At 46.3% G+C, this 253,493-nt stretch overlaps 1 protein-coding gene and 1 long non-coding RNA gene across 2 annotated transcripts; one reads left to right on the forward strand and one right to left on the reverse strand.

The window, feature by feature from the left end:
* Positions 1–9,858: 9,858 nt before the first annotated feature.
* LOC132496883 (uncharacterized) lies at positions 9,859–158,223 on the reverse strand. The gene is made up of 4 exons (XR_009533543.1): positions 158,109–158,223; positions 141,904–142,051; positions 55,948–56,046; positions 9,859–9,944 (listed from the first exon to the last, which is right to left on the reverse strand). It is a non-coding gene; the product is annotated as an uncharacterized LOC132496883 (long non-coding RNA).
* A 385-nt stretch (positions 158,224–158,608) lies between these two features.
* LMCD1 (LIM and cysteine rich domains 1) lies at positions 158,609–216,460 on the forward strand. Its single transcript, XM_060111258.1, has 6 exons — positions 158,609–158,779; positions 187,022–187,110; positions 193,822–194,077; positions 200,430–200,759; positions 213,813–214,028; positions 215,777–216,460. Exons 1-6 carry the CDS (start codon positions 158,738–158,740, stop codon positions 215,933–215,935), a joined length of 1,092 nt encoding a protein of 363 aa, XP_059967241.1. The 5' UTR covers positions 158,609–158,737; the 3' UTR covers positions 215,936–216,460.
* The last annotated feature ends 37,033 nt before the right edge of the window (positions 216,461–253,493 follow it).

Below are 253,493 nucleotides of genomic sequence, written 5' to 3' on the forward strand. Positions count from 1 at the left end.
TCCAGGGATGCTGGACAAGAGCAGCATCAGAGTTTTCGAAATCTGATCCTAACCCTAAACCCTGGGCTGGGGGGTGGGGAGAAACGAATGCATCTCCAGTTCTCACTTGATCCTCACGCCCCAAACCTTCTCCAAATGAGCCTCCTCCCTCCACTTCATCCTTCCTTCCTTTTGCCGAGGTCAATGCCTTCATCCGAGCATTGGAGTAGAATAGTAAAATGCATCTTTGGATGTGGAAAGTTACCTCCTCGTTTTCTTAAAATGTACAGAACCCTAAACTAACATTTGCATTTGCCCATCTCCAGAGTCCCACAGACCTTGATGAGCCACGAGGCAGTTAACACAAGCATCGCTGGATAAACACAGCTTTCTATTGGCAAATGCATCATTTTATATTAAGGTAAAACAATAATAATCATTTTAAACAATCATGTGGAGTGTGACTACAAAACAGCTCATTTAGAAAGAACATTATCAGCTTATGAGATCCCGGGAGATTCTAAGACGGAAGGTGCTACGGATAAAACCAACTGTTTTGGGGCTTTGTTATTCCCACAGCACATGGAGGAAACATTTACACTTTAATACCATAATGGAAAAAGCAATGCAAATTCTGATTAAGTAAAAAGGGAGAGCACTTGTTACAGCCAAACCCCATGTCTCTCACATCCTTGCTAGCACTGAGGAGGAACTGCGGGAGAGGTTTCTAGACTTCTGGGGCTCCCCACGTACCACTCAGCTCTGTGCACTCACATTCTGAGCACGCTCCCTTTATCAGCTGGGTAATAGCAAGGGTGTGCTAGCAAATGCAAACAATTACCTTTTGCAGTTACTCCACTTACTTGCTATTTACTCAAGGTTTCTGGAAAGCAGAATTCCATCTGGTCCAGTCGAAGTCATGCTGAGCTTGATTCAATGGTGAGTTTTCCAGAACAGTATAACCTCCCTGACTTGGGCTGATTGGTAAAATGTCAAGCCTGAATTACTTAACTGTCAGAGAGGTCAGATGCATTGAGTATTGTTGCCAAGGTACCACTGTGTTTTTTCTGAGCACAGAATAACTCCTAGAATCAGAGAGAAACACCTAGCATCCATTCACTCACCAAACAGTAGCTGAACCCCTTCCTTGCACCAGATGCTGTTCTGAGTGATAAAGACACAATTATGAGAGAATAGGCAGGATTCTGCCTGTATGGAACTTCGTATCCAACAGAAATGGGAAAGACAGGTCATCATCAAATCAATGGTTGTATGAAAAGATGTACACAAACCATTTCCTTCCAAATATGGCAACCATCCCCATTAATCTTATTTATACAAAGACAAATATTATTATAACAAAATTATAGGTAATTGTGAGCAAAGCCACTATCCAAATCATGAGTTCTTGGCATTTGAACCAATGCAACTTAACCATAAATTACACTGGTAAAGACAATGTCTACTCTTTGGGCTAATCCATCAACATTCTTTCAGCTCATTTAGGTCTTTTCCTACTGCCACACACATCAGGCTTGCCTCTACACAAAACAGAAACTGTGAGTGCTTGGGAGCTATGTTCTTCTTCTCATCAGCTCTCTCCCTCTTTATGTTCTTACCTCTATTCCCTCACTAACCCACTATAATCTGGCTTCCGCCTCTGTCTTGCCAGGTGGCTACTGCCAAGTTTAGGAATGACTTCCCTGTTGCTCAAGCCCACAGACAAGTGTCACTGCTCAGCTTCCTAACTTTCTCAGCTGCATTCAGCAGAGCCGACCCCTCTGTCCTATCCTTATCTTCCATGGCACTGCATTCTTGTGGTTTGCCTCTTACCTTCTTGGCTTCCTTTGCCCACTAATCCTCCTTTAAACTGTGATACTCCCCAAGGATATCTCTACCACCTCTTCCCCGGGCTTCATACTCTGTCTCCTGGCTTCCATATGACCATTATTATGCCAATGACTTGCAAATTTATGTATCCAGCTCGTGCCTCTCCTCTGCGCTGAAGAACAATATGCTCAGGTGTCTACTTGGCAAGTCCCCACATACCGCAAGTACCTCAAAATCAACATGTCTAAAACCAAACTCTTGACCAATTCCTGACTCATTTTTCTCCAAAGTCCTCTGTCTCCGTGAATAGCACCACCAGTTGTTACAAAGCAGAAACTCAAAGGCAATCTTCCTCTTTCCTCAACCACCGCATCCCAATTAATGTCAAGAACCATCGATTCTACTTCCTAAATATCTCTAGGACCCACCCAAAGCTTTCCACATCTACTAAAACCACTGGAGTCCAAGCCAACATTTTCTTTTTCCTGGATCACTGCAAGAGCTCTTTTCCATTTTTACCCCTTTCCAACCCATTCTCCACGTCGCATCCTGAGCAATCGCTTAAAATACAAATTGAATAATGTTTCTCCCCTGCCTGAAACTCTTTAGTTACTCTTGATTGCTCTTAGAATATATCCCAAACCCTTCACCTGATCATGGCTGATCAGGCACCTGCCCACTGTCCGCTGTTCAACAAAACTGACCGTTCACTTCCTCAGAGAAGCCACCCATTGTCCACCTTCAGGGCCTTTGCATATTCTGTCCCCAGTGCCTAGATGTGTCCTCCTGCTCGCTTCAGATTTCAACTTAAACATCATTTTATTCTCAGAGACACCTTCACTGGTCCCCAGACTCCATCAAGTACCCATTCTTTCCAAGCATAGAACTCACTGTGATTTCCCCCTTCTAACACTTACAACAACTGTAATCAAATAATCAATGTATTTCTTCCCTGCAGGACTATCAGCTCTATGAAGGCACATAATAGCTTCACAAGCACATCTGAAAGAATGAATGAGTTAGTAAGTGAATTACTAAAACAGTTTCAAGAATGTCCTATACATGGAGTGGGCCAACCCAGGACTTACAGCCCAAGTACCACCCGCCTAGTGATTTAGCGAAATCCCTCATGCACTGTCTGCCAATTACATGGAAAAAACATTCTGTCATCACAAGCAGATGAGCAACATGAGAAGATACACGTTATTCAGTTCATTCATTCTCACATTAAGTCAATGAAGTGTTTTCTCCCGACCCTCTTTTTCTCTATCTTTGCTCCACGATACAAGCAGTCCAAGAACTCGACAAGAAAACAGTATCCTGTTGTGTCGGGTCTAGTCCTGGTTGGCTCAAAACAATGTCCACCTGTCTCACCTCAGCCCACCTCTATGTATATCTCACCAATCCATGCAAGTATGCACCAAAAAGATTTCAAAAGCCAGCGGAGGGCATTAGGTGGAAGTCCATTCTGTTTCACCTGCTTTGACCTTCTGCTGTATCTTTTCTTGCTTTTTCTGGATCTCCAGCTCCTGATCTGGCCCCCAGGACCTTACCACCCACCTCTAGCTATGCGCTCCTGTAACAGACACACTACTCCAGTGAGTCAGGAAGCTAATGCTGTGTATCAGACTGATACAAATTTGAGTGGCTTAAAACAATGACCACCTATATTCCAAGTATCTGAAGGTTGGCCACAGTGAGATGATGTACACTGAATTTAGCCAGAGGTGGTTATGTTCCGCATGCCCCTCATCCTCATCCTGAGGCCAGCGGGCTCACCGGTGCACGGCATTCTCATGGCAACGGTAAAGATGCAGGAGGTCAAAGTCTCAATGCACAAGTTCCAGTAGAACCTCTGCTTCTGTCATATCTGCTAACACCCCATTGGCTAAAGTCAGTCACATGACCAAGCCCAAAGTCTAGTAGGATTGCCACCACTCCACTGCAAAGCTGTAAGGAAAAGGGCACGGATATAGGGATGGTTAAAAACTGAGGCTAAGGATGCAATGGACTCCCCCAGACGGACCTGATATCCAGCTTGAACACAATCCCAGTATTCCATACACAGCACAGGCTGGAGACAGACACTCTATCATCCCTGTCTCTTTACTCCCTTTGGCCCTTTAAGGAGCTCGGCCTCCTGGCTGGTGTCATCTTCAGGAAGAGCATTAGACAACATGGTTCATGACGACTATTTCATAATGAAGACTTAAAAATTGGTCAGTGTTTTGGTGTTCTACTTTAAACATTTTCTAAGCTGAGGAATTTATTCTAAATGCAAATGAATAATAGGAGGGTTGTGTGCTATGGGGTTGGCCAAAAAGTTAGTTCAGGTTTTCCATAACGTCTTATGGAGAAAAACCCAAATGAACGTTTTGGCCAACCCAATATTTTGGTATCATCTATTCCCTTGTTATGCAAAGGGTGCTCCATGGACGAGAAGCCTGAGCATCACTCATAGGCTTGTTAGAAATTAAGAATCTCAGGCTCCACCCTGGCTCTACTGAATTAGAACCTACCTTTTTAAAAGACCTTCATGTGATTTGTATGCATGTTAAAGTCTGAGAGACAATGAACCATGCCATGACTTCTTCAAATTCAGAGAAAGACCAAGAGGTAACTTTGGTCATGATGATGACCAAAATTGGATACAATCAGTTCCCACTCTTTGTGGGCATAGAAATGGACAGCAAATAGCAAGGCTGCTGTTGCCATTAGATTATTAGACTCAGAGCTTTGGTTTTCCAAATCTCGCATGGGGAAGGGGATGTTGCATTCCTCAAGGAACAGTCTATTTCTTTTGAAATCATGAAACTTCAAACAAATTACAAGAGAGGTCAGGCTGAAAATTAAAGATATAATTGTACGGGGTGACTGCTCTCAGGCACGCAAAGCTGTTTATCTTCACTGCATCACTTTTATTGAATTTCTGGGTCATTTAAAAGGGGAAAGGATAGTTTTGCCCAGAGTGGTTAGGCATATACAGTGTGTTGAGTAAAAGAAAAAGTATAAAAGTTTCTCACTAACTGTGAAGTACCCATTATGACGGATGACAAAAATAACTCCGGAACCATGGAGAAAAGACAAGCATCCAAGCAATTTTCTTATATAGAAATAATGTAGATAGGAAATACAAAAAAGAAGTAACATTTTCAAGTATGTCTTCTTCATCAGGAATGTAGGGGGAAAATGCACTACATGTAATGTGGACAAAAGCAACACTGGAAAGAGTTCCTTGTGTCCTTCTGTAATTCATTCCTTCCTCCATCCCTGTCCCCAGGCAACCACTGATCTGCTTTCCATTTTTATAGATTAGCTTGCATTCTTTAGAATTTTACATAAATGAAATCATACATTATATACTTTTTTTTTGGTCTGGCCTTTCTCACTCAGTGTAATGATTTTGAGGTTCATCCAAGTTGTTGTATCAGTAGCTGACTCCTTTTTATTGCTGCTTCGTTTTCCATTATATGACTAAGCCATTGCCTATTCATGGATACTTGGGTCATTTCTATCTGGGCTACTAGAAATAAAGTTGCCATGGAAATGTGGGTACAAGTCTTTATAAGGACATGTTTTTACTCTTCATGAGTAAGTACTTAAGAGTGGAATGGCTGATCACATGGTAGGTGTATTTTTAACTCTTTAAAAAAGCACCATTAAACATTTGCTAAAGTGTCTGTAGCATTTTATATTCCCTCCAGCAGTGTATGAGAGTTCTGGTTCCACCCATCTTCACCAGCACTTGGTATGGTCAGTCTTTTTCACTTTAGCCACATGGGCCTGGAGCATTATCGCACTGTGGTTTTAATTTGCATTTCTCTAATGAATAATTACCCTGACCATCTTTTCATGTTCTTATTGTCCATTGGTAAACCTTACTTTTGAAGGGTCTATTCAAATATTAGCCCATGTTTACTGGGGTACTTTGCTTCTTATTATAAAGTTGTACAAATTCTTTATATATTCTGGATACAAGTCTTTTGTCTGATATATGAAACTGCCTAGATGTCAGTTTATGGCATAGATATATGGCATAAGAAAAATTATAAGGTCCTTTGTGACTCTCACAATTAAATATTCTGTGGTTTGGATGTATTCCTGAATATTCAGATACTTGTAGTTATGGAATTGAATTGTATAATAACATGTATTTTACTTTTCACTCAATTATTTGTATTTTATGCCAATGTAATCCACTCAGCATAGATAGATACAGTTTAAAGGATTTCGATGCCTTTTGTTTATTTATTCTGTTTTCTAGGACCACAGCGGTTTAAACTGCACAATGTGGCTTTACTTGACTAAGAACTATTTTGTCCACTTTCCAGCAGCTGTGGAAGAAATGGGAACCATTTTGAAAAAAGGAAGAAAGGAAAAAAGGCATAAAAAAAGGAATCTTGTACCTTAAGAGCCCAAACAAGCACATGCCCAGAAAGGCAAAGGAGGCACCTAAACACCCTAATAAGCCTTAGTAAAAGGGGTCATGAGGGGATTTATAAGATCACAGACACGACTCTGGAAGATAAGGCCAGGTCTCACTTGGAGACCAAACGGATAGGTTTGGTTACTGGTCAGTGTGACCAAGGGGCCAAGTAAGTCCATAGAGATCATCAGGCAATGTCAATATCTCTGGGTTCATGCAGCCAAAACTAAGGTCCCTCAGAGCACCAGGGCTCTGATGCCTCCTTCAGTAGTGGAAATGTGTCTAGCACTATTTCTGAGCTTGAGGACAAAGAAGGGGCCAAGGCAGGATTCCTGTCTTCAAGCAGCTTACACTCTAGGGAAGGCAGGTAACTTTAAAAAAAAAAAAAAAAGAAATAGCCTAGGAAGAGAATCCAAGGGCAGCTCAGGTTAGCACAACCTACCATGTAGAACACGAGATATAGGAGACCAGTACAACTAAGCACTGGGGTACAAAGTGTGATTGGTGACACTCACGGTTTTTTTGGACAACCCAGAACAGATGTGCTCCTCAAGCAGAGGACTCAAGGCAGCAGGGCTGGAGCAAGACCCAAGGGCAGCACCAGAAAATGCCACAACTTCAGCGACACTGATGCCACAGAAAGCCTCATACGTCAGAAAATTAACTTAAACCACAAAGGGACATAGCTCCCAAATTGCCTTCCTGTGATCAGCCTGTTTCTAGACAGAGGTGGCCAGCAGCAAATGAAAGCATGCCAACTCAAGGGGAGAGCCTAAGAAATGAAGGACCCCCAAAGAGCCAAGAGTCAGCACGGTGATGAGCCTCTCGCTACCTCCCTCGGCTAAAAGACTTTACCTGTCCCAAGTGAGAAGTCTGTGTTATAACTGTTATAATTAATTAGATACATGTCAAAGTTCATTTCTCAGTAAAACTCTATGGAAGACTGTTTAGATTCTTCCCACACCAATTCCTTTATGCGTTTTCCTATAAAAGAACCATAAAAAAGAAGGAAATCCTGCCATTTGTGACAACATGGGTGCACCTGGAGGACATTATGCAAAGTGAAATAAGCGAGGCACAGAAAAGACAAACACTTTACGATCTCACTTATACACGGAATCTAAAAAAGTCACCCTCATACAACCAGAGAGTAGAACAATTGTCAGAAGCTTAGGAGTGGGGGAGAGGGGAGATGTTGGTCAAAGGGTAAAAATTTTCAATATTAAGATAAGTTCCAGGAATCTAATGTACAGCATGGTGATTATAGTTAATAATGCTGTACTGTATGCTTGAAATTTGTTAAGAGAGAAGATCTTAGGTGTTTGTGCCACAAAAAAAAAAAAAAAAAAAAAATAGGTAACTGTGTTGTGATGGGTGTGTTACTTAACTTGATTGTGGTAATCATTTCACAACGTAGACATATATCAAAACATCACACTGTACACCTTAAAATTAAAATCATGTTATACAATCCAAATGTAAATACATTTTAAAATAAGTTAAAAAAAATTATATTCAAGAGGGCAGCTGAGAGGCTACAGAGCAGGCAGTTAACTCTAAAGCTCATTTCAGAATTGCCCCAGTGAAGGTCCACAGCCTCTGGGACACACACACTGCATCCTGTCCACTGGCTGGACCCTGACCACCAGGAATCCTGCCCTACAACTGTCCCCAAAAGCCAGCTGCCTCCACCACAATACTCCCCAGAAAATGGACTCTGTGTCCAGCTTGCTTCCTCTTGCCATGTCACCTCAAAATCTCTCCTGGGTCTGCATCTTAGTGACTGAGCCAGAGTCACATGACTCTCCACCCAGCAGCAAGAAAGTCTAAGAAAGTTAGTGTTCGACTCCAGCCTTGGATAGGAAGTGTTCATATTGTGAAAATATTCCTAAGACTTGGCAGAAGATTCTCTGTGGCTACAAAACATAACAAATGTCCATGCTATACGTGGGCTCATCTATCCAACCATTCAGTCCACCAGGCCCACAGTTAGCCATGCTAGCGTGGGGATGGGGACGGGGGACAGGAACTACCCAAGACACAGGCGTAGGACAAAGTGTCTGGTTTGACTGAAACTGCACACTCATCCCCATGTGTATTTCCTTTCTTCTCATCTTGTTTCCGAGGTTCCAGTCAAGCTTCAGCCTCAGTTGCTGGCATGTAATGATGGATAAAACTGAGTCTGTGAATTATTATCACTGGAGAACAAACCTACACTCATTTTAAAGAGCTTTAATCTGCTCAGCACACAGTAATGGTTAGCTAATAATTGCTACTGTATTTCGGCAAGTACATTGAAACTTGCCAAAAAAAAAAAAGTCTATACTTCCGTGGGAGCAAAGCCAAATGTCTGAACAATGATAAAAATACTGGAGGCCAAACAAAGTGGAAAAATTCCAAAAAATAACAAAGGCTATTTTTCAGATAATAGCAGGCTGAAAGGAAGGTCAGGTTGTCAAGACAACTCTCTTAAAATAGAGGATCAAACCAACCTACTGAAATGAATCTATACTCTTAGTATCACAGAGATGTCATTCCATTCTCTTGCTTGATTTCATGAAATCAAGATTAAAGATTAGAAACCAGGAGAGAAGGGTCAAATTACCCAGGTAAATAGATATCTGTAATATGAGATAAGTTCTGATATTATAACGAAGTCAGTCCAAAAATGCTCAAGTTGGTATTTATCTTTGCCAAAAATGTAACACATTTTTTAAAGTGTGTACACACACACACACACACACGCATGCAGCAGTGAACTGCTTTGTCTATGGGCAACCACATCAATAAAAACAAGAGGGAATTAACTCTATCAGGCAAACTTAGTTGTAATTTTGCAAATAACTTTTTCGAGGGGAAAAAAAAAAAGCCTCAGAAGTGGTTTTTTTTCCTTAAGATTAACCCATTACTTAAAATGCAGCAATTTTATTTGACTGTCTTAACAGTTCCAAAGATATGAACATAAGCCTTTAATATCCAGACTGACTATGATTCTGAGTAGCTATACTCTGCATAAATACCAAAGCCATACGTAATGTGTATTATGAACTATAATATAATATAGATTCTATTTTAGATGAAACTTTGTTTTAAAACAATGAGTATATTACAGAAACTGGGCACGTGACGCATGAGACAGCAACCAGAAAAGTTATTTCAGAATTAAGGTCTTAAGTGGGTTTAAACACACAAACTCAAACTAGTAATGGATCTCCCTTAAGTGAATTTCACATGTCTAAAAATATTTTGATCGAAATAAGTATCCTAAGTCTGCCAGCTTTAAAAACATGCCTAGACTTAGTTTCAGAATTGTCAAAAGCTTAGAAAATTGAGGCCTTCAGTCCACATAGTTTCTAGAGTCACTTCCTGAAAAGCTACTCACCTTCCAACAACTGGTGGCTGTCAGGCTGGACAAACTCCTAACATCCAGCAGACGCTTGCCTTCCAAATCAGCACTGCCCTGCCTGTAAGCAGCAACAGGACCCCAGATACCATGGCTTCGCAATGGGTCCTCTCGAAAGGAATGGGGCTTCGCACTTGCCAAATCTTAGTATAAGAACTTTTCAAATAAACTTTATATACTGCACTGCAGGAAGTCACACATCCACCTCTTTCCTACCTCTGTTGACCTGGAAGCTCAGCTGGATCCATAGGGTTGCTTTCATTACGCAAGGAATGTTCTCCAACCTCCAGCTGCCATTCTCACCACCTGCAGAGACAGAGATGAATAGGAAAGGTGGATGCACCCCAGGGAGGTGATTTCCCTGATCCAGGTGCTGATCACATTGGTGACATTCATCCTGGACACAGAAGAATGACACTCAGAGCTAGATGGAGAGAGTGCCCTTTATTTGCAAGTTTCTGGGCAGGGAGAGCTGGTCCTGAACAAAACACTGAACTGAGGAAAGTTTACCCCAACTTGGCCCACTCTCTTCCCCACCTCCATGTGCCCCAGGTTCCCACAATGCTTCCTGCAGGGAGAACATCCCGACACATCCTTCAATGGCTCTGAGCCTTGAGTTCTCCATCTGTAAAATGGGGATAACTATTTCAAGTTTGGGGATTGTTAAAGGAGCTTCTATAGGTAGCCAGATCCACGTGTGTGTAAGATATTGTTCTTTTGTATTAGCAAGGTGATATCAATCCTGTACTATTGATCATAACTTCCAGGTGTGGTTTTAAGCAAAATCTAACAACCCTCGCTAACATGAGTTGTACTAAGAGCATCATCTTCTATTCCCACGAGCTCTGGAGCCAGTAGTGAAGGAGTGAGAACAGGGGCTTGATCCATTTGTGTAGGTACGGTCCTTTTAGCTCTTATAACACGATGCACCAAGCACTGTGGTAATGATTTAACACCCAGAAACTCATTTAACCTTTGCAACGATCTGAGGATCAAGGTGCTACCACCCAAGGTCGAGGGAGGAGAGCAGGGAAGGAATAAGAGCTTCCCAGGGCTCCTCAAATACCATGTAGACAGCTACCTACTCCACCTACATGCAGGACTCTCTTGGAAAGCAGACTTTGCCCAAATGGGACCATCACCCCTAGCAAAAAGCACACTGTGCTTTGTGTACACCTCTCCTGAAGACAGGCGTACAGTTCTATTCACATCCTCCCTCCAACCTGGTCTGGCAACCTGAGCAGGTAGTTTTTTCATTTTTCTTAGACTAAGTTTTCTCAACTGGAAAGCAAAGGCTAGATGATGTCTACAGTTCCTGAAATCTCTAACACCGTAGACAATGATACAAATCAGCATCACGCTGTTACAAAGCACAGAGGTCGATTTGAGCCAGCTCATGAGGAAGGAGTTTATCATGGCGTGGTCAAGGCTGGAACTGGGAAGCGGTCCAGCCCCAAAGAAGCCCTGAGGCCAGCCATTCTATCATCGAGTCTCTGCTTTTATCTGGGCCTCACTGTTGTTGTCTTTACTCCATCCACCTGGGCTCCCCATCTCTAATCTCCCTCTCTTTTTCTCTTCATGACCCTGATAGTGTCAGCGTGCACACCGGTTTACACATTTCCCTTCTGAGGGCATCCTATGGCCTTCTGCCTGCCCCCCCATTAGCTGGGGGCGTCTCCACCTCCACACCAGCCAGCCTGGACCAAGCTGACCATTTACCGTCCTTTTCCCCTCTTCTCTCTTCTCTACAAACTGGCAAAGATCCAGTCTGCATCGCTCTACAAGCCCACAGACAGGAACCAATTCCTCCTCTCAAACTTTTCATTTAAACGGAGGTGAAAAGTCATCCTAATGTGTACTTACTATGAAGAGTTACTCCTATAAATGGAGTACTGAATGACAGAGGTAATACAACCTTGAAAAAGAGGCATTTTCTCACCTGAAAACTTAATTGCTACAGCAAATTTAACAAGGAGCTCTTGACATTCGATTTCATAAAAAGTGTTTTATTCTCAAATTGTACCTTTGATTTATAAACCACAGGGTGAGGGCCCATCAGTGGCCGTGGGGAACATTTCTCTTCCTAAATACCGAGGTTTAATTTATGCCCGTCAGGACTAAAACTAATTTATTTGGCTTATAATATAACTCAAAGTGCCTTTAATTTATGTCATTCTAATTTTGAAAATAGATTAAACCGTTGCCCACCTTTACAAATACATATATCCCTTGAGACTCTGTACAGGCCAAGGTTCCAAGTTATCACTATGAACAGCAGCTGGAAAAGACGCCACCTTACCCCCTCTGCCATGGTTTAAACCAAGAATATGAATAATAGAATCCTTGTCTCAATTCCTTATAAATATTTTAGGACTTATTTTTCTTATCAAGGCTAAATGGGGGTTCAAGTTATCCAACTCAAAAGAATTTTACCAAAGGATTTTATATGATAGAATGTGGGGAAAAAAAGGAAAAAATAAATAAAAAATTTAAAAATACACTAGAAAGTATATGTATACCTTGTTTTCAACAAAAAATAATTTTGAAAAAGTTCCAATTTCATTAAAAAAATATTTATTAGGTGTTGATTCTACCCATCAGGTCTCCGCTAGAAATAGATGATGCACTTAAAATAAATACTCCTGGAGGGCTTACTTACAAAGGGGCAGATTACGAAGGTGTGAGCATAGGGTAATGACAAGGGGTGGTGGTGAGCACAGGGCTAGCAGCAGTGAAGCCATGTGGCCCCGAGGCCAGAGGGACCAAGGTAGGGAACAGTTTCCAGACCCTGAAAGAAGAGTCCAATGGGGCTCTACCTTTAGAGGAGCAGTGGCCTGGGGGATGGGGGCAGGGGATAAACACCTGGTCTGAAGGGCACTCACAGGGAAGGGGCCAAGGGAATAAAGACCTGGACCTCGTTTTTCTCTCTTCTTCCATTTCTTGTGGGGGGAGGGGGACCAGAACTGTCCATTAGCCAAATCCAACTGGGAACCAGAGGATGGCAGAAGCCACTGATGGGATGCATAGAGATCGGCCTTCAGGGACAGAGAGCAGAGAAGGATGGGGAGTGGGCGCAGGACCACAGGGAAGATGCCAGCACCCCGACCACCCTGCACCAGGAGGGCACACAGTGGAAGAGCATCCCTGAGGGCCCTCAAGAAGTACGCAGTCTATGGGAGAGAGGACATATGGGTGTAAAACAAACTATAAATAGAGTATTGTGGAATTTTATTTTATTTATTTATTTTTTTTTTGCAGTACGCGGGCCTCTCACTGTTGTGGCCTCTCCCGTTGCAGAGCACAGGCTCCGGACGCGCAGGCTCATCGGCCACGGCTCACGGGCCTAGCCGCTCTGCGGCATGTGGGATCTTCCCGGACCGGGGCACGAACCCATGTCCCCTGCATCGGCAGGCGGACTCTCAACCACTGCACCACCAGGGAAGCCCAAGTATTGTGGAATTTTAGTGAAAGAAAAATTTTAAATCCTCATAACATCTGTCTCCTTTGCTTCTATAGGAGCCCTTCCCCTCTCTCTGGCAGGAGCATCCTTGCTTTCCTTATGGTGGTGGTTCTCAAGCTTCAGCAACATGTGAATCAGTAGGAAGGTTTGACGAAACATAGATGACTGGGCCTGACCCCAGCGTTTTGTTGTTGTTGTTTGTTTTTGTTTTTGTTTTGCCATACCACGCGGCATGCGGGATCTTAGTTCCTGGACCAGGGATCGAACTTGTGCCCCCTGCAGTGGAAGCGTGGAGCCCTAACCACTGGACAGCCAGGGAAGTCCCAGCAGTTTGGATTCAGTAGTTCTGGGGTGAGCCTCGAGAATTTGCATTTCTAACAGTTTCCAGGTGATGCTAAGGCTGCTGGTGTCCAGGGACCAGAGTTTAAGAACCACTTCCTTAAGGAAATTACCTGTCCTCCGAGCTCCAAACCTCAGTCCCTGTGACTCCTGTCGTGCTGTCCACTTCCCACTTATCCACTGCTGGTCCACAACCCAGGCCTGACCAGTCAGCATTGCCCATCACCCTGAACGTCAGCCAGGGGCTGTCTGCAGCAGCGTGAGTCTGGGTGAGGCAGCGTGACCTCAGGCAGCCCCAGCTCCTCTTTTCTCTTCTTCCCTGGAGACAAGCCCAGCTCTCACATGCTCACCACAGTGTTTACTCCGGGAATTTATCTTCAGGAAACAATTCAAAGTCTGTGCCAAGACTTAGCAATAAGGATGTTCATCACAATGTTATCAGCTACCTAAATACCCAGTTGTAGGGACATGGTTACATGAAGTGTGATACATCCACACAATCGGATACCACAAAGCCGTTAACAACGTGAATGCAAAAATATATTCCTCTATAGAGAACGATGTTCACAATACATTAAGCTTAAAAAAGAGCAAGTCACAAAACTATTTTTTGAATAGTACCCCCTTTTAAATATATATAATATATGAAACTTAATACACCACTGTATTAACTGATTGTTTCTAAGTGCATGAAATGATGGGTATATTTAATTTTCTTTTTTGTTTGCCTATCTGTTCTTTTTCAAGTGAGCATGTATTGCTTTTGTAATAAAAACAAACAAAAAAAGAAATTTCATTTTGAAACACACACGCATGCCATTCTCATCCTGATGGTATCTAATTTAAAGGCTCAAAAAGTAAACATGAGAATGGATAAAGAAGATGTGGCACATATATACAGTGGAATATTACTCAGCCACAAAAAGAAACGAAATTGAGTTATGTGTAGTGAGGTGGATGGACCTAGAGTCTGTCATACAGAGTGAAGTAAGTCAGAAAGAGAAAAACAAATACCGTACACTAACACATATATATGGAATCTTAAAAAAAAAAAAAAGGTTCTGATGAACCTAGAGGCAGGACAGGAATAAAGACACAGACATAGACAATGGACTTGAGGACACGGGAAGGTGGAAGGGTAATAGCTAGTGGGAAGCAGTTGCATAGCACAGGGAGATCAGCTCAGTGTTTTGCGACCACCTAGAGGGGTGGGACAGGGAGGGTGGGAGGGATACACAAGAGGGAGGGCATATGGGGATATATGTATACATACAGCTGATTCACTCTGTTATACAGCAGAAACTAACACACCATTGTAAAGCAATTAAACTCCAATAAAGATGTTAAATAAAAAGTAAACATCTATATTAGTTTTATTTTCTCAGAGCTCTGTGGCTCCATAAAATCCAGATGTATTAGTTATAATTAGGTTTTGTGGCATGTGACCTCAAGCCCAGATTAAAAGCTTAGAATCATGAGGGTTTTGTTCTCTCCCATGAAATTTATAAAGATAAGCAGTTCAGGGTCTACATGACAGCTTACAATCCCAAGGGACTCTGTCACCTCCCACACGTCCACTTCATTGTTGCTGGAATGCGGCCTCTTCTATAAGGTCCAAGGTGGCTGCTGGAGTCTTAGTCATCACATCCCTATTCCAGTCAGCAGGTAGAAGAAAGGGCAAAGGGAAGGAAATGCTCTTCCCCTTAAAGACACTTGCTTGAATTGTACATACACCCCTCCTGCTTACATCCCATCCACTGCCTGGATTTTAGCCACATGGCCACACCTAGCTGCAAGGGAGGCTGGCAGATGCCTCTATGGAGGGCAGCCATATCATCAACTAAATTTGGGAGTTCTATTACAGTGGAAGAAGGAGAAATGGATATGGGAAACTGACCAGCAGCCCATGCTATACCATGTCACATAAAAGGTAGGATCTACAAGAAGATGTGGTACATATATACAACGGAATACTACTCAGCCATAAGAAAGAACAAAATAATGCCATTTGCAGCAACATGGACCTAGAGATTATCATACTAAGTGTACAAAGAAAGACAAATATCATATGATATCACTTACATGTGGAATCTAAAGTATGACATAGATGAACTTATCCATGAAAGAGAAACAGACTAACAGACATAGAGAACACACTTGTGGATGCCAAGGGGGAGGGGGGCTAGGGGAGAGATGGATTGGGAGTTTGGGACTAGCAGATGCAAACTATTATATATAGAATGGATAAACAACAAGGTCCTACTGTATAGCAGAGGGAACTATATTCAATATCCTATAATAAAACATAACTTAAAAGAATATGGGGCCTCCCTGGTGGCGCAAGTGGTTGAGGGTCCGCCTGCCGATGCAGGGGATACGGGTTCGTGCCCCGGTCTGGGAGGATCCCATATGCCGCGGAGCGGCTGGGCCCGTGAGCCATGGCCGCTGAGCCTGCGCGTCCGGAGCCTGCGCGTCCGGAGCCTGTGCTCCGCAACGGGGGAGGCCACAACAGTGAGAGGCCCGCATACCGCAAAAAAAAAAAAATAAATAAATAAATAAATAAAATAAAAGAATATGAAAAGAATATATATATAATTACATATTATAATTAACAGAAATTAACGTAACACTGTAAATCAACCATACTTCAATCGTTTTTTTTTTTTTTTAAAAGGTACAATGTAGTTAAACACTACCCAGTAACTCCTCCAGACAAAGCACTCAAAATAGTAAGAGCTCTTCCTGAAATATCTCCTGGTAAACCTGGGCCTCAAGTTTTCCCCTAAGCTTATGCTACGGAACTGCCATTTTTCAGTGGCTTTATTTCAGGGGTAGCTAGGCCAAGAAGAGAGTGTTTAAGGTCGGGAAGGTTTGTAAAACCTCTACTTTTCCTTCATTGTCATGACTGGAGAGTCTTACATCTGAGACGCTGGTCACCAGACAGTGTTGAGGCTCATCACCCAGAGAATGTCCTGAATCCACGCTGTGTGCACCTTATTTTAGACCTAACATCTGATAGAGAGCTGATTTCCACCACAGATAGGGTTTACTGGTCACTCCACTCCAGCTACATTGGCCTCCTTATTGTCCATGGATGTTCTAGGCAGCTCAGTGCCCTTGAACTGACTTGCCCTCTGTTTGGAATGCTCAGATATTTACTTGGCTCACTGACTAACCCCTCGGCCTCCTTCAGCTCTCTGCTTAAAATGTCACCTTATCAGCAGAACCTTCACTCTCCAGTCTATTTAAAATTGCAATTGCCTGCCTCTCCACCCCGCACTCTCCACCTCCTGATTCCTACTTTATTTTGGTCCTTTGATTCATGTGTAATACAATGTATGTTTTGAGTATTTAATGTCTTCCCCACCCCTCTCCCCAACCAGAAGGCAAACTCCATGAGGGCAGGGATCTTTTTCTCTTTTAGACAATGTTTTTGTCCCCTGACCTAGAGCAGAGCCTTGTGTTCAATAAATATTGAATTAATGAATGAATGACCAAACAAATCTTATATCCCAGTATCTCTGGCAAGTAAAATGATCAGATTTGCAATTTGCTGTAACTCTGGCTGCAGTGTGAAGAACAAGCTGTAGGGTGCGCTAGATTGCAAGTGGCGGGGTCAATTGGGAAGCTGCAGCCCCTCCAGAGAGATGATGCCCTTTGAACTCGGGAAAATGAAAATGGCTATGAAGATGGATGCAGGAAACCAGCTGAAACATCCAACCACCACACCCTTGCTTCTCTCCCTAAACCTCACCAAACTTCAGTTTTCTTTTAAGTAAAATGGGGATAGTAAGTCACAGATTCTTTATGAAGATTAAATGATAAAATATATATGAAGCACCCAGCATGGTCTTCTAACACAAAACAGGGACTCAACTAGTAGGAATTCTATCCCTGAGAAGCCTTTTCTTTTTCTCCAGCTCCACCCTCATTCCTTCATCTTGAACAGCTATTGCGTCCACTTTGGCTGATCTACAATGATGACTCGGAAGTAGGGAATATGTCCCTATTTCCTTTCATCTCTAGCAAGATTGGGGTTCACCGTTATGGTGAACTTTAAAATATATTATCAATAGCAATGAAAAACTCATTCATCCACAACGCTGAGCTAATTAAGGAAGCCCAGATACGGTCATGAGAAGAAAATTACTTTTTAAAGAGAATAATTTTCTTCATTCATACCCCACCTTATTCCAAAAAGGACTTAAGATTGATTCTCCAAATGCACATGCCACAGAAAAATAAATTAAATTAAAAGGAAGAAAAACGAGACAAAAGGAAAATAAGGGAAATAAAGTGATTTAGAGCCAGGAGCAAAGCCAGCAAACTCCCTAGGACCCTGCCACTATTTGGATCCAAGTTGTCCAGAAGCCAATACATCAAGGAAGCCCCAGCGGGTTAGGGGACTCACAGTGTCTATGAGGCTAAAGCACACAGTGCTCAAGAAAATCCCTTCACACAGAGGCCAGAGAAAGATGCCTCCCCTGGGCATCCAGAGTGAAGACCCGAATAATGTAACAAACACCATCCTTGGCAGCCCCCAGAAGAGCCCTGAATAATCGCTTCCTATTTGCAATGTTTTGTAAAGCCAGGATTCAAGTTAGCTTCATCTATAACTTAAGTGGTCCTCTTGAGGGCTGGGAAATTTTTATTTATTTATGTATTTATTTATGTATTTATTTATTTATTTATTTTCAGCTGTGTTGGGTCTTCGTTGCTGCGCACGGGCTTTCTCTAGTTGTGGCGAGCGGGGGCTACTCTTCGTTGCAGTGCGTGGGGCTTCTCATTGCAGTGGCTTCTCTTGTTGCGGAGCACAGGCTCTAGGCACGCGGGCTTCAGTAGTTGTCGCTCGCGGGCTCTAGAGCGCAGGCTCAGTAGTTGTTGCGCACGGGCTTAGCTGCTCCGCGGCATGTGGGATCTTCCCAGACCAGGGATCGAACCCGAGTCCCCTGCACTGGCAGGCAGATTCTTAACTACTGGGCCACCAGGGAAGTCCTAGGGCTGGGAAATTGATGCCGCTATTTCACGCTGCTGTACTAGTCACATGCAAGGAGAACACGGAACTGAAAAGCCAGGGGTCTTCCAACCCAGAGGTTCTGAGGCTGTTTCTTGGATTCCTTGGGTTCCACAGAGATGCCTCAGAGGATGTGTGAGGGTCGGAGGAGCACTGAGAGGCCAGCAGGGCAGGACAGGGTCTTGTGGTCCACGTCCCTGGCTTCAACCAGAGCAAAGTTTGGAAACCACAATGGCTCGAGTCAAGTGCAGCAATTCAAGGACTGGACTTAGGAGTTACTTGGAGGTGAGGAGGCCTGGACAGGGATTCAAACTCACTCACTCACTAGCTGTGGGACTTGGGGGAAATTACTTCACCTCTTTGTGCCTCCGTTCCTTCATCTGTCTAATGAGGATATTAACAAGACCGACTGTATGTCATCATTCGGAAGGTTAAACTGCTTGATAAAGACCTGTGACATTGTGATTTGTAATAAACACGTAGTTTGGTCTTCTTCCACAGTTCTCGGCTCACAGCTGCCAAAAGCCTTGGCAAAGAGCAACGGGAGCTTCTGTTCTTTTGATATTTGGTCTCCTGTCCTCCGTCCCTGAAGTGGCTTCAGGGCCATAGAGAGGAAATGGGTGTCTTGTTATTGGTAAGAAGCCCCTTTCCACCGCAACTGGGTTTATGTTAATAAGGTGGCTTTTGGAAAGCACCTAAGGATGGGGGCTGGCTGCCAGGGGAACCAACCAGGAATAGAGGGGTGGAACTTTCAGTCCCACCCTCTGATTTCTGGGGAGGTGGGAGGGGCTGGAGTTTGAATCAATCACTAGCGGCCAATGATGTAGTCAGTCATGCCTACGAAATTAATCCTCCAGAAAAACCCAGAAGGGGGGCGCCTGGAGAGTTTCTAGGTTGGACAAGTGGAACACTTCCTCCAAACTCCATGAGGACGGAGCTCATTTGTTTGTGAACTCATCCTGTATATCTCTTAATCTGGCTGTTGATTCATAGTTTTTAAATAAATTTGTTTGTTTGTTTGCTTATTTACTTATTGCCACGTTGGGTCTTCGTTGCTGCGCGAGGGCTTTCTCCAGCTGCGGTAAGCAGAGGCCGCTCTTTGTTGCGGTGCACGGGCTTCTCTCGTTGCAGAGCGTGGGCTCTAGGCATGCAGGCTTCAGTAGTTGTGGCACGTGGGCTCAGTAGTTGTGGCTCACGGGCTCTAGAGCGCAGGCTCAGTAGTTGTGGCACACAGGCTTAGTTGCTCTGCGGCATGTGGGATCTTCCCAGACAAGGGCTCGAACCCGTGTCTCCTGCATTGGCAGGTGGATCCTTAACCACTGCACCACCAGGAAAGTCCCAATTCATATTCTTTAACATCCTTTGTAATATATTGATGATCAAGTGAGTAAACAGGTTTCCTGAGTTCTGTGTGCATTTTAGCAAATTAATCAAACCCAAGGAGGGGGTTGTTGGGAAACTCTGATTTATAGCCCGTTGGTCAGCTGCACAGGTGATAACATGGACTTTGACTGGCATCTGCAGTGGGGCCATCTTAGGGAACTGAGCCTTTAACTGTGCAATCTGATGCTATCTCCAGGCATATAATGTGTGAATTGAGTTGAACTCTAAGACACTCAGCTGGTATGGGAGAAATGCCTGGTGATGTGGGAAAAACTCCTCACATACAGGTTGGAATTTGGTCCACAGCCTGTAAGTCCTTTAGCAGGACACCTGTTACAGAATAAGTGTTCAATAGTGATTTCACAGCAGAAGTTTGGGTAAGAGAAATATTAACCCCTGAATTAGCCTAGTTCCTACATATGAAGAAACAGCTGCTGTAAAAACATTTTGGCCACATAGGGTTATCCAAACAAAGAGGTCCTGAAGGTGAAGTGATTTGTCCCAAATCACATTTCCAGTAGCAGAACAAGCACTGGAACCAGCACTCCTGACTTCTTGCCCAGTGACCCATTCACTGGGCCAGGAGACTGGTTTCCACTTCTCACAGTTGTGCTCCATTTTACTCTCAGTGCACCTATGTCATGAAATCCAGCATATGAAACAGCCAACAGCTCTCATGTCATGTGTGAGCTCCAATTATCAGTGGCTTCTTTGAGAAAGATGTTAGATCACGCTCACGATGAGCAACATGAAATGTGACAATCAATTAGCAATGTCCACCACTGAAAAGAGCAAGGAGATATTTTCAGATGCCATGGTACATAATAATTTCAAAAGGATGGAAACCACACGTAAGCTCTTTGGACTGTCCAAAGCACAACTCCCTATTCTGAACACACAGTAGGCCATTTGGCAGTGTTTACTGAGTGACTAACTGATTGTTGGTACAAAATATTTAGTGAGCATAAAAGAACAATGGTGATTGATTCCATTGACCTTTTACAGAACGTAAGGTAGGTGAGATTACTTGAGGCTAAGAATTAGGAGCATTCAGTTACAGTATTTACCTTCTCCAGATCCTCCCAACACATAACAATGCCTAACTAGTTTGAGAAGGTCCATTGGCTGAACAATGGGGACGAACATTGCACTGATTTCTATTAGGAAGACGTGCATCTGTGAAAGCCCTTAAATCAATTCAGGACTCTTATACAATAAGCTGTCTTCAATATGGATGGCCTCTGAAACTGAAATTGCTTACTTTGGAGTAATTTTGACACTGCAAATTGTTAATGGGTTCCTCCTTCACCCAGACGCTGCACTGTTAGCTGGAAGCCATAGGAAAATGAATCCACTGCTGGCTTCCAGCAGAGATGTGTATGCCAATTAATCTTAACAAATTTAAGACTGCAGACTGATACTAACATAAGAGCCAGAAAAGTGTTACTAGAACATGAGTCTGGGTCACGAGGTGGTGAGTAGGAAGGTTTCTTGGGGAAGGCTCCTTCGGGGAGGCCATTCCAGGTGGAAAGAAAGGCTTTAGCAAGGGCGTAGAGGGAGGGAGTTACAAAGCATGCCTCAGACAGTCGCTGTGATATACGGAAGTGGTTATAAGACTTTATGTATAGTGGGCAAAGGCACCTGAAGAGGCAAGTGTGATTCTCTGTCTGCCACCCTCCGAAACAGCTAAGTCTCCAAAATTCAAATTATTATATACCTGCTTCAAAACTCATTTTCAAAACAAACTTACGGTTACCAAAGGTGAAAAGTGTGGGGCAGGGATAAATTAGGAGTTTGGGATTAACAGATACACACTACTATAATACAAAATAATCAACAAGGACCTACTGGACAGCACAGGGAGCTCTACTCAATATTCTGTCATAACCTATATGGGAAAAGAATCTGGAAAAGAATAGATATACGTATACATATAAGTGAAGGACTTTGCTGTACACCTGAAACTAACACATTATTAATCAACTACACTCCAATATAAATTTTTAAAAAAACAAGTTTATAAGTACCAAAACTTAAAAAGAAAAAACTCATTTTCAAAAAATGCAAAGTAAAACCAGGTTGAAATAAATCACTTATTTATATTAAAAATATGTTGACTATCTGCTCTGAGCTGAAGAAAACACGGGCCCTGCCCTCCAAAGGCTCCCAGTCTCATGTGGGAAAGGAACACGTGAACTGACCCTTGTGAGACAGTATGGGGTGTGCAAAAAAAGGGCTCTACCCTGAAGAGGCTGGGAACCCAGGGCAAGGGCGTCCAATTGCACCTTGAGGTGAGGGTCAGGGGAGGGAATGAAATGGAGGGAGAACCAGAAAAGGCTTTCTGGAAGAGCCAATACCCAGATTCACACCTAGATGAACTCAGCTAGGTGATTCTGTTCATCTTCTCTTCTCCTCGAAATATTTCCTCTCTGGCTTGACTGGAAACGACACCCTCACCTGCTTTTCCTCCTGCTTCTCTGACTGGGCCTTCTCAGCCTCCTTTTCTGACTCCTTTTCACTTCCCTAAATTGAAAGTGTTGCAGCACCTCAGAGCCCAGTCCTTGAATCTCTTTTCCTCCATATTAACACCCACGCCTAGTGATCTTATGCAGCCCCATGGCTTTAAATACTACCTATAGGCTGATGGCACCCAAACTTCCATCTCCATGCCTGGCTTTGCCTCTGAACTCCACATCTGCATATCTAGCTGCCCACCTGACATCTCCACTTGGATACTGAAAGGATCTCAAATATAAAATGTCTCAAATCTATTTCTGGTACCCCTTCCAAACCACTCCTGTCCAGCCTTCTCATCCCATCCCACTGCAGCTCATGACAGGGCAAGTCCATCCACTCAAGGCTCATCAAAAACATTGCTTCCTCTCCTCGGCTCGTAACTTCTGACCAATCCACCAGGAAATCCTCTCCACTATGCCTTCATTTTACCCAGAATTTAACTCCTTCTCACCACCTCCACTCCTGCACCATCATTTCTCACCTGAAATAGTTCTACCTCCTAATGGATGCCCATGCTTCTACCTTTAGTCACCTGTACCTTTCAAAACAGCAGCCAGAGTGATCCTGTCAAATGTAAATCAGATCATTCAGACTAAGTTCAAACCATCTAACAGCCTCCTATTTCACTTGGAGCACAAGCCCAATTCCTTACAATGACCTGTAAGACCTCACATGATTTGTCCCACCCCCATAAGCTCTCAGACCTTGTCTCCCACTACTTTCCCCTTTGTTCACTGGACTTCAACCGCATTGTCCCCTTGTAGGGCCTCAAACACCCCAGGCACATTCCTGCCTCAGGACCTTTGCACTTGCTGTTCCTCAACCTGAGATGCTCTTTCACCAAATAGCTACATGGTTCACATCCTCGCTTCCTCCAGACCTTCTACCCAAAGGTATGTTCTTCAAGACATTTCTTGGCTACCCTGTCTAAAATTCCAAGCCCTACCCTCAAAACTTCCTATGGTTTTTCCTTGCCTTATTTGTTTTTCTTCTTAGAATTTACTATTAACTTGCATGTTTTACTTAATTAACATGTATTTTTTATCTCCCCCACTTGAATATAAGCTCTGCGAATGTAGGCATTTTTGTCTCTTATTTACTACTGTGTCCCTAGCACCTCAGACACTGGTTAACATGTAGAAGGCACTCGATAAATAGTTGTCAAATGAACAAAGGGAAGCAAATTCCATTCCAGATTGGATAAAAGCTGAGAGAATGACATGATCATAAGATATAGTTCATATTCCTTTAATGAAAATAACTAACATATTTTAAATGTATTATTTAAACTTAGAAGACAAAATCTGGAAGAAAAAAATATTTGGAACAGTAAAGCTATATAATAAACATGTTTTGCTTTTTCTGCAATTTATAATCATGCTTATTTAAAAGTTTTATAAATATTTTTAAAAGCTCAGTGAGTTTTCAAATGCTTCAAAATATTAGGAAGTTATTTTGGAACATTCAAATTGTTAAAATGTAGAACGTAAAATCATTTTCAAAAAAATTCAACTTGTCAGCAACCTTAGAAAATAAACTAGTTTAACATTTAAATGTTTTGAAACTGTGTGTTAAGATGTTTGGATCTAAAATGGGAAAAACAGTTTGGAAACAGTTGTGAAAGCCAACAGTTTTCCAATTGATCATGTTTGAAATTTAAAGTTTTTATCTCGGCGAAGAAGGAGAGAGAATACATCAAACATTTTAAAGTCACTTACAAAGTAACATTTCCAAATTTGGGGGGAAGCAGATTGAAAATTTTCAGGGATACTTTTTGTAGCCCTGTATTTAATAGTAAAAAATGAAAATGTGTCTTCCAATAGGAAAACTAGTAAATAAATAAGGTATTTTAAATGGGATATTAGAAAATAATACCAAACACACTCTGCAAAGGAAGTACATTGTTTATAATTTGTAAATCATAATCCCATTTAGATTTTTTTCTAGGAAGTTGAATGTATGTGTCTGTAAGACATACCATGCACATGCATGTGTAAAGGGTTACTTATCCCAGCTGTTAACAGTGGTTGCCACCAGAGTGACAGGTGGGGAAGGTTAGAGAAACATGGGAAATTTAACCTATCCCCTGTTTTAAGATTCTTTGAAATGTGATGAGTTCTCTATCAGGGTTTTTTCTTTAAAAAATAAAAATAAAAACTATGAAAATGGTTTCAAATGTTTTCAGCATCAGAGGGTCTGAGATACCGAGATGAATTAAATCTGTTCCCAGCTGCTAAAAGACTGAAAATATATTAAAATAACCAGAAATGGTAAGGAATCACTGTTCCACAGTACAATAAACTCTAGAGTAAGAGCACAAAGCTCAGGAGATGTACAGATAAAGGAACATTTCAATTTGTTAGGAAGCCTTCCCCGAAGATAACTGGGCCAGTGCTTGAGGGACAGATAGAGCTGGGTCAAGATATTTCGGGCAGATTAGAGGAGCTACGGCATGCAAAGGGCACACTGTGAGGACAGGTAGCCATTTAGCTTGACTGGCAGATGGGCTGAAGACTCCACACCATGGTTATTGCTCTGAAGGCTGGGCCCAAATTGGGATGAACTTTGGAATAAAACAAGACATAAGCAAGTCAACACTTCAGCCTGCAGAATCCATTGTGGTCCAATTCCAAAACCTGTGGGTTTTCTACTAAATCTCGGGCCTTTTCTCTGATAAAAACGTCCCTGAGTGTGGCATCCTCACACAAAGCCTTCTTTCTAAAGGTGAAAGGTCACTTATACCTAGCTTATCAAATGGAGAGAATCCCAAATAATAAACTTAGGTTCAGCTTTTAAGCTTTTCCTACTAAAGCAACATCCATGATTGTGTTTGACCATCCCAGGAACCTAAAAGAATAGATGATTTGGGGTATTTTTGTCTCCCATTTTATAGTGAAGGTCATGGAGACCCAGAGACACATCCACTCTGAAAACTGGTGGCTTGGCTGGAACTCAAGTTCACATGCCTGGCGCCTCCAGTCCATAGTGCCCCCCATTAGATCACACCATAAAATGATGATAGTCTTTAAAAGCTTAAGTAAGTATCTGATGACACATGCCACCATTCTCTACTCTCACCCCTTACAACTGGCTGTCGGCAGCACGTCAGAGAAAATACTGGAAAGAGATATTCATTTCTCTATGAATGTTCTTTCAGTGATCTTTTCTCCTCACTTTTGAATGAGGTAACACTTAATTTGTTGCTGTTTAATCCCCAAAGAAGTCAAAATCTGTAGAAATCTATCTCAGGTAGAAATCAATGATTCAAAAAGAATAAAGGAAAGAAGCTAGTGCTCTAGAAGGGTAATAAGAAAGATGCAAGTCACCTTGCTTTGATCAGGAGTTAATTTATCTTTGAGAAGAGAGAAGGATATGTGACAGGTCACCAGCAACTGGCCTTGTTGTCTGCCTCTGCTCTGTAAATTCACTTTCATGATTACTTGCAGTCACTCTGAGAAAAAACTCTTAAACTACTTTGGCCTTAATGTCTCTGAACTTCTAAGTCCTTACCTAAAAATGATAACAATCATAATATTGAGTGATAATAATAAAAATGACATGGAAGGCTGACCACAATTCTGCTTCTAGCCAAGCTGGAGAAACAGGGATTAGATTTACCCTCTCACCTGAACAAAAGATGGACAGAAAATCTGAAACAATGGCTTTCAAAACACTGGAAAATAGGCAATGAAGGACACTGATACCTAAAAGATGAAAAACAAACAAGGTGAGTCCTAGAATTCCCCTAGATTACTGACTTGAAGGAGTTTCCTGTCTAAAAAATCTTAAGCACAAGGCACAAAAGGATCAAACTCTTTCTAAGGAATGTAACTGTATAACAGAACACAGTTTTAAAATATTTATAAGAATACAAAAAAAATCCAGCAAAAAAAAGACATAAAATTCATAGTGTCTGGCACACAGTGAAACATTACCATATATTCAAAAAGCATAAAAATATAACCCATAATGAGGAGAAAAACCAATTACTCAAAACCAACCCAGAAGTGACACAGATGTTAGAATTAGCAGATAAGAACATTAAAAGAGTTACTATAAATCTATTCTATATGATCAAAAATTTAAGTAGAAAGTTACTTTTTAAAAGGCCAAAATAGAATATCTGAGGTAAAAACTAAAACATTTAAAATATACTAGTTGGAGTTTGCAAAACAAAATATTAGTGAACTTGAAGACATAGTAATAAATATTTAGGGCTTCCCTGGTGGTGCAGTGGTTAAGAGTCCACCTGCCAATGCAGGGGACACGGGTTCGTGCCCCAGTCCGGGAAGATCCCACATGCCGTGGAGCGGCTAGACCTGTGAGCCATGGCCACTGAGCCTGTGCGTCTGAAGCCTGTTCTCCGCAACGGGAGAGGCCACAACAGTGAGATGCCTGCGTACCGCAAAAATAAATAAATAAATAAATATTTAAATATTTAAAAAATGATGGCCAAAACGTTCCAAATTTGATTAGAACTATAAACATATAGTTCCAAGAATTTAATGACACATAGCACAAACAAGTAAAAAAATAAATAAATTCGAGGCACAGCATAATGAAATTGCTCAAAACCAGTGAAAAGGAGAGAATCTTAAAATCAATCAAAGAAAAAAGGTTTTATCCCATACAGAACAAAGCTAAGAAAAGGATGATAACAGAGTTCCTGTTGGAAACAATGCAAGCAGGAAGACAATGGAACATCGTTAAAGTACAGAAAGAAAAAACGTAAACATAAACCTGTACACAAAGTGAAAATATATTTCAAAAAAGAAAGTGAAATAAATATACGAAGAATGCCAAAAATAGTAACTACATGGGTAACTATGTAAGACTGTCTCTTATTATTTGAATTTCCTCAGAACGTAATTGTTTGAAAAAAGCTGTGTGTGAGATTTTTATAACATATGTAAAAATAAAATATATGACGAAAATAGCATAAAGATGGAAGGGGGAGAAATGGAAATGTAAGGTCTACTACACTTGAGGTGAAATAATAGCACCTGAAGGTAGACAATGATAAGTTAAAGATGTATGCTATAAACTCTAAAACACATAGCAAAATTTTAAAAAGTTATAAATAAAAAGCCAACAAAAGAAATAAAATGGAATAATAAAAAATACTCAATCCACAAGAAGATAGAAAAGTAGAAAAGGGGAACAAAGATAAGATGGGACAAACAGAAAACAAATAGCAAGATGACAGTTTAAACCTTACCATGTCAATTATCACATTAAATGCAGATGGTCCAAATATCCCAATTAAAAGGCAAAGATTGTCAGATTGGACAAAAATGTAAGACACAACCATTTGCTACCTTCAAGAAACACACTTTAAATACAAAGATATACATAGGTTAAAATTAGAAGTATGGAAAAAGATATACCATGCTAATCCTAATCAAAAGAAAGCTAGTGCAGCTATATCAATATCAGAAAAGGTACATTTCAGAGAAAAGAAAATTATCAGAGATAATAAGAGTTATTTTATCATGATAGAGGTATTATTCATCAGAAGGCCATAACACTCTTGAATGTTTATGAATCAAAAACAGAGCTTCAAAATACAAAGAGCAGAAATTGACAGAACTGCACAAAGGAATAGATAAGTTCACAAATACAGTCAGATATTTCAGTATCCCTCTTTCAACAATCAAGAGAACAGAAAATTAGCAACATGATACAGAAGATTTGAACACTATGAATGAATTTGATCTAATTGACATTTATATTTATAAACACTCCACTCAATAACAGATGAGAGGTATTGTAGTAGGTTTGCATTCCCCCCCAAAAAGTGTGTTAATGTCTTAGCCCCCTGTACTTGTGGATGTGACTTTATTTGGGAAAAGGATATTTGCAGATGTAATTAGTTAAGATGAGGTCATCCTGGATTACAGTGGATCCTAAATCCAATGACTGGTGTCCTTATAGGAAGACCATGTGAAACACAGAAAGACACAAAGGGAGAACATCTTGTTATGATGGGGGCAGATTATCCACAAGCCAAGGCACACCAAGGATTACTGGCAACCCCCAGAACTAGAACAGCAGGGAATAGATTCTCCCTCAGAACTTCCAGAAGGAACCAACCATGACATTGATTTTGAACAAAACCTTGATTTAGAATTTCTAGCCCCTGAACTGTGAGAGATTAAATTTCTGTTGTTTTAAGCCACCTAGTTATGGTAATTTGTTACAGGAAATCTAAGAAACTAGCATAGGTATAGATCAAAGTACAGTGTAAGGGGTGTGAATAAGAAAAGTCAGGTAAAAGAGGTATTTAGGAGAGAGTAGAGTGTTGTCTATCTTCTTTTTTATTTTTAAGGTTTCTTTTTTTTTTTGATGTCAACCATTTTTTTAAAGTCTTCATTGAATTTGTTACAATACTGCTTTTGTTTTATGTTTTCGTTTTTGGGCCATGAGGCATGTGGGGTCTTAGCTCCCTGACCAGGGATCGAACCTGCATCGCCTGCATTGGAAGGTAAAGTCTTAACCACTGGACTACCAGGGAAGTCCCATGTTGTCTTTTTTCTCAGCTTCCTGATTTGAAATGAGTTGAAAGTTTTGGAAATGATTTTAAAACAACTTGAGATATTCCAAAATAGCATTAAACAAATTTGGGTTCAAATTTTGATACTTGTTAGCTGTTAGACTTTGGGTATAGCAAAATTTCACTGTACTTCATATCCAGAAAACCCACATCAATAAATAAAATGTCCTGCTCAAATAACCAAGAAGTTGGATAGCTCTGGCTTCACACACAGCTAGATTCAGAATCAGTGTGGTCAGGCCTCATTTTCTTCCTATCTTGGCTCTGCCTTCTGCTGTCCTGGCTTTATGTGTAGCCTTCACATTTTACCCTGGCAATGCCAAGACCACTGCCACCATCTCAGCCTCCCTTCCCTAAGTCCAATGGGAAGATGCTTGTTCAGCTGATTTGAAGAAAGTCCCCTAATTCCTTCTGATTGTACTGCCTTAGATCACATGATCACCCTCATCCAATCTCTGCAGATTAGGAAATGTCACACTCTGATTGGTTTAAAATCTGCATCTCATATTCCATTCATGCAGTTGAGGTGGAATTCCATCCAGAGTGTGTGGGAGGAGTCAATTTCCAATCAAACACTGGGGGCCGTTTCTAGAAGCAAGGGGTTTGGCTTCTGGGGAGGCAAACAACAAATCCCCACTATGAGCATCAAACCCAGTTTCCAGCATGTGATGAGAATTCAGGAAACAGTATCTTCAACTTTAATTCTGGATCAGAAAGTGGCTAGTGATGTTATACCATATAAGTGTGGACATAAAGCCAATAAAGCAGAAAGAGTTTTACTCAAAGTTTTGCCAACTTTTTCCTCAGGAAATTAGGTCAGACAAGAAACACTGTTCAAATAGGATACACCAGGCTATAATCTCTAAAGGTAATGTTAAGGAAAACTAACCTTAAGGATATTACAGTGGCCATCTGCTGTTCTGAGGGATGTCCATAATCTCTTTTCCTGGTCATAGGACCCATCTCTTCATCTCCAGGGATGGAAATAAATTCAGAGTCAATTGAGGGTTCGTGTCCCCTAGCCTACAATGATTGGTCCTAAAAAGATTCATGGCCCAACCTATGCCAATAGGACAAAACCCAGAACTTTTATTCTGTTTACTGAAAATGTGATGTTCTTCCTGATGGGGTTACTAAGCTTGCAGGTTATGACCCTATAGTTGCTAATGATTACCTTTCTCACCATTATGGAAGGCTTGACTGAGAAGACAACACAGAGAACAACAAAGCTCAAAGAGAAAGAGAGAGATTTTCCAATGACCATATTTAAGCCCCTGGATCCAGCCATACCCGAATGCAGTGGTACCCCTAGACTTTCCAGTTACGTGACTCAATAAATTCTTGTTTTGCTTAAGTCAGGTTTTGTTGGCCAGTGGAAATCAAATCTTTCCACTCACAAAATTCCTTAACTCCAACACAGCCAATTCAGTCCAGGACCCTGACAAGGCTTCAAGTCCCAGTGGAAAGTAGACAGCAAATGCACTTTCTGAGGATCAAGCTTCAGATTTCTTGCTCCTTGGTTGTCTACTCCGGGCATGTCTGACTTCAAGCACTTGAATTGTCTTGGCTGTCAGGTTATTTGGACTTTGTCACTGTTCAATTTACAGCTGTGTCAATGTAGAATTTGGAACGACAAAATGTAATAAATGGACCCTATTTGCTGTGATGCTGGAGCTTAGCCAGATCTTATCATCCTGCAGGTGATGCATCCACAGCTGAGGCCAGGATGAAAGGAGCATAGGATGGGCGGGTGTAGGGACAAGAGGTAAGAGTTTAAAAAGGCAAGGACGAGAAAGTAAGGAGAGGCACTGGACGCTGTGGAAAGAGCCCTGGACCGGATGCACCCAGACCAGGGTCTAGGTTATATCCTAACCCTGTTCTACCTAGGGAAGCCTCTTCCCCTCTTGATACCTCAATGTACCACTGTATAAAATGGGTACAGTAATGTCTGCCAGGTCCACTTCCCCAAGGTGATTGGGGAAAAAAAAATCAAATGAAGTAACACATGAGCCAGGGGCCCTCAAAATGGTATGGACATTCTTGTTGTTGCACTGACCACTTCCATGGGGAAGAGCCATGGGGCAAGGCCAGGTGTCCAAGGTATTTTCCTTGTCACACTGGTAAGAAAAATGGGCTCAGGTGAGGAAGTCACTGGCCTATAGTCACACGGCTGAAGAACAGGAAGACAGGCAGGATTTCAATCCTGGTTTGGATGAGCCCAGAGTGCATCTTTGTTTTACTGCTTCTGCTGGGCATAAAAATTCAATTACAAAAATAATATTAAATAATTTGAGGAAGAATAAACATTACTGAGTACCCACTCTGTGCTAAGGACCTCAAAACAGTATCGCATTTAATACTTTTGACATCCTTATGAAACAGATCCTAATTTACAGAAGAGGAAACCCTGAAAGTTGCAGTGACTTGCTCAAGGTCACAGAGCTGGCAAGTGGCCAAGGCAGGACTTGAACCTAGGCAGTGTGGCAGCAGAGCCAGCAACCTGTGAACCACTAAGCAGTAGAGCCTCCTAGGGAACAGAATTGGGGAGAGCAAAGTGAGGTCCCCAGTTCAGACAGAGGTGATCCTGGGCCCTGAGCTTGATGGGGGTGCTGCTCCAAGACCGATCCCAACTGTGAGGTCTGAAGCACTTCCGTAAGCTCTTCTCATTTACTTGAGCATCCCCCTGCTGCATGCTGCATGCTCTGTGGCTCGGCCGGTCCTGGACCAGACGGAGGCGTCCATTCACCCTGAGCTTCTGCGCCAGGTCTATCGGGACTTCTCCCCTCTGCCTCTAGGGTCTTCGATACGCGCTCAAGTCCGTCAGTGCCTGCAGCCGACAGACACTTCAGGGTTCCCAGCTCCTCCATTCCCAAGTTAGCCTGTCAGCCAACTTCTCTGCTCCTGCCTGCCCTCCCTCCCTCCCTCCTTCCTTCCCCTCCGCAAATATTTATTTAACATCAGTGAGTCTGGGGAAGGCAGAACGAAGCCAGGAGGTTCCAGGACCACCCCCCCTCCAGCAATTTCCAGGAGCATTTGTCTGTGACCCCACAGGCCATCTTGGAAGCCACTCTCTGGCCCCCTGGACTTTCAGATGTCCGTCAGGACAGGCTTCTCCTGGGCACTTGGTTCTCAGCCACTTGCCAAGTGCTCAGGTATCTACTGTTGTTCGCTGACGGCTTATGCCTAGTGTTACATATCATCACCCCAACAACCCCCGGAGACAGATATGATTACCTCCCAGATACGCCACTAATGAGAGACCTCACGAGTCCCACGGGGTCTGAAAGTCACACAGCAAATGGTGCAGCCGGGCTCCCCCCTGCTGCACCATCGTGGGCTCCATGTTGGCTCCTTGGCAGGGGCACAGCAGGAAGAAGGGACTTGTCCCTGGAGAGCAGGAGACCCGGGGACCAGCCAGGTCAGCTGCCCTCCCACAGGGAACCTTACCAAGTCCTAACCCTGCTCCCAGCTCTGAGCTGTTCACCATCTGTAAGCAGGGGCTTCAGGCTGGATACTATTAATAACAATACTACTGGTAACCCCCCTTTCCCGAGTCCTTACGCAACACAGGGCACTCTGCTAGGGGGATTGAACTGGCTGCGAACATGGGCTCTGGATTCAAATCCTGGCTCCACTACTTACTCATGAGTGACCCTGGGCAAGTGACTTCAGTTTTCTCAGTTTCCTCATCTGTAAAATGGGGGTAAAAACAATACCTACTTCAGAGTTTCCCTGAGGATTTAGTTAGTATAGATAAAGGTACTCAAGGCTGCATCTGGATTTAGATTTTGTTGTTGCCTTTTTGCAATCTTTGCCTTAATTATCTCATTTAGTACTCTCGGCAACACTTTCAAGTAGAGACTATGCTCTCCATTTTACACACAAGGAAACTCAGGCTCAGCAAGGCTAATTAACTTGTCCAAAGTCACACAGTGAGTTAAGTTTAAGACTGCAATTTGAACCCAGGTTTGCATGTCCATGTTCTCATCCCCTGCTACACATCATTGCACTACATCATGGATTCTCAACTCCAACACTATGACATTTGGAGCCAGGTAATTCCTTATTGCGGGGGCTGTCCTGTGCATTGTAGGATGTTTAGCGACACCCCTGGCCTCTATTCACTACGTGCCAGTAACCAGCCTAGTTATGACAACCAACAACGTCCCCAGATACTGACAAATGTCCCCAGGGGGCAAAACTGCCCCTGGTTGAGATGCAGGATGCTCCCTGAGGTCAATTTCACTTTACCATTCTACATTTCTACTTCTATTAGAACTTCGACCAAATGACAAGAGAGCAGAGAGGGCGGTGATGCTGTTCATGCCAGGAAATAAAGAAAACCTAGTGGAAACCTCCTTCTCGGGACTTGCCTACCTCATCCTCATAGGGCGGCAGCTAGTTCATCTGCCACCTTTGTCCTAATTAAAGAAAGGTGCACCCACTCAACAGATAAATTACTGCATTGCATCTTTTTCACTTTTTATCATCTTTGAAGTTGGCATGTGTCTTATAATCAATGGCCTATCAAGATGTGATTGGCAGCATCTCGTCTTAGTTGTGCACCTTACAAGCAGCAGCATCCTAAACGTGATGATACACAATTTGCAAAGATCCCCCCCACACCATCCCACCCCCTGGAGAACACAAATTAGAAAAAGGCCCCACCTCTGCGCAGAGGTGGCCCAAAGGCCGTGGCTTGGCTAAGTGGACAGTGCATCAGCATGAAGACAAAGATGCTCCTTTGTCCAGGAGGACACAGGGCACAAGGACAAGGCACAGGGCTTGGGGGAGAGAGCACAGGCTTTGTTTCAGCCCCAGGGGCATTGTGCAGCATACAACCTCACCACAAAACATGGTGAGCCTGCCACCCGTCATGAGTCACTGACTAATTCTATCCAACCCCAGGGGCTAAGAATTAACATATCATCAAAGACCACTGGATACTACATGGCTTCTCAGAGCCAGAAATAATTTTGAGTTACAGTTTCTTGAAATGGTTTTCAGTTTTTTTTCAAACCCCAACAAAGCAGATTGTTTTACAGACTGAGAATGGCAACCAATTACCTGTGACTCAAAGGTAAACAAATAAACATCCACAATGTGATATTCTTTTTTACAAAAAGGGAAATGCTCCCTCAACAGGAGACAAATGTAGCAAAGCATCTGTTAAAATGGTTCCCCAAAGAAGAATGAGTTAGTCTAAAACTGACAAGGACAACGGCCATACATCTTTCTCTGCCTTCATAAAACACAGCCTTCTTTGAAATCGATGTGATCACTTGTGAAGCCTAAGTTCCTCTATTTTTTTCTTCTTTGAAGCTGTGTGTGCCTTAATGTGCTTTAAATGTGTAATAAAAATATAATGAACAACATTCCTTTATTCACTGTGGCTGCTACAACATATGCTATAAAGCCCGACTCCTATAAAGTTGAATTTTATGGCATTTCTTACACCTGTTCCTTCACCTTAGAGCTGCCCTACAATACTGGTCAGAATTGAGTGTTTCTCTCTCCAACCTCTATCTCCCAAGAAAATGACTGAGCTTGAACTTGGAGTTCCCATTCCTGCTTCTTTCTTTTCCTCCCATTATCACTCCCACACTGTCCCCTAACTGCTCTCATCTTCCCAGTCTCTCCCACCATATTCCACCATGAAGACATGCATGCTAGGCATGGCTAGTGAGAAAACCCATACCAGATACCCCTAACCAAAACCTCTATCTACCTATCTATCAATCGATGGTCATGCCACCGGCATGGGGGATCTTAGTTCTGACCAGGGATCGAACCTGTGCCTGCTGCACTGGAAGCACAGAGTAGTAACCACTGGACTACCAGAGAAGCCCCCCAAACCACCTTTTATATTAAAATGTTAAGTAGTGGAGTTAGATCCGGGCTCAGCGAACTACAGCCTGTGGGCCAAATCTGGCCCTCCTATATTTTTACAAATCAAGTTTTACTGGAATACAGCCCTGCTCATGTGTTTGGGTAGTATCAAAACCAAAGGCTCTCTAAACCTAGCACACTGTCATGCTACAAAGGCAGAGTGGAGGAGTCAGAACAGAGGTTGTACAGACCACAAAGCCTAACACATTTACTATCTGGCCCTATCTGCACTGCAATTTCCTGTGAGTCACATGGGGATAATAAAAGGAGCCTATACCGTGGGACTGTGAAAATGCACAGCACTTACAACAGTTCCTGGCACGCGCTGTGGCAAGAACTCAAGAGTTGGGCGTTGCTACCATCCCAACCTGCATCCTCTGCTCTCTAGCATTTCCCTGCCTGCATTCCCCAGATGACAGAAACGTCAGTCCACTGCTCGTGTCTTCCCTGCCTGATCCTTCTGTCTCCTAACACCGCTTCATCCCACACCTTCAGCACCCCCGTAAGGCCTCTCAGATGTGCACGCAAAGCCTTCCACATAGCCAAATCCTCCCACTTCTGAAATCCTTATTCCTTTCCACTTTTCAGTGGCTTCTGATACCAGAGACCGCACTCCTCTTGGGGAAGCACTTCCCCCCTGGGAATATCCATCCAAGGGCACGGACTGACTGTCACAGGCGCTCTGGGTTCTCATGCTTTAGAGAAAATTAGTTCTTTTTCCCTGAGCTTAACCCCTCGTGAAGCCACATGAAGGCAGCACGTTCTTACAGAGGCCCAGCCACGCAGAGCAAGCCCTACAGGCCCCAGTCTTCACTCCAACATCTGCCTAATGACATGAGGCTCTATTATCAGCCCCCGCTGAGGACTAAAGAGAAACTTTCCTTCCTTGAAAACAATCATTAAAGTTTGGGTTTCCCAAAAAAAGCAGCCCCCGAGACAAGACTGGAATGCAAGCAGTTTATTTGGGAAGTAATCTCGGGAACGATTGGAGGAGCAGAGGGAAGTAAAGCAGAGAAGGGAACAAAGAAACAAGAGAAGGTGTGGAATCAGGACACTTATAGGGGTGGCAACCCGGGCTTCATTCTGATAGGGATCTCGCCGATATAGCTCAGGACGTGTGTCTCCAAGCGATCCCACGAGGACAAGGAAGTACCCTTTGAGGCTCTACCCACCACTTCTGATCAGTCATTGGTTGAGGGATACTCCCTAGGGTGTTAATTATCCGGCCCTTCCAGCCTGCCAGGCATGAGCAGATGGCACCCGGAAATGAGACCAGAGTGCACTGAAAAGGTGAAGAGGCAAGGGGATGGGGCACCTATATAGCATCAGAAGCAACACTGCATCAAACAAATTGCCCCCCGTGGAAGGAGAGGATGGGTTTGGGGTCAGGGGAGACTGCGATTTTTTTTTAGAAATTGAAATATGCTTGTTAAATAAAGCTGCTATGTGGCTGTGAGAAAACAACTTCCTTAGCCAAAGACAACTAAAAGTGTTAGGATTTGGAACACAGAGTATTTATTCTTCTGAGAGGATTGCTCTGGGGTGTGTGAAATAAGAGCAGCTCTCCACCTTCAAGGTATTATTAATGTTCCTAGGCTGTCAGTCAAGCTCTGTTTTCATTTCATTTGTCCTAGAAGAAAATATTCCCCTTTCTCTGCACTCAGGATGTATCACTTTTCCTCACCAGTACTACAGACCACGACTGTCCTTGCCGTGACATATTGAGTTTTTTTATACTTTTATTTTCCTTTACATAAACACAACTGACACTTTTAAGTTTTCAGGTTGGTCTCTATTTGACAATGCAATAAGTGAGAGACAAAGATATTTTAACATTAAGCAGCTATTTCAAATTCACTCATTTTGTGGCTCTTTCTGTTCAGGCACTCATTCAGTCAACAACTAGTTTTCTGAATAGTTACTGTGTCACTTGTTAAAGGTGGAAGGAAGGTGTTAAAAAATTAATCACCCATAACATCTGCCTTCAGAGAGTTTAAAGTACAATTGTGTTGCAGAGAGCATTTGTTATTTTGGGTCTGCCCAGCATCCTTCCCTCCTTTTGGTGATGGCACCCTGATCTCAGCACACATAGCCCCCCCGCCAATTCCAATCAGGTCATGTGACCCAGGCCAGTCCAACAGCTCGCTGACTACTCTAAGACACAGTGATTGGTGCAGGAGTCACCACATGATCAAGTGTGTCCTACCAGAGTGAACTCCAGGACTTGCGTGGGACCTTTCAGGAAGAGATGCTTCCTCCTTGCCCTGTTGAATCTGAGCCCAAAATGACTTAGGCTGGAGCTCCTGCAGCCATTTTCCTTCCATGAGAGGAGAGGCTATCTAAGAATTCAGCTAAAACAGAGGAGGTGCAGCTGAAGGATGAATGAATGGGAATGGAATCTTGATGACAACCGGACCAAACATTCACCTCTCTCTGGACATTTTGGTGATGGGACCCAATAATGTCCCGTTTATGGCTAGGCCTCTTCACAGTAGATTTTCCAATAAACAGAAGGAGGCTTTACCAACCCAAAATCAAGTAAGATGGCATTTTCTGATGAGCAGTTTCACATGTCCATCAGTTCCACGAGACAACAATGTAACGTGGCCGCTGAGAGATTAAATGTTTCCTTAGGATGTAATGACAGAACCACAGAGGTGTGATTCTTGATCTTGATCTTCACTGGTCAGACCCCACCTAGAATATTCACAAATTCTGGCTACATCACCACATAAAACAAAGATATTCAGAGAAGGAAGAGCAGGACGAGGTAGTTTCTGAAAACCATGTTATAAGAATGATTGAAATACCTAAGATGTCTATCTAGCAGAAGAAAAACAGAAGTTATAATTTTATATTTATTTGCACAATTAACTTGACTTATCTGAATGACTGGGACATCGTAAGGACCACCAAATCAGTAATGCCCTCTTGGTGAAATGTGTTTCAAGCCAGCCTTTGGCTTCTGACTTTCTCTGAGAGGCTGAAAAGCTGACAACATGCTTTGCTGGTCTGTGAAAGTAAGCCTAAAAGCTGAATTCATCAATGTTACTTGAAAGTTAATTCTGTTACAGGCAATACTGGAGTACTGGACGTCGTCCACTCATCCAGCGTTGCCTGGTCTCATTTATCACCAAAGGTAACTGAGCAGAAGCAGTTCGCATGTCGGCAGAGTCAGACACAAACTGAAACTTAAAGGAAAAGACATTATAACATAACACAGGTGCCCTATCAATGCACTCCCTGATTCAATGCCCACATCTCTTCAATCTTATGTAACTAAACAGCATATTTCAGCCTTAGGGGATTTACTTAACAGACATAGTTGGAGCATCTAATGAGAACAGGACATTGTACAGGTAAATTTAATTGATGGGTATGTAATTCAGCAGGATACAACTGATGCCCTTAAAGAACTTATCTATTAGTATAAGAGATGTTGCATACATAAGAGAAGCACAATGGTAGAACAGTGAAGGCAGCTAAAAAATAGTAATGTCCCCAGTGGCATCAACTCCTCTTTTTTTCCCTCTAGACAGACATTGCTAACGATCATGACAGTGTTTCCCACTGAGCCTAGATACAACCTCAGAATCCTTCTTAACACAACTTTACAGAGAGCAATTATTAACCAACCAGATTTCATTTCTGAGGTGAAATCTACTTGTCACACCTGAGTTGGAGTTTGGAGGGAGAACAGATGGATTCCCACTGCAGAGATTTCTGGTACTAAGAGGATAGCGAGAACGTCTCCTCATAGAGATATGAGGAACATTCTCGCCATACAGAAGAAAAAAACATATGAGCCATAACTGAGGTGGGAAAGAAAGAGTAGTGCATTATGACTGAAGTCTCTGAGAGTGGAGATGATGCTAGAAATGGAAGATTGAGGGCTTAGATGCTACACTAGGAACTGGAAGTTACTTGGAGGATAAAAAGAACCATCAAAAAAATTATATAAGAGAAGTGATATTTTTATAAATATCACTGGGTGGACTCTAGGAAGAAAAAGAACAGGAGTTGGGCCTCCCTGGTGGCGCAGTGGTTGAGAGTCCGCCTGCCGATGCAGGGGATACGGGTTCGTGCCCTGGTCTGGGAGGATCCCATATGCCGCGGAGCGGCTGGGCCCGTGAGCCATGGCCGCTGAGCCTGCGCGTCCGGAGCCTTGCTCCGCAACGGGAGAGGCCACAACAGTGAGAGGCCCGCATACCGCAAAAAAAAAAAAAAGAACAGGAGTCAAAAGCAAATTAAAATACAGAGAGATGAGTCAAACAGTCAAAGCATAGAGTATGACATATGACATATGACAGAGTATGAAGGTCTGACAATGAAAGTAAAAAAAAAAAAAAAGACAGAAGAATTCTTCTAGAGAAGAAACAGGAATAATGATGGTGTACTGGTCCCGACAGTGGGAGGATGAGGAGGGGGAAACGCAGATCATGACTCCAGATTCTGAATTTGAGTGAATAAGAGGATATGGCATCATTAGCTAAGATACAGAAGACTGGTCCCCTATGGTGCACGCTGAGCACTGAAGTACAGTAGGACATCCTGTTACGATGTCCAGGTAGAAACTGAGAATACAGGCCTGGAACTTGAGGAGAAATACAGGGTGGAGATATGGAGGAGAGAGCGCCAGTCATGAGAAAGTAGGAGGGTGGGTGGACGAGAGGAAGGATGGCCAAAGGGCTATGGAAAGAAGGCCTATTTTTAGGAAGCAGCCTGAAGGAAGAGCCACATAAAGAAATCAAAATGGAGCACACCATTTTTTAAGATAATAACTCTTAACAAGGGCTATAGATGATTTTGAATCAACTAGTATGTTTATTTTTTCTTTTTAGCAAAGCAAGTCCCTCTACCAGCCTTGCACTGGCTATTGGTGTGGTTATCTAGAGGCCACCGTTGGAACCACTCACTCCCTGGACCTATGGCCCTCAGGATGGACAGAGCTGTGCACAAAGCCATGAAGAGACTGGTTTAGCTACAGACTCAGCTCCAAGGAAACAGGACTCCCAGGGTCGGGTGGAGAGAAGCATCCCCTCGTGCACCCCAAATACATTTACGGCAGCCCCTCAGAGTCAGGCTTTGGCTTGACCCTAGGGATTACAGACGTGAATAAAACTCAGGCCTTTCGAATCCAGCACTTGTTAACACTTGAAAATGTTAACAAAAATATGATGGAGGAAACAGTTTGTCTATCCAAGGTGAAGGGTAATCAGAAAAGGCTAACCAGGTGTGAGAAATTCTCCTCTGACTTTCAAGGGACCTGTACTAGGCCTAGTACCCACTAAATCTGGATAGATGGACGGACAGATGGGTGGATGGGTGGGTGGGTGGGTAGATGGACAGAGGAAGCATATATTTGTTAATGATAGTGATGTGGAATAAGTGTTAGCATACTAGAGTAAGCTATCTTTTTCCTCTCCCTGGTAGCTAAAGAAGAAACTAGTTTAATTGAAGTAAATCTGAAAGAGAAAGACAAACACCATATGATATCACTTATATGCAGAATCTAAAATATGACACTAATGAGCCTACCTATGAAACAGAAACAGACTCACAGACATAAAGAACAGACTTGTGGCTGCCACGGGAGGGGGGAGGGATGGAGTGGGAGTTTATGGCTAGCAGATGCAAACTATTATACAGAGAATGGTTAAACAACAAAGTCCTACTGTATAGCACAGGGAACTATATTCAATATCCTGTGATAAACCATAATGGAAAAGAATATATATGTAATTGAATCACTTGGCTGTACAGCAGAAATTAACACAACATTGTAAATCAACTATATGTCAATTAAAAAAAAAAGATGATACTGGTTTAGTTCTTTCTCTTTCTACACTCTACTTAAACGATACAGCAATTGTCACAGACCTCCTTTTCAATTTTTGGAAAAAGGGACAAAAAAAACCCCACGTACATGCTGATTTCCATGAAAAAAAAAAGATTGAGAGTTAATGATGAACTACACCACTCCTCTCCCCACCCCTGCTCTATGTGGGTGGTATGTGGTGGGAACAGAATATCTAAAATGAGAGTGAGAACTCTTCCTGGGCAGAGGAGTTAGCTGTTCCAAAATATTGCTGGACTCAAGGGCTAGGAAACAACAGGGGACTGGATGCCTACCATGGAGTACACGAGGTCCTGGGTGAGACCAGAATCCCTACTTGGACTGCACTTCCCTGAATGTAATACATGGCAAAAACAACTAGTCCACCAAAATTTCATGGGCTCTCTTGCATTTCCAGACGTCTTGATTTGGACCATATGACTAGCTCTTGTCAATGAACTGTAAATGGAGACAACATATATCCCTTCTGGACTAATGCAGTTAAGAGCTGGTGTGCATTTTCCAACTCTCTCTTCCCTCTCTGGTGATCTATAAATCACACGTTCTAGATATCATAGTTAAGAAGACGGAAGAGGCTGCCAGAGCAAGAGATCCACCTTCGATGAGTTACACCAGTGAGACGCAGGGGTTTATTTGTTATTGCAGCATAGCCTAGCATTGTTCTAGTATCTAACACCGCTCTGACCATGAAGTACATGGGTCCCAAGTTCAATACAGTTATGATAGTGATATTGAATAAATGTTTTTTAAGTCCTCACACTCATTCTCATACTACCTAATTTCCCAATTCATTGCCTATAAAATACACTAACACTCACACACTGTTTTGTTGTCAGATGCACATACCAAAAAGATAAGTAGGTAGGTAGACAGATAGATAGGTAGGTGCTTTCAATACAACTACAAGGCAGAAAAAACAAAGAAAAAAAAATTAGCATCCGTATCTATCCAAATCAACCACTGTTTGTATTTTCTTTTTTTTTTTTTTTTTTTTTTTTTGCGGTATGCGGGCCTCTCACTGTTGTGGCCTCTCCCGTTGCGGAGCACAGGCTCCGGACGCGCAGGCCCAGCGGCCATGGCTCACGGGCCCAGCCGCTCCGCGGCATATGGGATCCTCCCGGACCGGGGCACGAACCCGTATCCCCTGCATCGGCAGGCGGACTCTCAACCACTGCGCCACCAGGGAGGCCCTGTATTTTCTTACTCACATTGCATTAGATGAAAATATGTTTCAAGCATACTTTTCAGAGGAACAAAACACAAAAGTAATAACAGGAGACACCACTGATATTACTTGTATGTATGAATAGCAAACTGGCATAGAAGTTAGTATCCTGTTTTCAAGACAGTCCACATAATTCAAGGAACACTTACAAAGGTGGTTTGGAAGATGAATCATTTTTATTTCAGTAGCTCAGGGGTAAATTTTAACTACCCTCTCATTTTTTCTATTAGAAAAGGATATAGAAAAAAATGACAAACAATTTTTTTTCAACCCTGTAGCATAAGTATTAGGGACAGTCAAAAACACAAAGAAAGAAGAAGGAAGGGGAGAAAACGAAAAAAGCTTTTTGCTATTATATTGTTACAACTTATCAATAGTGTCCCATAAAATTTTTATGTGACATCCTGAGATGTGATAAAACAGTCATAAGTTTAAAATAAAACTGTACCTCTAGTTCCCTTCTCATCAGTCTATTTGTGAAACTGTAGCAAATACTAAACCTAAATTCTGAAAGCAAATAGAAGGTAGGCTCATAGGAAAAAGACAAAAAATAAAGAAAAAAATATTGTTTTTTCCTTTAAGATATTAAGTTTATTTTATATAAATAAAAATAATATTAAATACTGTATTTATTTATTTTATTTCAATTTTTATTTTAAACAATACCATTACTTATTAAACCATTCTCAAGGTGTGCAGAAAGATGGCAAAGTCTCCCTCAGTCTAATTTCAAGTACTGTAGAATTATTTTTCAGTTTTCTTCACTGACCCATCTGTCCATCCTTTCATCCATCCCAGCACCCATCTATTCATCCCCCATCCATCCTTTCATCCATCATAACATCCATCCATTCCTTCCTCCCATCCATCCATTTATTCCCCCATCCATCCTTTTATCCATCCCACCATCCATCCATGCATCCATCAATCCTCCCACCCATCTATTCATCCCCCATCCATCCTCCCATCCATTCATTCATCCATCCACCATCCATCCATTCATCCCCCATCCACCCATCCATCATCATTTATTTGTCCCCCCCATCCCTGCATCCATTCATTTCACTCACCAAATGTTCAATTAGTCTATGAAATGCGAAGTGCTAACCTCAAAGAACTTTGTAAACTATCATATATATAACTTTAGAAGAAAGCTGGTAAAGATATGACATAGGAGAGGTACCAAAAAGTACTGAGTTTGAAGAGAGGAGTAGTCTCACAGTGGAGATGGAAACGTCTTCATGGAAGAGAAAGTTGAGGGTGGAAATAAAGTCAAAGCAGCATCTCGTTCAGGGCCTTACAGATGAGGCTGAATCGGAAAGCAGTACCGTTAACAAACAACTACCCATCTCAAAGCAAGTTTATTAGCTGCCAATGAAACGTTTAACATTCCGCAAACCACTCCTGGAACGTTCTACCATTTACTAAAAAGTAAAAACCTAGAATGCGGATCAAGGTGGCAGTTTTGTTTTTTTCTTAAACTTTGTTAAGCAGAAAGTTTCACAATGCCTTTCCTAGTGGGGCCTACAATCAAAATGTCATCAGATTGCCTCCTCCTGTTTTTCCAATCTCTCAGGGAAATTGCTGTTCAAAAAAACAGCCATAGCAGAACATTTTGACATTATTTCTATGCCGCTGTCCAAAAAGGTGGCATTTCGTTAATGTCGGCATTCAGGTGTCATTCACATCAGAAGCTGTGACTATATTTTTTTCAACCTAGGGTTTTACTTTTCTAATGACAGGTAAGGTTATCCCCACCCCCTCCACCTGCCCCCACAAAAAAGACCCAAAATACCCTTGGTTATATAAAAAGGGAACTGAGCAATATCTCTGGGGCCCTCTCATGGGATTGATGAATTGGAAATACCGAGTTGCTGGTGAAGCAGCCACACTTTGGTCTTCCATTTCCTACTTCTCTTGTCTTAATTCCATGGAGGCTCAGAGCTGGGAATTCTCTTTACATGACTGGCAGCCTCCTCTTCTGTTTTCCCATAAGCTGCACCACTATTTAATCAAGGGAGCTAATCAACTGTGGAGTTCATAATGGTTGTCAGTCACATTTCCTGTGTTATGATTGATGAATCTAACTTTGGACTGAATGCCTTTGTTCAAAATTAGATGACAACAGAATCGAGATTAATACTATTTTTTTTAAAGCTGCATTATGGCAGCTAATAAAAGTAGTTCTCTCACCATTATGGTACCACACTGGTGGCACTGGAGATGATTTTAGACCGTTTTCATCCTAATGCATCCTAATGCATTTTAACATGCATTATGTGAACTTTCTGCTTATGATAACTGATACTGTTTTTTCATAAGGGTTAGTGATCAATTTTTTCCTTTTTGTAAAAATTCAAATAAAAATGAGTCCGTGTATGACTGTGAGTGTGTGTGTGTTGAATAAATAAATCTCAATCCACCTCCTTTTCTGCCAAAAATCAAAACCATTTACTAAGTCACCTTTCTCCTGTCTCTCTTTTTGTACCTCTCGAATCCATTCTCTCCCTTAAAATAAAAGTTAATAAAATTCAGGGACTTCCCTGGTGGCACAGTGGTTAAGAATCCACCTGCCAGTGCAGGGGACACGGGTTTGATAACTGGTCTGGGAAGATCCCACATGCCGTGGAGCAACTAAGTCCGCGCACCACAACTACTGAGCCTGCGCTCTAGAGCCCACGGGCCACAACTACTGAGCCCATGTGCCACAACTACTGAAGCCCGCACGCCTAGAACCCGTGCTCCACAACAAGAGAAGCTACCGCAATGAGAAGCCCGTGCACGGCAACCAAGAGTAGCCCCCGCTTGCCGCAACCAGAGGAAGCCTGCACGCAGCAATGAAAGCCTCCAACGCAGCCAAAAATAACTAATTTTTTTAAAGTTAATAAAATGCAGATTACCCATAGACAATTGCCTGGGGCAATTGTCCCCATGGCCACTTGGGGACACAGTGTGAAAAAAGTGAAGTTTCTCTCCTAGAACTGGTCTAATCTAACTACTGAATCCTGAACCCACGAGGCACTTACTTGCTTCATTTACAGTGTCTTCTATACTCCCTCCTATTTTCCTTCGTTTTTTGATTACTTAACAGTGCTTCTTAGTAATAATCTCAGAAGAATGTCTTGATACACTGAAACCATTAAGGACTTTCTCCACAGAGAAATGTACTTGAAATGTTCATCAGATAGAGGGGATGGTGGGGGGGGGGCTGTGGAGGAGTCCATAGCAGTCATAACAGGAAAAACTAATAAGACTTAAAATGTTTATTTCAACTCAATGGGGAAAGAGGTGTTTTTCTTTCATTATTAAGTTCTTAAGACAACAAAATCACATTATCACACCATAAAATTGAGCAAAATGCAGAACGATCTTCTGCATAATAAGAAGTAACCTTATTATCTTGATTATTTTTAAGCTTCCCTTAGCCCCTAGCCCTTAGTTATCTCCTGAGATTACAGAAATCTCGACAATTATCCTTTTCTGTAAATCCCTTTTCTATTTGCTTTACTTAAATTTCGTAGGCTGCACTGTAACCTATTGAAGAAGGGGGTCTCTATTCTTTGGAGTTTAAATATGAACTCGTTTTATCTTCTCCAAGAATTGCCACCAACTGTCCTCTGTAGAAGTCCCATGGCTGCCCAGGATAGAGTCTCTCTCCTGACATCTCCATCTGACTGTATAACTTGTGGTCACCTTTGGTTATTAAAACAGTTTCAGGTTGGGCCTTTGGGATCCATCATGTTTGTTTCAAAGCATCAATTTCATGGTCATTCCAAAGTAGCCTCTTTCCGTTCCCTCCCCGATACAGGCTACAATGGCAGCTCATGATCCCAGAGAAGAGGGAGGCGGGCAGAGCCTGCAGTTTGCTTGCCAGCCCTGCCTTCCTTGTGAATGGTGGTTAAGGTGAAGAGGAAGAAGGAAACACATCTTTCGTGACTGCCCCAGGGCTGCGCTGAGACTTCTCCTTGACTGGCCATAACCACTGATCTATTTCTTAGTCTATGGATTTCAGGACCATGAGTGGAGGCTCCAAGAACCCTGTTGTTGGGAGTGTCTCTCCACGCCCTGCCTAACAGGCAAAGCCTCAACTCCTCAGCAGAATATTCAAGGTTCTTCACAATCAGATTCAAAACTCTTTTTCCAACGTCATTTCCTGCGACTCACTTTAGAAACCCTATACTTCAGCTCCATGAAACCTCTGTCAGTTTGCCCGCGTCATCCTCTGTCCTGGCTTGTCCACTGCTTCCCCATCCCTCAGGTTAGACTACCCTTCCCCCTCTCCTCAACGCTCTAAATTCTTATTTATCTACCAGTCTTGGGATGCGTCAGGCTTCCAGACAGGTTGGGGGCTGGGGACAGGCCTGGTTCACTGAGTTCTCTGGAATCCTGAAACAGAGGACTCTATAACTACAAGATTTAAAACCAAAAGAAAACGGAAAATATCCAGACTTTCTTTCATAAGTCATCTAGACATACAGCTGGTATTTTCCCTGTGCTTTCAGTTCTTTCTATGATGCTGTTATAATTTTCTATAGCTAAAAGTCAATTTAAAAATAACAATAAACCAGGGACTTCCCTGGTGCTCCAGCGGTGGAGAGGCTGCCTTGCAATGTGGCGAATGCGGGTTCGATCCCTGGTCGGGGAGCTAAGATCCACATGCCACGGGGCAGTTGGGCCCGCGCGCCACAGCTACTGAGCTCGTGCGCCACAACTGGAGGGAAGCCCGTGCGCCGCAATGGAAGATCCCGCATGCCTCCACGAAGATCCCGCGTGCTGCAGCTAAGACCCAACGCAGCCAAAAAGAAATTAAATAAATAATAAATAAATCTTAAAAAAAACCAATAACCATATAAAAAAGCCATCAAGGAAACAGTTAAAATTTCTTTCAAAAGCCCCATCATGACTCCCATGTAAATGATGCTGTTTTCTTAAAACAAATAAATTATAAAAATGACCCAGAGAGGCTTCCCTGGTGGCGCAGTGGTTGAGAGTCCGCCTGCCGATGCAGGGGACGTGGGTTCATGCCCCGGTCCGGGAAGATCCCACATGCCGTGGAGCGGCTGGGCCCATGAGCCATGGCCACTGAGCCTGCGTGTCCGGAGCCTGTGCTCCGCAACGGGAGAGGCCACAGCAGGGAGAGGCCCGCGTACCGCAAAAAAAAAAAAAAAAAAAAAAAAAGACCCAGAAAATTAAAAGCCCTGATTGTTTCACTGAATGTTACTTCCTTGAGAACACAAACTCACACAAACACACACACACACACACACACACACTAGGGAATTTCATTAAGACAGCTTTTTATACATTGTCTCACATATAGTTCTCTAAGAGAATAATACAAAGTGATTCTTCACATCAAAAACAACAAAAGACAAAAATCAGGTAATGTTAAAACACGATATTCTCTGTGCCAAAGAATAAAACAGTAGAAAAGATTTTATCTTTTCATCTATAAATCACTGATACTTTTTTCAGGAGGGAGAAGACTTATAATTGGTTAACTGGAATGGAATTTTCTACTGTGTCATTTATCTCCTTCTCCTCTCTCCAAAATAAACTGTATGTATGGGAATAATCTAAAAGTTTAGGAAGAATATAGGCTTTAAGTGAGTAAAATACTTCTATTTCTTTTCTGAAATGAACTTTGTTTGAGGTTTCGTTATGCTATATTCAGGAGAAGAGATACAAATTGAAAATTAGTTTGGGTTTTTCCTTCCTTGGATGTTTGAACACAATTTCCATAATGGACTCCAGGGGGCAGTCAAGCTGGGTCCCGTGAGAGTCAGTGTATGCGGTGGGTAATGGACTGCCTTTACCCCGTCAGACCTCCACCGACATGGGACTCCAGGTCTGGAGCAAGGCACATCTGAGCTCATAAAACTAGACAATCTCTGCTCTCCAGCACTCAGGCTTTCCTTGCTGGAAACTGAGCAAATGCAGCACAATTTCTTCCGTCAAGGCCAAAACCACCATAGACCTTTTTTTTTTTTTCTTTTCCTATCTGAAACAAAATAGTTTCATGTTTGTTCTTTTTTTTAATTTTTTAATTTAATTTTATTTATTTTTATACAGCAGGTTCTTATTAGTCATCCATTTTATACATACTAGTGTGTATACATCAATCCCAATCTCCCAGTTCATCCCACCCCCCCACCACTTTCCCCCCTTGGTGTCCATATGTTTGTTCTCTACATCTATAGACTTTTAAATTTAATTTAAAATTTAATTTTGGAGTTGAGGCAAACAGAGTCTTAACGGAGACATAATGGCCAGAGGATCTACATGAAGCAGGTGAAAAATGAAAAAGAAACACTGGCTTCCCGAAAGTGACATCACAGACCTTTCCTTACCACCATGTGAGGTGTGGATGTGATCCTCTGGGCCTTCACTCTACACAGTCACAGAGCATGAGTTCAAAATCTGTTGTAAAACACTAGACCTAGTATAACCTCACACCGGTCAGAGTGGCCATCGTCAAAAAGTCTACAAACAACAAATGCTGGAGAGGGTGTGGAGAAAAGGGAATCCCTCTACACTGTTGGTGGGAATGTAAATTGCTAATAGCCACTATGGAGAACAGTATGGAGGTTACTTAAAACTAAAAACAGAGCTACCATATGATCCAGTTATTCCACTCCTGGGCATATATTCAGAAAAGACAAGAACTCTAATTCAAAAAGATACATGCACCCCAGTGTTCACTGCAGCACTATTCACAACAGCCAAACATGGAAGCAACCTGAATGTCCATAGATTGAAGAGTGGATAAAGAAGAGGTAGTACATACATACAATGGAATATTACTCAGCCATAAAAAAGAATGAAATAATGCCATTTGCAGCAATATGGATGGACCTAGAGATTATAATACTAAGTGAAGTAAGTCAGACAGAGAAAGACAAATATCATATAATATCACTCATATGTGGAATCTAATTTTTTTAATGATATAAATGAATTTATTTACAAAACAGACGGATTTCAAAAACAAACTTATAATGACCAAAGGGGAAATGTGGTGGGGAGGGATTCAATTAGAAGCTTGGGATTACCATACACACACTACTATATATAAAATAAATAACCAACAAGGACCTACTGTATAGCACAGGAAACTCTACTCAATAGTCTATAATAATGTATGTGGGAAAAAGAATCTGAAAAATAATGAATATATGTATAACTGAATCACTAGGCTGCACACCTGAAACTAACACAACATTGTAAATCAACTATACTCCAATAAAATTTTTTTTTAATTTTTAAAAATTTAAAAAGTAAGACACTATACCTAGAATTGTTGGAGTCCTCCCTCACTCCAGAGAGATCTTAGATCACCTCTTGAAACTGTGAATTCTGTTCACACATTGCTTATGCTGGTAAGTGGCTGTTATAAAAAATAATAATAATGACAACAGACACAGTCTTTGCTCCGATGGGAATTTGGGGGCATGGCAGCGGCACGGAGTAGTGCGCACGGAGAGACTGGGCCTCACCGCGCAGAGCAGAAGTCCCAGCTCCGACAGTAACTAACCACTTGGTCAGTGGGGGAAATCCCAGCTTCTGTCAGCCTCAATTTTTCAATTGTAAAGTCAAGTCAGATGAGAACTGGGGGGATGTCAAAACTTTGAAAATGACTTAAGAACCCTTTGCTCAAGTGAAATCTTAGGCAAGATTTCATAACATAAATGGATTAAAGGTTACTTTACTCCGGTTGAGGAGAAGAGGTGAGGCAGAAACCCAGCCATCACAAGGAGACCCTGGAGATCTATGCTTTGAAATAGCCTGGGCTTTGGAAGATGACTTCTGAAAAACTCTCCTGCCCCAACACCCAATAACAGGGTTCTGCAAACTACAGCCCCTGGGCTGAATCCAGCCCACTGCCTGCTTTGTTTTAAAAAAATGCTTAATTGGAACACACCAATGCCACTTGTTTAAGTGTTGTCTATGGCTGCCTTTGTGCTATAAGGACAGAGTTGAGTGGTTGTAATAAAATATTTCTTTCTATCCCCCAACAGAATATATGTATAACTGAATCAAATAAGTTTGACAATCACTCCCCTAAATACTTTCAGCTCTGTACCTGGAAGCACACAGCATCCAATCAATGCCAGCATCTTCCCATCACCCCGTTCTATACTTGAAGAAAATGGGGTGCCAACTGACTGGTAGGAACACTTCTCCAATAAGAAGCCAATCTAAAAACATTACATGGACAAAGAGAATGGAACAGGGTAGACTGGGTTTCAAATAATGTGATTCAATCATCCTTCCGACGACGCAATTGAAAAATAAAGCAATGGTGTCACTTCCTTTCTAGTTGGGCACTGTCCCAACACAGAGACCTTCAGAAAAAGTAATAGGAAGCTCAGGCGACTCATTTCCCATACTACCTACTGAATGAGGAAAGGGAGAGACTACAAAGAGAAAAGGAGTTGCAATGAGTCAGTCAATAAAAAGCCAAAAAAAAAAAAATCAATACGATTATTTGAAAGGAAAACAGTGAAGACACTAAGAAAATACAAAACTAGGGCTTCCCTGGTGGCGGGATGATTAAGAATCTGCCTGCCAATGCAGGGGACACGGGTTCGAGCCCTGGTCCAGGAAGATCCCACATGCCGCGGAGCAACTAAGCCCGTGCACCACAACTACCGAGCCTGCGCCCTAGAGCCTGCGAGCCACAACTACTGAGCCCACGTGCCACAACTACTGAGCCCGCCACGCACCTAGAGCCCGTGCTCCGCAACAAGAGAAGCCACCTCAATGAGAAGCCTGTGCACCGCAACAAAGAGTGGGCCCCGCTCCCCACAACTGGAGAGGACCCATGCACAGCAACAGGGACCTAACGCAGACAAAAATTAATTAATTAATTAATTAATTTTAAAAAAGAAAAATAAAGAAAACAAAATACAAAACTAAAGTAAAACATTAATGATTCCAGCAGTACAGGAGATCAGAGCTCTTAATAAAACAAATAGTTTTTACACTTGAACTTGGGCTTCACTACTGCATGTGGGATTTTCTAATCCATCACTCAAACATGTGAAACACTGGCTTTGGCCATTGGTTAATTATCGGATTGTCATAACCCTTTTCATGCTCACCCACCTTTTTTTTTAATAAGCTGATTTTGTTAGTGTTTTTTATTTAGTAATTACTGTCTCCTGACAAGTGCCTCTCCCATACCTGTCATTTTACAATGGAATCTACTGAGAGAAGGAAAAAAATTCCCTGTGTACAGAGACTCCAAATGTCTTACCATCTAGTCTCACATGTAGTTTTAAAACAGTGGAGGAGGGACAATGAACAGCCATTCTGATGCCATATAAGGCTATCAAGAGCCCTAAGGAAATACATAACTTCTTTTTTATATATAACTTCCTTTAAGTGTGTGTGCAGAATTAATAACCCTTTTTAATTCACTGATGCATTTCAATGAACCCTGGGATTAGCTATCTATTCGAGCCAATTAGTAGTTATTTCTGAGCTCCTACAATCATCAGGATGACTAATTTAATGACTGCCATGACCAGTGTTCACAGCCCTCACACAGGGTGTGTGGTGGAGGCTTGCTGAGAACAAGAAGGGGTGATTCCACAGCCTCTTCACAAATAACATGAAAATAGGAATTTTTAAATCACTTCTACCTTGGTCATATTTCGCAAACCAAAAAATGATATTCTTTTTAACTCCTCTGGGTCCACAGAGCCCTTTGGTCACCGAGCCACAGCTGTGAGCACCTACTATGTCACCAAGTATTGGCTGATGATGGTGTCAGCTACTTACCTCTCTGTATGGCCACCCTACTAGACTGCAAACACCCTGGGGGCTGAGAGAAAGTCTTATTTATCTAGGAGTTTCTTATCCCTAATGGAGTACGAGGTACTTTCCAGGTTCTGTTCAGTAAATGTGCATTAACTTAGACGTGGCTTTGCTGGTGTGACAAGGCTCATGCGAGTTAAGGACAATGCCACCAAACTATGAAATCCTATAGGGCACAAACCATATTTCGCCTCCACGTATCACCAATGCCTATCATCTACAAGGCCTCGCACACAGCAGCCACTAAATGAATGCGTGTGGAAAGAAGGAAGACTTTTCACTGGAACGTAAAAAGCCCATTTGGTGCTATGAAAACACAGCAATGTGACCAAGTATACTGTGCATCTAAATCAGGAGTCAACAATTTTCTTCTGCAAGGGCCAGTAGTAAATATTTAAGGCTCACAGGTTTTCCTGTCTCTGTTGCAGCTACTCCATTCTGTTGTAACATGAAAGCAACCACAGACAATATGTAAATGAATGTGTTCCAATACAAGTTTATTAACAAAATCAAATGGTGGGCCAGATTTTCCTGCCAGCCGTAATGGGCTGACTCCTGCTATAAATGAGAAAGGCAAAACAATAAAGCTTTTAGAATAAAGTATCGATATGACTTCAGCATAAGGAGTGTTTAAAATACAAAAAAAAAGCAGTTACCCTTCCAGAAAAATTACAAGTGGACTTATCAGAATTATGAACGATGGGATATGACACGGCCATGAAACAAACAACTTGTAGATAGCAACACAACATGAATAAATCTCACAACACAATGTTGAACAAAAAAGGCAGGACACAAGTGTATACACAAAAGCATCATTTAGAGAGGGAAAAGGTAAACCATAGGGTGGGAAAGAAATTTGCCACTTATATAACTAACAAAGGCCATATACCCATGAAAGAGTTCTGGAACCAATTCCAATGTGCGTGTGTTTTTCTCCCCACACCAACAAGCAGTTCCACAACACCAGTGCGGTGTTCTACAATTTAGCTCAGCTCTGACACTGTCTACCCAGAGATAGCATCAGATTCCACAGGTTAAGGGCTTAGTCCTACAAGACTGTCCCCCCTCCAACTTCAGATGCCAGTCATAAGCCCAGGTTATCACCTGTGCTTCTGGATGACTGGCTATAAATCAGAGGTTCCCATGACCTCCTCAGCGGGTTCAACCAATTTTCTAGAGTGACTCACAAAACTCAGAGAAATATTTCACTTACTAGATCACTCGTTTGTTACAAAAAGATATAGTTCAGGAACAGCCAGATGGAAGAAATGCATAGGGCAAGGTATGGGGGATACAGCAGGGAGCTTCCATGCCCTCTCCAGCACACCACTCTCCCCAGACCTCCACATATTCACCAACCCAGAAGCTCTCCAAACCCAGTCCTTTGGGAGATTAATGGAGGCTCCAAGACATAGCCACGATTGATTAAATCACTGGCCATTGGCAAATGAATCAACCCCCAGCTCCTCTCCCCTCCCCAGAGGTCAGGGGCTGGGACTGAAAGTTCCAACCCTCCCATCACATGGTTGGGTTCCCTGACAGCCAGTCCCTTCCTTAGGTGTGGTCCAAAACTCACCTTATTAGCATTAAAAATGGCATCTTTGTTGTTCTCATCACTTAGGAAATTCTAAGAGTTTTAGGAGCTCTCTGCCAGAAACAGGGACAAAGACCCAATATATAACTCTTATTATCAATCACAATATCACAACCTATAATACATAAAGAACCCCAGATACCAATAAGGGAAAGACAAGTGAAAAAGAAAAATGAAAAAGGACAAGAACAAGCATTTCACCAAAAAAAGTATGCCCAAATGGCCAAGAAACATATGAAAATATGATCAACTTCATTAGGAATCTGACAAATACAAATAAACATCACAGTGATGCACCACTACACGCTCACTAGAATGGCAAAAATTCTAAAGGCTAGAAGTGGTCCAAGACAGTGACGTAAGAGGATCGTGAAGTCACCTCCTCCCACGGACACACCAAACCTGCAGCTAAGGATGGAACAACTTCCTCTGAAAAAGACCTGAAAACCAGTGGAGCACCCCTTCACATCAGGCAAACAAGGGAAGACCCACATCAAGCATGTAGGAAAGGCTGGGACATAATCTCACCCTAACCTCCATCCCAGGCTGGATGACCCAGAGTCAGTGGAGAACTCACAAACCCAGAGCTTCTCCCCAAGGAACAGATGGTCTGTACCCACATCAGGCACCCCAACCCTTAAGATCTGCACCTGAGAGACATCTGGCCAGACATCGCAAAACATCTGGCTTTGAAAAACAACAGGGCTCACATCCAGGAGACCCAAAGGCCTGTCATGAACTGAGAACCGCCTCTAAAGGGCTGGCATAGACTCACCCACCCTGGGGCCCAGCATGGAAACAGCCACTGGAGAAGTGCCCAGACTTCATGTGAAAAAGAATCGTTTCCTCATCTTGAAGCATCAGCCTGAGCGACAGGGGCCTGTTGGGATACTCTCCAGAGACAGAGGAGTTGATGGATGCCTTGTCCTACTTTCCCTCTACCTTGCTAAAGTCACTGGGTACCATTTTTTGTTGTTTTTATTCTAGATTTTTTTCTTCTCTCTCTCGGCCAGCATCATCCTTACCCTCCAACCAACGGGCACCAGCTTCACATTCCCCCTCTGCCAGCTCCACGACACCAGGAGGTCCCAGAGGGGAGCTTTACATGCATCTGCTGCCTGGGTTCTGCAGCTGCTGCCCAGGGGTTGGCCCTTGAACTCCTGGCTCTGGTGGCCATGGGGGCTTGCATTCCTGGGCCCCTCGGAACTGTAACAATCGGAGAGACAGTGCTTGGCTATTCACTACCCCAGGGTTCAGCAGAGACAGCTGACTCAAACATATACTGCATCTTTCTGTGAAAAAAAGCCTTTCTGTTTGTTCTGGAGCCACAGCCTGGGGGGCAGGCTTCAGGTCTGGCACATGTACAGAGGCTACGGACATGCCCCAGGGAATGTAGGCAGGGGGCTGCCATCTCTGCACTGTCCCTCTGCCCCACGACAGCTCACCCAGTATCTCTTAGACACTTAGGGCCTAGACACTTGTCTGGAGCCCTGATTTTTGTGACTGTCATCCAGGGAACACATCCAGATCATCAGATGTGGTGGCTAGTGGGGCTTACTCTTGCAATCCCACAGGACTGTATATATGTGCATACTTTAAAATCTGCTGCCTGGGGATCTGACTTCCAATCAGCCTGAATCTAGGTGCTAAGATCCCTCCCTCTGGGACACGGACAGGTCTTAGCATAGCCTGGATTACTGGGAGCTGATAAAAATAAAAGAGGCTGGGCTTCCCTGGTGGCGCAGTGGTTGACAGTCCGCCTGCTGATGCAGGGGACGCGGGTTCGTGCCCTGGTCCGGGAAGATCCCACATGCCATGGAGCGGCTGGGCCTGTGAGTCACGGCTGCTGAGCCTGCGCGTCCAGAGCCTGTGCTCCACGTGGGAGAGGCCGCACAGTGAGAGGCCCGGGTACCGCAAAAAAAAAAAAAAAAAAAAAAATTAAATAAATAAATAAAAGAGGCCGCTAGGACAGTCACAAAGATGCAAGAGACAACAAAGAGCTACGACACGGCTGAGTGGTAAGTTTTATCTCCTATGTGAGGCGTCTCCTTCAAGACTGCAAGAAGTAGCTGTTTCACCTAATGCATAGACACCAACACAGAGAGTCAAACAAAATAAAAAAACAGAGGACTACGTAACAAAGGAAAGAACAAGATAAAACCTGAGGCAAAAAAAAAAAAAAAACCCGAATGAAAAAGTCTAATAACCTTAATGAAAAAGACTAGTAACACCAAGTGTTGATGAAGATTCGACCAACAGCACTCCCTTGTGTGGCTCCAGGAGCATGAAATGGTACAGTCACTTTAGAAAACAGACTGTCACTGTCCACTCATACCCTCCTAGGTGATACCTTAGAGACATGCATGCCCAGATGCAACGAAATACACATTTAAGACTGTGCATAGCAGCATGCCTTGCTGGAAATGACTGGAAACAATCCATGTGCCCATTAACAGTGGAATGGATAAATGTTCATACAATGGAATATTCTACGCCAATGACATAAGCCACAACTACACACAAAGCATGGACAGAGTTCACAAACCTAATATCGAGAAGAAGAAGACAAAAAAGCCAACCACAAATGAACACATACAATATTAGCTCATTTATATAGAGTTCAAAAACAGGTAAAACATAGCCAGTGACTTACCAGAGAAGGTGGCCTTGCGGACACATTCATGGTGCAGAGAGGAGCTGTCATTGATATGGGCGTCCTGGGGGCTCTGAGTCTGGCTATTGGTTTCTTGACCTGTAATTACACAGGGGTTTGCTTATTAATAATTTATTAAGCTGAATATTAATATGTGTGCACCTTTTGTGCTGGTAATAGTTCACAATTTTTAAAAAACGATTTAAATTATTTGAGGCCTGCCATCTATGAAATGAGATTTTTTTTTAATAAAAAAAGCATCTCTAGCAGGACTTTTTTCTTTTCAATGATACCACTGCATCTTAATGGATATGTCGTCATCATCGTGACAAGAGTGATATTATGTGATTTCACTTTTTATGACTTTCACTAGCTCATAAAAGGTAGTGCAGTTCTGTCTGGTTCCCTTGACATGCTGGTTGTCAGGGTACTTCCTCTGAAAATGCAGTAAGCCACACGGAGATGACATCTGGATGTTCCCTGTCGAGAGCCCCAGCTGACTCCAGGCTGGGAGTTACCCCAGCCAGGCACCACACAGGTGAGTGAGGAAACCTCAGAAGATCCCCACCGCCAGCCAGTGGAGTCTTCCCAGCTGAGACCCAGACATCCTGGCTCAGAGATAAGCCACGTGCCATACTCCATCAAAGTCCCTGACCCCCAGAAACCATGGGCACAATGACACAGCTATTGATTGATGCCACTAAGTTTTCGGTGTCCGCCCAGTCAGAATGGCCATCATTAAAAAGTCTACAAATGACAAATGCTGGAGAAGGTGTGAAGAAAAGGGAACCCTCCTACATGGTTGGTGGGAATGTAAGCTGGTGCAGCCACTGTGAAAAACAGAATGGAGGTTCCTCAGTAAACTAAAAATAGACCTACCATATGATCCAGCAATCCCACTCCTGAGCATACACCCAGACAAAACTAATTCAAAAAGACACATGCACCCCTATGCTCACAGCAGCACTATTCACAATAGCCAAGACATGGAACCAACCTTAATGTCCATCAACAGATGCATGGATAAAGAAGATGTGATACATATATATAACGGAATACTACTCAGCCATAAAAAAGAATGAAATAATGCCATTAGCAGCAACGTGGATGCAACTAGAGATGATCATACTAAGTGAAGTAAGTCAGACAGAGAAAGATAAATACCATACGATATCACTTATATGTGGAATCTAAAATATGACACAAATGAACCTATCTATGAAACAGAAACAGAATCATAGACACACAGAGCAGACTTGTGGTTGCCAAGGGGGAGGGGGTGGGGGAGGGGTGGGGTGGAGGCTGGGGTAAGCGGATGTGAGCTTTTATATATGGAATGGATAAACACAAGGTCCTACTGTATAGCACAGAAAACTATATTCAATATTCTATGATAAACCATAATGGAAAAGAATATTTAAAAAACAATGTATATATATGTATAACTGAGTCACCTTGCTGTACAGAAGAAATTAAAACAACACTGTAAATCTTCAATAAAAGAAAAAAATATTGGTTAGATTCTAGTAGGAGAAAGAAAAAAAAGAAGTTTGAGGTGTCCGTGACACAGCCAGAGCTACTGGGATGACCACCTTACCACCATTATTTCTAATTTTTGTAAGATGAAAAGAGGTAGTTCATCAGCATTTTCCAGGGGGTGTGGGTAAGGCTTGGAGCAATAAGATGAGCCAACCAACCTTATATGGAGGGACCCCAATTGAAACCTGAATCTGTCCCCACAGTCTGGGCACCGTCCATACGCCATGCTGCCTTTCTTTCAGGGAGGGGTCAGTCACCACAACAAAATACCTCAGGAATGTTTGCAACAGAGATAAGAGAGTTTCCTCCGTGTAACCTTTAATGCTGAGCCCAACCAACAGAATTTCCATGAGGAGAGGGAGAGGGGTTAACATCCACCCAATAGCTCCAGAGCACAGGCAATTCACCCAGCCCACAGTTTCTCACCTGTGAACTATCACTCAAGATACTGGGACGTACCATCGGAGAATATCTGCTTGGGGCTACCTTTGGGGTTTTCTTATGAAGGTAAAAATAAGGAAATAACAGAAATGTTAAGAAATAATGATGCCCTTGGACACATTGCTTCTTGGCCAACTGACTCGTCTTAAGAACGTGGAATTCTTACACATATCTGCACAGCACTTAAAGTTTTCAAAGTGTTCCTAAAACATACCTTGGGTGAAAGTCCTTGGTAACTTGTAAGGCATGATGAGGGACAGCACCATTATGACACACAGGGGACAATACAAGTTAAGGAGCATCTATCTGCTGTGGCCATGGAAACAATGAAAGAAAAGAGGAAATGAAAGGAGGATGGGCACATGCCATGGGAATGTGATTTCCCTCTTCTGTATCCTCAGTATCAAGAACAGAGCCAGATACACATATGACGTCCAATTTCCAGGATGGTATCCGGATATTCCCTTCTACGCCAGCCACTGAAAGTTCCGCTGTCTCACAGGACAAACGTTCCTTCCCACTCTGCTCGCTCCACGGAGGAGCTCAGCAAAACTTCATCACAGCGATGAGGAGGAAAAGAGTGAAAGCCTGTCTGCGTATTAATGGTGGCCAAGGTGACTTTCCCCTTTATGAGCTAAAGGACACTAGTGTAAAAGACAGAGGTCTGTAGCTCTGTGAAGAATCCTATTCCCCATAAAAGGGTGTTAGAACTCCATCTGATGGTCTCCATTCAAGGACTTCCTGCTTTTCTAAACTACAAGAGTTTAAAAATGTGCTGGGTGACTCAGTCTGACCCTCTTTTTTATTTCCACTGCAGCGCATATAATGGAACAGAACATGAGGTCAAGGAAGAAGTAGAAGAGAAATTCACTTTCCATGTCAGAGAAGAAACGGAAAGAAGAAAGATCATGCTCCGAAGTGGTTTCCGCTGCTCTCCAAGGAGCAAAATACAATGAAAGATCCAAAAAGGAGGGTGAGAAGCCATTTCTTTGCACAGCTTTTGAACTGATGTATTTTACACTCGGAGGCTTTTGTTGTATCCTGCTCTTCAGGGGTGGAGAAAGTCACTTCAGAACTTGCTCGGCCATCTTCTGCTTTTTATGGAGTTTGTAATGGAGTTGGGGGTTGGTCTACCTTCGAAGGACAAAGGATTCTTTGTTGATTCTAAGTCTTTGTGGAATTCTTCCTATGTGTTCCTACCGTGGCAAGCTCTGGGTCTGACCTTGTGCCCCAAGTACAGTTGGTGATCAAGAGGTGGTTGGTTTGTCATTCAACTATGGACTGCGCTAGGCCCTCAGCTCAAGTTGATGAAAGAGACCATCTCTGCCCTCATGGAGCTCCCAATATAATGAGAGTGGTGGTGGCACTCGGCTACTGAAGGCCACCTTACTAGAGGCAGAAGTGACTAGCTATCTGCCACAAGTTCATGCTCCCCTTCATAAAGGAGTCACTGGGAAGTAGTTGCCCACTGTGTTTCTAGGCCCTTTAGACAGGGTCATACAAGGTCATCATGTGCTAACCAAAGAAAGAAGTGATGTACACTACTTCCAGACTACAAAACCTTACTTCCTGCACAAGCCTCCAGGCTCTGTATCTGCCCCCTTCTACTGGTTGGATGTCAATGCCTGTGGAACATCCAAGGTAGGACAACCTTTGTCAGCCTGGATCCCTGAATGACTCTGTGGAACAGAGATTCTGCCCTCACTCTCTGCACTGCCACCCCACCATCACTTATTGGACTTGACATTAGCAAAAACTCAATTTCTATTGTATTAAGCCACTGCGATTCAAAGTTTATCTATTACTAGTGCTAGTATTCTACTAACTACTCATACAGTACCTTCCAGTTCATTCATTCATTTTTTAATTTATGCAACATATCACTGAGAGCCTACTATTAGCCTGGCATAGATCCAGATAATTGGGGCACCTTGGGTGGGGAGGGTCAGAAAATAAACAAAAAGATAAACACACAAGAGAACTGACCTTGTAATAATGCTATGAAAGTGTCTTAGTCCATTCAAGCTGCTATAACAAACTATCACAGACTGGGTAGCTTACAAACAACAGACATTCATTTTCTCATTTCCGGAGGCTAGACGTCCAAGATCAAGGTGCCAATACGGTCACACTCTGATACAGGCCTTCTTTCTGGTTCACAGCCAGAGTCTTCTCACTGTGTCCTCAAATGGTGGAAGGACAGGAGCTCTGTGGGATCTTTTAATAACGGCACTAATCCCATTGATGAAGGCTCCACCCATACGACCTAATCACCTCCCAAAGGCCCCACTTACTAATACCATCACCTTTGGAGGTTAGGATTTCAACACATGAATTTGGGGGAACACAAACACTCAGACCATAGCAGAAGGAAAAACAAACATTACATGATAGACAATTGAGAAGCATCTCTGAGGAGATGACTATTTGACCTAAGACCTGAGGATATAAAGGAGCCAGCCATGCCCATATATACGAGAAGAACAAATGCAAGCTGAAGGAATAGCATATGCAAGGGCCTCGAGTTAGAATATCACTAGGCTTAGTCCAGGAATCAGAGATGTGTGGGCTATCCCAGCTAAAGCAGGATAGGAAGCATAAACCAAGACAGCTCCTAGTGAACCAGGAGGTAGAGACCACTACTAATGACCTTCTGACCTTTCCAATCACTGTGCCAAGGTCAATCACTACTGCCCTGTGGTCCCAAAGCTTTGCTGCCTTCCCAGTGCTCCATGCTCTGGCCGTGGCTATCACTGGTGAGCACTGCCTGACCCCAAAAGAAAGTTTTTTAGCAGCTGCAGCAGCAAGCATGATTTCAGAACACCACTTGGAGTCATCTCCTTCAATCAATGAAAAAATGTTAATTTCTAAATTTTTTTGTAAACTAGGAAAAGATCTATTGGTTTGAATGTCCCCAAGAATATCGGCCTGAGGGTTTCAAGAAAACAATACCACACAAAATGCTAAGTATTTCTTTATGAGATGAATTGATAAAAGGCAGGGCAATCACAATAACCTCACTATAGAATGTTTTTTTTTTTTTTGTAGTAGGGAAGAGGAAATTATTATAGTTCCAATTCAACACATGGGACCACATTTGATATGAACTCTCCTGCATGAAATACTGAATTAATTTCTGTTATCAATTGGAATATGTTGCTGGCTTATTCACTGTGAATTACCCTGGCTGAAAATATTGGCTATTCTTCCTCCTTCAGATTAACCTGAGGGATAAACTGTCTGATTTAGATACAGAGAAAAATCACTGTTTTTATTTGATGCCTTTTTCTTCCCAAGGGGACAAGAAAAACATTCTTACCACTATCAACTTGTTTCTAAGAAAAGAAGGTGTCATTTCACTAAAAATATATCACACAGTCCAATAATGAGGTTGCTCTGAGCTAGGATGGGGAAGATTCCAGAAGATGATTTAAGTAGAAAGGAACAAATGAGGCTGGGGTGAAAGAGAAATACTGAGTAGTTCCAGATGTGGCCTCAACCCTGGGGGCAAAGGGAAGCAGAACCTCTGACATGCAATTGGCTGTACATGAAAAGAAGAGCTGGGAGAGAGAGAGGTAAATAGAATTAGGAAGCTGGATTCTGGTCCGGACTGTACTGGTCTCTTCCAATCCTAATGGTTCTACGGTTCTTCAACAATGTTCATTGAGCGCTGTAATGGATATTTTTATGTGTCAGCCTGGCGGGGCCATGGTACCCATATATTTGGTCAAACACTATTCTAGATGCTTCTGTGAAGGTATTTTTTGGATGGGGTTAATATTTAAATCAGTGAATTTAAGTTCCACTGCTCTAATGTGGATGGGCCTTATGCAGTCAGTTGAAGGCTTTGAGAAAAAGACTGACCTCCCCCAAGATAGGAAATTCTACCAACAAGTGGTCTTCGAGCTTCAACTGCAACTCTTCCCTGGGTTTCCAGCCTTCTGGTCTATCCCACAGATTTTGGATTTGCCAAGTCTCTCCAATCACATGAGCCAACTGCTTAACCTAAGTATTGGTTTTCCTGCTGGTTCTGTTTCTCTGGACAATCTCACTACAAGCATGTACCATGTACCTGGCATCGTCCTAAACACTTGGGGTTTATAGGGGTGGAAAAGAGGTAAAGTTCAGAGCCTTCTTGGAGCTTATGATCTTGGCCTGTGCAGTAAACTCAGAGAGCATGGGATCCTCAAACCCTGTGCAGTGCAAAGCAAGGACTGGCCCTTGACTGCTCCTGGGAGATAATCTCTAAGTCCTTGGAATATCCTGCCTAATAAGTATGTCTTTGTACCACTGGGGCCTTGGGCCATTCCTGATACTTTATGCTAACAATGAGATCTATGGTGAAGGCCTGCTTTTGCTGACCTGGGACCCTGGGCCACACTGCATCAGTTTGACCTCTAAGGGGTCCTGGAGACTGAGTAGCTAAGGTCAGTCACGTGGGTGATCCATGCCTAGGTGAATGAGCCCTGATAAAAACCCTGGACACCAAAGCTTGGGTGAGCTTCCCTGGTTGGCAATACCTCATACATGTTGTCACATATTGTTGCTAAGAGAATTAAGCATTGTCCCTATGACCCCACTGGGAGAGGAAAGCTGATGCCCACTCTCTCCTGGACTCCACCTTATGTCACTTTTTCCTTTGCTTATTTGTATCCTTTCTCTGCAATAAACCATACCCTTGAGCATAACAACTTTTCTGAGTTCTGTGGCTCCTTCCAGCAAATCAGCAAACCTGAGGGTGGTCTCAGAACCCTTGACACATTCAACAACATACACTGAGCATCTACTGTGTGCCTGCCACAACCCTCAACACTTGAGATTTACAAGGAAGCAAAAAAAAAGGCAACAACGCCTGCCCTCTTGGAGCTCATGACCTTGGCTATGTCTTTGGGGACTCGAAGTGAGGTCATGGCTGTCATGTTCATTTCCTAGTCACAGTCCTCAGGACTCAGCACGGACCAGGGGTAGAGTGAGAATCAAAGATGTGTTGAGGTGGTTAAAAATAAATAACTAAAAGAAAATAAAAGCCTAGCATGATCATGGGCTGCAAGGGAAGGAGATGTCTTATTTCATCCTGTTCCCCTCCTCTTATTTCATACCTGGAATACGCCCAAATGCGATCAGCTCTAAAGACCTTCCCACACCATTAGCAAACCACTGGCAAATGAGAACGAATGGAGGTGAGACCGTCCCCACTGGTAAAAGTGGCCCAAAGCTTCAAAGCCTCTAGAGGGAACAGTGGGAAAATGTGTGGATGTTTAAGTAGTGGTTGTCACCTGGAATGATTTTGCCCATCACAAGACATTTGCCAAGGTCTGGAGACATTTCTGGTGGTCACAACTGGGGGCATGCTACTGGCATGGAGTCCACAGAAGCCAGCCCACCATGCACAGGGTGCCCCCTCCCAATATGGAATGATCCAGACCCAAATGGCAAGAGTGCTGAGGCTGGGAAACCCTGAATCAGAGCCAAAGAAGACAGAGATCTACTTAACGAAATGAATCCTCTTCTTTGAAAACTATGCAAACATGGAAGCTGGCGATCTGTAAGAAATGCAGGACATTTCCAGAGAGAAACTATATAACCAGTCCTTGGGGATATTACAGAGGAGACCCAGATCCTGAACTACATGTGATTCTTGAACATGGACAGGAAGCTATGTGGAGTGGCCCATGAGTCTCCATCCAGTTTAAGCATGAAGAAACATCAGAAGTCAAATGACTTAGATACAGTCTATGGTGCTCTGGGAGCAGAGTTAGAATTAAAACTCTAGCTGTGCAATCTAGCAAGGCAAAGGCCCCAAACCGCTCTCCTTTGGCAGGTACAATAACTTAACTGAATGGGAAATAAAAGTAATGTGATTGCTACCTAGAACGATTGCATCTACATTTTTGAGCACTTCCTACTAACCCCTCTGGATGTCTTATCTCCTTTAATCCTCTCACACAAGAGTGGAAAGCACCAACAAGGATGAAATGACAACCTCTCAGGCAGCTACTATTATTACACCCGTTTCTCATATAAGGCCACTGAGGCTTACCAAGATGAAGTAATTTGCTCAGCGCCATTCAGCCAGGACATGGCAGAGCTGGGATGTAAGCACAGCCTGTCTGACAACCAAGTCTGTGTTGTATCCTGTGTGCGCCAGCTACACAAACAAAAAGAAGCATCTGGAATACCAAGCAAAGCATTAATGATCTTGCTTGAACAGTGGATCACAGTTAAATGCTAGAAATTACCTTTCTTGAAGAATCCCAGGTAATGCAATCTCACCACCTTTCATCCTCTATCAGTGCAACCAGAAGACTCAGTAGAGGTTAGACTCTGGGTCTCCCTGAGCCTAAACTTCCTGGCTTGTAACATGGGATGATGACCTGTCATCATTCACAGTCTGTTGCAATTACTAATCAGATCATTCTTATCAGGCAGGGTCCCAACAGGAAACAGATGCAACACTCAAGAACAATCCAAGGAGGCCTTCTTTACCAAGGAATTCATTCCAAACCTCAAGGGACAGTGCAGGAACCTCCAACAAAGGTGGAGCCATCCAGATCCTAAGGGACCAAGGAACTAAGGGGCCAAGGAGTGAGTGGGTCCCAGAACATGGAAGGAAATGCAATGTAGAACACTCCACCTTGGGCACACAAGAGACTGGATCTGTGTCACAGCTGACCATATAGAGAGGGAGGGAGTCAGGACAACAAACACCCTGACCTTGCTCTCCTCTCCCACCCATCCCGTCTCTTGCTGGGGCTCTGCACTGACCACTGGTCAAACCCAAGAGAAGAGACAGGGAGGGGGGCCCGTTGGTAAACTTTCCACAGGTCACCTCCCAGGGGTAGAGAGAAGAGAGAAGACTGGAGGGTGGACCAGGAGGCACAGAAAGACACAGTCAGGCATGGGACACCACAGAGCCATCGACATGGGAAAACTCTGCAACCACACTGGGATCAGAAGGAAAAATACAATTTTAAGTATTTTTCACATCAAATTTGGAAGAAGTATTTTTAAGGTAATATCAAGTGTAAATGTACATTTGATGGAACAGGCATACTTATTACAGCTGATCTGGGTCAAGATGTTCATTGTATCTGGAAGGCAGTTTGGAATAAGTAGCAAGGAGTGGTGAATATCCTTGCCCTTTGACTCAGTATTGCCACTGATATACCTACAGCTATTCTTCTACTAGAATATTCACTGTGGCATTATTTATTAAAGTGAAAAGTTGGAAAATTGAACGTCTAACAATATGGACTTGGTTGAATAAATTAGAGTATGTAAAACTCTACAACCATGGAAAATCATATTATTGAAGAACATGTATTGATATAATAAAATGTTCATAATATAATATTAATAGAAAAAATCAAGTTATAAAATATATACCATGAAACCCAATTCTGTTAACATATTCTGCCTGAATACACCTGAATTCAATCAGGAAGGAAGGATCTCAAAATACTAGCTCTAACTACTTCTGGATCATGGGATTTGGGGTGATTCTTATCCCTTGTTAGCTGAGGAAACAGGAGAAAGAGAAAGGAAAACAAATGCCAGACATCAGTGTGCCTCCAATCAGCAGGAAAATGAAAGTTTCAAATTTCAGGTGAAATGCTGTGCCATCCCCAAATGCCCTCAAGTGACATCAGAGAACCCCAGACAGAGAGGGGAAAAAGGGGTGCTCCTAGAGTCCTCTTCCCTGGTTGGGAAAGACAAGAGTCTAAAATCAAATAAAAGTTCCAAGTCAAATATTTATTATTTCTTAACGTGGCGATTTAAAGTCAAGCTTTAGTTATTTTAAACAATAAGCCCTAAATTGAATGGTCCTATCAGAATCCACACTTCCCATTCTCATTAAGTGACACCATTTACTGTTTGCTGGTTCCCAAAGCTTCAGCAACTGTTTCTTAGAGACAAGGAAACCCAGTTTACCAAACTCTTTCCCATACATCACTTCCCATATATTATCCCATATTCATTTCCACATTTACATGTTAGGAGCTATGCAAAGGCCCTAGCACAACTGCAGGATGATAGCAGATGACTCCTGAGCTCAAGAACAATGGGGCGGGGGGAGCGATGCCATTGTTCTAACCTTGTACATGAGGAAAGTGAGACTCAGAGCAGTGAAGCTTCTTGCCTAAAGTTACACAGTAGGTGATGACTTGAGGCCAGGAATCCAGAGGCATTTCCCCTCTACCAGCTTCTCTCCAGATGGCTGAGTATTCTTGAGCCAAATGCAAGGCTAAGAAGCCCCCTAGGCATGGAGACCCTGATACACAGCTGCCCATAGGGCACTATGCATAAGACCCTTAAACGGGTTGTTCTCGATTCTGCATTTCATTTCTCAAAATTCACCCCAAAGGAATCCTCAAAGAGGCACATAACTTTTGATGCACAGAGATATTTCTGACTGTTATTTATAAGAGCAAAATGGCAGGAAACAACATAAATGTCCAGCAATAAGGCAATAGTTAACTAAGGAATCTATGTAATGGAATACCACAAAGCCATCTTAAATGCTTCCAAAGAATGTGCCCCAATAATATGAGAAAATGCTCACAATATGACAACCAGAAAAAAGAAAATAATCTGACACAGACAACAAACTGTAATCTAAAAGGAAAAGTATAAAATGATGATTTCAAAGAAAAATGACTGCTTCTCACAGTCTCTAAGTAAATACTTCCTGGGAGAACTTCTTTGTTTTTCAAAACAAAACAGCTTGAACTCATAAAGAATCTTTTCTGCTGACCTCTATCCTCAACGTAGTTCAACAAAACTACATTTCTTAATAGCTTTACTTCTAATCTCAACTCACACACACGAAGCAAAAAACTTGAGAAAACAGAAAAACAAAAAGAAAACAAAAGCACCAATAACTTTCACATTTACCCTACCCAACCTGTGCCCCCAAGATAGCCACCTAACAGTTTTGTCCAAAACTCTCCCATTTTGCTCCCAAGCTATGGTCACTCTTAACGAAGTCTTTAGATTCTGTAATTAATATGTGTACAATTGTGTTAACAAAAAGCAAAATATTCTTTAACTCTACAAGTACACTTTGTGTCTTCTTCTATCTTTTGTTGTTCAAAAATGAACTAAATTAAAAAAAATAAATAAACCCTACCAACTCACCAAAACCAGCCTTCCCTTCCCCAAGCATGGGAGGCAGGGGAATTCTTTACGACTAATGAACGAGTAAATGAATAAATAAATGAAACAAGTCTGAAATAATGAATGCACGCCGAGTCAATGTTTCCCAGCCTGGAAGAGAGCATACAAGACCACCTGCAAAGCTCTTTCCAGCCCACAAACAATTAATGGGACGAAAGGGGGAGGAACTTCCCTGGCGGTCCAGTGGTTAAGACTCCTGAGCTTCCACTGCAGGGGGGTGCAAGCTTGATACCTGTTTGGGAAACTAAGATCCCACATGCCCATCCCTCTTGGCACGGACCAAAAAAAAGGGGGTGGGGGGAATGCCTAGCAGCTCATGACCACCTACTCTGTGCTAGCACCAAGAAGCCCTTCAGGGTAGGCATAATTATCTTCATGTAGCAGAGAAAACAATGGGGCAAAGAGAGAGCAAGAAAGTAACCCAAATACACACAGATAGTTAAAGAAAGACCAGGGATGTGAATCCAGGTCTCCTGGCTCCACAGTGAATTACTTCCTCTAAGTATTATAAATTATGATATTATAACTATATCTTAAATATATTCTTACTCTATGTAATGATAGTATTGTATGAGTATCAGTATTATAAGACATTATATCGCTTATAAAGCCAATAAGCACAGGCATCTAAATGACCAATTGCTACCATTCTATACAATCCCTGACCCTACAGAACAGCTGAACTTGCCCCCAAATCATCACTGATCTGAGAGGGAAAAGGTAGAGGCCAAATGGTACCCAATTCTGCCTTGTGTCCTGAAGAATTCCTAGCAGCTCCGCTCTTGGTGTATTCCCCCCAAAAGAACATTTCATGAAAAGGGCTTCCCCTCCCCGCGCAAGTGATGACTGCTGGCGTGAATCCATGGTGGGTATCAATCCCATTACCAGCCAACTCTGACTTCCTGATGTAACCTGCAATTCCACCCATTGTAATTTGGTGTAAGTGACTGAACTTTCAAGAGTGTCTCCCTCTGCTTTCCCTTGATCAGGAACAAAACAGCAAAGTAAATGCCTGCCACTGAAAGGCATTTGTAGCGTGGTGATGTGAAGGTCAAGAGAAGGTAATTTACTGCCTTCTCCCCTCCTCCCAAGGTTGGCACAGTGAAGATTTCTAACACAAATAAAGTAAAAGGACAAAAGGCAAGACGAATGCTCCCTCTTCTCAAACGCTTCTGGGAAAAACCAAGGTCCTTGATGCGTTATATTATTTCAGGGAGAGAGATTCCTGTGATAACATGAAAGTGCACAACAGGAGAATTCCAGCCCCACCTCGCTAACAAAGAAATCCAGCCAATGCATGCTCTTTTTTTTCCTAGACAGTATTATACCCTCCCCCCTCACGCCACATTCTGCTTTTGCTGTCTTTTGGACAAAACTGCACCTAAAATCGTGAGCAGGCCATGGAGACAGCAGAAGATCTTGTGGCCAACACAAAGTTTCAAAGAGTTTCAAAATCATCCTTAATTATGGGGGAAAAAAAAACAGAACACTTGAGGCAGCTTAAAGTAGAATATACACCAAGAGGACAAATCCAAAAACTCCTTAGAAGAGTGAGCCTTGATGTTAGCGGCTGGATTCAGGAATGGGCCAGTGTGTGAGAGCGAACAAATGTTTGAAGCAATAACATCAAGGGAGTTGTTGACAAGAAAATCCTAAAAAAAGGAAGTGATAGCATCAGGAAGCATAAATCCATTTTCCAGTATTTCAGCCGCGCAGCTGACAGGGTCTTGGTGCTCCGGCCAGGTGTCAGGCCTGAGCCTCTGAGGTGGGAGAGCTGAGTTCAGGACATTGGACCACCAGAGACCTCCCGGCCCCTCGTAATATCAATCAGAGAGAGCAAGTTCTATCAAACAATTAGAGAAGAGGTAACACCTATCCTTCTCAAACTTTTCCAAAATATAGCAGAGGATCACTCCCAAACTCATTCTGTGATGTAACCATCACCCTAATACCAAAACCAGACAAAGATGTCACAAAAAGAGAAAACTACAGGCCGATATCACTGATGAACACACATGCAAGAATCCTCAACAAAATACCAGCAAACAGAATCCAACAGCACATTAAAAGCATCATACACCATGATCAAGTGGGGATTATACCAGGAACACAAGGATTCTTCAATATACGCAAATCTATCAATGTGATACACCATATTAACAAACTGAAGGATAAAAAGCATATGATCCTCTCAATAGATGCAGAAAAAGCTTTCAACAAAATTCAACACCCATTTATGATAAAAAAAAAACCCTCCAGAAAGTAGGCATAGAGGGAACTTAACATAATAAAGGCCATATATGACAAAACCACAGCAAACATCATTCTCAATGGTGAAAAACTGAAACCATTTCCTCTAAGATCAGGAACAAGACAAGGTTGTACACTCTTACCAGTATTATTCAACATAGTTTTGGAAGTTTTAGCCACAGCAGCCAGAAGAAAAAGAAAAAGGAATCCAAATTGGAAAGGAAGATGCAGAGCTGTCACTGTTTGCCAATGACATGATAGTGTACATAGAGAATCCTAAAGATGTTACCAGAAAACTACTAGAGCTAATCAATGAATCTGGTGAAGTAGTGCGATACAAAATTAATGCACAGAAATCTCTTGCATTCCTCTACACTAATGATGAAAAATCTGAAAGAGAAATTAAGGGAACACTCCCATTTACCACTGCAACAAAAAGAATAAAACACCTAGGAATAAACCTACCTAAGGAGACAAAAGACCTGTATGCAGAAAACTATAAGACACTGATGAAAGAAATTAAAGATGATACAAACAGATGGAGATATGCACCATGTTCTTGGATTGGAAGAGTCAACATTGTGAAAATGACTCTACTACCCAAAGCAATCTACAGATTCAATGCAATCCCTATCAAACTACCAATGGCATTTTTCACAGAACTAGAACAAAAAATTTCACAATTTGTATGAGAACACAAAAGACCCTGAATAACCAAAGCAATTTTGAGAAAGAAAAATGGAGCTGGAGGAATCAGTCTCCCTGACGTCAGACTATACTACAAAGCTACAGTAATCAAGACAGTATGGTACTGGCACAAAAACAGAAATGTAGACCAATGGAACAGGATAGAAAGCCCAGAGAGAAACCCACGAACATATGGTCACCTTATGTTTGATAAAGGAGGCAAGAGAATACAATGGAGAAAAGACAGCCTCTTCAATAAGTGGTACTGGGAAAAATGGACAGCCACATGTAAAAGAATGAAAATAGAACCCTTCCTAACACCATACACAAAAATAAACTCCAAATGGATTAAAGACCTAAATGTAAGGCCAGACACACTATAAAACTCTTAGAGGAAAACATAGGCAGAACACTCTATGACATAAATCGCAGCAAGATCCTTTTTGACCCACCTCCAGGAGAAATGGAAATAAAAACAACAATAAACAAATGGGACCTAATGAAACTTAAAAGCTTTCACACAGCAAAGGAAACCATAAAGAAGATGAAAAGACAGCCCTCAGCAGGGGAGAAAATATTTGCAAATGAAGCAACTGACAAAGGATTAATCTCCAAAATATACAAGCAGCTCAATATCAAAAAAACAAACAACCCAATCCAAAAATGGGCAGAAGACCTAAATAGACATTTCTCCAAAGAAGATATACAGATTGCCAACAAACACATGAAAGGATGCTCAACATCACTAATCATTAGAGAAATGAAAATCAAAACTACAATGAGGTATCACCTCACACCAGTCAGAATGGCCATCATCAAAAAATCTACAAACAATGAATGCTGGAGAGGGTGTGGAGAAAGGGTAACCTCCTGCACTGTTGGTGGGAATGTGAATTGGTACAGCCACTATGGAGAACAGTATGGAGGTTCCTCAAAAAACTAAAAATAGAACTAACATACGACCCAGCAATCCCACTACTGGGCATATACCCTGAGAAAACCATAACTCAGAGAGCCATGTACCGGTATTCCCTGGTGGCGCAGTGGATGAGAGTCCCCCTGCCAATGCAGGGGACACGGGTTCGTGCCCTGCAGGGTCTGGGAGGATCCCACATGCCGCGGAGTGGCTGGGCCCGTGGGCCATGGCGCTGAGCCCGCGCGTCCGGAGCCTGTGCTCCACAACGGGAGAGGCCACAACAGTGAGTGGCCCGCGTACCGCCAAAAAAAAAGAGCCATGTACCACAATGTTCACTGCGGCACTATTTACAATAGCCAGGACATGGAAGCAACCTAAGTGTCCACTGACAGATGAATGGATAAAGAAGATGTGGCACATATATACAAGGGAACATTACTCAGCCATAAGAAGAGACAAAATTGAGTTATTTGTAGTGAGGTGGATGGACCTAGAGTCTGTCATACAGAGAAGTAAGTCAGAAAGAGAAAAACAAGTACGTATGTTAACACATATATATGGAATCTTAAAAAAAAAAAAAGTTCTGAAGAACCTAAGGGCAAGACAGGAATAAAGATGCAGACATAGAGAATGGACTGGAGGACACAGGGAGGGGGAAGGGTAAGCTGGGACGAAGTGAGAAAATGGCATGGACATATATACACTACCAAATGTAAAACTGATAGTTACTGGGAAGCAGCCGCAGAGCACAGGGAGAGCAGGTCGGTGCTTTGTGACCACCTAGAGGGGTGGGATAGGGAGGGTTGGAGGGAGACACAAGAGGGAGGGGATATGGGAATATATGTATATGTATAGCTGATTAACTTTGTTATACAGCAGCAACTAACACAAAATTGTAAAGCAATTATACTCCAATAAAGATGTTAAAAAAAATCCTTAAATCCAAATAAAAAGGCAAGAACCAAGAAATAACCATATTCAATTTGCTGAGACTTTCTGAATATATTTTCACAAGTTAGTTGATAATTTCCTAATTTTCCAGAAACAGCAGATTCTTTTGTCCAGATGGGCATTTTTTTCCTGGGCTGAGCAGCTCTTGGAGAAGTATGTGTATTTTATTTAATAAACGTTCTTAAAGGTTATTCACCCAACTTCAATATATTTGCAGAAGAGTCTACTCAGTAGGGTCTATCAGCTTCACAAAATGAACATTCTTGTGTTACCAGCAACCAGATCTAGAACGTAATGAACTGCCCCACCCCCAGTCTCTACCCTCTCCCACCTCTTCCCAAAAGGCAATCAATACCCTAAACTCCTATCACCAGAGGTTAGTTTTCCCTGGGATGTTATATAAATGGGATCACGGTTCTTGCGCTCAACACAATGTTTGTGAGGTTCAGCCATGTGGTTGCACGTAACGGTAGTCTACTTGCATTATTACAGCACACTCCCTTGTATGACCATACAATATGTGCTATACAGTGGGTGCACACTTTGTTCATTCCTGTCCCCAGCTATCATGAATAGTGCTGCTAGGGACACACTTGTACATGTTTTGGAGTACAACTGCACACATATCTGTCGGAACTGAACTGCCAGATCATATGGTCTGTATATAGTCAGCTTCAATAGATATCGTCAGTTTTCCAAAGTGATTGCACTGATTTGCATGCCCAGTGACAGCCTTCCTATTGACCTAAAAAGTTTTTCCAAGGTTTAACTGGTTTTGAATTTTTATCAAGTGATGCACATTCACAGTTTTAAGAAGCAAATAATCCCATAAGGGTTATAATGCAAAAGATCAGTGTCGTGCCCCACCCTGAAGTCCTATTCCCCAGAGCTAAGCATTTTCAATCCCTTTAGTGCCTTTTCCCAGCATTTGTCTTTATTTTCCCACACATTCATATTTTCATTCCTTAATTGATTGTTTTAAGGATTATCTATTGATTTCCTCCTATAGAAAAAAAAGTTTTAGCACTCTTCATCCTATGCCTCCACCATCCCCACACACATTTCACATCTACCTTCCTCATAATACAACTTTATTAAGATGTTCGTTATATCAACAGAACAAGATGTTATTGTTTAAATTATTGCTATCCAACTATTATTCACAAATGAAACCAATATAACTGCACTACCTTTCTTATGCAAAATTTTGTTTTCCCTGAAGTTAGTGATTTCCTTTATTTTTCACCTACTCAATTTTCTAATTATCAGTTTTTCTCAGACTCTTTGGCTGAAATAGAAAATCCCTTTCAAAAGGGTCCCACTCCTTCGGAATCCATCCGTACTGCATTTTCCCTCTGAAGTTTTGTGGGGTTTGGGGGTTGGGGGTTTTTTGGGAAAAGATCTCTGTCTTCCTGCTGAGAGTCCTGGACAGCTGTCATACTAGGAAATTCCTTTATCATTATCCTAAGAATTCCTTTACTGCTTCTGAGATGGATCCCCTGTCTCCGAAATCTTACATTTTCTTTCTTGATATTTTCTCATGCTTACTGGAGCAAATCATCCCGTAGCTCCCTGAATGTACATGTTCTGAGACCTCCCATCCATGTCTGCCTTCTTCCTGCACATTTGATTGACAGTTTGGAGGCATCTGAATGTCTAGGTTAGAAGCCAGTGCTCAGCTTTGAAGACACTGCTCCCTTGACTTGCTTCATGTTTGCCGCCGAGAAGTGGGATCTCATTGCGATTCCTGATCCTCTGATGTGTGACCCATGTGCTCTTCTCTGGAAACTTTTAGCCCCTTGTCTTTTTATCCTGGTGCTCTGAAATCCCATGGTAATGTGCCTTGGTGCAGACGCATGGGCTGACTACAGTGAGTCTTTTCCATGTGGAGATTCAAGTTCTTTGGTTCTCAATACATATAGGATTTTTTAAAAAATTCTTCCCTTTTTGTGTCTCTCTTGGTTGGTTATTGGACCAACTGTATTGATTCTCTGATTTTCTCATAATTATTCTTCTGCTACCCATTCCTTTGTTCTTTTGTATTACTTTCTAGGAGATTCCTTCAACATTAACTTCCAACCTTCTAATGATTTTTTTCATTTCTGCTATAATATTTTTAATTTCTAAGAGCTCTTTTTTCTTCAGTCGTTTTAAAAAAAATAGCATTGTATTTTGTTTCATCAATGAAATATCTTCTCTTTTCTTTGTGAGAATACTAATTAGAGTGTTTTTAATTAAGTTGCCTTCTGGTCCTTTCACTAACACTGTGTTCATCAAGTACATTTTCTCAGAGGATTTGCTTTGGTTTTTCTCATTTGAGAACAGAAGCTTTCCTCAACAGTCTGGGGACTCCTTTCTATATATCCATTGATACTTAAGAAAGAGGCAGTAAAGAGCTGATTGGCAGCTCTCTGTGAGTAGGCAGGGCTTTACTGGAAAGTGAGTGGGTAGAAATTTATCTAATTCATCGGAGATCTTTCTCTTGGAATGGTCAATTGCTACCAAGAAAAGTCCTCCCTTCTCTGCCTGAAGAGTATGTACCAGGCTGCCTATATTCTGGGAATTGAGGACAGGAAAAGGACTGGAATGAAAACTCTCTTCCTTTATTTCATTTTAATGTCTGAAGCCAGACATTGCTCCTGATGTCCTCAAAGTGGGTCCCTTCTGATGGAGTTTCTCGAGAGACAAACTTCCTTTCTCCAGATGCTGTGGGGAAGGAGCCATTATCTGGCTCTTTGGAGTAAGAAGGGGCATCTGGGAATAAAACGATTACATATGCAGTATGAATAGGGCTGGTTTTTGTTTTTTGTTTTTGTTTTTTTTGAATTGCAATCAACAGAAATAGACTCTGGCAATTTAAATGGGAAAGGAGTTTGTTAACTGGTGGGTGGTTCACTCAATTCTTGGGAGGGCTGGAGAACCAGGCTCCAGGCTCATCTTATAGAACTAGGCCCAAAACCACCCCCACAGAACAAGCCTGATGAGGACATCTTCACAGACTCTGCTACCCTACTGAGCACCCAAGTCGATCATCACTGCTCCTATCCCCACTGATGCCAGAGCTATTGAGTTGGCCAAAAAGTTCGTTCCAGTTTTCCACAGCATCTTATGGAAAATATACAAGAAACTTGAACTTACAAGCACTGATAACTGCTTCCACTAAAAGCCTGAGTCTCCTGCTTCAAAAATGAAAATACACAGAGATCCTCTCCCTTCAGTACTCTTCTGGATTAAAATTTTATGTGTATCTGATTGGCACAGTCAGGTCACATGACTATGGACTAGCTGTAGGAGAAGCTGGGATTTAGAGTTCAGATTGAGGAAGCAAGACTCATAACTTTAGATTTCCCTAAATATGAAAAAGTTACTCAAAAGATGATGGACAGCCAAAAATATGAAGGCTATCCTCTACTGAACTGAATCCTTCACATCTGTCTTTACAGGTATCTGTGGGCTCCAATTTTCAAGTCTCTAGGATTCTGTGGGGGAAGTTGGCTTGCTTCTTGTTGGAATTTCACCCTCCAGGCCCTTAGTTCCAGCTTTCTTGCTCTGCTAATCTAGTTGCCATTTGTCCATTTGCCTTCCGTCTTCTCAACACTCACTGAAATCCTTAATTTGCTATTGTTTCTTCTCCTATGCTCTTTGTCATTGTAGGTTTCTAACTTTTTAATTCCTTTTCCGTCATTTTAGTGGGGTTCAGGAGGGAGCAGAAATCAATGTGTGCTATGTTTAATCAGAATTTAAGCTATCTTTTGTGCAGCTATGAAGAAGAATGTATGTCCCAAGGTGACTTATTGATTATTCAATGGACTAGAATAAACTCTTGAAAAATTTAAAATTTCTCCATGGGCTCAGACACATCAAGACTGCCACCCTCACCTGCTGACATTCTTCTACCCAGGCAAGAAGCCAGGCCTGTGTGTATTTGAATAATGAACTTTTCTTGCTGGGAATTTTATGTATTTCAGGAATGAAAAAAAAAATTAGCAAGATGAGTCCCTCTTTGTTTTCACCACATGATGGAGAAAGGCAGCTCCAGTCTCCTAAAACTATGGCATTTCTCTGCCTCTCTCTCTCTCTGTCTCGATTCAATTTGAAAATCTCAGGGAAGGATTCCTATTGGCTGGCTTGGATCATGCACCCACCACAGTGAGGGAGCATGAGCATCTGGGACTGATCCAGCCTGCCTTAGTCTGTGACTGGAGCGTGGGTCTGTCACCACAAGAGGTTAGGGGAGTGATGCAAGACAGTCGTAGGCAAGGGCAACCTAATATGTGTAAATGGCACTGCTGTACAGTGGATCTTCTCAAATATCACGTCACCACTGCAAGATGCAGATGGGGAAAATAAACTTGCAATGAGCTGAATAATGCCCACAAGACAGATCCACACCTGCATCCCTGGAATCTATGAATGTTACCTTATATAGCAAAAAAGGAATGTGCAGATGTGATGAAGGATCCTGAGATGGAAGATTATCCTGGATCATCTGGCTGGGCCATTTAGGCTGGGTGTAGTCCTGCTGACACCTTGATTTAGCACCATTAAAGTTAGTTTGAATTTCTGGCCTCCAGAAAGAATGAACTTTTGTTGCTTTAAGCCACCAGGTTGTATTTTGTTACAGCAGCCATAGAAGACTAATGCAGACTTAATACAGACTCAATAATCTCTGAGAACAGAGCAATCAAGACGAAGGGAGTATACTCAGTAGAATGGGAACTAACCAAGAACTACATGCCCTGGGAATCCTCAAGTCCAAACACTGCCACTGATACTTCTGTCACCATAGACGAGACACAATCTCAGAGCCTCGCCTTCTTTACCGATAATGTGGGGTAATAATACCTGATTCACAGTATTCCACTGAATAATGAAAGAAATAAGAAAATAAAATAGGAAAAAAATAGAACTGACATTGCTTTGTAAATTTAAAAGTGCAATTTAAAGTGTATAATGATTACATTTAATAGACAAATTCATCCAAACCATTCCCGTAAGTTGAAAGAGAAGTACTACAGGGACCTTTAACTTTTAAAATGTAGGACATGGGGGATCTCCCTGGTGGTACAGTGGTTAAGAATCCGCCTGCCAATGCAGGGGACACGGGTTCGAGCCCTGGTCCAGGAAGATCCCACATGCCATGGAGCAACTAAGCCCATGTGCCACAACTACTGAGCCTGCGCTCTAGAGACCACAAACCACAACTACTGAGCCCACGTGCCACAACTACTGAAGCCCGCGCGCCTAGAGCCTGTCCTCCACAACAAAAGAAGCCACCACAATGAGAAGCCCGTGCACTGCAACGAAGAGTAGCCCCTGCTCGCCGCAACTAGAGAAAGCCCGTGCGCAGCAACAAAGACCCAATGCAGCCAAAAATAAATAAATAAACAAATTTAAATTAATTAATTAATTTAATGTAGGACAATGACTTGCACTGGAATTCACTGGATGGAACAGGAAGGCTTGGGAATTTGGCTAACAGAAACCTGAGTTCTCGGGAAAGAATTGATTTACTTTCTTCATCTAAGGTCAGCAATTTCAACCACCCAGGCAAGCTACCCACCCATTCCAAGCTAAATGTGCTTTGCCAGAAAGACTAGACACAATATATCACATCTACCAGGCATGATAAAATGCAACTTTGAAAGAAATTCAGCCCATTCAAATGGCACTGTTGCTGTTCCAAACATCTGCAGAATGACTCTTTGAGAATTTTTCCAAAGTCAATTTTACCAGCGAAACAAGCAAACAAATAAACAATTCACTAATTCAAGCTAAGCCTTTGATTTGACTCCAAAATGGTGCTCCCCAGCATAACTTCCCACCTTATCCACAAGACTTGGCTGTGAAAGTGTTGAAGAAAGTTCCAAAAATGAACGCTATCCTCAAAGGACCAAGATTTGCTAACATCAAAGATGTTCTGAAAAGAAAAAAATTACTCCAGAAGGTCATTCCAAAAAAGGAGATCCAAGATTGTTTCAAACAATGGTAAATCACTCCAGTGAGTTTCTAGTTCCCCTAGAGGGACTAATTGTGAGGCAGATGTGCTCATTTCTCTGTACTGAGACGCAGAAGACTCTGGCAGGAAAAGACTTAGGTATTGGAGACAGACTGATCTGAGTTAGAATCCAGCTCCGTCACCCACCTGCTGGGGGGAGCTCAAGTGAGTCATGTATCTTCTCTGTTTCCTCTTCCATAAAATAAAGATAATATCTTGGGTGACCATTTAATTTATTGTCCATCCAGGGCACTTTGGAAAGTGAAAAAGGGCTCTTTTAATATTTGCATCAGGACAACAGGCAAACCAGGACGCCTAGTCATCCTAATAGCCAACTCCTTTCAGGGTTTTTGTGAGAATGAAGTAATATAAGAGATGCATAGAGTGTGCTTAAGTGAAAGCCCAATAAACGTTATACCGAGTTTAAAAAAAAAATCCATTGACTTGCTGGTGAGGCCTGTTTGCTCCAACAGGTCTTGGTTTCCAATGCCTTGTATTTACAACTCTGTGCAGGTCTGGCCCCTTGCCAGGTCCACTATGATAAATGGCTGTGTGTTTTCCACTGACTGCTTGGCAGGGCTGCCGACATGGCCTTTCTGCCCTCCATCTGTAGGGTATCACCAGCGAGTGGCAGGCTTCCCTGTGAGCCCAACCAGGGAGGGGACAGCACAAGGCCCATTATTCATTGGCTCTGCACGCACAGAGCTGACCAGACAGTGCAGTTTCCAGGCTCGTAACAGGCTCAACGTGGACACGCGCTTGAACGGTTGAGCTTTCTCAAGAAAAGTCAATTAAGTCCAAGTGCATCTGCACATCCAACAGTATACAGTAGGCACTCACACTTTTCCATTTCACCCTGGGATGACAGAAATTTCTTTGGAGAAAAAGGTTGTTAATAATCCAAGTCCTGTATAAGCTGTTATACTCTTTAAGGTTAGTACCTACTTCGGGAACAAATATATCTGATTATCTTAACAGGAAGTCAGGGTTCTCTGAAAAGCTCCAGCCATGTTTAGTCTTCTTTCGGCTCCTTAGACCTCCCTGAACAAACTGCAGTCAATAAAAAAATAATAACACCAATGACAACAGCATCTTGTAAAGATGAGGGGCACAGACTCAGGTCACGGTCTGCCTGGATTTGTACCCTGCCACTTATTAGCTATGTGAGCTTGGGAAGTACCTGAACTTCCTGGTGCCTCAGTTTCCTCATCTGTTAAATGGATATAATATGAGTAGCTAATTTTTGAGCAATGGAGTTAAGTGAGCCACTTATAAGTAGTAAGCCCTACGTAGATTTTGTTAAATTTTGTTTTTATTTTATAATAAAACAGCAACAGCATCACAATAATATAAGCTCCCATCTCCTAGGTCCTTACTAGGAACGAAGTATTTCATAGGCTCCAGCTGCTTCTTCCTGACATCATTCCAACTCTAATTCTCAGACACCAGCTGGGAGTCCTACAATTCAGTTCAACTCCAGCACCAACTAACCAGAGTTAGCACGGACCCCACAGGTTAAGGGCTCAGTCCCACAAGACTGCCCCCCACTTCACACACCAGCCACAAATGGGGCCCCCAGACTACCCTCCCTTCTTCCCAGCTGACTACAACTTCAGGGGTTCCCAGGATCCTCCCTTAGGTTTAGTCATTTGTTAGAATAACTCATAGAACTCAAGAAAGCGCTGTACTTATTGTTACAGTTTATTATAAAGGAAACAAATGACAGTCAGGTGACGAGGCACACAGGGAGCTGTCAGAAAGGGTCCCGAGTGTAGGCGCCTCTGACCCCGCAGAGCTGGGGTGTGCCACCCTCCTGGCACTTGAATGTGTCAACTTGGAAGCTCCCTCAACCCTCATCATTCCACGTGTTTTTATCAAGTTTCATTACGCAAACACAATTCATTAAATCATTGGCCATTAGTAACTGAACTCAGCCTTCAACCCCTCTCCCCTCCCTGGAGGTGGGGGGGTGCTGAAAGTCCCCCCTCTCTAATCATTTGGTTGGTTTTCTGGCAACCAGCTCCCCAGGAAACCTACCATGAGTCATCTCATTAGCATAAAAAGCACACTCCCCTCGCTAAGGAAATTCCAAGGGTTCTAGGAGCTCCGTGCCAGGAACTCGGGTCTTGTACAAGTTCTTTGAGCACGTTATCTCATTATCATTATTCCTTTCTGAGGATGAGAAAACTGAGATTCTGAAAGGTTGAGTTACCTGCCCCAGGTCACACGGCTGGAGGTGACCGAGCTGGGAATGGCCCCGCGTCTGTCCAACCTTAGGCCCTTTTGTTCTTTCCTCCACACCAGACACATGGCCCCAAAGTCCAGCACTCAGAGAAGGAAGTGTCCAAACGAAGCAGGCTGTCTCTCACTCTGATGTCCCGAATTCATCCCTGTGGACTCACAGCTTGTCACCACGGAGGGGGAGAGCTGTCACTAAAAGTAAAAGAGCTAATTCACTCTGGGAACCCTTTGGGGGGACAGCAATAGGGTGGTGGTCACCTGTCAGGTGCTGAGTTTGACGCAAAAAGAGGAAAGCAGCTTTCTCCTCACTTCACAGAAGTACGGCACCCAATTTGGAAAGCAAGCAAGCCCTCAGGCCTGGCTGCAGACAAAGGAAGGGCCAGCACCGCTGGGCCCGGCAACGACCACAAGCCCTCAGGGATGTGCTGAAACCGAGCAGGACCCTGTGGGGCTCCTGGGCATGGAAGCCTTTCAGTGTCCCCCATTTCTGGTTTGGAGGGAATGGACTCCAGCCTCCATGACCTTCCCTGAGTTCCAAAGGGCAGATCCGAACAGGTGCTAATCAGGGAAGGGAGGGGACGCAGAGACAAGAGGGGAGCAGCCAAGAAACAACAGTGCAGCCTTGGGGCAGGGTCCTGGTTCAGCCTCAAGGGATACACATAGTATCTTTGAGCTCTTTTACAGAACGAAAACCCCCAACAAATGGCAGATGTTAGCATTCTTCATTCCAGAGAAGGTCACGGTTTGATAACCTTGAAGAGCTCATCAGGAGACCACCTGAAGGCAGATTGAAGGAGTGCAGCCCCTGCACACACCCTGATCCTTATCAGCAACCCCGCCCCTGAACCACGGCTATAAAACCCCTCACCAAATCCTCCCAGGTTGGGACCCACAGATTTTCAGGGCACGAGCCCACTGTATCCCCCTTTGCCTGGCAAAGCAATAGAGCTATTCTTCTCTATTAATACTTCACCCAAAACTCTGTCTCCGAGATTCAATTCGGTACCAGCACACAACGGCTGGAGTTTTCGGCCTGAGAGTCAGCAACCACAGCAGAAGACGAAAGAAAGAGAAAGTTCCAGAAGTCCCTGACCACACAAGTGACTGAATGGATTTGTTCACGGGTACATGAAAATTCCTGGCCAAGACCCTGCAAGATGCCTGCGGGTTACTCTGAAGGAACAGGCAGTGCGTGTGCAAAAAGAGAGAGCAGCTAGGCCAGTCAGGGCTTCACTCGGTCCCACAGGCACGTAGATGTTGGGCTAAGATAAAATCCAACCTCAGATTCGATTTCAGAAAGGCAACATTTGATGCCTTCTTCTCTTATTTCTGTAAAACTTAAGAGCCAACTGATACGTGATTAATGCAATTTTTTTTGCATTCAAGTTAAGCCCTCCAAAAATGTGTCTTATTAAATGCAGACAACTGGTCTGTACGTAGAGGTAGCATCTGATGGGGGATGTGAACGACCAAGATCTATTTTAATTACAATACGACCGCAAGCGGACTTTCCCAGTTCACCATCACAGCTGCCATGAAAGTCTTCATCCAGGTAAACCTGACCATTTTCACACTGAAACCCATAATAATGATATAAAAATGCCGCTCCAGATGCAACAATAGAACAATGAGAGGTTTATTAGTGCTCCCTCTGACATCCAAACTGGAAAGTCTGCCTATGCTGACAGATCAGTTAGGGACAGAGAAGAGCTGCCCATTTAACAGAATCCGTTTTGGAGTCTCAGCACATCAGAAAGGGGCTAAAAAAAAACAAAAAACAAAAAACAAAAAAACAGTCGAGGGAATATCTGAGGAGTTGTGAATGTAAACAGTGTTGATGGTTTTTTCAGGTTCAACTTTATCTTGACTTCGCAGCCAGCATCTTTAAGCAAACATTTTTAAGTTCAATTGCATCTTGAGTGAAGCCAGCTGCCATCATCAGGCAAACATTAGATTTGGGACATGTGTCCATACAAAAATGATTTGCTCTATTGACTGCGACACCAACAGAACAAACTCTGGACCAGCTGAGTCTATCAGAATCAGCTTCTTTTATCCTCACCTCGCCACCCGCTCCCCTCAAATCCCCTGTCCGTCAGAGAAAATTGTCAGTGCCTGCGGGTCTCTCTCCTTCTCTCCAAGGGCTGTTATGGTCCAGAAATGCAGGACCTCACACCCCTTTGCCTCAGAAGAGGACTCTAACCCCAACTGCCTCAATTATCTTGTTTAAGGGGACAAACCGAATAAATCAAACGCTCTCCTGGCTACTGAACAGTGTAAACTTACAGCTGTTTCATGAACTATTTCAGGGTCAGACACTCCTGGTATCTGAACTGTAATCATGTGTTGCCTCTGCTCCTATTCCTCTAAGATTATCCCAGAACTATTCTGCAAAGGAAAAATCCTACACAGAAGCTGGCACCTTGCTTCGTGTTTTCCATCCCAACCCCCAAAGCCAGAGTTTTACAATCAAGACTTAAAAAATTTCCTAGACACTCAGGTTAGTGCTGATGACGATGCTCATTGTGGGCAACGAGCAGAGTGGATTCTGTTCAGTGAAGACTTTCCTAGTTATGGGTCTGGACCCCAAGGAAAACTCCTCAAAGCTGTTGGCTGATCTTCATGCTACAGAGGGACCAGACCTGTAGTGCTGGCCTGTGGAAGTCTGACCCCCAGACACGTAAAGGGAATTTCTGTTAACTCTGTAAGGATCTGTTTCAACTGAAGGTGGCTACAAATTCTTTGCCACTCCTTCCATCAAGAGGTGGGTCCACTACCTTGAGGGCATCATTCTAAGTGAGATAAATCAGACAGAGAGAGAGAGATACTGTATGACCTCACTTATATATGGAATCTTAAAAAAACAAAATGAACCCAAAAAACCCCCAAAACAAGCAAAAAAGATACATGCACCCCAATGTTCACAGCAGCACTATTTACAATAGCCAAGACATGGAAGCAACCTAAGTGTCCATCAACAAATGAACGGATAAAGAAGATGTGGTACATATGCACAATGGAATATTACTCAGCCATAAAAAAGAATGAAACAATGTCATTTGCAGCAACATGGATGGACCTAGAGATTATCAAACTAAGTAAAGTAAGTCAGGTAGAGAAAGACAAATATCACATGATATCTCTTATATGTGGAATCTAAAGTAAATGATACAAGTGAAATTATTTTCAAAACAGAAACAGACTCACAGACATAGAAAACAAACCTATGGTAACCAAAGTTGGGGGGATAAGGAGGTTGGAATTAACATATACACACTATTATATACAAAATAGATAAACTACAAGGACCTAATGTATAAAACAGGGAACTGTATTCAATATCTTTTAATAACCTACAATGGAAAAGAATCTGAAAAAGAATCTGAATCACTATGCTGTATGCCTGAAACTAACACAACACTGTATATCAACTATACTTCATTTAAAACAAACAGGGCTTCCCTGGTGGCGCAGTGGTTGAGAGTCCGCCTGCCGATGCAGGGGACACGGGTTCGTGCCCTGATCCGGGAAGATCCCACATGCCGTGGAGCGGCTGGGCCCATGAGCCATGGCCACTGAGCCTGTGCGTCTGGAGCCTGTGCTCCCCAACTGGAGAGGCCACAACAGTGAGAGGCCCGCGTACCACAAAAAAAAAATAAATAAATAAAACAAACAAACAAACTCGTAGAAACAGATCAGATTGGTGATTGCCAGAGGCCGGGGGTGGGGGTGGGTGAAATGAATGAAAGGGGTCAAGAGGTACAAACTTCCAGCTACAAAATAAACAAGTCCTAGGGAGGTAATGCATAGCATTACATAGCTGACTACAGTTAATAATACTGGATGGTATATTTGAAAGTTGCCAAGAGAGTAGATCTTAAAAGTTCTCAGCACAAGAAAACACAAATTGTAACTATGTGTGATAACAGATGTTAACTTAACACTGGGGTGAGTGTTTCACAATATATACATGTATCAAATCATTATGCTGTACACCTGAAACTAATAAAATGTTATATGTCACTTACAGCTCAAATAAAAAATAATTAAGAAGTGGGATCCACTTATTCTCCCTGTAAAGAAAAAGGACTGGCCTTGAGAACTGGGCAAAAGTGCTGCCATGCCAGAAGTAACTTCTGGGCCTGGGCTTTAAGAAGACTGGCAGCTTCTACCTTGGTCTGTTGGTAGGCAAGAGCCAAGTAAGAAGCACGAATACTCTGAGTCCATCCTGCTCCATATGGAGGGGCTCTGAGGATGAGACACCACGTAGGGGAGAGAGAGGCCAGGCAGCATCAGGGTGACAAGGTGTGAGTTAGTAAAGAACCATCTTGAAGGCAGGTCCTTCAGCCTCAGCTGCCTTCACGGATGATGCCAGGTGGATCAAAACCAACCTCCCGCTGAGCCTTTCCCAAGTTCCCAATACCCACAAAACTGTCAGCAAAATACACAGGTCACTGAAAACGATTAAGGTTGGGGAGAGTTGGTTATGCGGTAATAGATCATTGCAACAGAATTCATTTACTGAAGATGCTTACATGGCAAGCATTTTCCCACATCAGGGCCTTTACAGTGTTGTTTTTTTTTCCTTCTGCCTGGGATGCTGTTCTTCTAATTGCTTCTGCCTGGGATGTTTGTCTGACCAGGTCCTTCGAAGTGCTCAGGCTGTACGTCAAACGCCTCCAGCTCAGAAAGCCTGCCCTGACCACACTTTCTGAAGTGTGTGCTCCCAACACACACAAACCGAGTCTCCCTTTATCCCAACACCCAGCTGAAATACCTTCCCTGACTCATTTTTTTCCTAGTTAATAATGGGTGTCCCCATTCCTTAAGAATATGGAGCTTTGTCTTCTCTGTTCATGGCCATGATTTCAATCCTCCAGAACAGTGCATGGCACATATTAGGTACTCAAGAAATATCTGCCGACCAAAGTAAACATTCCTTTAAAAAAAATAAATAAAGAATATGTATATCACCAGAATACTTGAGGAAACAAAATGGACCTCCAAGAGGGAAAAGTTGTAAATTGTGATAAAATTACACTGTAATAAAGCAAATAAAAGCTTTTATCCCTCACTTAACCCGGTTCTTGTGGTTCTTGTGTTTCCAAATTAAGAATCTATTGGAATGTTTTAAAATTTTCCTTCCTGATTCTCCAGAGTAAGACGCTGGACATTAAAATATCATTTACAACAGACATTACTCCATTATCGAGCAATGCTTCCCTCTTAAATGCAACCCATTTTTCTCACCTCAAGATTTCAATTTAAAATGTACACGAAGGTGCAATTTTGTTAAGCGAAAACCGTGAATTCAAAGGTATTGCCACAGTGCCACCTGGTGGTGAATGCTGATTCTGCATGTTTTTCTCCTGACTCAGCGTGGGAATAAGGAGGAAAGGGAATCTTGCACCTCAGATTACAAAGTGTGTGACATATGAGATCTTATTCGAGATGCAATGTTTTGACATGGGTAATATTATTCCCATGTCATGGAGGCTGAGAGAAGGGAAAGGACAAACATTTATTGATACCTAATACGGACTATATTAGGTAAGGCCTTTTGAATCATTTTTCTCATTTAATACTTGAAATAATCTCAGGATATTGATACTACCCTCATGTAAATAAGCAGACTTGCGCATGCGCACCGTGATGTTCAGTGTCTTGTCAGACATCTAGGCAATGGAGGTTTGGATCCAGGAATGCTGGCCTCTGAGCCTGTTTCCACTGTATTGTACAGCAGCACTAAACAGTTTCACCAAGTTTGCCAAGCCGGTAAACGTTAGACACAACACCAAAGCCCCAGACTTCTGGCTCCAAAGTTAACTCATTCTATAAACATTTACTGAGTGCCTACTCTATGCCAGAGATTGTGCTGGATGCTGGGACATCCCAGTGACCCATATCTATCACTGTGTTCTTTCTACAGCCCCAGAAAGCCAGTCATTGCCTTTTCCTTCAAAATGTGACCAACACATCAAAATCCAGCAGGCTCTAGTCAACTCTGGATAATACTTTCATCCACTCATTCATTCATCCAACAAATAGTCATCAAACTAAATTTCACTGTGGGCAAAAGCAGAAATAGTCCCTGCCATCATGGAGCTTATAGCCCAGGTGGGGAGACAGATATTAATCAAATAATCACAATAAAATGTAAAATACCCATCGTGGCAGAGTTGTGGGTAGGAGAGATGTGGTACATAAGGGCATAAAATAGGGAGAGTTGACAGTTCAGATCATCAAGAAGTCATGAGGAAGCCAACAGGATAAGTAGGAGTTATGGAGGCAAAGAGGAGAGGAAAGAATTCCAGGCGGAGGAACCTGCATGTGCAAAGGCCCTGAGGTACTTGACAGGTATGTATCATCCTAAATACAAAAATCCTCTCCACCAGGCTTCTGCCTTACATCAGAAAATAGAAGTACATTCTATGGACCTCAGATACACTCAGAAAACCTGAGATAATTGAAACAATCCCAAGATGCCCATTTTGTAACTATCAAGTAATTAGAAGAGCCTCAAATTTGTGTACTACTTTCAATTTCCAAAACACTTTTACACCCAGATTATGTTTACTCTTTCCCAAAGAAAAACGTATGGTTATTCTTTTTTTTTTTTTTTTTTTTTTTTTTTGCGGTACGCGGGCCTCTCACTGCTGTGGCCTCTCCCGTTACGGAGCACAGGCTCCGGACACGCAGGCTCAGAGGCCATGGCCCACAGGCCCAGCCGCTCCGCAGCATGTGGGATCTTCCCGGACCGGGACACGAACCCGTGTCCCCTGCATCAGCAGGCGGACTCTCAACCACTGTGCCACCAGGGAAGCCCCGTATGGTTATTCTTGCACACACAGAGGAGAGGGAGGCCCAGAAAAGCCAAATGAGCTGTACACAGTAGCCGGTAGCCCTCACAAAACTTCACAATCCTAATCCAATTATGTTTTCACCACACTTCCTGGTGTTAAATTACAGTGTAACTGACTCCATGGTCACTGCTAATTTACCACGCTGCAATCTGAGAGTAACCATTTGACAACTAAATCAAAATTAATTCTGATTTTCACATTATTAATGTTCTTAGCTTCCTAGACAACAACTTTGCTACATGTAATTTACTGGTCAGCAGTACTTCAGTTAATATTCTGGTCTAAAAAACAGATACCAGGGCTTCCCTGGTGGCGCAGTGGTTGAGAGTCCACCTGCCGATGCAGGGGACACGGGCTCATGCCCCGGTCCGGAAGGATCCCACATGCCACGGAGCGGCTGGGCCCGTGAGCCATGGCCGCTGAGCCTGCGCATCCGGAAAACAAACAAACAAACAAACAAAAAAAAAACCAGATACCAGTCTCCTGTTTTCTTGGCTATCTGATCAACACTCAACTGGGGAATTTAATCAACTGATCGATTTCAAACTAGTTAATTTTTTCCACTGAATTGCTCAATTCTTTAATGGATTTTTAGCAAATTGATCAGTTACATGAGAGTTGGGAAGATATAACAGGATAAATCAATTAACTTTAAACTTAGTACGAGAGTGGGATAGGAGGGAATAAAAGCTGTCATTTGTATCCCATAGATAAAATTCAAACCCGTGGTAAACCGCATTCACCAAAATGGCTACCAGAAAAAAGCAAACCCTGTCATTCATTTATTCGTGCATGCACACATGCATTTATACCTTCTTTCAGTCATTATCATTAGTTTTGTATCTACTAAGTGCCAGACCTGGGCCAAGTAGGATGGTACAGAAATGATTAAGAGGAGGGTACAATACAAGAGTATGCCAACTACCAATTTATTGCCTTTCAGCTCCAAATCCACCTTTCACTGCCAGCTCGGTGAAAATATCTTCCGAAGATGACAAGATGCTAAATTTTGTCAGTAGAGGGCGCCGGAGAAACACTGCAAGAAGAAGAGGTTTCTCTTTCCACTCCCACGCTTTTCCATTTGCTGCTTCTGGTTCCTACCAAGAGCTGTTGCCAGCAGTGTTTGGGGGGGATGGGCAGGGGAACAGCTGGTGACCGTCATCCCCATCAAGTTTCAGTGACACCTCCAGGATGGATCTCCAGGGAGTCACAGGCACGCAGCAGTCAGCTCCCAGCCTCAGCCCACCTGCACCTGGAAGGGGTTTCTCCTGCTTGCTGGTCTCTGCCTCTCCTCCTGTTGTTTCCTGCTTGCCCTGCAACTGTAGACACCCACCCACACCCACCCCCGCCCAGAGAACATCTCCGCACAGTGGCTTCAGGGCTGAAATTCAACCCAGTCTGAATTCACCCTTAGGAAGGGGGTCCACCTTCTCATTATGTCCCTTCCTTCAGACTCTCCCTTGGCCCTACAGTATTCTTTGGGCTTCTCTTTACTCCTCTCTCGATAATCTCTGATATAGGCAATAATTCTTTTACCAGTGGTGATCAAGCAGGGGTCACTTTCAGACCAAGGGACAGTGGTGATGGTCTAGACATGTTTTCAGTTGTCACAACAGGGGAAGGAGGAAGCAGTGTTCCCGGCAGCCCGTGTGCAGAGGCCAGGGATGCTGCTAAACATCCTCAGGGCAAAAACACTCCCCTGAATTCAGAATGATCCAGCCCCAAATATCAACAGTTGCTGAAGCTGAGCATCCCTGCTTCATGCTCAGCTTTCCTTGTTGAGATGACTGTGTGGGTTTTTTTCTCCTCCTGGACCGTAACTGATGCAGAGGTTGAGAAAGAAATGCAGAGAGATAAATTAAATCAGACCCTGGGAAGTTTCCTCACCAGGCTTTTGTCTTAGCAGCTCTGGCTTGCCTAAAGAACCCTGCTATGTTTTTAATTGTATTGTTTGACCTGTTGTTGCTGATGGAGTGAGAAAAAACACAAGTGCTGGAGGATGAGAAGAGGAATCCTGGGAAATTTTTTTTTTCCTTTAGCTTGGCATGGAATTTTCTTACTGATGAATGGGGAACACATACTCCACACACTCCAACTGCTATTCCCTGCTGAAAACAGATGGTGGGAACAGTGAATAAGGACACCACGAGATGGCAGCTCAAGTGCTCATTAACAAAGAGAATTTAAACATGAAATACTAGAATATAAAATGTAACACAAAATCACCTCCTATTAGAGTGAGAAGGGCACTGAAAGACCACCAGTCCAATGGTACCCAAATCAGGAGGAAAATCAGAGACATCTGGAGATTTTCTGAAGAATACAGCTTCTGGGGCCCCAGCCCATAATGATTAAATCAGAGTCTCTGGGAGGCAAGAGAGTCTAATGCTTTTATTTTAAACAGAGCCACTGCTGGCCTATAGGGCACCTTTATGAAAAATAGAAAAGGCATTGTTCTCTGCACCAGGTACATGACTTGGCAGGTAGAGAATCTGGGTGTTAGTCCCCTCCCATCCTCTCAGGCAAGTTCACTTGTGCAGTGCACAACCTGCACAACTCTACATGGGAGCCCTGATTTGCAAAACGAAGAAACTGAGGCCCACAGAATTCAATTTCATTCTTTTGCTAATTTATTCTCTGGCCCATTCATTCACTCAACCACTGAGCGCTTGATACAGGCCAAACTCTGTGGGAATAAGATGAATAAGACATGGCCTCCACCCTCAGGGAATGTACAGTCCATCTGGAAAACAACTTGAACAAAATGCTTTTGTGTATGTTATTGCATCTGATCATCCAACAACACAGAGAGGTAGGGAGTACTATTATTATCCCTGTTGGACAGGTTGAGAAACAGAGGGTGTGAAACGTGCAAGATCACACACAAAATCCGGTCCTGAGATGGAATCAGAACCCAGACCCTCAAATCTCAGGGGAGTTCTTGTCCCTTGATTCAATGTTGCCTGTTCTAGGAAGCCACAGTGTTGCCCCAGATCCCAGCCTCGCACACAGCCTATCCCCCAAAGGTGGGCTGTCAGGAGTCATTTTCTTCCCTAGTCTCACATCCTTGGGTTTTCTCCCTGACGAGGGAGACCTGTCTGTCAGATAGACATCCATGCACACAGATGCCCTCTCAGTTCCAATGACTGGATCTGAGAATGAATGAGAAATTGCAGGGGAAGGCAGGACCACATGAAGGTAGTAAATGGGTCTCCTGTTCCTGGAAGACGTACCCAGGGTTCATCTCTCCTCTAACAATTAAGTGTTTTCTTCACAGTGCTAATCACTAGATGACACTAATGCTTGACTCTGGATTTGCTTCTGCCATGCACATGTCAGTGCTTGGAGGACTGGGATTTGCCTGACTTGTTCGGTTGCATCTCCCAGAAGGAGGACACTATCTGGCTCATAGAAAACACTGGCTGAAAAAATGCATGAAGGAAGGAACACATTTTATAGAGCTCATGAAGCCGGGCCAACCAAACCTTTATCTGCCTTTAGGAGAAAAGCCAAAAGCAATGTGACTTTGTAATTTCAACAAGAAGCCATAAAACCCTCTATCTTTAATAATGCAGTGTCTTCTTTGTCAGGAAACTTTAGTATTTCCTTTCCAAAGCCGTACGTTTATAGCTAAGACATTTTTTGCTTCACTGTCAGTAAAGGAATTTTCTTCAAGTGGCACTAGCCAGTTTATGTTCTCTTTCTTTTTATGGGAACAGTTAAAAAAAAAATCCATCTCGTCATTTTGTGCCACTCCAACGGGCCAGAATAAACCATCCAAATCAAATGTGGACAGGATGAACACCATGCTAGTGATGCATCACAGAGCCACAAAATACTAGAGGTGGGAGAAGTCTTACAGAGTATGTGTGTCAGTCTCATATTCTTAAGGACGCAAGGAACTGCAGCCCAGACTGGTTAAAGGAATTACTGAAAACCACAGGGCAAGGTGGTATCAGGGCTGGGACCAGATCACAGCTGTCGCTGATGGTTCATTTCTTCTATTAAGGTGATCAGATCAACTACACTTCAATAAAGTTTTTTCAAGATAAAAATAGTTTAAAATAAATAAGTAAAAATTTTAAAAAGATGATTAGACATAGAATCACAGCACCAGGCATCTGTGACACCAACCTGCACGTTCATGGAGCAAAAATGAGAAAAGAAACATGTGGCTCTCATTCAGCTGCCCTATCTTCCATTTCTAGTCTCACTACCCAGTTCCGGGATGAATGGGTGTGACTTGAAGTTGAATGTGTCAGGTAGATTTTGTGACCTACAAACTGCCAACTCAAAGCCTAGTGGCTTAAAGAAGTGACCATATATATAGCACATGGCACTATGGGTTGGCAACCTGGGCTGGGCTCAGCTGGAAGATTCTTCTGGCCTCAGTTCACTCATGAATCAGCCATCAGCGGCTGGTTATAGGAAGCCCCGTTTCTGGGGGCAGCTGGTATATCCGCTGGGGTGATCACAGAGATCAGGTCACGTGTCTGTCATTCCCTGGCAAACTAGCTGCGCTTGTCAACACGGCAGTGGCAGGGTTGTGAGAAAGAGAAAAAGCCTCTGGGGTCTCTTGAGGCCTAGGCTGGAGCTGGCATGCCCTTCCTCCCAGTATTCTACTGGTATGTCAGACCACAGGCAGCCTACCTTCAGGGGCAAGGAAAAGACTCCACCTCTTTATGGGTGGAGCTTAAAGTCACATTGCAAAGGCATGGGAACAAGGCAGGAATGAATTGGGGACCACTTCTGCAATCTCCCATGTCAATCAACAAGGTGAACACACCCCTCCCCCTTTGCCCTAGAGTCTGGCACACCCTGCTTTACAAGAATCTCCCAGCCAATCAGGACGTTCATGCACATCTTTACTGAGTATAAGCTCATATCACTATTAAGAGATAGTAAGAGGACACGATATTTGAAATGGAGAAAGTCACCAACCCCTTCGGGGAAGTTGGGTGCACAAAGCTACCTTAAATAGTTACATCACACACAGGAAGTTTACTTAAACAGTAGTTAAGTGTGTGGGTCCTGGGGACACCAGCCTCGGTTTGAACCTCAGGGTGACCATTTACCAGCTGTGTGACCCCACACGAATTACTGAACCTCTCCAGACATCAGTTTCCCTGTCGGCAAAATGGGATGACCATCACCATATGGTTTCACAAGCCTGGAGTGAAGATTAGGTGGAATAATGCACAGGCCTCACACACAGGAGGCATAACAAACACTGCTGACCACCAGCTTTTCTACGATTATAATAAAAGAAGGCGAGACGAACTTTCTCTCCTGCACCCCTGGCACTTGTCTTCTGGGTCCAGGCAGAATTCGGTGCCTTGTGGCTCTGTCATCCACAAAGGGGAGAGGCCTCGGGAGAGGGCAGTGGCCCAGGCCAGGAGAGCAGTCAGATGTCCCAACACTACAGGATGGAGGGGAAGACAGCACTGGCCTCTCTCCCGTGCTGCATCCTTAGAGGGGGCAGGACCACCCAAAAGGTATAATGGGCAGAGACAGGGTGTCCACCCTAAGCTCTATGGCATTCAGACCTGCAGAAAAGGTCCCAGGAGAAACCAGCCCCCAAGAGGCCTGGGGGGCCACGACAGCCAGGAGCGAGACCAAAGAGGCCTTCACGTGTCCTCTGGGCCACGGGAACCCCATGGGCCCCTCACACAAGCCTGGGGATGGCGGGGGGCTGGTCGAAACATAAACCAGTCTGAAGGTCTTGCCCTTTCTGACAAATGGGGGAAGGGCCAAGGCAGACTGATTTGGTTTAGAAACACAGAGAATGTGGATTGTTTCTGGTGTCTTCTCCCCAGCTCCCCCATCCCCCCCTTTCTTTTTCTTCTTGTGATATTCGCTCATGAGTCCATTTCATCCACCCATAGAGCACAAGCTCAGCTAACAAACAAACGCCCCGGCTGGGGTGCCAGCTAAGGACCACGGTGAGGCTCCCAGGCATCTCTGGGCGTCTTCTACCAGGGCCACGGCCAGGCCACACCCAACACAGCAAGAGAAAGCCAAGGCCACACACCCACTGGTCCCGCTTCAGGGGGCAGCCCCCTCAGGCCACACAGGGACAGAAAGGCCTGGGAGGCAACTGAGAGGTGCCGTGCAAGACCTGTGCTTGGGGGTCAGGGAGTCCAAACCTCAGCTCTGCCCCGTGCCCACATCAGCCTCCACTCTGGGCTCCGTTTCCCCTTCTGTCCAGTGGAGACTGAATCTACCTCAGAGGACCACAGGGAGAACTAAATAAGAGAATTCATGTCAGGAAGTTGGCACATCTGGGCTTGTGATAAATCCCATGGGTCTCTAAGTGGAAGTGAGCCCCGGTGCCGGTGCGAGCAGAGCTCCCTCCTCTGCGTCCCCTTCAGGAAACCAGACTCATCCCCATCACAACCTGCACCCCTTGGCTTGCAGACCCGCCTCCCCAACAAACTGCCCTCACGTCCTGAGGCCTGGATATACTAGGTGCTCAGTAAGTGGTAAAAAAGTCAAGGAACAAATGCTCATCTGTCAGTCCAGAATTTCAAGTTCATCGTCCACAAACAGAAAATGTTTATTTTGGGATCATCCCCTCCAACTTCATAGGGTTGATGTGATGGTCAAAAGAGAGGACGTCCAGAATGGCACTGACCTTGGGGCCCTGGAATTTCCCAAGAAATGGTAGCTATTATTATGAACTATTAATCATTCTTTTTTTTTTTTTTTTTTTTTTTTTTTTTTTTTTTTTGCAGTACGCAGGCCTCTCACCGCTGTGGCCTCTCCCGTTGCGGAGCACAGGCTCCAGACGCGCAGGCTCAGCGGCCATGGCTCACAGGCCCAGCCGCTCCGTGGCATGTGGGATCTTCCCGGACCAGGGCACGAACCCGTGTCCCCTGCATCGGCAGGCGGACTCTCAACCACTGCGCCACCAGGGAAGCCCTAATCATTCATTTTTAATGTCATTTCAATACTGTCATGAATTAACATTGTCATTATTAATACTCGCTGCCCCTCCCTCTCACACCTCAGTCCCACCCCTTCTGTGAACATTATCAACCTCACATCCTGGTGTTCAGGACATAAAGACGCACCTTAGCTACACAGAGGTCAAGTAAAATTGACCCTCAGCTTCTAATACCTCAGTTTTTTTACCTACAAAATAGAGATAATAGGGGCTTCCCTGGTGGCACAGTGGTTGAGAGTCCGCCTGCCGATGCAGGGGACACGGGTTCGTGCCCCGGTCCGGGAAGATCTCACATGCCGCAGAGCGGCTGGGCCCATGAGCCATGGCCGCTGAGCCTGTGCTCCGCAACGGGAGAGGCCACAGCAGTGAGAGGCCTGCATACCGCAAAAAAAATAAATAAATAAAAATAAAATAGAGATAATAAATGGTTGGAAGGCTTAGTCATAAAATATGGGGGTGCTCAGAACAGCACTTCAAACGTGTTCGCTCTCAGCATCCTGACGATCCTTTTTAATCACTGTGACTCATCCACCAGGTACCACTTTCCATGTCCCTATGTTTCACTCACGGGCAAGCCCTCCTCTCTGGGCAGTGGCTCTGTGACTCCCTGTCCCACCTTGTTTTGCTTTTCCATTATTAAAATGAGCTGGGCTTGGTCACCCAGTGGAACCCTAGCGTCCCCCATGATCTCTCGCAAGCCTGGCAGAATCTGGGTCAGCCACGGGCACAAGCAGATCAGGAAGAGGAGTGCCAAGATCGCGGGGTGACGGGGAGGTGGGGATGGCCAGCAGGGACCAGCTCCAGGAGTCCCAGAGCGAGCGGGGCTGGGAGCCACCGGGAAGGGTGTGTAGCCAAAAAAAGGAAAACTGGCGCACTACCTTGCAAATAACCATCCTCTGGAAAAGTCTCAGGCTGATCTGACTCAATTTTGCCAGAAACATCTTTCTGGCCTGGGGGGAGTTTTCAAAGCCCTCGAAGGCATGTCTCAGCTTTCTTTTGCTGACTGGCTCCTAAGAGGACTTCACCCAATCTTCTCAACGTCACCGGTGCAATTTTCCTGGACTCCAGATCTGATTTTTGTTTTTCAGGCCTGAGTAGGAACGAACGCTTCCTCCCAGGCTTGCACCCATCAGCCCCTTGAGCCCCTCCCCGAAGTAGCTGGCTGCCACCCTGAAGGACCCATCGTCATAAATCCATCAAGAGCCTCCTGCCAGCGGGAGCAGCTTTTCACAAGAAGGAAATTAAGGCACTATATTCTGCTTCAAAATGAGAAAATTCTCATTAACAAAAAGCATACCCTATGTTTTAATTTTCATTCGTTCATTTGTTCTTGTTAATTGTTAAATAAAACGAGATGCAAAGGGTCACGGGATGCAGATTCCCCCCACCTTCTTTCACAACACCTAGTTATTCCACTTGGTATTAAAATCATAGCCTCTGCACTCAAGGTTACAAGGCCACAAAAACCCACCAGTCTAAGCTAACATGAGACATCGACATCTCCTAGCTTCAGTTCCTGGAGTTGCAAGTTTATTTATGAGGGATAATTAAATATTTTAACAAACACATCATGCGTTCTATGTGCAAGGCACTGCTCAAAATGCTTACAAGCACTAATTCCTGTAGCCCCTGTAATAACCCTACGAGGTCACTATTATTAGGATTAGTCACCTTTTGCAGATGATGAAAGCAAAGCACAGAGAGGTCGAGTTACTGACCCAAGGTCACACAGCTGGCCAGTAGCAGAACAGGATTAAAACGCAGGCAGCCTGGCTGGCTACATTTGTGCGTGTCGCCACTACACTATGTTGCAGATATTGTAACTAGAACTTTCCACTACACCTGGGAAAATGTGAATGGTCACCAGCTCAAATGGTGAAATCTACCATCTCAAGATACCGAGGTCTGAGCGACCCCTAGCGGCCACTCTGAGGTAGTACAACCTCAAAGTTGGGCTTAGCCTTGAACCTGGGGTTGACCCCTCTTCTTGATCTTGGCTGAGTGACTTCACCCCTCTAAGCCTCAGCTGCTGCTGCTGCTGTGAGGATTAAAAGCATAAAACTTGCACAGCATTTAGAGCAGTGCCTGGTGCAACTGAAGAGTTTAATAAATATTGGCCCCCGTCTTACCATCACCTTGCAGATGAGAACACTGAGACACGCAGAGGACTCTGCCAAAGCAGAGCCACACTCGTGCATCAGGGGTCAGATCAGATCCACGTGTCCAGCAGATTCTCCAAGGGCAGCTGTGGGTTCATTTTACCACACGCCCTTCCTGCCCCACCAGCTGGGATACCCGCTTGTTCTAATGACACATCAGGGCTCTTCCCTGAAGGCACTCCGGAAACCCATCAGAGAGGAAAGGGATTTGGAATTCCAGCCTCGGCCCACAAGCCCTACTCTGGCAGCTCCATATGAAAACAGTCTCCCCGCACACGCCAGCGTGCTGATAGGTGCTGGTTTATTTCAAGGTAGAGCTGCAGCCAGCGCCGTGACGGCTGGAGAAAGCAAATGGGAACCAACAAGGGAGAGATGGCCCCAAGGCAAACAGCCAGCCAGCGATCGACAGAACTCATCTGTCGGCAAGCCGGACACCAAACTCAAGTGGGTCTGCTGCCAGTCTGAAGCACTTATCTTGAAGGCTGAGATGCAGTGGGTGTGCCAGGAGAACAAGTTTGCATTTCAAAGATGTCTCGAGGAGAAGTGGTACCTGGCCTGCCAACAAGGTCTCTGAAGGTTTGTAACCCCTCAGCATCCAGCAAAACAATCACTTTATAAAGGCGGCTTAACTCTGTCAGAGGCTCAGCTGGGTGACGTGGGGCATTTTCTCACGCTTCCCCCCAGAAACCCCACGAGTTTCTCCACCCACGTGTTAGAGGTCAGCGGGTCACCCGAGCAGGAAATCAGATGGTAACCAGAAGCTGCTCAGTCACCCTCCCCTCCCAGGTACATTTCTACAAGGCCAACTTACCCATTAGGCATAAGAGGCAATACTTCTAGGGGACCTTGAACATGTTTTAATTTTTTTTTAAGAAAAAATGAATTTTTAGGGTGAAGAAAATATTTCACTACAGGATGTTAATATGTTTGTCTTTATGCCAACATATTTCTTTTTCCTTAATGGAGGAAGGGACCAGTGACAGTGAAAGTGCCTGGTCCCATGACCTGGGTTAATCCAAAGGCCAAATGGACATAAAAAAATGATGCTTAAAAGGACAAAGCTTTCACTTTGAAATGTTAAAGTGTCCCAGGAAGCAGCAAGCTGATGGAGAAATGGCCCTTGGCTACTCAGGGTCAGGGTCCCTGCTCCCATTTCCTTGGTTTTCTTGAGCTCATCAGCGCCCCCTCACGTGAAGGCTGGCGCCGGCTGGTGCCACGTGGTGCCTGGGACTCAGGCTTCGGGACAGTGGGTGTCCAGCTTCAGTGAGCATCAGAATTACCTGGGCAGCTTGCTTACAAAGCTCCCACCTCCAAGAGACACGACTTAGACTGAACCATAAGTAAGTTCACAAGTGGCCGTTTCACAAGGTTCAATCTAAGAATTTGGCAGATCCGAGGTGAGACCAGGTAAAATGTTTTTCTATAAGTGCCCCAAGTGACCCTGATGCAGGGGATCCCGGAACCTTTCTCTCTGGAGTCCAACAGACACGCCTGAGTCTGGTCTCCACTGTCATCTCTTACCAGCTCTTGCCCGAGTTACCAGGTGCAGCAAAGATTTTAACGGTCAAATGTCCGTGTGTTCCTCTACAAGGTCAGCAGTCTCCCCCACCTGTCTCTCCCTTGGCCTTCACCTTCAGGGCCCCATCTTCCAGATGGCAAGGCCACAAGCTGGGAGAGGACCACCCGACCGACTTCCTATCTTTGCTGTGTTAAGCAATGGGGATTTCCAGGCTTACTTGTGGCTGCTGCCTAGCCTGGCCCTTCTTAACTAACACAATTAGCCTTTTCCCTGCACGCTGGGTGCAGTGTGACTGTATTTGGAGAAAGGGCCAATAAGGAGGTAATTAAGGAGGTAGAGGGCACAGCCCTAATGTGTTAGGATCAATGCCTGTAAGAGACGCCAGGAGGGGGCTTCCCTGATGGCTCAGTGGTTAAGAATCTGCGTGCCAATGCAGGGGACACGGGTTTGATCCCTGGTCCGGGAAGATCCCACATGTCGTGGAGCAACTAAGCCCGTAACCCATGACTACTGAGCCTGCGCTCTGCAACAAGAGAAAGCCAGCACAATGAGAAGCCCCCTCGCCACAACTAGAGAAAGCCCACTCGCAGCAACAAAGATCCCACACAGTCAAAAATAAAATAAATAAATTTATTTTTTAAAAAAAGAGACGCCAGGAGAAAGCTCACATTCTCTCTGTCCCTGCCGCACGAGGACACACAGCAGCCCTCACCAGCACCGAATTCAGCTGATGCCTTGATCCAGATTTCCAGCCTCCAGAACTGTGGGAAATAAATGCCTGCTGTTTCAGTCACCCAGTCCAGGGCATTGTGATATGACAGCCTGAGCAGACCAAGGCTGGGGGACTGTCCTGGTGGGCTCAGTGTAACCACAAGTGAGAGAGGAGGTGGGAGGGTGACAGTCAGAGATGGAAGCAGAGGTCAGAGAGATGTGATTGCTGGCTTTGAAGATGGAAGGAGGCTCGTCAGCCAAAGAATGGGGGCCGCTCCAGAGCTCTAAAAGGCAAGGCTAGGAATTCTCTCCCAGAGCCCCCAGAAAGCATCGCAGCCCAGCCGACAACCTGATTTTAGCCCAGTCAGCCCCATTTTAGACTTCTGACTTCTAGGACTATAAGATAATAAGTTTGGGTTGCTTTAAGCCATAAAGTTTATGGTAATTTGCTATAACAGCCACAGGAAACTAGAGCAGGAACCAACCTGAAAGAGATCCCAGTGGCCAAAACTGGGAGCACTGGGACCAAAAAATATCCATAGCATAATACTGGATTACAACTCAAAGTGTATGATAAATATCTGAGTTAATGCATCCATACTGATATAAACGACTGAATGAATGAATAAATGGGAAGAAGAGATAAATCTCCATTTAGGGAATAATTTCAAATAATAGAAGTAGATATTTCAGATAACTGCATCACTTTGCTGTACACTTTGCTGTACACCTGAAACTAACACAACATTGTCAATCAACAATACTCCAATATAAAATAAACATTTTTTAAAAAGAAGAAGTAGACACTTCACCCTGCAGGCAGAGCTTAACCATCCGCCTCGGGTGAGCACAGACTCCACCTAGTGACTTGCACCCAGACTAGGGGTATGGGAAGGGGTCGGGGGCGGGGGGGCGTGGAACAGAGACCTAGAAAACCTAAAGTCCACATGCTCAAGGGTGACTCAGGAGGGGGGTCACTCTTGGTGCCGCCATGAGACCCCGATCTCATCATGAGAAAGATCAGACCCAAATAGAGGGAAATCCAACAAAAGATCTGACCAGTACTCTTCAAAACTGTCAGTCACGAAAAATAAGGAAAGACAAGAACCACAGCTCAGAAGAGACACACTGCTGGGTGCTGTGTGGGGTCCTAGATGGGATCCTAGAACAGAAGGGGGCACTGGTGTGGAAACTGATGACATGGGAATAAAGTCTGGAGTGTAATGAATAGGGGAGGAGTGGGGAGGGGAGGGAAGAGATGCGGAGGGGAGGGAAAAGATGCAGAGGGGAGGGGAGGGAAAAGATGCAGAGGGGAGGGGAGGGGAGGGAAAAGATGCAGAGGGGAGGGGAGGGGAGGAGAGAGGAGGGGAGGGGAGGGGAGAGATGCAGAGCAGAGGGGAGGGGAGAGTAGGGGAGGGGAGGGGAGAGATGCAGAGGGGAGGGGAGGGGAGAGTAGGGGAGGAAAGGGGAGGGGAGGGGAGAGATGCAGAGGGGAAATGTGATTATTTCTTACCAACCTGAGTTTGTGGTTACAATGCCCCACCAGCCACATAAACAACAAGGATGGGGTGAATATTATCATTTACTTCATAGTGCTAGTTAGAAACACTGACACACAGAGAGTCCCGTAGGCAAAGATATGTAAGCGTACAGTTAGTTACCTTTAGTCTACACCCGAGGGGCAGTTCACTAACATTGGAAATTCCCTAATCAGGAATCCACATCGAAGTGGTGGGGGGTAGTGTCTAGTGGACTCTCATGGGAGGGGGGGGTCCAAACTCCAGAAGCCGCCACCTGAAGCACTTCAAACCTCTCCGTCTAAATCTGCTCTAGAGGGTCATTAATTAGCAGATGAGGCGTTAGAAATCATTTTTCCCTGATTAAATGAGTGAAGTTCAGGGTATGTGTGAGGCTGGAAGTACGATGATACAGACACTCCATGCTGGTCAGCGCAGGACAAGCAGCCGCCAAGCCGCATGGCGCCTCCTGTCTGGAATGCCAGGGGTCCTGTCCCCCCCCCACCTTTGTCCTCTCGCCTGTCGCCTGTCGCCGGTCGGAGTAGAAAGCTTAGCTGTTGTCTCACTAACCCTTTCAGACAAAGGGCTTGTTGAAGCTTCTAAAAGCACCAAGGGTCTGTTTCCGTTTTGTAAACAAGTTCATTTGTATCACCTGTTTAGATTCTACATAGAAGTGATATCATAGGACATGTGTTCTTCTCTGATTTATTTCACTTAGTATGATCATCCCTCGGTCCATCCATGTTGCTGCAGGTGACACTGTTTCATTCCTTTTGATGGCTGAGTAATACATTCCACTGTACATGTGTACCACCTCTTCTGTATCCATTCATCTGTCGATGGACATGTAGGTAGCTTCCATGTCTTGGCTATTGTACACAGTGCTGCAATGAACATTGGGGTGCATGTATCTTTTCGAATTATGGTTTCCTCCAGATATATGCCCAGGAGAGGGATTGCTGGATCATATGGCAGCTCTATGTTCAGTTTTGAGGAATCTCCAAACTACTCTCCATAGTGGCTACACCAATTTATATTCCCACCAACAGTGCAGGAGGGTTCCCTTTTCTCCACACCGCCTCTAACATTTATTGTTCGCAGACTTTCTGATGATGGCAATTCTGACCAGTGTGAGGTGGAACCTCACGGTAGTTTTGATTTGCATTTCTCTAATAATTTTTGATGTTGAACATCTTTTCATGTGCTTTTTGGCCATGAACTTATTTACAAAACAGAAACAGACTCACAGACTTCGAAAACAACTTATGGTTACCAAACGGGAAGGGGGGTGGGTGGTAAATCAGGAGCTTGGGATTAACACATACACACTACTATATATAAAATAGATAATTAACAAGGACCTACTGTATAGCACAGCGAACTCTACTCAATACTCTGTAATGACCTATATGGATAAAGAATCTGACAAAGAATGGATATATGTATATGTATAACTGAACCACTTTGCTATACACCTGAAACTAACACAACATTGTAAATCAACTGTACCCCAATGTAAAATAAAAATTAAATTAAAAAAATACAAAATAAAACAAAAGCACCGCAGGCTGCCAGTTCATGAGCCCACAGGACAGTGTGGGGCTGTTCCCATGGCCACCTGCTCAGTAACAGGTACATGTGTGGCACAGCTCAGCGGGGACAGGATACACCACCCAGAGGCGAGGCGGCGAGGGGACACCTAGAGCCCACACTTGCCTCCAATAAGTGAACGCTTATTGCCAAAAAGAGCTGGCCAAATGAGCACGTGCCCAAGTGGGGATGGGAGGGAGGAAGGGGGAAGAAAAGGGGAGAGAGGCGAGAAAGGGAGTAAAGGTGGAGATGGGGGAAGGAAAGAGGAAGGAGGGGCCGCTGAGCAGGAGCCCGGCTGGCTCGGGATGAAAGGGGACGAGGGACAGGAGCGGGTTAAGAAGGTCGCTGACGCAGCGATGGCTGGCCCAGATGCTCGGCCAGCAAGTGAAAATGCGACCTGCTTGCTGAGCAGTTTTTGCTGCCCCTGTGGTCCCTTCCGCTGCCACGAGCTGTCTGTTTCCCAGACAGAGCTGGCTGCAGGAGGAAACATTCTGGCCTGTGACTAAATAAACACAGGCAGGAGAGCTGAGTGGGACCAGTATGAACCGAGGTCCGGGGCAGAGAGGGAGACGGAGGCTCTGGCAATGGCACAAGGGGGTCCTGAGTTCCAGGGAGCGGAATAAAGTTAAGTGTTAGACCAACCAGGGCCCCTTCCTGCTGCATCCATTGGGCACCAGGGACCCTAACAGCAGAGAGGAGGCCAGCCACGTCCTTCCGGTTTCTCCAGGAAGCAGCAGCTGGAGTCTCTCCTCCTCCAGGAAGCCATCCCTGAATGCCTCGTCCTTAATAATATTTTCCTCCACCATGTGCCTTCTGTGCTGCTTACATATAACACTTTTAGGCACTGAGAAGAGCACAGGGATTTGGAGACGATATGATAGTAAAATACGAATAATAACAGTGATAATTACTGGAGACCCAGCATGTGTGAAGCACTTACTCTGTGCCACGCTCCTCGACATGCCCTGTACACATTGTCTCAGCCAATTTTCACAACACATGACACAGGGACTCTGAAAATCCCCATCTTAGTGGTGCGAAAATAAGGAAACTGAGGCACCAAGGAGCCAGGCATCTTTCCCAAGGTCACAACCAGTGGGTAAGGAAGCCAGGATTCAAACCCTGAATCTGACCCTAGCACTTGACACAGTAAGAAAGAAAGGCAAGGACACAGGCTACGTGTCAGTTAAATACAGGAACACATGTGGGCACAGGTGTACATGATGCCTCATTTAAGCACGGTAAGAATTCTGCCAAGCAGATACTCTTGTCCCAATTTTACAGATAATAAAACTAAAGGACAAAGAACATATTCACTGTTGTGATCATAAGAATCACCATCATTAGTCCAGTGTTTGCCAAATGGCAGGTGTTGTACTAAACGCTCATATATATTAATTCAGTATATTTCACTGATTCTAACATGCCATCACTGATAAGATGAATCATTAATTTAAAAGAAAAAATACTGCCAATTATAATAGTAAGACTTGTTATGGGTGGAATCGTGTGCTCTCCAAACTCCTGTATTGAAATCCTAACCCCCTGGACCTCAGAAGGTGACCTTATTTGGAAACAGGGTCACTGCAGATGGAATCAGTTAACATGGGGTCACAATGAAGTCCGGGGGGTGGCCCCTGATCCAATATGACTGGTGTCCACAGGAAAAGACCACCGTGTAAGGAGACAGACGTGTACACAGGGAGATCACGATGTGAAGACTGGACTTAACGCTGCTACAAGCCAAGGAGCTACCGGGAGCTGGGAGAGCCCCCCAGAACAGATCCGCCCTCCAGCCTCCAGAGGGAGGACGGCCTGCCAACACCTTGATCTAGGACTTTACCCTCCTGAACAGGGAGAGAATACATTTCTGTGGTTTAGGCCACTCCATTGGTTGCGCTTTGTTGCAGCAGCCCTAACACACTAAGACGACACTGTTGCTTGGAAGATGCACTCGAATTATGAGATACTGAAATGTCAGTTGTCCAATCATGAAAGAAGATAGTTCGGTCTTCAAAACAAACCCACAAGTGATCCCCAATTTACGGATGGAGAAATCCAGGTACTAAAGTATCTTACCCAAGATCCGTGTTATGCATTGGTGCAGCCAGGATGGAATTCCCCATAGCTGCACGCGTGCACACACACACACCCCTCTAGATTTATACTTAGGTCCTCAAGTTTTAGACCATTTACAATTACTGACAAAGTTCCATCCCCAAAGAGGGAGGGCCATCTGCCCAAGGGGAGGGTTCACTGACCATTCCTTTTCTGGCCTCTGCGGCCAAAACCAAACCAAAGTTTGCTCAGTGCTCAGGCTGTTGTGTGCCTGCAGCTTGGCCTCTTCATCGAGTCGTGGAGATTCTCCAGCCGTGCCCTGGTACACTTCTAACCATCACGCATCAGATGGGAACGGAGGCCTCTTCGAGGCACCCAGCAGGAATGCTGACCGAGGCCACGGCTCGCCCCCTCTGCACAACGAGTGGGACACCAAGTCCCCAGAAGGTTTCTGAAGTCTCCCAGGTGGCCTGGGGGCATCTGTGTCATGGTCTGGCAACCCTACTAAATTCTGGGCATGCCTTTTAGTCCCTGCATCATGTTCCCTACGTGCTTTTAGTTCTGAAAAGCATCTTGAGAAAAGGGCATTTTTAACACCACTCAGAGATACTCCATTTTGGTGATACTCCATTTAACACCCCTCAGAGATACTCCATTTAAGGACGAATAATTCCAGGGCTTTTGTTAAGAATTCATGATAGGGACTTCCCTGGTGGTCCAGTGGGTAAGAATCCACGCTCCCAATGCAGGGGGCTTGGGTTCGAGCCCTGGTCAGGGAACTAGATCCCACACGCACGCCGCAACTAAGACCTGGTGCAGAATGAATGAATGAATGAATGAATAGATAAATAAATAAATAAATGAGTTCATGATGAAGTGCCAGGGCTCCACACACACAAGGGGGTCAGAAACTGGCATTCACCAGTCTGACCGCAGGAAGGTGGGCTGGCTCTGTTTGTTCCCTGCAGGATCCCTGGTCCCAGCCCAGAGCCTTGCACATAGCAAGCATGCAATAAACCTCACAGAATTAATGAAAGGGGTAAGTCTCTGTCTCAGAGGTTTTCCACAGTCCCCTTGCTGTGTCTAAAATTTTGTCATTATAAATTCATTCCTTTAGACTGAAATAAAAGTCACCTAGTAAAATGCACAATTCCCAGGAAAAGACAAACCTTCAGCACTGAGGAGTTACCCTCTTAGCCAGGATCAAGTCAAACATCCTACAAGAAGACAGAGGGAAGAAAGAAGAATCAAGGGTGCAAGAAAACAGAAGCCTAAACAGAGAAGCAGGAGATGGAAACAGCCTTTATGGGGCGCCTCCTATGTGATAGGGCCTCTCCAGGCAGCCTTCCTACATTTAAGGTGACCAACCATTTCCTGGACTGACTGGGTTTCTAGGATGCAGCACTTTCAGGGCTAAAATCAGGAAAGTCCCAGGCAAACAGGGGCAAGTCTGTCATCCCACTTTCATCATCTCCTTTCATCCTCACAGTGGTCCTAGGAGGTAGACACTAGATGCCCCAATTAACAGATGAAGAAACTGAGGCTCAGAAAGGTAAGTCTAGCCTAAAACCATATAGAAAGTTGGTCCTTTGGGCCCTAATTTACAGAGGAAGAAACTGAGGCTCAGAAAGGTTAAGTCTTGACTAAAATCATACAGAAAGTCAGCTGTCTGGGCAAAATTTAAATCAAGACTCCTCTGGTTTCAGAGACCAAGCTTACCCAGTCAGACCATGCCATGAAATCCAACTGACTTCATACTTTATTCAAATATCTTTTCAGCCTCCAAATACTTCAAGGGCAATGAAGCCCGGCTCGCCAACCTCTGAGAATTCCCTAGACCAGAATGGAGCCAGGTTCTGTGCCGGGCATGGTGCAAGTCTTAGATAAATACCTGTCGCGTGAATGAGGGAAGAAGCAGTTGGGATACCTGGGTCCACCCCATCCCCCCCGACTCCAACCTGAAGAGTAACCTACTCTCCCGGGTCTCCGTTTCCCAGAGGTTTTCTGAGATGGAAGGATCTAGAGCCAGACCTTCCAAGGTGGGTAGATTTTGACTGGGCAGGGAGGAGAGGGGAAGGAGGGTTCGGGAGGGTGGAATAGCATGAACCAGGGCAGGGAGATGGGACGGGGGTGTGAGTCAACCAGATGGAGACTCGAGAAGACAGTCTGCATCAGAGCGAAGGGCCCAGGTGGCAGAAGGCTCTGGACGCCCAGGGGGATGGAGACAGAGGAAAGCAGTAGACGCCGACTTATGTTCACTTTTTCTCATTATTTTTCAATTTCTCTTTCTGTATGCTCTTCAATAAAAATAGCACATTCCTGAAGTAGGGCACATAAATGTCTAAGTACCATCCATGCACTGGGGCTTTTCAGGGTTTTTCACGGCTGGGGCATAGTCAGAACAACCTGGAAATCACTACATTTAGCACAGGGGAGCCTAACTTTTTTTTTTTTTTTTAAGTAGGGAAGTGAAGTGGTCCAAGTACCTCCTATAACCTCCTATTCCCCTGGGCTTTACACTCCCCGAAAATACATTTTCCTTTCCCTCCAATTATCCAGTTACTTACTTTGCTATGTTGTCTTAAGTTGAACAAGCCATAGATTTGTGTCCATTCTGATTACTGGTGAAATACATATCTGAAGGCCAGTTCCAACTGGACGAAAATATTACCCATCTCAGGTGGCAACGGAACTGACATTCTCTGTATTCATGACTCTTGGGTCTAAAACTGAACAAGGGTATTAAAAAATAGATTGTAATCTAGAACGTGCTGTGTGCCCATTGTATGCGGGCGCCTCGAACATAAAAGAGAAAGAAAGAGGGGGGAGGGGCGTCTCGCTGTTTAATGGCAGACACGGGCATGTGAATATGTTTCTACAGTTCCATGTAATGAGGGCCTGGTAGATATTGGATTTTCAGTAAATAGTTTCAACTAAATGAGAAGATGAATGAAGAGCTAAAATAAAGAGAAAGAAGAAATGTCTGGAAACCCCAGAGGAGCAAGTGCCCGGCGTGGCCGGGGCGGAGCAGGGGTGACGCATGCAGCTGGTGGCTGTGAGTGGTGATGTAGGGAGAATGACCTTGCCCGGCAGAGAGGATGATCACAGGGCTCCAGGCAGAGGGGACACTCAGTCTCCCCGCTTCGAAACCTTAGCTCTGGTCCTCCTGGCAGTGCCCTTCTGGAGAAGAGGGGATGGGACGGACCAGTTCGGTTTGACTGCTGAGGAATGTTGCAGGAAAGATGCTGCCTGACTCCACAGAGATGGAGGAACAAAGACAGGAAGGTGGAAGACAAAGGGATGGAGGGGCGGTTGGGGAAAACAGCGGGGAGAGAAGAACAAATCTGAGGGTTCGCACTCAGTTTTGACAACTACCTCATCCAACCACTAGGGGTCACCAAACGCAAAATCTGCTAGAAACAGGTCTAACGAAGCCAGGGAATCTTAATCCTAAAAAAATTCCTGAACTAAGTCCCAGAAAAGTCTTAAAGCTACGGAATGCTATACCCAGATCACTCGAGGTCAAGGAGGACTGATTTTCCTAATGATGCCAAAGGAGATACCACACGTCTAGGGTCCAGCATCTGCATCTCAGATACACAGGGTCTCAGTGAAGCCTCTGAACATCCTGAGGGGCAGGACCACTACTAGCCCACTTTACAGGTGAGAATACTGAGGGCCTGAGAGGCTCTTACCGACTCAAGCTCACACAGCTAGGAAGTGCCTCAACAAGGACTGAATCCAGGTCTGTCCGAGTTTACATCTGGGCTCTTTCACCTGTACGATGACATCCATCCCAGGGACATGACGCATTGTCACCAGCACAGTGAGTCACCAGGCACGAGGCTCAGAAGGCAGACTCAAGCACTTCTTTAATTCACTAACTCCATTTTTCTAATACAATCTCTCTCCTTGATTTTACAACAGCTAAGCGGTATAGCGGGCAGGGGGGAATGGTAGCTTGGATGATCTCAAACAGCAGAACTTTATTTTTTTAACTTTTGACATATGTGTATATGTTGCATATGAAACAAGGGAGCATCTGCGTATGTTTTTTAAATCAACCTATTTGTCTTCCCCATGCTGTTCAGGTGGGATAACATTCATCTGAGTGCTATGTTGCCTGATACAGGACGTAGATGAGAATTCGGATCTAAAGAGAGAAACGGCATGTAAAAGGCCTGGAAAGCTCAGCGAGGTTCACGCTTTGCCACTCACACATCACAAGTCGAGGGACAACAAGAGTTTGGAGGGGAGCGGGATCCTGCATGTACAAGAAGAGGAGCTGCAAAATCTCAACGATGTACTCACTCCCTGTTTTGAACATTTCCTGGGAGCCACACAAGTGGCCAAGGCACGCCTTTGTCCCTTCAGGACTGGTTCCCACGGTGAAGACCTCTAAGTGAGTAATCACAATACAACACACCCAGTGCTACATGTGAGATACACTCAAAGTGAAGGGAAAAAAAGACAACAGAGAGGAGAGAAGAGGCTTGCAGGGGATGACATTAGAAACCATGGGATCTGGGTTTAAAAGATGAATAGAAGTTGAGGTACAGAAGGGGATGCTGATCAAGAGGAAGGGCAGGTGCAAAGGCACAGAAGGTCAAGGGCACAACAAGTTCACAGGATGGCAAAGGTCTGGGGGGGCCTGGGAAATGTGAGGAAATTGGGAAGGTGGACCGCAAGGAGACTGGAGGGGGAGGCAGGGGCACTAGACTTGGTGCCACTAGTTGCTGAGAACCTGAAATGTGACTGGTCCAAATTGAGATGTGCTGTGTGTAAAATCCAGAGCAGATTTTGAAGATTCAGTGGCAACAGAGAAAGCAAAAGACCTCATTAATATTTTTATATTGTTTGCCTGTTGAAGTAATACTATTTGGGATGTACTGAGTTAAATAAATAAAATATATTACGGAAATTAATTTTGCCTGCTTATTTTTACTATTTTAATGTGGCTACTAGAAAATTCGAGATGGCAAACGCAGTTTGCCTTGTAGCTCCCCAGGACAGCGCTGGGCTCATTCGAGCATGAGGGCATCCAATGCCGTAAAGGGGTCGGGGCTCATCTAGTAACAAAAGGGAGTCACCAGAGGTCTGCAGCAGAGGAGCGATTCAATACACTGAGGGTTTAGAAACACCGTGCGCGGGTGTAGACCGGAGGGGGAAAGCTGTGGTCTGGGAGGGCTCTCTGGGGGCCATTACAGTTTCCTAAATCAGGAATGCTTAGATCTGAAGAAAGCAGAGAAGGGAAACTTGGGAGAGCTATTCAGGAGAAGAGAAAATTCCTGGCAGGTGAACTTCAGACGACTGCACTGTGAAAAGACACACGATCCAATTACGGTCCTCCGGAGGGAAATCCTTTCTCATCACCCAATCACACCATCAAACCTCCCTGGCTGATGTAGAACACAAAGCTGAGAAGATAGTTTTCAGGGCACAGGAAAATACAGCCGGATGCTTAAGAACAGGACCTAACCCACTTTCCTTCTTACGGATCCAAGAGAAAACTGCGACCCCATTAGTCCCCAGAGAGCAATGCCTAACAGTGTGCTCTTTTATACCTCTCCTCAAGGCTGCTGAGAGGAAAGGCCGTTACCATGGAAACAGGCCCAGCCAGGAAGCCCAGTGGAGCAAACACAGACAGTCTCACGACCTGCTGTGTCCGCAGAGCCGACTAGTTGGTAAATATTACACCAGGCACATACCAGAGACCCAAAGCAAACAGTAAGTCATCCCAACGCTGTGCTGGAAGAGTTCCAGGAAGAAATGTTGAACTTGGAAGCCGTGTGGCTTGGTTCCCAGGCTACGAAGGACCATCTTCCAATACAACGGGGCTGGCGATGGGGCATCTTGACAATTTACTATAGTTATAGTGAATATCTTGTAGCATGTAGCCATCCCAGACTAGAGGTACTGATGGCAAGAGAGATGCCAAGGTATTCTATACAGAAGGAGATCAGTGGGCAAGTTACTTCCCCTTTCTGGCAGACTCAACTATGCTTACCTGTAAAATGGGTATAATCTACATATCACAGGATCACTGGCAGCATGCGTGGAGACAAAATAGGCTAATAAATGAGAAAAATGTGTAGTTGGCATATAGTAGTTGCTTAATAATAAATGTTAGTGTCACTTCCCACTCCAGTGTATCCATACAATGTGTGGCATCTAGAATTAAAGATAGTCTCTGTATCGTCTGCACACTATATTAAGTATGGGATTATCACTTCCCTCACTTTAGAAACAGTATTTCTCTTAAGGAAGCCTCAAGCTGCCTTAGCTTTCTCAGTACCTACCATTGAATAAAAGCACAAAGTGATTTCTTTCCCTTTTTATTTTTTCTACATCAACTGCAGCTCAGCCACATGCCCTGCATTTTCTACTGATACAACTAAAGATTCGGATTCAAGTCCTGGACTCGTCAACCATCCCAGTAAATCCCATTTATTAGACTGAGGCCAAAGCTCTAGCCCAAGAAGATCATTTAAAAGCTGTCATCTGTTACAGAGAACAAACTGTGGATACTAGTGGAGAGGGGGGAGGGGCAACACAGGGGTGGGAGAGTAGGAGGTACAAACTATTAGGTGTAAGATCTACTCAAGGATGTATTGTAAAACACAAGGAATATGGCCAATATTTTGTACTAAATGTAAAGTAACCTTTAAAAATTGTATAAGAGGGCTTCCCTGGTGGCGCAGTGGTTGAGAGTCCGCCTGCCGATGCAGGGGACACGGGTTCATGCCCCTGTCCGGAAGGATCCCACATGCCGCGGAACGGCTGGGCCCATGAGCCATGGCTGCTGAGCCTGCGCGTCCGGAGCCTGTGCTCCACAACGGGAGAGGCCACAACAGTGAGAGGCCCGCGTATGGCAAAAAAAAAAAAAAAAAAAAAAAAAAATTGTATAACAAATTTAAAAAACCTTTTTTAATAAAAAACATTTTATATATTTTTTAAAAAGCTGTCATCTGTCCTCAAACAGCTGTCCGGAGCAGTGTTTTTCAAAATGTGGTCTCCTGATCCCCTGAACCAGAATTAATGGAGGCGATTGTTTAAAATGCAGGTTCCTAGGCCCCATGCAAAAAACAAAGAACAACCCCTTTTTTGGAGAGGACGAACTTTATCTGAGGCATGGGAGAGACAAATCCTGGAAAAAAATTCCAGATCTATGTCCCCTAGGAAGATGACGTCTCCTGAAGCAATACATTGTTCTGTAGCCAACGCCCAGTGAAGTAAAGAGGCTCTCCTCAAGGGGATTGCTGACTCTTCCAGTTAACGAAACCAAGAAACGCCGGAATGACAGGAAACTGTGAAACAAATCTATGCGAAGGTTGGAAAGAGGGAGGAAGTGGAGGTTTAGAAACAAGGAGAAGTGATCTTGGTCTAGCAGAGTTTTCTACTCCATTCTGAGTCTACGGACACTTTCTATTTCTTGGTTTAGTGTTATCATGTCATAAAATTTAACCGATTAATCACTGCGTCCATTAAGAGTCTTTCATCAGAAGCTACAGAAACTGATTCAGATTAACTTCATCAGAGAAGAAATATATTAAAGCATGTGGGGCGACTCACAGAGTCAGAGAAAAACTGGGAGGAAAGAAAGAGCCCTCAAAAAGCCAGAAACCAGGGCATCTATGAGCATCTAGGTAGCAAGAAAGAAGCCAGGCCCAGTCTCTTCAGGACACGGCATTCTTGATTAATCAACCCCAACCACATATGCTCTTGTTCCATTCAGCAAAACTCCTGGGAGGGAGAGTCTGGGTCCAATGTGCATCCCCCAGCCAGGGGATGGCAGACCATCCTGACCAGTGGATTTTGCACACCCACGCCCCGTCCCCCCCGAGACATCTGACACTGTCTGGAGACATTCCGAGGCATCCATGGGTTGTCACCCTAGGGATCTGCTAAATAACCTACAATGCACAGGAGAGCCCCCTACAGCAAAGAACCCCCCTTCTCAAATACCAGTAGTGTCAAGGTTGAGAAACCCTGATCTTGACTGACTGGTCCAACAGGAATGCAAAAGGGACATTTCCTTAATAGAGAGTTGAGGGTGTAGTGGCCACACCCACCGTCTGCTCCACCCCGATTCCCTGAGTCCCTTCGGCCATTTCTCTTTTCCCCTTGCCCAGCATGGCTGCTTCCACCTCCCACCTGCAACCTTCTTCAAAGGACAGTCCTTGGATTGTTGGAGTCACCTGTAGGCTCAGAAAGCTGAGAGTGCCTGGGCATTTCCGTCTCCCACAATGACCCTCAGCTAGGGTGGGAGGGGCAGGAAAACCCAGCTCTCTTACCTAGAGTCAGGTGCAATTTACACCCCAGAACACCCACAGGATCAGGCTGAGGCTGGGACCTTAATTGCTTGGTACTTTCTACTTCCCCACTTTCTTCCAGGGTCTCCTGGGAACACTTTCTTAACAACTCATTTGTACCCAAATCCCCTCTCAGGGTTTGCTTTCAGGGAACCTGGCCTAAGACAAGATGCGTTACCAAAAGAAAGGGCGGGAAAGACTGCCGGACAGTCAAAAACAACAGCGATCTACTAGGAGACCTCCTGCAGAGGTTTCCGGCTCTCCCCTCACTACGTGACAGGTTACTGGGTGGCCAGGGGTCAAGTGCGTGAGCTTTGCAGTCAAACCTGGGTTCAAACCCTGATTTTCCTACTGTGTGGCTTGAAACAGTCGTTTCCTCAACTGTTCCCTTTTCATCTATAAAATGGGCATAATGTTAATACCTACTCACAGGGTGGTCTTGAGGATTAAAAGGAAGAAGAAGTGTTTATTCTGACATGGAATCCTTTATGAATACTCTTAAAGGCAGCAGCTATGGTTAATAATAATCAGATCAAGAATCTTTAATTTACAGAACAATGAAAGCTATTCCTTTAAATTAGTTACAGTTAAAGAAATTCACCTTTGAATGGGAATCCAGAAAGTGGGGATTTGTAGAAAGGTAAGCGAGACCCTTACAATTTATGAAGTAATTAGTGCCTTTATCTTACTGGTTTTATTTATAAGGTACACAGTAGTCTTTTCACAGTCAGTAATAGTTTAGAGAGAGAGAGAAAGAGAAGCGGGCGGGGGGGAGGGAGGAAAGGAAGGAGGGAAGGAGGAAGGGAAGGAGGGGAGGGAAGGAGGAAAAAAAAGGCCTCAGAATCTAAATTAGCTAAGAAGCATCGCCCAGAAACTGACCCAACCTTGATGGAATTCCAATGGGTGGGTTGCAGGCCATCTGTTACCTAGAATTACATCTTCATCTTCACGAGCAGAACCAGAGACTTAAGGCTCCAAGACACTTTCTAATAATGAATAGCAGGTTGCCACTTTCTGATCATTACTGGTACATACAGCAAAATCACCGCTGCCGCAAGGCACCAGGCATCATCCCTGTGGATGGCTGAAGAGGCAGCCAGCGCGTCCAGGGGGAAAGAGGAGATTATGTAGAGGGAGAATGATGATGCTTAATCCCAGAAATGAGGTGGGGGAAGGCATGGCAGAAACCCAGGTGTGGACCCCAGGGGAGCTGAACTGCTAGCCGCCCGTGTACATCAGGGCACCTGAGGGGTAAGGTCACGATGGATGCCTTATGAATGGAATATAAGAGATCACTAGTCTGCAGGTAAGAAAATTAGATATTTGCAAGCAGCAGAGATGAGCAAAGCAGAGTAAGCAATCTTCATGATGTGCAAACAAAGCCCTTCCAGGGGACTGAAATCAAACAAAGGATATTAAGAGAGATTGAGAAGAGGCGCAGAACGCTGGTCTCAGTGCGGGAAGGGAAGAGAGTTCTCAAAACCCCTGTGTGTCTGCCTTCTTCACAGCCTGTCTGGTAATGACGTGAAGGGCGCTCTCGTGAGATTAACAGGATGCCTTCTGCTAGGGCCACGGGCACTGTCTGACACAGCAGCCACTCGCCACATGTGGCTATGAAATATGTATTCTTTAAAATCAAATTAAGTTTAAAATTCAGGTCTTCAGTTCCACTGGCTTCTAATCCCAGCTCAGGGAACTTGGTTTAGGGAAGTCCCATCCCCCCACCTCAGAGGCCCCATCGGAAAATAAAGGGGAGCCGATGAGAAGGCTGCGGGACCTCTGCCAGCTGCGGTGCTCCCTGCTCTGGGTCTGTCTTGGAAGAACTCAGGAGGCCCCCCATATTAGGTGATCAGTAGATCATGGAAACCTACAAATCCAAGCAGCACGTGGCCCCGCGGATCCAGAGCTGTGCTGCCCAGGTCCACCTCGGGGAGGAATTTGCTTTCTGTGGCTCCTGGGGCTCCGCCTCAGCTGCAGAGCACTGTCCCCCCAAGCTCCGGCCTCCTGGGAGCAGCCCATGACTGAGAGAGGCGGGGTGGAAAGGCCTGGCCCTTTCTCCATCACAGGGGACACCTCCTGAGCCCCCAGAGCGTCGAGGAGGCTTGGAGGGCTCCAGAGTCGTTCAGCTTTCCCTCTGCACATCCCCGCTTCCTGCCCACTCTTTCCCTGGCGTTGGCCCCAAACAAAGGTCACGTGCACTCATAAACATCTCCGAGCCTGCTGCCAGAAAACCCCACCCTGTGGCAAACGGAACAGTGTGCGTGGCGCGGCAAATCAGACAAGTTGAATGAACGGATTCTGTGAGGTTCGGTAAGATAATAATACCAATAAATAACAACTGTCACAGCTAGCGGCTATAGGGCACTAACCAAGCGCCAGGCACCATGCCACGCACTTCACACGTGTTCACACATTTAACGCTCATCACGACCCAGCGGATTAGGTGCCACTGTCACAGATCAGGAAACTGAGGTACAGAGAAAGCCCACAGCCGGGAAGGAAGCCGGCAGGGCCCGAGCCCAGGCAGACGGGCTCCAGAGTGTGCGCCCCTAAGCAGCGGCTTGTCATCATTACTCTTACGACGGGTCTTAAGTCACCGGCCTCCCTGGGCTTCCCTTTCTCGTTTTGTGACGCTTGTTCCGTGATACTTGGCCACAATGAGCTCCTGGTGCGGGTGCCCTTCCCACCGTGTCCATGGTCGCCCGAGGCCAGACGCGGAGTCGGGCCGGCACCCAAAGGCCACTGCTGCCTCCACCCCGACGCTCCTGGCGCCTCTCTGGTCTGCCTGCAGAGCAAGCGAGCCAGAGGAGGACAGGAGAAGGGCTCTGACCCTGCTCCCCGCTCCTTCAGGGCACGAGACGCTGCTCCGGAAACCCCAGCCCGCCCACGTGCCATGTCTCCTCTCCCAGCATCGCAAAGTAGAACAGGTAAACGGGCAGGGAAAGTCTGCTGTGCCAGGGTCTCTCTCTTCCCCTCTCTCTCACACACACGCACGCACGCACGCACACAATGTGAAGCAGGGCTTTCTCCAACTTAGCACCTAAAGTGTGCCAGGCACTATCCTAAGAGCTTTTCATCTGTTCAGGTCTTTAACCCTTCAACAGAGGTGGAAACCGAGGCTCAGAGAGGGGAAGTCACTTTCCCAAGGGCACAAAGCGGGCAAGTGTCAGACGGAGGATTTACACCCAAGCAGCGTCCAGCACCAATGCTTTTGGTCTCTGATGAGGCAGAGGTCTCAGGACCCCCAGTGGTGTTTATTCAAAGGAAAGATGCCATCCCCAAACTGCACCCCAGCCCCAGACACACCCGGACTCCTGCAAAGAAGCAGGAGACTAAGGGGGGGTTGTTAAAGGAGAGAGAGGGGAAAAGGAAGGAGACAGGGAGGGAGAGACAGACAGATGGCTGGACTTCTCAGCCAGCGGGTGCCCACAAGGAAGGAACTACATCAGCTGCTTCTCCACTCTGACACCTGCCCAGGCAATGGCTGAGTTATCCCTTACTTTTGCAGAGAAGGGAGAGAACTGAAGAGAGAGATGGCAGGCAGAGGGCTGGGACTGGAGGACAAGGATACATGAGTTTCCTGATGGTTAGGAGGGCGCTAGGCCCTGGTATATGCACTTCAGACTTATAGTGACTCACTCGACCCCGACAATGGCCCCACGACATAGACGCTTTATAATCCCCATTTCGCAGGTGAGAAAAGTGAGGCATAGAAGGGTTAACTGATTCCCCGACAGTCACAGAGCCAGTAAGTGTTCCCTTGAGTCTCATCTCTAATTAGTTAACTATCTTCAGTTTCCATGACTGTGAATCTCCACGTAGCACGGAGTCCAGCAGTGCTGCCCACGGAGGGATGGAAGGAACACAGCCCTGTGTGTCAGGAGGCCTGGCTTCAGTCCCATTTCTGCCCCTAGCAAATTCGCATCTCGGGCAGGTTCCTTCCTCTCTCTCAGCCTATATGTCCCCATTTATAAAAAGACAGGATTGACTTAAATGATGAGCTATTGTGGTAACAGTAATAGAAGTAGTACAAGTATCACTAGTAGTAATATTAAAAGTACACAGTAGTAACACAACACTGTGAATCAACTAGACATCAATTTTTTAAAGTACATCATAGTAGAACCAGTAGGTGCAGTAACAGAAGAGGGAACAGTAAACAGTAGTACTAGAAGTACTATTGATAGAAGCAGTAGTGTAATTAGTAAAATATGTAGTGGTAACAGAAGTGGTAGTAGAAGTTACGGCAGTAACAGATGAAGGAGGAGGAAGAGAAAAAGATAAATAGTAGTGATAAAGGAAGTAGTACTAATGGAAGAAATCATCACAGTAACAGTAGCAGTCATAGCAACAGAGGTTTAGTAGTAGTGGTGATAGATTAATACTAAAAGGAATAGTGGTAGTAATAGAAGAAGTCATAGTAGTAGTAGTAATGAAAGAAGTAACAGTAGCGACAGAAGTAATAGTAGTAATAAAAGGAGTCACTGAGGAAGAGGAGGAGTAAACCTACCGACACTGACTGGCAACCTCCTCTGCACCAGGCACTGTGTGTCTCGGACACTCACTCCTAACATCTCTCCTTAGGTAGCTACCTATCCTTATGCCCATTTTACAGACGGGAAAACTGAGACTTGGAGATGTCAGCCTGTGCAAGGAGGTGGTAGAGTTTGGACTGTCCAGTCTGATGTGTCTCCCGTCACCCAAGCGCCCCCGCCAGGCCAGGCTCCCTCTCTAAGGCCCCCCACACAGTGCTCCAGAGGGAGTGGCTGGGTCCTTTCAGCTGTTATGATGCTCATTCCAAAAGTTTTGCTCCGTCTCATGATCTGGCCCCCTTGCCCTCTGAATTAGAGGGAAACTCAGAACTAATTTCCCTCAGAGAAGGCCCTTTAGAACTATTTTCCATGGAATGCCCTCTTCGCGTTGTTGGAAGGATCTGCATGAGACTGGTTGTCACCCAACACTCTGTTGACATTTCCTTTTTAAAGAACATAACATACATTCTTGGGCTGGACTCAAACATTCTTACATTCTGGTGTGTTGGGTTTTTTTTTAACTATTTATGGACAGACATAATAGTTGGAAATGCTAGGTGGAAGCCCCGAGTTCTCTCTTCTTCTGTGATGAAGGACAGAGAATGTCAGCCGTCAATAATCCTAGGAGGAACACTCCCTCTCCAGCCCCAGTTTGAAGGAAGGGCACAAAGCTTCATAATAATAACAGAGAATGTAAATTGAGCATTTAGTGTAATTCAGATGCTGTGGAAAACATTTCATATGCTTTTTTAAATTTAATTTTCACCATAACTTATGAGATAGAGTATTGCCATCAGCCCCATTTTACAGATGGTGAAACTAAAGTTCTCAAGCATTAAGAACATCTCCCAAGGTCACAAGTAAGTGACAGAGGAGGGCTCTTAAAACACAGGTCTGTTTGAATCCAAAGCAGGACTCCCAGACTGACTGGGAGTAGCTGAAATTAACCAGCTAAGGGAATTTAAGTAACTACAGAAGGACTAACCCACCAAAAAACAGTCATCAGAGGCCACTGCCAGTACCCACGAAGTAAGACTGGGGATGGGGTTGGCTCTGGGAATATCTTCACAATTATTCACTCATTCACTGTTTGTTCAACAAACATGTACTGATCACCTTTTGCCCAAGCAAAGCCCTAGGAACTAGGAATATAGGGGGAACCAAGTTGAGCAGGAGATACAAATCAATTGCAACTCAATGGCAGAAATGAAACACTTAGGTTAACACAAAGGGACTACAGCAATCTGGGAGGGGACCTGATACAGACTAGGAGGAGGGAGGGTACAGTCAAGGAAGGCTTCCTGGAGGAGGTGACACCAAACTGCTATTTGAAGGACAAACAGAAGGTCACCAGGTGAGAGAGGCTGGCTATGGAAACAGTGTCCTAGGCAGAGAGGATGGCAAGCCTGGAAGAAACAGAGAGGGAGGCAAGAATGGGGAACTGGAGACGGGGTGGATGGATGGTGGCAACAGAGGCCTTGGTCTTGGGGGCTGGGTGATAAGAGCCAGTAAAATCACACAACGGAGAACTAAGTCTCCTAGCTGTGGCTCCAACTCCAAGCTCAGCCAGCTACTCTCTTGTTTTCATTGGCTTCCCATGTAGGTTTGTCTGTAGAGAGAGAATGTCCAAACAGGAGCTACATTTCAAATGCAAATTGATAAACTGACTCTGCAATTCTTACTTATGGGTCTCAAGCAAATCTGATTATCACCAGGAAGTCAGTCCCCCAGGGCCCAGTATCCCGAGTGTCCAAGCTCACATAATGAAAACCCAGATGTACAACATGGTGCCCTCCAGAAGATCAAAATAGACATTTCTCCAAAGAAGACATACAGATGGCCAACAGGCACATGAAAAGATGCTCAACATCACTAATCATTAGGGAAATGCAAATCAAAACTGCAGTGAGATATTACCTCACACTGGTCAGAATGGCCATCATCAAAAAGTCTACAAACAATAAACGCTGGAGAGGGTGTGGACTAAAAGGAACACTCCTACACTGCTGGTGGGAATGTAAATTGATAGAGCCACTATGGAGAGCAGTATGGAGGGTTCTTGGAAAACTAAAAATAGAATTGCCATATGACCCAGCAATCCCACTACTGGGCATATATCTGGAGAAAACTATAATTCAAAAATATACATGCACCCCTATGTTCACAGCAGCACTATTTACAACAGCCAAGACATGGAAGCAACCTAAGCGTCCACTGACAGAGGAATGGATTAAGAAGATGTGGTATATATACATACAATGAAATATTAGCCATAAAAAAGAACAAAATAAGTCCATTTGCAGCAACATGGATGGACCTAGAGATTATCATTCTATGTGAAGTAAGCCAAAGACAAATATTATATGATATCACCTGTATGTGGAATCTAAACAAAAATGATACAAGTGAAATTATTTACAAAACAGAAATAGACTCACAGACATACAAACTTATGGTTACCAAAGGGGAAAGCGGGGGTAGGGATAAACTGCGAGTTTGGGATTAAAATATACACACAACTATATATGGAATAGATAACCAGTAAGGACATACTGTATAGTGCTGGGAACGATACTCAGTCTTGTGATAACCTGTAATAGAAAGGACTTTTAAAAAGGATATATACATATATACACATATAACTGAGTCACTTGGCTAGAGACCTGAAACTAACACAACATTGTAAATCAACTATACTTCAATAAATTTTTTTTTAAAAAAAGAACATGGTGCCCTCACTCTCCATGGGCCCACCTGGTTGGGCATACTGCTGTCAATTCGTGCATCACTGTTTATGGAACATCTGCACCTGTTCGAATCCTTTTTTTTTTAGGGCTTCCCTGGTGGCGCAGTGGTTGAGAGTCCGCCTGCCGATGCAGGGGACACGGGTTCGGGTTCGTGCCCCGGTCTGGGAGGATCCCACATGCCGCGGAGCGGCTGGGCCCGTGAGCCATGGCCACTGCGCCTGCGCGTCCGGAGCCTGTGCTCCGCAACGGGGGAGGCCACAACAGTGAGAGGCCCACGTACCGCAAAAAGAAATTTTTTTTTTTTTTTTGCGGTACGTGGGCCTCTCACTGTTGTGGCCTCCCCCGTTGCGGAGCACAGGCTCCGGACGCGCAGGCTCAACGGCATGGCTCACGGGCCCAGCCGCTCCGCGGCATGTGGGATCCTCCCAGACCGGGGCACGAACCCGTGTCGCCTGCATCGGCAGGCGGACTCTCAACCACTGCGCCACCAGGGAAGCCCCTAGAATCCTTTTGATTGTGAGCAACAGAAAACCCAATCCAACGTCTTCAACAATAAGGCCACTTATTATTTCACCTATCGGGAAGTTCAGAGGACCCAGAGTTAATTCAGTAGCACGGTGATGTCATTCCGTGGCAGATTTTCACCCCCCCCATTTTTGCTCCGCCATTGTCTCACTATAGCTCTTACTATCTGACATGGAAATAATATTCATCAGAAGAAAAGGGACTTTTCCTGCCCTACTGTTACTCCCCAAAGGGCCCCCTCCCCAGATAATTTCCCTTCATATTTCACTGACCAGAAATTGATCATGTGCCCCTTATAATTCGGCAAAAGTTGGTTAAAAAAAAAAATAGAAAGATTTGCTTGGACTCCATCCGTCACAGGGAATGGAGAAAGTGTCGCAATGCCTGGCACGCAGCTCTATGGAGAAGGGTAAGAGTGAATTATCAGGGACTCTACCAGCCAGGAAAGGTGGGGGTGGGTGAGAAATGGATAAGGGTCATAGTCTGCTGCAGTGGCCATGCCCCTGGCATACAGCAGGAGCTCCATAAATGTTTCCTGAATGAGGACAAGGAACAAGCAAATCGACATGGTTACCAGAGGGGGAGCAACAGAGCAGCTGCGGACACATCTTCAACACAACCCTTTGAGTTGAAAGCAACAGGAACGCAATCCAAAAAAGTCTCAGAGAACGTTAATTATATGTATTGGTCCCCATAATTGAGGAGTCTGAGACTGTACTGGCTTCGAAACATCGCTGGCTCCACGTATTCAAATAATATTTTTAGGAATCTGTCTCAACTCATCTCTGGACTCTGCTTTTCACAAGATGCAGCTTCAGGCCCAAGTACCCCCAGTTCAACAACCCCAAGAGAAAGGGGACCGTCTTCCCCAGTCTTCCAGCCCAAGTCCCTGATCTGACACTCAATAGCCTGGCTCAGGCCCTGACCCCAAACCCTGTGGCCAGAGGGGGCTGACTGGTCAGCTCCAGTCACATGTCCATCAGATCTGGGTCACGTGACTGGCTCTCTTTGGCATTTTCCAACGTTCCTCACAGCTTCCACCTAAGTTTTCTCTGGCAGGTAGGAAACAAGTGACCAGTCTGTGCATTTCAATAGCCTCCACTCCAAGCTGAACAACAAAAATTACTTCCAAGAATCATTCCAAACCAAGAGCCGGGTAGGTGGTTGGGAAAAGAAGTTCATGTTTAATTAATGGAAACTGACAGTCTTCAAATGATCTCAGTGGTAAAAACCTCATTTAGCCTAGGTTTAAAAAGGGAACACTTGGGAGATTATTAATGAAGCTTGTTTTTCATGGCTCCAGTGAAAACACAGGGGGAAGTATAATTGATGCCATTTGGTTAAAATGTGGCAATTTAATCACTGGCAGATTTGTTCAGAGGGGTAAGGGTGGGGACAGGGCCAGAGCAGAACCAACCCAGCAGGCACATCTGAACAGTGCACGGCCTAAGGAATAATCCAAGCTGCCTGTCTTTGGAAAAGGAGTTGGACTGAACAGGTTAACATGTCAGTGGGTTTTATGCAACTCAGAACCCACAATCAGTGCACTAATTTCAGGAGAATTTCCAAAATGGGGCCGTCCTGCATGAGCCTGTACAAGGCATCAAGCATCACGGTGATCACGTGACAAACATAAGAACACATGGCCATAGAAGTTTGGTTGGGACATATTCTTTGCCCCAGTTTTCCCACCGAGAGTCCTTTGCCCTTGCTGACCTCCTCCCCAGATGCCCTTCCCCGTGATCTCTGCATGGCTGGCTCATACTCGGTCTTCAGATCTCATCTTAAATGTCACGTCGTCGCGGAGGCCTGACCACAGGACCAATTTCCCGTGGTGCTACGTGAATCCCCAGCATCTCAGCAGCTGATATGTATGTGGTCTCTTGGCATGTTCATAGACTTGTGTATGTCCTGGCTTAAGGATGGTCCCATACGGGCAGAGCCCTGTCCAGTCTTGGTCATCGTTACGTGGCCAGTATCCCAACCGGCGACTGGCACTCAAGATATGTGTTGAAAAGATGAATGAATTCTCTCTGGCCCTGGCCCCCTGACACTCAGCCCAGACGGGGCCATGGCTGACTCGCTGCTCCTCTGTCTCCCCTGCCTTCTCACCCTCACTGACGCTGTTCCCTACGGGGTGGGCACGTCCTGCCCACTCTCATGTCCTTGGACAGCCTCATGGATCTTGGCTCCCATGCTTTGCCAGCTGCGGGTACTCAGGAAAAGGGTTCACTTTTCTGGGTCTCAGTTTCCTCATCTGAACAACGGCGGTCAGAACAGCATCAACTAACAGAATTTCTGGGAGGGCTCAACGGGGTCAAGTGCACAGAAGATGAAAGGTCCAGCCCTGGCACCTCACCCCACTGTTTTGGGATTCCAGCATTAATCACAGCTATCCGTCCGTGTGTGTACCGACAGGCTGTGAAGTCTTCAAGGAGGGAAAGACATGCAGTTTCTCTGTGTATTCTCAAGTCTTGCATTTTGCCTCAAACACAGTAGGTGCTCAATAAACGTTTTTCGAATTAAACTGGGTGCCATTCCAACAAGACCCAGGCATTCTAGTGGCTTCTGTACTCCTTGACCTTCAGCACTCCAGAGAAGGCAAACCCATACAGCTCATGTCTGTAGCAAAACTTTAAGAAGAAAGGCTGCCAGCCATGAGAAAGTAAGCTTGCCCTGCATTCCCCGCGTCAAACAGAATTGTTTTCAGTCAAACGTCTAGTCTGTGCACTCAGCCCTCCAAACCCATGTTTATTAGGGTGATCGCACAGAACAAGTAGGAAATAACATTTGGCTGGTATCTGGGCCTGTCATCTCTCTCTGAAATGGACGCATCTTCACATCCACTTCTCAAGCAGAGGCCTGTTCCCCCCCGCACCAAAACTGCCCAGAAAACACAAGACCTAATGCCCTAGCCTTTTGCTGCCTCAAATGGCAAACGCTTCTCTTCTCCAGCCTCAAGGGTTGTGTCAACTTTAAGATCCTGACTACAGGGCCACAGAGGAGCCAGACATGCTAACAAAATATTATTTGCTTCCCTGGTCTTTGGTGCATTCAACAGGAGCCTTCAATCCCCAAGACTCTGAAAATTCCTGTCCCAGCCCCTAACTTCACTACTCACCTGGGCACTGATCATTTTTTCAGACACCTAAGGTGGCTCCAGCATCTCACTCCAAGTTCTGACTCCACTCTCTTTTTTTCCAACGTTATGAATGTGCTTCTTTTTTAAAACGTATTTTTCTTGGAAAGATCTGTATGTCCTCATTACAGTCTTTCAGATTTCACCGGAGCATAATATGCCCCTGAAAAAGTCAACCACCACTGATTAACATCTGCAATGCGTACACTTAACAGGGAAGCAACAAGATACGCTACATCATCCCAAGATGGTGCTGCTGTTGGGAGGGGAATGTGGTGATGGATGTGAGATCGCCGACGTGCCATCCGGAAGCCATTCTTCATTCAGCAGGTCGTCATTTATTTGGAATATCTGTTCCATGGATTTAAGGCATGTTTTCTCATTCAATAGGAAAATGGAAGAAATAGGTCGAGACCTTTCATTTTTCTCATTCCTGTCGTATAAACATGAAGAAACTGCCCTCTCTAAAAATGCTACTAAGTTAGGGCAGCCCAGGGATATTTCAAGCCTGCATTCTGGCCATTTCTCTGTTTTATGTGGCTTCCTGCTCTCACATCTGATGAAAATAGCTCTTTCCATGGCAACACTGCATAGAGATAGGGTAGGTTTGGGTTTCTGTTAAGCAATACTGTTTATCTTGAAACTGAACTGAATTCTCCCCCTTTTTCTCTCACTCCACAATCACACCAGTCTTGGCAGACTCTTGGGAGCGTGTGAGGACACATCTTTACCGAGGGATTGTAGTTCTTCCTCTAGTCCCCCGTACAACGTTAATCCTGTGTACCTGTAAGGAGGTTTCAATTTTGAGTGCTAGAGTTCAAGATCCTAGCTTGATATTCAAGACCCTTTACAACTGGCCCTGCCTGCTTCTATATTTTCATATCCTAACAGCGCCTACATTTTACAGTACACGCTAACAACGCCAAGCTGCTTATCTGGGACCCAAACGTACCTGGACTTTCACGGCCAGCTCACCACTGCACTACAGTCAAGTTCAACGTATCACCTTCTCCCACACATACACAAGCTTACACACAAATACAGAGACACACAAATCCATGCCCTAGAGCATTCAGACCATGAAGTGTAATTCTACTGACGGTCTGTGGAGACAAGACTGAAGAAGGGGATTAGACTGCGCCTCATTTGGCCAAGGTCCTCTAACAATTCCTTCGAAAATATTTTCTCCAAATCCCTTTCCCTAAGACAACTGTCAACTGTCTCTCTCCCCTCTTGATGCAGAAACTGCTCTCCAATTTAAGTTAACTCTTTCTCCTCATCCCGCCCTCGGCTCAAATATCCATGGAACACAAAGGGGCTGAGAGGTTGAAACCAGATCATTAGGCACACCCTGATGACCCAGCATTCCTGGTGAGTCCCGGGCTGTGGAGAGATGGGTGCTGGTGCTCCATTCACTCACTGTGTGAAGTTTACAAACATACCAGGCCGCTCTGGCTCTGTGAGTGCACAGGCCACTCCCTCTTCCTGGCACGCCCTTCCCACGCTGCCTATCTGATGAACCATTCAAGGCTTCCAGACCCAGGACAAGAATCACCACTTCTGAGACACCTTGGGGATTTCAGACTTGCTTCCTCATCCAAAGGAAAAAATGGAAGTCCAGAGCTGACCGCTCTGACTTAGCACTGTTACACAATCCTTGGGTTCTGCACTCGTTGGCACCCCCTTTTGCCCTATTAGGCCACAAATTCCTTCAAAAAGAAGTCTTCCTACCTGAACGTCGGCTCAGCACAGCGCCTGGTACTTAGTATATGCTCAGTAAACGTGTGTCAGGTGGAATTTTACTTTTACCACATAGCTGGGAGTTAGGTGGAGTGGATGTATATAAAAACAGGAATCCTAGGCAGATTCTTTCTCCTTTCTGAGCCACGGGGTATGCTGAATGCATTCTCTAAGCACTCTCCCTGCATTAATTCATTCAGTCATCACAATAATCCTATGAAGTAAATGTTACCACCATCCACATTTTACAGATGATAAAGATAAAATTTTAAATTTCCCTATTGCAGATTTTTAATAGTGTTCAAAATACCTGTTGCCCACCCCTTATATAATCCTATGTAAGAGGATTATATACTCACGCATGGGTATGTGACCTGCTTTGTCCTATGAAAACTAAGACGTGAGGTGTGTCATCTCCAGAGCTTTACGAACCAGCACATGGTTTCCCCTCTTTTCCCTCGGTCCTGTGAATAGCCTGCATCCTGTCACTCTGGGTCCCAGAGTGAAGAGGATGTGAAACAGAAACGCAGCTGACCACTGTGGCCAAATAGGACAAGCAAGTCCGTGTTTATAAGCCACTAAGATTTGGGGGTCATTTGTCACCTCAGCGTAACTTAGCCTAAACTGACTAATGAACTCCACAAACCTGGAAAAAAGTTTCCATGTTCCCATGTCAGTAAAAGAGACTAACGTCCACCTAGCCACATACACTATAAATCTGGAATTTATCTCTGCTACCTCTTCTCCCCCCGCCCAACCCCCTGACAAAAAAAAGACGTTCAAGTCCTGTCAACACGCTTCCTAAATCTCCCTGGGATGGAATGTCTTCAACTTCCCCCTTCATCTGCAATGCCACCATCTCAGGTCAGGTCACCAACATCCTCTCCCCTTGGCTGTTGAAAAGATGTATCTGAACTCCCCGGCCCCACGCTCCACCCACCTGTCCCTCCTTCCACACTATCCTATAAGGACGGCATCAATCACGTCACCATGGTGCTTGAAAACCTCCAATGCCTCCCCATTATTCTCTGGAGATAGAGCGATATCCTTAACCTGGAGACAAGTCCCCCCATGACCTGGCTCCGTCCCCCTCCCCAGCCTCAGCGTATCCCTCCCTCCTACTTAACCTCACTGCTCCAGCCACTCTGCCCTTCTATCCACTCTTAGACAAGCCTGGTGTCTTCAACACTCAGGCCTCGCATATGCTGTTCCTTCCACCTGGGGCTCTCTCTCCACTTCAGCCATCATTCTCCATCTTGCTACTCAAATGTCGCTTCCTCGGGGAAGCTTCCCCTGGCCCCCATCGTTTGGCAAACAGCCCTTTACTAAGTGTTTTCACTGGACCATATACTTCCCTTACATACTATTTTTCACAGTTGCAATTTTAGATGTATTTATAAGATTGTTTTCTGAAGCTGCCTCCCCAACTAGACCATGTTAATGAGAATCATGCCAAATTCACCTTTTAACCTGGTCACCCAACAATTTCTGAAACATGGAAGATGCTCAAATGACATTTGATGAGTGAAGGAATGAATAAACACGGGAAGTGGAGACCCTTTCCATCTGGACATTCTAGGGTTCCCTGTAGCGCTTGAAAAATACACGGGCTTGCTTTCCCTCTTAAGCTGGAAAAAAACAACCCTTTCCACTCAATTTGTTGGGTCAGGAAATCCCAGATACTACAGTAGTAATGTTTTTGTCCGTGTTTCCAATGGTACTTTCCCATGTAATCTCATCCACTTAGCCCTCCGGCCATGAAGATAAGAAGTTAAATTCAGGCTTGCTCTGGACACTGGCTCTGGACCTAAAGCAAATAGATGAACACGAGTAGTGACAAGTAGGGCTGTGTCTCTCTGCAGTCTCAAAGTTAACTTGGTCATAAGCTGAAATGGACTCTGCCTGTTTTTGGAATGGGTTACAGATGGTGACCAGAAATGGAGCACTTGCTGATATTTTCCCTCAACAATAAGCCAGAGCTCGGGGCATCCCAGGGGCACGGACTGAGCAGTTTCATATAAACAGTATCAGAGGGCCACGGCGGGGCCCCCGTGTTTTTCTAGCCACCGATGGTGACACTGGCTGAGCTACTGCCCTTACTGATGGCAGTCAGAGGGAGGAGGGATGGGCCAGCTGCCAGAAGATGCTCTGTAGCTGGCAAGGCTCTATTTATTTCACAGAGTTCCAATCTGAGTCCTAGAAAACAGCCCTCAACAGTTGTGTTGAAGTTCGCACAACAGGGGAGCCCAAGCATGAGCAGCAGGCTATGATGAAAAGAACCAAGCTCTGCCCATGTTCTTGGGTTTAAATCCCAGCACAGCTACTTATCATAATGTAAAACTGGGCAGCTCACTGCATTTCTGAGCCTTAGTATCTTCATCTGTTGAATGGGAAGCACGGCAAGGATAATTCTTTCTACCTCTGGGACAACTAAATGCATGTGAAGCACCGAGCAGGTAGTAGGTACTCAAAGAACACCCACATCTTCTCCCCATCCCTAACCCTTCTGCCAAGTATGTAGCGAAGTCGAAGCTTCAGCTTTTATCTAAATAATTAAGAGAGTGATTCTTTGAATCTCATACTCTCATCTTTAATGGAAAGAATGAAAACTTTTAGTTCCTTTAGAAGTATGACAATTGGGGATGACTTAATGAAAACCCCTGGGACACTGTAGAAATGAGTGCATATTAAGAAGGATCTCTCCTTCCGCCACAGAAACAGTAACATCAATGTCTGTCTCTTCTTGAGTGTCTCCCAGGGGTCAGACACAGGAAGAGGAATCAACTTGCATTTTTAACTGGTTCCTTATACATCCTGAGGGTCTTCAAGACAATTACAACATCTGACTTATTGTTTTTAATGTAGCAAACACCTTTATAGCATTTACTTTTATTCTGCAACAGTGCTTCACAAATGTGAATTCATTAAATTCAATGAGGTTGGTTTTATTATTGTCCCACTTTACAGATGAGATCACTGAGGCAGAGGGAAGCTAAGCAACTTGTTCAGAGTGATGTAGCAGAACAGGGATTCAACCCAGATACTCTAACTCCAGAATCTGTGTCCTTAGCCATGATGGAGACTATGCTTCTATGTTAACAGGAAGCATTGGCTTCAAGCTGCAGCACAAAATCTGTTCCAATCCTTTGCCCTGGCAACTTAGCGGCCCTTTCTTTTTTCCTCCTTGAAGCAGAGAGGAAATATTTATGGATGTCCCACAGCCACACCACGGGGGCAGAAGTCAGTTTGCACAAGGGCCTAGCATGTGGAACTCTTCAGTCAGTGAAGTTCTAGTTATTTCTTGAGGCTCCACTTTGGAGCAAGCCCTCATGCTGGTGAGAGCAGATGGGTGGAGCCTCTGAGCGGACAGCCGGAGGTAGTGCACGGGAAAGATCTCCATCACCTCCTAAACTTACTTACTTACTTACTGATTTATTTGGCTGCGCCGGGTCTTAGCTGCAGCATGAGGGATCTTCGCTGCCACTTGCAGGATCTTTAGTTGTGGTGTGTGGGATCTAGTTCCCTGACCAGGGATCAAACCCAGGCCCCCTGCGTTGGGAGCATGGAGTCTTAACCACTGGACCACCAGGGAAGTCCATCCTTAACTTTTTATTATAGAAATTTTCAAACAAAGGGGAAAGGTGGAGGGAGGGCTAAATTAGGAACTTGGCATTAACACATACACACTACTATATATAAAATAGATAATCAACAAGGACCTACTGTATAGCATAGGGAACTCTACTCAATAATCTATAATAATCTATAATGGAAAGGAATCTGAAAAAGAATGGATTTATGTATGTGTATAACTGAACCACTTTGCTGTACACCTGAAACTAACACAACATTGTAAATCAACTATAATATAAAATAAAAATTAAATTAAAAATTTTTTCCCAACATTCACAAAGCTAAAGAAATTGATCATTTTCAATTCGAGGACTGATGTCTTTACCGACTGAAAAACCAGAGCATGTTCAACTCACGTGTTTCAAAGGTAAATGAGGCAAGTCCAAATATATTCCAATTCCCATCCTTTCTCCCCAGGTCCACTGCTGTGACCTTAGCCCAAGCTGAAGGTCTCACTGCCTGGAAAACTGAGGTAGAGTCCTAACAGGTCTACAGTCTCCCATGCCTGCTGCCCTCAACTATGCTCCCTTTAAAGCAACCACAGTGAGCTTCGTAAAGTATAAATTACGTTACATAACATCCCTACTGAAGCCCTCCAGTGGCTGTCCATCACACAAGAATCAAATCCAAACTTTTGCCATAGCCCTTAAGACCCCACGAGATCAGCCCACAGCCAGTATCCTCAACCTCATCTCCCACCAGCTCCAGCCAATGGGCTTTCTTTCAGTTCCTCAAACAGGACAAGTTCCTTGGAACCACAACACAGGGCCTTTGCACTTGCTCTTTCCCTACCTTAATTTTTTTCTCCAAATGGTGATATGGCTGGTTCCTTGTCATCATTCAAGGTTCAACTCAAACACCACTTCCTCAGAGCACCTTGCTTGATCACCCCCATTTAAAGGACTCCTCTGGCATGTTCTAGTCACTTGCTTATGCATTTCTTGTTTAATTGTTTATTGGTTCTCTCCGCTAACTGGAATGCAAACTGCATGAGAGAGCAGAGACTTTGTCAAGTTCACAAGTGTCTCCCCAGTGCCTGGAACAGTGCCCAGGAGGTGTGTGATCAATATTTGTTGAATGAACTAACAATACATGACGAAAATGAAATATGCAAGGGTGATGGGCTGCCACTCCTATGATGACACAGCGTCACGTAAGGCTCCACCTCAGGGCTTCCCTGGTGGCACAGTGGTTAAGAATCCGCCTGCCAATGCAGGGGACACGGGTTCGAGCCCTGGTCCAGGAAGAAGATCCCACATGCCGCGGAGCAACTAAGCCCGTGCGCCACAACTGCTGAGTCTGCGCTCTAGAGCCCACGTGCCACAACTACTGAAGCCCGCACGCCTACAGCCCGTGCTCCACAACAAGAGAAGCCACCGCAATGAGAAGCCCACGCACCACAACAAAGAGTAGTCCCCGCTCGATGGAACTAGAGAAAGCCCGCGCGCAGCAACGAAGACCCAACGCAGCCAAAAGTAAATTAATTCATTAATTTTAAAAAAGAGAAAGTGTTCACCTCAGCCGAACAGCGTGAGAGAAGCTCCCTCTCTGTTGTTGGCTGCAATGCTGTGAAACAGACAGGGGAGAGTCATGTGGCAAGGGGCCCTCCAGGAGCTGAAAGGGGTCCCCAGAAAAAAGCCAGAGAGGAAATGGGGACCTCAGTCCTACAACCAAAGTGGATGGATTCTGCTAGCCAGCCAAGGGAGCTCAGAGGTGATTCCTTCCCCAGCTGAGCCTGTGATGAGACCACAGCCCTGGCTGGCACCTGGAGTGCTGGTTGATAAGACCAAGTGGGGGACCCAGCTAAGCTGTGCCTGGACTCCAAGGTAATTAACATTTGAGGTAATTAACATTTGTCTTGTTCTAAGTCACTAAACATGTGGTAGATGGTGTCACGGCAATAGAAAACTAATACAAAGGAGATTAAAGTCATTCAGTTATTTACAGAAACAAAGGTGCCTTCACTAAAGGTGCCTTCTGCACTCAGGCCAAATCAGAAGCAATTAGAATTTACAGAGCCTGCAATCAAGAAAATAAAGAATATGATGCTTTTATTTACTGTTTCAGAGACAAAGTTTGTAAACCAGTGGCCAATATGGTTATGATGTCCTCTGGTAGTTAGCATTAAACTAAGAAAAATGTCTCTATGGGCTTCTCTTCTGGAGCAGAAGGGAGAAGAGAGACTTGTTGCACTCCCCAGCCAGGGCTGGGGGCAAGAAAGTCCCAAAGGAGGATGTATGTTGTGGCCAAGGACACAGCCGACTGAGACCCTGAGGTTTACAGGAAAAAGAAGAAAGAAGACTTTTTGTTGTGCACAACTTGGGCCCCAATTATACAGGGGTGCTTTGCCATAAAGGAGCCACTGGTGGGCCCCAGTGTACAAGCTGCCCCCTCTTTCATCTCTCTGTCTCTCTGGGAACCAGCTATAAGCATCTTCAGATCACTGACTTGCTCAGGGAGGAGCTTAAGGACATGCTGGGGCACCCATCATCTTGGTCACCGTGCACTCCAGCCCAGGAGGCTGACCTGGGCTCACTGGGAGTTAAATGATGGTGCTGATCAGCACTGGCACTGGGTTGATTCTGAGCATGAGTTGGGTTTTAGGTCCAACCACTTCCCCAACTCCTGGGTAAATTTCATGACACACTTGTGACGTCCCATGGGGATCATCGTCATCCCTCAGAAGTCATTGCAGTCAGCACCTTGAGATGGCTGACACCAGGCACCAAACATATTTTTGAAGAGAAAGTACAAATACATGGCGGAGCACAGATGCAAAAAAAAAAAAAAAAAAAAACATCATAACTAGAACCAAGGGACCTTCCTGGGACATTGTCTTCATACTGACTAGTGATCTGCATCGAAGACATGGAGTGTTTTCCTCCAGGAGGTTGCGACTCAGCTACCAGGCAGTGACTAGTGGGGGGGGGGGCACACTCCAGCCACACAGGCACCCTGGGTACTAGTATCCTCTAGGGGCAAAGAGAAGGGGAACGCATGTCAAGGTCTTAGGGAGAAGGACCGAGGGGCTCTCTGGGAAGAAAAGGGGGCACAGAATCAAGAGGGAGATGAACGGGAATGAAGGACAAAGGTGCTGAAATAGGACTGGCATGAAATCAACGGGGAGAGGAATGACCATCACTAATGAATATCACTCACTTTCGGTCATAACCAGGTCCCTTGGGAAGTGTAGTTCCTGCACGAACAGCATCAGCATTACCCGGAAATTTGTTGAAAGTACAAATTCTCTACTACCAGAAATGCTGGGAGCAGAGTGCAGCAGTCTGTGTTAACAAGCTCTCCAGGTGACTCTGATAAATGAAGTTTGAGAACCATGGCTGTTAGTTATCCAATGCCCTCACACTGTCTTCAGGTTCCAAATCTCTGCCACATCTAGAGGATAAATGGACTTTATGTTCTTCTCACCCTCCCTCACGTAATCGTATGAGCCCTGTCTGCCAGGCCTTCCCATCACTACTCCCCCTGGAAATAAGCCACCTAATTCATACTCAGGTGTTAATGGTTGTCACAGATTGAATTATCAGCCCCAGCTCTTCAGTGAACCCTCCCTGCATTTGGTGCCATTTGCGACAAAGCCATGCCCTTCCTCCACAAAAGGCACATTATATAACCCTTTCCCTTTTCTTTGGGCTTCGTCATGTGTCTTGCTTTGGCCAACAAGACGTTAGCAGATGTGATACAATTAGGGGCTTGAAATGTGCTTGTGCAGTTGAGCTTAACCTCTGACACCTCTGCCATCCCCATGAGATGGGCTCCCCCCGGGAACACGTGACCCCCTCAGCCTGATCCCAGAATGAGGCCATGTGGAGCACAGCCAACCCAGCACAACCTAAGCCAATGCACAGACCGATGAGCAAAATACTTGTTGTTCTAAGATTCTGGGTTTGTTTCTTATCCAGCAATAGCTGACCAGTCCATTGCGCATCAGTGGATTTTGGTGCTAGTCACCTGGTTGATCTATTTCACCTACGACGTGAGCCTCCTGAAATCCCAGTGTCTTATGGCAGAGTAGGACTTTCAGGCCCTTGAAAGGAGATAGTAGGGAATAAATTTTAAGGGGACCAGTTTGGTCGATGGCAGCTCTCCACTTCTCTCAAGCAGACTGTGAGCAGGGCTGCCCTGCAAGACACTACTGGGTCAGACGATGAGAAAGACGCATGGGGCAGAGTGGGAAAGAAGACTGGAAGGAAAGACAGGAATGAGTTTGAACGGAAAAGGGGACAGCAGGTTAGAGAGAGAAGAAGGTGACCAGCAACAAGCATCATTTGACATGCTCACTATGTCCCACTGCTGAGGGCCCCCAAAGGGAATGTGTAAGTCTCTCAGCTCCAGGCAAACCCATCTTCATTTATTCCTGCTTCTGACCAGGCTTCCCTGTCACCTGGCTCTTGCTTAGCACACGCCCTGTTGCAGCAGTGCCCGGATGAGAAGCAGCATCCTCTAGGAGGGAGGCGGCCGGGCACTGTTTGTATTGAGGAATTATTCACTCTGGAAGCCAAGTACTCCCACCCAGATTCTTAGACCGCAGTTAATTGCTCCTGAAGTGTTCTCTTAGTTGGGGTCACAGCAGTAAAACGCCACACGGGCTCTCAGAGCTGCCTGGGAACTCAGATGGTGAGAGAGGCACCACGTGTAACATGCTAGCTGCCACAGGACAACCCTGGCCACGTGGGAAAAGCTGAGGTTCCTCTTGGTCATTGGCACACACCTCCCCACATGGCAAATGATGCTTGCTATGCGCACAGCAGTGGCATCTGTCCCGTAAGTCAAACTCTGTCAAAAGGAGAAATAGTTTAACAAGTACTCCCTGGATACCCAGAGGCGGGGACTTGGCGGTTTTCCACACTGGGTTGCCAGTGTCTGAGACAGGCTGTGAATACTCTCTCTTCTCTACCCCAGTGAATTCAGCTGGTTCGTGCCGTGACAACATCAGCCAACGCACCCCGCCCCCCACCACAGGGATGCGAGCTGACCCAGCTTCTCAGAAAGAAAGGGAGGTTAAGGGTAACACTGCCGGCTGAGCACGCGCTTTGTGCCACGCAGCACGCCAAGTGGTTTACATCAATTGCTTTCATTCCCATCTTCACTCTGCGAGGTGGTTTCCTCACCCCCATTTTACAGACGAGAAGGCTAAAACTCGGGGAGGTAAGGTCACATAGCTGTTAAGTGGACCGCCAGGGTTGGAATCCAGACTGAGCTAGAAGCCACCATTGGCATTTTTGCTGTAATACACTATAGGCGCTTGTCTACTGTATTAATAATCATTTTACTATTAACTTCCTGAGGACAAAGACTGGGTCTGTTCTCTCCCTGGGCTAGGTTTTACACAAATTGTCTCATCTAGTCTTCTCAACGCTAGTGTTATCCTCATTTTACAGATGAAAAAAGTAAAGCTCAGGGGCTTCCCTGGTGGCGCAGTGGTTGAGAGTCCGCCTGCCGACACAGGGGACACGGGTTCGTGCCCCGGTCCGGGAAGATCCCACATGCCGCGGAGCGGCTAGGCCCGTGAGCCATGGCCGCTGAGCCTGCGCGTCCGGAGCCTGTGCTCCGCAACGGGAGAGGCCACAACAGTGAGAGGCCCGCGTACCGCACCAAAAAAAAAAAAAAAAAGTAAAGCTCAGAGAGGTTTAAGCAACTTGCCTAAGGCCACACAGCTAGTAAGTGGTAGAGCCAGGATTTGAACACAAGATTGATTCCAGAGTCTGAATCCCTAATCAAGTGCCCTTTCCTTAGGTTGTGGATGTCTGTGCATTACCACCGTATCCGGCCTGTGGAGAAGTGCTTATGAGTCAGGAAAAGAACTGTCTAAAGAATGTAGATTTCTCCAAGCCACAAGACACACCCCAGACCTCTTAGAGACATGTGACCTTGCTAACTTCTGCGTCTATGGCAACCTTGAAGCTTCCAAAATATTTTGGGAATGAACTCTACCCTCTCACGCAAATGCCCTGACCCCGCCTCTGGAACTCACCTTTGGAAACTGCAAGAATGAAAACAATGAGAGCAGTAGGTTTGAACGAGTGGCTATAAAAGCATGGCACTTGGATGAGAAACAATATTAAAAATGTATTCCAGAGGGTCACAGTTCCCCAGCCTGAAAATATCCAAAAATGGAGATAAGAGAGATAAACTGGAAGAAACAGAAAGAGCCATGTTCTAGGATAGTTTTCCCCTTGTTAACCCCGGTCTCCATGAGCTTGGAAAGAGACACACAGGGTTTTCCCCATAGACACACCAGAGGCTCCCTACCTGAGCTCATACCATAGTAGATGGAACCATTTTTCTCTCTCAAAAGCTGCCTTTTCGGTTTGGTTTGGCCTTGCCTGCCTACCACCTCTCCTCTCTTCAGGGAGCATCACCCTCATTTTCCTGGAGGGGAACTACCATCTCCCACTCGGGTTCCCGGGTTTCAGGAGGGGAGAACTCCACTGTCAGTCCCAAGGGCACCTGACGTAACCAGGTTTCGCCAGTTGGCATATTCCATGGTCCTGGCTACAAGGACTGGTTCAGGACCTGCTGGCAGCTCAGTCTGGGCCACTCAGAGGGAGTCCGAGGCTTGTGGGGAAGCTCCTGGAAGAGCACCCCTCCTCCCCTGCCAGTGTCGGCAGCTGCAGGAGGGGATGGTGCAGGGGGAGACTGTCAGGGGGACCCTGCCTGGAAGGGAACCTGTGAGATGGGGGGAGACTGACTCCTGACTACGTGAGCTCATTTTGCCAAATGAGGGGTAACCTCAAGTTCTCCCTGCATGGCCAGATTTGAACGTGAGAAATGCACAGCTTGGTTCTTTGTCAACAGCTACCCGAAATCCTAGCTCACAGAATAATAACGAGTAGAATCCAGGAGAGAGACACAAACAGCCTACAGCCTGGGGCGCTGGACTGGCGATCCAGTATGAACTGGGCATGTCCTACGTCCCACACCCTAGGCCAATGCTCTTCTTACTGTGAGGGCAACTATACTTGCTTCTACTCAAGTGGTCCTTCCTGGAATAATCTCCGCTCATCTCCATCCAGTGCACTCCTACTCATCCTGCAAAACCCTCCATCACCGCCTCCTCTAGAGTATGACGCCACCCCCTCTGGGCTCCCACAGCATGGGTCCACATCTCTGTTGTCACCTCCGTCATACTTCCTTGTTTCATATCTGCCCATGTGGTGATTTTTTTTATTAGCAGTGTAAAAATATTGAATGTGAAAATAAATAAAAATCCTAACAATAGATGAGGGAACGAGATAAAAAGCAAGATAAATTCTCTCTTTCAACCCAGTGTCTCTCCCCAGAGGCAAACATCATCAACACTCAGTGTGAATCCATCCAGGTGCTTTCAATCGCACTACGCTGAAATGTCCTAGGACATGCAACATTCCAAGGACAGGGATTTGGCTTCCTACGTTTTGTAATGATACCATGGTGCCACTCAGCCTGGATTCCACCCTGGCCCAAAGACTGACTACAATTTGTGACCTGGGGCAAGTTAAGTAAACTCTCTGTGCCTCAGTTTCCTCATCTGTAAAATGGGATTTGTCTCCTGTCTCATCAGGTTCTTGTGAGCGTTCAATGAGCTGACATATTAAAGCACACAGAACAGAGTCCGGCACGTGCACAAATGATTACTGCTACCATTAGTCTCTCTCTCCAGTGTCTAGCCCTAAATAAAAAGGTCTGACTAGGTGGGGATGCATTTCTCTCAATCTGTGTGATTTCAAGTGTGCATGTACCTGGGTGACCTCCAGGACTCCAGCTCGTCCCTCAGGCAGTCTTCTGGAACTTTCTCACTGACATTTCCTCCCCTTGGTAAGATCCACCTTCATCACCACTACTATTTACTGAGTTCTTATGTGCCAGAGCGTATCGTATCTCATTTTACCTCCTGATATTCTTATTTATAAAAAGTACTCACCATTGTTCATGGCAGCATAATTCACCACAGCCAAACTACGGAAGCCACCCAAAATATGGGAGAACCTGGTCAAGGTTCCCACAACTAGTAAAAGACATTCAACACAAGTCTCTGTCACCCTAAGTATACTATGTGCCCAGTGTGCCTGGTTCATTGTCAGTGCCATTTTCGGTGCTTAATAAGTTATCTCTTGGATGCACAAGAGAAGCGAAAGCTATCCTGATGATTAGCCTTAATTTTCCCTCTGCTAGGTGTAGTCAATGGCTTCCTGGAAACAGAGAGACAGCAAATGAAATCAAGGAAGAGTAAGAAAGACGTCAGCACTATCTTTGTTCACCCTGGGACCCCCAAACCCCAAAGCAAGGAAATTCCTTGGTGCTGCCAGTCCAGACACAATTTTCCAAAACGACCCACCCCACGCTGTGGACCAGACAAGCTGGACTGTGGGCTGGCGGGGGATGGTCCCTCCCAACACATCCGCCACACACGTACTACAAGCGGAAGAATCAAAGAAGCTGCAGGTAGGTCCCGAAGCTTGGCTGGAAGAAAAGCTGTCGTGGTTCCGAGGAGAAACTGAAGCCCAAAGATGGAAGGACCCATCCAACGACCTCCAGCCCATGGGTGGGACCACAGGGGCTGGAGCCAGACCTCGCATTCCAGGCCCACGGACTTCGTAGTAGGAAGACAGTGTGGCCCTGAGATCCTGGATATACACTGGGTCAAACAGGTCCTCCATGGATCGCTACGTGACCTCAAGCAAGTCACTTCACCTCTAGGACACTTGGTTTCTCCACTGATGAAGTGCAGATATTAATTCTTCCGTTTGGATTAGTAAAAAAAAAAAAAACCCAAAATCAGTAAGTAAAATACAACCAATGCAATAGAAAAAGCAGGGAAAAGAAACAGACAGTTCACAGGAAAGGAAACATAAGGCCAAAAATAAATAAATTGATATTCTGCATCATTAGCGATCAAGAAATGCAAATCAGTACCACAACAGGAGACCCACTTTTTGATGTCTATTAGCCTGGAAAGTACATTTAAATGTGACAATTCCAAACACTGAATTGGATGTAATCCGAAGGCTCTCTTATAAGTTGCTGGTAAGTGTGTAAATTGGTGCAACCGCTTTGGAAAACTGAGACACAGAAGAACGTTCAAAGGCCACAGTGTCGACAAGAGCAAAAGTCTGGCAACCACCCAAAACCCCGGAGCATAACAGTGACTGAATCAACTGTGGGCTATTCCCCAGTGGAATCTTCTAAGGCCATCTCTATAGATATACCACGAGAAGGGCACAACACAGACGATCTCGGCCACGTCCCTCGAATTATGAGTCCCTTGATACAAAGTTAAAAAAACTAAAATGAAATATACACGTGTAGTATGAATGTACACACACGAGATACAATTGTATCAAGAGGAAAAGCCAGAGGCTGGTGGGAATGGGGTTCAGGATAATGGCCACCTCGGAGCGGGTGGCAGGGATGAGATGGGGGAGGGACCCCAGTATACTGAGGTGTAGTTATTAGTGTCTGCACTTGAAGTCCAGGCCATGAGTGGTCACTGCATTATTAAAATACGTAAGGTTTCACGGGTCACGAACTTCGAGCCGTTATTAATTTAACGCTGTGAAGCTGAGGACCAGTGACGACGACGATAACAGTGGCTCCTCCCGGCGGGGACGCTGTGAGGCTCCGGCCCCCGGGCACCAGCCGCCCATAATCCGCAGGCGGCTGCAAGACAGCTTCAAGCGAGCTACAGAAAATAAAATCCCTTTCCCTCTGCCTCCCTCTGCCTCAGGGCTCCACCGACCCTGTGAATCATTACGACCTTTCTGCTCTTCTGGGCCTGGTGCTGTTAAATGTCACCCAGCTCTTGTCCAGGAGATGACAAGACCCGGTTACTTCCAAAACCGTCAGCTGACATGTTTTTGGATAGCAACCTCTTCAAAGCTCGTGATGGGCCCACGCTTTCCCTACAGAAAGAATTCTCACAGTCGAGTCTCTGGCCCTGTCCTTTGAAGGATTTCACGCGGCCTGGACTTCGGGTTAAAAGAAAGCTGGCTTTCAAAGGGGTGTGTGTGTGTGTCGGGGTGCTTGTGGACACCACTCTCCCAGCAGCTGCAGGTAAGAGTTTTTCCTCCCACGTAACACAAGGGACAGAGAAGTCATTTAAGCTTTATACATACTGGCAGGCTCAAAAAGCAAGTCACCAGCCTTAAAAACAAGGCTCTGTTTCCTGTGGCTAACTTGCAAATCCAGTCATATTTTCAGCTAAGAAGGCAAACAGAGAGGGTGGAGGAGATGAAGGAGACCCATCTTAGGCCAGTATCTTTACCGAGAAGCCAGGAGGAGAAAAGCTACTGGAGTCTTTCCCTTTCAGGGAAAAGGAGGGCAGCCAAGCCCACAACAAGCCCCACACCCCGGAGTGTAGCTGAAGTAGGCATTTCTTTCTGCCCCTTCAAGAAAAACATCAGGACGCCAGTGAACAGGGTGGCAGACGTATTTGTGCCAGATCCCAGCCTCAGGGCTTAGAGGCAGGGAACAGGGTCGAAGAAGAAACTGTTCTGCAGTCCACAGAGCTCTAGAATGGAATGGGCTGCCTGGAGAGGTAGCAAGTTCCCATCTCTTAAAAAAAAAAAATCTATACCTTGTGATAAGCCCCTCTTAGATGAGGAATGTGGAATGTTCTGGTAAAAGGTTCTGGTAGAACCAGATCAGAAGCTGGAAGCTAGAGGTAGAGAGGATGAAATAAAACCCTCTGAAAGTAAAGGCAGAAGTTTGCAGAACCGGAATGCAGGCTCACAGCTTCTACAATATTTTCAGAGAAGCGTGTGACCCAAGATGGCTGTTCTCCTGCTCTCTGTACATCCCCTGCTGGGCCAGGGCCTGCTTCACCTACACCCTACTCACCTGACTGACCTTCCTGCATACTTATCCCAGGCCCCATATAATGACTGGTCTAACTTTAGCCACCATGGTAGCTTATCGAAGGGGTGGTGAGGGGTGTGCCCCTCTGCTGGTTTCCTTGGTAACTGATGAGCCAACCTGACATCAATTCCCCTGTAACTGGTAACCTTCCCCTCCCCCACGCCAGAGCAAAGACTGCCGCCATGTCCTGCCCTCTGTCCATCTCACACAGTGGGGTGTTGCTCCAGGACCCTGCTTCAGACATATAAGCTCCCCCCATTCATTAAACCATGGATGTCTCTGTTGCTGACTCTGGGCTTGCTCTTCTGGTCTTAAGGCTGAGCAAGTACAGGGCTTGTATGCCTGTGGGGTGCAGCCCAAGAGACCCTAAGAAAGATAATGAACCAACAGACCAGATAATCTTTAAGGTTGCTCCCCCAACCAGGCCCCAGGTCCTGGAATCCTTTATGTCTCTGAATTCAGGCTGAAGCAAGCAGATATTTTCTTAGACTCAAACAAGCACCCTAAGTAGAATGTGGGCTCCATGAAGCCAAGGATTTCTGCATTTCCTTCACGGCTGTAGCACACCAGCATCTCCACCTGTGACTGACACGTGCTAGGACCTTGGGGAACATCTGCTGATGAATGTAGGTGAATGGACGCCAGCCAAAGCCTCTATTTCTTCTCCTAAGGTGACCCATGGACCACGGTGTCTCACCTGGACGGCCGTGGAGGAGGCAGGGCCCCAGCCAGTGCTCATCCTGGGACCTTATCTGCACGGATTCAAAGAGTCACCTCTGAATGTCTAGGGATGACCACATCTGGAGCTTCTGTCGGCTCCTCATTATTTAATCCGATGGGCAACCCTGAAATGTCTCCTCCTCCCCATCTAGAAAGGAAGGTGTTAACTGTGGCCCTGGACACCAGATTTATAAAAGGCTTCCGCTGCCCTTGACCTCCACGTAGCTGATATTGAAACCTAATTGTGTTGATGTTGGTCTCCAAGGTAAACAAAGCTTTACAGGGGAAATGTTTGGACCTAGAGATTCCTGTGTGCTCCAAGTTTGGACTAAGAGCCGGAATCGTGAGCATTTCCCTTCATTTCCTTTTAAAGGGCTGTGTTTAGCCCAGCCGGGTGGACAGCCCCAAACCATGCCTACGGGCAATTTTCAAAAACAGCCTCTGGAATACAGTCAATTCTTCCCACCTCTGTGGAATTTCACCTGGAGGAAATGCCAAGGACTGTACCTCAATGAAGGCCCCAAGAGCCTAAGAGCCTAAGAGCCAGGAGAGGAGGGGAGAAGACGGCAAGGTCAGCAGAGAAGAGAGAAGAGAAGGACAAACAGCAGCGGCTAATCTGAACTGCTCAGTTCCACCCTTAAGATGTGCCCCTTGCAAAATAAAGCCTTTTAATTTTAAATGTGCAATGGCTCAGTGACTCTTTTCAACAACCCTGAGGAAAAGGTTTCACTTTCCCCATTTTATTGATGGGATAACTGAGGTCTCAACACTTGCCCAAGGTCACACAGCTGAGGTACAACCAAGCTGGGATGTACACAGAGATAAATCCGCACTCTTAACCACCAGTTTGCACTCTCTCTTTATGCCCAAATCCTGCCCCTCTCATCACTACAGATATCCTTCTATGGGATATGAAGGATGGTTTCTGAGTTAAATTGTGACTCCTCAGGCCTAGAGAGAAGAGAAAGTGACCATGTGAAATGAGGAACTAATATATGGGTGGGTTGTAGAGGCTGGAGATGGGAGTGCAGCTTGGTGGGGAGACCAGTGAGCCTGACCCTGGCCAAATCCGGGCCAGGGCAGGGTTTGAATTGGGGATGGAGTGTGGCCAGGACTGTGTACTAGAAACAGCAAGCTGATGATGGCGAGCCAGCCCTCAGGAGGCCCCAAGCAAGACGGACACTGCTGGGGTGAGGAAGTCGTCTGGCCCACGGTTCTCCCGGAAGGGGTGAGCCTGGTAGACCTCAGCCTCGTAACCCAGTCTGGGCAGCTGGCCCCTGTTGGGTTTGGCAAGGAGGCATCTATGAGCTAAGCCGGAGATAATGCCGAGTGTCCCTGGTTTAGAGAAGAAGAGGATCTGCTGCATCCCCATCACAGCCGGGCCCTCACACGGGAGGGCTTGGCAGTGTGTCTGGCTACCTTTGTTTCTGATACGTGTAGCGTCGCACCCAAATTAAGAGTTAGGCTCATCCTTGGCACACAGGGCTTAACAATCTGAAAATGATCCCTGTATCGTGCTACTCCAAGTGCGGTCCAGAGACCGGCAACAACAGCATCACCTGGGAACTCGTCAGAGATGCAGAATCTCAGGCTGCACCCAGATCGGCTGAATCAGAATCTTTAAAGCCTGAGAAGCCCTGCCTTAGACGGCGCCGCAGCCTAGGATCAGAACCTCTCCAGCTATACTTTTCCAATCTGCTTGATGTACAAACTCCCCAGGTGAATCAGATACATGCTGAAGACTGAAAACCAGGACAGGAGAGCTTTGAAATGTCATAAGGACAGCATCACTGTGGCATTCAAACCACATCTTTCAGATACCTCCTGCACCCAGGAGCAACACAAACATTTCCTTTGAGACGGCAAGAAAGGTATCATCAGTTGATCGGTAGCCCACCTACTTCTGGAAACGGACTCGCTTATAAACAGAGCGGGCCAGCTAAGCAGCATGACACAGTGGACTGTGGGACAGTTCCCCAAGCCCACAACCCACTCAGCGCCTTTCTCCACACATGGGCTATTAAAGAGCCTAAAAGTCCATCACTGTGTTCTCCTTGGGCTTCTTTTTAAAATTATAAGCTTTCCCCAGAAGCAAAAGCACATCTACATTCAGACCCAGCCGGTGAGGAGCCTTTTCAGAGCCTGCTTCTCCCCGTGGCCATCTGTCAGCAAGTCTTGTCATTCGACCTACCTCCAGAGAGAACCTTGAAAGTTCCACTCTCCACCTCCACTGCTGCGTCACAGCTCACGTGTGCCTGCCAAGAACTTCCCGGCTGGTCTCTCCGTTCCCACTTCCGCCTGCCTCTGCTCTCCGCTCCACAAAGCACTCAGAGTGGTCCCTGAAAGATGCAAATCCCATCATGTCACATCCCAGCCTCAAGTTAAGAATTGCCTGTATCCATTTCCTTTGGCTGCTGTAACAAATTACCATAAACATGGTGGCTTATAGTAAAAATTTCCTGTCCCCCAGTTCTGGGGAACAGAAGTCCAAATCAGTGTGATTGGGTTGAAGTTAGTGTGCTGGCAGGGCCACGCTCCCTCTGGAGGCCCTAGAAGAGAAGCTGTTCCTTGCCTCTTCCAGCTTTTGGAGGCTGCTGGCATTCCTTAGGTTGTGGCCGCATCACTCCAATCTCCCCCTCCCTGGTCACACTGCCTTCTCTTTTTCTGTGACAACTTTCCCTCTGCCTCTTTCTTCACAGGGATACATGTGGTGGCACTTAGGGCCCACCCCGATAATCCCGGTCATCTCCCCACCGAAAGATCCTTCACTTCATCACACCTGCAAAGTCTGTTTTTGTCCTATCAGATGACATTTACAGATTCTAGAGACGAGGATGTGGATATCTTTGGGAGGACCACTATTTAGCCTACCACACTCCGTTTCCATCGCCCTTGCTGAAATCCAAAATCTTTACCGTGGCTCTGAGGTCCTTTCTGAACTGGTCCCTACCCACCCCTCAGACCCTCAGACCCCATCTTGTTCCACATTCCCCCTCTCCCAGCACACCCCTCTGTTTGCTTTTAGATTTTCAAGTAAGCATGTCCCTGCCAAAGGGCCTTGGCTCTTGGCTCTTGCAGTCCCTTTTGCTTGGAAAACTACTACTCTTGGCCTCATCTGATGGATGAATGAATGCCTTCTTCCCAAGAACTCAGGAAAAGGAGAAACAGCAACATGAGGAGAGACGAACTGTGCCACCTCCCAATATCGCCTGGTTAAAGATGCTCCCACCCACTCTGCCTTCAGGTTCCAAATGCCCCAAAACATCCACAGCCCTTGGTTACCTGTAGACTCTGTCCGGAACGGAGTCACTTTGGACAGTAAGGTCAGAACTGGGATAGGGATAATGCCAGTGGCACCAGCCCAGCCTCCAGGTTCTGGGAGAAAATCAGACTGTCCAAGATGTAGAAATCTGTTTTGATTCCCTTTTCATGACGTGTCTTCTTTTAGTGGTCAAGAAACACCCGCTGTTGATTTTGTGGGAATTCTGCAAAGGCCACTGCTAATGGGAGCATCCTGCTCTGGAGACATGAGGCTTGCCCGTGGTAAAATGACCTTTAATTTTCTCCTGACTCTGAGAACAGATCTCTCATTAAGTGGAATTTCTAGTGTGCTATTATGATGAAAATGTAAAAGGCTTTTTCTTGCCCCCAAAAGGAGTTTTGTGTAGTTATACAAGTCAACAGCAATCAGTATATTACAGACAGTGGCTGGTCTCAAGTTATCAACTCACCTTGTTCTAATTTGCCTGGGTCTTTCTCCATTAGCAGTGTCAATCCTGCATCCCGGGAAACCCCTTAGTCCCAGATAAACCAGGACAAACTGGTCACCCTAGTGGTAGCTAAAGGCCTATCCCTAATACTTGAGGAACCCAGGAGAAAAGGGTACAAGCAGAGGCCTATATACGGTATGTCTAAATATACAGAATTTATAAGTCAAGCTGACACACTGCTCAGTAAAAATATGGTCCATCTTCCTACCATGATCAATGTCTTTAAAACTACCTGGAAGGCTAGGTTTGAATTCCAAGCTCTTGGATTTTCCTGTGACTTCTGTTTCCACCTTCATTAACCACTCCCAAGATCTGTCCCACACTCTAAGGGATCTTGCTCACACATATGCAGATTCTCAAACATCATCCACATGCCATAAAGAGCCACCTCTTGGTTCTCCATCAGGCCTACCGGTAAACTGTGCCAAGGTCCATCCTCGGAGGAGAATGGTCCCACAGAAGAGGACCGCTCTGCTCTGGAAGTGGCATTAGGGTCTTTCAAGCAGGAAATTCTAGGGTCTAGGGAACCTAAGCCTGGCCTGGAAGGAGTGGGTGACCAGAGGGCCAGGGTGGGGTCCCCAGGACAGGAGCCACTCTTGCCCTTGGGACTCATCCCTCCCTGGAGGTCCCTTGAAATCGAAACCATGGAATACTTTCCAATGTCCAAACACACCAGGTCCTCCTGGGCAGAGGTCAGGGTTGACCAACCCAGGGAAATAAAGTTTACACAAAACCTTTTAGATGCCCTTAGACTATTCCTAGAAAGAAGGAACTAAGGTCCTCTGTACAGGAAACAAAATTATACTATGGTGAGGGGGAAAAAGTCATGAAGCAAAAAAGAAGTTCTGAGAGAAAGGCTCTCTTGCCTGGAGATAGATAAGAAAAGTATCGGTGACAGAGAGGAGACTGGGAACTTGCCAAGCTCTTCCTGCAGAGTCCACACTAATCCAGGTTTCTGTTTTCCTTCATGGGATTTACTTTGATGGGTGATGCAGACTGTAGGCCAAGTATCAGTGTATTGAAAGCAATGCACTCTGGAAATGACTCCGCTGCTTTTGCAGCCTTGCTCCTCTGAGTGTGGTGAGTGCCAGGCCACCACTATTACATAAATAACAGCACAGAGGTGATTTGATACGAGGTGGTGAGAAAGATCATGAAGGTAGAAAGCACTGCCGTGGTGCTTAAAGGACAGTGTCAAACAAGTTGGCTTCAGATCATTCCATTTACTCACGATGAGACCTCAGGTGGGTTACTTTGCTTATCTGAGCCTTGGTTTTGCTTCTTCAGCAACAGAGGGATCCAAATAGCACCTACCATATGTGACTGGTACGAAGATGAAATTAGACACAGCATATAGAGAACTCAACCAGTGGCTGTAACACCGTGTTACAAAATGTCCCCTGCTGGTACTAACAGGAGTGCTGGTGATAGATGCAGTACCGCGTTAGCAGAGCAGTACTGGCTGTCAAGAAGAGATAGTACCATTATAATTATATGGGATTTAGGCAGACTAGGTGGATTCTGAGTCTCACTGTTTGTGAATCTGGAAAAGAAGGAGTCGTCTTTTTTTTTTATTGAAGTATAGTTCATTTAAAATGCTGTGTTAGTTTCAGGTGTACAGTGAAGTGATTCAGTTTATATATATATATAACATATATATTCAGTTTATATATATTATATATATAATAACTGAATATATATATAAAAGAATATCCTTTTTCTGATTCTTTTGCATTATAGGTTATTACGAGATATTGCATATAGTTCCCTGTGCTGTACAGTAGGTCCTTGCTGTTTAGCTCTTTTATATACAGTAGTGTGTATCTTTTTTATATATCTGTGTGTATCTGTTAATCTCAGACTCCAAATTTATCCCTCTCTAACGATGGAGCCATCTTTCATGATAATGAGACATCGGGTAAAAGAATCCCTTTGGGGAAGGGATGATGGATGAACTAAGCCTGTGGCAACTGCAGACACCGAACAGAAAGGACAGGGAGACACGAGGAAATGTGACTCACTCACGCCTCCACTGAGAATATGCCCCCGTGAGCACAGAGTCAGCTCAGACCACGTGGGCGACACCAAGAGAAGCTGCTGAGTGCGCTCACCATTATATTCACAGTTGTACAGACTCAAGCTGAGTCATCATAGCAGTTCAGTCACATCTCGAGTGATAGAAGGCTGACCACTCACTGGCAAGCCTGAATCACCACACTGCTACAACTACCGCCATCCCTGGCCAAACTGAGGTACTACTCAATGTGTAGATGAATCACTTCTAAATTAAGCATGAAGATTTCCAAATTAGCTCACAGCCATCTAACATCTGGACAAGAGATATTTATTACTGAATTGGACGAGGGGACATAAGGAGAGAGAAAAAATAGAAAGAAGGCTATGTTCTCTAAGAAAACTATTTTCTTTTGAAATATAGGACCTATTTATGCAAAAATGACTGACTCATTTTCTTTTTCTGATCATCGAAAAGGAAAGCGAGTGGGTGTAACGGAGTGCTTTACAACCAAATAAAGATGTCATGTGGGCAGTAGGTTCTTAACTCAGTTTGTATTACTGTAGCTACATTTAAAATGCACGTATGAGCATACCATTGAGTTATTTCTGGGTTGCACTGCCTAAGGTCTTTCTACTCTTACATGTAGCTTCCCTCAAAGACTTCTCATGCCTTCTGGGAGGCAGGAACACAGCTCACACCAAGATGCTCTCTGACCTGGTCACCCCAAGTTCTTGCTCTTGTTCCCGTGGGCTGCCAGCCTCATTGCAGAGTACTTGGCTCTTTGGAAGTCAGCTAGGAAAGTCCAGAGGCTCTCTTTGCCTTGAGTTCTCTGTGCCTTTGTAACAGGCTTCCCAGTTCCTGGGAGGAAAAAAGCATCTATGGTTATCACCATGAGCTCTGGGAGCAGACACAACAAGGTTCAATCCTGGCTGTCACTTCACTCTGTGCAACTACAGACAAGTTGCTAATCCTCTTTGAGCCTCAGCTTCCTCATCTGTGAAATGGGGATACTTGGAGTCCCTAACTCAAGAGTTATTGGGAGGATTCAGTATGACCATCTTTGTAAAGGACTTCGCTCAGTACCTGGCCCCATACCAAGAGTTTCATAAATGTGAGCTCTAATTCTTTCTAATGGAGGACTGTCTGCAGTCACTTATTTAGACACCCTGGAAGTTAAGCCCCTGGAATCTGATGTTTTAGGTAATAGAGAACTGTAATATCCAGCCAAACTGATCTTCCTTCGCCTCAGGGTCCATGTTTTTCCTATCGCAATGATCCCCATTCATCACCTTTTGCTGTAATTGCTTGTTTAACATCTGTCTTCCCCAGGGGAGTAGATCCTGTGAATTTTTTTTTTTTATCACTGCCGCATGCCCCACACCCAGCAGAGCTTTCGGTACAGAAAGAGATGTGCAATGGTTGTTTGTCGAATGACTGAAAGACTGAGAAATCAACAGACCAATGGAATGAGACCACGTGACCAACTGAACCACAGACCAAATGACTGAATGACCTGAGTGACTGAATGAATGAATGAATGAATGAATGAAATTAATCATCTACATTCAACGGATGATCTGAAAATATCTTCCTAGCATGACAAAACACAAGACTACTAAATACAGGATTTTAACTTGGACAAGTAGGATCTTTGGGGGGATATAACATAGTTGGTTTTCAGTATCTTAAGCAGTTCAGTTCTCCCTCCCCGCTATCAGTGATGGCACGGGTGATAATACCGGACTGGAAAACATTACTCACTCCACACTCATGTAGCCCTCAAACTGCACATCCCTCCCCCACGCCATCATAACCCAGGATCTGCTTGACAGCTTCTGGCCTCGGCGTGTCTATCTGTGTCAGATGACATCATGGCCAAACCATGTTGTCTTGGGCTGTGAGAACAACTGGGAGAACCAAGGGGAAGCAAGCCCCAGATCTTTCACTGCCTAATTTCTGAAAACGATGAGTCTTCCCTGAAATCGCCCACCCCTTCTTCTGGGTGAACTCATCCAGTCTTTCCAGAAAGGCGGCTCAGGGGCAAGGTCTTGCTGGACTCCATCGGGGGGATTTGGTGTCTTCATACCTTGTTCATCAGCCACGGGACACGCTCATCTTTCAGAAGCTCTGGAGTTCTGCCCACGGACGTCTGGACGTTGGGCTGCATTCTCAGAGGGCCTCTCAGGACATACACAGTTAGCCAGAGAAGATGCAAATTGTTTTTAAATGATAACCTGCCTCAAACTAACAGACTGAAAATGACCATTGGATGGTACTTTGACTATCCTATCCTCCTGAGAATCTGTGATTGTAACGAAATAACTGAAACACTTACTTAAGGCCATTTTCCTGCTGTGATGGAGGAAAGGACCCCCACATCCAGGCTGAGCAAAACCTTAAGGGGCCCTAGGAAGATTTTAAGTGAATGAAGCATGATGACTACCTACCTGAAACTAAGCAAAGAGTAACTGCATAATAATTAAATAATTACACAGCCACCAGGTATCAAACACCTTCTCCATGCCAGGCGCTAGTCTGCATGCTTTCTAGACATCAGCACATTTAACCTGCGTGGCAGTACTATAAGATTGGTATTATTGTTTCCATTTTACAGATAGGTAAACTGAGGCTCCCAGTAGGTGCCCAAGCAGGGATTTGACCCGAATCTGTCTAACATCAAAGCTGGTGCTCCTACCCCTCTAGAGGCTGCACCACAGCCCACCGAGATAGGAGGGAAGGGTGACCGCCAACAAAGTGGAATAGAAGGGTGGGATGTAACTTAGGCAGGATAAAGTGGTACCTAAAATCTGGAGGGGAGAAGGGGAAGAACTGAACACAGGACCACAGTTTTCTAATAGATCAACCGCCATCACGTGAGAAAAGGAGAGCCCTCCAAAGAGATTCCAAAGGCTGGAAAGAACAGATGGGTGACATCCTGGGCGGCAGATGTCAGCCCAAGGTAACCAAGCCCCTCGTAACAGTGAGCGCTGTCCCAAACTGCTGGAACTCTCTGGTCAGAGAATGAGCTCTTAGACACGGAAAGCATTCAAGCACACAGGAGGAAACACCCTCGTGGGTGCCACAGAAGTGGGGATGGGGTACCTTGGGGGTCCCGTCCAACTCCCAGTCCCTCTGCTGGCTCTGGGGAAATGCTCACTAAGCATCTGACAATGTTACCCTTGCGTGCACCCGACCACCATCTGCCGCAGGCATGCAAGTAAAACAATCTTTGCAGAACCGGCCCATAGCAACAGTTTCATCTCTCTCAGGACAGAGGAAGCAATAATGGGGAACAGTTATTCTGAACCTATTTGTGATAAACAAGGAAGAATTGGGTGGATGTTAGAAGGGACAGGAATCTTGGGTGAGGAAGGCAACTACACGTATTACTGTACTGTTTGCAATGGATTGGGTGCATTCCCTTACTAAAGCTGGGTACGACCCTCTTGAAGTGGGGCTCATCATTTCCATCTTACAGCTAGAACAATCTAAGAGAGAAGTTCATTTGCCCACGCTGCATCGCTAATAATTGGTTCAAACTCAGATATGCTGATTTCAAAACCATTCCTCTTTTCTCCAAAGTACGTGTTGAACCCAGGGACGGGGAGACCGAGCAGAGCCCTGAGAGCACAGTACTGAGGACAGGTAGGTTGTGAAAGGCAGAAAAGGAATGATAAGTCTGCAGCGTAGAATAAGACACAGGGAGCAGGTCAGAATGGGCTGCTCAGACAAGCTAATTTATAATCACTGAGCAAAGACAAGAAACACGAAATGCATCAAACCAGAAATCACCTCCTTCACAATTCAGTCTAATTTTGGCCTAGAGCCCAAGCTACAAAACTGGTTCCAAATTGCCAATAATGCAGGTTCATAGACAGGACCTCAGACATTTCAATCTGAACAAAACCCACATATGTCAACTTTGCCCTCAAAGGTAACATATAAAAGCACCATCACCATTTTTTTCCAGAGTACAGCATGATTTCAACATCCCATAAGGAGATGTTACCAGGTAACACAGGTTCACAAGGCTTTGGAAAATTAAAATGCCAACATGGCAGACAGAATGGAAAACATGATGATGAGAAAGGATGTTAATGAGTGCTTTAACTATACTGATTTTTATCCCCTCTCTGTTCCTTAAGTTCTCCTGGGAAACCGGGGTGCTACAAGGCTCCCCCCGACCTCTCGCTCATTAGAGATTTCATGATGGGCTGAACAGGCCTGATTTTCCCCATTATCTGCTGTGTGAAAGTTATTCTAAAATAGATTTTATTCTAAACAGTTGCTATAATTAGCTTGTTGAGGTTTACCTACAACTGGACCACAGGTTTTAAGTGTCTGTTGTGGGCACAGAGGGCTGAAATGCTTCTTATGTCTACACTAGGGATTCAGACCCTACACTGTAGGAATTAAATGTGATGAACTTAGCCTGACACATGGAGAACGGCCCAAGAAATGGTTGCTGTTGCTTTAGCTGTTGTTTTGTAGTTTTTATTCATACCATCTTTGGAGTTTGACACATGTGAGTCCAATTTCAGGCTCTGCAACCAGCTATGTGACCTCAGGAAAATTATGTAACGTCCCTAGGGCTCAGTTTGCTCTACTGTAAAAGGGGGACAAGACCACCGCCTCAGGAAGGTGTTGGGAGGATGCAGTGAAATCGCTCAGGGACAGTCTGGCAGACTGGACTAGAGCTCAGAAAGGGCACTTGGACCCAATTATCCTGAGCACAACCCTTGACGCTGGGAATTCCCCCTTGGATAGGCCACTGTAAATCCTCCACCCCACCCCCTGCAAGCTAGTCCACCCAGGACCCCCCTACCCCCAAGACCACAATCATTCTCAGGCTAGGAACTCGGAGCTGCACGTTTGCCCCTTAATCCCATTCAACCGCCTTTATCCTTCGTGAGTCATATCAACACCTGGCGCCAGTGTGCCAGGCCAAGCACAACAAACATCAACATTTTGCTACCGCTTCGTTGCAAACTCCATGCAGGTCAGCAAATTACAGTGATTCCAGTTTAGGAAGAGGGTCCAACTCAGCAAATTGCTCCGGGTTCCCCAGTGTCTCACGCGCAAGCCTCATCCTCAAAGACTCAAGACGAGCACCCTGTTAGCTGGGGCCTGGCACGGGAATGCTTCACGTTTGGAAGGGCCATCGGGACCCAGACCCAGCTGCTGCACACAGCCCCGCATTCACTCCTCAAGCCATTTTCAGAAACCAGGGGACCGAGGCACAAGGGAGTGAGAGACCTCAAGTCACCATCACTGACCGAAGTCATTCCACGGTCAGTCTTCTCCTCAAGACTCAACAGCAGCCGGCAGATCTGCCCAAGAGAAGGCTGCCAAGTTTCTGTCTTGCCTTTCCTAGCATCTCTATCTGGTTTTCCTATTCTAATTAATTGCTAAGCCTCAGATTCTTTTAACTAACTCACATGCCAAGAGCCAAAAAGACAATGTGAGAGACCACAGGGCAGCCCGTATCTCCACAACCTAGGGAAGGGGTCCTCTCTAAAGCCCACTTTAGCTTCTGGATGGGTCAGGGGGCTAGCTGGAAACACTCGAAGGGGTAACTGAAGGGAGTTTAACGAAAGGGCAAATCAACGAAGGACAAAATAGCACCGTTCCATGACCCCACTTGGAAGGCGCAAGCACCCCGGGGCCAGCGACCACAGGAGGCAGGGACCACGCCCGGCCTGCAGGGGCAGAGGGAGAGAGCTGGCCCCAGGCTGACGGGAGCTGTGGCCGCAGGTGGGGGAACACGACCACCTCCGAAACCCAGGCCAACAGAGAAGAAGCGAGGATATTTAAGACACCCACCTCTGATCTCGCACCGGGGCCTCCTGCGCTGGCTGAGCTGTGCGTGGAGAACGCGGGTCAGCCTCCCAGGCCCAGAGCTGGAGGCGACAGGAAAAGGGGATCTTGAGGGGTCACAGGGAACATCCAAAATGATCCCCAGCTGCCGGGAGTCCTGTCTCTACGCCATCGTCCAGGCTGAGCCCTTACCCCGAAGCCAGGCATCTCCTGAGGGATCCCTGTTGGGTTTGGATCCCAACTAGCTCTGAGGCTTGAGCAGCTCACATAACACAGCGGAGCTTCATTTACTCATTTGTAAATAGGATTAACAATACCTACCACCTGGGGCGGTATTGAGGCTTAACCACGTAAAATGCTGACGGGCACCGAGAAAACACCGAGCACCTGTTCGCTTTCTTCCTACCACGCAGACACATGCTGCGTGCGCGCACACAAACGCACGTGCGCACATAAACGCATGCGCGCGCACGCACGCAAATACACGTGCGCGCACACAAACGTACGCATGCGCACGCACACAGACGCTCACAAACGCACACAGACGCGCACACACACACCGAGGATGGATAGGCGGAAGGTAGCAGTAAATACTACACCTATGGAAATTATACGTGGACGTGGTTCAGTTCTCCAGGACCATAACTAGGAAGTTCTCGTTGGTAAGAGTTAAATGCTGCTTTGCAAAGGCCACACTCAACTCATGTAACTTACTGCCCCAGGAAGCGTTAAGAATTGAGGGGAGCAGATGTATTTCTTTTAAAAATAGGTACCAAACATCTCCCCAGGAAGTAGCAGAGAAGTAAATCTTTTTTTTTTTTGGCGGTACGCGGACCTCTCACTGTTGTGGCCTCTCCCGTTGCGGAGCACAGGCTCCGGACGCGCAGGCTCAGCAGCCATGGCTCACGGGCCTAGCCGCTCCGCGGCATGTGGGATCTTCCCAGACCGGGGCACAAACCCGTGTCCCCTGCATCGGCAGGCGGACTCTCAACCACTGCGCCACCAGGGAAGCCCAGAAGTAAATCTTTCAACCAGATCCAAGAGTAAGGAGGATGATAGTATGTTGGTTTTCAATACACTGTGTGATTAATTACCACGAACTTAGCAACTTAGAACGTTTATCATCCTGCCACGTGGTTGTTGGCAGAATTCACTTCTTTACAGACGTGGAACTCGTGGCAGCTCACTTCTTTAAGGCCAGCAGGACTGAGGTAGAGATTTCCTCGGTCTCTGACTTCTGGCTCCTCCTGTGAACAGCTCACCTGATTAGGTCAGGCCCACCCGGGATAGTCTCCCTATTAGGGACCTTAATTACATCTGCAAAATCCCTTCACTTTGGCCATAAGACTCAACAACATCACAGGAGTGGAATCCCATCACCTGTGCCACATTCTGTTCATTAGAAGCAAGTTAAGAGGTACCACCCACACTCATGGGGAAGGGATTATCTAAGGACCTGGGTCATTGGACAGCATCTTAGAATTCGGACACTACAGATAGTTATAGATGAACATATGGATATGCCTTGTATGGCAAGAGGAATAAATATTGTTATCCTCATTTTTTTCAAGGACTCAGAGACTCTTAAATATATTGCCCAAATCACTGAGCTCACCCCCGTGATGAAGCTGAAACACACATGGAGATTTTCTGGGTCTCAATCTCGTGCTCCTTCCACTCCCTTGTCAACCTGGCAAAGAAGGGAATGGCTCCATCACACCATCAGGTGCAACACATAGCTGATGTTCAGAGGAAATTGATCACGTGCCCCCAGTAACTAATGACAAATTTGAGTTGCAAGTGGCCTAGTGGTGACAGCAGCCACACCGCTTTCAGCAGAGCCAGAATCAAATGCAGGGCTCTGGACTCGTGACCCAGTGCTCCTTTGCAATGGACAGATCTTCTTGTGCGTTTCACTATCCCTGTCAAAGACAGGCTCTAAGGCAGGAGAATAGCTGGGTCCAAGAATCATGTTTTGTTTTCATCCAGATGCTTTGGCCTTACAGGCAAAGCCTTTCTTGATCTAGGAGTCAGTCCATCCAAAAATCTGGAGAAAATTAGATAGTTATTCTAAAATTAAAGTTACTGTAAGCATGGCAGGAAAGAAACCAAAAAATTCAAGTCGTGAACAATTCACATATATGTGGTACAAATGATGGTCCAAGCTGATACATATTAAAATATATGATGTAGTTCATGGTATATTTATATCAATTAAAACACATTAAAATATACTATGTGGTTCACGGATTATTGATATCTACCTACTCTTAAGTGTTGGAAAACAATATGTTAAGGCAAATCATAACCAAATAGAAGCCATCATGCATGTTTGCATATTAAAACAACTAAACCACATTTGCTACATTATAACAGTAAAAACATCATCTTTGTGAGCCATGATGATTGGGGATTTTCTAAATTGGCATGGAACTAAAAGATCTGGGTTCCAGGTTTTGCTTGGCCTCTTTCTAGCTCTCTTACTTTGAGGAAATCACTTTTCCCTCCCAGCTCAATGCTTGAAACACACATACGAGGCCAGAAACTCAGTTATGGGTTCCCAGCCCCTCAGCCTCATGCTCTGATAATCAGGGGTTGTTAGTTACCAACTGGGTTTCTATTAGAAGCTCCTGGGTGTCCTTGCTGTGGGTTAACTAGCAAATCAGATACTGCCACTCCCCTACTTAAAGCTCTATAACACCCTGTCCAGTATGGTAGCCACTGGCCACGCACGGCTATTAAGCATTTGCAAAGTAGCTGACCTTAGCTGAGATGCCCTGTAAGTATAAAACACACACCAGGTTTCAAAGATGTAGCACAAAAAAAGAATATAAAACATCTCAATAATGTTTTACATCATTCACAAGTGGATATGACACCATTTCAGATATATGGGGTTAAATAAAATATAGTTTACCTTTTTATGACTTTTTTAATGCGGCTATTAGAAAATTTTTAATGATATATGAGGCTCCCATTATATCTCAGTGGGAACACTGATCTATAGTTTCCTACTGTCCTCAGAAAAAAATTTAAATTCCTTGGGACTTCCCTGCTGGTGCAGTGGTTAAGAATCCACCTGCCAACACAGGGGACACAGGTTCAAGCCCTGGTCCGGGAGGATCTCACATGCCGTGGAGCAACTAAGCCCATGCGCCTCAACTACTGCGCCTGCACTCTAGAGCCTGCAAGCCACAACTACTGAGCCCTCGTGCCACAACTACTGAAGCCCTCGCGCCTAGAGCCCGTGCTCCACAACAAGAGAAGCCACCACAATGAGAAGCCCGTGCACCACAATGAAGAGTAGCCCCCGCTCGCTGCAACTAGAGAAAGCCCACGTGCAGCAACGAAGACCCAATGCAGCCAAAAATAAATAAATAAAATAAATTTTAAAAAAAATTTTTAACTCCTTATCAGCATCCAAGGTGATCCAGTTCCCACAAGGTCCCCTCACAAATTCTCCTTGTCCCTCATTACTCTCCAACTGTAATGACCCTATGATCCCGCAGACACATCAAGCCCATGCCCACCTTAGGGTCCTAGCACTCATGACTCCATCCTTCTGGAATGTTCTTTCTGTGGCAACTCTGCTCATCGCCATGCTGACTCGAACTCCCTCTTTAGGTTTCATCTCACATATCACCTCCTCAGTCAGGCCTTCCTGGACCACCTGATCTCAAGGGACCACACATCCAGTGACTCACTCCTCCATTTATTTCCTCTGAGGCCCTCATTGCCATTCTTAGTTCCCTCGTCTAATGATCTGTTCACCTTTTCCATGCCGGTCTCCCCCAACCGGAATAGAAGCTGTATGAGGGCAGGAACCTTTCCGGTCTTATTCAGTCTATGTCATATCTACAGCTCAGGGCCTCACCCATTAGAGTTCTCAGCTCAATGTTTGTTGAATGCATGAATGAACAGTGAAAAGAGCATGAAACTCAGAGTCAAAAAATCCCACTCAGGACAAACCCAATGACAAGGATAACGACACCATCACCTTGTTCCTAATGCTGACTCTTGTCCTGTAATCAATCCTTGACAGTCACTATAGGAGGCAGCGTGATAACTCAGAGGACACAGTCTGGAGCTAAAAGCCCTGAGTTTGAATTTCACCTCTGCCACCTGCTGGAGTATGACCTTGGATGGAGCCCTTGACTGTCCCAAATCTCCATTTTCTCCCAGAGATATAATTAGAATTATTACGGAATAATTAGAATTATACCACTGTTGTCTTGAAGGTCAAGTAAGATAAGAGCTTTGTGAATCAAAAAGCCCCAGTGATATTCATCAGACCAAGACATTCTTGAAGGGGAAGGATTCTTTTATTTACCTGGGTGTCCCCAGCACCTACAACAGGGCTTGGCTTAAGGCAGGTGCCCCCAAAACTACTTGATGGATGAATGAAGCTTCTAATAAGCCCCAGCACCACCAAGCAATGAACCTTGGGGAAATCAGATCTCTTTGCTGTTCCAACCTGGAAAAGACACCCCATTTTCTCCCGAAGAGAAGCAAAAGGACCCCAGAGATGGAGTGAGGCTGAGATATAATGAGCCCTATTGCCTCCATTTTCCAGAACCGTCCGGATTATAAGACTGTCCAGGTGCCCAGTCAAAACTCTGACTATAGGTCCCCTGGAACATTTATTTGGCTTGAGAGTAGGATTTAAAGAGTCAGAGTCAGCACCCTCAGCTGAGGACAGACTAAGCACTACAGGAAGCAGGGAGCAGCTTTCTGCCTACGACAGGTTCTTTTCCAGAAAGGAGAGACAAGGCCATCTAAACAGTAGCTTTTTTTTTTTTTTTTAATTAATTAATTAATTTTTGGCTGTGTTGGATCTTCATTGCTGTGTGCAGGCTTTCTCTAGTTGTGGCGAGCAGGGGCCACTCTTCGCTGCGGTGCACATGCCTCTCACTGCGGTGGCCTCTCTTGTTGTGGAGCACGGGCTCTAGGTGCATGGGCTTCAGGGTTGTGGCTCGCGGGCTCCAGAGCACAGGCTTAGCAGTTGTGGCACAAGGGCTCAAGTGCTCCGTGGCATGTGGGATCTTCCCGGACCAGGGCTTGGACCTGTGTCCCCTGCATTGGCAGGCGGATTCTTAACCACTGCGCCACCAGGGAAGCCCCCAAGCAGTAGCTTCTGATACTCATATTCTGAGAAAGAGCCACAATACCTGCTTCCTTAACTGAAACTGTAGCCAAGGGTAAAAATGAGAAGTGGGGAAGACTGTCTTGTTTGGAGCTAAACAGTGTTACAGTTCATAAAAGTCAAATTATTCCATGGAACAATAATTTCTCAAAATGGGGCAGGGAGGGTGGCTGGGAAGAGAGTGGGAAATGACTTCACTGGGTAGGCTTCTGCCTAGTTTGCAAGGGATAAAGCTTGCCTTTGTTATTCTCCTGGCTTCTGTTCCCACAGCTCTGAAGTCTAAAGGCTTCTGGCAGGACATCCCAGTTCAACACCATTGTTTCTAGGATTTGCTACTGAAAGGGCTATTCACGTGGAAACCTCTCCCAGTCCAGGCTTCCGTCAGCCACCGTTAATTTACACCCTGGTTTAATCATGCAGCCCACCTAGGAAGTTTGGACAAACCAGACCAGGGGTGGCACTGAGCCATCTCTCCCAGTCCCACCTTGCCAGCTCACTGCTGGTTCAAAGCCAGAACGCAACCTCCATTCATTCCCCAGATGTGTTCTGAGCATCAATCATGGGCTAGGTGTCGGGGCTACAGGTGGGAGCAAGCGAGACAAACACTGACCAGAGCAGAAATCCATGAAAGGAGAAAAAGATCATCCCGCGTCTTGGAAAAAAGGAGTCACAGATAGAAAGCCCTTTCCAGGAATGTGAAAAAAGAACCACAGCTTGGGATCATGGGTCAAGATTCGGGACTGCTGAGGATGATGATGTGTTAAGAACCAAACTGGAGGAGGCTTTAAGAAGGAAAGCATCTCCAGTAAGAGAAAAAGCCCTAGAATGTGCTGCAGCTTCCCTGTCCCCTTACATCCGTCCCACACGACGTACTTTGAAACCACCCTGCATTCTTCTTGCAGCCGGGTTTTATTTTAGCCCACTTGAGCCCTGGTTTCCAGCAGGGGGGCACTGCCAATGTGGGTTACAGGAAGAAAACCTCATGACAGAGTACTCTCCTGTCTGGGAAAAAGGTGAAAAGGGGCTGTGTTTAATCCTCTGTCTAGGCTGGGAAAATGGCTCTGGGAACCCAGGTCTGTGGAACTGGCTTAATAGCTATGGATTATAGGCAGACAGCATGACACAGTGAGACCTGGCCGATTTTGTCTTCTAGGACTTGTGATGTTAGATGTTGCAAGAGACTTCCTCCCAAGGATGTGAGAAATCCACAGATGGAATGTTGCTTGTCCAGACCTGCATGACTCAATTAATCTCAAAAAATATGAATTTCCTAGTTTATGGCTTGTTATCCTGTGTCCCTTCTCCCCAGATGATCTCTCACGCTCCCTCTCTCAGGTTAAAGCCTTGCTGAAGAGTTCGCCTTTGTCCCAGTGACCCTCTCTGATCCTATTCCCTCATCCGTTAAATGGGGGTGACAATCATCATCATTATCATGGTAGCAATAGAAATACCTGAGATAATTACTAGATAACAATGAGAAAATATGACTACAGGAGTGAAGATGTACATGCCGCCACTTATTAAATCAGGACAGTGTTCTCTTCCTCCCTGAATGGAGAGGACTGACACGAAAGCAAGTTATAAAAGGCAGATTAATACTTTACAAACATTAAGTTTAAAACACAAATCACAACTCACTGCAATCTCACCTCCTCTCCGATGATTGGAAAACTTGCCCAGGTTTGGGAAAAGCTAGCCAGCTTAGTCAAAGCTGCTGCATACCACCTGCCCACCCCTCTACCACAAGGCAGAAAGAGTGGGCAGGGGAACACAGCTCAGCATTTATTTTTGGACCCAGCTCACTAAAAATACCCGAGCCTTCCTGTTTGATCACTCTCCCTTTTGACCTGAATGGATCGCGGGGCCCGGCGGCCCGCCCCACCCTCTGCCCATTGTCCTTTAAAGGAGAAGGGCGTGGGGACGGATTCCTGCCGCTCAGGGACAGATGTGCGCCGCCCGGGCAGGCAGGGGCCGCGGCCGCACTGACGTAAGGGCAGCGCTCACTCAGCTGCAGCCTCCCGGCCGGGCCCAGACCAACCGAAGGGAGGGGGGAGCCGCGCGCTGGGATTGGCTGGCCAAGCGCGAGCGCCCGCGCCGATTGGCTGGCGAGGTTTTAGAGGGAGTCCCGCTCTCCAATTAAAGGGCCCCGCCGCGCCGGGCTGCGAGCAGAGCTCGCCCTGGGCTAGCGATCCTGGCCATTCAGCCACCGCTGTCCGCGCTGCGCGCCCTCGCGCCTCTGCCTGAGAAGCCAGGCGCTGTTTGTCCACCCCAGAAGAGGATGGCAAAGGTGGCCAAGGACCTCAACCCAGGAGTTCAGAAGGTGAGCTGCGATCTGTCTGTACTTACCCAGATTCTTTCTTTCCCCATTTCCCTCTCCTCTGTGTTTGAGGCGGCTTACCTAGAAGTAAGGAGAAGTAAATTCATTAAATTCCGAGACTTAACAGAAAATAGAATAGCTGGGAATAGTGTTTGAGCTAACAGGCACACACCCCAAATTTTACTCTTAAAGGCCGTCGTGTAAAGTTTTTGCCAAGGATCTTAGTTCTCTGATGATGCTACTTAAAATTTAAATAAGGTAAAACTTTTTCTGAAATGATAATTCTCTGGTCTGTAGGGGGGGAAAGACCATAACTTCCCCCTCCTGTGATTGAGGTGAAGGTTTGGGGAGGGGGTTATATTTACTCACAAGGAATCTCCCTTTTTGCTGTCATCCTAGCGTTTTGTGTTTTTCAGACTCACACACACACACACACACACACACACACACACACACACACAGAAACCAGTTTCTTTAGTTGGTCATATTGGCAGTGGCAGCAATTCCAGCACAGGGGAACTAATTTCCGTCCCCAGGGTCTGCACGTTTCCCTTTCAAGAAGGGCTGGCCGGGAGCCCAGAAGGTCATGGGTGAATTACTGCCCGAGGGGCCTGCAGCTGTGCCCTAGCTCCAACCACCGCCTTACGTACCTGCAGGCAGTTGGGAGGGGGCACAGGCCGGAGGCTTAGAGGACCTGGGAGCTGGAAGGAAGCCGAGAGACAGCCTAGACCAGTGGAGAAACTGAGGCCCAGCGTCACAAAGAGTTGCTCCCAGCAGGCAGCAGAGCCTAAGGAAAACCTTAGGCATCGAAACCCCAGCCCTGCCACTTTTTAGCTGCATCACAATGACAGAGTCCCTTTTCTGAGCCTCAGTTCCCTTGTTTCCCATGGGGGGGATGATAGGTCCCACCTCCCTCACAGAAGCAGTAACAGCTATGGTACCCTGTAGGGTCATCTCCCAAAGAGAACTTGGTCTTGCAGGGCAAAGTCCTCTTTAGACATCTGCCATTACCGGAGGCACGGGGTGGGGGTGGGGGGTGCAGGGGTAAAATGAGAGGGGAAAAAAAAAACACAACTATGTCAGAATCAAAATGCAAGCCAGCCACTCAGAGGTGCAGGATTCACGCATCTGATTTTTACAGCTACGCCACTGCGTGGCTGGCCTGCCCCAGACTCGCATACACAGAGTGCATCAGACCCTTCTGAATGTGTACACCAGGGCAGACTTCATCAGGGCATCTCTCTGGAATGTACCTGCCCCCATTGCATTTGCCAGACTATCTGCAGAATTCAGTCATCTCTCCTCCTATGGAATTCTCACAGCACGTTAGACCTTGGTAAGATACCCGGTAATTTCTACCCCTAGTGAGTCAGGCACACACTGCTTGCACTTCTCTACCCACCTTTCTAAACTCCCGGAGGACAAACCTTTCTCGCTCATCTCTGTCCTGACGCAGCACGCCATGCACAGCAGGACTCAATCAACTACAAGCGAACGGGCTAAGACCACGGTGTTCTCGGACGGTACAATTTGTGCGTTATTGTTTTCTAACTTGTGGCGGCAATCGGGATATTTGTATGTCTGAACTACCCCCCCAATTCAGCCAGGGTAAAAGAGTTCAGAGCTAAAGGGGCAGCGTCCCACTGGCCACTGGAAAATCAGAGGGCTCGGGGTGGTTTTACTACAAGCTAGTGGACGGTTAGTGGGCGAAGGGAAACAGGATACACGGAACACCCCTCCTCAGCACAAGCCCCGGCCACCACTCGGAGGAAGGCTTACTTTTACTTTCCTTTGCATGGGAGCGTGTGATTATCCGGATTAGAGGTGGAACACAGTCTCCGACCTGTCACCCTCTAGTGCCAACTTCCTTGGCCTGCAAAGCGTTTATTTTCCATTTAGATCCAATTACAGGCTTAGCGAAAGAATGTGGTGGGTAGAGATGAAAGGGTGGATATTTTTTACCCTTTGGGACTGTGACAGTCAGAGGAGGATCACCACTTGGTTGATTAACGCATGTCATCAACTCAGAAAGTCAAGGGAAGGGAAGGGAATGGGGGGAAAGCTCCACTTGCTTTTGTATAAGCTTGGACTTGCTGAGCTGTACAGCGGTGATTAAACACTGGGTCACATCAACAGCATGCTGCACAACTTTTATTGCATAATTTACTTTCAAAAGCTGCAACAGTGGGGGGTTTTCTAACATTTGGCTTCAGGAGGCATAATCACACTTAGGCATTTTGAAACAATTTCATAGCCCCTTAGAGCTTCAAGGGACCTATTTACAAAATGAGAAATGATTTCAAATGGGCTACAAGCTGACTCCACTGCCCTGCCCCCAAAGGGATGGGCGCTGCAGGGAATCCCTAGCAGCTGGAAAGTCAGAAAAAAAGTCTTCAAGAAAGAGAACATAAAATCCCAAACCTGGAGTAGGCTTTGAGACCATCTATCCAATCCCAGGCAGACAGGGGGACTGGCCGTGGGTCACATCCATAGTTCGTGGCAGGGTGTAGCAATAGTTGCCTACGTCCTCTCATCTGTACTGAGTCGAATGCTCCCATTGGCGGCTCTTGAGTCACGATTTGTTTTTCAACTGGGAAAGAGGTTTCCTAGCATGGAGAGTTTCCCTGAGAATCAGGAACTAGCCACCATGCTCTGGTAACAAAAAGCCTGGAAGGCCAAATGCCATTTCTCTTGGTGGAATCAACCACCACTGTGGATGTGCTCTTCTCTTGTTTATTAAGTGGTTAGTATTCTTGTAACCAGATCTGGGTTCAAATCCCAGCTCCACCACTTACTAGCTGTGTGCTCTCGGGCAAGCTGATTTACTTCTGAGTCTGCGTCCTCATCTGAAACTTGGGAGACACTAAGAGCCTCTCCCTCCCAAGGGGTCCGTGATCATGAAACGAGCTGATGCGTACAAAGGGCTCAGCACATGAGCGCAAATAGGTTTAGCCATTGTTATTGGCAGTGGTGGTTGTGTATTTCAGTGGATGTGTGATTGCTGAAAGGAGTCTTTTGGTGGATGAAGGACCTGTTTTTTTTTCTTCAGCTGACTGGCCCATCTGACGAGTAACTAATTTTCATTCGGCTGAGTGAAAGCCAGCTGCTCAGCCTTGATAACCTAGAACAATGACCAATGACCTTGTCTTCATTCTAGCCCAACAGATACAAAATCTGCTTACACAACCGAGGTCATCAGTCACTGAGCATTTCACTCTGGAGTGCTGGAATGGTAGGCCTGGAAGCAGACACAGAGCTCTTTTTACTTTATAGATTAGGAAACTGAGACCCAGAGAGGTCAAGCCCCTTCTCTGAGATTGCTAAGAAGGTGGGCCAGGGCCCATTAGGCTCTGTAAGAATACAGGCCCCTTGGCTGCCAAAGAGCCATTTGCAGGAGTTTGGAAAGGACTAGAACAAAAAAGATCAGAGAGCATGTTCACTGCTGACTCTGAGTCTGCCAGTGGACCGGCTCCGGAGGGTTCTATTTTTCACCCCTCAGCACCATGTCGGAGGAGCGTGAAAGAATGGTTCGTCCTAGTGCACTGCCAGGTTCAGTGGGGCGTCTCCCTCCACCCTTCTCCACATCACGTCCCTCTTGGCTTTCCTGTCCTCCAGCTCTGCCCTCCCCTCCGTACTCAGCCCTTCCTGCTTTCACCTCCAGTTCCTGCCGCGTGCAAAACTGCTGGCGCACTGCCTGGGCAAGCCGATCCAACATCAACACGGCTCCTCGAGAATTGTCCTTGGCTCCCTCCATCTTAGAAATATATTAAGCTGTCACTTAAAGAGTTTAATAGCCAAGCCATTGGACACATGCCCATAGGTGTATAAGTAACTTGGCCCAAAGAGAGCCATATTTAAAAAAAAAAAAAAAAGAAAGAGAAAGAAAGAAAGAGAGAGAGGAAGAAAGAAAGAGAAAGAAGGAAAGAAAGGAAGGAAGGAAGGAAAGAAAGAAAGAGAGAAATTATCCAAGTCCTTCTTAAAGATCTCCCCAAACAGATGCTGAAGCCACTGCTTGTAAGTTGCAGATGCTTGTCATGTTGTGCAGACACGTCCGAATATATGGGGTTGCAGTTAACAGTTGACTTTCACCAATGCATCCACCCCCTTGAGGTGGTGGAAGGCAGGGAAAGGTACCTCGCAGATCATCTCTCGGCTTTATTCTAAGCCATCTCAGCTCCAAGGCCTTCTCCCGGCCCAGGGCTTACCAACAGTTCTACAGGCAGGACAGGGGAAAAATGACTTTGGTATTCCCCTCTGGATCCCATGGTATCCCTTACGGATCTTCCCGTAGTTTGATCTCCTCTCCATGTTAACTGACTAAAGGTGACGAGGGAGAAAAAGAATGGGCTAGATTCAGCAAAGGCCTGGGGACCAGGAAGGAGGGACAGGTGCACAGACTCACATGTGCATCTTCCTTTCCCACCCCTGCTCCTGCTACTTCCGGTGAGGTTAAGTCAGGAGCAGAGAAGTCAGGGAATAGTTCCTCCTGTAACCCACCCACGAGGGTCAACTGGGCTCCACAAGAGGTATTCCATTTGACTTTGGCAAGGAGAATGTTTCCTTCCAACTTGCACATTCAAAACAGTGTCTGTATAATAAAGTGGAAATCTGTCCTGATAAGCACAGACCCTGGGAGTTCTTATCTCCCCAGTGTTCATCCGACACCATTTAAATATGTATCATAAGAAAAGTTTTCTGGCTGGGGGTGTGGGGGGTCGAGTCATTACAGTAACTGCAAGCACTTACCGGTGACTTTGGATAGGTCACTTTCCCTAGGAAGTGGCCGACCTTGAATGAGAACTGGACTTCGTTCCCCCTGCAGTCCACTGACCTTTCCTGGATACCATACTGTCTCCCAAAGAACACATGATTATGGGAAAACAGGACTAAAACTCAGTCCCACTGAAAGCAGAATTGGGGAACAGCTTTTCGGGACCTCCAGAAAGAAGAGACAGCTGCTGCTCCCTAAGTGGCTTTGTTTGGAAATATCCCCCTCTTCCCTTTCATTTGCTAACAGGAAGAGGATTTGGCTGGCAGCTGCCGTGACTTCACCAGGTGCAGGGCCACCAGCTACTTGTACAGGAGACCCTCAAGATCGAACCATTTCCTTAACTTCACATGCAACATTGGGGCTATCCTGAACCCATTCTGGGAGCTGAGCACATATCCATGGCACAGATCTGCAGATGCTCCAGAAATGCTATCTAGATAGCTTTTCTAGAAAGAGTGAAACAAGAAGTCAGGTCTCCTGTGTGGACCAAGACTCTTTTAGTGGCAGAAACTTGTATTTGGTACCTAAGCCTAAATATTTGATGTGGAAATCCAGTTGCTCACTGTCTGCTCTTTTTTATGAGAAGTGTTTACATGTTTTCTCAGAAAGGATGTGCTGGTCTTACTTTCATCATCCATTTGGACTCTTGTCCCCTAAGGATCTGCAGGAAGACTCATCTGTTCTCTGTTAGGATGGACAAGTTTGGGGAAAGGCACAAGAAAGGAAGGAAAGATGTCTTTTGAGTACATTCAGGATGCTTGAGGTTTTCTCACATCCTATCTCTCTTAGCCTTTAGGACTACTGTGCAAAAATATTAATATCCTTTTTACACATGAGTAAATTAAGGCTAAGTGTTTAAATGACTTGCCTAAGATCATATGATGACACGTTAAGAACTCATACCCGGTCTTCTCTGATTCCAAAACTGAAGCTCTTTCCACTACAGGAAGAAACCAGAAGGCTTTCATCAGAAGCAGAAATCTGGTGGAGAAGGACTAGGATTATTACTACAGGCTTCACACAGAGGTCAAGGTCTTCCTACACATTGATAGTGTGATTCAGGAATGGCCCAGCATTTGCCAAAGGTTACCAGGCATCTGTGCCTCTCTGATAGTTCTTGGCCACGACCAGGTGTATACCATCACCCCCACCAAGTCAAAGCTATTTCCCAGGTAGAGAAGAAAGACTTTCTAGATTTCTCCCTTCCTGGGTTTCTAGAAGTCTGATAGAACTGTCTAGAGAGAAGGCTGGTAGAGAGACAATCTAAAGAATCATACAATATTATCCAGAAATTACTGAAGAAGCAATGATACTTGACAAAAAAAAAAAAAAAAAAAAATCCTAGAGATCCAAGTTCCAGAGCTTCCAGGAAATTCTATCCTGGGGATAAGCTTGGCCTCTGGAATGTGTATCTCTACATGCCTGGTCAGCCTGACTCATGGTCTACCCAATAACACGGGAATCAGGACCAAGCAAAACAGCCCAAGCCCCCACCAGGACATGCTTTAAAAGGAAATAAGATTGCCGAGGGAGAAGAAACCAAAGGCTGTATTTGGCAAGTCACTCTTTTGAAGGACAAAGTTAGTGCCTTGGTCCAGCCCATGGCGGCTGTTTCAAATCCACATGATATGTGTATGGACTGATTTTTTTTCCTCCTCCTATTTTAAAACATGGGGTCCTTAAAATTAATCTTTGGAGAAAATATGAAGGAATCATTATATAAAAGAGCTGAGACAAATCTAGTGATCTGCCTGGTCAATCCCTTCATGTGGCAGATGGGACATGGGGGGAAAATGTCACATCCAAAATTTACATGTGACATAGCAGAGATGCACTGACTCACAGCATCTTTTAAGAATGAAGGAGAAAAGGGTATCTTCTCTCTTCCGTCACTTCCATGGCCATGGTACCCTGATTTCATGTCACCCTCATACCTTCAAAGCTCAGAAGGCCAGGTGAACATTTTGGCTGTGAACGTATCTTTGGCCACATGGTTCAGAGGCCATTTTGAGAAGTGGCTAAACATGCAGCCTTTGCAAGCATGGAGATCTAGACGTGACACGTAGTTCTGACATTTTCTAGGTCTGCAGTCAAGTTGCTTAGCCTCTCCGGACCTCTAGTTCCTCATTTGAGAAAGAGAATTAAATATACTGCTATATTTAAGCAGGAGTCTAATGAGATAAAGCAGGTAAAGTGCCTGGATGCATAGTACGTTCTGAAAATAATATTGCCTCCTGCTATTATTGGTACGCCCTCTCATCAGCCCAGTGCAGAAATCCCATAGGTAGTTAAGTGCTAGAACGTGGAAGACCAAGTTCAGCTTACTGACGTCACAGGTGGCTTCTAAGGTATCAGACTGCAGGACCTTCTCTTTGTAGTTAAACTTAGACCTGGCCATAAATAGACTCTGGTCACATCATCTGCAAAAATCTTGACAATGGCAACAATTTGCCTTGGGTGTGTGGTTGCCACACTTCCAAAAAGCAGCCCTCCCCTTTGCTGAGACCACTCGTTGGCCCCAGCTGGGTGATCTGACCCAGGCACTTACCCTCGCCAAGGCCTCGGATGTCTTGCTTATAAGACAGGGTAACAGTCACCCATTTCTTCATTTAGCAGATATTTATTTAGTACCTATTATGTGCTGAGAACTCAGTACAAGGCAATGAATAAGAAAGGTTGGGTTCCTGTCATGTAAACTTGAGTCCAGTGCAATGTGTTTTACATCACAGTGAGAGAAGAACCAAATAATGGCAGTGTTCTTTCACTCTGTGTGTTCCTTGACCTCCCCCATCACACACACACACACACACACACACACACCCCTCTTCCTCCTCTTTTGCTGTCTACCCTCAGTTTCAGCACTGCACACATCTGAGCCACTCCCAACCTCAGTCATCTCTACAGTGTAACAGTGAAGTAAGTATGACAATTCTGCCCCCAGCTGTTGCATTTTAAACAGGGCATTGAGTGAAGAGAAGGGGGCTACTGGCAACTCTCACGTACCACCGGTAAGCAGCGGCCCCATCAGCCCCCTCACAACTGGTGGTAGACCAGCTGTCTGTGCTCAGCCCATGTCCTCAGGCAGCTCAACACCCCAGGCTCTCTCCTTCCTGGTGCTGGTGTCAGAGGCACCAAAGGGCAGGAGCATGGGATGAGAGCTCTGGGCTGACTAATGCCCCATAAGGAACCTGCCTTAAGAAGGGAGCGTCTATTTGGGCTATATGACTAAGAGGCATTTCCACGTACTGATTCACGAGGCTGCCCACCAAGGTGACTGACCTGGCTAATCCTCTGGCTGGAAGAGGTGGAGGGAACGTGGAACCCAGCCCTGCCCTCATCCTGGAGGAGAGCCACCCACCTGCCAAGGCACACCTGTGCTCCCCACCCCCGCTTTGGCCCTGTGGCCACCAGTGTCCTTGTTAAGGGGGCTGGCTCTGATGGTGGGGAGGGGTCAGCATTTGAGGCTTATTTTAGAGGAAGTCTGGGAGGGAGATTTTGTTTTTAATCTTGTTAGTAGATAGAGGAGAGGTTCTTAACCCGGGATCCGTGGATAGAATTGAGGGACGTAAATTAAGAAAACTATCGCATCCTTATATACCCAACCTCTAACTGAAATATAGAATTTCCTTCCATTATAAATGAAGACAAAAGCCCTGGCAGTTTAGCATCCCCTATGCCTTTTTCTTTTTCTTTTTTTTTTTTTATATGACATTTAAGTTAGAAAATGATAACTGGAAATAGACCCCGTTCCCTTCATACCGATGGAAATCTGATGTTTTCATAATCCTATTACAGCCAAGAGAAATGCCGGGCATACTGCTCATGCCTGTCCTTATTCTGAAATAACAGTAATTAAATCCACGGCTGGTCTTGTTAATTAATTTAACAAAGGCCCGTATGTTACTAAATTACAGATTTGTTTTTATATATTGGTATTATTTCAGTAATATTCATTTCCTTTGTAATCCTACATATTTTAACTTGTGCATTTAAAACATGGTTCTGAGAAGGGACACTTCCATATCAGACAGTCAAAAGGCCTCAAATAGATTAAGCCTTCTGTCGACATAAAGCTTTAACAGTATTCTACACACATGCGTGCACAAATATACACATGTATGCATATAAAGCACACATGCACACACACAACCATAGTGGATTGAAATCTGAGGTCCTTAGAATGGACAAACGGGGTTCAAATCCCAGCTCTGCCACGTGTTTCCTATTTGGATAAATCACATTACCTCTGAGCCTCAGTTTCTTCATCTATAAAGTGGGCCTAAAATTGTTGTCACAACAATCTATTAAGTTCTTAACACAGTATTTGACAACTAATGAATGTATGTTACACAAGAATTATCATCACTATTGAAAGAGCCAATAAGAGTGAAATGGTAAAGAGAATGAAAACATTATTTTGATGACACTTATTACCCACCTCTGATTTGGCTGACTTTAAGAATTTATTCTGTGCAAACACGTATTCCCTGTAATTATTATAAGCCAGGGACTGAGCTGGGAAGCGGAGAAGTAAAAAGGAAAGAAATCCCAGAGGCTGATGGTTTGAGAGACAGAACAGCCAGTCTGGCCATCAGAGAACCAAAGCAGTGCCAAAGGCCTTGATCAGAGGTACAATCCAGGGAATGAGGGAGATCAGAAGAGGAAGTACTTAACCTCACCTGCGGAGGTCAGGGAACGCTTACCGAGGAGACGGCATCTGAGCTGAGTGTTGAAAGACAAGGATGAATGAGTATTAGGATCAGGTCACAGGCCAGTTTTATGCGTTCCGAGTCTGAGACGCATATTCTCCATCTGATCTGACTTCTAATTTGGGGAATATCATCCATCTTGAACTACAGAGAAATACATTCCTACGTATCCATCCATCCATCAGGCATGTCTTGTAACTTTCTCGTATGAGAACTTGTTCCTCTCGCCTCTCAACCAAAACCCTTGGGGATGATAGGATAGCAGAGCCTGCCAGCTGGCATGCTTGAGACTCCTAAGCTCAGCAAAGGAGTTCCAGCAAGCTCACCCCCAGTCAGTTTGAATTTTTGCAGGAAGATGTAGATTTGTGTTGTGATCAAAGGAAAAAAAAAAGTTACCTGAGGATATGCAACATATATGGAAAGAAAGGAACACACAGAGACACAGACAGACAGACAGACACACACACACACCCTCTGCAAAATTCAGCACGCTGTCCTTGTGAGCAGAATGTGAAAACACAATTCAGACGACCGTAGGATGCTGTGTCCACCCCAAGTTTTATTCACCTTCCAATTCTCAAGTCATTTAAGTGGTAATTAGAGGAAAAGAAATTCTACAGAGGATTTCTTGATAAACTGCGAGGGGGAAAATCAGCCTTTCGAAATATGGAGACTTGAGTAACGAGATCCAGACTCTTGCATCAAAACAATTCCTTCTGCACTGTTCTTCAGGTTTCTGCCTTGGTCTGAGACTGTGGGTCTCTTCTTGCCATGTTTTTGAGCAGGTGATGCCTCAAAATGAAAACCATATGGTTTGGATATCAAAATACCACTGGGATGATCGTTGTCAGTTGATTTTTTCAGTTGCTTGTGGTACGTTAAACAGAGCGGGGATAAAAATCCCAGATGATTCCCTGCCAATTATCTGGAAAATGAAATTCTGGGGACCATCCCTCTGTTTGCAAGGATCTGACAAAGAGGTGAAGTTTGATGGAAAAGTTGTGTTTCCTCAAGTCTGTCCTCATTCACAGCCAACAGGCCCAAACAGCCTGTGGAGAAAACACACCTTACACTAAGATTCACACTAATTAGAACGGCTCTTGTCACCACCCTGTACCTTTCCTTGGACCCAGCCCAGGGCTGAGACCATCACAAGGGAAATCATCATATCCTTATTTGAATAATTATTATACTGTATATTTCAGCAATTAGAATTAATTTTTAAGAGGTAGAACGGGCCTTATAGGTTCCCTGGGTCAACTTCCTTGTTAACAAACAAGGAGAGAGATCCAGCAGGTTAGGTGATACGCTCAAGGTCACAGAGGTAATTAGTAGAAGAGCTAGGATTAGAATTCAGGGTGTTTTAGCATCTCACGTTCAGAAAGACTTAAAAACTATTTTGTCTGGGCTTCCCTGGTGGCGCAGTGGTTGAGAGTCCGCCTGCCGATGCAGGGGAAACGGGTTCATGCCCCAGTCCGGGAAGATCCCACATGCCGCGGAGTGGCTGGGCCCCTGAGCCATGGCAGCTGAGCCTGCGCGTCCGGAGCCTGTGCTCCACAATGGGAGAGGCCACAGCAGTGAGAGGCCCGCGTACCACACAAAAAAAAAAACAAAACCTATTTTGTCCAAGTAGCCTATCCAAAACCTTAAATGGGAGATGAACCAGAGGGCCAGGTGCTGTAAGAACCACTGACAAGCACTGAAACCTCGTCAAGAGATCTGGTTTTTTGAACCCCTTTAATTATTAGACAGCTCTTTCTTATTTTGAGCTAAAATCTCTCTCTCTCTGCAACTTCCCGCCACTCCCCATTGGTTCTCTCTGTTTCCTCAGTTCCTTAGTTCAAGGATGCAATGGCCACGTTTTTCTAACATTCTGGTTCTGGTTCACCGACCAAGTCCTACACATTGGTCAAGACTGAGGTCAGAGCATCTATTTCCTGGGTTGCTTCCTACCTGCTGGGAGGCCTAGAATATGCTTTTAACTGAGTGACATGGCCCACAGACAGCCCCCACTTTTTGTTTTGGCATCAGTTTTGGGACGTGTGTCACCTCCTCCAAGTAGGTACTTCCATCCTCACCCAATAGGGAAGGCCACTTCTGTGCCACCAAACTATCCTGTTCCTTGGAAGAGAGTTTTTTTTTTTTAAGTGGAAAGACATGTCAAGTGAAAGGAAATAGAAAATTTTAAATCACTAAGGGAAGAACTCCAAACCCATATCATAAACACTCATGAAAAATCAGCACTGTTCCACATGCAAAGTACCTGATTGATCAAAAGTAAGGGTTGGGGGGGTGCGGGTAATACGAAATCAGAGGCAGCTATGAAGGAAAAGAAGAAAACCTTGGTAAATAGGGTAATACCTTTCTGAAAAGCTTTTAAAGATGATTTGCAAAGTTGTCATAGCTTATTACTCTATGGAATGCTAGAACAGTAAGAAAGTAGTCTAAGTTTTATATCCTTATGACTCTTGCATCTGGAGGGAATGCTCAGTAAATAAATATGAAAGCTGGTCATCAAAATTAACTCGATTTCATTAAAAGATACCACTAAGAAATCGAAAGACAACCCAGAGAGAGAAAATATTCATAGTACATATATCTGACAAAGGATTGTAACCCAAAATAGATAAATAACCTCTATAAATCAATAATTTTGAAAAAGCAATCCCGTTTTTTTAATAGGTGAAGACTTCAATAGGCATGTCACAAAAAAAGATGTCTAACTGGCTGATAAGTGTAGGAAAAGGTGCTCAACCCCATGACTCATCAGAGAAACACAAATTAAAGGCACAATGAGATAGCATTATACACCCTACAGAATGATGAAATTAAACATTGACAAGAGCAAGTGTCAAGGGACTTCCCTGGTGGCGCAGTGGTTAAGAATCCACCTGCCAGTGCAGGGGACACGGGTTCGAGCCCTGGTCCAGGAAGATCCCACATGCCGCAGAGCAATTAAGCCCGTGCGCCACAACTACTGAAGCCCGCGCGCCTAGAGCCCATGCTCTGCAGCAAGAGAACCCACCACCATGAGAAGCCCGTGCACCGCAATGAAGAGTAGCCCCCGCTCTCCACAACTAGAGAAGACCCGTGCGCAGCAACAAAGACCCAACGCAGCCAAAGATAACTAAATAAAATAAATTTAAGAGCAAGTGTTATAAGGGCGTGGAGCAGCTGAACTCACATACATTGCCAGGGAGAATGTAAATGACACACCCACTTTGGAAAACTGTGCGGTAACCTCTAATAAGATTGAACATACACCTACCCCGTGACCCAGCAGGGTCTATATCCATGAGAAAGGAGCACAGATGTCTACCAAAAAATCTGGACAAGAGTAGTTGGAGAAGTTTTATTCACAATGGCCAAACTCTGGAAATAATTCAAACCTTCATCAACAGGAGAATGAATAAATAAATTATTTTACATCTACACAACAGAAAACTACCTAGTATTAAAAAAACTACTAATATATGCATCAACGTGGGTAATCTTAAATAAGTTGTACAGAAGAAGTCACACTCAAAAGACGACCTACTGTCTAATTCCATTTATGTGAGATTCAAAAACAGGCACGACCCATCTACAGTGACGGAAGTCAGAATAGTAGCTAAGAAGAGGTTGTTATTGGCTGGAAAGCAGCATGAGGGAACTTTCTGGAGCACAGGAAGCGTTCTTTATCTGGATGGTGGTCCCAGGGGATATACATATAAAGTACTCAAGTGAATACGTGGGATTTCTGAATTTTTACTGCATGTAAATTTTACCTTGAAGCACTGTTAGAAAATAATCAAGACGATATTTGACAAATAACTGGAAAGGGCTGCATATTCAAGCTGAAGGATGTGGGGACAAAGAGGCTGAGGGCTGAGTTCTTGCTTCAGCCCTGGGAAGGTACCACTTTAACAGACAGCTTTGTCCCAGGGAGCTGCCCCTAGGACCCTTTAGAATCTCTCCAGTGACTTGAGTCTGGCATTAAAGTTTCTACATGATGGGGCCCTGATCAGCCTTATCCATCACTACAACCTTCTGTTTACCCCAACCTGATCTGTCACTTTGTCCCTGAAAACGCTTGATCTTCCTCACTTGCATACTAAAAGGCCTTCTTCTCCGTGGGCCAGAGTCCCATCCATTCCTCAGCGCCTTCCTCTGTGAAGCCTGCAGTGCAGACAAAGTTCTCTCTCCTCTGAACTCCCAGCATGGATTTTGCTCTCCTACTGAATGGACGTTTCGTTTCCCAAATGGTCCTGGAACACATGCTATCACCGTCCCACCCGCTTAACTCCTGTCCCATAACATCTTTTTTGTCCCTACATCCTCCATTACTAAGCTCCTTGAGGGCAGGGGTCATGCCTTAATTCTCCTTTGTGTCACCTCGGAAAGGCTGGCATACAGTAAGGGCTCAGTAATATTATGGACAGAAAAGGAAATGGGATGGAATCAGGACACAGGAGAGAGAAGGAAAGGTATTAAGAGAAGTGAGAGCGGGCTTCCCTGGTGGCGCAGTGGTTGAGAGTCTGCCTGCCGATGCAGAGGACATGGGTTCGTGCCCCAGTCTGGGAAGATCCCACATGCCGCGGAGCGGCTGGGCCCGTGAGCCATGGCCGCTGAGCCTGCGTGTCCGGAGCCTGTGCTCCGCAACGGGAGAGGCCACGACAGTGAGAGGCCCGCGTACCCCCAAAAAAAAAAAAAAAAAGAATTGAGAGCAAGTTGGTTCTCCTTCCTGACGGAGACAAGGAATCCTGAGAGGATAGAAAGCGGGAGAGAGAAGATGGGGTCGGAGGACAGAGACAGACATGGAAGAGAGTAGGTGAGACTGTTAACCTCTTCCACAGCCCCATACACGTTGCTTAATCTAAAACCTTCTGATGCATGGACCACGATCAGAACTGGCAAGATGGTGGGAATGGGGCCAGATGAGTGGGAGGAAGACTCCTTGGGAGTATTGCGGAAGGATCTTAAGATGAAAAAGAAATGAAAGTGAGGGGGATGGGGAAGGCACCATTCCAAAGCAGACTCGGAACTTTTGAAGTCTGGCCCCAAATTTAATGATCCTCCTTCGAACGCATCTATAAAAGGATGGACTTTAAGATGGCAGATGGGCCAAGCCTTCATTTGTTTCCTTCCTTCAGACAACAAACTGAAACCTTCATCTGAACCTTGAGGCCCCATTTCTGGCTGGAAGTCTCTTGAGAACAAACTCCAGTGATTTCTCTGGTCTGGGGAGAAAGTTGGCTGGGACCTCTAAACAACGGCAGCCTCATCTCAGAAGGGTTGGCCCTCCTGAGAGATAAGATCCAGGGGGACAACTGAAAATTGGCTGAAATTTCGTCCAAACCACTCATAGCTCAGGCCGATATCTACTTTAAGTTTCTAGTCCTTAATGAATATTTATACCAAAATAGAGCCAGTGGAAAAGTTCCATCTGTGTGGATTTTAAGAGTTTTGCCTTCCCTCAGCCACGTTAACAAACTCAGGAAAGTGGCAGAATCACTGCCAAGCACATGCTCTTTGAAGTGCAAGCAATTCGGAGAAGGGCCCTGGACCCATCATATTTCTTCTCATCCTGAAGGCTCAGAGTCGGGACATTCCCTTCTTTAAAAATGCTTAATGTCAACACCTCTCGGTACTTTACAATTTTAGCCCAGCCTTTCACACTGTGCTGAGCGTGAACTCTTTTTTGAAAGAGGAGATAAGCCTATTCAAAGCTCTGCTGGGTGAAATTGCTTTGTTGGCTGCTCTTTTCCCCATCTTTTGAAAATCTGAATGGTCCAGTTCATCACTTTAATTCTCCTCTTTACTCTGCGAGTAGAAAAATGGCCCCAAGTTTTCTCCTCACTTTTATTAGTCATTCCATACTCCTCGGAACCAAATCACCAGAAACTTGAACCAGTTCTGCTCTTGGTATACGGGGCAAAAAGAGAAGCCTTGCCCTTGCACTTGGCCTATTAACTGCACTTATCAAGCACAGGCTATGTGCCAGGCATTGTGCTACATAGTTTTTTCCTAATCTTTACACAAGTCCTATTTTACAGATGAGTCAACTAAGGTTCAGAGGGATGAAGTAAATTGCCACAGTGACACAGCTAACGTGATGAACATGAATTAAATGTTCAGGTCCTCGTCTTCCCTCTAAACCATTTCTCATCTATATCGAACGTGTTTACAGGGTTCCAGAACGATGGGCCATGAACTTGTTGGTCACAGATGAATTGAGCTGGTACCCAGACATGCATTAACAATGTTGAATCACATTAGGCAGAATTTGTCCCCCTTTTCAGTTCTTTCATCCTTTGGATTATATCCAGGAGGAAGTCTGCACCTGGTGCTAAAATGGCTTTAACACCTGGATCACTTGCCCAGTGTCACTTTGAACAGATGGAGAGTGGTCCTCAGGTTCAGAGCTTTAAAACGGCAACAGTATTAGCTAGAATTTAATGTTGTTGTTTCATATTTATTGTATTTTTTATGGCTACCTCCTATTCTTTCAAAACAAACAACTTTTATTGAAGCATAGTTGATTTGTAATGTATTAGTTTCAGGTGTACAGCAAAGTGATTCAGTTATACACACACGTGTGTGTGTATATATATATATTCTTTTTCAGATCTTTTATATTATAGGTTATTACAAGATATGGAATATAGTTTTCTGTGCTACACAGTAGGTCCTTGTTGTTCACCTCTTTTATATACAATAGTATATATCTGTTAATCCCAAACTCCTAATTTATCTCTCCCCGCCACCCTTCCCCTTTGGTAACCATAAATTTGTTTTCTATGTCTGTGGCTTAATTCCTATTTTTATACGTTTTAGGGATAAAGGTTTTTTTTTTAAGAAACAGGTTTTTTAAAAGTGATCTGTTTGAAGAAAAATTATAAGTAAACAATCACACAGATGGTATACTGAGGATAGGATTTAGGAAGAAGGAACGTAGGGCTTCATAAACACCTAATACTTCATAATACCTGATCTCTACAGCACTTTCCAATTTTCAGTATCTCTTATATAAATTACCACATTGGATTCTCACAACAACCCCATGAAGCTGGTAGGAATTATCCATTTTCAAGATGATGCATTTAAAAACTCGAGGTTCAGGGCCTCCCTGGTGGCGCAAGTGGTTGAGAGTCCGCCTGCCGATGCAGGGGATACGGGTTCGTGCCCCGGTCTGGGAGGATCCCATATGCCGCGGAGCGGCTGGGCCCGTGAGCCATGGCCGCTGAGCCTGCGCGTCCGGAGCCTGCGCGTCCGGAGCCTGTGCTCCGCAACGGGGGAGGCCACAACAGTGAGAGGCCCGCATACCGCAAAAAAAAAAAAAAAAAAAAAACTCGAGGTTCAGAGAGCAGGAACTGCTCACCATGGTCACACAGGCAGTGAGAAAAGCAGCCAGAGTTCAGGTTCAACTCCAACATGTATGGTGCTCCACCAGCACTCCGCCAGCACATCACGTCAAGGGCAGGAGCAGAGGAAGGGCTATTCCGAAGCAATGGGCCAAGGCCAGAAATGCCAAGGAAAGTCTGCAGAACTTGATGGCTCTCCCGATTGGCCTGAGTTTTCACAAGTTCCCCGTGCTTGTATATATTCTATTTCCTGGACAAGCCGGCGTTTGCTCCATTCTGAGTTTCTCTAGAGAAGTCTGACTCTCTCTCCTTCTAGTGAGTCTCCTTCCAGAAGATTCAGAAACTGGTCCTCCCATCAGGGCAACGTCTCCTACCTTCTGGGATCCACTACAGAAGGGGTGACACAAACTAGAAATGGGCCCCTCAAGGAGGAAAAGCCAGCCTCCGCCCGGTAAGAAGAGCATTTCTTCCAGCAGTTGACTAGGGTTCAGACCGCAGGTCCAGGTGACTGGATGAGCAGGGATTCCATAAACGTGGGGGAACCAGTGGGTTTGGGTGGCAAAGGAGGTGAGTTGTCAATTCCATCAGTCTATCCACAGAGAGTTTGCAGGAGCTGAACACGCTCCTGGAAATGATGCCAGGAGCCGGAGGGAAGAGTTGAAGCCGTTTGAGCAGATTGATGCATAAGAGAGAAGCATCCTGAGAACCAAGGGGAGACCAGAGCCAGTGCTGGAACCTTGGAGGGGGGAGGGGAGCAAGTGAGGGGAGCAGAGAAGGGCTGCCCAGGCGGGTTGGGGGACCAGGGGAGGCTAGAATTCTGGAAACCACAGGAAACCAGGGTGGATCTTCTTCCAACTTGTCCTGCAGACAAGTTGTGTTAGCTTTTACGGCACCAAGAAGCATTGCTCGAAGGCAAAACTGAAAGCGTTACCAAGGAAGCTATTGAAACCCATGTTTATTGAGGAGCTACTATGTGCAAGGCACTGCCTTAGGCACTGGTGATAGAGAAATGAACTAGACACACAGGGACCCTGCCCGCATAGAACTTACGGCCCAGCAGGAAAGAATGACATTAAAGAGTTATATCCAGGGCTTCCCTGGTAGCGTAGTGGTTGAGAGTCCACCTGCCGATGCAGGAGACACGGGTTCGTGCCCCGGTCCGGGAAGATCCCACATGCCTCGGAGCGGCTGGGCCCGTGAGCCATGGCCGCTGAGCCTGTGCTCCGCAACGGGAGAGGCCACAACAGTGAGAGGCCCGCGTACCGCAAAAAAAAAAAAAGAAGTTATATCCATGATTAAATAATTACAATCATGATGGGTACCACAAAGAAGTATAAGATACAGGCTTTTCTAAGACCCTGTAATAGGGGTACCTAAAGGTTCAGAGGTTCAGGAGTGTGTTAGGTGAAGGGAGAGAGATGAGGAAGATGGTCCAAGCAGAGGGAACTGCGTATGGGCTAGCTTAGAGGTATAGAGGAATTTGGCATCTCTTCTAGGGCATATGGTTAAATGAATAATTCTAAATTTACTCCAGAGATAATTTTCTGGAAAGGAACTTGGCCTCAGTATCTCTGATTTTACATATTCATTGTGTTCCATGACCTTCAAAGGTGGGACCTTGAAAAGTGGCCAAGTGAATGACCATCTGCTAATTTCTGCTTCATAAAAGTGAAAAACTTGGCCTAAACGCTCTCTAAGGTGTTTCCCTTTCTAAGAATCAGTGCTTTTCTTGTGTCAGGTTTTTGTAAACGCTGAATTCAACTCTATAGAGTATGGACAACTAGTGCTTTATGTAGGGGGAAAATCAGGGAAAGGATGAAATATTTGAAAGTATATTTAATGTTAGTTTTAATAGCAATAAAGAGAGAAGAGAGAAGTCATTTATAAGAAGGATACTTGATTTAAACCAAGAAAATGTCTCATGAAAAACACCACCCAAAAACACAAGTGCTTTTTTCCATCAAGGCACCAGTGTTGGCTGAAGGAAACGTGTGTCTCAATGCTTCCCTTGTCCTATACGTTAACCGTGAGATTCCCAGCAGGAATCATTTATATAAGCAAAGCCTTCAGACATTTAGTAACAGTGTTGTACGTTTACACACACATTTCCTTTTAAGATATTAAGATTCAGATAGGCAAGATAAAAAATTCTCCAATTTGGTTTGCTAAGTGGCCCGCCCCCATTTCCAAAATTGACTCCAATAACAGTGTGTTATCCTTGGAAAGCTCAGTGATGCTGCAAGTTCAGAATTCAGAGGCACACAACCACACACCCCAAATTACATCCTTATAGGAAGCTGTTCTTGATACAACAGGCCTCTAAAATCAGGAGAGTCGTAGTAAAACTGGAGAGATCTAATGAGTAAATATTGCCAGCCTCAAGCTTACAGTTTTACACTTGAGGAGGGGTCTATTAAGGGTCCAAACCTAAGAACCACGCAGCCACTGAGATTTTCACTTCCGAGAGTAACCTGGGGGCACCAAGCTTGCTCTCATTTGGGAAAGGGGTGGGAGGCGATAAAGACTCCCCGCAAGGACTTTATTTCCTTTTATCTCAACTCCCCCGAGCTACTTCGTAAACCTGTAAATAAGATTCCCAGGAGGACTGGATAACTCTGAGCGAGGCTGGTAGCTTTACTTACATCTCCCCCAGAGCTGGCAGGGCCTATCTAAGAAAGAAAAAAGACAACTCCAAGGAAAAAAAGATTGTGTCGGAGCCTCTGGAAACACTTAAGTTAGGCAAGAAATGCCAGGTCAGCTCCTGCCCTGTGGAAATCCCTTTCACAGCTGAAGAAACGGTGCGCATGCTCTGGGAAGCCGAGTGTCTCAAAAGGTCCATAAAAAGTCTGGGGGGTTGGGCGGGGCGAGAGGTAGGAGGACCTCTCCTCACATTGACTAAGTAAGCAGCCAGTGACATGTTCAGATAATGGGCGAGCTTTTCTAGAAACGGGCAATTCTCAAAAATGGGAGAGAAGGGTTTTGCCCCCTGGGCTGGTTTGATCTGTCTGTGCTTGGCGATGCTCTATGCACAGTACCCCGGGCAGCGTCTGCAGTTGGTTGAAAGGGAGCTAGAGTCAAAGGGGAATAAGAGTTCAGTCCTAAAAATCCTATCACCTGAGTCCAGCAGGGTCCCTCATACAGAAGATTTGTGGACCTGCTTTGGATACAACCACACGTAAACATCAGCTCTCATCAAGAAGCTGGCAGCCCAAGAGGCTGGTTTGCTTTCCGCCCTGTCAATAGAATGTTAAACAAAGGAGTCAGAGTCCTGGGCCGGGGCTGACGACTCCCTAGATTTTCCATAGCTGTCACACAGATCCAGCCCCCCAGCCGTCAGTGGCTCAGTTTAGGATATGGGACTTTTTTGCCCCCCTCAGTACTGCTCTTTTTCGAAGTGACCCCAGCCCCATCACCCGTGAAAGGTAATAAAAGATACTCTGCGAATATTTCAAGGCTGCTCCCTTGCAAGGGCTCTGGCGGTGCCAGCTGAGAGAGGAGCCCTGCCACTTCAACTGGTTCATAGAATTGCTACAGCTATTCAGTCCAAACAGCCTTCCTGTCAGGCCTTTCCATGAGCTGCCAACCCTTGAAAAATGTACTGATTTGAGTCTTGTCGCCTCTTGGATTATTTTTTGATGAAAGTGCTAAAAACACAGAAGAGTCAATTTATCGAAAAGGCAGACAGAAAGAAGGCAGAGAAAAAAGAGGTAGATAATCCCCTATCGTGGCTGCCTGAGCATTCGGTGTCCGCACCGTCCTGCCAAGTGATGATGTGGTACAAGGCAGACATTACTAATAGACTCAGCCAAGCAGGCCAGATAGCTGAGGCAATCACGACGGCAATAATTCGTTTTTCATCGGGGGGGAAACTTCCAGGGTGCAGCCGGTTGAGCGTGGGGTCAGCTCTGGGAGTGGAGTGCGGTTTTAGAACCAGCCACCCCAAAGGCAGGGGGTCTGGGCATTCGTGCTTTTCTGGAACCAGCCTCAAATCAGTGAGGTTTGTCTGACAAGGGTTGGGGGAGGGGAGGCAAAAGCAGGGTCTTAAACAGAGAAGGCTTTCATTTTATATCTCCCTGTCCACATATGGATTTGTTTTCCGACTTGGTTTTCATAGCCAGATTAACCCTTTTTGTTCACACACGATGCGAACCATGGGGATCTCCAATCATTTCCTCCCCCGCAGGGGAACAGAACCAAATAAGTGATTACAACTATTAGAAATGTTCCGTAAACGGTCGTATATGGCGGTCAGGAACTTAAGGGGGGGAGGGGGGAGGGGACCTAGTCTAGGAAAATCAAGGAAGCAAGAAGAGGAACTGGATGGTGGTTTCTAGAACTTTCCTGGAACATGCTCATCGAGGAGCCTGAGCAGATGATTGGGACCCACTTCAGGGACAGCTGGTGTGGGAGATACAGGAGCAGCAGGCCCCTCACCCCACAAAGGGTCTGGGCCCACCATGCTTCCTGTTCACCTTTCATGTCCTCTAGAGCATCCGTGAAATCAATGCTCCTTCCTGGCCACCCTGATTTTAACTTAATTTTACCTGTTAAACATGGATGTATTGAGAGAAAGGGGACAGTTCCTGGGGACATATCCAGAGAAAACTCTAATTCAAAAAATTAATGCAGCCCAATGTTTATAGCAGCACTATTTACAATAGCCGAGACATGGAAGCAACCTAGGTGTCCACTGACAGAAGAATGGATAAAGAAGATGTGGTACATATATACAATGGAATACTACTCAGCCATAAAAAGAATGAAATAATGCCATGTGCAGCAACATGAATGGACCTAGAGATGATCGTATGAAGTGAAGCAAGTCCGAAAGAGAAAGACAAATCATATGCTATCATTTACGTGTGGAATCTAAAAAAGAATAATGCAAATGAACTTATTTACAAAACAGAAATAGAGTCACAGATATAGAAAACAAATTTGGGATTACCAAAGGGGAAGGGGGTAGGGGGGGATAAATTTAGAGTTTGGGATTAGCAGGTACAAACTACTGTATATAAAGTAGATAAACAACAAGGTCCTACTGTATAGCACAGGGAACTATATTCAACTTAAAAAAAAAAAAAAAAAAAAAGGACAGCAAAGGAGAACATGGTATATTTTATGCCAAACCCAAATTCTCCTAGAGCTGAACCTGTACAAACTATCTTGATGGACAAAACCAAAACAAAACCCAGATGAAACACCATTTCTCACAGGAGTGAAAAGTACTCTTGTTGGGCATTTGTCAACAACTTTCTTTGGGACCCCAGACACTCCTAACATCCTGAGCTAAATCCATCAGACTAACTCTTCCAACCACAGCCAGTCCATGGGATAAACTTCAACACACACATGTAATAGGAAAAATAATTGAGTATTTACCCTAAAATACTAGCAACTCAGCCACTTCTGCAATCAGTTCGTCACCCACCCAGTGTTTTCCTTTTCTGTCACTTTAAATAGGATTGGTCTTTAAAACCAGAAAGAGAAAAGGAAAAGTTTTCCATGCACAGAATTCTAAGCACTAGATCAGTAGGGCTCATCTGAATTTGTTTAGTCTATGCATTTTTATTCTCATTGCACAATTTAGGAAAAGAGAGTCTCTTTTCCTAATTGGAGAGATTTCTTCACATCCGTGCTTGTCCAGACAGAGGAAGAGAAATTCCCAAGGAGCAAATGTGGGGGAGAAACAGTAGATTTGGACACACACATACACACACACTCTGCCCCCAGATATGACCTCTAATGTAGACGAGGATGTTGCTCCTGCTTCTGGGACTCGCTGTGGTTTTAGGGGGCACTTTATCCAAACCTGTCTCCGTGGTGACTTACACGTCATCACAGAGCGCGTGGGTCAGACGGCACAGGATGGAAATTTGCAAAAGGGGAGAGACTGCCAGCATTCGGTTCTGCACACCCTTGTCTGTTGCTACCATGTTCTGAGCCAGTCTTCTTAAGGCGGAGGGAATAAAAGACAGAACCCGCCAGGGTCTGGGCTACACATCCCAGTCTTTCCTCTCCTATTTGGGGAAACAGGGTTCTCTTGGCCAAGACCTGAAGCCATAGCCAGGTTGGGCTCCTCCGTCTGGCACGACCCCTCAGCCCCTGCTTTGGCTCCGGGTGGGTGGCGGGGAGGACCACCCCTGACCTCAGGCCTGGTAGAGGGTCTCAGGATCCGTGAGAGCCCCCGAGGGGCTTCAGGCAGCCAGTGAAATTGAAAGGAAGAGGAAGGGTGTGGTTTCCTTTCTGCCTGGCTGTTAAGAAAGTTACTGCATTTGGCAAGGAAGCCTGTGAGGCAGGCCTGTGCCAGGGCAGATGGGACCAAAATGAAAGGACAATAATAAAATTCAGGCGGCCTGTAAAAACTCACATTGGAGGGGGTGGTGGTCTGCGAGTGGAGTAAGAGAGGGGGAGACATTAAGCCAAGGAGCTGAGAGCCTTCAAGTCCACGTTGGACAGCTGAGGGCCCAGTGGTGAGGCCTGAATGTTCCCAAACTTGTCTTCACATTAAAATCCCCTGGGGAACTTCCAAAAATGCCTACAGCCCGTGGTCCATCCCCAGAGATTGGAGCTAAACTGCTCTGGGATTCAGCCTAGGCTTTGGAAGTGCGAAAAGATCCCCAGGTGATTCTAATGGGCAGACAAGTCTGGGAACCACTGATGGAGTCCCTGGCTACTCAAAGTGTGGTCCCCAGACCAGCAGCATTGGCTTCCTCTGGGAGGTCGGGAGTAGTATGGAATATCAGGCTCCCCCCAGACTTGCTAGACTAGAATCTGCACACTAGCCAGATCCCAGGTGATCTGTATGCTAATCAGAGTGTCTGATTAACTTGAGAAGCGCTGCTTCACACACACACACACACACACACACACACACACACACACACACAGACTAGGTCAAATCCTCCTACTCAAGTACAATCTCATGGCACATGCCTTTTCTCCTTCCTGGCATGGACTGCATTTGTAATTGTATATTTATGTGAGCTATTACAGAAGCCAGTGTACGGGCCCAAAGTATCTAGAAAAGGTTTCTTAACATTGCCTATAGTGCATGGGTTAAATTAAAATGTAAACTTCAGTCAGAGTTTCAGTGAGTGCCAGCTCCCTGGCCTGGTCCTATGCATTCGTGACCAGTAATCATTTCAGGCTTCCAGTGCAGGGCAGATAAACTAGGTGAAGCCAGGGCCTGGCTTTCTCTCCCATAGGCACTGCCTGTGGTTCTGATTCTCTTTCTCCTCTGGCTGCCACCTCTCCCACTTAAGCCTGTCTGTTGCCTTGAACATCTATACTTTATTTAGCAGAACAGGGTTAATTGGTAGAAATCCTGGAACCAAGGTGATCATGACCTTGCCCTTGCCCCTGACCCTTCCAGGACCTCCCATCCCTCCAGAAACGCCGCCCACCCCCTCGGACCCAAGTGGCCCGAGGCCCCGAGTCAAGGCTAGGCTCGTGGGAGGCTGTCTGGGGTCTGGAGACGCCCGGTGTGGTAAGAAGTCACAGGATCTAGATTCCAAAGACATGAGTGTGACTCATGTCCTGAGCATCTACCCTATCAGTTCTGTGAGCTTGTTTTTCTCCTGAGCCAAAGGCAAGATATTGACATCCTAGGGTTGTTGTGAAAACCAAGTGAGATAAGGGATGTGAATACACTTTGTAAACTCTAAAGTGCTGTACCTGTGGTGGAAAGTGCCATAGAACAGTAGATGAGAGCACAGCAAAGAAGTAACACCTGCCTGGTTTCACTTCCTAGCTCCCTCACTCACTGGCTATTGGATCTGGAAGCGGAGGCATAACCTCTCTGGGCCTGTTCAGTCCCCCACTGCTCTCGGTGGCATTGTTCCCCTTTCAGACTTCCCTTGGGGTTCACTGAAGGTAAAAGTTCGAGGAGGGAGGAGACCCTGCCGCTCCCCACCCTTTGTGTCCCAGGGGCTTCTGGTCTCATCCAAGTCCTTTTAAGTCCCTGACACCATTCAGTTCCCCAGCATCAGATGAACCACATCCTACTACCCCGAGCCAAAGAAAATTGTCCAAACACTTTATCCTCCCCTCGGGAAAAAGGACAGAATGGATGCTGTATTCCAAGAACCCATTTTTTTAAGTGGTGGCTCCTTTCAGGCGCTTGTCTTCTCAGCTACTGTGAGCCACTTTGCCATCTTTCATCTGAGATGGCGTCCACATCAGAGAAACCCACTGTTTACAAACCGGAATATCTCATTTGAAACACCTGTTCTGGTTGATGTTTTCCCCTCGTCGATAAACAGGATGGTCATTTTCTGTGTCGGGGAGAGCTGGGTCTGTCTGCCTCCTTGGTGAATGGCACGTAGTGGACAAATGGCTGTTTATTGTGTTAAGCTGTCAGCCAGGAAACCGGCAGCAAGTGTGGCCTGATGGCCCAAATCGGTTTCTTCCTTGCAAGGCCATTTATTTTTCTCACCCACAGACTTCTGTTGCCATGGAAACTGTCCCACTAGCAGGATAGAGACTCAGCCCAACCCTGCTTCCTGCATCCAGTGAGAGAGGCAAGATTTATAATCATGAAACAAGGTAGACAATAAGAAAGTATATGGGGTGTGCAGCTAGAAAAGTAGTTCCTCTTAGTTGCCTAGAACTCTGAAGCTGGGAAAAAAAATGTTTTTGAAAACATCTGATTCAGAGTATGTTTTATGAGGTATACTGACAACAGCAAACATTCAGTGCATAATAAGTGCATGCCCTTTCCGTGCAGCAGCCCATTGAACCCTCTCAGTGACTCCAGGGGGCAGGGTGGTTCTTATTGTCCCCATGACACAGAGGAAGAAACAGACTCCACGATGCAGTCACTGGCCCAAGTTAACAGAAGAAAGGGACGAAACTGGGATGAAAATCCAGACCTCTGACCCCGAAGCCCGGACCTCTTGACTTGAAACAGCTGCCTTCTCTCTATCTCTCTTGCCTCTGTCATAAGCTAGCTCTTGAAAGGCGCTGGATGCCCCGGTCCATCCAGCATCCACCATTTTTATTTGATCATATAATCCTTCCGACCTCCGCCACAAGCCACTTTGTAAGAGCCCACAGAACGAGGATTCCACGCAACAGGATATGGGCCCCCCCGATCCAGGCCAGTTTTCTCATTTCCCAGAGGACCACCTTGGGCTGGGCAGGGAAACGACTCGCCTCGAGCTGCACAGCTAATAAATGTCAGAGTTGACACCACAGGGCCAGCCCCCCGACCCACGGGCCCGAGCTCGGCTGTGCTGGGCTGCCTTGCATCTAAACCAAACCCTGGGCCAGCAGTTCCGCTCTCCCGGCCAAGCATCAGGGCGAATCCCCTTGTAGGATGGCTGTTAAATCCGACAGACAGTCGTTAGAAGAACAGTGCTCCAGTGGGCGGGGTGATTTGCCACTTAGGAAATTCTCCCGCGTAGCTCTTCTCTTTCAGGCTTTGCTGCCTCCGGGTAAACCTAAAACCATCCAGTGATGAAGCCTGATTCATAAATCATACACCTCCCCGCAAAACTTCAAATCACTTAAACATGAAGTGTTATGGGATCGTTGTATTTCAGCTAGTAGAATCCAACGTGTCAGGAACAAGAGGCAAGGTTTTCTATGCCAACAGCTTTAGGGACCAAAGTTCCGCCCACGAATGAAAGTTCCGCAGCTCAGACAACGAGACGGTGGTGAGCACCGTCTTGGTTTTCCATTTTAACATGAATCTAGCACTGAATAGGTACAAATATAAACATGCATCCCTTCAGATACGTGCCACATGGCTCTTACTCCCAAGGCTGTAAAGGTGTATTAGACAGAACAGCGAAGTGTCTGAGGATGTGGTATAAACAACAGTCACCAAGCAGGAGGTGTGGAGCTAGGTATTATCGCGGGAAGACTTGGGCGGGAGAAGAGAAATACTGTGAAGCGTAACTGTTTCTTCCTATGTCCTTCTTTGAATTCTGACACTAGCCATGAGGACGGCCTCACGACTTGTCTTCTCCCCACTTACAAGCAGGGAGAGTCGAGGTGTCATGCCCCACAGAGCGTGCTCAGATTGTGACACCCTACCCATCCAGCCCTTTTGTACCCTTCTGCTAGGACCTCCTCCTCCTCCTTTTCTGCCTGCTCACCTTGCACAGCCCCAATCCTGAGTCACCGTCTCTGAGAAGCCTGTCTGGAATTCCCATTCAGGTTAACACCTTCCTCTGTGCTCCTAAAGTCTGTGTGCAAGATAACAGCAGCTACCATTTATAGCGGCTAAGGTGGCTGGGCACATTACATGCATTATCTCTGTACCCATTTGACAGGTAAGGAAACTGAGGCTCCGTTTGTCCAAGACCACATGGCTGTTAAGTCATGATGCTGGGTGTGGAACCCAGGTCTCTCAGGCTCCAAAGTCCGTGTCTTTCTACTACACAACAGGCAGCTGTCCTTGCCTCAAACTAATCCCTTCCCAGGAAAGGGGATAAGTATGTGTTTCTCCATCTCCCCCTAGACTGTGCATTCCTCTAGGGCACCGCGACTCTTACCATGTATCCCTGTGCCTGGCACATAGCAGATGCTAAATAAATGGTTAAATGAATCAATAGTTTGTTGAATGAGCTTATCCCTTTATCCCACAAGTTGATGAAACACTGCTCCTGATAAAATCCTAGTACATGTGGTTCCTTTCCCAAGTCAGCGCCCACCCCCAGTGGAGAGTCAGGTCAGTTTCTCAGCTGGCAGATCCATATACTAACCCACTGCTTCTCCAGGTTTCATGTCATATGACTCTCCTGCAGATTCTAATTCAAAAGGGCTGAGACCCTCATGGGTGGGGCGTTTCCTGCAGGCTTCTGGTGATGCTGCTGGTTTGAAGACCCCATTTGAGAGCCGGCTGGGTCTAAATACATCAGCCAGCAGCAGCCAATGCACTTTGGTTACCTTTGGCTGGTAATGAACAATATAACCTGTCTCATGCGTTGCTCGCCTTCCAAAAGACGACCAGATTTCAAATGCTCCTGATTTTCCATGATTTACCAAAATATTTAAGTTATGCTTTGAGCTATAAACATTTGGCAGCATGAACCTTTGTTTGTGCCTGTAGCTTTGGTTTAATCACACCCTATCAATAAATCACAAATAAATGAGAGACAGGAGGCACTCACTGGAAGATTCCATTCCAGTGACAAGTGGATCAGGGGAGCGGGTGAGGGTGGGGGAAGGGGCGGATGAGCCCCAGGGCATTTCTACTGGGAAGGTTCCACCCTTCCACACTTCCCTACCCCATGGCCACTTTCCCGACTGGTCTCCTCCATTCCTGGTAAACAGTAAAGTGATGGCTTATTCATCTTGAGACCTTTGAACCCCACACAATCGCTTCGCTGGCATGCCAAGTCTTTAGAGGTCAAGCATCCCCGGTCCAAGACATTTGGAAGGAAAACACCCTCTTTTCTGTCTCCTTTTCCAGATGTCCCTGGGCCAGCAGCAGTCAGCAAGAGGTGTGCCTTGTCTGAGATGCAAGGGGACGTGTTCGGGCTTCGAGCCACATTCATGGAGGTAACGGAGTTTGTCAGGAGAGGCTCTGCCTGCCTTCATTTCTTGGCTGTCCTTTCTGGGAACCCTGGTCATTCTCTGCTGGGACTGCTTAGGATGCATGTGTTGCTGGTGGACTGGCTCCGGGGTGAATGCCTTCTTGCTTGGCTTAATTCAGAAATGACAGAAAAGCCCTTGAGGGGCCAAGATGAAGAAGGAGTTCAGGGCTTTATAAACCATTTCCAGGTGGAGGCTGCCAAGCTCAGCCCGGTGAGGATGCTCTGGGAAGCGGTGGACAGTTGTTAGCTGGTGCCTGGTCCACGCTGAGTAGACCTGTCTGTCCTGGGGTTTGGTGTATGGGCTTCATCTCCCCCTCCTGCGCCATCATCCCCCCTGGGGTTCTAACCAAAGAGTGCCCCTGGGACAGAAATAAAAGTCACCGTGTCCACAGTACTTAAAAACCAGGACCTGGTATTCACATCCAGGCAGGAGGGCTGTGAGATCCAGCTGGACTTGGACTCGCAGCGCTGTTCTTTTTCTTTTCATTGAGGACTCTGCAAACAAGAGGTAGGGCTGCCGCTCTGCACAGTCCCCAGGCACTATTCACATGAGCATCTGTGTGGATCGTATGCCCTGGAGGTGTGCAGGGCACAGCCTGGGGGACCGTCCCTGCAGCCCTAGGAGAGAGAGGCTAAGCCCTGTAGGGCACGAGAGCTAAAAAGGAGCTTTTGTCTCCACTGCCAGAGGGTTGCCGTGGGCACTCAGTGGAAGAACAAAATTGGGGAGATGTTTGTCTCAGAGAAGTTGGTTTCCACTGTGAGATAACAGTTACAAAAAATACTTATTGAGCTGAGCTAAATCTTTTCTACCTAAATGCTAAAATAACCCTAAGCAGGAGGTATTAGTATGTCCACTTTACAGATCAGGAAACTGAGGGTGGGTAATGGGGGAACGGCTACCAGAGGGCAGAATTCGGACTCAGGTCTGTATGAAGCCCCATCCCATGCTGTCAACCATTCTGCATGCAGTACTGTGGTCCAAGCACAAGACTGTTCCTTGACGCTATTCCCAGGCAGTCCCCACTTCGGAGGATCTCATATGGTCTTCTGGATGCCAGGGACCGTCAAGGTCATCCAATCCCAACACCCGTCCCCTGCACAAATTCCTCCCACAGCTAGGATGTCCTTCCAGGACGAAGAATTCCCCACGCATCTATTTTGGCCACTTGAGCTCTTTCTGGCCTTGAAAAGAGTCCGCCTCCCTATCATTTCACCCCTTTGGTCCTGAATCTGCCACCAGGGTGTCACAGAACAAGGCTGGCCCCTCATCAGCTCTCTGAAGACAAGCGAGGATGCCTCCCGCAAGAGTTCTTGGAGCCGAGGAATAATGTTCCCTAAATGCACACATGGCGTCAGCGCACTAACGTTTCCATTCTCTCAAGGACCACAGTCCCGCGCTGTTATCTGGCATCTGAAAATGGGTGTTTGATATATTTTGTCTGGTTTCCTAGTTGTTTATGGCAGGAGGGCAATTCTGGACACTGTTCCTCTCGGCTAGGAGCAGAAACCTCTCGGCACTGTTTTCATCCCATTTCCTCATCATCCTACAAGTTCTTTGAACGTCAAATGAACTTGTCCTTGAGAAACAGACTGCAGCTTTTAGGTCCTGCCTATCCAGTGTCACCTTGGAACAACCTTAATAGGGACCTAAATTTGAGGCTTCGTGGAGCAGTGAAGTCGCAGAACCTTAGCAGGGAAACCGTGTCAAACCGTTTTTACGCTTCAGTTCTTATGTTCTCAGTAGTTTGAAAGATATTTAAAGGATCAGAGTGGCAGCCAGTCTGGTTTCATGGGAAAGTTTCCTAACTAATAATCACAGGACAGAATTCATGTGCTGACTCTGTTTGAATAAGACACTTCCCTTCTCTAAGCCTCAGATTTCCCATCTGAAAAATGGGAAGGTTGGAGCTGGTGGGCCCTAGGATCCCCTTCCAGCTTTACAATTCCATAGTTTCAGGCAAATTGTCTAGAATCCAATTATGGATTCGCATGGTTAGTAGAATTAGAACGGTCTTCATATTCGCAGCACAGAATAAGTAGAATTACTTAGAGAGGAGGGTGCAGAGAGAAGACAAGAGAGACTTTCAGAACAAACATATCATGGAAATGTAAGGGGAGGTCCCCCCAGCAGCCTTCAGCATCCCGCTTTCCACGTGGCCATGCCGGACTCCCTGCCCACAGGGGCCAACCTCACAGGATGCTGAGCTGCCATACAGGGCGGAGGGAAGCGGGCCTCCAGAAGGCCGAGCTTTTCAGAGAGAGCCCAGGGCAAGGCTTCTTCCTCGCAGGCAGAGATTCTTCATCATCATCATCATCATCATCATCATCATTCTAACAGCTTTATTTTTTAAAGGCACACCAATTTCAGTGAGTAGAGGGAAAAAAACCTGATCTGAGGGAAGCAGGGGACATACTATGAAAAATGGAAGGGAGACCACTGGCTCTGCAAATTACAAAATTTTACATCCTTTGGGGGTCTCTCTGGATAGATTCCCCCAATCTCCTTATCGCGGCACCCCTTTGATGTTAATTCTGCTCCTCTCGCCAGCGTCAGGATCTTCATAGGTGGCTGCGCCGTAATACAATAGCTGGGCTTCCTGTGCTTTTGGAGTGACAACCTATAGAAAGTCAGCCTGAGGTGCCTAAGTTCCTGAAAGGGACATACTCATGCCTCTCGCGCTTTGGGGTGCATGAGAATCCCCTCCGGAACAGGGTCGCTAGTGCCCGGGCCCAGATCCCACTCCAGACGCGTGTATCTAACTGTCGGGGGCCAAGCGGGGCATCCCCAAGTTAACACAGCTCCCCAGGTGATTTGGGGGTGCAGGAAAGCTTGAAAACGCATCAACTAGATCAGGGGTCAGCAAACTTTCTTTAAAGAGCCAGATAGGGCTTCCCTGGTGGCGCAGTGGTTGAAAGTCCGCCTGCCGTGCAGGGGACACGGGTTCGTGCCCCGGTCTGGGAGGATCCCACATGCCGCGGAGCGGCTGGCCCTGTGAGCCATGGCCGCTGAGCCTGCATGTCCGGAGCCTGTGCTCCGCAACGAGAGAGGCCACAACAGTGAGAGGCCCGCGTACCAGAAAAAAATAAAAATAAAAAATAAATAAAGAGCCAGATAGTAATCGTTTTCGGCTTCACAAGCCACATGGCCTCTGTCACAACTATTCAACTTGTAGCAGGAAATCATCCATAAACAATACGTAAATGAATGAATGTGACTGTGTTCTAATAAATCTTTATTTAGGGACACTGAAATGCAAATTTCTCATTCTTTTCATGTGTCCCAAAAGAGTTCACAGGCCATATAAAAAGAGGCGATGGACTGGATTCTGCCAGTGGGCTGTAGTTTGCCAACCCCTGATATAGACCAACCCTCTCATTTTACAGATAAGAAACTTGCCAGGGGTCTGCTGTGGGCTAGTGTTCAGGCTGGGATTAGATGCCAAGGCCATGCCATTTCCATAATTCCAGGCTGCCTACGACAGATTGCAGAAATGGCCGTTGTGACATCATTGAGGATCTTTCCAGATGTGTCTGTGTCCCCTGCAATCTGGGTGCCTGGAAAGAGCGGGGTGGGACCAAGGGGGTGTCCTCCTCATCTGTAAAGTCTCAGAAACGTGTCTGGTGACATGAAGAGCATGAAGAAAGGAAAACTAATGTGGACACAATCTCAAAGAACAGCTATTTGTCAGCATTTTCCATGTCAAAGCGTTCTGCATTCCCAACGCCTCGCACAGCATCCTGAGCGTCTACATGAACCAGCAGAGCAAAGGGCAGCTCCCTCCCCCACGTCCACGTGTGGAAGGTTTGGGGACGTCAGAGGAGCCGGTGGGACGCTGGGCTTTCCTTCACTTCCTTCCTCGTCCTCCTCTCTCCGCTTCCTGCTCTGCTGCACCCCACCCCCACCCCATAAACCAAAAGTGCCCTCACCTGTCTTCTTAAAGAATCAGCTTCCTCCATGACTGGCTCATAAAGAATATTATTGGGTCATGAATAAAATGCCCCAGTTCCATAAAACAAGCAACCCTTTCTCAGGAGAACGAAAAGAAAAGCCTTCTTGCATTTGCCCTGTACCGTCTTTAGGGTCCTATTCATCTTTAGAGATAATTTCTCTGGAATTATCGTTGAGATCTGCGATGTTAACATGTCTCAAATGGCAGCACTGAATGTGAACTTGGACTGGAAGCTTCTGCTCAAATAACGCTGGAAATGTTGCCTTCTCTTCCCCTTAATGTCACACTGCACACCCGTGCATTAAAAGCAAGAAGCAGCCTTGCACTGAAGAAATGTGTTTAACCTGCAGCCTGCTGACCTCCATCACCGCTGAGCCCTTTCCCTGGGCCACATCCTGACCTCCTGGGGGAACGGGTCCAGGCAGCAGAACCCCCCCACCCCAGAGCATATGCGACTCCCACGTGGCCCAACCTGATTCTACCTTATGTTATGGTTTCCACCTGATTTTCTCTCCCTCTCCCACCCCAACTGCAGTCTCCTTGAAGGTTGTGATGGGACCTCCTTCTCTTCATATTAGACTAGGATTTCTCAACCTCAGCACTACTGACATTTGGGACTGGATAATTCTTTGCTGTCGAGGGAGCTGTCCTGTGCATTGTAGGATGTTTAGCAGCAACCTTGGCCTCTACACTATAGACGTCATAGCACCCCATTGGGACTATCAAAAGTGTCTCCATACTCAGCCTTAAAAAAGAACAAAATAGGGGGCTTCCCTGGTGGCGCAGTGGTTGAGAGTCTGCCTGCTAATGCAGGGGACACGGGTTCGAGCCCTGGTCTGGGAGGCTCCCACATGCCACGGAGCAACTAGGCCCGTGAGCCACAACTACTGAGCTTGCGCATCTGGAGCCTGTGCTCCGCAACGGGAGAGGCCGCGATAGTGAGAGGCCCACGCACTGCGATGAAGAGTGGCCCCCACTTGCCACAACTAGAGAAAGCCCTCACACAGAAACGAAGACCCAACACAGCAAAAATAAATTTAAAAAAAACAAAACAAAACAAAAAAAAGAACAAAATAATGCCATCTGCAGGAACATGGATGGACCTAGAGATTATCACACTGAGTGAACTAAGTCAGACACAGAAAGACAAATATTATATGATATTGCTTATATGTGGAATCTAAAAAAAGGGTACAAATGAACTTACTTACAAAACAGCAGTAGAGTCATGGATGTAGAAAACAATCTTATGGTTACCAGGGTATGGGGGGGGGATAAATCGGGAGGCTGGGATTGATATATACACACGACTGTATATAAAATAGATAACTAATAAGAACCTGCTGTATAGCACGGGGGACTCTACTCAGTACTCTGTAATGGCCTATATGGAAAAAGAATCTAAAAAAAAAAAAGAGTGGAATATGTATATGTATAACTGATTCACTTTGCTCTACAGCAGAAACTAATACAACATTGTAAATCAACTATGCTCCAATAAAAATTTTCTTTTTAAAAAGTGTCTCCAGACATTGTCAAATGCCCCCTGGGGACAGTTCTGACCTTGGTTGGGAACCACTGATTAGACCATGAAGGCATGCGTCTGGTAGCCCCACAGTCAAAATTTGTGCTCAATGATTAAATGCATAGTCTCCTGAGTTTAGAAGAGAAAAGAAGGGTTCTTCCAGGCAGGCCTGGGTGTGAAGTGCAACTGCCCTGACATGTCTCTGGCTTAGCCCTGCCCCATCCCGCGGTAGGTCTTGATGTAGCTCACTCGACCTAACAAGCTCTAAATCGCCTGTGTTCCAGCATCTGAGATACAGCACGCCTAAGGGGACACGGCCGGGAAGGGAGGGAGTGGTTTTCCTCTCACACTGGGGAGCCCTCTGGGTATCTAAACCTTAACAGCAGGACACAAAGCAGCCAACTGCTTTTGTTTTTAATTGTCAGAGGGAAGTGTCAGGCTTCAAGTCACTGTGAAGCTTCCCCGGGAAGCTTTTCCTTTTCCCAGCCCCAGGACAAAGCCTTGGCAAGGGACATCAATCTCTCCAGCCCGAGGGGTTTCCTAAACTCATTCCCTTCCCCACAGGTCCTGTCCACCAGTTTCTTGAAGAAAATTTCCAGCTATATTTTTACTTCAGGATGAGTGCTAAAGAGTTTTACAAGTTGCTGAAGCTCTTGGGAGACAATTTCAATAATTCTTTAGAGCAGGGATCAGTAGACTTTTTTTTATAAAGGGCCAGATAGTAGATATTTTAGGCTCGGTGGGCCACGTGATCTCTGCTGCAATTACTTATCTGCTGTTGCCGCCCAAATGCCACCCGAAGACAATATGTAAATGAACGGGCATAGCTGTGTTCCAATAAAACTTTATTTACAGAAGCAAGTTGTGGGCCGGGTTTAGCCCACAGGCTGTGAAGACTCCTGCTGTAGAACATCTCCAGTGATGAACCAGCCTTTGCCACCCCAATGACCAAGAGGAAAAATGTGCTGCTCTTTTTACCCACGAAAGTCATACCCACATTCCCCACAGATAGATAGGAAGATGTGAGTTTCTGATCTCAAAGGCCTTTTGGGCTCCGGTTACCCTTTGTCTGCTGCTAACCTTTTCAAGTTACTAAAGTTAAACTTTGAGCTTGCTTTCTAAAGTGGAGGTGCTGCCAGAGGGAGATTCTGCCTCTCTTTTCTAGAGGTTGCTCTCACTTGTCCCCATCCCACCCCCCCAGGAAAATGTGCAAGTCATGCAAATGCAGTCAGGAGGACCACTGCCTGAGCTCGGACCTGGAAGACGATCGGAAAATTGGCCGCTTGCTGATGGACTCCAAGTATTCCACCCTCACGGCACGAGTGAAAGGCGGGGACGGCATCCGGATTTACAAGAGGAACCGAATGATCATGACCAACCCCATTGCCACCGGGAAAGATCCCACCTTTGACACCATCACCTATGAGTGGGCTCCCCCTGGAGTCACCCAGAAACTGGTAAGAGAGCTTCCTGCAACCAAGTGGTTGTTTCCCTACCCTTGTAAATAGGAGCCATGCCATAGGTTCCTGGATGTCAAAGACAAGGTAAGAAGAGGGCAAGTTTGTAAAAATGGTAGGAAAATAGCTATGATTTCAAACCTGCTCCTGCCTCACTCTGTGATCTTGAAGTAAAAACTGTCTGGGCCTCAGTTTTCCTCATCCATAGAATGGGTAGAGGTGTTCACGTGAATTCTAAGGGGCCCTTCCAGCTCTAGTACAGGGTTGCTCATGGTTCCCTTTAGGTTCCCCACTTCTGAACAGAGGATGTTTTATTGTTCAGAACTCTCAGAGTGCTCATGTTCATCCATAAGTTCCTCATTTTCCCTCAAAGTGGCCTGGGATGTGCCCTTTGCAAGTCTTCGGGAGAGCACAGGAACACTTCTCTCTTCTCCCTAACTCCTGGGTTTAAAAGAGAGAAGTAAATTGGCTTTACACAACCCTAAGGAAGAGGCACCCAGAGAAGGACAAGACCCAGAGAGAGCAGGTGACTTGCACAAGGTCACCCCGTGGCTGCCCACTAAAAGGATCCAAGAAAAGCCCCCATGCACAGGCCTCACCCCAGACCACTAAATCGGAAGCTCCAGATTGCAGGATCAGAATGATCAGACACGAGTATTTAAACGAAGCCCCAGGTAATACCCCATGTGGGCCCCCTTCAAGACCCAGAGCAGCAGACCAGCGCCCCTCAAATTTCCACAAGTGTATAAACCGTCTGGAGAGCTCACAGAAACACATCGAGGAGGCTCAGGGCCGCTCTGAGAATCTGCAGTCCCGCCAAGCTCCCAGGTCATGCCGATGCTGCTGGCTCCCAGAGCACACCTGGAGTAGCAAGGACACATGATTTCTACAGGTTAGTGAGATTAAAAAACCCTACAGCGTTAGAAATGCAAGCCTGGCGTTGAACTCCATCTCTCCGGGGAGAAAAGGAGAGCCTTTCGAGACCCGTGTGTCCTTGTCCCTGCAGGCTTCCCCCACAGCTCCTGCTACGCCCCCTCACTGAGTACTTTGCATGGCAATGACCTTCCACCTTCCTGCCCTGGACCACTCTACGGCAGGCCTGGGCTCTCTAGGCTCTTGCCTTCCTCAGGGACTTTGCACATGCTGTTCCCTTGAAACATCCTTTCCCGGCTCTTCGTATGGCTGGCTCCTCCTGCCAGTCATATCTCAGACAGGCCGTCCCTCACCACCCAATCTGTGGAAGATGCCACCCATCCCCCTACTACATTTCCTCTCTCTCCCAGTTCTCCATTGTTTCTTTAGAAGCTCTTATTTCGAGCTCTCATTGTCTCACGCCTGTCTGTGCTCCGTCATCACCTCTCCCCCACACTGGAGTGAAGCAAGGCCCACGAGGGCACGCGCACGCCTGTCCCGTGTACCGTCCCGCCCCTCGCCTTATGCTGCACAGGGCACGCAGCAGGCTTGAGGCGTATTTGTGCCACGTCGCCTCCCAGCCAGGGACACTGCACGTGTGGTCTGTGGACTGGCACTGCTCCACAAAAGCCTTGTGACTGGTCCACAATCAGAAGCCCAGAAATTGAGAATAAATGTTGGGAAAATTTTGTGGCACTTGACATCCAAGTGTGTGATGGCTGAGCAGAGCTCCTGCGTGGTCAGCCTCACGTGGAAATCCCATGTGGCCTGAGCTACATTCTCATCACATGCACTGAGCCCACAGATCATCCTGCAATCTGTGGAAAAAACACCAAACAAACCTTGATCCCTCACCATAGAAGGTTCAAGCAGCACAGTGCTAAGCTGGAGTTTAAAAGAGGGAAAAAATCCCTTCTAGATAAAATGAAGAGAGGCAAAGTTTTTTTGGTTTTTTTTTTTAAGCTTTGCTTTTTGAGAAGCATATTTTAAAAGAACACTTCAGCCTGCATGAGCTCAGCCACCCTGTGAGGTGAGGGTTAGTTTACATGTGAGGAAACACAGAATGCTGAACCGGACTTTGACAGCTCCAGTGGGTAGGCAGGGGCAGGTCGGGGGCCACGGAGGGTGCCACGGAATAGCAGCAGTGCCGGGTGGTTCCGAACGCGGGTCTGCCCTCCAGCACCCGGGCCTGGGTGAGCCATCAGTGGGTCTCCAAGATGTCAGTGGAAACTAAAGTAAGCAGCTCATAAAAGAGCCAGCTGTGGGCGTCAGGAACTGACTGGTGAAAACCCCAAACGCTTCAGCCCCAGACTAATCAGAGGAAGGCATCGTCGGGCCGTGATTAATGCCGGCTCATAAAACCACATGGGATAAAGGCCCCTCTGTCTGCCCGGCGTCTGGCCTGCCCGAGCAAATCGCATTGCTGAGATTGGACGACTTTCTTCCCACTCACCCTTCCGACTTTTTTTTTTTAATTACCAAGTGATCGGAACTGATTATATTTTGGAAATGGGACCAAACCTTGCTCTCTGTCACCCTTCCCAACCAGAATAAAAGCCAGAGAAATGCTTCAAAGACTAAAGTCTTCAAAGACTAAAGTCACAATAAACCTAATTGCTAGTATGTACTGAGTACTTACTATGATCCAGGCACTACGCTAAGAGCTACACATGCACAGTCGCATCTGATTTTCCAACACTGTTAGGGCTGTACTATTATTACCCTCATCTACAGAAGAAGAAACTGAGGCTCAGAGAGGTGAATGGGTCTTTGAAAGCTAGCCGGGAATTTGGGGGGAGGCAAGACGGAGAAGATGAAGGGAACCAGCATCCATGGAGTGTTTGTATATGAAGGATATCAACACCTCACCGCTCCCTGTGCGCAGGGTGCATTACTGCCCCCATTTGACGGGAGGGCAAACAGAAGCTGGTGAGGCGCGCATGCAGGGCTGGCATCCACTCATACCCCACCCTCTGCTCCCTTACCCAGGGCAGTCAGAGCACTGTCTCCCACTGAGCCCTCATTGGGCCTCAGAATCCTACTCAACACAGCACTCCAGGCTGCCATGATTGACCAGGATTAACATGTAACGTGAAGCCCATTTGCTCTCTTTGTCTGACAGCTGGAGAAGAATCAGAAAGCGCAGAATCAGGACTGGGTTTTCTGATTCCAGGGTCTGTGTGTGTCCCACTGCCCAACCCTGGGAAAAGAGCATCTTTCTCCTCCACTTTTCTCTCTGCTCTTTTGATTTCTCTCCTGAAAAAGCCTGGTTCCAGGAACCTCTTCACCCAGTATGGCTGTGCCAGACAGCCAAGCACCAAATGATTCAGAAAGTTTCTCACGAAAAACTTAAAACCTAATCCAATCTTTCCAACTGATCCTAGAAAAGGCATCTTGCTAAAGGTTTTGGGAACATGACCTTAGCTTCATGGAGAAATACCTGAGAGATTCTCTTACAGGCTCTGAGCAGCACCGGCAGCTGACTCTGACCCGGCCTCTCTCCCCATCTTCCCCGACCCGAGACCATGCCAACGGACAGTGATTGTCTGAGGGCCGCCTTGAGGTGGGTTCTGAGACCCTCATCAGGGTTGATTAGCAATGTCTGCCATCAGTGTGTGGCTAGGGAGTGTGGGAGGGGTCTCAGGCCAGCCAGGCAAGGCCAGCCATCAGGAAACACATGCCTGTGGTAGCCGGATGCTGGGGCCTTGCCAATGCAAAGGCAGAGAGCCGGTACCCAGCTGGGGCTTTGAGGACGCTGTGAGTGCAGACGCAACCTCGACCACAGGGCTGCCTTATAAAGTCGAGCAGGGAGGGGTGCAGGCCCTAGAAGACCAGAGCCACACACAGATCCAGGGACTACAGCATCCTGGCACCAGGCAATGCTTCCACAGCCCCCTCACCCTGAAATGATGACAAAAGGAAACTCCCCCAGAGATTGGGGGACATTTTTTTTTCTCTTTGCAAATCACCCAACTTGTAGACAGTCAGTATAGAAGAAGTTGAGACCCAAGCTGCTGAGTTCAAAGCTGTCTCTGCCGCATACTAGCTGTGTGACCTTCGGGAGGTTACTTAACTTCTCTGTGCCTCAGCTTCCCGAGGGATACTATTAGCACCTTCCTCCTAGGGGTGTGGTGAGAATTAAATGGGTTAACATAGGTCAGGCACTTAGAAGAAGGCCTGGAACGCGGTAAGCAGCACGTAGGCATTAGCTGTCCCTACCATTGCTCATACCACTCCGCTGGGGGAAGGAAGCAGCCTTCCTAGAAGAGGCTGCTCTCCCCTCAGCCGAATCCTCTGTGCCACTGGGGCTGCTTCAGCACTCGGAGTAAGTGAGATATCGGCCAGGTCTGGATGCCCATTCTGGCAGCATGAGCAAAGCTCTTGTTTCCACTTCTGCAAAATCCTTCCTGAGATTCTAGGAGCCGGGCAGGCCCCAGGCAAGATATAGGAAGGGCTGACGGGGGTATTTCCCCTGCCCCGCCCCTGCTGCATCTCCCCAGGGTCCTGTGCCCTACCGTACCCTCATCCATCTCCCCAGGGCCCTGTGCCCCACCCCAGCCTGCTGTCTGTTGGGCTGCTGCTTCCTGTCCTCTGTTGGTCCCATCCTTTCCCCCACCCACTGCCCTCGGATGTCCTACTTCAGACTCCCCCAGGAGGACCTATACAAGCACTCACTTCCAGGCCCCTGCAGGCTCCTAGATCAGAGCGGGCCTGGGAAGCTTTCCCACAAGGTCGCCAAGTGAGTCCTATGCACCCCAAAGTTTGAGACAAGGGTCTTCAGATCTACCCATCTGGCCTGTTCTCGTTGGAGGCCACCTGCAGTTTCACACTGATCAAGAGAAAAGCCACGGTCTTCCCAAGACACAGCAGGAATCAGCCCCTGCCAGACGTGTCGTCAGCTGGGGGACTCCCCGGGGCTTCTGGTTCTTCTGAGTGCTGGGTGAAGGGCCTGGGACTCTGTGGCCAGCAGCCTACCTTGGCCCCTTTTCGGGGCTGCGGGCTCGGCTGAGTGACACTGCACCCTCTTACTTGTGAGGAAGATCAAGTGAGGTCGCCACTGACTTCTCACAATGGCCCAGACCCTAACGATCATGCTTTCTACCCTGAACTTTGCAGATGAAGAAACGGAGGCCCAGAGAGGCTGGTGCTTTCTTGATCTTACACAGAGAGCAGCACCAGCAGGGCTGGAGCTAGAAACCCAAATGTCCCGGCACCCCAGGATTCTGTGCACCACCCAGGCCATTTCCTGTGTCTAGAAGGTGTATATGCTCTATATAGAAGGTGTCCTGAGAGTATGAGGGGCTGTGCCCACAGGGCCGGGAGGTCTCAGCCGGGTCCCCCGGGATCTAGGGCTGAGCCGCCGAGGGTGGGGCACTCACAGCCACCCCTCAACTGCATTCCCACACCTGCCTCTCCCTGTTCTAAAAAGGCTCTTATCCGGAATTCATTTATTATGAAATTCAGCAAACCAGGCTCTGGACTAGCACCCCCCCACCCACAGGTCCTCATCCCCCGTTCCCTACAGACAGGCCGCAGCTGGGACTGTCCATTATGAATCGCATTTTCCATGTTGGTTAACACAACTCCAGTGTGAGTCCAGCCTCAAGGACGAGATATGGGGCAGGCAGATTCTAAGAGGGTAACTATGGCAGCAGCCATGGGGGAATGGGAATCAGGCCGTGTGGTGGGCGAGTCAGGTACGGGTCAGGGTCAGGGTCGGGCACAGTGGTGGAGAACAGTAGTCAAGGACAAACAACTGGCCTTTCACACTTTCTCATGCTGTGTGGCCTTGACCTTTATCTTCCCCTAATCTCCCTGTCCCTGGGACCCACCCAAGTGTAAGATTTCTGCTCATTTAAAAAAAGCAAGCAAGCAAACCAACAAAAGGCCACTGGACAGTTATCCATGGACATATTAATATTCAGATGGTGTACCATCTATGCCAGCCTTGTTGGTGTGGAAATGTTATTAACCTGAGACCTTGTCGATTCTACTATTAGAAGGTGCCTTCGCATATTTTTAAATTAATAAGCTATGAAATACCTTCTGCCTATAGTGATTTAATTATACTCTGCCAAGAAAAGCAATTTTAAACTAGATCGACTTTTTTTTTTTTAAATGAGAAGTATTGCCATGAGGTAAATGAGGTAAAAACATTCAGTTTTGAAGGAAACAAAATCCTGTTGCAAAGCCAGCAAATCTAAAACGAACGTCTACTGAAATGACCCGATTCTCATCAAGAATGTGAATCTGTGAATGTGACTCAGGGGAGAGTGGAAGCTTACTTAGGCCTCTTTCCAGTGTTCCCCAAATTCACCCCGTCTCTTCCTTGAGAATAATCCTTGGGTTCTGCAGAGACCTGAGGAAGCCCAGGTCTTGCCAGGGCTCAGACCTCTGCCTGGTGCTTGGGAATCACGGTGCTGGGTCTCCTCTTCCCCAGGGCCTGCAGTACATGGAGCTCATCCCCAAGGAGAAGCAGCCGGTGACGGGCACCGAGGGCGCCTACTACCGCCGGCGTCAGCTCCTGCGTCAGCTCCCCATCTACGACCAGGACCCCTCTCGCTGCCGCGGACTCTCGGAGAACGAGCTGAAAGTGATGGAGGAGTTTGTGAAGCAGTATAAGAGCGAGGCCCTGGGTGTGGGCGAAGTGGCCCTCCCCGGGCAGGGCGGCTTGCCCAAGGAGGAGGGGAAGCTGCAGGAGAAGGCCGAGGGCGCAGAGACGGCCGCCCCGACTGCCAACGGCAGCATCAGCGACCCGTCCAAGGAACACGTAAGTCTCCCCCATCCATCCATCCATCGGGTCCGGCTGAAGCCACCCAGGCCAGGGCTGCAGGGTCAGGGCCCCAGCTCCGGGCTGTGTTCCCTCATTCCCGCCTTCATTCGTGGTCATGGTCCAGGAGAGGTCACGGACAAGCAAACCGTCGCAGTGCGGAGAAAGGGCATCGATCCTTGCTTGGGGGTGAGGGTAGGCTTGGGGGAGGAGGTGAGGCCCACGCTGGCCTTGGAAGAATAACTAAGAGCGCCTCAGGCCTTCAGGCTCTTCGGGGAAGACCTGTGTTGCCTTAAAGAGGCGATCATGTGCAAAAAAAAGGTGAAAGTCTCAGAGAGCACAGCACAGAGGACTGAATGAAGTCCCAGGTGGCTAAAAGTGTGGTACCAGGGGGCAGGGGGGCCCAAGGCTGGCGAAGTCAGCAGGGGCACACTTCCCGAAGGGTCATGCCCTCCGTCCATCCATCACTCGGCTCCGCCGAGCCCCAGGAAATCAAACAAGCAGAAAACACTGTCCCCGTATTGGGATGCTATCGATTTAGGACTTTACTCCAAGGGCCGTAGGGAGAGGTGGCAAGCTTGAGATTGGGGCCACGTGGGGCTGTTTGCTAACTTTCATGGGCCCCCAACCCCTATCAGCCAAGAGGCTTCATGCTTCCATGTGACATTTGGAGATAAAAGTCCCAATATACAGGGTCCTCAAGCAAACCAGCTGCCTTGCTGGGAACAGGCTAGCCGTCACCCACGTGAGCCAGACACCCCAGGGAAATGCCAGCCCGAACCATGCTGTCAGTACCTCCAGAAGGGGCCGGGTCTTTCTTCTCTGTAGTGACTCACCCTTGTTATCCAAAACCTGCGTCCTGCATCTCCCAACCCCGCCCCGTAGGCACGTTCATTTGGGATTGCCATCCAATGCAAAGAACAAAAAGACAAAGAGACAAAAGAATAAAATTGATTTTCACTCACAAATTGGTGGTCTTGAAAAGACCCATTTCTCAGGAAGAATTCACATGCCAGGAACTTCTGAAAACATTAGACCCAGTTACCATGTTTCATAAACTAGCCTCGTCCCCAGCCCTGCCTTCTATCCACCCTCCGGCAGCCATAGGTCTTTAACACATTAGTACTGTGTAATTCCAAGCTGGAACGCAACGTCTTTAAGTCTGTGACATTTCCCAGTTGCCATTCCAAAGAGAGAAATGCTGATCTGAGAACGTATTTTATCCTGGACTCAGCCTACAGGTTTGGACAGCGTGGAAGTGGGGCAGGGGCGGCCTGAGATCCCAGGGCCTTGGCAACAGTCAACTTTAGGAAATGTCTGTGACACTTTGGAAGCATTTAAACAAGACCAGGCAGTAAAGAGGGAATCCGAAGGAAGCCGATATTGGTGGGTTGGGCTGGCTGGGAAGACAGACTTTTCCTTCCTGACCCTAACCCCAATCTTAATTAGATAACGAATGATGTCATTAATAGACTCACATCCGTCACCCCCTCTCAATGCTGAGGTCCTGTCTTGTCCATCTCTGTATCTGCAGCAGGAGCCATCAATACAATATAGAGAGTAGGTGCTTGATAAATATGTGATCCATGAATGACTGAACAAGGGACTGAATGAATGAATGTTCAACCTAGCGTCCGGTCTCAGTTGCAGCACGCAGTATCCTTCGTTGTGGCGTGCAGGCTTCTCTTTAGTTGTGGCGCGTGGGCTCTGTAGTTGCGGCACACAGGCTTTCTAGTTGTGGTGCGCAGGCTCAGTAGTTGTGGCACACAGGCTTAGTTACCCCGCAGCATGTGGGATCTTAGTTCCCCAACCAGGGATCAAACCGGCGTCCCCTGCATTGCAAGACGGATTCTCAACCACTGGACCACCGGGGAAGTCCCATGTTCGAACTAAATTGATCCTCAAAAGATGGGGACCACTTGGGTGGCCGTTTTGCCTGAAAGGACGATGAGCTTTCAAGTTCACATGCCTTAAGCACCTGCTGTGTGCCACGTGCTATGCTCAGTACTACCAGGTCTTGGATTAATTCGAACTGTTACCTGGTAGGTGGATTTCACCAGCCCCATTTTACAGGTGAGCAGTCAGAGATTCAGAGAAGAACGGTGGTTTGTCGGAGGCCCCATCGTTTCTAAGGGGCAGAAGCTGGATCATCATATGCTTTCTACTGCGTGATGCTGACTTATAAAACCCTGCTTGTTATCTGCATTTAACTCCCTGTTTATCTCCTTGAAGCCGGGGAGCAAATTCTATTAAGGTAGCTAAGCAGCCTGCCAGGCCATAGATGGCTTGTCCCCGGCAGCCCTGCTGTCGGGCCTGGCTGTGGGCTCGCTGCCTGAGCTGCTCTGCTGTACCCCAGGGGGCGGCATATCAAGGGGACATGGGTGCTGGCTGTCCTGTGTGCTGGGCTCCTCTTGTTCTCATAAAAGGGCAGGTAGGACAGTCACCACAGACAAGCATCAGGCACGAAGCCTGACGTTTGCTCCCCTGACGAGGGCCACGAACTTTGCTAGAAGCAGTCAGGGCATTCAACTTGAGAACCCAGGTACGGGGAGGAAGCATAGGACTGACACCCCAAATCAAACAGTGATTTATGAAAGAAAAGGCGGCAAAAAGAAGGACGTGAAATGTATTACACTGGAGCTTCGATGGTAACATATCACACTTTATCATCCTAAGGGAGACGTTATTCCAGTTGTTAGCAGCTACCATTCAGTGGGCTTTCTCTGGACTGAGGACAGCGCTGAGCTGGAGAGTATCTGATGTAAAGCTCCCAACAGCCCAAGGGAGGCTATGGGATTTGAACCAACTGTCAGCCCCCAAACCCCTCTTTCCTGTTTCCCAAAGCTTATTCCTAGAAAGCTCATGGCCATGAAGCTATAAACGGGCCATGTGGCCATGTAAAGGGGACATCAGACTAAACAAAACGAAATGGGTTTCTTTAGGGCTGGACTTCTCAGAGCCTGTTCTCAAACTAAAGTCACCTGGAAGCTGGCTAAAATCCAGAGGCCTGGGTCCCACCCCAGACTTGTTGGTGCAGGTGGAGGCTGAGAATCTGAATTTCTAACGAGTCTCCAGGTTGATGCCAATGCTGGGGGCCACACTTTGAGAACCACTGCTAAAGAGGGTTAAAAATGACCTTACATTTAAGCTCAGCCAAAATGATACTGCCGATCTGGTATACAGGGAGGGTCCAAGAGATGCTAACAGGGGCATTTTCTAGACTTAAGTGGCGCCCTGGCTTAGGGTGTCCGGCTTTGAGAAGACTGCACAGCACTCTTGAATTCCTTGAACTCTCCACGGGGAGTGGTGGACATACAGACACAGAACATAGCCCACTGCTCTATACCCGCCCCGAATGCCCCATCCTAGAGCGCACTACACTCTACACTTGGCAGCCGGAGGCCACGAGCCCCGCTTTCTCTGAGCTGCCGGTAGCCTACACCCCACGGCGGTTCTCCCAGGAGCTCGCTCGGCTGTCCTGCTGCTGGGCGGCCTGTTACAGTCGTGCCCTTCCTCGGAGACCTGGGCTGCCAAGTCCTCCCCACAACCCCAGGCCCCTCCACCAGACTGTCCAGACCAGAGGAGCATTATCGCCAAAAGGCTGTTCCAAGTCGCCTGTGTAGAATCCCCACCCACGGGCTGAGTGCTGGGTGAAGCCGGAGGGCGGTGGGCCAGCTGGGTGACGGGAGCAGCGCCCTCTGAGCCGACCCATCCTCATGGCCGGGGCTCTTCACTTACTCGGATCTGAGTAAGGCCCTCCGCCAGGCCTTCCCACGGGCCCCGTGACAGGACGGGCAACCTGAAATCAGCCGTGGCACGTCTGGGAATGAACCCCAAAGCTGCGGCCGCCCATGCCGACCTCAGGGCAGGTCCCTGAAAGTGTCATCCTGACCCTGAGCTCAGGAGAGGCAATGGCATGGCAAATGCCCTGGGAGTCATCCCTCTTCATGAGGAAACGCCACGGCACAAAAATCCCAGATACTAACCAACCGCTGTCACTCCCGAAGCAGGCCCTTTAAATCAGTGAGGCCAAGTAAAAAAACCCAATATTTAGCCTTCTCTTCCCGACTTGCCCCTCTGTGTGTGCGTGGAGCGGCGAGGGTGGTGGGGAATTGTTACTTCATGGCAGGCTCGTTCATCTCTTTGAATCCTCCGAACGACCAGCAAGACAGCTTGGGGTTGTTATGCCCATTTCACAGACGTGGAGCCTGAGGCACAGAGAGGTTAACTGGTTTGCCGGTGAGGTTCCAGCCCAGGTCCTTCCGCGTCACCTGCCCTGCGGGGTCCCAGCGGGGTGGGGACAAAGCAAGGGCACGTGCATTTATGTTTGCTGGGGTGGGTGGCAGTGTGCAGAGTCACTCCCAGCCCAGCCTGGTGAAGAACTTGAGGGCCTCTTGTCTGCGAGCCAAGAACAAGGGAAGGACGTGCCTGCCCCACCCCAGTCCCACCCACCATGGGTTCTCGGGGGTCTTGGGGGCTTCGAAGCGTTCCGTGGCCGTGGAGCTGCCCACCCCAGCAGCCCAGACCATTCCACAGCAGCACGGCGGGGCCCCATATCTGCTTTCCAGGCCCCCGATCCCGACCTCTCCCACCTGGATGGATCCTACGGACACTGGACCTCAATGCTCGGACGGTGAACAAGCTCTACCAGACCATCTCCCTGCGTTTAGAAAGTTTACTGGATATTTTCTCCGAAATTAAATATACCAATTTCCTGAGCATGGTCATCCTGCCCAGGAATTTCCGCCCTTCCCTACACCCCAAACTTGTAACCAAAGAAAGAGGAAAGGAAGCCAGGACATAGCATTTAATGTCATCTCCGCCCTTTCGTAGTTTTCATCCCTGCCCGGGAGACCCCAGCTCCTGCCTCATGGACCAGGCCGTGGCCCCAGAGGAAGTGATTGAAAGGAGAACAGACTGAAAGAAGTGAAGACATTGCTGGAAGTCGTAAAGATGTGTTAATTTGGTCCCAAATTACAGTGTAACCTCCCTGCCCCCTTTCCCCACAAGAATGCACAAAGGAGGGACCGGAGGTGTGGGTCCCCTCCCTCCCACGAGGTGGGCCTCTCGGATGGAAACTTAACAGCCGCTGGCGGCTCAGCCCGACTCCAGCCCCGACAAGGGACATACTTGTGGGCAAGGGACTTCCAAAGCTTGGTCCGAGCAGATGTTTGGCTTGTGGGCTGGCAGGCTGGTTTTCCTGCCAGCCCCTCTCTGCGAATTTGAAACCACCGTGCGCCCCCAGGCCTGCGAGCCCTGCCTGAGCTGGAGGACAGAGGATGAAAGGAAGCCCCCCCCAAACTGCCATGGTTACCAGGCTTCTCAGCATCTGCCTGCCACCTTGTTCACAGGGGAGATATTTTAATGACATTAAAGGAGATTTTATTTTCCACGGAAAATTCCTTTTATCCTGCTTTCCATACTATAAATACTTTGCCGTGTTGCCTCGTAAGGCTTCACTACTATCTTTTTTTTTCCCCCCCAAAGTGGGCTGCGTAATAGTCCATTGACTAAAACAGGGGTTGGCAAACTTTTCCTATAAAGGGCAGATTGTGAATATTTCAGGCTTTACGAGCCACGAGGTCTCAGTCATACCCACTGGCCTCTGTCCTTGTGGCACTGACGCAGCCAAAGACAATATCTCAACAGATGACCAGGGCTGTGTCCCAATAAAACTTTATTTGCAAAACCAGGCAGCAGGCTGGATCTGGCCCCAGGGCTGTACTTTGCTGACCCTGGAACTAGAAGAACCATAAAAATTGTTTTTCACTGTTTATGAATGACCTGGGCTTTGTTCAATTTTATTATGCTACTGGAGGTTACTTGGTGACGCTGATGATTCTGATGATAGTGTCATCTGCCATTCGTTGACGACCTACATGGTGCCAGGCAGCACGCCAGAGGCTTTACACGGTTGTTTCATTCAATCCCAAGAACTACCCGGCAAGATATATCACCCCCCTCTCTAGGCGTCTAGCTGGTGAGCCGTGAAGCCAGAACTGGAACTCAGGCCTGCCTCGCCTCAAACCCCGCACAGACTCCACAGGACGGCAGCTCCCGCTCCCAGAGCCCCCGTGTGGCCCAGACACCTTGCGAGCCCTCTGCAACAGAGATGACCACACGTAAGCCTTGTCCCTACTCAGCAGCATCCCGTTGTAGGGATACACTTGTCAAAGCCGGATTCGGGAACACCCCAGGCTGACGTTCTCTCTTCCAAGTGTCGCATTTGGGAAGCCTTCCTGGCCCCATCCTCCCCCTTCACCAGATAACCAGTGAGGGAGATGCGGTTAGAAACGCCTGACATTCTGCCTCGCTTGGGAGAGAGCCCCCTCCTCAAGGACCTGCCCCTAGAAGATGCGGGAGACAAAGCACTGGTGGGCCCACAGCACTGACCACACGTGCAAAGCACTTCCCACGATCAGGGCCCACCTTGTGTCACAGATGCGGAAACTGAGGCTCGGAGATGCCCCCAGATGAAGCTACGGCGGGACCTCATGCAAAGGCCGGGACCCTAACGGCAGCGCCTGCGGCCACCCACCTATTCTGCACCATCAGGAACCTCTCCGGAAGTTGCCCGTGTGGGGCAAGAGAACGCAAGAGGCTAAAGATGCCAGCCGTGACAGTGGGCCAGAAAAGAGGGGAAAATGCCCCCAAAAAACTGCCGATAGACGAGGCTGCAAAGCAAAGATGGTGAATAATCGCCATAAGAGGAAATGGAGAGATGCTGTTTATAAATAAATTGTTGAGTATCTGTGTTGGAAAGAACCCAGTGCCTGAATTCAAGGCCCTTGAGTCAATATTTACTGTATTGTAATGGGGAGCTTTTCACAAGGCAATCTGGGTTTAGACTGGGGAGGCCTTTGGATAAGGGCCTTCCAGAAAAGAACCACATGATTGGAACAGAACTGCTGGCAACCGCGGCCGACAGATTACGGCTGGTTTACAGGGCTCTCCATATCTGCAGATCCGTCCCTGAAGGCCAGCGCGGCTCATCCCTGGAGACACCTCTTTGGCCGTGGAACCCGGGGCCACTGTCCTGAATCTGCTGCTTCCTGAAACACTCTGTGTCTTAGTTACTGCCATTTCAGAAGCCTGAATAACTCTGCATGTCCACGTGTGCTGCTCCTGTTACCTGGGGCCGCACAGCAAACCACCCTGAGATGCAGCGGCTTAGAACACCTGTTCCAAGATGTCTGTTTTTCTCACAGATCAGCAATCTGGGCAGGGCTCAGTGGGAGAGCTTGTCTCTGTCCTTGACCTCTGGCCTTGATGCTTGGAAGACAGATACGGCTAGGGCTGGACCAGCAGGGGCCCCGGCCTCTCCCTCTATCTCTGTGTTTTCTCCGTGTGGCTGCCCTAGGATGCGGGCCTCAGGACGCCCAAGAAAGAGCCAGTGGAAGCTGTGTTGCCTTCATGACCTACCTCAGGGATCTACAGCATCCCTTCCACCACATTCTGTTCTACAGAAGCGAGTTACTAAGGCAGGACCATATGCAAAGAAAAGGAATACGGGTATTGGTTGGAGGAGGGTCCAAGAAGTTGCCAGCATCATTTCCACACCTCACGGCAGAGGGAACCCCAGCCCTGCAGGGTCTGAGCTTTGCAGGCAGCTGAATCTAGAATGCTCCTCAGCTTTCTCAGTGCAAGTGTTTACAGAAGCCCAAAGTACAGAATATACAAACTCTTTCATTTAGACACTTGTGATGAACAATCTCTCACCATTTGAACAACAGGGCAAGACAAAACTTCAGTGGCACCAGGAGAAACATCATATGTGTTCTACCTATGAAAGGTCTGTGCTACAGCTCCTTCCCCCGGAGGCACCACAGTCTGCAAACTAGGTTACGTGGCAAAGGCTGGACAGATTCCCATGAGAAGGCTTTAGTTTTAGACAGTTGGGAGTCTGAATGAGAACCCACTGACATGCTAATGATCAATGGTCTTCTCTGTGCGTTTTAGCCTAGTTCCAAAGGCCTTCTACTCGACCAAAAGTGGCTCCTCCAGAGGGGAAGTCGCCTGGGAATGACCACATTGGGCTTTCTTCAAAATAGTCTAGAATTTAAGCGTCCCAGGAATTCAAATTGGCTTTTGCTGTAATGGAACCTAATTGGTCATGTCATTTTTGCTGAGTTTTTATATAGGTCATGTTCAAACACTCTATGACAGTGGGTCTTGAAGTGCGGTCCCCTGACCATACCAGCATCCCCTGGGAATCTGAAAATTCCCCTGCGCCCTCCCAGACCTACTAATCAGACACTCGGGGTGGGGAAGTGCAACACTCTGTTTGAGCAGCCCTCTAGGGATGCTGGGGCAGACTCGAGGCTGAGCACGCTGTCTTGGAGGGGGTGGGATGGGAGAAGGAAAAGAGCAGGCCCACCAAGGCGGGCACTGATTGTAGCTGAGTCTGGGCTAGTGACAGAAGATGAAACTCACATGACTTGATTCTCTGGCCTTGCACAGAGGGAAAGAACAGAGGTGGAAAAACCCAGAGCTCGTGGGTGGGAGGAATGACCTCTTGCCAATCTACGTGCTCATGGTGCTACCGAAAGGAAGCCAGGCCTCCAAACCAGAAGCAGATCCTGCCTTCGACGTCTTTGTCATCTTAGGAAATGGATTTAGCTCCTCAACTTTCTGTAAGGAGGGCTTCGTAGGGATAACAGGAGATTTTCGCTAATTATTACTGAACCCTTGTAAAGTTCACTAATTCTATTATCTCATTTAATCCATGCAGCAGACCTGTGATGTTCTGAGTATTACCTGACAGGTGAAAAAACGAAGGTGCAGAGAGGTTGGGTAACTTGCCCAAGGTCACACAGCTAGCCCCCGTCTCAACCATCCACTGCAATTTAGAAACTGTAAACCTCCCTTCCAAGGATGGTAGGAGAATACGTTTGTGCAGAGAAAGGCAGGACCCGGATCACAGGACCCCAGGCAGGCTGGGCAGTCTGACTCTTGGTTGACAGGCTGCCCCTAGTGGCTGAGGGGCCACCAGCTGACAGAGCCAAGACACTGTCAGATCTCTTATCCTTTGAGACCACAGGGAAGGGGGCACGGAAAATAGCTCAGAGGCCAGAAGAAGAAATTGGTTCCTGATGCATGTTGACAGGACTCATTACTCTGACAGCATGTTTTCATAAAATGTCAATGACACTGTTTGCTTAAAAAAGGACTGGCTACTGGTGGTAACAGGGTGCACAGCCAGGGATGCTGGGGGACAACGAGGGAAGAGACACTCCCCAGAGAGGCTCCTGACAAAGCCCATTCAGACAGTGCTCCCAGAGTTACCTGCTCCCAGTGCAAACCACACGCCAGCACTCCAGAACCAGCACTGGCTTCCCATCACCTCCAAAGTGAAGTCCCAACCCCCAGTTCAGAGTCACCCGGGATCACCCACAAACTGCTTCCTGACCTCACATCCCTCTAGTTCCTTCTGAGGGTCGCAGGCGCCTGCTGGTACCCACCAGACACATCCAGGTGCATTTATATCCCTCCCTTTCCCCACTTCTGTGTTAGGCACATCTGGAAACTTGGAGTCAGGCGCCCCACTGATGTACCCTGGTGATAATCGACCAGGTGTGGTGGATGGACAGTATACCCCTTCTGTGTGGGAGGAAAGGGGCCCGAAATTTCATTCTGTGAAATTTAGAAAGACCAACAGACAGAAAATGCACTTGCTTCTCAAACAGCCCTCACCAGACAGTTTACACTTCTGGAGACGTGACAGTCAATGAACGCGGATCCATCACCCATTTTTGGTTTGTTTTGTTTGTTTGTTTTTAATTTTTTTGCCACACTGTGAGGCTTGCGGCATCTTGGTTCCCCCACCAGGGGTCGAACCCGTGCCCCCTGGTATGGAAGCGTGGAGTCCTAACCACTGGACCACCAGGGAATTCCCCATCACCTATTTTTGGTTCAGACCCTCTGATGAGTTCCAGGTGAGCTGGGGCTCAGTCACATGCAGAAGGACAGGGTTTCACTTTGGTGAAGGACTCACACCCGTCATTCTCATGGGCATAACTGAAACCAAAAATCCAGCACGTTCTAAGGAACATCATCATCAGGCAGCCAGGAGCAATTAACCAGACACACTCCTCACCTGAACACGAGCTCAGCCACGACCGCGCTTAGGGACCACACTCAGTACGTGGACATATTTTGTCATTTTGTTTTCTTTCCCCAATTTCCACCATTTTAATTTTTATTTCCTCTTCATATACAAAAGTATATGAAGTATGCAGTTAAAGTATGTAAAGAATTCTAAGTGTTTAGGCTCTGAATATATCCCTATTCATCTTTACGTAGCAAAACAATAAATATATCTATTTGGGCTGACACATAATTTGTGCTTAGTAAGACAGAGTGTTCATCTCAAGCCAGGGGTCAGCAAACATTTTCTGTAGAGGGCCAGGTGATCTATCTCTCAGGTGTTGTGGACCAAGAGCGGGAGTTGATGATATCACGTAGGTACTTTACGTAACAAGAGAGAAAATAAATATCCACAATTTTTTTTTGAAATTCAAAATACAGTAGTATAATTAAGACAGGTCTTTGTAATACAGGCCGAATTAGCTAGCTCAGGCTGCCATAACAGAATATTGCAGGCCAGGTGGCTTAAACAACAGAAATATTTTTTTTCCCCAGTTCTGGAGACTAGAAGTCCAAGATCAAGGTGCTGGCAGGGTTGGGTTCTGGTGAGACCCCTCTTTCTAGCTTGCAGAGGGCCACCTTCTCACTGTATCCTCACATGGCCTCCCCTCTGTGTACACCCAGAAAGAGAAAGAGACAGCCATCCATCTCTGGTCTCTCTTCTTATAAGGACACCAGTCCTATTTGATTAGGGCCCCACCCTAATGACCTCATTGAAACTCAGTTAACTCCTTAAAGGCCCCATCTCCAAATACAGTCACATTGGGGGTCAGGGCTTCAACATGTTAACAGGGGGAGGGGCACCATTCAGTCCAAAACCCCGGTCTACTATGAGAAAAATGGAATTCTTTTTTGGGAGAAAACATTTCACTAAATTAGAGTTCAAATGTAAAACCCATTCGACGCTGATGGGTCCTACAAGAACAGGCAGAGGCTGGGTTTGGCCGTAGTGTGCTGACTCTGATGGAAAGGCCGCACGATGGAGCAGAAAGAACCCTGGCTTTGGGGTCAGGCTTGGCCTGTGTTCGAATCCCAGCTTTGCCTCTTGTCAGCTATTGCTACTCAGCAATCACTGAATCTCTGTGAACCTGGGTTTGGCCATGTCTGGGGGGAAATATAGGTCTCCTTAAAAGGGAGATAAGGGCTTCCCTGGTGGCGCAGTGGTTGAGAGTCCGCCTGCCGATGCAGGGGACACGGGTTCGTGCCCCGGTCCGGGAAGATCCCACATGCCGCGGAGCGGCTGGGCCCGTGAGCCACGGCTGCTGAGCCTGCGCGTCCGGAGCCTGTGCTCCGCAACGGGAGAGGCCACAACAGTGAGAGGCCCGCGTACCGCAAGGAGAAAAAAAAAAGGGGGGGGGGGGAGATAAGTCTACAAGGGAAAGTAACTCTCTCGGGTTTCCGTAAGGGTGTCAGTCAGGAGGGAACATCTGAGTTGGACATACAACTGCCCCAGGGAGATGACAGCCAGCATCATCCTCATCATCAGAGTTCTGAGGAGGAGGTGAGAACTCCAAAACGACTGGAAAGATTTTACAGATCGAGGCTGTCATCTGCACAGGACGTGATGAGAACGGTCGTTCGGCTCTGTGGTCTTCCTCCCAGTGCAGTCATGATAACATCAGGCAAATCCCAACTGAGGGCCAGTCTCCCAAATATCTGACTGGTCCTCCTCCAAGGTTATTAAAAACAAGGAACATCTGAGAAACTGTCACAGCCCAGAGGAGCCTAAGGAGACATGATCGCTAACTGTAATGTGGGATCCTGGATCCAATCCTACAAGAGGAAAGGGACAGTAGGTAGAATCTAAGCACATCTGGATAAAGTTTGGGCTTTAGTTACTAATAACATATCAATACTGGTTAATTGGTTGTGACAAGTACACCATATTAATGTAAGTGCTAAGAACACAGGAAAGCGGGTGCGGGGTATACGAGAATTCTCTGTACGATCTCCACAATTTTTCTGTAAGTCGAAAACCGTTCTCAAATTTTAAGTTTATTAAAAATTAATCCTGCATAGGTAAAAGATTCATTCAAAGTGCAAGGTGGACCAGTGGGTTTTAATGTAAATGGCATGAAAGGTTGGTTGATATGGTTTCAGACTCCACATCAACTAACTTTTGAGAAAGTAACACTTATCTAATTTTGATGTAATAGCAAAGAAAAATACTCCACAGTTATCTAGAAAGGCTATTTAAAATGCCTGCCTCCCTTTTTCAATTTCTAATCAGTGTAAGGTCAGATTTTTTTCATGTATTTCAAAGAAAACCACATAATGCAAAAGATGAAAAGCTAAAACACTTATAAGAATCGAGAAATCCTCTACTGAGCCAGTCATTAGAGATTTGCAAAAATGTAAACAATGCCACACTCTTACTCAATTTTTCTGTTTTGGAAAATATAGTTATTTTTAATTACAAATATTTATGTTCACATGCTGTTGGTTTACTATTTTTTAATGAATTAATAGTTAGTTAATTTTTTTCCTCAGTAATTTCTTGTATGGTAAATATCAATAGCTATTACCCACATGAAAAAAACTCTTTGGGCTTCTCAAAAATTTTTAAGAGTCTAAAGGGTGTTGAGAACAAAAAGTGTGAGAATGACTGTGCTAAACAAATACTGGGCTGGCCAAAAAGTGCATTCAGGTTTTTCCATAAGATCTTACAGAAAAAGCCAAATGAACTTTATGGCCAACCCGATACTTTAAGAGTCCTCGCAACTATCTACTAGGTAGGCAGTATTATTATTATCCCACTTTGCAGATGAGAAAACTGAGGAACAGAGAGGTATAGTAACTTGCTCAAGGTCACCCAGGAAGTAAAGAGACTGGAGTTGAAACTCGAATCCAGGTCACGATGCACTCCTGACTACCTTGTGTCCTGGGGGTCCTCCCCCACCCTTCCAGGTCTGTGAGCTCTGCAAGGGTGTGGCCCCCGCCGACAGCCCTGTGGTCTACTCGGACAGGGCAGGCTACAGCAAGCAGTGGCATCCTGCCTGCTTCGTGTGCACCAAGTGCTCCGAGCCGCTGGTAGACCTCATCTACTTCTGGAAGGATGGGGCGCCCTGGTGTGGCCGTCATTACTGCGAGAGCCTGCGGCCCCGGTGCTCCGGCTGTGACGAGGTGAGGACCAGTGGGGTGGGCACCCCCAGACTGCAGGAGGGGACCCAGAGGCCCGGGGGAGTGTGGCTTCAGGATGATGTGATCCACAGATAAGAAAACTGAGGCTCAGATCCCCCTTCACACTCTCAGCCTCTGTTTTCCCATCTGCAAAATGGGGCAGAAATTAGTTCCCACCCCCGGGCCTGTTGGGATGGGTCAGACACAGAGGACCTGTCAAGTCTCATCCTTGACACAAGGCTTGGCACTAAGTAAGGGCCCAGAAGAACATTATGGGGTGCCGCCAGGAGGTAGACGGCCCACATTCAAACTTGGCTCTGCATCTGTGAGGCATGTGGGTCCCTAACTCCTGTGCCTCAGTTTTATAACTTACCAAATGGGAGGGTAACAGTGCCCATCCCATGGAATTGCTGTGAGGATAAATGAGATCATGCCTGAAAATGCTTGGCACGGGGCCCGAGTAACTAAGAAGTGGAAGCTGCTGTGAGTCTTAGGATAATGTAATACAAGATGATACAATAAAATCATGTAGCATTAACATAACACAATCCGACAGTTAGGAGATGCTGTGAAAGGGGTTCAGCTCTCCAACATGGGTTTAGACTAGAGAAACTCTAAGGTGTGTGAATAGCGACAGTAATGGCTATGACAATAATAACTACTGCCTGCATGCCTCTGGTGACGAGAAACTCACTACCTTCATCTCTGGCACATACGAGGGTTAGAAATGTCTTCCTCACTTTAAGCCAATATCTACCTCCTCCCACCTTTCACGTGTTGGTCTCCGTGTGAAGTTAAGACCCTGTAATCCTCCTACCTCATAACTGAGTGAGCAAGGATGTTACAGAAGGATAAGGGCTGTCAGCAGGCCTGGTCCCACCCACCTCATTTCTGTGAGGACAGCAGTATGCTCGCAGTAACAACACCTCGTCCTAATGTGCTACAGACGTTGTATGTGATGTACCATTTACATCTCACAACAGTCTTTCAGGGAGAGAGAATCATTGTCTCCGTTTGACATTTGAGAAAAGTGCAGCTCGGAGAGGTCAGTGATAATCACAAAGCATTGACTTTGTCTCTGTTACCATTCCGAGTACTCCATCTGTAGCAACACATGCAGCGCTCGTAAAACCCCATGGGATGGGTAGTATTTATATCCCCATCCTACAGATGTGGAAACTGAGGCACGGGGAGGTTGAGTAATTTGCCCAAAGTCATGCAGCTGGTATTTAAGTGAAAACACATACCTGGTCCCTGTGTGACCCCAAAATCAGAAAGCACATTTAACCAGTATGCTGTTCTGCTCTCTGGTTCCTCACCAGATTGTACAGATGTTCCAAAGTGTTACTTTATTCCAAGCCCAAGTGACTCTGGGTGTTCTTGCTCTTGAAGACTGGCCATTGGTCGCTCAGCTACCGTTAGGCCATCTTCACTGGGGTATGTAATTCCGTCTCTGAGCACAACTGGGCTTTGGATTTGGCCCAGACAGCATCATAGATGCCAGATACGTAAAACCTGTCAGTAGTGGAGGATTTTTTTTTTTTTTTGATCCCAGAAGCTAAGACGCAACCATGACCTTCGCCAAACACTGTACTTACTGTCTTAGATTTATGTCAGATTTCTCCAGTGAGGCACTGAAAGGTCCAAACAAGAATGGGGGACGAGGGACCACCATCTTACGGCTTGTCTCCCATGCCGTGTCTACTAGGGACAAAACCTGAGCTGTACGATTCTTCCGCTCCCCTCCCCAGATAATCTTCTCAGAGGACTACCAGCGCGTGGAAGACCTGGCCTGGCACCGAAAGCACTTTGTCTGCGAGGGCTGCGAGCAGCAGCTGGGTGGCCGGGCGTACATCATCACCAAGGGTCAGCTTCTGTGCCCAACGTGCAGCAAGTCCAAACGCTCCTGAAGGGCCGTCCACCCACGGCTGGAATCCACAGGATCCCACCGAGAAGTAGAACCAAGCATGCCAAGGCCATCCTAAGGGCCTGGCGAGACAGCCAACAAGCAACAAAAACAGTGATCTTTTTTCAGTGGATATATATATATATATATATATATATATATATATACACACACATATTCTAGATCGGGTGGGGAGGGGTCCTTGAGGGTCAATAGTTTCAAAGCCGGAGACGTTCTGAGAAGTCTTAGGACGCAGTTATTTTGTTTTTGCTGCTGTTGTTGTTTCCCAGCTACCAATGAACACATCCTGCCCGGGCTCTCTAGGAGGAGTTTCCCAGAATGCAACTCTGAGTGATCAAATCACAGAGCTGGCGGATGTGCGTGCTTTCTCGTGAACCTGGGGGCTCCTCCAGGAGCAGCCTGGGATCCCAATGCTCGTTTGTTGCCTCCCTTTCAAATGGAATTTGAATTTTAAATAAAAAAATGCTGGCATGATAAATATATCAATAAAAGTTTTACGAAGTTCGCACAGGCCCTGATCTCATTATTTACACCTGGCGGTCATTTCACGGCATCGGTTTTGCCCCAAGATCCTGAGTGCGGGTGCTAGCGGAAGGCACTGGAGATGCAGGTGTGCCTCTTCATTAGTTGTGTCTCATCAGACTCCTTTGGGGACTGAAGGTCCTCGGGGCAGAACTCCCATCCCCCCAGTTCTGGGTACCCCGAGAGCACTGATGGAAACGAGCGTGTCGTGTTTCATGGGACACCTAAAAGCAGCCTCTTGAAAACTGGGGAGCATCAACTCAGGTGTTCTCCAAGCCCCAGCAGGTGACGAGTGAGCCCCTCTGGGTGTAAGGCCAGGCAGGGGACTCAAAGCAGCCAAACGCGGCCACCTAAGCTCAACCAATGGGTGCCACATGGGACACGGTGACCAGTGCAGGCCAACCTGAAGAAATACAGATTTTATGAGAAATCTCTCCCTTTTCAAACGTTGCCAGTGGAACACTGAATGAGCCGAACGGAATAGCTCTGTGGGTGAGACTGTCTCTCTTTTACGGCCTCTCTGTGCATTTACAGTCTCCAAATTCATTTCCTCCCCACAATTTCAGAAAAAAATGACCTTTCTTTTTCTACTGCGAATATAAAGGTGAAAAAGACCTGAGGCTTAGGAGCTCACAGTCTCATCATTTTTTTTTGGCGTTACGCGGGCCTCTCACTGTTGTGGCCTCTCCCGTTGCGGAGCACAGGCTCCAGACGCGCAGGCCCAGTGGCCATGGCTCACGGGCCCAGCCGCTCCGCGGCATGTGGGATCTTCCCGGACCGGGGCACGAACCCGTGTTCCCTGCATTGGCAGGCGGACTCTCAACCACTGCGCCACCAGGGAAGCCCTTTCCTTTTTTTTAAGTCACGCCACGAGTTCCCCGACCAGGGATCAAACCCGCGCCCTCTGCATTGGAAGTGCGGAGTCTTAACCGCTGGACCGCCAGGGAAGTCCTGGCCTCTCTTTCTTAAACTGCCCATCTATTGCCCAGTTTCTTTACTTTCACCACCCGAATTGTGCTCGCATTACCTCGTCTACAATACCTCCGTTCATGGGCTTTGCAAGCTGGACGAAAGCTATTTCCCTATCCTTCGCAGGTGGTTTTCTGCTTCCAGCTCATCTCTCCAGCCCCCGTGTTTCTCTGCCACGTCCACCTTCTCAAAGAGGAGCTTTCGGACCCATCCTTCCAGGATCCCTGTAGCCCCTCAACTTAACAAGCAAGTCCTCACCCTGACAAGTGAGGCCCTCCAACACTTGGCTTAACTGTCCTTCTGGTCTTAAAACCCTTTCTTGCTCTAGATTTCGATTTCCCTATTTCACTTAAACATTCAGAAACTCCTTTTGATCAAGACCCTCTCCCCTGCCACCACCGCCCTGGTCTGTGCTGGGTCCTTGAAGACCAATTCCTTCTACAGAAATTCTATCTGTCCTAGAAGGAGCTACTGAAACATAACCTGCTTCCCAGCAGCCCTCCCTGAAGCGCCAATGGAATATGCACTTGTTCATTCCCTCATTCATTCATTCCACAAGTATTCACTGAGCACTACAGAATTCCAATTCGCATGCTGAGGACAGGGGGTACAGCGCTCACAGAAAGAACAGTGCCCCCAGACTTTACAGTCTGTGCAGGAGATGGGCCTCGGGCAAATATTCCCACAAGTTGATGTAAAATTACTGCTTTTATGGATGGTATAAAGGTGGGGGATGGGGGTGGGGAACCCGGTCTCTATAAAGTAAATGAAAGAGATTGGACCTAATCAGGGATGTCAGGAAAGGTGCTCCTGGGAAAGTGACACTTGAACTGAGATCTAAAGGGCAGTAGATGCCGAGTAGCCAAAGAGGGAAAGGAAGATGGTTAAAGATGGATGCATGGATGGCATGTGCAAAGACCCTGTGGCTGAAGGAGCACCAGTTTATTCAATATCTACTTATTGCTGTTGGAGATACAGTGGTGACCATGAATGGGACTGAAAGAAGATGGGTGGGGCAGGTCCACAGTGGGAGGATGGATGCTGAGGCACAAGAGGGTCACCAGCTTTGTGGGCAACAGAAAAGACCGGTTTCTGTCCTACGAGCAACGGGGAGCCTTCTGAGAGTTTCCAGCAGGGGTTGGTAATGGCGCGACAGAGAGATTACGGGATACATGATCTCTCCTCTGTTGAAACCCTAGCGTGATGCCTGATTGATTTTGTCCTGGTGCCTCTGTTCACACCACTGTGGACAGGAGTAATGTCCCCCACAGACCCCAGTGGATGCCACCCAGAACGTGCTCCTGCCTTCCTGGTGTCTACTAATGACACCAACCTTGCACTTGGAACACCGAATCCTCTCTGACACCCCCCTTCCCCTCTGATGGTCACTCAGTGCAGTCCTCTCTCCCATCACCTCTTCCTTCCATCCCCAACGTTGTATTTCACCTTGAACATTTTCTGCCCAGACTGACAACTATCTCCCTGCCACGAACTCACCCTGTCCACACACCACTCAGCTGGACCCTTCAGAAACACACCCTCGCCATGCATTCTCCCCAACAAAACAGGGGCTCCCTGTTCACACATGGGAGAAAGTCAAAGCTTCTTAGCTTTGCAATCAAGTTCCTTAATTTTCCTGACCCCAACCCACCTTGCTTACTGCTCCCTTTTCAGAAGCCAAATGCATAGCACGTGGCTTCCTCTATGTGACCCAGCCTTCCCCGCCTCTGCCCGCTGCTCCGGCTGTTCCCTTTGCCCGGAGCTCCCCCCACGGTGCCCTATGACTGCCTCTTCCATGGGGCTGCCATAACTGAGCGGGATGCTGCACCAAAATTGGAAAGACATACGCTCTACAATGTAACAGCGTTCATTCTTGCATGGTTTATCCCCCACGTCAGCAGGAAGCACAGCTGCCATTCTCCAGCCTCACCCTCCCTACAAGGGTATTAGAGGTGCCCTTGCCCTTCATCTGTGCTCTCAAAATACCCCAGGCTTACAGCGATAATTGCACTGATTCTATTGTGCTATAAATATTAGTTTGAGAAAGACTCCCCCGTGCACTTCTTTTTTTTTTTTTTTTTTTTTTTTTTTTTTTTTTTGCATTACGTGGGCCTCTCACTGCTGTGGCCTCTCCCGTTGCGGAGCACAGGCTCCGGACGCACAGGCTCAGCGGCCATGGCTCACGGGCCCAGCCGCTCCTCAGCATGTGGGATCTTCCCAGACCGGGGCATGAACCCGCGTCCCCTGCATCGTTAGGCGGACTCTCAACCACTGCGCCACCAGGGAAGCCCTCCCCATGCACTTCTTGAGAAAATACTCTCATCTTTAGTCTCCAATCCTTAGAATAATGCCTAGCAACAAAATCAAAGAATAAACAGCCGAGGGCCCTTCAGTGATTCACTGTTGCTAATGGCACTGGGTTCCAAAAGGGCCTAAATCAACTATGAAAACTTCAGAATGAGGCAGACACCGTTGGCTGCCTATGTGCGGCCATTCTCCGCCCCATTTCCTTCTTCTTTGTGGGGAGAGCCCAATTCCCGCGATACAAACTCACTTTCCCAGCTGCCTCTGCAGCTGGAGGAACAGCATGTGACTCAAGGCTGCCCAACGGGGCTTCACCTTCGGGGAGCTGCTTAGAAATACTCTCTTCCTTGATGAAAAGAGCTGCTCTGGAGGGAACAGCCCTACTTTCTTTTTCTTTTGATATTATTTCAAACTTAGAAAAAAAGCCACAAGAAGAGAACAATGAACTTGTCTTCTTGAACCATTTGAGGGTGTTGCTGACACTATGCCCCATCACCCCATCAATATTTCAGTGTGTAATTCCTACAAGGACATTCTCCTACCTAACCATGAAACAACCATCAAAATTAGGGATTGGGCTTCCCTGGTGGCGCAGTGGTTGAGAGTCCACCTGATGATGCAGAGGACACGGGTTCGTGCCCCAGTCCGGGAAGATCCCACATGCCGCGGAGCGGCTGGGCCCGTGAGCCGTGGCCGCTGAGCCTGCGCATGCGGAGCCTGTGCTCCACAATGGGAGAGGCCACAGCATTGAGAGGCCCGCGTACTGAAAAAAAATAAATAAATAAAAATTAGGGATTAACATTCTACCAATCTAATCCTCAGATCCCTGTCACCAGTTGTGCCAATAAGGTTTTTTATAAAAAAAAAAAAAGATCCAGTCCAGGATTATGCACTGCGTTTAGTTAACTTGTCTCTTTAGTTTTCTTCAATTGGGAAGTGTTCCTAGTTCTTTCCTTGACAGCTATGATCTCAACATCTTAAAAGATGAAAAGCCACATAATGAGTAGAATGTCCATCAAATTGGCTTTGTTTGATATCCTCTTATAATTGGATTCAGGTTATGCTTTTTTGGCAGGAAGGCCGTGGAAGTGATGCTGTTTCCTTTTCATTGCATCCTATCAGATAATACAAGATTTTTATTTGCTCCATTAGGGTTGCTATTAATTTTCAACACTTGATTAGACTAAATTTTTCCACTGTCAAGTTACTCCTTTTCCCTTTGTGTTTAATAAGCATTTTGTGGGAAGGTACTTTGAGACTATGTCAACATCCTGTTCCTCATCAAAATTCCACCCATAGGTTGTCGGTACCCACTGAGGTTTCTTGACTGAATTATTACCATGACAGTTGCCAAATGTTGATGTTTTTTCTAATTCAATCATTCCTTCCATGTTTATTACTTAGCATTCGACTATAAGGAAAAGCTCTGTTTTCTCCCTATTTATGTATTTATTCATATTTTATATCAGTTTGGAGTCATGGATTTCTATTTTATTAAATTGTTTATAATCTATTATTATCATTATTTATTTTGATGTTCAAACTGTCCCAAATTTGGCCAACGAAAAGCTTTTACAAGCTGGCTGTTATGTCCTTTTAACAGGTCCCCATCATCCTTTGAACAAAATTTTACATTCTGGCACCACAAGGAACTCTCAGCTCGTCTTATACTTCTCCTGCCCCAGTTTTGGATTCAGCCATTTCTCAAGGAGTCTCGTCTTCTTAAGCTGGGTGCTGTCAGGCTGGAACATCTTAGAACCTTGAAGACACAAGTGAACCAAGCTAATAAGTTGAGAATGATGGAGCTGAGACTTAAACAGTCTAGATCCTTGGTTATATCATCAAGCCAGTGAACTTAGCTCTGGCTTTCTTGTTACATGAGACAATTTCCTTCTTCTTTATGCTGGGTTATACATTTATTACTTGTGTAATACATTTCTTCACCATATAGTTTCTCTTTAGTGAGGTTTTATTCATTGTAGCCAGAAACAATGGGACTAATACCCAAGATGTTTCCCATTTTAGCTTGAGTGAATTAAACATTTCTGAAGCCATTACACCCTCTGGTTCATCTGGATGTTTAAACAAGTCTATCTGGGGAGGACACAGGCGATAGTGACATGAGTGCTTGATTCACTGGGTTATCAGATTTTGGCTCCAAAAGTTTGGCTTCAAATATGAGACAGTTCCATGGAAGCAGAGAGGGTGCCACGGCATGTGTGCAGGCCACCCATGCCTTTGACGAGCTGAGCCTGGAGATGATGCTGTTGAAGGAAGAAGTGTGTTTGCTCCTTCTCAACCACGATCTGTGTTCATTCAGATGCTACTAGTTTGAAGCAAACTGATCTCCTGGACCGATTCCCTCGGTTCTATGATAATAGAATCTGCACGCATCAGTGTATCGTGTTTCTTTGGTCTGAGTTTGGGACAACTTTGGTGCGTTTTTTTGTTTTGTTTTTTTAAAGTTTTTTGGATGTGAACCATTTTTAAAGTCGTTATTGAATTTGTTACAATGTTGCTTCTGTTTTATGTTTTGGTTTCTTGGCCAAGAGGCATGTGGGTTCTTAGCTCCCTGAACCCACACCCCCTGCACTGGAAGGTGAAGTCTCAACCATGGGACCGCCAGGGAAGTCCCACACCTTTGGTTCTTAAACAGCAGAAAGGATGTGGACTTGCAGACAGAAGAAATATTATTCAGGCCTCTCTTGTTGCAAGGGAAGGAAGTCCAGTGCAAACCAGTTTAAACAACAACGATGAAAAGGAAAACCTGGAGGGAATCCACATTCTAGAATCTATGTTCTCGTTGAGAATCTGCTTCCTTTCTCCATCTCTCGCCTGTTTTCCTCCATGTCAGCTTCGTCCTCAGGCAGACCAGCCCAGATGGTAGCAGATGGCGGCCCCCAGAACCCAGTAAAGGTCACATTCACCCTCGGAGCCAGTGAGCCCAATGAAAGGGGAGTGTCTCTTTCTGGGGCTTTCTGGGAATGACTTTGATTGGCCCAACATGGGTCATGTGCCTATCCCTCGACCAATGATTGTGCCCAGACAGCCGGGGTACCCTGACTGGCAATGCCTTGATCACGTGCCAACCAGCCAACCCCTGAGTGGAGGAGAAGGGATTTGAAAAGACGGCCACCCCTTGGGTCTTCCCTGGTGGTGCAGTGGTTAAGAATCCACCTGCCTTTGCAGGGGACACGGGTTCAAGCTCTGGTCCGGGAAGATCTCACATGCCGCGGAGCAGCTAAGCCCGTGCACCACAACTACTGAGCCTGCACTCTAGAGCCCGCGAGCCACAACTACTGAGCCCATGTGCCACAACTATAGAAGCCCGCGCACCTAGAGCCCATGCTCTGCAACAAGAGAAGCCACTGCAAGGAAAAGCCCATGCATGCGCAGCAATGAAGACCCAGCGCAGCCAAAAATTAATTAATTAAAAAAAGAAAAGAAAAGACAGCCACCCCCAAATCACGTAAATCAGGCCCCTTGTAGAAAAGAGAGTCCCTGTTAGAACTGCAGGTGGCAAAGGAAATCCTTCTGGGCAAAGAGAGGCAGGATGGATAAAACTACAGGAGCAAAGCACAGAGAAAGAGCAATTAGAGAAGTTGGAAGAGAGCCAAGCCAAGGAATCTAAGGATAAGACCATCCCGGGATTGGGGAATGCAGGCTCCCAAGGGGAGCCCAGCAAAGAGCAAGGGTAGAAGCCAAGTCACAACACTCATCTTGAACTAATTATCGCGCTACTAAAACTCTCATTTGTCTTGATTTTTTTTTAATTACTGGCAAGAAAAGACAAATGTTTTTAAAGGTCTGCATAAAATGGTGTTCCCTAAAGGATTTTATTGGGACCTTTTTTTTTAATTACATGAAAGATGATGGAGACTTACTAAACGGTCTTTCTGGGAAAAGTTTAATAAATGTGAAGGATGTACTTCCATGCATTCAAATATGGAAAGTTTTAAAATAGAAGAGTGACACAAGCAGCTAATGATCCCAATATGCTAGATTATGCAGGCTGCTGGCACAGGTTCTGGGTTTTAATCAAATATATAAATTATGAAATATTGTTGCAAGGAATTGCAAGCCTTTGCCCTACAAGGGAATGGTTTGTGCATCGTTTGACAGGAGAGCTCTGTGGAGTTCATCTTCAGCTGACAAGGGGAGAGAAGGCAGGAGCCAGCGGGTGGGCGGGCATCTTCGGCCAATGCAAAGAGACCATCTGTGCCAAAGCTGGACAGAAGAATATGCTCCAGCCAGAGCCCCAGGCCAAGGAGGAAGGTGTTTGTTCAATATGTGGCCTGTGTGGTCCCCTCTGCAGGGGAGGTGTCTGTGACATCTCAGGCCAGAGCTTGTAAACACTGAGCTTTCAGCGCTTGTTCCCACCCAAAAAGCCACCCTTCAGCAGCCTCCACTTCAAGGCTCGGCAGGAATGCTCCCTCTTCCAGGAAGCCCTTGCTGATTCCTCCAGATGTTCAGAGTCTCAACCAACTGTGTGCCTGATGTGGCCCTTGACCAGACTGTACTTATGTCAGACTCCACGTTTGTCTTCCGAACAACAGGCAACTCATTCACTGGTTCATTCTTTGATTCACTCATGCACCATGCTTTTACCCAGGGCCTACTATGCCCCAGGCACTGTGCTATGCCTGGGAAATACAATAGTGAACAAAGGAGACACGGTTTCTGCACTAAATGGCATCAAAATCTCTCAGAGGAGAGCAACCAATAACAGACCATCATCTAGTCAGACACGCCTGCAGCCCAGCAGAATCCCAGCTCCCGTTCCTTCCCAAAGTCTCCCCAGTCTCCTCACAAATAGGTCAGTAGGAGGCCTGGTCTTTCTCCCTTGCTCACCAAATAGATCCTACACGTCTGGTGGTGCACAAGCACAGCCACTGACGGCACGGGCTTGGGACCTAGGTACCTCAAGTCTAAACCCAACTCCATTGTGTCACTTAGATAAGTCATTTCGCTTTGTTCCCAAGTTTCTCCTTTATAAAATGGGAGTAGTAATATCATTTCCTTTACAGGGCTGTTCTGAGGATTAAGTGGGCATACGCATGTTAGAAGACCTAGAACAGCCCCTGGCACACAGTAAGAGCTCAGTAAGTACTGGCTTCCATCATCGCTGTGGCTTCTATTCCCCAACAGCGAAACTTGGAAGAAGATGGCTTAATTGGAATCTCCTCTACTCTTGGAAACAGTGGTTTGCTTTTTCTGCTGTTGTTTTTAATTTTGTATTTTTATTTTAATTTCATCAGCAAACTTCCTTTTCTTATTTCTGGCGAATGCCCAAACATGACCAACCTACCCGCTGAGAGAGACATTTCAGCATCCTGCTCTACACACACACACACACACACACAGAGTTGTGAATGTAAAGTGCTGTCCTCTGTGAGTCTGCAGAGGTTAACTGTCTTGTTCCCTTGGTTCCAAGGTACACGTGAAATGAAAATACGGCATTCCTAGAATGGGGACTCATCTCGGAGCGACGATGCACGTTTACCGTGGTTGAGTTTCGCCCTCCAGCCCCCTACAAAGTTGTCACTTGAGTGAATGGTACGTGCAGTGAGCTAAAATCCACGGATGAGGTGACATCACATCAACTGGAAACAACTCATGTACGGAAATCTTCCTCCAAGGGCGCTGCTCTAAGACATGGTGTTCTTTGGCTTCTGTCACAGCGCGACAGAGTGTGACAAGCTGGAGTTCTAGCTCAGGGCAACCAGCGCTTTTTCACCGAGGAGAAACCGCATGGCTGGCTTTGGTAAGAGGACGGGATTCACGTGGAACCAGAGACTGAAAATTGTCGTCGACTTTCAGAAGCTGCACGTCTCCCCGCCAGCACCCACCACAACGCCCTATTCCCGCCAGAGTGGTTTTCCCACCACATATGACCGGTGTAACTTCCCTAAAAGGAATCAGTTCGGTACAGGCTGAATTATCACAAGTTCCAAATGAGCGTGTGGGCCTGAGGGAATGGACCATGACTGCACCTATATATTCACATGTTTTTAAAGAAAGCATTTTTTAAAATCAAAAGATTGTTAAGGGCTTCCCTGGTGGCGCAGTGGTTGAGAGTCCGCCTACCGATGCAGGGGACACGGGTTCATGCCCCGGTCCGGGAAGATCCCACATGCTGCTGAGCGGCTAGGCCCGTGAGCCATGGCCACTGAGCCTGCACGTCCGGAGCCTGTGCTCCGCAGTGGGAGAGGCCCGCATACCACACACAAAAAAAAAAAAAAAAAAAAAGATTGTTAAAATAAGGACCTGGAAGAAAATGCCAAATGTTCTAGATGAAACACCCACATCCTAAAATGAAAACACCTCATGTTGGAAGGATGAACAGCAGTTTACGTGGCTCCAGAGATGCGTCCACTGAACTGGTGTGAAGTCAGAAAATACCTGGCAGCCCGCCATGGCCTTGGAGGCCGGCTTTTCTTCTGACTCTTATTGCTTCTTCCATATTTAGAGTGTCAAGTGCCTTCTGATGGGTAAACGTGTCTGTTTCGGTTTGGTGGTTGAGATGCTGTCCATCTGCCAGTTAGGGTGAGATCTTCCAGATTTTGCCCAAATTGTGACTGCCTTCTAACGTTTGGTGAGAGAATCCTGCAGGAGAATGCACACATGGCCCTAAAAACCGGCCATCGGCTTCATACAGAGAGTGACTTGGGGATCAAGCTCACGCTGGTGTCGGGGCACTGCTCACTCTAGGAAACTTCTTTCTATCCCAAAGGCAAACCCAGTTCCAAAGGTTTTATGCACCATGTGGCATCCTCCATGCTAGGAAACTTTCCAAGAGGAAAGGAATGGTATTTAGAAAGAGAGCAAAGGTGAACCATATCTGTTCCATGTATAATGAAGAACCAGAGATATTTTCTCTAATTCTTTAAAATTAGATGGCGTTTATTCAAAAGGCTAAGTCATCTGTGGGCAACCGTGCAGTGACCGGAATGATTATTCCAGGGACCATATTAGAAATGCATGCAGCGCTGGGCTTCCCGTCGGCGGGGAAGAAGAGGGGTTGTCACCCCCCTCCCAGGTAACTTTGTAATAAGGGAAGAACAAATCTGACTCCCTATTAGATCTGTTTCTTTGACTTTAACCTTTGTGCTCTATTGCTTTGGCTTCAGTTAAGGATGTTGCCTATGGCCTGAAATATATAGGATAACCTATTCTCAAGGCTCTGACCTTTAAGGTTATAACACTTTTCCATTCATATAGAGGTAAAAAGTTGCAGAACAGAGGATAACATTTGTCTTATTGGAAATTTACAGGAACATCACGACCTGACCTACGACCTAGGTAGACAGCTGGAAGAACAAAGGATTCCAACACCAAGAAGTCTGCAACAACCAGCCACGCCCCTCCCTTACCTTGCCTTTAAAAGTGCTTTGCTGAAACCCTTCAGGGATTTGGGCTTTTCTGGGCACGAGCCACCCCCCCGCCCTTGCGTGGCCCTGCAATAAACCTTTCTCTGCTCCAAACTCCGACATTTCAGTTTGTTTGGTGTGGACGTGTGTCAGGCACACGAACTTGCATTCAGTACCATCTGGAGGCCAGACATCTGGGTTCTCCTCCCCTTCTGCAAACACTCTAGCTGCAGTGTTGCAGGAAAAGGTTTAGGAAGAGGAAACACAACTCACACTATTACCCCAGCCCCAAATGACCCATCAGAGGAGTCAATCCCAGCTGCTACATACAGAGAGGAACCTTCTGAGGTTCCTGATGACGAGGACACCACTCTGCACCCATCTCTCTGCTGGCCTGGTATCTGGGACCTGCTGGCAGATGAGGGTAGGACAGGGAAGAATTCTTTTCCCCTCTACCCGTCTTAGGTTCATTGGCTGGGGCCCACCAATCAAACTGATGAAAGAAAGATTAACAGGAGGAAAAAATCTTCTAATTGCATACCCGTGCCCAGGAGTTCACAAAGAAAACTGTGGCTCAGGAAGGCAGCCAGATGAATGAGGCTTATGGAGCATCTTAGACAAAACAAAGGGGTTTGGGCTTTGGGGGATGGGGGCAGGGCAGTTACAGGAAGGTAACCGGGACAAGTCCAAGAAACTAGAGCTGTTTAGGAGAGTTTGTTAGGCAGGTTTAAGGCCAAGCTTTCTCCATTAATAACAGTTATTAAGAGTCCTCCTCTTCAAATTATGAGACAGGGAGCTATCTTTACAAATAGAAATTTCCCTTGTGAATCTAAATGTCCTTCTGTGCCCTGTTTTCACAGCTTTTTCTGCATCTGCTGCTTCTCCACGGCCTTCAGCTCACTTGGGTGCGGTGCATTCCCACAAGCATCATTGACCTAGACTTTTTCTAGCCAGGGCCCTCTTTCTTGGGGGTTCTTAGATAGGGGACAACAGGGAACTGGCCCCGAAGGCAGAAAGCCTGAGCTCAGCCCTGGGCTTTCCTGCTCCCTGGCAAGTCACGGGAGATCTCTCACCTCAGCATCACCTGCAAAATGGGGCTGAGCATCCATCACGCCCACGCCTCAGCATTGCTGTGGACCAAATGGGAGATCGGATAGGAAGGATTTGTGTAAGTCGTAAAGAGCCCTATTCATGCACAGCCCGCTTATCTGATATTCTCAGAAGAAATATTAGCTTTCTCCTGATCCGGTTTGAGATGAACATTCTTTCAGCAGCCCATAATGGGCTAACTAGGCATATGCAGACATTTTTCGAACTCTTCATGTCAATGATATTTATACAGCTTCCTCGTATATGAAATAAATTAAAGCAGGGCTGTAGCATGACCAGGAGGCAGGCAGCCAGAGACCCACCCAATCCACTTATGCATCAAACTGATGGCAACAGCTGAGGCCTCCCTTCAGACCCCAGGGCTCCCAGGAACCAGGGGGGAAGCTCTAGACCAGATCGTGCCCTAAGCCTCATCCTTGAGAGGCAGGAACAGAAGCCAGACCCATCTCCTTCTGGAAGTTCCTTAAGGAAGGATGTTGGGAAGGAAGAGAAGGCAAAACAGACCATTTATTTGACCACATGGTTCAAATCAGAGGGCCGGAAAGGGGTGTCACTGGGGGAGAGGACTCCGAAACGTCCAATGGCCTGAAACGAGGCTGGCAATTTGGTCCCATGTTGCAAAGGTCACGTTCATGACTCCCCTTCCCGTCCTGTCAAGCTCAGCCTTTCATCACACGCTGCAAGCGAAAACTACCGCCCAGGCTCTGTCCAGACAACCCACGTGGTGATGGATGAGAGGGGAACTGGGGGAACTTTCCACATGTTCGATTTTCTTAACCAGCCAACCAGGTGGAGAAGCATTTTGGCCCTGGAGCAGCCGGTTCCCAGGCCAGTTTCAGGGTCTTGCAGGTAGAGGACTGGGGCCCCATCCCACCCAAGATGCTGATGTCAGGTGGGGAGCTAGCCTTGAAAAGGACCTGGAGCTACCCTGGGGGTCGCCCCTTCTGTCTGCCCGACCTCGGACTCGATCAGGAGACAACGGATCCTAAACGTGAAACACGATCACAGCTCCTGGCCTCACATAACTAGCAAGGGCTAGCTCAGTCCCGTTTCTCCCCCAAACCGACAAACCCTGTGGCTCTTGAAAAAGCAAGCTCAAAACAACTGTGTTTAGGGCTTCCCTGGTGGTGCAGTGGTTGAGAGTCCGCCTGCCGATGCAGGGGACGCGGGTTCGTGCCCAGTCCAGGAAGATCCCACATGCCACGGCACAGCTGGGCCCATGAGCCATGGCTGCTGAGCCTGCGCGTCCGGAGCCTGTGCTCCGCAACGGGAGAGGCCACGACAGTGAGAGGCCCGCGTACCGCAAAAAAAAAAAAAACAACTGTGTTTATTTCCTTGACTATCACTGAAGATGGCCAGATACCCAGTGTGGAGCCGAGGAAGATTACACCGGGGAAAGTGTAAGGACAGTTCAAGTAGGCAGGCATTACTGTACTGTGACGCAGCCTAGAAACAGTGTTTCTGGGGACCCTCACACATGTCCTACCTACACCGCAGTAGGGGTCACTCATCTCCTTTTTGCAAATGATAAAACTCTGGGTCAGACAGGTTATGGAACAAGCCGAGGGTCACTTGGTGGAGAGCTGGCAAACCAGGAGAGGTGACAACTTGTGTGGTAGGGATTTTATACATGAGGAAACTGAAGGCCCAAGAGAACTGTGACTTGCTCAGGACCACACGACTGGGACGTAGCAGAGCTGGGACTGGACGCCCGTTTCCCTGGTTCCTGGTCCTGAGATTTTTCACCTCCTCTGTAAAAGCAGTGCTAATAACCGGGAACGCAAGTAGCGATTATTAAGGATGTTTTTGTCACTATTTTTGTTGCCTTCCTTGTAATTTTTTGACCAAAGGTCAGAGAATTTAATTGAGGTTGGCAAGCAAAGGAGGAATTGATCCTAAACACACACTCATTTTTCTTGTTTTATTGTAAGTCTGCCCGTATATTCTGCCTGCAGTTCCATTTGGTCCTCCGCTCTCAATTTAAAAGTAAACAAAATCCACCACCCCAATTAGTTTCATCCACATCGACCCGGTCCCCAGGGGCTCATAGAAACCCTGTGTTAGCCAGTTTGACTGCAGTTCAATGAACCCAGAGGCAAATATGACCTCCATTCTCACGAAATCCACATTAAAATATTGGCTGGCCCGGCAAACACTTCTGAGCCTCATACTCCAACGAGGACGTGTTAACAGGAGGCCAGAAAAACGGCTCACAACCCCGGCTGAGCCGCGCAGATCAAGGCACGAGCCCAGGGTCCTGGAATCTGTTCACAGTTCACTCCAAGGGCAGTGGAGAGGGAAGCTCGGGGCCCAGAACCTTCCATCATGGGCTCTTCCCTGGCACTCAGGGAAAAGCCCGGCTTTGCCAGGCCTCCAGAAGACTCCGCAAGGGGCCACTTTTTTTTTTTTTTTTTTTTTTTTTTTTTTGCGGTACGCAGGCCTCTCACTGTTGTGGCCTCTCCCGTTGCGGAGCACAGGCTCCGGACGCACAGGCTCAGCAGCCATGGCTCACGGGCCCAGCCGCTCTGCGGCATGTGGGATCTTCCCGGACCAGAGCACGAACCCGTGTCCCCTGCATCGGCAGGCGGACGCTCAACCACTGCGCCACCAGGGAAGCCCCAAGGGGCCCCTTTATAAGAAGCTTTGCTGGTTTTCCAGCAGGGGAGCAACGTTGAAGAGAAAGTTGAGCACTTTGGGAACCCCATGCCCAGTGAGAAAGACGAGCTCACGAAACCAGCATGGGGTGGGGGGATGTCTCTGTCCCAGGTTTGTACGGGTCTGCTCCCTGATGCTCTGTTCTCTACTCAGTCCGGGGGACCTGTCCTGGGGCACCCTCATCGTCCGGCGTAGCGCCTGGCACTTGTCGCCTCTCACCTGGTGACTTTAGTTGCCTCCCAACTGGTCTGTACCCTTGTCCCCCCATGACCCATTCTCCACAGCTGGTGACTGACACGCCTAAGTCCCTCCCTCCTCACAGCCCTGTGGTGTCTCCCATAGAATCAAGTCCAGTCCCCGTGTCATGGCCTGGATGATCTGGTGCCCGCCAACCTCCCCAATCTCATCTCCCACCACTCCCGCCCTTATTCACTATGCTCCAGGCACACAGACCTCTCCATGGCACTGAGATGTAACAGCCTCAGGACCTTTGCACTTGCTGTGTAAGGGGATGCTCCTTCTTCCCCAGATCGTCACACACGTCTTGCCACTGGGCATCGACTCAGATGCCGGCTCTTCACAGAGGCCGTCCCCAGTCATTCTTTTTTTTTTTTTTTCTTAATTTATTTTGGCTGCTCCGTGTCTTAGTTGTGGCACACAGGATCTTCGTTGCAGCATGCGGGATCTTTTAGTTGCAACATGCAGACTTCTTAGTTGCGGCATGCAGACTCTTAGTTGTGGCATGTGAACTCTTAGTTGCAGCATGTGAACTCTTAGTTGCGGCACGTGAACTCTTAGTTGCAGCATGCATGCAGGGTCTAGTTCCCTGACCAGGGATCGAACCCAGGCCCCGGGAGCACAGAGTCTTACCCGCTGGACCACCAGGGAAGTCCCGTCCCTGGTCATTCTGAGTCATATCCCTCCCTGGGACAGAAAAAGTCCTCTACACCAACTAAAGGAAAACCCTGTTTGTCCAACTCCGTATGCTGGCTGTTCACAAAACCCTTCTGTGACCAGTAGGGACCCCTGTAGCCCAGAGCCCTCCCAAATTATTCAAACCACCCAGCCCTCGGCAGCTGCGCTTACTCACCCTGCCTCCCGTGCCGTCCCATGAAAACCACAGTAAAGGCCCCGGCCCACGCTTTCTCCTCTCTCCTTTCGCCTCCTGATGAAGGTCGTGCTTCCCTGCCTAGCCCCCCATGGCGTGGTGTGCTCCCTTCTCTTGGGAATGAGTAACAAACTCTATTTTCTATTTTTTTTAAGATTTATTATCTGTTTACTTATTAGTTTATTTTATTTATTTTTGGCTGCATCGGGTCTTAGTTGTGGCACATGGGATCTTCGTTGAGGCATGTGGGATCTTTTGTTGCAGCGCGCGGGCTTCTCTCTAGTTGTGGCGCGTGGGTTCCAGGGCGCGTGGGCTCTGTAGTTTGCAGCACGCAGGCTCTACAGTTGAGGTGTGCAAGTTCAGTAGTTGTGGCGTGCAGGCTTAGTTGCCCCGCGGGGTGTGGGATCTTAGTTCCCCGACCAGGGATTGAACCCGTGTCCCCTGCACTGGAAGGCGGATTTTTTTATCACTGGACCACCAGGGAAGTCCCCCTGGTGATCTCTTTTCAATGGCCGTCCTCTCCTGATCTGTTGGCCTCATCCTACATAAATAGTAATGAAACCTACATTTTCATACAGACTCCCACCCCCAAACACAGAGCCTGGCACTCAGCAAACACGCCACAAAGATCACACGAGGGCAGAAGCCATGCCCACCCAGCCCACCGCTCTACCTCCAGAGCCTAGCGCACTGGCCACCCCACAGCGGGCGCATAAGAAATACCAATTGAATAAATGAATAACAAGGGTGGACTAAGTGTCAGGAACATTCACATCTGGGAGGATAGCACAGTGGGTGGGAGCACGGATCTCGAAGCCTGGGTTGAATCCTCTTCTGCCACGTCCTAGCTGTGCAGACTTGGACAAGTTACTTAACTTCTCTGTGTGTCCTCATAGGGAAAAGGGATAGGTAATAATGCCCTCAGAGAGTCGCTGTGACTGTTAAGTGAATCTGTTTAGGCAGGGGGTGCAGAGCTGCGTGTGGCACGTGGGCATCACCACGTATGTAATTACACGTCCTTGTTTTCTCCACCAACCAGCTCTGAGGACAGATAACTATTCCCATTTTGCAGAGGAAGACACTGAAGCGAAGAAGTGGCAGGGCTGTACCCTGACTATTCATCGTGTATTAGAATCCAGGGTTCCTCCGAGTCAGGGCCAAGAGCTGGGCCTCCACCCCCCGAGGGCCCCCAGCCCCCTCTGGCTCCTTGCCCGCCCACCTCCTGACCTGACCTGCTCTCCTGAGTGCCGTATCTTGGGCTGCACACACAAGCCGCTCGGAGCAATGATCTGGATTCCGAGTGTTCAAGTTAAACTACAATTACGCCTGTGAAATCATGACTGTATTATGCTTGGCAGAGAGGCTGTCCAATGGGACTCAGGCCATAGCCCAGCCCCACTCCCCACCAACAGAGTTTAAGCATTTTTTAGCTGCCAACAATGAAAAATTGTGAGATTCCACAGAAAACATCTAAATGTCCACATTCTGTTGAAAAATCAAAAGGTCTGGTCTTATCAGAGTTCAGAGACCTACCTCCCCATTCCCACTGACCCTTTGTCCACTCTCACTCAGACTGTCACAGCCTCAGATGCCCCTGTTTTCACCCCCTCTAATCCTCCCTTCAGACAACTCCCAAAGAAGAATTTTACTCCATTGCCCTTGTCACAAGAATCTTTTAGAAAATATCAATTTTATCAGGTCATGCCCTTGCTGTGAACTTCTGATTCTCTGTTTCTCTACAACTTCGTATCTAAACTCCTTACTGGGGCATTCTAACCCGCTATGGCCCAGCCTCTGGCTACTTTTGCAGCCTCAATTCTTCTGACTTTCTTCAAAGCTATCTTAAACTATAATCATATCTTAATGTGGAAGACAGACAATGAACAAACAAAGAAACAAATGAACAAGATTATAGAAGAGATATGAAAGAGCTGAACAGGGCAGTGTGATCAATGGTAATTGTGGGTCACCTTGAGGTAGAGCCATCTGGGAAGGCTTCTCAGAGGAGGTGGCCTTTGAGCTGAAACTCACATGGGCAGAGTTATCTCCTGAGTGCTCCCAATGAATCTTAAAGATGGATCTTCATCCATCCTTCATCACGAAGGACTCCAGTCCTTTGTGTCTTCCTGTCTCCACACTCCTTGCAATGCAATGTGCTGCCCTCCCACCAAGAGATATAGTCTATTTCCCTATTCCTTGAATCTGGACTAGCCTTGGGACCTGCTTTGGCCAACAGAATGCAAAGACCATTCTTTCCCAATCCAAATGCTTAGGCACCTTTGTTGAAAATCAGTTATCATATGTATGTAGGTCTATTTTGGACTCTCTTCTGTTCCACTGATCTATGTGTCTACCCTTTACCAATACTACACCACTGTCTTGATTGTTCTGATATAGTAAGTCTTCAGACCAGGAAAAGGAAGTTTCCCCACTTTGTTCTTGTCCAAAATTGTTTTGGTTGATTCTAGGTCATTTGCATTTCCATATACACTTTAGAATCAGCTCATCAATTCCTACAAAAGTACCTGCTGTGATTTTGATTCGGACTATGTTGCTCAATTTGGGAAAAATTGTTATCTCAACAACACTGAGTATCCCAATTCATGAATATGGTATACCACTCCATCTATTCAGGTCTTCCTTCATTCTCTTATGGCAGATGTCTTCCACTATAAAAGTCTTGGCTATCTTTGGTTAAATTTATTCCTAAATTGTTGGTGATACTGTAATTTCTAAAAATTTCATTTTCTAATTGTTTACTGCCAATACATAAAAACACAATTGATCTTGTTTAGCCTTAGCTGGAAGCTGCTTACATCTGCCCTGCACACGTATTTTCAGTGTTCAGCCAGAGACATTTTGGAGAATATGGAGAATTTAGGGGTTCTCCCCTCCAGCTCTCTCCTGCCCAGGACTCCACCGTCACTCTCCAGTGGCCACAGTAGCCCCACAGAACCAAGCTCTGATTCCCAGGCCAGAGATATGGCAGGATTTCTACTGGAGTTTTAGATACTGTTTATTTCACCATGACTGCACCCTACCTTCAAGCTAAAGCCATAAAAACTGGAAACTCCTCAATATTGGGTCCCTTCTTTCAAGTTTTCTCCAAAATCTACTTACTTTGTGCACTTTCCAGAGGCTTGAGGTCCTGGTTATGTTTTGTTTTGTTTTGTTTTTAAACAGTCAGCTTTCCTCTGGCTGACCTTTCTTCCTTTTTTTTAAAAATAAATTTATTTTATTTATTTTATTTTTGGCTGCGTTGGGTCTTCGTTGCTGCACGCGGGCCTTCTCTAGCTGTGGCGAGTGGGGTCCACTTCTCGTTGCAGTGCGCAGGACTCTCATCGTGGTGGCTTCTCTTGTTGCGGAGCACAGGCTCTAGGCACGTGGGCTTCAGTAGTTGTGGCTTGTGGGCTCTAGAACACAGGCTCAGTAGTTGTGGCGCACGGGCTTAGTTGCTCCGTGGCATGTGGGATCTTCCTGGACCAGGGCTTGAACCCGTGTCCCCTGCATTGGCAGGCAGATTCTTAACCACTGTGCCACCGGGTAAGCCCATGGTTATGTATTTTATTCAGAGTTTATAGTTGTTCTCTGAGGGAGGATCAGCCTGTTAGAAGCCTACTCTGCCATCCCAGAAGTGGAAATCCTTGTTGATTTTAACACCTCTGATGGAACAAAGAATTTTGAAAGAAACATATCTTTAAAAAAAAAAAAGGAAAATAACAAGTGTTGACAAGGATGTGGAGAAATTGGAAAACTTGTGCTTTGCTGGCAGGAATGTATAATGGCACAGCCACTGCAGAAAAGAGTTTGGCAGTTTCTCAAAAAGCTAAGCATAGAGTTACCATACAATCCAGCTATTCTCCTGGGCATATACCCAAAAGAATCAAAAGCTGAGACTCAAGGAGACACCTGTACACCAATACTGAAAGTGGCATGATTCACAACAGCCAATGGATGGAAATAACCCAGTGTCTATCAACAGATAAACAGATAAACAAATCGTGGTCTATATACAAATGGAGTATTTTTCAGTCATAAAAAGGAAGGACTTTCTGCTACATGCTGTTTGCTAGAGCTGTCATAACAAAGTACCACGGACTGGGTGGCTTAAACAACAGAAATTTATTTTCTTCAGTGCTGGAGGCTAGAAGTCCAAGATCAAGGTGTTGGTAGAGTTCGTTCTTCCTGAGGGCTGTGAGGAAAGGGTCTCCTTGGCTTTTTGTTGGTCCGCTTCTCCCTGTGTCTTTATATGGTCTTCCCTCTGTACATGTCTGTGTCCAAATTTCTTCTTCTGGTAAGGACACCAGTCATACTGGATCAGGGCCCATCCACATGACCTCATTTCAACTTAAGTACCTCTGTAAAGACCCACTCTCCAAATGTCGTTATATTCTGAGGTACTGAGGGTCAGGACTTCAGCTTATGAATTTTAGCAGGTGGGGGGAGGAGAGACACCAAATCCTGCTCTAACATGCAACAACATGGATGAACCTTGAAAACATTAAACTAATAAGCCAGACACAAAAGGACAAATATTATGTGATTTCACTCATATGAGGTACCCAAAATAGTCAAATTCATAGAGACAGAAAGTAGAATAGAGGTTAACAGGGGCTGAGGGGAGGGGGAATGGGGAGTTAGTATGGAACGGTTACAGAGATTTTGTTTGAGACAATGAAAATGTTCTGGAAATGGATAGTCATGATAGTTGTACAACACTGTAAATGTTGTACATTTACAGATGTCATTGAACTGTACACTTAAAAATGGTTAAAATGGTGAATTTTCTTATGTATATTGTACCACAGTAAAAAAAAAAAAAAAACTTCTGTAAAAGAAAATCTGTAAGAAGAAATTATTACCTGAAGTTTCTTTCATATCTGAAAATTGATGGAGTAGTAGAGGGTATTTCTATTTTCTTTTTTGTTTCCTGAGAAGAAATTTTAATTTTCTATTGTTTGTTTCTCTTTGTTTTATGTACCTCAACACGGTGACACCATTATTTTAAGAGACAAGTTGTTAAAGGCAAAATGAGAAAGAGAAAACAGTTTCTGAAACAAGTGTTTTAAAAATGAAATTAAAAGCCAGGTCTTCCATTTGACTAGTGGGGGCATCCATAACCTTGGGTGATTTACTTTATTTAATTTAAATAGTTTACTTGAACTTTCCCAGGGTGGTCAGCTGGGTGTCCTTTTGCCCCAGTAAGCTATCATCTTTTGGGCTGTAGACTCAGAAGAATGATTTATCTGTGTGTCAAATGGCATCATTACCCACTTAGAACACAAAATGTCGTGGTCCTAGAGGTTGGACATGCAAAGACATACAAAGTATGGACAGCACTTCCGGGGCAAGGCATTTTCACTTCATATTCAAAACCACCTTGAGAGAATTACAATAATCCCCATCGAACAGATAAGAAAACACGCCTCAGTCTTCCTTCAGGAGCCTACAGGAGCCCTGAAAAGTCTATGTGTATTAAAAATTATTTGAGGAAAATGTGTATCCTTTCCTCTGGTGGTTCCAAAATAACTACCTTTTCTTTCCACTGGACAAATAAGAGGGGAAGGAGGTGATGGAGATACATATATAATATACCTGTATTATAAACCTTAAATCCTTGCTCTATCACCTTATAAACCGTGTAACTTTAGGCAAGTGACCCCACTTCCTTACACTTAGCTTTTCTCAGCTGTAAAACGGAGATACTCATGGAACTTGACTGAAACATAGGAAGTACTCAATAACTATTAGCTAGTATTATTACTGTAATGGTGGTTATTCTTATGTTCTCAGCAGGATGTCAAGGGCTTTAAGCATATCGTTGTCTATTTTCTCTCTTTCTACAGATAGACATCGATCTATTAATATCCAGCTACTTCATTAAACCCGTCTCAGCAACTCTGCAGAATATATTCTCTCATCCCCCTTATCGGAGGGGAAACTCAGGTTTTGAAACATTAAATAAACTTCCCCGAAGTCTGCACAGTTTATTGGCTGAGAAGTTCAGGGTTTAGAAAAATCTGTGACTTGGAGGACCTGGTTCTGACACTGGTTTGTGATCATCAGCAAGTCACTCTGCTTTCTCCCCAGCCTGTTTCTTCATCTGGAAGCTGGGAGTAACCGATCCCTGCATCCTCAGCATCCTTGCTGTGGGTACCAGCTGAGACTGTGGCTGTGCAACCCTCTGTCATGATGAAAGAGAACACAAGCTGCCTGGGAGGTCTGCATCTGTTGTGTTCCTGGCTGTGCTCCCAGTCCCTAGCACTTTGGACGGGACGTAGCAGGTACCCAATTTAAAGAAGCTGGATGAAAGGGCAAATTAACTGTTCTGCTCAGAGCAGAAGTTTCCTGAATAATTCCCCAAATCCCAGCCATCCTGTGGTTCTCAGGACAAGACTCTGAGAGGGTGATCACAATATCTGTCCCAGGTCTAGCTGTGATTCCAAAGAGGAAAAACAGATCCCGAAATCCAGGAGAGATCGGGACACCTTTATGCCGGCAGCAGCTGTGCCAGAGGGAGGAACGGTTGGTATCTTTGCAAAGGCCATGGCGCTTGTACCCTGCCTGCCCACGGAGGCCCCCTCCACAGGGAGGGGAGAGTCCATGGGGTGTCTCATGAACTGAAGTTCACATAGAAAACTAAATGCCAATTTCACTCATGACCTTATTTTAGCAGTTCAGAGCTCAGCCCCTGTTTCGAAGCCCACACTCAGGTCATGTAGAAAAGCATTCTAACTCACTCACTGGCTGCCCTGGGGCCATCCCTGCTTTCAACTTGGGTTTTTCCTACTCTGCTCAGCAGAGATTAAATTCTCATTCGTTTTCTACTGTATCTTGAGGATGTGTATATCTGACAATGAATCATGCCTGGAAAAACGAAGGAAACCCTCCAGAGGCAGCCATTTATTTGTTTGCAGATAAAGCTGCAAAGGAACCTAATTAAGGCCTTTATTTTTAATTGAGGTTCAATTTTGGAATGCTCCATTACCAAGAGCCCAAAGGAATCTACTTTCAGGGTCCTGAGGACTTGAGCAGCTAGACCAGAGGAGAAAGGAGCTGAGAGTCAAAGAAGATGCAGACCGCCTTCCAGGGACAGCGGGAGAGGTCCTGGGGCTGAACAAGAGCCCCCTGCCTGAAGGAGTATGACTTTCCCGGTCACAGAGATGGTCATTCACAATATTATTATCCCCATATGACAGCGTGCAGACTCAACTGCAAGTTCTTATGAAATGTTTCAGCTGCAAGGTGCTTAGCCCTTTGGGCCTCAGTCTTCTCATCTGTAAATGGGAATCATAATGCTTGCCTAGGTCAGAGTTGTTCGAAGCAGTCCAATGACATGCTGAGTGACAAGGCAACTTTATAAGTGGGACCTTGCTTCCCCAAGTTTGGGCATTCTTTCCTTGTCTCATGTCTCCCCCCTCTCCCACCCCTCCTCCACAGAAACAATGAGCTCTTTCAGGGCCAGGTCCATGGTTTATCTAGCAGTGAAACACAGCTCAAAGGGAACAGGCTTTGACACAAGACATACCTGGGCTTCAGTTCTATCCCTGCCATATTCCGGCTGTGTCAACATGGGCCCATTTCTTAATCTGAAACTCTCACTGGACAATGGAGGTCATAACATTTTCCTCCTAGGGTGTCGTGAGGATAACGTGAAATCAGGGATTGACAGTGTGTGACGCTTAGTAAACGTTCCCATGGAGGGTCAGTCTCTTCTCCTCTTTCTTCCCCTAATACACCTGTTCTTATGATCTCACAGTCAGCAGGACAGGGCCTCTGCACATAGTGTAGGCAAATTAATGTTTGCTCAACAGATGATTGGTGTTTGATCAATACTTGTTCGAGACCAGCTGGCTAATTCACCCAACCTTGTCATGCAAAAAGACTACTTTCCCATAAAGCACCCCAGCCCCCACCCTACTACTCTCTTTGTGGGAAGCCCAGAGGGAACTAACAGAAGTGATATCCTTTCATCAGCTGATAAAAGCAATAAGCTACATTTCAATGATCTGATGTGGAAATCCTCATCATCACCATCATCATCACTTATGTAGCTCTAACTCCATGGCAGTCACTGTCCTAAGAGCTTTACAAATATTCATCTACTCATCAGAGCAGCCCTATGGATGCCTGTACTGCTATTAACCCCATTTTACACATTAAGTAAGACACAGGAGCCTTAAAGAAGGTCTCCTAGCATATGAAAGATGAAAGGATTCAAGTCCCAGAACTATGAAGAGAATTCCCAATTATGCAACTTTAAACACACACACATACGTGTAAATTCACACACTGCGATGAGTTTAAGCCAAATATAAAGTTAGAGGGCACTGTCCCCAAGACTACCTTCACTTCCGACACCAACTGCAAACTCTGAGTGGTTCCCGAAACCCTCAGGTTCAATAATTTGCTAGAATCCACAGAACTCATGAAAGCTCTTAGACTCACAGGTATGGTTTATTACAAGGAAAAGATACAGACTGAAATCAGCCAACAGAAGTGCACAAGGCAGATTCCATGAGAAATGCCAGAAGTGGAGCTTCCACTGCCCCCTGTGCACAGGGTCATGGACAGTTTCTTCTCCCGATGTTGACATGGGACAACATGCACAGAGTGTCACCAGCAAGGGAAGCTCACCCAAGCCTCAGAGTTAAGGATGTTCACTGTGGTGCCATTACAGGCACACCTGATTGATTAATTGATTGATTACCCCATGGTTGGTCTAATCTTCAGGTCAACTGGTAGATTGACCTACCCACCATAAATCACCTTGTTGGTCTTTCTGGAATGGCCAGCCCCACCCTAAATCACACTGTTACTATCTGGCTGACCCAGGCAAACAAAGATTGCCTCCCAGGAGCCGAGGGTAAAGGTCAGACCTCCTTTGGGGCAAGGCGGAAACTCTTTACTACATATACACACATATATTTGCTTGTACTTACACAGATAAGTATATAAATGCCTAGAAGAAAGACTGGAAGGAAACTTACAGACTGTGAACAGTCAGAATAGAAAGAAGTGTAACCTAAATATTTCACTCTGTTTTCTTTCTAGATCTCTCTATTTTTAAAATCTTTTCTGGTGAGAATATATTTGCATATCACTTGTGAGAATAATTACTTTCAAAACCTCAGAGAACAAAGAAAAAAGAGGAAAGAAAACAAAGTCCATTGTGGCTGCCAGGTCTCAAGTGCCTCCTCATCCTATAAATAGGATGAAATCTGCTGCCTTGACCCAGTGAGGAATGGCATGGGCTGACCATGTCATGGAATTCGGAGTTGGGAAATGCTAATAAAATGGTGCACAGCTGGGAGCCAGGAGCAAGGGGAAGGAAGGAGGTGGATCCAGGAGAGTAATGACCCTCAGACAAGAACTGGCAGCCAGGCTGTGCTGAGTCCTGGGAGGAGATAAGTGGGGATGGTGGCTGGGGTGGAGAACATGGAACTCAGATCTTGGCCTTGAAAACAGGGGAGGGAAGTGAAGGTCAGAGGAGCACGAGGAAGTCCCCACTTTGATGCTCCTCCACCCCAAACCCTAGACAGGAGCCAGGAGAAGTCAGTGGCGAAACCCCACGTCCCTCCTCTGTGGCACTCCACGGCACTGATCTGTCCTCTTGTCCTAGCCATGCAAAAGCTCTTCTAGCTCAGCACCCCGGGGGCGCCCTGATTTCACCCAATCTCATAGCACAGGTCAGGGCAAGCCCTGGCCCACCTGTCGCTGTCATCAGGACAGACTCCCAGACCCCTGATCCGTGGGGCCCAGCTGTCCCAAACAAAGGCAAGGCCTGCACTTTTCTTTTGAGATGCAGTTGTACTTTCCCCTCTGAAAAGACTCTAACAAAACCTAAGAGCAAAGAAAGGCCAATTTACAGTCACCTGCATAAAAAACACAAATCAGAAATCACTTTGAAACCGTAACTCAAGCACCCTATGGAATCTGTATTATTCATGTTCTCCAACATTTTTTTTCTTTTTAGAAGAGTCAGGTTTTCTGAAAGAGCTCACAGTGTTATTAGAGGCATAAGAGTGAAGTTATAAATACAAAGTCTGCTATATACCAGAAACTGCACTAACTCAATTAATCCTCACAATTAATACTGCAAAGTACTACCCCCATTTTACAGATGTGGAAAACTGAGGCTCAGAGAGGTTAAGAGGCTCAAGGTCACACAGACAGTGAAAGGAAGAGCCACGATACAAACCCAAGACTGATATGAGAATCTGTATTCTTTCCAGAAGGTCCTAAGAGTTCCTGGCTCTCCCAGGCTCCCAGCGACCCAGGAGGTCCTGGCTCCAATTTATCACAGCGACCTATAGTTTATCAGGCTTTGTTCCCAAATTCAGCAGCATTCTGAATCCCAAAACGACCTGGGCTGACTTTAAGGTCACCTATTACAGGGACACATTTTCCAAACCAAAAAACAAGCTCAGAGTCTAACAGATGAATTTTATTCTCCTTCAAGTGTGAAGTCAATCTAGGAAGGTGTCATTTGGACACCAAAGTGTGATGCTTCCAGGGAGAGTTCAATGGTTTACGAAGACCACGGGACAGAACTTCAGACACTGGGATTACCCAGGAACCCCGCGTTCCCGTAGCATCCTGTGACACCTGGGGCCCGCCTCTCACCGGGGCATGGATGCTGGTGACTGACATGTGCCTCACCCAATGGCCTGCAACCTGGAGGACAGAGGCACCTTGGGTGATGGTGAGTACAGAGACAAACTGTGCTGGGGGCTCTGGGGATGGGGGCACTGAAAGAAAGGAGAAAAAGGACAGGAAGTCAGGGAAAGCAGAGAAGGAGGGAAGGAGCAAGAAAAATAAACCAGAGAAATGTGAGACCTACAGTCCCTCTAGTTATAAAACCACTGACTCCAACCCCTGGAAAAGGTTCCACAGGTGAACAGACCTGTAGGGAGGAGGCTCCCTTTTCCCTGCGTCTGTCACCCCCGACCCAGCCCTTCCTGGTGACCTCGGGCCCCAGGACCCACACAGGCGGCGGCTGTGTCGGGCTTGCTTCCCTCTGGGTTCCAGGGCCACCTGAAGACCTGGTCCTCCAGACAGATGGCGAGGGCTACCAGGAAGAGCGCAGCTCACCGTGCACAGGACGACCCCCTCCCTGCTTTAACACAACGACAAGTCACTTTGGTGGGGGTTATGCATACACACAGACTACCTGGATCCTAGCCCGGTTTCCCCAAGCACCCGTGGGTGGGTGAAGAAACGGGAGCTACGTGATGTCCGGCCTGCAAGGTGCTGAATGACCACCCAGCAAAAGGGCGCTGAATGGTGGCTTCACCAGAGCCTGACAGGGACGCACATGCCCAGTCCCACAGATCGTGTTTCTCAGCCACGGGGCGAGCACAGCCGCAGGCTCATCCACGGTGTGGACAGCACAGAGCTGAGAGGGGCTGCCAACCTCAAGAGAATTAGGACCCAAAAATATCCAGACAGCCTGGAGCAAGAGCATGAATCCAACAAGGTGAAACTTTAATGGGACAGATGCTTGGGAGCCCTGTCCTTGGGCCCCGAAACGCAGCTGCCCAAATCCCAGAGCGGGCGGAGCACTTGATGGCAACAGCGTGTGTGAGAAAGGCATGGGGGTTGCGCTGCGTGTCCAGAGCCGGGGTGTCTGCCAAGCAGGGCTGTGACTGTAGCTACGTGAGAGGCGGAATAAAGGAAGTGCCCGGCTTCTCTCTGCTCTGAGCAGCGCCTCCAGGGCCTCACGCTTTCAGAAAGACAGCAAAGAGCTGGTACCCATCCACAGGAAAATGATGAGGACGGTGGGGCGGACTGAAGTCATGTCATATGAGCGATGGCGGCAAGGGCTATGTTTAGCCTGGAGAAGCAGCTCAGAGGGAACGGGAGAGCGGCTTTCCAATATCTGAAGGGCTGTCACAATGAAGAGGGATTTTAGTGGGTTCCCTGTGGCTCCACAGGGTGAAACCAGGGCAACGGAAGTGGCATCAAGGCAAACTGGGCTGTCAGAAGTCAGGTTGGTGCTGCCTAGCAGTTCGAGTTGTCTGCAGAGAGAATGAGCTCCCCGTCACTGGAAGTAATCAAGTACAAGAAGAATGACCACCTCCTTAGGGGTGTTGGGAAGGGTACTGGCCAGCCAAGATGACCTCTGTGGGACCTTTCATCTCCAAGTTGAGCCTTTCCTGGGAGACCTCGGGAGGGAAGACCTCTCTCTTGAGCGGCATGTCTCCAAAGGCCTTTCCCTTAAATTCCCTGGCTAAAGGCAGGAGCCAAGCACTTTGAACAGCTGCCATCCCACTGATTCCTTTTCCTAAATTAGGCTCCCTGGGGCCTCACACCGGCTGGAGACCAGAGACAAGGGCCCTACGTGCTCTAGAAAGTAATTAAGTCCATGATATCATCACTGACTTGTCCCAAGAACACCGAAGCCCCAGGGGCAGGGCGCCAAGGGTCCTCAAATTACCATTCTTGTAGCAGATTTTGGCCTTTTGTCCCCGAGAGCCCAGAGCCCTGTAAGGCGACCCATGCCAAATGGCAACCGAAATAGAGCTGAGTGCTGGGATACAGGCTGTCACCCAGGAAGGGGACGTCCAGTCAAGGACACCGGGGACATGGCCTCCAACATCCCTGCCTACCTCCTCTCCCTCCACTGTTGTATGCAGTTGTTTTCTCCTCAATCAGCCAAGCAAAGTCAGATATGGGAGATGCCCCACAGCCAGGAGTAGGATGAGAAACATCCTGAAGCGGGGCAGGACTGGCGAGTCTTGGGCATCTGACCTGCTCACCCAGCGGATGAGTGAGCCCTCCCTACGTGCTAGGCATTCTGCTACAGTGACTCTAGTCTAACAGCAGGAAAAGAAAGGAATAACCAGTGAACAGATACTCTCTCTTGCCGCATTTGAGGCAACTAGAGCCCAGAGAGGTTAAGTGACTTGGCGAGGGTCACAGAGCAGTGCCGAGGCCTCAGTCAATTCTTAAACAGAACCGTCAGCCCCACTAGGCCCAGAAGTACCAAGGAGGCCCTTCTACCAACCAATCCACTGGCTCTCTCATCCCTGGATCCTCTTCTTTTTCAGGGAATCAGAATTTGCTGGGAATCAAAGTTCCTAAGCAGGTAAAGGAGGTGGGTGGGAAGCCCGCGGGGCAGATAACCCCCAGAAGAGCTAGGGGGTTCCAAAGACAAATCTACCTCCTTCCCAAATTCCCATCTTGGAATGACTATAGACCTGGGGGACATGAGAAAAAGGATGGAGACACAACATGTAGCAGGAGAAGAAGCAACATGAAGGAGCACGTTCAAATCCTCACTCAAGCAAACCAACTATACAGAAATATGTTTGTTGATTAGCAATTGCATATGGTTCCGTGTAATACTGTACATTCAGAAGTATCTGTGGACGAAATAACACAATTCTAGGATTTCCTTCCAAATAACCCAGTGGGATTAATCGAAGGAGGGAGGTGGTAAGAGATGAAACGAGACTGGCCCTGCATTAATAATCGCTGAGACCAGGTGCCGGGTGCAAGGGGCTCATGGTACTTACCATCTCTCTACTCTTGGGTATGTTTGGAATTTATTCTGATTAAAGATTTAGAAAGGAGGGCTTCCCTGGTGGCGCAGTGGTTGAGAATCTGCCTGCTAATGCAGGGGACACAGGTTCGAGCCCTGGTCTGGGAAGATCCCACATGCCGTGGAGCAACTAGGTCCGTGAGCCACAACTACTGAGCCTGCGCGTATGGAGCCTGTGCTCAGCAACAAGTGAGGCCGCGATAGTGAGAGGCCCGCACACCGCGATGAAGAGTGGCCCCTGCTTGCCACAACTAGAGAAAGCCCTCGCACAGAAACGAAGACCCAACACAGCAAAATAAATTAATTAATTAATAAACTCCTACCCCCAACATCTTCTTTAAAAAAAAAAAAAAAAAAAAGATTTAGAAAGGAGATGTTATCAATATTTTGAGCATCACTGCTAACGACCCAGCCTAGAAAGAGAATCTGTAAAGGATGCAAATATTGTGCAAAGGTCAATTTTGGTGTCCGTGATCATGTTAGCGCATATTAGTCTTTCTGGAAGGCATGGGAGCACATTCCAATTGAACAGGACAGGGATTGAGAGAAGCACACTCATTAAAGACACGGCCAAAGAGTTGTTCATCCTCACTTCTCTTTTCCAGGAGACCAAGGTGCTGGTTTCAGCCTCCTTCATAGGAAGGGAGTACCTCTGGGGAAGCTCCTAGAAGATGTGGCAGGATTCCTGTCCCTTTAATTGCTCCGTGGTGATCTCGGAGCAGGGCTATTGTACCCTGGCTCCAGTGATGTCACCAGCAAGCCTGATTTGGAGATTCCAACAACCCCTCCACAGAGCCTGGCCCATCCAAACCCAGTTGCTCAGATGCCTTCTCTAAATAGAAGGCTCGTGTGATGATGCCTCCCTTCTGCCTGCTTGAGGAAGCCAGGCTGGCAGGCCGCGCTGATTAATCCTGAGCTTATTTTTACCTGCATCCACCTGTCAATGTCAATTTCCAGAGGTCCTGAATCATGTAGCCATGTGGTGTGGTGATAGGACAGCCTGACTTCAGGACAGGACTGTCCCTGGTGTAGGGTGAATTCCACCAGCAGTTCAGGGATGGCTCTGGGTGGTCCACAGACCCAGCATGAAATGACACCGGCTCACACAGCAGGAGATTTACCATTCTCACCGTCAGTTCTCTCCAAATTATGCTGGTTACTGCAGGGACAAGTCTCACTTTGCTGCCAGTAAGTCTTTAATTCTAACAATAGTTAATTTCCCTTTTAACAAACAGAGAGCAAACCTCAGGTTTGGGGTCCTTGCAGACAACAAGATCTAGGTAAGATGGAATAACTTTGATTTCCATCATGTCTAATTCTGCAGCCGCTTTCCATGTATGGAAATGATGCTGGCTTCCCATGCACAACCGTAAGACAAGGCAAAGAGATGTTCAGCAAATATAATTCAGGTGTTCTGCAAAGTGTGCAGAAACAGACAGAATTAACATGGAGCTAATGAAGTTTGCACGGGCCCCTCCAGCAGATGCCCCACCTCCATCCAACACAAGGGACAGTGCGCAGAGATCAGACAGGACAGGGAAGGCATCTTCGCTGACTGGGTTAAGATATCCCACAGCCAACTTTTCAAATTCTACAAAAGCATAGAACCATCTGAATATATTCTATTTGGGTTTTATTTTCTCGGTCACCAGGCCTAGAACTCCAGGAGTCATCCCTGACTTTTCCTTCAAACCCCACTTGCCATCCCCATTCCTTTTATCACCATCCATTCCATTATCACCATTATCTTCACTAGCATCACCATCAGCAATGGATGGCATTTACTAAATGCGTCCTAAGAGCCAGGCACTTATCTCAGTAAATCCTCCCAACACTCCACAAGCAGAGATAATTGCATCCAGCCTATCTTAGAGACAATGAAACAGACTTGGAAAGGTTAAGTGACTTGCCCATGTTTACACACCAAGTAAGTGGTGGAGTCAGGATTTGAACCCAGGTTTGCCATCAGAGACCAAGCTCTTAACCATTACAAATTCCTGCCTTTAATGCAGTCAATCACTGACCTAGCTTAGGCCTTTAGCATTTCTTTTCTGGTCATCAAAACTAACTAACCAATCTACCTGCCTCCTATCTCCCACCCTTATCCCCATAGGAACCAAGCCATCCACTGTTCAGCACCAGCCTGACCTATATAACACTCAAATCTGCCCCAGAGACTCCCCTGCCTAAAATTTTCCAAAGCTGTTTCACCACTAGATGGTATAAACCCCTTGCACCTATTGGGGCTCCTTGATAGAAAGTGATACAAAGATTCTGGGTAATTTAAAAAAGGAAGAGGGCCTCCCTGGTGGCGCAGTGGTTGAGAGTCCGCCTGCCGATGCAGGGGATACGGGTTCGTGCCCCGGTCTGGGAGGATCCCATATGCCGCGGAGCGGCTGGGCCTGTGAGCCATGGCCGCTGGGCCTGCGCGTCCGGAGCCTGTGCTCCGCAGCGGGAGAGGCCACAACAGTGAGAGGCCCTCATACTGCAAAAAAAAAAAAAAAAAAAAAAGGAAGAAAGGCAAGGGCAGGGAATGTATTAGAAAGACACGAGGCAGCTCACTTAAGTTAAGCATGGGGCCAAAGATAAAATGAGCACTCATCTCAAGTTCGTTGGATGGATAAATGAAGGAGAGAATAAGAGAATGAACAGGGCAGGCTGCTTGGTGAACATCATTTGTTTTTAATCCGTTTGGAATTGCTTCAAAAGCCCCTAGTGGATGAGGCTCTGAACCACACATAACCCCCTCGCCACTACTCCCATCTGTTTCTGAGTTGTAAGGACTCCCAGAAAACATTCACAGGTAAAATAAGTAAAGCGCCAGCCTGGAACCTGGAGATTTACACGTTAATCCTGGCTCCACCACTCACTGGGTGGGCATTCTTGGGCTAGACACGTCCCCTCTCTCAGCCTCAGCTGCCACGTCTGTAAGATGGCCACATCCAGCAACTCCAAGTTGCCGGAGCTCAGAGGGAAAAGTAATGGAGTGTAATTGCATAAACCCTGGATAAATCCAAACACAAGCGCTGAGAATCAACTTTCTCACTTGTATTTCTGAGTTACTATTAAAATAGTAAAATGAACTCATTTTATTAAAATTAAATAAACTCTAGAGTTCATTAAAATGAACTCTACTCAGTCAAGAGAAATGATGGGGCCACGGCGGGCACTCACAGGAAGAGGGCTTTGTTCAGGGGAAAGGTAGCCCTGGGTTTCCATAGGTGCTACTAAGAATCCAGTAAGTGCATTTACAGCACCAGGACAGCAGGAGGAAGTTGAAAATTACAGGTGAATGAGCTGGGATCTAGCTACTATCCAGCAAGTGGATTATACAGTAGAACATATATTTTCTTTTTTTTTTTTGAACATATAGTTTTGACGCGTGTGTGCACGCACACATGCGTGCACGAGTGTATGTGCACTCGATGGAAAAGGTCCTAGAAACCCTTCTAGCGCTAACCCGCACAGGTGAGGAAACTGAGACTCAGAAAGTCTCAAATCCCTGCTTTTGACGTGACCACTGATTTTGCACCACTGGTCTCCACAGCCCAGGTGTCCTGATTCCACAGCCAGCACATGCCTGCTCTCTCCTCAAACTCCCACCCATGAATTCTTTCTACAGCACATCCTGCTGCTTCTCCTCCATGGGGATCGGCTGCCCCCTCAGTCTCCTGGTTTGCCCGAGCCCATGGGAGGCAGGTGCAGACACATTCTGCCACGTGAGCACAACATACAGTGTTTTTTGTTCTAAGTGGATTGGCACCAACCCACTCTCAACCTGCCAAAAATCTCCTGTGTTCTTCGGGCTCAAGCCCAAGGTCATCATATCACTTTCCAGGGAGCCATGGAATTGGCCCCAGAGAGGAGAAACATCTGGAAAGTAGAAAATGGAAACGTATTACTCTTGGAAGCAGAGCGGCTCTCACCCACGGCACCTCACAACAGGCACTTGGCTCCCCTTCAAGACCTGTGGAGGTGGGACCTGGGGGAGGTGGGGCTGGGGCCTGGGGGCGGGGCCAGGCCCTGAGGAGAGGTCGTACCAAATTCCCCGTAGGCAAAGCTACCTTGAGACCTGCACCCTTCTGGCTGACAGGCAGGAGAAATGGGGCTAGTACAGCTCCTCTGCAAGGCACGACATCAGCATACAACAGGAGACTTCAAAAACGACAGACAATGCTGCACACAAACTTTGTACTCACATTTTTGTGTTTATCTGATTATTTCCTTCATTCAGAATTTAAAAGTGGAATTACGGCATCAAAGGCCATGCGCATATATATGTGTATTGAACAATATATATACTACATATTCAATATATATTATATATTCAATATATATTTTATATTCAACATATATATTGAACAATATATATTATATATGTGCATATATAGATATCATATATATATATCTACAATAACAGAAAAATAAAAATTAGAAAAGAAAAAAATTAGATGCCTCCTGTCACAGAAAAAGTTATATAAACAAATTTTGTCAATTTATATGATATTTAAAATTTTTGAAAGCTTAAAAAATCATGTTTATCCATAATGTTTGCTCATAACGCCAGGAGAAAGAAGAAGAATGCAAAGTTATAAGAACAGAACAACTACTTTGTGGAAGAAAAAAGCCTCTAAGGAAATACACTAAAATAGTAACTGCTGTATGCCTAGGTGGTAAGATCCTGGATGATTTCTATTTTATGCTGTGGTTTTCAAATGGCCTATACTGAATCTGAATTGCTTTTATAATCAGAAGAAGGGAGGAGCATCTTTTCAGTCTCAGCACCGCTGAGCCCTCTGAGCTGACCTGCCCTGCGAGCCCTGCAAATGCCCTGGCTCCGCCCCTCCCTTACCTGGGGGCTCCATTCTGGGTAGGGTTTTTTTGTTTTGTTTCTTTGGCCATACCTTGTGGGATCTTAGTTTCCTGACCAGGGATCAAACCCGGGCTCTCACCGCTGGACCTCCAGGGAGCTCCCAGCGGCCCCATTCTGAATTTACGTCTGACATCTCCTCTGGTGTTTGATCTTGGGCCAGGCCCCGTTTTCACTCCAGCTCCTTCAATGCTGTCTTCTACTTGACATGTAACCTTGAACCACTTAGAGCCTCAGTTTCCACATCAATGAAATGACCACACCCAGCTAATCTCAATTGCCCACCCACTGTGTCTTAAGATCCTGGCTGTTCCCAGCCTTCGTCAAAGGAGGACCATTCCATAATGGCCCAAGGGGTCCCAGCCTGGGTGACCTCCCGGAGCCACTCTGATGTTCTGTGACTCACATTTCCAAGTGACCATGGCCGCGAGGGGCAGCCAGGCTGCCGGGAGATCTCCGGAGGGCTTCTGAATGTGTTTGCTGTAACCCAAGTCAGCTCTTCCTTTGTCTGAGGGAACTCCTGCTTCAGCCTCTTGCCTGGGACGCAGAAGCCATCCCTTTACAAACCTCCAAGAGAAATGCACTCACCCCATGTGGGTTGGCCAGAGTCCCAGCAGGAAGCAGCCAGCATACTCAAATTAGGATCATTTAGGGAATGTTTAATAGAGGGAAATTTTACAAAGGTGTGGGCAGGGTGCAAAGACACCCCCAGGGACCATGTGCTTCTCTGTCATCAGCAACAGCCCACCCAAGGTGGTGAGGATGTAGGAAAACAAACATCCCCCCTCATCGCTCTCCTCCTTCCCCCTGATGCCCTGACCAGACGTAAATGGGGGCGCCCCACTGGCCGAACCCAAACCTCCCTGTTGGCCAAACCCAAAGGAAGCCAGAGGACAAGGAGCCCATGCAAGGCTGGCCTCCCGGGGCGAGGGGAGCAAAGAGAAGAGATGCTGCCCACCAAGCATTAGGAGATTTCTTAATAATTTCTAACGGCAGCGTGTGTGTTCACAGGGAAGGCCCACGTCAGCCAGCACCCTGAACTTCCCTTGGAAAGTTCCCCACCTGGCAGTCTACGTTCCTTAGGCCCCTCTCACCTCAGCAACGCTATTTCTCTCCCTCTCTCCTTACCTGGTCAGCTTTTTTAAACCAGTCACTCCCTCCCCAGCTGCAAACCTCTCCCTCCTTCATCATGCAGAGCAGTTTAGAGAGCATCCTGCCCTCTGGTCCAAGAGGTCACCACGCCTGTCTTCCCGACCATACAGCGCTCTCCCCAGGAGGCAATCTGGCAAATTGTCTTCTCGCCTCATTTCACGTTTCTGTCATTCGCACTGCACAGCTCAAACCCCTTATTCGCTGCAAAGCCTTATCTGGGGAGTGTTGCAAAACATAATTTTCCCTAATTGATCTGGATAAACATATGTCTGTCGATACAGATCCCATCCCTTCACGGATCATTTGCTGCGTCTCCAGCTATACACCCCAGGGCAACGCCAAGCAGGCTCAGTGGATCTGTCTTTGAGAAAGTCCTTTCTGAGACAAGCTGGAGGAACGAGAAAAATAAGCAGGTGCTTGGAGCTGGAAGGAGTTTCACATTGGTATCATAAGATCTGGTCTGTCCCCTGCAAGAATCTAGATTCCCGGGCACCCACCAAGAGACACAGCCCCGGAGCCACCTGCCCAGCGCCACGCCACACTGGCTCTGCAGCCCAGCTTGACGTCATTCTGTCTCTAAGTGACATCTGTCTTCTGCGCACCGTCCTCTTTCATCTCTGGGTATCCTGCCTTGATCTACAGGCAGTGGGACGTGATGGGCACGAGTCCGAGCTCAGCCACACGGTGGACAGGTGACAGCAAGCTGGGGGCTCTGGGACGAGAGCGTGGAAGCTGGACCCAGGGATGCTCGGGGGTCAGACACCAGGAAACGAGGCTGGGGATGTCCAAAGGGGTCTGTGCCCTGAGAAGTGAGGCGGGTCTGGGCTCTAGGTCATGGCTGGCTCACCAGGAGTCGTCAGTTACAAGAGGGGACCAAGCCAGAATCAGAGGCAGTGACCTCACGGACAATCGGAGCGGCCAGGGTGGCCAGGGAGGCAAAGACGGGGAAGGAAGCACCGTGCTCCATGGAGGGAGGAGCTTCTTGGAACATGCAAGCCTTTTGTTTTTGTGGCCATGCTGCGCGGCATGTGGGATCTTAGTTCCCCGACCAGGGATCGAACCCGCGCCCCCTGCAGTGGAAGCAAGGAGTCTTAACCTCCGGACCACCAGGGAAGTCCCAAGCCTCCTCTGGTCTTAAAGGAGCTCCCTTCAATTCCACACAAGGGAACGAGAAACCAGAAGACCTGGCCCCAGTCCGACCTGCCACATGACTGCAGGCAGGAAGCTCAACCTCTGTGAACCTGTTCTCTCATCTTTGAAATGGGTCTTAAAGTAAATGGGCTTCAGAGGACTAAAAAGTGAATCAGACTGAGACGGCAGACAGAAAAACGTGTTGTAAATAGGCAGTTGGTAGCTGATATGGTTTAAAGCGTTCTTTCTGGCCTAACAGGAGGGCCCCCTGAAGGAGCCTTCAACGCTTTGTCCCAGAGTAGGAATGCATGGCGGTTGGGAAGAGGGACGAAGGATTCTGAGCCTGAGTATTGTGAATTTTGGACGCAACTGTGACCCTTATTCTTTAGGAAACCTGGAACAAGACATTTTGGGTTTCTCTGCATCTGTTTCAACATGTTTCAAGTGAGAAAAAGAATTCCAGCTTTCCCTCAGATCTAGAGTGAGGACCAAATGAGGACAAAAGAATTCAGTAAAATACAGCAACAGAAAAATAATAGTACCTACCCTTTACTAAGCACTTGCTCTGGGCCAAGCACTCTCTCACCTGCGGCCCACAGCAATGCTCCTAGATGCAACAGCAGTAATAACAATCGCTGACACTGGGTTGATGACAAAACTCCTTACTGAGCACTCACCACGCACTAGGCCCTGTTCTAGGGCTTTCCAGGTAATTCCTACCTCTAGTTCCCCCAGTGGCTCTAGGAGGAGTAGGTACTAATTAACACCCCATCCTGTAGCTGGACAGGCTGAGTTCACAGGGAA

The sequence above is a fragment of the Mesoplodon densirostris genome, chromosome 10 (assembly GCF_025265405.1).
Source record: "Mesoplodon densirostris isolate mMesDen1 chromosome 10, mMesDen1 primary haplotype, whole genome shotgun sequence".
Lineage (NCBI taxonomy): Eukaryota > Metazoa > Chordata > Mammalia > Artiodactyla > Ziphiidae > Mesoplodon > Mesoplodon densirostris.

Bases quoted from the DNA above. Each gene is read 5' to 3' on its own strand.
- LMCD1 (XM_060111258.1), top strand. From the start codon at position 158,738: ATGGCAAAGGTGGCCAAGGACCTCAACCCAGGAGTTCAGAAG. The intron at 158,780-187,021 runs GTGAGCTGCGAT...CTCCTTTTCCAG, and splicing joins TCAACCCAGGAGTTCAGAAG to ATGTCCCTGGGCCAGCAGCA. The intron at 187,111-193,821 runs GTAACGGAGTTT...CCACCCCCCCAG, and splicing joins TTCGAGCCACATTCATGGAG to GAAAATGTGCAAGTCATGCA.